Here is a 288358-nt window from a genome sequence, read left to right on the forward strand (position 1 = left end):
TTTTACATATGTTATAATAAAAAAGACAGCAGCTGATTAGATATAGGAGGTAAATGAAAATGAAAAAAAAAAAGGATAATCATTGCAATGTTGTAAATTTAGGTGAGTGGAAGAAAGGTGATAAGAAATAAATACATTAAGAAGAGTAGATTAAAGGAGAATGATAATATATTAGATTTTATGATACTTCAGTTTGAAATGCCTATGGGAAAGTGAGGGATAGATTCTAATGAAACAGTTTGATATGTGTGCCTCCAGCTAAGGAGAGACAAGGAGGCCATTCTTGTACATTCGGGAATCATCTACATAGAGATAACAGTTGAACCCAAGAGAGATGAGATTACCATCTAAGAGATTAACCTCCTAAATTGATTCAGAAGCCTACTTTTGGTGTTAATGAACTAGAAAACTGGAAAGGATCAAGGAATGTTAAGTGAAAAAGAAAACAAAGAGCAAGTCCATAATAGTGAGAAGGTATTAAACATAAAGAGCACAATTAACAAAACTTTAAAGGAATATAAAAAATCTTGTGTTGATTATTGTTGTGTTTGCCGAAGAGGACCATGATGTCTGGGAAATGATGACATGACTTGCTGTTGACTTTGATTTGAGTGAGGGAGGGCTGTGCAAGATCACCTGCCTCATTTTCTCCTCCAGAGCCCTCTGGATCCAGTGGTCTGATATTCATCAGGACTACTGGAGATGGTTCAGGATGCATTGGGAGACCCTGACCCTTTCAGGCAAGGGTCTTTTCAGGCTCTCAGTTTGAGTGAGGTAATTCCCATTCAGTGAATAGGCCTCCTTAAGAAGTTAATCAAGGGATGGCCCCTTTAATCAAAATTAAAAAAAAAAATCAAATTAGGAGGGGAAGACCCAGAGGATTCCTGGACAAAAGAGAAACAGTTACTATTTGGTATTTACATTCACTTTGTGCTAGGAGGGCAGGGACCTATTGCCCAATGGGTTTAAGGCTTGGTTTTTGACAAACAAATCTAGCCAGTAAACCAGAAGTTAGGGAGGCAGCCTAAACACTTTAATAACTAGAGGAATACCAATTGATCATTGATGATCTACTGATAAAAATTGATGAGCTTCTTAATAAAAATTACACAACAACCTAGAATTAATTTAAACATTTAGTCCTATATACTAAGAGGATAATTTATAGAGTCAAACAGAATAATAAGAAGTTTGTTTGGAGGAGATTAAAAAGGAATAGACTCTAGGGAAATAATGAAAATAAAAACTAGGACTGAAGGGTGAATAGCACTTCCAGACATCCATCGTGGCTACAAAGCAATAATCATCAAAACTTTTGCTTCAAAAATATAAAAATAGATCAACGAAATAGATGAGATAAGGAAGAATTGAGGGGGAACGAAATAATTCATTTACCCAATGTTCAATAAGCTAGAGAGCATAAATTACTTTTCTCTGTTCCACTATGTACCACAAAATGCTCAAATTATGAAAGCAAAAATTCTTGAAGGAGAATTTGATCTAGAATTCCTTTGTGAAATCATCATCAAATCTCTGCTCTTACACATCACTCTCCTGCCCCATTATGTCCATTCTATTGCTAAGTCTTGCCAATTTACTTCCAAATCATTCTGAAAATCATCTTCTTTATTCACTCACTTAACTACCACTTTAGTTCAGATAGTCATTACTTTTCCCCTTCACTACTAAAATGGCCTTCTAACTCTTGGAGACATGGATTGGGCACTCGACTTTGTGTCAGATAAACCTTAGTTTAAATACTGCCTTTGATGCTTACTCATGAGCTATATGAGCCTGGACTAGTATCTTAAGCTTTCTCAGATACAGTTTATCTGTAAAGTTAAGGAGTTGGAATCATTGGCCTCAGAAGTCCTTTTATGCTATAAATCTGTGAAATTATAATTCTCATGAGTCCAGTCCCTCTTTTCTCTATTCCATTTTCCACACAGTTATAGAAATAATCTTCTTGAGACATAGGTATGACCAAGGCATTCCCCTAATCAAAAACTTTCCCAGGCTCCCAATTGTCTATAGAATAAAATGCAATTGCCTGACCTTTAACACTGTTCATCATCTAGATTCTGCCTATCTTTCTAGACTTATTCCATATTAATCTCCCCACTCCTTAAAACCTGCCTTACAGGCAAAATGTACTAATAGCTAATCTCCTGTCTCAATGCTCCAATATCTTACCTCCATTTTATTGCACAAACCATTCTTCATGCCAAGGATTTACTTTCTCTTTATCCCCACCTCTCACAATTCTTGTCAGTGCTTCAAGGAATACTTTAGACGGTATCTACCATGGAGTTGTCATTGATATAACCCACCCCTCCCAGTAACTTTAATGTTCTTGCCTTATTTTTTTTCTTATACTTAACTGTGTATATGTCCTTTCCACCCATTAGAATGTGAATTCTGTCTTTATATCCCTGGTGCTTAGCATAGTGTCCAGCATATGAGGGAGAGGGTAAAGCTACCTGCATGGGAACATGATATTGAAGCATGAAAAGTCAGAAGCACAAACAGGAGAGGAATGAAGGTTGACCAACCTGTTCCACAACACAAAATGGAAGCCCCAGAACAACTTATTAATGAGAGAAAAAGACCAGAATGGTAGAGAGATGTTCCAGGGCAAGGAAGTCCTGGGGTCTTAAGGAGATTCCTGGGTGATACTACAACTAACATATGATGTTGAATTCTGCCAAGTCAGAAGCATTAGTTTCTTTCAAATTGTTTTGAATGAAGACTAAACTTTATCTTTATAATTATTTATAATGATAATAATAACTAACACAGAGCTTCAAGATTTTCTAAGTGTTTTACATATATTATCTCATTTAGTTTGGGAGCCAAAGTCTGGGTATTCAAATACATTTTTAAAATTAAATTGATTCCCTGTTTCTGAAAAGGGTTGAATTAAATGGGCTGTCAGCATACTACAATTTTATATTAATTTGTACCCTTTTCTCATTTCTTTCTCAAAACCAACTATGCTCAAAAGAATATATACATATGTATGTATGTATGTATGTTTGTATGTATTTTGTATGCTAATGTTGTTATCCTTTCCCCCAAGCAATAAGGATTTCCAAATTGCATCCAACTACAAAAAGAGATTTGGATATAGAGATTCTTTCTAAATTTCCATTTAGTTCAGAATGACTCAGAAGGTTTAGTATCATATGACTCAATGGTACTAACTCATGCAGCACTAGTGAAATCAATCAGCTTTAAAATCACATTTCACATTGTAAAAGGTATTTGATAGTTCCAATGTTGATGGAATATGTGTGTGGGCTTCAAAATTGGTTTAAAACAAAGATAAACCATTACATTTAACAGTACATTTATCTGTCAATAACCCATTTTCAGGGCACAAACTCAAATTCCATTAGTATTGCTTCTTAAACCGCTTACCCATATGGTATAGAACTATTCCAAATGGAAATAGGACATGCTTATAATTGCCAGAATAAGACTAAAGTAAATCATATTCTTCCTAATAATATCAGATTTAAAGTATTCTTATGTATAGACTTTATCTTTCAGGCTAATACCCCACAATTGTCAATTTTGATATAGAGATAATTTTGCTTGCATCATTTTTATATAATCAGGGTAAGTTATTATATTTTATTAAACTATTATTTTTTACATTTTCATTACATCTAACATGATGTCTAATAACCAGAGTATAGATGAACATCACCTTTAAGTCACAAAAGAAAATATGGACAAATTGAAGAAACCAGCATAAAATCTTAATTTCTGGCTTTCTTGAGAAAATCTTGCTTTTACAGAATGCAGGTAAGGCAAAGCAATGCTTGAGTTCAAGTATTATTCATTGTGCAGCACTCACAAATCCAACTATAAAGCATTTGCTGTCATCTGTATATAATTTCAGTTTGCCAAAGAGCAGTGAAGAATTTTTTTTATGAAGTAACCTTGTAATCATAACTGACACTTATATAGCATTTTAGAGTTTGAAGAATACTTTTTACAGGTTATATATCATTTGTTTCCCCCAAACAACCCTGAAAGATTCATATGACAGGTAGCAATAGCCCCATTTTTATAAATGAGGAAGCTGAGGCTCAGAGAGGTTAAGAGTCTTGATGGAGGTTCCAGAGTTGATAAGGGGCAGACACAGGATTTTTACCTCAGTTGTTTCTGTCTCCTGGTCCAGCATACTAGCCAACTCCACTAGGCTATTGTTTGTTAGTAATATTTTTAGGGGTAGCAAGGAATTTAAATAAGCCCTAACTGGTTCCATACCACCACCCTGTGTATTGATACAGCCTTAAATGCATTCACTAGTTTCAAACTTAGCAACTAAAAGATTCATTTTGTGAGCTGTTTTTGTCATTAATTTACTTTAGTACTATCATAGGATAATTTATTAACACTTAAGGGACACCAGGGATCATCTGGTACTACTTTCTTACTTTACAGAAGATGAAACTGAGGCCTGATGAGGTGTAGTTAACTTGCCCTGGTGTTATTCAAGACCCAGCTAAAGTCTCCCCTTCAAAAGGAAGCCTTTCCTGTTCTCTCAGAATGCTAGTGCCTTCCCTCTATTGATGACCTCTAATTTATCCTGTACGTAGCTTGTTTGTCTATATTTGTTTTCATATTGTGTCTATCCCTCATTATACTGTGAGCTCTTCGAGGTCAGGGATCATCTCTTTCATTTTCCCCTAGTACTTAGCACAGTGCCTGGCACATAATAGGTACTATTACTTTTAAACTGACTGACTATTCAAATTTGTAAAGACAGAAGGTGACTTTTATGGTTGGGTAGACTAGAAAGAATATAGGATTTCTGATCATGAAATTTGAGTTTGTGTCCCACTTCTGCCACATAACTATATAAATGTAAGTAAGGTACATAGTTTCCCTAGTCCTCAATTTCCTGATTAGCAAAATGAGAATGATCTACCTTAGAGAGAAATTGTGGGAAAAGAATTGTAGAAACCTTAAGTGCTTTACAAATGTCAATTTTTATTCATACAAAACCATAACACTTCAGTACTTCCAGGACTAATCAAATAATACTTTATATTTGTTTATGTCACTCAAGCATATATGTTAGCTCACATTGTTTCAATATTTTAAGTTATGTAATCTAGCGTATGTATTGTTGATATGCAGAAATGCATACTATGAATATTAAAATATTCTGTAGATAATTATCTTTAAAATGATATCATTTCATAATGTACAGATTTTAAATCTAATTAGATTATTTTTACATAGATAAACCTAAATGCTATCTAAGCAACTGACTGATTTCACATATAGTTGTACTCACTGTAGTGTAATGGGCAGAGTGTGGACTTGAATTCAAGTGTTTCTCTCATACTTATGAATATGTGTGGTTTTGGGCCAGTCACAACCTCACTGGGTGCCATTTTCTAATCTATCAAATAATTTCTAAGATCCTTTCCAGTTGTAAATCTATGATCCTAAGTAAGATTAAAAGAAAAATCTTATGTTCTTGCTAATATCCTAGCTATACATTCATGTCACACTTAAAGTAACATTATAGGAAATCTTAAAAAAAAATTCTGTTTGGCATAGATTTCTACTTTCAACTCTATACATAATAGTAGCTGACAATTACTGCATGATTGTTCTTCAAGTAATGTAAACTTACAAAAATGTGATTTAAAATTACTTCATAGGGGCATTAAAATAATAGCTTCAAATACAGCCTTTGAATTTTTAAAAAATATTTATTTTATTCTGAACTTAAGAAATAAACCAAGCATTTCTATAATATAGTAAAATGGGGGTGGGGAGATGATTGTCCATGAAATTGCAAATCTGTTATTTACAACTTGCTATTCCTTTTAAATATATACAAAAAATTATCATGTAACTTTCTCTTTTTTCCTCTTTCTCACCTCCCTGCCCTAGAGATGACTATCATTAGACACAAATGCATGTATATATATGCACACACAGAGACAGGTATATATGTATGCATATACATATATGTATACATGTATATGTACACACACATTATATATGGAAAACTGTTCTATACATATTGCTATTTATTAGTTCTTTCTCTGAATGAAAATAGCATCTTCCTTCGTATATCCTTTGTAGTAAATTTTGATATCAATAATAGTCAAAATGACTTAGTCACTCAATGTTTTTCTTTTTTTTCGCAATTTTTAAAAACATTTTTATTTGAAGTTTTGAGTTCCAAATTCTATTCTTCTCTCCTTCCCATCTCCCTCCTCTCTCACCTCCCTGAGATGGTAAGCCATCAGATACAAATTATACACATGCAATTATGTAAAACATTTCCATATTAGTCATTTTGTACTGGAAGACTCAAATAAAAGAAAAACAATGAAAGAAAGTGAGAAATAGCACACTTCAGTCTGTGTTCAATCAATAGCAATTCTTTCTCTGGAGGCTGCTAGTATGCTTCATCATTAGTCCTTTGGGATTGCCTTGGATCATTGTGTAGCTGAGAATAGTGAAGTCATTCACAATTCTATTTTTTTTTTGCTTGTTTATCTATCCCTCTCCCCCCCCCAACTCTTACCCTCCTCACAAGTGTTTTACTTTTGATCACAGCCTTTACAAATATACCTTCCCTTTTATCAGTCCCCCCATTACCCTTCTATTATCCCCATTTCTTTTTATTTCCTTATAGTGTAAGATAGATTTTTATGTCCAACTGAGTGCGAACTACTTCCTCATTGATCCAGTTTTAATGATGGTAAGGTTTAAGCTTTGCCTGCCAATATTCCCCATATTTCCATCCATTAAAATATCTCTTTCATGCCTCTTTTATGTGGGATAATTGATCCCATTCAATCTCCCCATTCCTTCTTCCAGTGCAATTTTCTTTCTCACCCCTTTATTTTGTTTTTGGGGTTATCATCACATGAAAACCATCGTATATCCACACCTTCTGTCTACATATACTCCTTCTAATTGCTCTTATAGTAACAATTAAGAGTTACAAATATTATCTGGTTATATAGAAATGTAAACAGATTAACTTTTATTGAATGTCTTACGTTTTCTTTTTCTTGGTTTTATTGGACCATTTTTTGTTTCTCTTGAGTCATATTTGGAGGTCATTTTTTATCCACCTGTGGTCTTTTAATTAGAAATGTTTGAAAGCCCTTTATTTTAGTAAATTTCCATTTTTTTCCCAGAAAAAAAATATAGTTAATTTTCCTGGGTTGGCAATTCTTAAATCCTAACTTCCAGTATATCATATCATTGGTTCTTTGATGTGGAAGCTGCCAAATGTTGTGTAATCTTGACTGTAGCTCCACGACATTTGAATTGCTTCATTTTGGCTGCTTGAAATGCTTTTCCCTTGACCTGTGAGGTCTGGAATTTAGCTATGATGTTCCTGGGAGTTTTCATTTTAGGATCTCTTTCAGGAAGAATTTGGTGGATTCTTTCAATTTCTATTTTGCCCTCTGGTTCTAATATATCAGGGCAATTTTCTCTGATAATTTCTTGAGATATGTTGTCTAGGTTGGTTTTTTGTTTGTTTGCTTGCTTGTTTTTGTTTTTGATTTTTTTTTATCGTAGCTTTCAGAGACTCCAGTATTTCTTATATTATCTCTCCTGGATCTATTTTCTAGGTCAGTTGTTTTTCCAATGAGAAATTTCACATTTTATTTTTCTTCTTTTTTTTTTTTACTTTTTTGATTTTGGTTTTATCATAATTTAATGTCTCATAGAGTCATTAGTTTCCACTTACTCAATTATAATTTTTAAGGAATTATTTTCTTCAGTGAGCTTTTGTACTTCCTTTTCCATTGGGTCAATTCTATTTTTTAGGGAATTATTTTCCTTGGTAAATTTACGTATGTTTTTTCCCATGTTATTGACTTTTTTTTTTCATGAATCTCTTTCATTACTGTCTTTTCCCAACTTTTCTTCTACTTCTCAAATTTGCTTTTTTAAAAATCCTTTTTAAGTTCTTCCAGGAATTCTTTTTCGGCCTAAGGCCAAATTACATTTTTTAAAATCTTATTTAATATTTTATTTTTTCCCAATTGCATGTAAAAACAATTTAACTTTTTTTTTTCAAACTTTGAGTTCCAAATTCTCTTCTTCCCTTACCTCCCATTTTCATTGAAAAGGCCAGCAATTGGACAAAGATTACACATGTGTTAACAGAATTTTCCTGAACCAGTCTCTAAACCTGAGAATAATGAAACAGCAGGCCAGATAGAAAGTTCCAATAATCAGGTAGAGGTTTGATTTGTTTGATTATGAGGAACAGATTTTCAAATCAGGAATTCTCCTGATCAGAATTCCACCTTGATGAAGTGAAGACAGAGATTATATACATAAATCACAAGGGGAAAGGAGGGGGGAAGGTAGATTACAAATAATCATTTCCAGGGCCAGAGCGCTTTCCCATGAACATCCACAAATCCCACAATACTAAGGTACAGGTGCCCTGAAGTTCTGTGGGAACAACATTGTTCAAATCTTTTGGAGCAGGGAGGGGTTGTTATTTGGTGGGTCACAAGACCAGAGTTCTGTGATGGGAACAGGTTCTACAGGTGCTGATTTAGTTTGCTTCAGATACTCAGGCACAAAGATGCCAGCGATTGTAAGTGTTGCCAAAGTCTGATTATTTTTAAGCTATGTTGCGAGCTCTCTTACGAGAGAGGCAATTCTGAAGAATCTAATCTATCAGTATATTCATTACACATATCATATTGATTATTACAAAAATCATAATTCTCTTCACACATTATACTGTTAATGTACTTTCGCTTAATATGAAGATTTTCTCATCCTTTAATAGGCCTATGGGACCTACTTAAATCCCATGGGAGCCTAAGTCACATTTGGTGGGAGGAGCAGTTAGGGCTGTGGGAGCAAGAGGATGCAGACAAGCAGCTAAGATGGTGAGTGTTTGTGGGAAGGCGGGAGCAGGAGGAAGGCTTTAGGATGGTGTTGTTCGCTACTGTGATAATGTGTATTAACTTCTTTGTTGCTGGATTCAGTTTACTGGTGTTGGGATTTGTCTTTCTGGTATCTAAATAAATGTTTTAGTTCTGTCTTCTATATAGAGAGTCTGTCATATTTTGTGATTCAGAACTACGCCCACATATTCATAGTCTCTGTTGGTTCTGTAAATATCGTGTTGCCGAAACATACATGTAATCATACAAAACACAATTTCTATGTAAGTCATTCTGTGAAATAAAACACAGGCATAAAAAAAACCCAAGAAGAAAAATGAAGAAAAACTATATTTGATCTACATTCAAGCTGTACTAGTTCTTTCTCTTGAGATGGATAGCAATTTTCATCATAAGTCTTACAGAATTGTTTTCAATCAGTATATTGCTCAGAATAGCTAGGTTATTCGTAGTAAATCATCATAAAATATTATTGTTATGGCATACAATGTATTCCTGGTTCTGCTCATTTCACTTTGCATCAGCCCATGTAGGCCTTCCCATTATTTTCTGAGAGCATCCTGCTCCTTGTTCCTTATAGCACAACAGTATTCCATCACAATCATATACAACTTATTCAACCATTCCCCAATTGATGGACACCTCCTTAATTTCCAATTCTTTGCCACCACTAAAAGAGTTGCTATGAATATTTTTGTACACAGAGATCCTTTTCCTTTCCTTTTCTTTTTTAAATTCTTTGGGATATAGTCCTAGTGGTGGTATTGCTTGGCCGAAGGGTGGATTGCCTAGAGAATGGTTAAATCAGTATGACAATTTCACCAATATTACATTAGTGTTTTAATTTCCCCACAACCCCTCCAAGATTGGTCATTTTCCTTTTCTGTCATATTAGCAAATTGGACAGATTTGAGGTAGTAGCTCAGAGTTCTTTTAATTTACATTTCTCTCATCAACTGTGATTTAGAATGCTTTTTTTTTCCTATGGCTATGATAACTTTGATTACTTTGTCTGAAAACTGCCTGTTCATATCCTTTGATCATTTTTTTTCAATTGAGGAGTGACTCATTTCTATAAATTTGACTCAGTTTCTATGTTTGATAAATGAAGTCTTTATCAGAGAAACTCAATGTAATTTTTTTTACAGCAAAGATTACCAACTATGTACTTCCCTCCATCTTATTTTTCCCCTGTTTATCCTACTCTCTCTCTTTCCTTTTACCTTGTCCATTCTCAAAAGCGATTTTTTTCTGACTTTCACCTCCCCCAAACTGCCCTCTTGTCTATCAGCTCCCCAGCCCCTTCTCTTATTTCTTTCCCTTTCTACTTTTATGTATGTTGAGATATATTTTTACACCCAACTAAGTGTGTATATTATTCCCTCTTTGAGCCAATTTTGTTGAGAGTGAGGTTCATGTGCTCCCCTCCCTGCTACCCCCATTTTTCTCTTGACTGTAAATTCTTTTTCAGGCCTCTTTTATGTCAGATGATTTATCCCATTCTACTTTCCCCTTTCCCCTTCTCTCAATGCATTCTTCTTTCTCATCTCTTAATTTTATTCTTTACATAATCACACCATCACATTCAACTCATACCTCTACTTTCTATGTACACTCCTTCTAACTGCCCTAATAACAAGAAAACTTTTTAGGAGTTATAAATATCATTTTCCCAGGTAGGAATATAAACAGTTTAACCTTATTAAGTCCCTTATGATTTCTTTTTCCTATTTACCTTTTTATACTTGTTTTGCATCTTCGAGGTCAAATTTTCATTTCAGCTCTCATCTTTTCATCAAGAATGCTTAAAAGTCCTCCATTTCATTGAATATACATTTTTCCTCTGAAAGATTATACTCAGTTTTGCCGGATAGGTGATTCTAGGTTTGAATCCTACTTCTTTTGTCCTGTGATATTTTTTTTTTAAATGCAATTTATTTATTTAACATATTTGGTTTTCAGCATTGATTTTCACAACATTTTGAATTACAAATTTTCTCCCCATTTCTACCCTCCCCCCCACTCCAAGATGGCTTATATTCTGGTTGCCCTGTTCCCCAGTCAGCCCTCCCCTCTTTCACCCCCCTCCCCTCTCATCCCCTTTTCCCTTCCTTTCTTGTAGGGCAAGATGAATTTCTACGCCCCATTGCCTGTGTATCTTATTTTTTAGTTGCACACAAAAACTTTTTTTGTTTTTGAACATCTGATTTTAAAACTTTGAGTTCCAAATTCTCTTCCCTCTTCCCTTCCCACCCACGCTCCCTAAGAAGTTGAGCAATTCAACCTAGGCCACACATGTATTATTATGTATAACCCTTCCACAATACTCATGTTGTGAAAGGCTAACTACATTTTGCTCCTTCCCAACCCATCCCGCTTTATTGAATTTTCTCGCTTGACCCTGTCCCCTTTCCAAAGTGTTTGTTTTGATTACCTCCACCCCCATCTGCCCTCCCCTCCATCATCCCCCTGCCTTTTATTTTTTTTTTTATCTTCCTCCCTCTTCTTTCCTGTAGGGTAAGATACCCAACTGAGTATGTATGGTATTCCCCCTCAGGCCAAATGTGATGAGAGCAAGGTTCACTCATTCCCCCCTCACCTGCCCTCTCCCCTCCTCCCATAGAACTGCTTCCTCTTGCCACCTTTATGCGAGATAATCCACCCCATTCTATCTCTCCCTATCTCCCTCTCTCAGTATGTTGCTCTCTCATCCCTTAATTTCATTTTATTTCTTTTAGATATCTTCCCTTCATCTTCACTCACCCTGTGTCTGCTCTCTCTCTTTTACATATATATATATATATAAACACACATATATATATATATATACACATACATACACATACATACATATACACATAGATATATACATACATACACATTCACTTATATATATATACATAAACATATATATATATATGCATATTCCCTTCAACTACCTTAATACTGAGGTCTCATGAATCATACTCATCATCTTTCCATGTAGGAATGTAAACAAAACAGTTCAACTTTAGTAAGTCCCTTGCAATTTCCATTTCTTGATTACCTTTTCATGCTTCTCTTGATTCTTGTGTTTGAAAGTCAAATTTTCTATTCAGTTCTGGTCTTTTCACTGAGAAAGCTTGAAAGTCCTCTATTTTATTGAAACTCCATATTTTGCCTTGGAACATTATACTCAGTTTTGCTGGGTAGGTGATTCTAGGTTTTAATCCTAGCTCCATTGACCTCCGGAATATCGCATTCCAAGCCCTTCGATCTCTTAATGTAGAAGCTGCCAGATCTTGGGTTATTCTGATTGGGTTTCCACAATACTCAAATTGTTTCTTTCTGGCTGCTTGCAGTATTTTCTCCTTGATCTGGGAGCTCTGGAATTTGGCAACAATATTCCTAGGAGATTTCTTTTTGGGATCTATTTGAGGAGGAGATCGATGGATTCTTTCAATTTCTATTTTGCCCTGTGGCTCTAGAATATCTGGGCAGTTCTCCTTGATAATTTCTTGAAAGATGGTATCTAGGCTCTTTTTTTGATCATGGCTTTCAGGTAGTCCAATAATTTTTAAATTATCTCTCCTGGATCTATTTTCCAGGTCAGTGGTTTTTCCAAGGAGATAGTTCACATTGTCTTGCATTTTTTCATTCCTCTGGTTCTGTTTGATAATATCCTGATTTCTCATAAAGTCACTAGCTTCCACTTGCTCCAATCTAATTTTTAAAGTAGTATTTTCTTCAGTGGTCTTTTGGACCTCCTTTTCCATTTGGCTAATTCTGCCTTTCAAGGCATTCTTCTCCTCATTGGCTTTTTGGAGCTCTTTTGCCATTTGAGTTAGTCTGTTTTTTAAGGTGTTGTTTTCTTCAGTGTATTTTTCAGTATTTTTTTGGGTCTCCTTTAGCAAGTCATTGACTTGTTTTTCATGGTTTTCTCGCATCTTTCTCATTTCTCTTCCCAATTTTTCCTCTACTTCTCTGACTTGCTTTTCCAAATCCTTTTTGAGTTCTTCTATGGCCTGGGGCCAGTTTATGTTTTTCTTGGAGGCTTTGGTTGTAGGCTCTATGACTTTGTTGTCTTCTTTAGGCTGTATGTTTTGGCCTTCTTTGTCACCAAAGAAAGAATCCAAAGTCTGAGACTGAATCTGGGAGCGTTTTCGCTGCCTGGCCATATTCCCAACCAACTAACTTGAGCCTTGAGTTTTTCAGTGGGGTATGACTGCTTGTAGACTAACGAGTTCTATGTTCTACGTTTGGGGGGGAGGTGCCAGCTCTGTCAGACCCGCACTCCTCCTTCCCCAAGGACCCCCAGTCCAGACTGGGCTTAGATCTTCAGCAGGCTGTTGCACTCCTGCTCTGATCCGCCACTTAATTCTTCCCACCAGGTGGGCCTGGAGCCGGAAGTAACAACAGCTGTAGCTGCCCCACCTCCGCTGCCCCCGGGGCTGGAAGCCGAACTGGGAACTCCTTCCACTCCCGCAGCTTTTCCCACTAACCTTCTCCGCAGTCTTTGGTGTTTGTGGGTCGAGGGGTCTGGTAACTGCCGCAGCTCACATATTCAGGGCGCTAGGGCCCCCTCTGCCCGGCTTCTGGTCTGGATGGTCCACGCCGCTCAGGCTGGGCTCTGCTCCACTCTGTTCCCAGATCCCAGCTCCCAGCTCCGTGTGGAATAGACCTTACCCAGAGACCATCCAGGCTGTCCTGGGCTGGAGCCCTGCTTCCCTCTGCTGTTCTGTGGGTTCTGCCGTTCTAGAATTGGTTCATAGCCATTTTTATAGGTTTTTGGAGGGACTCGGGTACGGAGCTCACTCTAGTCCGTGCTTACCAGCCGCCATCTGTCCTGTGATCTTTTATGGTAGAAGCGGCTAAATCTTATGTTATCCTGACTGTGGTTCCATGATAGTTGAATTGTTTCCTTTTGACTGCTTGCAGTTTTTTCTCTTTGATCTGGGAGATCTGGAATTTGACTATAATATTCCTGGGAGTTTTCATTTTGGGATCTCTTTTAGGAGGTGATGGATGGATTCTTTCAATTTCTATTTTACCCTATGATTCTAATTTTTCAGGACAATTTTCTTTGATAATTTCTTTAAAGATGATGTCTAGGCTCTTTTTTGATCATTACTTTCAGGTAGTCCAATACTTCTTAAGTTATCTCATTTGGATCTATTTTCCAAGTCAATTATTTTTCCAATGAGATATTTCATACTTTCTTCTATTTCTTTATTCTTTTGATTTTGTTTGTTTCTTCATGTCTCATAAAATCATTACCTTCCACTTGCCCAATTCTAACTTTTAAGGAATTATTTTCTACAGTGAGCTTTTGTACCTCCATTTCCATTTGGCCAATTCAACTTTTTAATGAATTCTTCACTTCAGTGAATTTTTGTATATCTTATTCCATCTGGCCAATTCTGCTTTTCAAGGCATTCTTCTCTTCATTAGATTTTTGTGCTTCTTTTACTATTTGGCCTATTCTAGTTTTTAAGGTGTTGCTTTCTTGAGTACTTTTTTGTGTCTCCTTTATCAAGCTGCTGACTTTTTTCATGATTTTCTTGCATCACTCTCATTTCTCTTCCCAGTTTTTCCTCTACCTCTCAAATCCTTTTTGAGCTTTTCCATGTCCTGAGACCAATTCACATTTTTCTTGGAGGCTTTGGATGCAAAAATTTTAATTTTGTTTTCTTCTGAGTATGTGTTTTGATCTTCCTTGTCTCCATAGTAACAAATTATGGTCAGATTTTTTTTCTGTTGTTTGCTCATTTTACTAGCCTATTTCTTGGCTTTTAATTCTATGCTAAAGTGGGGTTCTGGTTCCCAAGGAGAGGGGGCACTGTCTCAAGCTTCAGATTTTTTGTGCAGCTGTTTTCAGAGGTAATTCTGGTAATTCAGTTCTTCCAAAGTGGTATGATCTAGGAAGAAGTGTGTTTACTACTATCCTGTACTGTGTGATTGTTTGTGAGAAACCAGAAGCACTCTTTTCAGCCCTGGAATTGTAATCAGCATCCCTGCTCCCCTGTAGCTGCAAGCTCAGCCATGCTAGCACTTCTCCTCCCACTGGGACTAAGATTCAGGACTGTGACCCAGATCTAAGCAGAGGCAATACAACAGACTCCCACCCTTGGTACCCATAAAGAGACCTCAGTAAATCTCCTTCCGACTCATAGTCAGATAATGCCACCACTGCCACCGATTCAGCCTTTTTTTGTGGCATGGTGTTTTAATGTGAGAGCTGGGTTCTGGTCCTGCATTGTTCCAAGCTCTTTATGCTGGGACTCTGGGAACTTCTGGTTTTCACTGGGCTTCAGGGCTTAACTGCATGCTTTCTCTGGAAGGAAGGCTTCCCTTCTGGCTTGTATTAAGGGGTGGGACCTCCCTGTTGGCCTCCTTCCAATTGTGGGGTTTAGCCGCTGGCCTGCTCCAGAGGTGGGATCTTTCTACTGGGTTGCTATGGTAACAGTCTTTCTAGTAGCTGGCTCTAGAAAAGGATCTTGGTGCCAGTCTGATACAGGGTAGGGCTTTGCTGCTGGGTTGCTATGGAAACAGGGACTTTCTGCTAACAGGCCCTAGTAGAGCAATTTTGTTACTGAATTGCTTGAGGGGTGGGGACCTGCTGCTGGGTTGCTATGGAAAGAAAGTCTCTTGGCCCCACAAAGGAGTCTCCCTGTCTGCCTGGGGTCAAGCCTTTGCTAGTGGCTTGTGCTGGGGGTAGGGTAGCTGGGGTGGGGACTTGCTGTGCTCTACAGACTCTGGCTGCTGCTGATAATCTTGGATCTACCTCCTCTTTCACCAGGGAGACAGACCTTTCCTGCAGCGCTAATGAACTGCTTCCTTGCTCTTAGATCAATTCCGAGGCTTTTTATTTTTTAGTTGTTTGGAGGGTAATTTGAGATGACTTCAGCAGGTTCCTTCCTCACTCCACCATCTTGTCACTGGAAGTTCCAAAGTTGCTCTTAAAAAAGTATTCTTGTTACCATAGACAACACTTTCCTGGTTCTGCTCATTGCATTCTTCATTATTTCATGAAAATCCATCCAGGAGCAATTAGGCTTTTTCTTACTACCAATATGACCATGGGAAAGCCATTTAAGCTTTGTGTCTATCAGTCAAATTAGAATTTATCTGCAAAGGTCACACCGATATCTCTCCTTTTTTTTTCTCCTTTACTCCAGTCCCTCATAAGAAGTGGCTTTTATCCTTGCCAAGGCCAAACTCCCTATGTGTGTACTTGGTCTCATCTTTCCCCATTTCACCAACAATTGCATCCTCAGTCATCCCCACTTTAATTTTTGCCCTCTTCATATCCACTCTTTCCTTTCCGGCTGCCTTCAAACATAACTGTATACCCATCCTTAAAAAAAATATCACCTGACCCTACCATCTTCTCAATCATTTTCTCCAGGAAACTCATAGGGGAAAACAAAAGCTCTGTACAATTATCATCTTTCCTTGAACCTTTCAATCCTTCATACCTTCCTTAGTGTAGGGGGCAGCATCCTCCTTCCAATCCTTCCATCTCAAACCTAGGCGTCATTCTTGACTACTTGCTATCTTTCACCACCATATCCAATCTGTTGTCAAAGCTTATCATTTTCACCCTGCAACATCTCTCAAATATACCCCCTTTTCTCCTCTGATGCTGTCACCACTCTGGTGCAGGCCATCATCACCTTACATTTGGACTGTTGCAATAGCCTGCTGGTAGGTCTGCCTAATTTAAGTCTCTCTCCTCTACCGTCCATCCTCCAGCCAGCCACCAGTGTTTTGTCTTAAGCACAGGTCTGACCTCATCATTTCCCTACTCAGTAAACTCCATTGTCTCCCTACTACCTTCAGAATCAAATACAAAATTCTCCAGCATTCAAGCCCTTCATAACCCAGCCTCTTCCTACTTTTCCAGTATTTTTACACATTCCTCCCCCCCCAGGCACTCTCTGATTGAATGACACTGCCTCCTTGCTCTTTCAGGAACACCCTCTGATTCCAGGCATTTTCTCTGCTTGCCTGGAATGCTCTCCCTCCTCATCTCCATCTATTAGATGCCCTGTTTTCCTTTAACTCCCAGCTAAAATCCCATCTTCTATAGGATCTCTTTCCCAATCTCCTTTAATTCTAGTTCATTCTCTCTGCTAATTATTTCCTGTTTGTCCTGTACCTAGTTTTGTATATATTTGCTTATTGTTTCCTTCATTAGACTATAAAAAAAACCTGTTAGTAGAGGGACTGTCTTTTGCATCTTAAACATTCCCAGGATTCAGCACAGTGCCTAGCACATAACTGGTGCTTCATAAATGTTTATTAAATGACTGTATTCAACTCACTTCTTTTTCTTCTCTCATTCTCTTTATCCCTTTGTAATCCTGACTTCTCATCATTAACTGAAACACTTCTCTCCAAATTTAGCAACTGCCTCTCAATTGCTAAATCTAAGTCTCTTCTCAGTTCTTATCCTTCTAGAACTATCTAGAACAATTGAGACAGTTGACTCACCTATCCTACTTGACATTCTTTTTTTTTCCTGAATGTTCTCAGCTAGTTCGTGTCCTCATTTTCTGACTGTTATTTATCAGCCTCCTTTTGCTTACTCTTTATTTAAATCATGCCTCTGTGAGTATACCTCTTAATTTTCTCCTAGACTCTCTTTTCTTCTCTCCCTACACACTCTTTTTCTCTTTGCAAACATCGGCTTTCATTAATTTAACATCATATTTAAGCACATGCCTTACAGATCTATATATCTGATTTCAATCTTTCCCTTGAGTATTAGTCCTACAACATCAATTTATTATTGGACCTTTCAAACTGGATATCTTGGGCACATCTCAAATTCAAAATCTGAAATTCAACACATCTCAAATATCCAAAGCAGGACTAATATTTTCCCCAAATCTTTTCTTACAAATGCCACAAGTTCAAGGTAGGTGCCACAGTCCTTCCAATCTCCTCATCTTCCATCTCTCAATTTCTCTTACTCCACATAGCCAATCAGTTGCCGAATCTTGTCATTTCTAAATCCACATCACTTGTATCTTACTGCTTCTTTCTCTCTTCGCAAAGTAACCAACTTGTTAAGATTTCATGACCTTTGACCTTGACTGTTGAAACATCTTCCTAATTGGTCTCCCTGACTTGAATATCTCTCTCTGTTCCAGTCCATTTGTGGATTCTATTTTATACACTATTGCCAAAATGTTTTTCCTTAAGTGCAGATTTGACTTAGTCATTCTTCTGCTCATTCCCATGCTCTTTGGCTTTTAGGGTAACACACACACACACACACACACACACACACACACACACACACTCCTTTATGCATTTTTAAAGCCTTTTACAATCTGACTAATCCATCATTCCAGCCTCATTGTTCATTATTTGCCTTCCAGCACAATCTAGTTAGTCCATCAATTTAAACTTTTTACTTCATGTTCGAACTATCATCTCTGACTTTGCACTATCCCCTAAATCCTGTTCCCACTCCTATACCTGGAAGATTCTTTCCCTCTCTTCCTTCAAGGTACAGTTCAAGTGCATCTTTCAACACAAACCCTTTCCTGACCCCACTCCCCCAACTTTTGGTAGCTCCCATCCCAAAATGCCTTGTTTTTACTTATTGCTTTTTTTATTACCTTCGTTTGTATTTATTTTTATATTATATATATATATGTAGCTATATGAATACATCTGTACATATACATATATGTGATATATGTATACATATATATGTATATCGTCTTCCCCAACAGATGGTAAGATCCTTTTGATTACGACTCATTTAGCACAGTAATTGATACATAGCAGACTTCAATAAACACCTGTTGATTGAATTCTAAGATAGGATACAATCTATACTGGGGGAAGACATTCATTCCCATATCAGGAATTGCCTAGAATTATAAAACCATAGATCTTCAACTATTTTATGAAAAAAAATCTTATTCTAGATAGGCTACTAGAAACCTGCCTTTTAATTGTATCTGATTTCTTTTACCTGCGAAAGTATAACATTTTGGCCAAGACATTTCATTTTTTTATAATTGACAGTACTATTAACTTTCAATTCAGTTATAACCTTAAAGTATCTCTGTGCAAAGTTCTTAATTATCTGTAAGTGTCTGAATTATAAGTGGGCATCTTCAAATGTTATTTATTCACTTTCATTATTTCTCTTATTTCACTGGATTTTAGCATTTTTGGAAGAAGATGTGCTGAATATTAAAAAAAAATATTAATTCATAGGATATTATATAACTCAAATCCATAAGAACTATAGCATCACAGAGAAATATTGAAATTGAAGGGCTGTTTAGGCCCTGAAATAGGAATTTAGAGTTCACTGGGTGGACTGGGAGGGAATGGTTTGCATTATTTACCTTAGAGTAACACAAATGTTGTCCTTACCTGTAAGAAAATTATTTGGTTTCTAAAAATCAAAAGTAGGCCCTTTATAAGGGGGACACATTTTGCATGAATTTCCAGAGTTTCCTGCTATAGGAAATGACTATTAAATTTGTGTAATAACTTCCTGCCTGATTTCCAACTCTTACAACTTATCTCACTCTTAAGAAAAAAAAAAGAACATGGCAATTATCCTCACTTGTAGGTGTGAGTGAGGATTAAGAGCAATTCAGCCTCGAACAAATGAATAGTGGTGGTTTCCTCATTTTTAAAATGAAAGGACTGGCATTCTTGAGAGCAATTTGGAAACATGCCCAAAGGGCAATCAAAATTGTGCATACCCTTTGATCCAGCAATACCACTACTAGGTCTGTATCCCAAAGAGTTCATAGAAAATGGAAAAGTTCATACATGTACAAAATTAATTATAACAGCTCTTTTTGTGGTAACAATGAACTGGAAATTGAGGGAATGCCCATGAATTGGTGAATAGCTGAACAAGTTATAGTAAATGAATGTAATGGAATACTATTGTGCTATAAGAAATGAAAAGCAGGTGAATTTTGAAAAAAAAAACTGGACTTACATGAACTGAAGTGAGTAGAACTGGGAGAACATCGTACATAGTAACAGCAGCATTGTGTGATGATCGGCTATGAATGACTTTACTCTTCTCAGAAATACATGATCCAAGACAATTCCAAAGGAATAATGTTGGAAAATGCTGATGAAGTCTGAATGCAGATTCCTTTATCTTTTTTGCATTTTTTTTTCATTTTAGTCTGTTTTTTTCTTTCACAACATGTCTAAAATGGAAATGTTTACATGATTGCATATATAAACTATTTAAAATTCTTACCTTTTTAGGGAGGAGGAGAAAATTTGAAAAAAACAATTTGAATGTTAAAAATTGTCTACATGTAATTGGAAAAAAATAATATTAAAAAATAAAGAGCTAAAAGGGAGGGGGTAGATGAGAGGGGAACCTGCAGCCTCAAGCCACATGTGGGCTTCTAGGCCCTTGGATACAGCCTTTTCCCTGAGTCCAAGTTTTACAGAACAAATTCTTTTATTAAGGGGATTTGTTCTGTGAAGTTTAGATTCAGTTAAAGGGCTCAGTTGAGGACCTAGAGGGCCACATGTGTCCTCGAGGTTGCAGGTTCCCCACCCCTGGACCAGATGATTTTGAAAGCCCTTTTTTGCTTTGAAATTCTCTGATTGTATGATTAAGACAAAAAACAGACACCTGCTCTACTGACAAAAGAAATTTCAAGCAATGGGAGATTGTGTTCATTATTCATTTGTATATAGAAAACAATTTTTAAGGGAAAAATCATTTATTTCCATTTTTCCCTTTAAAGTGTAACAGTTCAGGCTTTGCTATAGGTAAAGAAATAAACAGTAAGAACATCATTTAACTACTTTAAATGATATCCTTCACAAACTTGGAGTTTAATACTGAGAGTGATTTTTTTTTAAAAGTAGTATACAACTACATCTTTCCTGTATATTTGCTTACATGTAAATTATCCTTTTCATAGTTAATAGCCTTCTATTCATGCCATCATTCCAACTCTGAATAATCTTCAATCACTGAAATTGTGGATGTCTTTTAATTTTTGGGAAAAAAATTAAAAAAAATATAATGGCAAGCATTTATTAACAGAGGGATTTATATTTCATAATAGGGAGGCATTGGATTTTATTGGATGGAAGAGTGATATGGTCACACCTCAGCTTTAGGAGGATCCCTTGTAACCAGAATAGCCTTTATTTTCTTTGAATGACTCAGCTTACCTCACTGAGCCTCTGGACACTGTGGCTTGCTCTTCCGGGGCAGGAAGCCCAGACAGCATGCCAGGAAGCAGAGAACTTCCTGTGTGATGAGTCTTGGGGCTGGCTGAGGGGAGGTGTTAACGTCTACCCTAGGGGGAGGGGCCAACTCGAGAACCAATCGGCCCTGGTGATTCAGGCGGCGCTTGATGATGTCAAAAACTCTATAAGAGGGGAGAGGACAGCTTGAAGATCCCTTTTCCTTTTCTGGTTGGAGCCAGAGATGCCTACAGTCAAAGCTGAGCTGCCATTAGCAGAGCTGACCCACGTGGAGCGAGGAGTGCTGAGCCAGGACTGGAGGCCAGTGGGTAATCTTCTTACTGAACAGGGGAAGCATGTATATGATTTTGCCTTGTACTATGTCACTTCTCTGCGGCCTCCTGGTTACCCTTGTGAGGTGGACTTATTGGGCCTGGAAGCTTTTGATGAAAATATCAAAATGGGGACGCTGGTTTGTGGGCTTGTTACTGTGGAGTGTAAATACATGCTTTAGTTCTCCTGCCTTCTGCCTAGAGAATTCCTTATATCCTGCAGTTCCGAACCTTTCAGGCACATGTGAGATTCTCTTTGAAATCATAAATTCTGCCTTCCTAATATATCCCTTTAGCATGAGTGAAAGATGGACAGGAGTGGGGAAACACCTGAGGGAGAGAGACCAATCAGAAAACTATTGGAATATGCCAGGCAGGAGCTGATAAGGACCTAAAGCAGAGTTACAGCTGTGTGAGAAGAGAGATGGATACCCATATGAAACATACTGGGAAGGTAGAAACAACAAGACTTCGAAATAGATTATCAGATATGTGAAGTGAGTGAAGAGTGGGGCACCTAGGATAATGCCAATAATAATTAATAATAATAATAAATATTCTAGGTAACTGGGAAGATATAACAGAAATAGGGAATCTTAGAAGAAGGGAGAGTTTGAGGAGAAAGATAATGACTTTAGTTTGAGATGTGTTGAATTTGTTTTCTTTTGGACATACAGTTCAAAGATGTCCTATAAACACTTAGATATATGAGTCTGGAGGTTAGCAGAGAAATAAAGGCTGAGATGTTGAATCAGAAAATTACATCTCCATTAATAAAGAAGAGGAAATGCTAATAGATCGCTTATTTTACTACTGAGAGATCTGTGATTTCACTGATGAGGTTACAACCTCCAGAAACTCTAATCATAACCTTTCTACTAAGTAATATATGGTCTTTCAAAGTTATTGTGAAATTCTTTGTTGTATGAGACAGTTCTCTTCAAGAAGAGAGAAAAGGGAATTTAAAATATGTAAAACAAGAGATCTCAATACTGTTAATTTTTTTTTTTACAGTTACTGAGGGAAAAAAAAAAAAAACCTATGGCCAATATGTTAATGAATCTCTCAACTTGGCCAGTCCTGAAAAAAAATAGCTATGTATTCAATCTGCTGTATATTTATTTGCTGCTACAGTTAAGTCCTTTTCTTATCCTTTATCCTGGTTTGAAGGTGACAAGGCAGTGATCCAAGGGGGTTTGTATCTCTAGCTTCCTTCAAAGCACAGACCTGGTGGTACCTCATACAGTAGGTCTTTCCTGATGCCTCCAATTTCTATCAATCTCTTTACTGAAATTACTTTATAGATGTAAAGAATATACCAAAGACACTTACAGAATTTATTTGACTACATCTACCTAAAAGAGGATTACAAAATACATTATCTTGTCTTTTTTTCCTTTTTTGGCAGCTAAGGGGCATGGTGGACAATACACTAGACTAGGAGACTGCCTTCCACACTTACCCTGGACAAATTACTTGGACAAACTCCTTGTTTCCTCATTTGTAAAAGAAAGGAGCTGAATTCCATGACCTCTAAGGTCTCTTCCATCTCTAAATCTATGATCTCACTTAGGTTTTGAAAAGTGGGAACCTCAAATTCCAAAACAGACATACTCAGCAGAACCTAGGAACCAAATCCCTATACCAGAAGTAGGGAACCCTCTAGATACTCAGGTTTCACCCTTTGACTGAATCCAAACTTCACAGAACAAATCCCCTTAATAAAAGGATTTGTTCTGTAAAACTTGGACTCAGTCAAAAGGCCACACCCAACAACCCAGAAGACTAAGTGTGGCCTGAAGGCCTCAGGGCCCCAGGTTCCCCACAGGGTTTAAGAAGAGGAAGTATCTATTCTCTTTAAGGCAATTAACTACCTGGGAAAATCCTTTTCTTTTGTTATAAGGACTGGCTAATACTAGGGAGTAGAGAGGTTTAAAAAGCCAAGATTTTGAGGAAAAAAATAGGGGAGATTGCCTTGCTGGTTTTAGAGCAAAGGCTTTGTGGCTTTTTGTAAAAGAGCTGGGGGTAGGGGGATGGGAAGGAGGCAATTTTTATATTATTATCTAGAAGAGAATGGCAATACCCACTCCTCCTTTAAGAAGATAGCTGAGGATTTCAACTGAGCCAGAATCTGGAGGTGGTAGAGATTATAGCTGAACAGGATCTGGCATAGACTGCACTGTGGCCACATTCACTAGAGCAGAATCTGGTGGAAGAGTATCTAGAAGAGACAGGATACCAGCACAGGCCTAGCAAGAGCAGCATGGTGACATCATGAGATATATGTAGCCCTGCAGCATTGACGGTGGGAGATACACTCTCATGGAAGTGCATTGGCCATCTGTTTTTGTAATCTCCCATTGATTCATCTCTCATGGATATCATTTCTCTGCTGATGATTCTCAAATCTACCTATCCTGCCCTAACTTCTCTACTGAATTTAATTTTCGTATCTCCAGTTGCCTTTTAGACATCTTAAACTAGATATCCAGCAGATATCTCACACTCAACAATCTAAAATGGAACTCATTATCTTTCCCCTAAAATATGCCTTTCTGCCCCCAACTTCCCTATTACCATTGAGGACACAACCATCCTCTCAGTCACCCTGGATCTAAGTGAAATGAATGAATATTTACAAAATATAAATTTCTCGGATTAAACAGAAGAGGAAACAAAATATTTCAATACCCACATTTTAGAAAAAAAAGGACATTCCTTCTGGAGAGATTTACATGTGAATTCTACCAAATACTTAAAGAATTCCAACACTATATAAACTATTTTGAAAAATGGGTGAAAAAGGAGTTCTACCAAATTCCTTTTATAATACAAATATGGTATTGATGACTAAACCAGGAAGACCCAAAACAGAGAAAAAATATTTTAAATAAAATTATTAGCAGACAGATTTTCTCTCACAAAGTACACTATGACCAGGTGGAATTTATACCAGCAATGCAAGGCTGGTTCAGTATTAGAAAAACTATTAGCATAACTACTGATATCAATAAGAAAATCAACATCTCAATAGGTGCAGAAAAAACTTTTGACAATATACAGCCCCTATTAAAAAATCTAGGGAGTATAGGAATAAATGGAGCTTTCCTTAAAATGATAAGTTGTATCTATTTAAAACCAACGGCAAGCATTTTCTGTAATGAGATAAGCTAGAAGCTTTCCTAATCAAGTCAAGGGTAAAACAAGGATACCCATTATCATCAATATTATTCAATATTGCAGTACAAATGTAGCTGTTAGCAATAAGAGAAGAAAAAAAATTGAAGGAATTAGAATAGGCAATGAAGAAACAAAACTATCACTCTTCACAGATGATACTTTATAGAATCCTGGAGAATCAACTAAAAAACTTGAAATAATTAACAATGTTATCAAAGTTGCAGGATATAAAATAAAGCCACATAAATCATCAGCATTTCTACTTATTAAAAATAAAGCTCAGCAAGAAAAGATAGAGAAATTCCTTTATAAATAAATGTATACAATATAAAATATTGGGGAGTCTACTTGTCAAGACAAACCCAGAAACTATATGAATACAATTATAAAACACTTTCACACAAATAAAGTCAGATCTAAACAATTAGAAAAATATCAATTGCTCATGGGTAGGCTGAGCTAATATAATAAAATGGTGATTCTACCTAAATTAATTTACTTCTTCAGTGCCATAGTAATCAAACTATCAAAAATTATTTTATAGGGGGTGGAGCCAAGATGGCAGCTGGAAAGCAGGGACTTGCTTAAGCTCTCCCCCAAATCCCTCCAAACACTTGTAAAAAATGGCTCCAAACAAATCCTAGGGCTGCTGAATCCTTAAAATAGCAGAGGGAAGCAGGTCTCCAGCCTCTGGTCACTGGCAAGGTTCTATCACACAATGCTGGGAGTGGAGCACACCCCAGAGTGGGCTATGCCAGGAAAGACCAAACAGTTAGGGTCATAAATCTTTGAGCTGTGGCAGTTACCAGACTTCTCAACCCACAAATGCCAAAGACCATGGAACAGGTTAGTGAAAGACTACTAAATTGGTTTAGCGAGCAGTCCCGCCACCAGCCCTGGGGGTAGAGGAAGTGTTGCGGCAGTGGAACTCCAGCGTAAGCTGCTTCTGGAGTCCTTGGTTAACACAGTGGGAGGAACCAAGTGGCAGACCAGAGCAGGAGTACAGGGCTTGCTTTAACCTGCTTGGATCTGGGTCACAATCTTGATTGGCAGTTCTTAGGGGAGGAGGAGCACTGCTGTGTCAGAGCCTGCTGTGACAGTGGAGTAGAAGTAGCTCTGAAAACAGGTGCACAGCCCCTAAAGCTTGGGACAAAGAACTTTCTAATCTACAAGCAGTCATACCCTGACAAAAAGCTCAAAGGTCAAGTAGCTGGCTGGGAACATGGCCAGGTAGTGAAAAAGGATGCAGACTCAGATTCTTGAATCTTTTTTTGGTGACAAAGAAGATCAAAACATACAGCCAAAAGAAGTCAACAAAGTCAAAGAGCCTACTTCAAAAGTCTCCAAGAAAAATGTGAATTGTTCTGAGTCCATGGGAGAGCTCAAAAAGGAGTGGGAAAAGCAAGTAAGAGAAGTAGAGGAAAAATTGGGAAAAGAAATGAGAGAGATGCAATAAAACCATGAACAAGAAGTCAATGACTTGCTAAAGAAGACCCAAAAAATACTGAAGAAAATAATACCTTAAAAATAGATTAACTCAAATATCAAAAGAGCCCCAAAAAGCCAATGAGGAGAAGAATGCCTTGAAAGGCAAAATTAGCCAAATGGAAAAGGAGGTCCAAAAGACCACTGAAGAAAATACCACCATGAAAATTAGATTGGAGCAAGTGGAAGCTAATGACTTTATGAGAAATGAAGATATTATAAAGCAGAACCAAAGGAATGAAAAAAAGGAAGACAATGTGAAATATCTCACTGGAAAAACCACTGACCTGGAGAATAGATCCAGGAGAGATAATTTTAAAATTATTGGAATACCTGAAAGCCATGATCAAAAAAAGAGCCTAGACATCATCTTTCAAGACATTATCAAGGAGAACTGCCCTGATATTCTCGAGCCAGAGTGTAAAATAGAAATTGAAAGAGTCCACAGATTGTCTCCTCAAAAAAATCCCAAAAGGAAAACTCCTTGGAATATTGTCACCAAATTCCAGAGTTCTCAGGCCAAGGGGAAAACATTGCAAGCAGCCAGAAAGAAACAATTTGAGTATTGGGGAAACACAATCAGAATAACCCTAGATCTGGCAGCTTCTACATTAAGAGATCGAAGGGCTTGGAATATGGTATTCCAATATGGTATGGAGTTAGGATTAAAACTTTGAATTACCTACCCAGCAAAACTGAGTGTCATGCTCCAAGGCAAAATATGGATTTTCAATAAAATAGAGGACTTTCAAGCTTTCTCAGTGTAAAGATCAGAGCTGAATAGAAAATTTGACTTTCAAACACAAGAGTCAAGAGAAGCATGAAAAAGTAATCAAGAAAGAGAAATCATAAGGGACTTACTAAATTTGAACTGTTTTGTTTACATTTCTACATGGAAAGATGTTGTGTATAATTCATGAGACCTCAGTATTAGGGTTAGCTGAAGGAAATATACATATACAGAGGCACAAGCTGAAAATCCATATTTTGCCTTGGAGCACGATACTCAGTTTTGCTGGGTAGGTGGTTCAAGGTTTTAATCCTAGCTCCATTGACCTCCAGAATATCGTATTCCAAGCTCTTCCATCTCTTAATGTAGAAGCTGCCAGATCCTGGGTTATTCTGATTGTGTTTCACCAATACTCAAATTGTTTCTTTCTGGCTGATTGCAGTATTTTCTCCTTGATCTGGGAGCTCTGGAATTTGGCGACAAGATTCCTAGGAGATTTCTTTTTGGGATCTATTTGAGGAGACGATTGGTGGATTCTTTCAATTTGTATTTTGCCCTGTGGCTCTAGAATATCAGGGCAGTTCTCCTAGATAATTTCTTGAAACATGATATCTAGGCTCTTTTCTTGACCATGGCTTTCAGGTAGTCCAATAATTTTTAAACTATCTCTCCTGGATCTATTTTCCAGGTCAGTGGTTTTTCCAGTGAGATATTTCACATTGTCTTCCATTTTTTCATTCCCTTGGTTCTATTTTATAGTATCTTGATTTCTCATAAAGTCACTAGCTTCCACTTGCTCCAATCTCATTTTTAAGGTAGTATTTTCTTCAGTGGTCCATCGGACCTCCTTTTCCATTTGGCTAATTCTGCCTTTCAAGGCATTCTTCTCCTCATTGGCTTTTTGGAGCTCTTTTGCCATTTGAGTTAGTCTGTTTTTTAAGGTGTTGTTTTCTTCAGTGTATTTTTCAGTATTTTTTTGGGTCTCCTTTAGCAAGTCATTGACTTGTTTTTCATGGTTTTCTCACATCCTTCTCATTTCTCTTCCCAATTTTTCCTCTACTTCTCTAACTTGATTTTGCAAATCCTTGTTGAGCTCTTCCATGGCCTGGGACCAGTTCATGTTTTTCTTGCAGGCTTTTGGTGTAGGCTCTTGCACTTTGTTGACTTCTTTAGGCTGTATGTTTTGGTCTTCTTTGTCACCAAATAAAGAATCCAAAGTCTGAGACTGAATCTGGGTGTGTTTTCACTGCCTGGCCATATTCCCAACCAACCAACTTGACCCTTGAGTTTTTCAGCAGGGTATGACTGCTTGTAGACCAAAGAGTTCTATGTTCCACATTTGTGGGGGATGCGCCAGCTCTGCCACACCAGCACTCCTCCTTCCCCAAGAGCCCCCAACCCGGACTGGGCTTAGATCTTCAGCAGGCTCTGCACTCCTGCTCTTATCTGCCACTTAATTCCTCCCACCAGATGGACCTGGGGCTGGAAGCAACTGCAGCTGTAGCTTCCCCACCTCCGCTACCCCAGGGGCGGTGGCCGAACTGCAAATTCCTTCCACTCCGGCAGCTTTTCCCAATAACCTTCTCTGCTGTCTTTGATGTTTGTGGGTTGAGAAGTCTGGTAACTGCTGCAGCTCACTGATTCAGGGCGATAGGGCCCGCTATGCCTGGCTCCTGGTCTGATTCGTCCATGCCGCTCATGCTGGGCTCTGCTCTGCTCCGCTCCCAGCTCCCAGCTCCCAGCTCCGTGTGGGATAGACCTCACCCAGAGTCCATCCAGGCTGTCCTGGGCTGGAGCCCTGCTTCCCTCTGCTGCTTTGTGGGTTCTGCAGTTCTAGAATTGGTTCAGAGCCATTTTTTATAGGTTTTTGGAGGGACTGTGCGGAGCGCTCAGGCTAGTCCCTGCGTTCCAGGTGCCATCTTGGCTCCGCCCCTGTACTGCACAAGTAAAACTTATATCAGATTGCTTACTGTATTGTGGAGGGGGGGATGGAAAACAGAAAGAAAAAATTTGAAACACAAAATCTTACCAAAATATTGAATGTTGACATCTATCTGTATACATAATTGGAAAAATAAAATGCTATTTACCAAAAATAACAAAAAGCAAAATGCTAAGAATATGAGCATTCATAATAAACTGAATAATGAATGTTCAAGTTAATAAAAAAAGGTTTTTTGCTATCATGGGAGCAAATGGAAGATCAAAGGAGTGATAGGGATAGGATCATTGTCTGAGATGAGTGGTTTTGATGATAATAGAGACAAGGCAAATCTACTCAACTTATTTTGCTTCTTTTTTTTGTTGTTCTTGTCATCTTTTTTTTCTTACTAAGAAGAATAATCTTTGCACTGGAAAGGATAGAGAATAAATAGTGAGAGTTAATTCTCTCTCTCTCTCTCCATATATATGTGCATATATGTATGTATGTATATATATATATATATATATATATATATATATATATATATATATATATATATATATAAACGTATGGGTGTATAGATATAGTGTAGATATATGATACCCTTGCCTTCAAGGTGCTTACAATTTAACATGGGAGACAACATGCAAACAAATATATACAAAACAACCTATTTAACCAGGCAGGATAAATAGGAAATAGTTAAGAATTTAGAGGGATTGGGGAAGGCTTGCAGTAAAGGGTAGGAAATTCCTTGAGGAAGTCATCTACAGTAGATGTCTCTCCTCCCTCCACTTTGCTTTCATTCTTTTCAAAATCACTGCAATGTGGTTTCTGACTTAAAATTGATTTAATTGATAAATATTTTTCTTGATCTTCATTTTTTTTCACCTCTCTATAGCATTTAATGACTGTTAATCACCCTCTTCTGAATATCACCACTTTCATAATCTTGACATTGGTTTCTCTTGGATCTCCTCTTACTTGTCTCCTTTGCTGGTTATTCATCCATCTAAGGCTCAGTCCTGAGTGTGTGTGTGTGTGTGTGTGTGTGTGTGTGTGTGTGTGTGTGTGGAGGCAGGGGCGGGGGGAGAGAGAGAGAGAGAGAGAGAGAGAGAGAGAGAGAGAGAGAGAGAGAGAGAGAGAGAAAGACCCAAATCTCTACCATCTGCCCTAATTCATTTAGTGAGTTACAGTCCCACATTTCAAACTGTTTTTTGAGTATGTGGAATGAAATGTGCCAGAGACACATTAGAGGCAGCTGGTGGGGCAGTGGATATGACATTTTTTTCCTAGAGTTAGAAAACTGGAGTTCAAGTCTAAGAACAGACACTAGTTGTGCAAGTCAGTTACTCTTTGCTTGCCTCAGTTCCTTCAACTATAAAATGAGGATAAAAATGGTACCTACATAAAAAAATAATTTTGAGGATCAAAATGAAATAATATTTGTAAAAAGTATTTGGCATGTAATAGGCACTATATAAGTACTTATTTTAACCTCATTTCTTTTCCCCACAGAAATTTCAAATTTAACATGTCTAAAACAGAACTCATTATCTTTTCCCTTAAATCTTTCCTCTTTGAAACTTCATCTTTCAAGGACATTACTGTCCTCACAGTCATCCAAACTCATGACCTTGGTACAATCCTTGGCTACTCATTCATGTCAACCTTACATATCTAGTTTCTCATTAAACACTGTTATTTCTTCTCTCATAATATTTCTTGTATATGTCCTCTCTTCTCCACTCATATAGGCAATGGCCTAGTTAAGAGTCTCATCATCTTTCTCCTGCAATATTGGGAGACATTCTGATTGGTCTCACTGTCTCAATGTATCCCTACTCCAATCCATCCCCAACTTAGCTGACAAAGTGATTTTCCTAAATCATGTCTGGCCATGTCACATATCACCCCCCCCCAGTAAACTTCAGTAGCTCCCTATTTACTTCACAGATCCAATATAAAATTTGTATATTAGAAAGCTTTTCATAACATGGTCCGTTATTAACCTTCAGTTTTCTTGACCACTACTTCCCTCTGCACACTTGACAATCAAGCTAAAATGGCCAGCTTGCTGTTCTTCACAAACAACACTTAATTTCCATTTTATGAATTTTCAGAGTACATATGTATGTATGCATACAGTATACACACACAATACATCTCTCTCTGTATATATATAGTATATATATATGTATAGTACCTAGTTATTTACATGTTATATCCTCCATTAGAATATGAGCTCTATGAAGACAAGAACTGTATTTTTATGTTTCTTTCTATCCCCAATGCTTAATGCAATGTCTAGCAAACAGTAATTGGTTAATAAATCTTTTTGATTGATTGATCTGCTCCTAACAAATCAGTGGTTAACCTTTTCCCATTTCAACTCATCCTGATCCCAGTCTCATTTCTAGTTTCCTTTTTCATATATATAATATTCACATATATATATGTATATATGTATATGTGTGTGTGTGTATATATATATATATACATATATATATATATATATATATATATATATATATATATATACATATATATATATATATATGTAGACCCTTCTCTTCAGTAGCCTACTACTTCTTCTAGACTAGCCTCTTGGCATTGTGCTACCTGCTTCCAGAACACAAAGGTTCCTACTTCTTATTTTATGTGGCCTGCTATCAGAGTAAACTAAGCTCTATTTTCTCTTCCTGACACCTACTGCTCATTTAAATGAAAAATTGCCCTTGTACCTCCACCACTTGTCTAAATTTCCCTCCTACTGCCCATTGCTAGGACCTTCCCAGTTTGACTCTTCTGCCTCATTATGTTTATATAGTCTTTTGGTCTTAGTCATCCTATTTATATTTCCTTCACCATGCATCTAGTCCCAATATAGGCAATAACCTATTGAAAAATCAAAGTAGAGGCTTTTAAAAAGCAATCTCTTCTACACTTAATGAAAAAAAAAACAGTGCTGTGTATTGTAGAGTGATTGGGAATTTAATTTAATATTAAGTTATAAAATGATTTGAACATCTGTGGTCATTTTGTAGGTTTCTTTATATTCTTTATAAAGAATTTGCATTTAAATGAATAAGCTCAATTTATTTCAGCTTTCAAATTATCAAGGCCTGAAGGGCAGGGTTATAAGGAAGAATAGAGTTTCATACCAATCACCCTTGAAGAATGCAGCCTGGGCTTTGTCTGAATTGCTGTGCCCTCACAGACTTGTTTTTCTGCAGAATAGATGTCCTACTGGGGCCATTGAGAGGGAAAGGGAAGCTTGCCAAACACAGTTACAGTGTTTTTCCTAAATGCTAAAGTATGGTGGAAACACAAATTCATTCAACACAGTTGCTTCTTTCTTTGGGATTCCTTACCAGATGCTTGGCCCTTCAGTAGAACTCAGAGAAATGCTTATATGAGAGAACACTCTCAACTACACTCATACAATGTAGTTGTGTCCCTTTCCATACTGGAAGGTTGACTTAAGTCACTTTTTCTCTACACTGAATGAGAACTCTTCCTATCATCCCCAGTCTGGGTATTGGGACCAATGCGGCAAGAAAAAGGATAAGTTTTCATATATCCAAAACTCACAGTGCTCAGCATTAAGGCATCTTTGTTGCTGTTTCCAATATGAATTTGTAACCTGTCTCTAGGAATTAGACTCACTTTGTCCATTGGGACTATCCTATACACCTTCCATCCCAGTCCAAGCACTGAGTTCTTTTCTTGGATCCCTTTCCAGCTCCATTTTTCTAGAGTTGATGGGAAAGCGGATATGATTTCCATGCTAGTGATATAAATGTAAAATTAGAGCTTCCCAGGGTCTCCTGAGATGAATGAGACAAAGAAATTATCCAATCACCTTTATGGAATATAGCCTAGACTGCATCTGAATTGTTCCATAATCACTGACTAGCTCTTCTGGCAAATAGGGTTCTCACAACAATGTTGTTAATAAGGTACACACACAACCATAGAATACAGAACCCTTGGTGAAGGTAAGGAAGAAGACAAACATCTACTCCAGTAGCCATCTTCACAGCTTTTCCATCAGAGCATTTTCATTGGACTGTGAGTTCCCTAGAGAACAAGGGCTGTTTTTACCTTTTTTGTATCATCCCTAACAATTAGCAGGATATCTGACACATACTAGGCATTTAACAAATGCTTGTGGACTTGAGCATATAATAATGCTTTTTAGAAAGAACATCTAAAGATGCTCTAAAGGAAAACATTCTGGCATACCCCACATTGAAAGACAGGTACTCAGTTCACTGAATCATCATGACTTAGGTGAAGTCTTCCATGACTGAAAAACTAAACTTTCCCAAAGGCTATGATGCTACAGTCAGTAGGACACCCACCAGCAATAATCACCACCCTATCTCCTGTTTAAATACTCCAGCTAAAGATCATATGGAAAAGCAGGATCATTATTCATTGTTCAGTTTTCCTGGTCTACGTGGCTTTCTTGGGTTTCCCTAAATAAAGTGCTAAAAATACTGAGGCACTGACTCAAATACATTTTATAATAATAATGGATAATATTTACTTTTGCATTGCCAACAAATAACTATCATATTGCCTTATATATACTGGGTTTTCAAATGATTGAAAAGAGCTCAATTAACCCCACATCCATACTTAAAGGATCTTTTTTTTTTTCTTTCTAATCCAGTTTTTAGTACAGTGCCTGGAATATAGTAGACACTTAGTAAATGTTGACTGACTGACCAAAATCCATGTGAATATTTCTCCACCAAAATGTATCCAACATTTACAGGTTGTTTTCATGAGTTATCATGGCTTAAAGCTGTGGTGTGCTGGAGTCAGCTCATACCGAGAGAGTCAGTTATAAAAATTTTAGTATGGACATTTAAACTTTGGAAGTTGGCAAGTACTATAAATCAGGGTTTAATTTTTTATTGATTTTTGACTAAAGCAAATGATGGGGAAAATATAGTAATATGGTAGTGATGCTTAGTGGGTACCTCCTAAGTCTGAGAGTTCCTATTTTTACAAGTATACTTTTGGGAAAATAAAACAAACTGATGGGTTTCCTCAGAACCTGTTTGCTAATATGTGATGTATATATGATTCTGTTATGCCAGGTGATTGTATTTATTCTGAAATGTAAGTTTTATAACTCTTTACCTTGGCACCCTTATTTGCACCTTGCTTTTAGCTTTAAGATAGTCTTACTGTTCTTTTTAAATTAATAAAATGTAAGGAAGGAAAAATAATTTTGCCAGCAATACGAGTTACAGAAAAGCAGATTCAAAAAATCTTGAAATTATTAGGCTTAAAATATTATAAAGACATCAGTTCTATTCAATTCTATTCTAATTCTAAGTGGAATAAATAAAACAAAGGTGATGGTCAATGTTTTATTTGGACTCAAGTTGTAATTCTCTAATGAAATAATGGTCATCTAATCTCAAACACAAGACATTGAGTTGTTGCATTTATTTTAATATTCTAGAATTTCTCTTAAGTGAGCATCTAGGTTTGAAACTGTAGATGTCAAAGCAGATTTGTATCGCAGGGAAAGTGTGGGACGTCATGCTCACATCAGAGATATGCAGACTAGACACAAGATAATTGCATGTCTGTCACATAACTGAATGATTTTCTGGTCTGACATCTGTGCCCTACCAACATAAAAACAAATGAATAGTTTCAGAAAAAATACTGCTATTCATCAGATTTGAAAGCACCATGATGAAGTTAAATTGTTATTAAAGATCAAAGTTATATCTAGAATGACCAAAAGTATTTTTATCTACTATCTCTGTCCTGCTATATTTTATTATTATTGTTAATCATTTTGGTTAGATATTAAAAAGTATAGTGTATGTATCCACAAAACATTACACTTAATAACATTCCAATTTAATACTTAGATGGATTTGTTCTTTCATCATCAAGGCTGTACCTTTTACCAATGCAGACCACAGACTTTCCATTCCTTTTCATTCTGGATCATTCTTGTCTATGCTTTCTGTTTAAGTTTTCCTCCATAGAATCCAGAATAATGTGACTATAAGTATAGCCTATGAAAACTTGGGACTAAATATCTAAGATTAAAAAATAAATCTTTACTTGCCTGGACTAACTGGCTTTTTTTGTGTGTCTTAAGCTACACATAATCAAGATTAAGCTATTCCAGAATACATATAAAATCAATAAGAAGAGAGGGATTTAAAAAGTCAAAGGCATAAAAAGGAGTGCCTTCAAAAAATAAGGGACAGCTTGTTTAAAAACACAGAGGAAAGGGGGAAGGACAAGATCAAGGTACTCTGTAGTGAGAAAGCCCCATGTGTAGAGAAAGATCCAAAGTGTAGAGAGGTCACTTTGGAGCAAAGGCTGCCATTGTGTGGCTCAAAAGAAGGCAGAATAGACATCTCCACCCTCCTCTAACCCTTCACCATTCTCCAAGGGAGACATTCATTCCTACCAGAAGGAGGTTGGGGCCAAAGGTTTCTTTACTCAGAGAATGGGGGTACCGGGTTAGAACTGTATTTATCTGCCCCTTTAGATACTATTAGTCCAGAGAATGTGATCTGATTATTGGGAGAAGGGGACTCCAACCAAGATTTCACCCCTTTCCACTAAATACCAGTTCTACAATAAAGACTCATAATGAATAGCAAAGAAACCAGTTTATCCAAACCATAGCAAAACAGATATCAGAGATGGTGTACATACAATAATATATACCTGACAATACAGTAAAGGAACTCTCTCATTGAAAATGAGGTAACAGTTCAACTAAGAGTTAGACCTTGAATCTCATCCAAGGGGAAACTCCCTGCAGTCTCTATTGTAGCAAGCTGGAGATAAGGACATAATAGAGATTTTCCCCATGTCTTCCCAAAATCTTTTCCTTCAGCAACCTGGGGTTGGCCTCTTCCATCTTCCTTCTCAAAACTGGAAGTCAAAGTGACTTGCGGCTTGAAGACTTCCAAAGGGAACTGGCAATGGCTGGAGCTCTCTAAACCTCTCACCAACTCCACCATGCCCCTCACACAATGCAGAATATTCATCTCCACCATTAAGGAGAAAGGCCCATACCAATGGACTTTGGGGTAAGTGTTACGTATCTGTAGGCCAATATCATCAGAGTAAAGTAAAAGAACTTTGGTTTATTATTTTCCTTAGTGCCCCAAAAGGACCAAAATGACATCACTATGTTGGGGTCAACGTACAGTGTGTCCAGCTAGATGATCAGAATAATCCAAGCTTGGAACACTCCACAGTAGGTCAGGCACAAATAGTCCATAAGAACATTTGGAGTGGAGATGCCTCTAAATTTGAGCATCTCACATTTCTTTTGGGCTACTACACTTTTGCTTTGCTCATAAAGCACAAACACCTTCTTCGACTCAGGCATGCCATGTGGGGTGGGTTCCGTTTCCCATTTCTCACAAATGATTCTAAAGTTCTTCAGTGAGTCCTTGAGATTATTCTTGTATCATTTTTTCTGATCTCCATGTGAGCAGTTGCTTTGTAGGAGTTCTCCATAAAATAGTATTTTAGACAAATGTATGTCTGGTACTTGAATAATGTGGCTAGCCCATCAGGGTTGGGCACTTAGTACTAGATTTTAAATACCTGCCAGTTTAGCTGGAGAAAGGACCTAAGTGTCTAGCATCTTATCTTGCCAGGTGATCTTCAGAATCTTCCTAAGACAATTCAAATGGAAATGACTCAGTTTCCTGGCATGGCATGGCACTAGTGTACTGCCCAGGCATCACAGTTAAACAACAATGAGGTCAGTAGTGCTGACCTTCTCTGTGACCCTTCAGTTTGGTAAGCAGCCTAATACCTCAATTCCTGACTCTGTCATTTATTAAGAGGGTGGTGACCTTTAGCAAGTCATATAACTTTTCAATGTTCCCAGAAAATTCAAAATTATCTGTTACAGAACAGTTACTGACCTGCACTGATAGAGGAAATTCCTGCACTGTGTATTCCATAAACTAAAAATAACCCCACAGGTTCAAGGGGGAAAAAATTAAAAATAAAAACAATCCGTACTCACATAAGATTTAACATCTTTGATATTTCCCTCAAATACATAGTATCAATATGATTTCATTTGATAGGATCAGTCTGAATGTTCAGATCAACTCACAATTCATAATACTATTTCATTTGGTGACTTTATCAGCTGCCATGGATTTAATCACCATCTCTATGCTGATGATGCTCAAATGTAACCTATGTTGCTCTTGTTAATAGTCTTCTTTCATACTAGAAGAGGTCAGCATATGGAGAAATTTTGAATGCTGTGGATAAGTTCTTTTACCTTGGTGGTATATTTTCAGAGATGTACTCACAGATGATGAGATTGATGCACACATTGCCAGAGCTAGCTCAGTGTTTGAGAGGCTTCAAAAGAAAGTGTGGGAGAGAAGAGGTATTAGGCTGCCTACCAAACTGAAGGTCTATGGAGCAGTTGTGCTGACCTCATTGTCTAGGTTTCATTGTCTATGAAACCTGGACAGGAAAACACCATGCCAGAACCTAATTTTCTCTAATCTTTCTGCTTACCTCAGGCTCCAGCTGGTTTTTAGACACCTTAAACTGATTTCCAATAGACATCTTAAACAAAACACGTCCAAAACTGAACTCACTATCTTTCTCCCTAAACCCTCTCCCCCCCAACAAAAAAAAATCGTATTATTGATGAGGACAACACCATCCTCCAAGTCTCCTAGGTATCAAAGTTGACTATTCATATTCACTCTCACTCCCAATGTCCAATTTGTTACCAAGGCCTGTTGATTTCACCCTTCCCACATCTTTCAAATATGCCCCCTTATCTGTTCTGAAACTACCCATACTGTGGCACAAGTCCTTGTCACCTCATTCCAAACTATTATGATAAAAGGCTGGCGAATCTGCCTTCTTCAAATCTCCACTCCAACCTACCCTCCATTAAGCCACCAAAGTAATTATTCTAAAGTGCAAGTATGACTGTGTCATCACCTGCTACTCAATAATATCCTATAGCCCTCAAGATCAAATATAAAATTCTCTGTTTGGTGTTCAAATCCCTTCATAACCTGTTCACTCCCATGCCCCATCCCACTCCCAAACACCTTTCCTTTATTTTAACCAGTATTTCCTTTTACATATTCAAAGATCTGCTGATACTGGTCTCCTTGCTGTTGCACGAACAAGGCACTCCATCTCTCAGCTCCAGGCATTTTCTTTTGCTCCTTCTGCCTGAAATTTTCTAGCTTCTCATCTCCACTTAATGACTTCTCTGGTTTCCTTTAAGTCACAATTAAAATCCCATCTTCTATAGGAATCCTTTCCCCATCCCCCCTTAATTCTAATGCCTTCCTTTGTATATGACTTGTTTGTCCATATTTGTTCATTCATCGTCTCCTCCATTAGACTGGCTCCTAAAGGCCAGGGAGTGTCTTTTATCTAAGCTTCCTCTAATCGGATACCATCTTTTACCTCTCTTTGTATCCCTAGCACTTAGCACAGTGCCTGGTACATAGTTGGTGCTTAATTAATGTTGACCGATAAATTTATTGTTGTCTCTCCAGTGCTAGGACAGTGCCTGGCATAGTGCCTGGTAGGTACTTAATGCATATTTATTGACTGACTAATTAAATGTTTCTTATTTAAATTACTTGGAATCTTAATGAGTAATATTAGGTACATATAGAAAAATCTGAATATAATTACTATGTGAAAAAACTATTATTTGAGAAAAATGTCATTGTTAATTGTTGAAAAGTATAGATTGTATATTATATATATATATATATATATATATATGTTATATATTACAAAGTATTGTTTATTGACTTAGGACTAGCCACAAAAAAGTCAAAATCAAAATAGTAGCTTTAACTAGACCATTTTATTACTCTTCTGTACTCAAAAATGTCTATGATCTCTTTCATCTCCGTTTAGCAATATAGATCACAATTCATTTATGCCTACCCATCTGGGATCATTCTTTATGTTTATTTTAGTCTATGCATTGGTTATTCCTTTTTCTTAATATATAGAAAGTCCATCACAGTCATCCCAGAACATTTAAGGATGTAATTAGAAGAAATTTTAAAAAAATTAAAAAGAGGCAAAGCCAAGATGGAGGATTAGAGGCCCTGACCCATTGGAACTTTCTCAATATTCCTATCCAAACAACTTTAGAATAAATCAGATTTTGGAGTGGAAGAGCCAACAAAAGATCAGAGGGAAACATTTGTCTAACCTACGGCAACTTAGGAGGTGAGGAGGTGAGGAGGAAAGGTCTGTGTCATGTAGGTAGGAATGGGCCCAGAGTGTAGCAGTACTAGCAGTGGGCCTTGAAGATGACTATGACAATAGCAGCAGTTTTGGGAGCTCTCATCCCAGAGACAGTAAGAGGACTGGACAACTGGCCAGAAAGAAATTACAGGGCACCCTTTGCTGGCTGGTACAGATTGGAAAATGTGTTGCCTGTAGACAGTTCCAGGGCAGAGATGCAGTACTTGTGTTCAATCACAAGGTTTCAGGGGCCCTTCCTGGTGCCATCTCCAGGGCAGACTCCTTTAAAGAGGAGCTCTAATGCTCATGGCTGTAGGAGAGAAGGGATCCTTCCTGAGTAAATACTAGAGACCAGACCAAAAGAGCAGTGACCAAAATTCTCCCTGGATCAATCCCCCTTGGAAGCACTGAAAATTTGCAGACCCTCAATCAGTTCTGAAAACAGAAGCACAAAAGGGCTTGAAGCTTTGCACAGTGCCTCCCCATTGCTAGGTGAACAGAGCCCAATTTTAACATAAAGTCAAGAAATTGACTGGGAAACTGAGCAAAAAACAAACAGGGAAATGAAAACTTGACCATAAAAAGCTACTATGGTGAGAGGGAAGACCAAAGCATATACTTAGAAGACAAAAAAATGTAAAAATAAGTACAAGCCTCCAAGAAAAAAAAAATGCTAATTGGATCCAAGCCCAACAAAATTCCTGAAAGAGTTAAAGAAAGAGATAAGTGTTGGAGGAAAAAAATGAGCATGATACAAGAAATTTATGAAAAAAGAAATAACAATTTGATAAAAGAGGCATAATTCTAAAGGACTCATCATGAAAAAAAATGCCATCTACCTCTAGAGAGAGAACTCATGAACTTTGAGTGTAAATTGTAGTATCATTTTCTCACTTTTTATTTTTGCTTTCCTTGTGAGATGGTCGATATGGAATTATACATATACATATATATTGCATTTCATATGTATAATTGATAGCATATTGTTTGCCTTCTAAGTGGCTAAGGGAGGTGTAGGAGGGAAGGAGAGAATATGGAATTCAAAATGCAAAAGGAAAAGATGTAAAAATAAATAAAAATTTTAAAGGGATGAAAAATAAATAAAAGCAAGGTACTTGATAATAAAAAAAGAACAAAACAAGTATTTACTCAACCTTTTTTATGTGTCCACTGAAGAACAAGTTCTAGGAGGAGGTAACATGTTGAGGAAGACAATATACAAACCCTATATGTTGCAACTCACTTCAGTTATTCTAGTTCTTCTGTGACACCAAAGAGAGATTTTCTTAATACTGACTTAAACATAGCATCAAGCATTGCTATAATTAGACTTCAAGAAAGTATGTCCTGGTTCACCTTTATATCACTGGGCTAGCAGAAATACAGCCTCTCTATTATCTAGGCATGAGTGATTAGAAAAGCTTCAGTATTTTTTTTTCTATAGTTTCTCTATTATCTGTATGATGATCTTTATTCTTGAATCTCTAACTGCCTAACAGACTTCTGGCACTGGATGTCCTGTAGATATCATAAAATCAGCATTTCTATTAAATTAAAAAAAGTTTTTGCACAAATAAAACAAATGTAGCCAAGAGCAGAAGGAAAGCAGAAAAATGGGGGGGGGGAGATTTGTAGACAGCTTCTCAGAGAGAAATTTCATTTCTCAAATATATAAAGAACTTTGTCAAATATATCAGATTATAAATTATTCCTAATTTATAAATGGTCAAAGGATATGAAGAGGCAGTTTTCCAATGAAGAAATAAAAATAATTTATAGTCATATGAAAAATGCTCTAAATCATTATTGTTAGAGAAGTGCAAATTAAAACAAACTTAAGATATTATTTCACACCTATCAGATGAGCTAAAATGACTGCAGGGGAAAGCAACGAATGTTGGAAGGAATGTGGAAAAATTGGGACACATTCATTTTCGATAGAATTGTGAACTGATCCAACCATTTTGGAGAGCAATCTGGAATTATACCCAAAATGTTATTAAATTGCTTATACCTTTTGACCCAGCAATGCCACTACTAGACCTAATACCAAGATGATTAGAAAAAAAGGAGAAGAACAGATGTGTTCTAAAATGTTCATAGAACAGCTTTCCTTGTTGCGGCAAAGAACTGGAAATTGCAGGGATGCCCATCAATTGAGGAATGGTTGAACAAATTGTAGTATATGATTGTGATGGAATACTACTGTACCTATTTGTGTCTAATGGTAGCTATCTCTAGGGTGGGAGGGGGAAGACGAAAAAGGAAAAAAAATGATAATTTCATTATATATTTAAAAGGAATAGCAAGTTATACATAAAAATTTGCAATTTCATGTGAAATCATTTTTTATTATAGTGTGTTACAAAAATGCTTGTTTTATACCATAAGTTTAAAACCAAATAAAATAAAGAATGTAAACTCCTTGATGGCAGGAATCATCATTCTGCTTGTTTCTATTTATCTTCCCAGTGCTTAGCACAGTGCTTGAGACATTGAAAATATTTAACAAATGTTCCATCTAATTAAAATAAATAAATAAAAACAGCATCTCTAAAACTTACCTCATTCTCTTTCTCCACAAACTCTGACTGCTTTCAAACCTCCCTATTACTGTAAAAGGCACCAGCATCTTTACAGTCCCCAGGGTTCACAACCAAGGTGTCATCCTCAACTTCTCACTACCTGCCTGTTGATTTCACCTTTGCAACATCTCTCAAATGTGTTCCTGTTTCTCCTATGACTCTACCATTAATCTGTTGTAGGCCCTCATCACCTCATATCTGGACTGTTACAATATCATAGTGGTAGATTTACCTTTTTCAAGTTTCTCCCTTCTCCATTCCATCCTCCATTCAGTCACCAAAATGTTTTTCTTAAGCATGGATCTGACCATATCATCCCCCTTTTCAGTTAATTCCACTGGTTTGTTATAACCTCCAGGATCAGATACAAAATGTTCTGCCATTCAAAACCCTTTATAACCAAGGCCCCTCTTACCTTTCAAGTATTCTTATGCCTTAGTCCATACCCAGTACTCTTTGGTACAGTGACACTGGCTTCTTGCTTTTCCTGGGACAAATAACTGTTTCCTGACATCAGGCATTTTCAATTGCCATCCACCATGCCTGGATTGTTCTCCCTCCTTATCTCATTCTCCTTAGCTTCCTTCAAGTTCCAACTAAAATCTCACCTTCAATAAGAAGCCCTCCCCAAAACCTTTCATTGCTGTGTTTTCCCTCTGTTGATTATAACTTATTCATCCAGCATATAGCTTATTTGTAAATAATTGTTTGCATGCTATCTCCCCCATTAAATTTTGAGCTTCCCTGAGAACAAGGAATTTCTTTTTTTCCCTTTCTTGGCACCCCCATTTCTTAGGATAGTGTCTGGCATATAGCGGGTGCTTAGTATTTTTTTTTCTTTGACTGACTATTATCCATGACTCTATGGTTATAAAAAAAACTCTGCTTTCCCTTTAGGATTCTACTTATCATCTAGGCTTATACTGCTCTCAGAGGAGTATGGAATAGGCCAGAAGCAAGTAAGAAATGTTATAATTTTATATTATTGCTAACTGTGACACTTTTCCTTAAGTTAAGAAATTCATGAAATAGTTATATGGACTATGAATCTATCATGCAGGGAAATCCCAGGACTATGCATAACTCTTTTTCAAGGGTAGAGTACTCATATGATGATTTAAACCTTTCTGTTACTATTAGCTCAGATAGATCCTGAGCTTCTGATACAATAATGGAAGGTGGTCTTCCAAAATGTTATAACCATGGCTTTTTGACTTTCGGTCTGGAGGATGAAGTTTCTTGCAATAGAGTTTTTCACTGAGTTAGACTCTGTAATAATGATCATCTTAATTGTAACTTCTTGAGAATTGTAGACATATGCTCACAATGGCATCACTGACCTGTTTTGTTTTAAAAAAACAAAATTAGATTTCTGAAGTTGCCGTTGTTGTATTGGAGAGCCCAGTTAGGATCTGTAATAGATTTCCTTAACTCAATATTTCCCTCACAGATTAGATTTTATTGGGTTGATTGTCTTTCATGCTTACTGGTAAAGATCTGTAGACACTGAAATCAAATTTTCATGCCAGGCCCAAAGGTGCATGAAGTATTATAACTTTGTTATGCCCTTTTCACTAGCACCTCAGGTCACAGATCCAGTGCAATGAGGTATTAAGGGATAATGAAATTAAATTCAGAGACACAAGAACTGTAACATTACCTTTCAAAGGGTGCGTGAATTTAGGACAAAAAAATTGCTTTGGAATTATAGGTTCCTTTCCTGAAATAAACTAAAATGGGAATTTACCACAAAGAAGCAAACCTATAATATCGTTGACTACAGAATGAGAAGGAATGGACCTTTAAATAAGGGAATTACTATTTAGTCATATTGTACAGTTTTAATGGTCTGTTTGTGTAGTTAAGTGTCAGATTAAATGCTGCTTAATTGAAGTATATTTGTTTAATTAAATTACCATTTAATTATATATGAATAATTTAGGCATAAATATCACAACACTTTCCCACCAACTGAATACTGAGGCATTAATATGTTAAATCTTCTTACTCTGCCAGTTCCATTTTAGGAGACAGTTTATGAAAGGAAACGTTTACTTCTTATCGGGGAAATGGGGTCGGAACACTCAGCCATTCTCACCTGGGCACTGAGAACACCAATAATTTTTACAATTATAGACAGACATACTACACATGATTTTTTTTTATTTTTTTTTATAAATTTCTTTATTTATTTTTAGTTTACCACACACGGTTCTACATAGTTTTGAGTTCCAGTTTTTCTCCCCTCCCTCCCCCCTCCCTCCCCAAGACGGCATGGAATCTCATATAACTGTCATGTATAACGTCGCATTGAATTAATTTATGCTCTAGTCAAGTCGTGGAGAAGAATTTTGACCAATGGAATGAATCATGAGAAAGAAGAAACAGAACCAAAAAAAAAAAACCCAAAAACAAAAACAAAAGACAAGCAGAAAAGGCGAGCATGTAGTGTGCCTCAGTCTGTATTCAAACTTCGCAGTTCTTTCTCTGAATGAAGATAGCATTCTCCATCGTGAGTCCCCTGGAGTTGTCCTTGCCCCTTTAGGTTGCTGAGAGAAGCGCAGTATGTCAGGATTGGTCCTCACGGAATCCACATATCTGTGGCTGTGCACCACGTTCTCCTGGCTCTGCTCCGCTCACTCAGCATTATGTCGTGTAGGTTTTTCCAGGTTGTTATGAAGTCTGCATCATCCCCATTTCTTATGGCACAATAGTATTCCATCACCTTCATATACCACAGCTTGTTCAGCCATTCCCCAATTGATGGGCATCCCTTTGATTTCCAATTCTTGGCTACCACAAAGAGAGCTGCTATAAATATTTTTGTACATATGGGTCCTTTTCCCGCTTGTGTGATTTCTTTGGGATACAACCCTAGAAGTGGTATTGCTGGGTCAAAGGGTATGAACATGTCTATAGCCCTTTGGGCATAGTTCCAAACTGCTCTCCAAAATGGCTGGATCAGCTCACAACTCCACCAGCAATGCAACAATGTTCCAATTTCCCCACATCCTTTCCAGCATTTATCATTTTCCTGTTTTGTTATTTTAGCCAATCTGACAGGAGAGATGTGGTATCTAAGAGTTGTTTTGATTTGCATTTCTCTAATCAGTAGTGATACAGAGCATTTTTCCATATGCCTGTAGATAGCTTTAATTTCTTCCTCTGAAAACTGCCTGTTCATATCCTTTGACCATTTCTCAATTGGGGAATGGCTTGTATTCCTATATATTTGTCTCAGCTCCCTGTATATTTTAGAGAGGAGGCCTTTATCAGAGATACTAGTTGCAAAGATTTTCTCCCAATTTTCTGCTTCCCTCCTAATTCTTGTTGCATTGGCTTTTTTTGTACAAAAACATTTCAATTTGACATAATCAAAATTATCCATTTTGCATTTTGTAATGCTCTCTATCTCTTGTTGGGTCATGAATTCTTTACTTTTCCACCAATCTGATAAGTAAACTATTCCTTGCTTTCCCAAATTACTTAGAGTATCAACTTTTACTCCTAAATCATGAACCCATTTTGACTTTATTTTGGTATATGGTGTAAGATATTGGTCTATGCCCAGTTTTTGCCCTACCATTTTCCAATTTTCCCAACAGTTTTTGTGAAATAGTGAATTCTTAGCCCAGAAGCTGGCCTCTTTGGGTTTATCAAAGAGTAGATTGCTAAACTTGTTGATTTCACCTACTTGTGTACCTATCCTATTCCACTGATCCACACCCCTGTTTCTTAACCAGTACCAGGCAGTTTTGATGACTGCTGCTGTGTAGTACAGTTTAATATCCGGTGTGGCTAAGCCCCCATCTCTAACATGTCTTTTCATTAATATCCTAGATACTCTAGACCTCTTGTTTTTCCAAATGAATTTTGTTATTATTTTGTCCAGCTCAGTAAAATATTTTTTGGTAGTTCGATTGGTATGGCACTGAATAGATAGATTAATTTAGGTAAAATTGTCATTTTTATTTTATTAGCTCGGCCTAACCATGAGCAACTGATATTTCTCCATTTATTTAGATCTGATTTTATTCGCGTGAAAAGTGTTTCATAGTTATGTTCATATAGGCCCTGGGTTTGTCTTGGCAAATAGACTCCCAAATATTTTATAGTGCCTTCAGTAACTTTGAATGGAATTTCTCTTTCTATCTCTTGCTGTTGGGCTTTGTCAGTAATGTATAGGAATGCTGAGGATTTATGTGGGTTTATTTTATATCCTGCAACTTTGTTAAAGTTGTTTATTATTTCAAGTAGTTTTTGACTTGATTCTCTAGGATTCTCTAGATAAAGCATCATATCATCTGCAAAAAGTGATAATTTAGTTTCTTCTTTTCCTATTCTAATTCCTTCAATTTCTTTTTCTTCTCTTATTGCTACAGCTAGTGTTTCTAGTACCAAATTGAATAATAGGGGTGATAACGGACATCCTTGTTTCACCTCTGATCTTATTGGGAATGCATCTAGTTTATCCCCATTACAGATAATGCTTGTTGATGGTTTTAGGTAGATACTATTTATAATTTTGAGGAAGGTTCCACTTATTCCTATGCTTTCTAGTGTTTTTAATAGGAATGGGTGTTGTACTTTGTCAAAGGCTTTTTCTGCGTCTATTGAGATGATCATATGGTTTCTGCTAGTTTTGTTGTTGATATGGTCAATTATGCTAATAGTTTTCCTAATATTGAACCAGCCTTGCATTCCTGGAATAAATCCTACCTGGTCATAGTGTATTGTTCTCGTAATGAGTTGCTGCAATCTTTTTGCTAATATTTTATTTAAAACTTTTGCATCAATATTCATTAGAGAAATTGGTCTATAATTTTCTTTCTCTGTTTTAACTCTACCTGGTTTGGGTATTAGTACTATATTTGTGTCATAAAAAGAATTTGGTAGGACTCCTTCTTCACCTATTTTCCCAAATAGTCTACAAAGTATTGGAATTAGTTGTTCTTTAAATGTTTGATATAATTCACATGTAAAACCATCTGGCCCTGGAGATTTTTTACTAGGGAGTTCGTTGATGGCCTGCTCAATTTCTTTTTCTGATATGGGGTCATTAAGAAATTTCACTTCCTTCTCTGTTAGTCTGGGCAGTTTATGTTTTTGTAGATATTCATCCATATCTCTAAGGTTGTCAAATTTATGGGCATACAGTTGGGCAAAATAATTCCTAATTATTGTTTTGATTTCCTCTTTATTAGAGGTGACCTCACCCTTTTCATTTTTTATACTGGTAATTTGATTTTCTTCTTTCTTTTTTTTAATCAAATTGGCCAAAGGTTTATCAATTTTATTGGTTTTTTCATAAAACCAGCTCTTTGTTTTATTTATTAATTCAGTAGTTTTCTTGGTTTCAATTTTATTAATCTCTCCTTTGATTTTCAGTATTTCTAATTTGGTATTTAATTGGGGGTTTTCAATTTGCTCTTTTTCTAGCTTTTTCAGCTGTATGCCCAGATCATTCATCTCCTCTTTCCCTATTTTATTCATGTAGGCATTTAGGGATATAAAACTTCCCCTAAGAACTGCTTTTGCTGCATCCCATATGTTTTGGTATGTTGTTTCATTATTGTCATTCTCTTGAATGAAACTATTAATTGTTTCTCTGATTTGTTCTTTGGCCCACTCACTCTTTAGAATTAAATTATTTAGTTTCCAATTAGTTTTTAGCTTATTTTTCCATGGTACTTTACTAAAAATGATTCTTATTGCATCATGATCTGAAAAGGATGCATTGACTACTTCTGCTTTTCTGCACTGGATTGTGAGGTTTTTATGCCCTAGTACATGGTCAATTTTTGAGTATGTGCCATGTACTTTTGAGAAGAAAGTATATTCCTTTTTATCCCCATTCAGTTTTCTCCAGAGGTCTATCATATGTGCATTTTCTAAAATTCTGTTTACCTCCTTAACTTTTTTCTTATTTATTTTGAGGTTAGATTTATCAAGTTCAGAAAGGGGGAGGTTGAGGTCTCCCAATATTATAGTTTTGCTGTCTATTTCTTCCTGTAACTCCCTTAACCTCTCCTCTAAGAATTTGTATGCCTTACCACTTGGTGCATATATGTTAAGCAATGATATTGCTTCATTGTTTATGGTGCCTTTTAGCAGGATATAATGTCCTTCCTTATCTCTTTTAATTAGATCTATCTTTACTTTTGCTTTGTCTGAGATTAGGATTGCTACACCTGCTTTTTTTACTTTAGCTGAGGCACCATATATTTTACTCCAGCCTTTTACCTTAACCCTATGTGTATCCCCCTGTTTCAGATGCGTTTCTTGTAAACAGCATATTGTAGGATTATGGTTTTTAATCCATTCTGCTATCTGCTTCTGTTTTGTGAGAATGTTCATCCCCTGCACGTTCAGGGTTATGATTTCTGTGTCTTTTTCTCCATCCTAATTCCCCCTGTTTATGCTTTTATTTCTCCCTTTCCCCTTCTCCTCCTCAACAAAGTTTTGCTTTTGACCGCCGCTTTCCTCAGTTAACCCTCCCTCTTTATTCCCCTCCCTTATCTTACCGTTACCCACTTGCTACTTCTCTTCTTCCTTCTGCCCACGACCCTCCCTTTTTCCCCCCTTACCCTCCCACTTCCCATAGGACAAGTTAGATTTCTAAACTTATCAGAGTATGTTATTCCCTTCTTGAACTAGATCAGATGACAGTAAAGCTCAAATACTGCTCTTCTCCCTCCCTTCTTTCCCTCTACTATAATATGTTTTTTTGCCACTTCCTTTGGTGTAATTTACCCTTTTCTACTACCTCCTTACCACTTCCCTCATCGCCCTCCCTTTATATCTCTTATTTATATTTTATATCATTACATCAGTTAATTTATACAGGCATTCACAACCTATGTATATCCCTTTCATTTGTCATAATAGTTGTACCATTCACAAGAATGACTTATATATGTGTATATATATATATATATATATATATACATACATACATACATAAAAAACATACATAAGATGATATAATCCCACATAAAGATGTAAACAACCTAAGCTTATTGGTTAATGAGGTTTGTGGGGTTTTTCCCCCTGGTTACCTTTTTATGTCTCTCTTGAGTTTTGTATTTGGAGATCAAATTTTCCATTGAGTTCTGGCCTTTTCATCAGGAAGGTCTGGAATTCCCTTATTTCATTGAATGTCCATCGCCTTGCCTGGAAAATTATGCTTAGTTTTGCTGGGTAGTTGATCCTTGGTTGTAGTCCCAGCTCCTTTGCCCTTCGGAATATCATATTCCAATTTGTCCTGTCTTTTAATGTGGAAGCTGAGAGATCCTGCGTGATCCTGACTGCAGTTCCATGATATTTGAATTGCTTCTTTTTGGCTGCTTGCAGTATTTTCTCCTCCAGTTTATAGCTCTGAAATTTGGCTATAATATTTCTTGGTGTTTTCAGTTTGGGATCTCTTTCAGGGGGTGATCGGTGAATTCTTTCAATGACTATTTTGCCCTCTGGTTCTAGGACCTCTGGGCAGTTGTCTTTGATAATTTCTTCGAAGATACTGTCAAGGCTCCTTTTTTCATCGTGGATTTCTGGTAGACCAATAACTCTCAAATTGTCTCTCCTGGATCTATTTTCCAGGCCAGTTGTTTTGCCAATCAGATATTTCACATTTTTTTCTATTTTTTCATTCTTTACGTTTTGTTTTATTACTTCTTGATGCCTCATAGATTCATTAGCTTCCACTTGCTCGAGTCTAATTTTGAATGAGTTCGTGTTTACATTTTGCTTTTGAGCCTCCATTTTCAATTGGTTGATTTCGCCTCTCAGGGTGTCCTTTTCTCTCTCTAGATTCTGAATCTCCATAGCCATTTCACCAATCTTATTCTTTAGGGACTTGATTTCATCAGTGGATTTTTTCTCCTTTTTTTCCATTTTTTCCATATTTTCTTTTAGCTCCCTAGTTTGGTTTTTAAAATCCTCCTTTAGCTCTTCCAGCAGTGCTTTTTGGGCTGGAGACCAGTTCATATTAGCTTTTGAGGTATCTGATGTATCTACCGTGTCATTGCTATCCTCTTCTATGTTGATATTTTGATCCTGCCTGTCTCCATAAAAAGAATCTATTGTCCTCGGGTTTTTTGTGTTCTTCTTCATGTTGGTTTGCCTTTTGCTGGCTTTACCTCGAATTTCTAGCTTTGGGCTCTGTGTCCCAGCTTTCTTATTCTGGGGGTTGTGAGTCCAGAATTATAACCTTCAGTTTCCTGAGGTGTGGGGGAGGGGTCTGGCTCCCTGGCATCTCACTCCCTATGGGTGCTCTCCAGCAGTTGCTTTTCAGCAATGGTCTCAGCTGTTTGTTCTTTGAGCTGATGTCTGGCACTTCCCCTGGGGGAGCAAGGTTACATCTGGGCTCCCGGTGTTGACCCCTGCCGACTCTGCCACTCTGGGACTAATGAGCTTCTAGTATTTGTCCTGTGAGGCCCCACTACTCTCTCCTCTGTTTCAGTTCTCTTTTTTTTTTATCCCGAGGAATTCTCTGGGTGAGGGGGGGAGGGATTAGAGCCTTTTACCTGGCCATTGAGTCTTCCGGAAATTCAAGAAGCCGAGTTCCTGGGTTTGCAAGCCTCAGGAGTGGGTGTTTTCACGGCCGGTGGCATTGCGCTGCCTCTCGTCGCTTCCACAGACTGCTGTTCTGTGTTGGGAGTCCTGGGGATCTCCGCCAGTTTCGGGCGCCCAGCTTTCTCTCAGCCCATCTCCCACGTGGATCTCCTGGCCAGCCGCTTCCACTTTGGTCTGGAGCAGCTCCACACCGAGCACTCTCCGAGCCTACAGGATCATTCCTCATACTACACATGATACAGTGTTGCTTCTAAATATACAAAGTTTTTGTTCAGTCATTTCAGTCGTGTCTGATTCTTTGTGACCCCCACTTGTGATTTTCTTGGCAAAGATACTAGAATATTCTGCTATTTTCTTCCCTAGTTAATTTACATATGAGGAAACTGTGCCTTGCCCAGGGTCACACAGCTAGTAAGTATCTGAGTCCAGATTTGAACTCATGAAGATGAATCTTCCTGACTGCAGTCCTGGCGTTCTATCCACTGTGCCACCTAGCTGACCCACAGTAGAGACATTCATTTTATAAATTGATTTTGAATAGAGTTAGGACACATTTAAGATTTAGAAAACTACTACTAATAATATTGAAGGAATCTATTTGTCTTTAGCCCTATTCTAAGGGGATGTGGAGAACAGTTTCACTGAACTTACATTCCACATGTCCAAATTTACCTTAGTGCATGAAATGATTCATATCTGAAATTAGACCTAAGTGACTCAATATGTGCACTTGGAATAGCCCCTGATGTGCTCCCAGTTCCTTTAGCAGTCTTTCTACTCCTCCTCTCTCTACCAGTTTAGCTTATTAAGCACTTATATTGGTTTCCTGCTGTTTACCATGATGCTTTGTTCCTGGATTTTCAATGCTACTTATGGACCTTTCCACCTACTAAGTGGTAAGGGAGTTTCTGATAAAGTGGTAAAGAAATTCAACTGGCACCTCAGTGGCTAGAGCACTAGGCCTGTAATGAGGAAGATCTGAGTTCAAATGCGGCCTCAAAAATTTACTGGCTATATGAGCCTGGAGATGTGACTTTAACCTCTGCTTGCCTCAGATTCCCCAAGTGTAAAATGGGGATAATAATAGTACCCAATTCCCAGGGTTGTTGTGCATTGATTAAATAAGAAATTTTATTATGGAATAAATTGAAATATTTTATTTATTGTAATCATTACTACTATAAACAACCAGACATGTATATTTGCTGATATCCTTGATATGGACACTTAGTCCCTAGGTGACTCTACTATAAAAGTACTTATTCCATGCCAGTCACAATATATGTATATGTGTGTGTATGTGTGTGTGTGTAATTCTCTCTAACAAAAAACCTGGTATGGAATTGGAATGTTTGGGCCACTTGCACTATTAATGAAGACTAAGTAACATTCACTATAAGCTCATTTCTTAGATTCTTCAAATTCTCAAAGTTAGTTAAGGCACTAAAATTATGAATAAATATGATCACATTTTTTCCAATTTTATAACTCTTTTGTAACTACAATTTGAATCCTTACATGTCACTAAACATTTTTTCTAATGACTAATAACCAACACAGATAGCTAAAGTATAAGTCCTAGAATTTTAGATTTGAAAAGAGTTTTAGGGATTATTTATACCACATATTTTTCAGAGGAGGAAACTGAGACATAGAGTGGTAAAAAGGTATTCATCTAGGTCACGCAACTGTTAGTGACAAGAACAGGAGGATTTGAGTGTCCCAGCTCCTAATATCTCCTGTCTATAGGAAAATCATGAAATAAGAATAATAAAATAGTGCTAACATAAAGAGAATAATAACATCTCACACTAATATAGCACTTTAAGATACCTTTTTCATTGTAAAGCTCTGTGTGGCAGTAAAGAGAATGTTGGGCTTGGAGTCCATGGACTTTGGTTTGAATCTTGGTTCTGCTACTTTTACCACCTTGTGACGTTGGGCAAATAACACGGGCAAGTAATATTCCATTTCCTCATCTATTAAAAGAGAGAGAAAGAGAGAGAGAGAGAGAGAGAGAGAGAGAGAGAGAGAGAGAGAGAGAGAGAGAGAGAAGGGGGAGGGGAGGAAGCTGTGGACCCTGGTCTCTAATGTCCTTTTTTCTGTAAATCTATAATCATACTTTGAGAGTATGTTCTTATTCCCATTTAACTGGTAAGAAAACTTTGGCTCAGAGAAGTTATATCACATAGTGAATTAGCTATAGTAAATGTTAGTACTGAGAATGAAACCCAGGACTATTCACTTGAAATGTGCAACATTTTCCACTAGGCCATTTTGACTTATACATTTAAAATTTTAATTTTCCAAATTTCAAAAATGTTCAAAAAATGTTCAAAAGTGCTAGTCATGTAAATGGCTTTTATTTATGTTATTTGGTTTGTTGGTGATGTTAAATTTATTATGTTCATATTTGGAAATCTGTTCAGGATATAATAATAATTTTCATTATTTGTAGTTGAAATGAAAGTATATAGATAAAGTCATAAAACTATGTACTAGGTGTATAGTGAAGTACTATGTCTCTTTCTCAGCCCTTCCTTCTCCAACTGCCACCCTATTTGGGACTTTGCTTTTTCTACAAAGGCTTTATTTCTTGAAATATCAGGAACATATTGATTAATCAAAAATTCTCAGAGCTAAATGTTAATTCAAGTTTTACACCATGGTCTCTCTTTTGTCCCCCTCTCCCTCTCTGCCCCATTTTCCTTTCTAAGATGCAAAATTGAATGGAAAGGTACTGACTTACATTTTTCTGAAAGAATAAAGACATTGTTAGAATTCTTCCTTTTTCTCTCTCCCTCCTTCTCTCTCTCTCTCTCTCTCTCTCTCTCTCTTTCTCTCTCTGGAATCATACTTACAAACATATTATAGAATGATTAATAATTTCAGGATAGCACAACTCTTCCATTTTAGTGAACATCCATACAGATATTGGTTACTGTGAAAGTATATCAGATGCATTTCATTTTATCTGCCTTCTTGTGGCTAATGAGCTAGGATACAGAACTTTTAGTAGAAAAAAAGATCTCATTCTTTTCTTTGTAAAAATTTTGCTATTGTTTCAAAATTTATCAAATTGAAAGACTCCACTTAGATATGGTAATCAGAAAGGAACCTTATTTATTACACTGTCAAATCTTAGGTATAAAACTTTAGATACTTATAAAAGTGCATTAATCATGGCACCAGTAGGTGGTGGTATCTGGCAAGGTTTGGGGGTTTAAGCGGGGAATAAAAAGAAAAGAAAAAGATACTATCCTTTTCCTTCTTACCATTAGAATTTTGTGAATAAGTCAAATTCTTTCCCCATTCCTCATTTAGCTGGGTCTGGAGCATGACTCTCTCTTAGTTTAATACTTATACACTGCTCCACATTTTTAAGTGGCATAGAAACTTTTTACTTGCCTAGGAAAGAACAATAGGAAAGGAGGAAAGGGAGGGGTAGAATTCTACTTGCAGTTTATTTGCATCTCAGAAAAAAAAGAACATTTTATATTTTATCGTTTGTTGGACCACCTAATAGGGGACTCAGTGAACTATGTCAATGAACTAAGTCAAATGGTCCTGAGTCATGTGTTTCAACTCTTCTGTTATTTAGGGCTTTCTAAAAGTTATCAATAAATCCAAACCATAAATTGCTATCATGATTACTGCTCTGATATCTAGGTCATGATGAAATGCTAGCTATTTTAGTCTGAAACTCCAAGTTTCATTCTTACAGTTCTTAGTACTATACACCATTCACTGGTTCCCCCACCCCCGCTTCTTTTTGCTCTGTGCACAATGAATAAAAGATTTCAACCTGACCTCAAAGAGTAACAAGAAATATAATTATAACTTCTAAACCAAAACTCTTGTTTACGTGTACTTGCTCAGCATCTTCTCTTAGAGTCCTACTATCATTTCCCTTCCACATGAGGAAAAACTCACACTATCTATAATTCTCAGAAAAATCCAAGCTACCAGGTGGCATAACCTTTCCTGAAGCCTGTTCTAAATACATGGTTATACCAGTTGTTTGTTTGTCTTGAATGGGGTAAGGGAAAGCAGCAGAGTGGATCATAGCTCTACTCAACCATCACCTTCTATATCAATCCTTTTCTCATACCCCGAGATATCAGTGCCCTCTTCCCCAAATCACCTTGTATTTCTTTTTTTAAAATAGCACTCAACTATGTGCTAAGTTCTCAGTGCTGGATGTATAAACCTATATACCTATATTTGTGCATGCCATTTCCTTCAATTAGAGTATAAATTCCTCAAGGGTGCTTTGTTATTTCCACTTTTTATCTTCAGCATCTATGAGAGTGCCTGGCACATAGTAAAATCTTAGCAAATGCTGTTAATTGATTTACTAACTGGTTGGTTATTGGTAACTTTGAATAACACTTTTAAATTATGATTAGAATCCTTGACTTAAATATATGATAACACCAAAAAAAAAAACGAATAACCACTGGTATGTGTTAAATTCTGCCTGGCAACTAGAAGTGTTGCCCCAGTTTGGAAGCTGACTTGCATGAGTAACAGACATCTTTACTTTTATGCATGCTGTTTATCCTTCTCATCTGTGTGCTCTGATATCTGTAGGAGACATGTTGAATGTGAATTCTACTTATGTTTATTCAAAAGCAGTGTGTGAGAAGAGCAAAAGTTGCCATCCCCATCAAAACCTAAAAAAACATTGATTGAGTGCCTGTTTGCACAAGGGAATGGGCCAGGTCCTTGTGATACAAGATACAAAGGCTGCCTTTGATCTCAAGGAATTTAAAATCCAGTTAGAGTGAGAAGACAAGATTACTCAGTGATTTGTTCTTTGACCAGAGCATACTATAAAATAAAGAGGAATATAAAATGACTCTCAGACCTATTACAATGTTTAAGGGGAAGGAAAGGAGTTACTATTTCTGTAGGAATAGTGGCAGATTGGCAGAAAAGGGGTGCCAGCTCCAATGAATCACTTCATTTTGAGACCAACTAACAGAGAACATAGACAAGTTAAAAATAATAGTACACTTTAGCACCAACTTAATGACAGATATACATACACACAAGCACACATGCACACACATATCTGTGTATGCATTTATATGTGTGTACGTATATGTATCTATGTATGTATATTAAATACATATATAAACATTGTTTTGTTTAAACTAAGTAAAATGCATTAAATATTGTAGTTCTATTTTAAGACAATGATTTTTATTCTACTGTTTGATAAATCCAAAGATGCCACCTTCTGGGATAAGAACTCGCTATTTGACAAAAACTGCTGGGAAAACTGGAAAACAGTATGGAAGAAGCTGGGCATAGACCAACATCTGACCCTGTATACCAAAATAAAGTCAAAATGGGTACACAGTTTAGATAAAATTTTGATATTATAAGCAAATTAGGGGAGCAAGGAATAATTTATCTGTAAGATTTATGGAAAATGGAGGAATTTATGACCAAACAAGAGATAGAAGACATTATGAAATACAAAGTGGATAGTTTTGATTACATTACATGTAATGATATCTTTGGGGATACAGTTTTTGCACAAACAAATCCAATGCAACCAAGACTAGGAGGGAAGCAGAAAAGTGGGAAAGAATTTTTACAACCAATGTTTCTGTTAAAGGCCTCATTTCTAAAATATGTAGAGAACTGAGTCAAATTTACAGGAATACAAATCCTTCCCCAATTGAGAAATGGTCAAAGGATATGAACAGGTAGTTTTGAGAGGAAGAAATTAAAGCTATCTATAGTATGAAAAATTGCTCTAAATCACTATTGATTAGAGAAATGAAAATCAAAACAACTCTGAGGTACCACATCACACCTATCAGATTGGCTAGCATGACAAAACAGGAAAATGATAAATGTTGGAGAACATCTGGGAAAAGTTCAATACTAATTCATTGTTGGTGGAGTTGTAAACTGATCCAATCATTCTGGAGAACAATTTGGAACTATGCCCAAATGGCTATAAAAATGTGCATACCCTTTGACCCATCAATACCTCTTCTACAGCTGTATCCCAAAGGGATCTTTAAAATTGGGAAAAGGAACCACCTGTACAAGCATATTTACAGCAGCTCTTTTTGTGGTGGCCAAGGACTGGAAATTGAGGGGATACCCATCAATTGGGGAAAGGCTGAACAAGTTGTGGCATATGAATGTAATAGAAAACTATTCTGCTATAAGAAATGATGAACAGGCAGACTTCAGAAAGACTTATATGAATTGATACTGAGTGGAGTGAGCAGAACCGGGAGAACATTATACACAGTAATAGCCACAGTCTGTGATGACTGACTTTGATAGACTTAGCCCTTCTCAGAAATGCAAGGACCTAAAACAATTCCAAAAGACTCATGAGGGAAAATGGCATCTGTATCCAGAGAAAGAACTATGGAGTCTGAATGGAGATTGAAGAAGGCTATTTTCTTTTTTTTGTTTGTATGTTTTGTTTTGTTTTTTTCTTTCTTGTGGTTCCTTCCATTCATTCTAATTCCTTTATACTACATGATAAATGTGAAAATATGCTTAATAGGAATGTATATGTAAAGGCTATATCAGACTGCATGCTGTCTTGGGGAGGGAATAGGGAAGGAAGAGGGAGAAAATTTAAAACTTATGGAATTGAATGCTGAAAGCTAAAAGTAAATAACATAAAAAATAAAAATTAAAAGCAATGAATTTTACTGATTAATTTGTATTTGGGACTTTTAAAAAAGTTCCCAAGTAAACTGTTTGCCTTCTGTTTAAAAATAGCTTTTTAATCTCTGAACTTGAATACTAACTTGCATCTTGAATTTTCTTTTCATATTATAATATAGCCTGTAGTAATAACATGGTTATCTATTGCATATTTGTAAATGTCATATTGCCTTAGCTACACCAAATAGGGCAGGGGTCAAGTCTTAATTATCTTGCATTTCCCCTAGCACTTAGCTCATTGCTTTGCAAAGAACAAATTCTTAATAAATAGTTGAAATAATGAATAAATGAGTGAAGTGTCAAATGAGTAGTACAGCTGAAGTTCAGTGAAAAGAGAATACTGTGGTTTGCAGTGATGAAGGAACATTTTGTAGAGGAGGTGATATTTAAACTGAGTGTTAAGAGAATAATAGGACTTTGATGAGGGCTAAGGAAGTGAGGTTCTTCTGAGGAAGGGATATCAAAATGTAAGGAATGAATATATATGACATGTTTTATGTTTATACATGTGTGTGTGTATGTGTGTTTTGAACACACCTGTTTCCTCATGGTTATAGGAAGCTCCAAGAGAAGGACTTCCTCTTTCCTAATATGTTTTTTAGGGATTTCACAATGAATTCATGAAAAAAAGTGAGTGATTCTTTAGTCTACATCCAACCAAATACCTAAAGTGTCTCACTCAGTTAAGCAATTACCTTTAGAGCTGATGCTAATTTTTAGTGGCATTCAACCTTGTATACCTTTGTTTTTAAAATGCTGATCATCTCAGCAACTCCTTACTCTTCTTAAGGAGTCAATACCATGTATTAATTACGATTTGGGAAGACAGGAGCCAAGATGGCAGAGTAAAAGCAAGGGCTCACTTGAGCTCTCCCACAAACCTCTCAAAATACCTTTAAATAATGACTCTAAACAAATTCTGGAATAGTGAGACCCACAGAAAAAGAAGTGATGCAATTTTCCAGCCCAAGACAACTTAGAAGGTTGGCAGGAAAGGTCTTTTGCACCCAGGTGAGAGAAAAGCATAGTGCAGAACAGGTCATGCCAGTGTAGACCAGGCCCCACGAAACCAGGTGCAGGCCTTGGGAATAACTGAATCAGCAGCTATCAGCCCACAAATGGTAAGGTGGTTGAATACCTAGTCATAAGGAGATTACAGGGATCTCTTTGCTAACACTGAGGCAGGACTTTATTGCTTTGCCCATATGCAGATCTGGGTCACAGTCCTGGGTGGCAGTCCCAGGGTGAGGAGGAACACTAGCACATGAGAGCTTGCAGCCACAGTGAAGCAAGGACTCTTGTCATGGTTCCAGGGCAAAAAAGAGTGCCTGTGGTTCCTCACAGACTTGCACACAGGCCAGGAGAGTAGTAAATACACCTCTCCTTAGATCATACAAATTTGGAAGAACTAAAAACTCATAAGTCCTTAGAAGTATCTCTGAAAATAGTTGCACAGAATGCCTAAAGCTTGGAACAGTGTGCTCTCCACTCTGGAAGCAGAGCCCCACTTGGACAAACAGTTAAAAGTCAAGGAACAGGCTAGGAATATGAGCAAACAATGGGAAAAACTTCTGACCATAGAAAGCTATTATGATGACAAGCAATATCAAAACACATGCTCAGAAGAACATAGCAAAGTCAAAGTTCCTACATCGAAAACCACCAAGTAAAATAAGAATTGGCTTCAGGCCATGGAAGAGCTCAAAAATGATTCTGAAAATCAAGTAAGTGGGGTAGAGGAAAAATTCAGATAAAAATGAGTCTGATTGAAGAAAATAATGAAAAATAAATCAAGAGCTTGGTAAAAGACACTCAAAAAATATTGATGAAAATAACACCTTAAAAAACATACTGGGCCAAATGGTAAAAAGAGATACAAAAGCAATGAAGAAAAGAATGCCTTAAAAAGCAGGATTGGCCAAATGGAAAAAAAGGCACAAAAATTCAATGAAGAAAAAAAAATTCCTTAAAAAATAGAATTGTCCAAGTGGAAAAGGTGGTACAAAAGCACTGAAGAAAATAACTCCTTAAAAACTAGAATGGACCAAATAGAAGCTAACGACTTTATGAGAAATCAAGAAATAATAAAACAAAACCAAAAGAATGGAAAAAATAGAAGAAAATGTGAAATATCTCATTGGAAATACAACTGGCCTGGAAAATAGATCCAAGAGAGATAATTCAATTGGACTAGTTGAAATCCATGTTCAAAAAAATAGCTTAGATATCATCTTTCAAGAAATTATCAAGAAAAACTGCCCTATATTCTAGAGCAGGGTTGTCCAACCTTAGGTTATCTTAGGGCTGCATTAAAATAAAATAATTATTTAAGAGCTGCACCCAGAATAAAAAAATACAGTACACTAATAGAGAGTAGGGGAATGTGCATCATCAATATGACAGGCAAAGGCATGAAGCATGAAAGCAAACACAAAACAACAAAGTTACAACCCAACAGTGTAAAGGTAGGTGCATACAGACTAGTCTGCATTGCACAGATGAATGCATCCCACAGATTGAAAATTCTGTGCCATATGTTCCATCCCTAATACTGCTTAAAAACACCAAAGAAAATTAAAAACAATGAGGTTATTTACTAGTGATGGAATTAAAAAATCTAATACACATTCCATGGAAATTATTTTATTTTTTCACTTGTGACAATTAAAACCCACGGGCAGGCCACAAAAATAGCACTATGGGCTGCATGCGGACCGCTGGCCATATTTTGGACAGCCCTGTTCTAGAAGCAGAAGGTAAAATCAAAATTGAAGGAATCTATCAATCACCTCCTGAAAAAGATCCCAAAATTCAAACTCCCAAGAATATTATAGCCAAATTCCAGACCTCCCAGATCAAGGAGAAAATCTTGCAAGCAGCCAGAAAGCACAAAAGAGTTAAGATTACAACCAAGAATCACCTACCCAGCAAAACTGAGTATAATCCTTTAGGAGAAAAAAAATGGAAATTCAAAGGAATAAAGGACTTTCAAGCACTCTTGATGAAAAGACCAGAGCTGAATAGAAAATTAGATTTCCAAATACAAGACTCAAGAGAAGCATAGAAAGGTAAACAGGAAAGGGAAATCATAAGGGACCTAATAAGATTAAACTGTTTACCTTCCTACATGGGAAGATGATACCTGTAACTCATAAGAAGTTTCTCATTATAAGGGCAGATAGAAGGAGTATATATAGACAGGTCACAGGTGTGAGTTGATTATAAAGGGATGCTATCTAAAAAATAAAATTAAGGGGTGAGAGGAGTGTACTGGGAGAAAGGGAAAAGTAGAATGGAGGGAGCAGCTCTTTTGTGGGTGTAGGGAATTAGAAATTGAGGGGATGACCATCAATTGGGGAATCGCTGACCAAGTTGTATATGATTATGATGGAATACTCTTGTAGTATTTGCAATGATGAGCAGGATACTCTCAGAAAAACCTGGAAAGACTTACATGACATGATGCAAAGTGAACTGCACAGTGTACAAAGTAAAAGCACTATTCTGAGATGATTTGTTCTGAGTGACGTAGCTGTTCTCAATAATACAATGATCTAAGACAACTCTGAAGGACTTATGATGTAAAAAGCTATCAATCCCTAGAAAAAGAACTGATGGTGTCTGAATAAAGATTGAAGCATGCTTTTTTTAAACTTTCTTAATTTTTCTTGAGGGTTTTTTTTTGGTTTGTGTTTTCTTTCACAACATGAATTATGGAAATGTTTTGCATGACTACCCATATCTGCAACCTATATAAAATTACTTACTTCCTCAGTGATGGGGGTGAGGTGGGGAGGGAGGAAGGGAGAAAATCTGGAACTCATAGTTTTAAAAACAAATCTTAAAAAATTATTTACATGTAACTGAGGAAAAATAAAATACTATTTTTTTGTTGTGAGTATTCTTTTTTGTTTGATTTATTTAATATATTTAGTTTTCAGCTTTGATTTTCGCAAGAGTTTGAATTATGAATTTTCTCCCCATTTCTACCCTCCCCCCACTCCAAGATGGAATATATTCTGGTTGCCCCATTCCCTAGTCAGCCCTCCCTTCTGTCACCCCACTACCCTCCCATCCCCTTTTCCCTTACTTTCTTGTAGGGCAAGATAAATTTCCATGCCCAATTGCCTGTGTATCTTATTTCCTAGTTGCGTGCAAAAACTTCTTTTTTGTTTTTGAACATCTGTTTTTAAAACTTTGAGTTCCAAGTTCTCTCCCCTCTTCCCTCCCCACCCACCCTCCCTAAGAAGGCAAGCAGTTCAACGTAGGCCACATGTGTATCATTATGTAAAACCCTTCCACAATACTCATGCTATGAAAGACTGACTATATTTTGCTCCTTCCTACACTATCCCCCTTTACTGAATTTTCTGCCTTGACTCTGTCCCTTTTCAAAGGTGTGTGTTTTTGATTACCTCCTCCCCCTATCTGCCTTCCTTCTATCATCCTCCCTTTTTTATCTTCCTCCTTCTTTCCTGTGGGGAAAGATACCCAATTGAGTGTGTATGGTATTCACTCCTCAGGTCAAAACTGAAGAGAGCAGGATTCACTCATTCCCCTTCACCTGCCCCCTCTTCCTTTCCTATAGAACTGCTTTTTCTTGCCACTTTTATGTAAGATAATTTACCCCATTCTATCTCTCTGTTTCTCTCTCTCTCAATATATTCCTCTCTTGTTTCTTAATTTGATTTCATTTCTTTTGGATATCATCCCTTCATATTCAACTCACTCTGTGCCCTCTGTCTATATATGTATATATACATACATACACACACACATACATATATACATACACACAAACATGTATATATTCCCTTCGGCTACCCTAATACTGAGGTCTTATGAATCATACACATCATCTTTCCATGTAGCAATGTAAACAAAACAGTTCAACTTTAGTAAGTCCCTTGTGACTTCTCTTTCTTTTTTACCTTTTCATGCTTCTCTTGATTCTTGTGTTTGAAAGTCAGATTTTCTATTCAGCTCTTGTCTTTCCACTGAGAAAGCTTGAAAGTCCTCTATTTTATTGAAAATCCATATTTTGCCTTGGAGCATGATACTCAGTTTTTCTGGGTAGGTGATTCTTGGTTTTCATCCTAGCTCCTTTGACCTCCATATTCCAAGCCCTTTGATCCCTTAAGGTAGCAGCTGCTAGATCTTGTACTATTCTGATTGTGTTACCAAAATACTCATTTTTTTTTCTTTCTGGCTGCTTGCAGTATTTTCTCCTTGATCTGGGAGCTCTGGAATTTGGCAACAATATTTCTAGGAGTTTTCTTTTTGGGATCTTGTTCAGCAGGCAATCTGTGGATTCTTTCAATTTCTATTTTATCCTCTGCTTCTAGAATATCAGGGCAGTTCTCCTTGATAGTTTCTTGAAAGATGATATCTAGGCTCTTTTTTTGATCATGGTTTTCAGGTAGTCCAGTAATTTTTAAATTATCTCTCCTGGATCTATTTTCCAGGTCAGTAGCTTTTCCAATGAGATGTTTCACATTGTCTTCCACTTTTTCATTCCTTTGGTTCTGTTTTATAATGTTTTGATTTCTCATAAAGTCACTATTTTAAAGGTAGTATTTTCTTCAGCTGTCTTTTGTACCTTCTTTTCCATTTGGCTAATTCTGCCTTTCAAGGCATTCTTCTCCTCATTGGCTTTTTGGAGCTCTTTTGCCATTTGAGTTAATCTATTTTTTAAGGTGGTGTTTTCTTCAGTGTATTTTTCAGTATTTTTCTGGGTCTCCTTTATCAAGTCATTGACTTGTTTTTCATGGTTTTCTCGCATCATTCTCATTTCTCTTCCCAATTTTTCCTCTACTTCTCTAACTTGCTTTTCCAAGTCCTTTTTGAGCTCTTCCATGGCCTGGGACCAGTTCGTATTTTTCTTGAATGTTGTAGGCTCTTTGACTTTGTTAACTTCTTCTATCTGTATGATTTGATCTTCTTTGTCACCAAAGAAAGAATCCAAAGTCTGAGACTGAATCTGGGTGCGTTTTTGCTGTCTAGCCATGTTCCCAGCCAACTAACTTGACCCTTGGGTTTTTCAGTGGGGTATGACTGCTTGTAGACTAAAGAGTTCTATGTTCCACGCTTGGGGGGGGGGGGGGGTTGTTCCAGCTCTGCCACACCAGCACTCTTCCTTCCCCAAGAACTCCCAACCCGGACTGGACTTAGATCTTCAGCAGGCTGTGCACTCCTGCTCTGATCTGCCACTTAATTCCTCCCACTAGGTGGCCCTGGGGACAGAAGCAACTGCAGCTTTAGTCCCACCTCTGCTGTCCCCGGGACGGTAGCCAAACTGTGAACTCCTTCCCCTCCCGCAGCTTTTCCCACTAACCTTCTCTGTTGTCTTTGGTGTTTGTGGGTTGAGAAGTCTGGTAACTGCTGCAGTTCACTGATTCATGGTGCTAGGGCATGCTCCGCCTGGCTCCTGGTCTGGTTGGTCTGCGCCGCTCATGCTGGGCTCTGCTCTGCTCCGCTGTGCTCTGCTCTTAGCTCTATGCAGGATAGACCTCACCCAGATACCATTCAGGCTGTCCTGGGCTGGAGCCCTGCTTCCCTCTGCTGTTTTGTGTGTTCTGCAGTTCTAGAATTGGTTCAGAGCCATTTTTTATAGGTTTTTGGAGGGACTTGGCAGGGAGCTTATGCTAGCCCCTGCTTTCCCGCTGTCATCTTGGCTCCGCCGAGCCGAGTTAGTCTATTTCTTAAGGTTTTGTTTACTTCAGTATTTTTTTGAGTATTTTTTTGGGTCTCCTTTAGCAAGTCATTGACTTGTTTTTCATGGTTTTCTCGCATCATTCTCATTTCTCTTCCCAATTTTTCCTCTACTTCTCTAAATTTCTTTTCCAAATCCTTTTTGAACTTTTCCATGGCCTGAGACTAGTTCATGTTTTTCTTGGAGGCTTTTGATGTAGGCTTTTTGATTTTGTTGATTTATTCTGACTATATGTTTTGGTCTTCTTTGTCACTAAAGAAAGATTCCAAAGTCTGAGATTGAATCTGAGTCCATTTTCGCTGCCTGGCCATATTCCCAGCCAACTTACTTGACCCTTGAGTTTTTTGTCAGGGTATGACTGCTTGTAGAGTAAAGAGTATTTTGTTCCAAGCTTGAGGGGATGCACTGTTGTTTTCAGGGCTATTTCTATACTGTCAGCTCTGCCACACCAGCACTTCTTCTCCCCCAAGAACCACCAACCTGGACCTGACTTAGATCTTAAGCAGGCTCTGCACTTCTGCTCTGATCCATCACTTAATTCCTCCCACCAGGTGGGCCTGGGGCCAGAAGCAACTGTAGCTGTAGTTCTGTAGCTGCACCACCTCTGCTGCCCCTGGGGTGGTGGCCGAGCCACGAACTCCTTTCACTCTGTCCTTGAAGCTTTTCCCACTAACCTTCTCTGTTGTCTTTGGTTTTTGTGGGTTGAGAAGTCTGGTAACTGCCACAGCTCAGTGATTCAGGGTGCTAGGGTTTGTTCTGCCTGGCTCCTGGTCTGGTTGGTCCTGCTGCCACCCATGCTGGGCTCTGCTCCCCTCTGCTCCCAGCTCCATGCTCAGTAGACCTCACCCAGAGACCATCCAGGCTTTCCTGGGCTGGAGCCCTGCTTCCCTCTGCTATTTTGTGGGTTCTGCAGTTCTAGAATTTGTTCACAGCCATTTTTTATAGGTTTTTGGAGGTACCTGGTGGGGAGCTCACGCAAGTCCCTGCTTTCCAGCTGCCATCTTGGCTCCGCCCCCAGAATACTAATTTTTTTTAATTGCCATTTGGACCATAGTGACAGGCTGCTGAGCTTTCAAGGCTTTAAACTACCTTAGTGGAGCAGTTCAGAGTTCTTGTTAAACATGAAATCCAGTGTAAAGACATGATTTTTAAAAACTTATTCTGTATGATAATTATTTACCATTCAACAGAATAGTGTGAAATTGAAGGCCTTTCACATTGAACAGGGAAAATACTGGTTCCCCTTGGCCCCAGAAAACAGAACTAAAGGAAAAGGTTTGAAAGGGGCAAATTTTATGTCTAATGTAAAAACTTTCCCTGAATTAAGGCACTTCAGAACTGGATGGTACTACCTCCAAGTGAGAGTTCTTCCCTCAGTGAACGTCTTGAATCAGAGACTGAATGACAACTTCTCTTGTAGGAGGTAGGGGTGATTTCTCCTCAGTTGTGGGTTGAACTAGATATTTCCTGATGTCTCTTCATCTTCTGATATTTTTGTGATTTCTTTCACCTCAATCATAAGGAATTATCAGCCACTGTAATGTATCGTAAGGGAGCTTCATGAGGGTAGGTACCGACTTCTTTAAATGTTTTATCTTCTTCAGTATCTAGTATTGTATTGTGCATATAATAGGCTCTTAATTTATGTTTTTAAAGTAGATTTCATTGATAAATTTATTAAACATTTATTATGCACCTACTGAAGGAAGGAAAGCAGATTAATTCCCATTCTTCCTTTTGAGCCTGAATATAAACCTTCTGATTCAAACTTTCCTTTGCCTTTCACAGGAATACGATTAATAAATTAAATAAAGTATATATTTTTATGTCTTAATTTCTTTGTCCAAATATAACCCCTAGCTTGGAGAAAGAATCTTGTCTTACATGTGTTTGAAGAATATTTCTATTTTTAAAATCTTCTGATAAAATGCATTCCATTAACTTGGTCTTCTCAATATTCTCTCAACTTCTGATCTTATGACTGCATGATTAACCCAGTAAAATCATCATCAGCTATATTTTTATAGCACAGAATAGCATGAATTGTACTGTACATTGCTCTTAGAGTTTATTTTATGTGCTAATTTTCAAATAACAGTATTTTATTACCATCACTAAATATTATGTTATCTTTAATTAAGGTTAATATGTTGAATCCATTGACTTTTAGAAAATGCCATCCTATTCCTGTGAGAACAAATGAAATATATGTCCTTTTCAACAGTATATTTAATTCTATTTTTGCTCCTTGGAGCTCTTTACGGTAGCTTCTCAGAGAAAGAAGGCCTAAATGAATAAAACATTTGTTTATCACAATAGGGATTGGAAAGTGACATAATTCAGATCTTAAGCTTTAGTCAGTAGCCTTCAGATTGGAAGGAAGAGAGAGGAGTTGGAATGATCAGAAAGCAGCATTACAAACTACAAAGAAATAAATTTGAGAGCGTTATTTTAATTTTGATTTTCCATAGAAATAGCACTAAATCAAAATTAAAGAATGAAGACATAAGTTTTTCAGTTTACAAAATTAAATCATTTAACCTATAGATTTCTTTTTACCTTCAATCATTAATTTCATTTTATCATATACGAAGCCTCCAAATTATGTTTCTTTTAGGCTTAGATATTTGGTCAATCTACCTAGGTAAATAACAGTATCTATGTAACATTGATTCCAAATTCATTCAGGTTTATTTGTTTTGTTTTGTTTTTATTAACTAAAATAAATAAATAAATAATTGAAAGGCAAAGGCAGAATCCCTTCCCTCAGAAATTCCCCTTATCCCATTCTGGTAAGGGGATAAGAAAAGAAGACAGATAATAGTAATATATCCTATTACATAAGAAATGCACTAGAAAGCTGAAAAATAAAATGGTATATGAGGTGTAAATGGGAAGATAATTATAGGGGAGCTTTCATAGGTGAAGGAGAATTTCACATGGATTTTGAAAATGGTCAGCAATTCATCAAGTTAATAGAAATTCAGTAGGGATAAATGTAAAATCTTACGATTGGTTTCAAAATATCAGCTGCACAGGTATAGGAGGATGGCAGTTTATCAGAGAAAAAAAAAGATCTAGGGGTTTTTAATAGACTACAGGAAAATTAGTAGTCAGCATTGTAATGTGTCAGTTCACTAAGTTTACACAAACTTGGTCTGATTAAGAGAAGCATAATTTTTTGTTTTTGTTTTTTGTTTTTAAGAATAAGGAGGTTATAGCCCTTCTCTTCCCTGGTCAGAACCTGTCTGGAAGACAGTTAAATTCACAGTTTAAGGAGGGTATTAAGGTAGAGATAAGCTAATTCAGAGAAGGACACCTGGGATAATCACATCTTAGATTCAGTAGAAACAACTAGGAATCTTAAGCCTGTAAAGAAAAAAAAGAGGGGGAGAACATGATTACTCAGTTTAAAGTGTTAGGAGGCTATATTATGGAGAATAGGAAATAGACTGGTTCTGCTTAGCCCCAGAAGGCAGAACCAGGAGTAAAATGTAGTAGCTGGAAAGAGGCAGATTTAGATGTTTTTTTTTGGGGGGGGGTGGACAAAAAAACAAACAAAAAAAACAACTTTTTCCACCATCAGAGCTGTCCAAAAGTGAACCCAGTTTTCTTAGGTGGTAGGGGCCTTTCTTTCCTTAGAGATCTCCAAGCAGAAACTAGATAACCGCTTATCAAGATAGTTTAAGGTGAGGATTTCTTTCTCTTATGGGTTGAAATAAATGAAATAAAAGTCCTTTCTCACTCTCAAAATCTGCGATTCTAATAAAAAAAGACATTATCGGCCTAAGGAATTTGATGAACAAGGCACAGAGGTGTTAGCACAGAAAGCATGATTAAGGGACAGTCCAGTTTGACTGGAATATAGAATTTGTAGAGGAAAGTAATATAAGATAAGTTTGGGAAGGCAGTGTAACTCCATATTGTCACACATCCTTAATGCCAACAAAAGCTTTTGTACTAGGGAGGCAGTGAAGAGTTTCAGAAGAGGAGTGACATAATCTAATTGATGTATAAGTAAGATCATTGTGCCAGCATCTGCTGACTCCCATGATTGGGGTATATCCTTTCTCATCTCCAACACTTTAAATCCCTGATTTTTCCAAGGATCAGTTAATGTGCTACATACTTGGATACAGTTTTCCTAAATCTCTGAGTATTTAATGCTCCCTCCCTATTCAAATTGTATTGAATAAAGGGAATAGGGAATGAGCTGATGATTTTATTTGTATAAGGAACTCCCAGGTGAGGTGAGGAAATTTCCTCTACTAATGCAAGCTGTCATTTCTTGGGCTCTTAAAAATAATATATTGAATTTTGTTTTTTCAAGTAGCAAAAATTTGCCCTCTCTCCATCCCACCTCATCCTACCCTCAAATGAGTAGAAAATAAAATTAAAATAAAAACTCTATCACAAACATCCATAGTCGAACAAAACAAATTTCCTCATTGGCCATGTCAAAAAGAAATATATGCACACATACATACATACACATACATATATATCTTATATATGCATACACATCTATCTGCCTCTTTATACATCTCATTCTGCTTGCTGACTCACATCAGGAGGTGAGTAGCATATTTCATCATTAGTCCAGAATCACACGTGATCATTGAGCTTATCAGAGTTCCTAAGTCTTTTGAAGCTGTTTGTTGTTTGCCTTTACAATGTTGTTATTGTATAAGTTGTTCCCTCAGTTCTGGTCACTTCACTCTATATAGGTTCATATAAATATCCTCAGGTCTCTCTGAAATTATCCCTTTTATCAATTCTTACATCAAAATAGTATTCCATCATATTTATATGCCATAACTTGTTCAGCCATTTCCCAATATATGGACACACTTTGAATTCCAATTGTCATCTCAAAAAGAGTTATAAATATTTTGTATACCTTAGAATTTTTTGTAAACCATAAAGCCAAATATGAAGGTCAGGTGTAATTTGCATTGCCTACATTTTGGAGTAGTATCTTACCGTGCAGTAGATGTACAGCAAATGACTATTGAAGAAAAGAATGAATATCCATTATTCTTTCTTCCTATTGTTTAATATAAAAGTGATAAATAATATCACAAAGTCAGGAAGGTGATTTTATTTGCCTTCTTCCTATTTTCTTCCATACAGTTTCACACTAAGATGCAGTTTTTAAATAAAATTCCTTTGCATTCAATCACTTTACTTTTACCACATTCTGGGATTCATAATTTGAAAGAGATATGAACAATAAGTAGAAAATTAAATCCACAATGAAGATAATTTATAATTTGGAATATCAAGGAATGATCAGAATTAACAGAGACAAATTTAGACAGAAATGATCAAAATTTGAAATCTCTTACTACTCCTACTCAAATATATGGAAAATTCCAATATGTAAAATGTAGATTTAAATTGTTTTCAGTTCACTATCAAATGAAGAAGAAACAAAGTTAAACAGCAGGATGGATAGGTATGGAAAAAGACTTCACACAAAAAAATGCACTTTTATTATTTTTGAAGTTTTAAAAAGTAGAATAAATATATAACTATTAATATAGGCAAGCTAAATCTTGAAGCATGGTATTAATAACAACAACAACAAACTACATGGTACTTTAAAGTTTGCAAAGCATCAAGGCATGTGCAATTATTATCCCCATTTTACAGACAATGAAATTGGTGTATGTAGTGACTAAGTGACTTGTCCATTGCCATACAACTAGTAAGTAACAAACTAGAATGTCTAGGATTATCTCTTTTAGTTTCATGATTCTATAATTCAAACCCATTTTTTTCAATAAGAAAAAAAAACATTATCAGATAAACTTCATTTATTTCCTTAAAAATATAATTTTATTTTGCACACAAGATGCAAATTTAATATGTGGAAGTGTTGACACAAATCTTCCCAAATGTTATGATAGCAATGGAGCATCAGGGACAAATTATGAAAATATATAAAAAAGAAGCAAAGTCATAATGTTGAAACCTTCACTCTTATGGAACACTTTAAAGTTACTTTTTTTAATGGTTCAAGCACAAAGGGACAATAAAGAAAGAGGAGATCTTATAGTTTTATGAGTGTCCTGGAATAAGGATTGGTATGCCTACCTATAACTGCATTGCAGTAGGTTATATATTTCTCATGGCTATCATGAAAAGCGTTGATTCTGTGAATGTATTTTTTTTATATTTGTACTTGGAGATTTTACATGCGATGTAAGATAGGAAATTGGGAGATGGAACGTTCATACCAACTTATTGAAAAAAGGAAGAGATGTGCCTCTGGAATTATATAGGATGCTATCAGAGAATTAATAACCAAAGAAGTTTCAAATGAACAGATGAGCAAAATTCCTATGAGGGAGCAGGGAAAAAAAAGAATGGATATGGAAAGCAAAGGACACGTTGCATGCTACAATACAGTGTAGTAGGATGAGAAAAACAGGTGATTATGAAATCCTGACTTGTTTAATAAAAAGTTAAATGGCATCAGATTGTTTATAAATTGACCAGAACTGTGATTCATTAACAGGCATCACTATTGAACTTTCTTTTTAAAAGTTTATTCTCTCTCATTATTTACCAACAGCTGTCTTTATTTCATAATATTCAGATTTAAGGTATGCAGGAGTGGCAGAGCCAAGAAGGTGCCTGGAAAGCAGGGACTCACTTAAACTCTCCTCCAGGTCCCTCCAACACCTATAAAAATGGCTCTGTAGAAATTGTCAAACTGTGGAACCCACAAAATAGCAGAGGGAAGATAGGACAGCCTTCATGGTCACTGGGAAGAGTCTAACACATTGTGCTGGGAGCAGAGTGCAGCCCTGTATGGGCCTTGCCAGGACCAAGCAGACCAGGAGTAGGGTGGAGCAGGAATTGGGGCCATGAATCGCTGAGCTGTGGAAGTCACCAGGCTTCTCAACCCACAAATGCCAAAGACCATGGAGCAGGTTACTGGGAAAACTGCTAGACTGGAGTGAGTGCAGTCTGGCCCCAGGCATGGAGGTGACTGAGGTGGCACGGTGGCAGCAGTAGCAGCAGCAGAAAGCTCCTGCAGCTGCTTCCAGAGCTGCTTCAGGGGTCCCTGGCACAGAGTGGGAGGAATCAAGAGGCAGATGAGAGCAGGAGTGCAGAGAGTACTTTGCTGGTGCGAGGCAGAGTACACTTGCTTTGCCATGCTTGGATCTGGGTCTCAACCCTGGTTGGCAGTTCTTGGGGGAGGAGGAGCATTCCTGTGGCAGAGCTTGTGGTGAAGGTGGAGTAGAAGTACCTCTGAAAACAGTAGTGTTGCATTTAAAGCTTGGGACAAAGTACTCTCTACTCTACAAGCAGTCACACCCTGACAAAAAGCTCAAAGGTCAATTAGTTGTCTGGGAATATGACCAGGCAGCACAAAATGACTCAGACTCAGACTCAGACTACATAATCTTTTTTTGGTGACAAAGAATATCAAAACACATAGTCAGAAGAAGTCAACAAAGTCATAGAGCCTACATCAAAAGGCTCCAAGAAAAATACGAATTGCTCTCAGGTCATGGAAGAGCTCAAAAAGGATTTGGAAAAGCAAGTAAGAGAAGTAGAGGAGAAACTGGGAAGAGAAATGAGAGTTATGCAAGAAAATCATGAAAAACTAGTCGATGACTTGCTAAAGGAGACCCAAAAATACTGAAGAAAATTACACCTTAAAAAATAGACTAAACCAAATAGCAAAAGAGCTCCAAAAAGCCAATGAGGAGAAGAATGACTTGACAGGCAGAATTACCCAAATGAAAAAGGACATCCAAAAGACCACTGAAGAAAATATCACCTTAAAAATTATATTGGAGCAAGTGTAGGCTAGTGATTTTATAAGAAATCAAGAAATTATAAAACAGAACCAAAAGAATGAAAAAATGGAAGACAATGTGAAATATCTCATTGGAAAAACCACTGACCTGGAGAATAGATCCAGGAGACATAATTTAAAAATTATTGGACTACCTGAAAACCATGATTCAAAAAAGAGCCTAAACATCATTTTTAAAGAAATTATCAAGGAAAACTGCCCTTATAATTCTGGAACCAGAGGGTAAAATAGAAATTGAAAGAATCCACTGATTGCCTCTTGAAAAAGATCCCAAAAAGCAAGCTCCTAGGAATATTGTCACCAAATTCCAGACCTCTCAGATCAAGGGGAAAATACTACAAGCAGCCAGAAAGAAACAATTTGAGTATTGTGGAAACACAATCAGGATAACACAAGATCTAGCAGCTTCTACATTAAGGAATCAAAGGGCTTGGAATATGATATTCCAGAGGTCAATGGAGCTAGGCTTAAAACCAGGAATCACCTACCCAGCAAAATTGAGTATCATGTTCCGAGGCAAAATACGGATTTTCAAAAAAATAGAGGACTTTCAAGCTTTCTTGATGAAAAGACCAGAGCTTAATAGAAAATTTGACTTTCAAATACAGGAATCAAGAGAATCATGAAAAGGTAAACAAGAAAGAAAATTCATAAGAGACTTACTAAAGTTGAACTGTAATGTTTACATTCCTACAAGGAAAGATGATGTGTGTAATTCATGAGACCTTTCTCATGAATTACGGTAGTTGAATGGGATATACATATATATAGACAGAGGGCACAGGGTCAGTTGAATATGAAGAGATGATATCTGAAAAATAAAATCAAATTAAGGGGTGAGAAAGGAATATATTGAGAGAGGAAGAAATGGACAGATAGAATGGGGTAAATTATCTCACGTAGAAGTGGCAAGAAAAAGCACTTCTGTTGGAAGGGAAGAGGGGGCAGGTCAGAGGAATGAGTGAATCTTGCTCTCATCAGATTTGACTTGAGGAGGGAGTAACCATACAAACTCAATTGGGTATCCTACCCCACAGGAAAGCAGGGGGAAGGAGACAAGAGAGAGGGAATGATAGAAGGGAGGGTAAATCAGGGGAGGAGGTAATCAAAAGCAAACTTTTGAAAAGGGACAGGGTCAAGGGAGAAAATTGAATAATGGGGGACAGGATAGGATGGAGGGAAATATAGTTAGTCTTTCACAACATGATTATTGTGGAAGTATTTCTCATGTTGATACATGTGTGGCCTATGTTGAATTGCTTGCCTTCTTAGGGAGGGTGTGTGGGGAGGGAAGAAGGGAGAAAATTTGGAACTCAAAGTTCTAAAAGCAGTTGCTCAAAAAAAGAGTTGTTTTTGCATGCAACTGGGAAATAAGATATACAGGCAATGGGGTATAGAAATCTATCTTGCCCTACAAGTGAGTAAGGGGAAAGGGGATTGGCAGGCAGTGTGGTGACAGAAGGGAGAGCTGACTGGGGAACGGAGCAATCAGAATATATGCCATCTTGGAGTGGGGGGCGGGGAGGGTAGAAATGTAGAGAAAATTTGTATCTCAAAATCTTGTGAACATCAATGTTGAAAACTAAAAATATTAAATAATAAAACATGAAGAAAAAAATTAAGACTTGCAAGTTATCCATGCTAATCATAAGATAAATTTAAAATTAAGAGCATACTGCAGCTTCTTATTCTCTTTTACCTTCTACATTCAATTACCAAGTCCCATAGACTTCATTGTATTTCTTGTATACACCCTCTTTTCTCCTCTATCACCACCCTGCTTTAGGCCCTCATCAGCTCACATCTGGACTATTGCAATACACTTCTTGCCATAGTTCACTCCTTACTCTAATCCATTTTCCACTCTGTCAAATTCATCTTCTTAAAGTCCTGCTCTGGCCATGACAAAACTTGATTCAATAAAATTCAGTTGCTCCCTATCATCTCTAGGATCAAATATAAACTCCAGGATTCTTATACGTTACTCCCCTCCACTACTACACTGGTCTTTTTTTTTTCTTAGAACCATATCTTCTGACTTCAGGAATATTCACTGGATGCCCCTCATTCCTGGAATTTTCTCCTTCATTATCTCTGCCCTCTGGTTTCCCTCACTTCTTCAGGTCCCAGCTAAAATCTCACCTTCTCCAAGATACTTTTCCTAATTCCCCTTAATGCTGGTTTCCTCCCCTCTTGGATTATCTCCAATTTATCTTGCATATGTCTTGATTAGATATAGTTTTTTTTTCCTCCCCTTCTCTTGACTGTGAATTCCTTGAGGATTGGACAATTTTTTTCTCCCTTTTTTATATCTCTTGGACTTAGCACAATGCCTGGCAACAGAGTAGGAAGCTAATAAATGATTATTGAAATGACTAATGCATTAGTGGTGAATGAGAATGACAGAATAAAAAATGCATAGCAGAAAATATAGCAGAAGACAATTCACAGTTATAAAGTTTTAGTGTAAGAAGTGACTTTAGATATCGTCTAATTCAACTATGCACATTTAGTTATGAAGAAACCGATGACCACAGAAATTAAGTAACTTGCTCAAGGTCATATAGATAGTTCTTTTCTATTTGAAGGCAAAATATTTAGTTGCTGGACTTCCTAAAGTTCATTTATAGATTCAGTCACATTAAAGGCTACCTTAAATACTTGGTCTATTCTCTTAAGAATTATGACTATTGAATAGCTAAGAAGGCTTCTGGATATAATGTTAAAAATGACTTTGGTTATTTATCAAAACCTTACCAACTATTTACATTCAAACTGATTAGTAAACTTGACTCACTCATTACAAAGGAATATATTTATATAATTATATGACAATAAGCATAAATATTCCCTGTGTTTTATGTTTTGCTAGAATATCAATATGTGAGTATGATTTAACTGCATCATAAAGTGAGAACATTTTTATAAATCTTGGGATTAAATATGCACAAATTAATGAAATATTTCTTATTTTTATCTCCAATCTCTCTCATTCTTCTCTCCTATTTCCAATTACCTATTCCCTATCACCACCAGGATGTCCTAGCATCATCTCAAATTTGACATGTTCCCAAGCTGAACTAATTTGTTCTTTAAAGGCAATTTCTCCTGACCACTGAAACAACTCTTTTGTCAACTACACACAATTGTAACCTCTTTGTTTTCTTTTTCACTTCTTCTTTAAGTAATTGCTTAGTGCTGTATGTTGTTCTCCTAAGATGTGTCTCCAATCCATTCCTTCCATTCTGTTTTGCATTGCCAGAATCCCAGTCTTGGTTCCCCTTATTTTAACCCCTACAGTCAGAGTAATACTTCATCACCCTAATTGGTCTCACTCCATTTCTTCTTTTATTCTTCACATTGTTCTCAAGTTAATTTTTCTTGTGCACACATTTGAGCCAGTTACTCATCTGTTCAAAATGGTACCCTATTGCCTAATAAATAAAACTTCTTAGTCCTATACAATACAAATACAAATATTTATTTTTTTACAAATCTCTCTCCTGCCTTTATTTGGAAACTACCTGTATTATTATTCTTGACAAATATTGTTCAGTATAAATTAACCTCTCATTGAGGTCTACATATTTGGACTATGAGGCATAATAACTTTTTTCTCAATCACTCAGCCACTGCCAAATCAATAGGTTTTAAGAAACTGTATAGCAGCTATCCATATGATATGATTGAGGGGGAAAATATTTTGTTAACTGGATTGGCTCTCCTTTATTCAAAATTGACTTCTTTTTTAAAAGATAAATTTCCTCCAATTGGTCTTCAGATTTAGTGCAGACTTGATATTAATTCCAATACTGAGAGGGTTGAAGATCAGATTATAGTGATTCAAATAAGAAACAAGACAATTGTAGAAAACTCTCCAGAATGGGAGAAGCAGGAAATCTGCATTAGATTGAAGGAAATTTCATTCTTTATAGTTTATTACCTCTACCACTGAGCATAAACTTCGACCATAAATATCCATTGAATTGAATTGAAAGAGATATCTAGCCTACTCTAGGATAAACATAGAGTTATATGTTACCCATGTAGACTGAAGTGCACTGAACTTGGATTTAGGAGACCCAGAAGCCCAGATTACAGAGATTAGATCTTCTAATTGTCCCCATTTCTCAGAGCATTCCAATATGGTTCACCCACTATCTAAACATTTTCTTAACCTCACACTACTATGGAAAAAAAAAATTATCTTTTGTCCTTAAACTTTTATAGCAAAATTCCTTTTATCTTTTTGAATTAACAAAATGTTTTGTTAATTGAGGACAACAGATTCCTTTCAATCCTTTCCATTGGTATCCATTCCCCCCCCACCCATGCACCCCACTCCCTACTCCACCAACCTAGACTCACATGGCCATGAGGACAGGGAGACATGTTCTTTATTTGCTATAGTCACTTCTAAATCATTCCTCTAATATCATTCCTACATATCATTTTTTCTTCTTTAAAAGACCCATTAAATTAATCTGAAAGAAGTTCAGTCTATCCTTGTTATTATCTACTGACCTGTAGATCACTTACTCAGATTAGATATTTAGTGAGTTTAGTTCCTGGCTCACAAAGTTTCTCTCCATTCCATCCTCTGCCATTCTCTCTTGAGTTTATGATAGTCATATTAATGACCCTTATAGAAATCAAACATCTCAATTTCTCACACTTAACTTCAACAATCTCCTTGTATATTTCTTTTCACCCGTATTTCAATAGTCCAAACTTCGGTCTTTACCATGTTTCAGATTGGGAACACTCTCAATATCCTGAACTTCGAGATGGAAAGATTTAGATTTAGTCAGAAGACCTGAGTTCAAAACTCAGGTAACTTCATTTTTCTGAAGTTATGGTACCTCATCTCATGAAGTGATTGAATTAGATGAATATTCAAGGTCCTTTTGATCTCTAAAGTTGGCAAACCTAAAAGAGGGATGTATTGGGAAAATATTTAAAAACTGCCTCTTGGAGGAGAAAATATATACATGACATGCTTTTAACTATATTTTGCAGTATTTTCTCCATCATTTTTTTAAGATTAGAAAATTAACAAAACAATGAAGAATGTCCTCATTTATAGAATTTGCTGATTTCTAGGTATAAATGCGCATGCTGAAAATTTAACATTTGGCTCTCTGATTACAACCCCCTATCCTACCACTCACTTAATCATGCCCACATACCCTTAAAAAAGACAAACATATTAAAGTTCCTTTCATTCTTACCTCAACCTTTGTTACAAACTTCCTGGAATTATTCACTCCAGAATACCTGTCCAGGTTTCTACAGCAATCCCTTTATAAATTATTAAAAATAGTGTCACTTAAACTGTCTTCTTCCTCCAATCCATTCCTTTTAGCTCTGCTAAGAAAAAGAATGTATATTTTTTATACATGGACCTCATAATGGCACTCTTCTGCTTAAAAGAAATAAATTGTTCCCCTCTGCTTCTTTAGCAAAATTCTAATTCTTGTGCCTGATTTAAAAGGCCTTTGATTTTACTTCATATTATGTTTCTACCTGTAATACACTTTGTTATCCAATCAAACACTATAATTCAAAGTGTTTTGAATACAGAAGTCTGAAAACACCATGCCTTTCTTTATTCAACTTGTTCCCTTTTCGTTGAATGCTTTCCTTTCAATTTTTCTTGAACTCTTAATGGCCCTTTAAATTCCAACTCAAGTGAAATGTCTATAAAAAAATCCAATGATTGTTGATGTTTGCCAAGTTTGACATCATAAAAGTTAAAATTAGAACCAAAGTTCAATGGGAATAAATTCAAAAAAAAAAACAGAAAAAAAAATCCTTGAGTGTAAAATGGAGAAGTCATTTACTTGAAGTTGCTAATTTCAATAACTTGGGTAAAAGGTATATTTTTCCTTTTTTTTTGCAAAAATATAGATTAATAAAATCAATACAAGAGATATATAATTAAACAGATCCATCTCAGAGGAAAAAACAAAAAAAGTCATCGAGGAATTACTTCCAGCAAAAAAAAACCAGATGATTCAGATGGAATCACAGGTTAATTTTCCTCCAAAATTTAAATTAAAAAATATACTCAGATTCCCCTAAATAAAGACAAGGGGTGTTTTCTATGAAATAGGTAGCATTCTTGCTTTAAATGCTTACAATGACCACTCATACCAAATAAAAATAAAATTTACAACCAAATTGCACAAATATATGAATATATAATTAACAGAAAAAGACTTAAATGATGATATAGAATTATAGTTGAATCACAAGGAACCTTAGAGATCTTCTAGATATAATGTAAGTTCTTTGAAATTAGGAACTAGTTCATTTTGATATTTGTATCTGCAGCACAGTGCATTATACATAGAAGGAACTTAGCAAGTGCTTATGGAAATGAATAATTGAATTGAATCTAGACTAGCTCCCATATCTTACAGAAGAAATGATATATGATGACTAAGTAGAATCCATATCAGATATGTAAGCCTGCTTCAACATTTTAAGGTATCAATGCAATGCATTACATCAACGATTTTACATTTTCTTTTTTTGTTTTGAAATTAGCAAATGAACATTTTAATAGTATAGTATGAATGAAAGGATTTTTCTGCATGATATTGTTTTCTAAAAATAGCATGGTTTATTGTTAATAATTTTAAAGAAAATAACATGCTATAGAAGAAATTGAAAAGACATTACTTTATGACTGAAAATATTAAGATTGGAATAGAAAATTTCTCTACAAAATGGTCACTTGTTACTTGAAATAGCATCATCATCAAGGAAAAATATTGAAAGCTTTCCTACTAAAATATACATATGAATTTTTCATTACTTTTCTTCACCATAGTATTAGAAATGCTATCAGTCATGTGAAGACAAGGAACATAATAAGATCATGAGTTTTAGAGCTGGAAAGGACCTTAGAGATTATCTAGTCCAGTGCCCTTATTGTAAAGATGAAGAAATTAAAAGGATTAATAAAAAGGATTAACATTGTCAATGAAAAGGTTGAAGTATTATTTTCAGGTGAAATAGCAGACTTACATAATATTTGGTTCACATAGAAAGTCAAATTGTCTTTAAAAAACACCTAATTGAGATGCCAGTTTGACAAAAGTTGCAGAATATATAATAAACTCACAAAAATCATAAAAAAATTTTGTGTTTGATTCAACTCAACAGGTAAGTTTATCATATTTGTTTGGCATAGTGATATTCACTGGAAGAGCTTTGATGTTTAGATTATCCATCAATAATCTTTTATCAAGGGACTACTGTGTTCCAGACACTGAGCTAAACACTACGGATACAAAGAAGGGCAAGTTGTCTTTGGGATAAAATAATAATGCCTCAACTTGGAATTTAAAGACTCTCATAATCTGTTTCTGGCTAAAATTTCATTTACTTTGCCTTACTCATTCTTAATGAATTCAGTTACAAACAGACTTGCCATCTGTGATCATTTTCAATTTTGAAATTCTGATTTAGCTAAATTTTTTTAATAGTGTAAACTTAATCGAAGAAAAGCAACCTTTAATTTATCAACTCTGCATTGTAGATTAGTTTGTATTTGATAGACAAATGGCAGAAGCCATAGGGAATAGGGTAGGAGGAATTTATTTTGCAAATCCCCCCCAAAAAATTTATAATAACCTAAACCCCCCAGATAACAAAATAAGAATAAAATTTAGATATTTGGGGGAAGGTTTTAGGAGCTGTGAAGAAGGAATAACAAAAATTCTACATTGAAAAAAAATAAAACTACTCTAAGTATTCCAGTGAAAAATTATTTCCTGGGTGAAAAATCAAAGCAAATGTAATTATAGAAAGATGGAGTTGGATGAAATCTTAGTGATCATCTAGCCTAACCACCCTCTTCTCTATTTGACATGTAAGAAAAGAGAACAAGAGAGGGGAAGTGATTTTTCTAAGGTTACTAACCCAATTAATGCCAGAACAAAAACTGTAAGCCTGGTGTCCTTAGTCTTCCTCCAGGATTCTTTCTTACTGTAGTACTTTCTAAAATTTAACTTGAATCTTTAATAGCAGGTACCAAAGAATTCATGCGAGATTCTAAAATTTCTAAATGTTGAGTCATTTCTGAGAATAGAGATGAGGGCAGACTATGGAGAATGGTACAGTGGAAAGAGTTATGGTATTAACTGCATGATCTTGAGGCAGTGGATAGAGTGCTAGGCCTGGAGTCAGGAAGACTCATCTTGTGAGTTTGAATCTGGTCCACAGACACTTAGTAGTTATGTGACCCTTGGCAAGTTACTTAACCCTGTTTGCCCATTTCCTCATCTGTAAAATGAGTTGTAGAAGGAAATGGCAAACTACTCCATTATATTTGCTGAGGTCATGAAGAATTGGACATGACTGAAATGGCCAACAGCAAGAAATCACTTATGTGTCTCAACATCAATTATAATCCTTTTTAATCCTGGCTATAATTTTGTGAGGTCGGTGCGTTGGTCAGTTGAAGAACCTATGGCAGACAGAGGGTAAAGGAGCCCAGGATCACCTGAGATCACATTTGAACTCAGGTCTCTTCCTGACACTATGTCTAGGACTGTACCTTGCCACCTAGCTGATGCTAAGAAGCACTCTAGATATTTTTATTGCCTTTTAAGATTTGTTCTAAGAAGAATCCATTGTACAGTTATTTAATGTCTAATTTGATTCCAATTTTATAATTATAATTCTTTCTTGCTTAAAAAAATCCAAATTAGTGACAGATTTCATTGATTTTGTATTACTGTATTAGAAGGTTTTATGTATATTTTTATTTTTATGTAAGAGCATTCATACAAGCTCTAAACCATGAATTTGAAACTTTGGAATTAGATATTTTATAATATGTTTCAAGATGATACATGAATAAATGAAACTAAGTACTAGATATTTTTAAAAAACAACATAAAATCATATACATGGACTATTTGCAGTAGTATTCAGCCTACCTAAAAATCAAAGTCATGCACAAGAAAACAAGTTTGAGATGCCCCTTAATTTATGTGAAAACACAAAACTAAAAAATTCAATTTTACTGACATCACGTTAAAAATAATACACATATATTGATTGCATAATGGTACAATAGTGATTTTTTAATCTACTTTAAAAGGTAGAAAGTTTTTCAGGATGAACCTAGTTTGAGACGATCATATGTGGACGAGTTTAGCCAATTTCAGAATCTCATTACTAGATGATTGTTCATAAGGGAATGAATTATTTCTCTCCACAGCAGCTCATGAAACTGTCTAGTAAGCTCAATAAATGGGAAGTGATCTGTAACAGTTGAGCATATACCCCCATCTAATATAATCATGCCTTTTTGAAATAATAAAGTACCTCATATATTATAAAAACCATATCCTTCAATCTAATAATCTTGTTACTGAGCATATATTATAAAAATACTACAAAATAGGAAAAAAACTATTGCAATATGCTTATAGTATAGTTATTTGTATTTCCAGAAAACTGGAACCAACCTAAATGTCTGAGTTGGGGAAGGAGAGGGAAAAAAATACTATAGCAATCTAATTGAATTCTAGAATGTATGTGTGTATGTGTATGTAGATATGTACATATGTGCATGTGTGTATATATGTATATGCATATATGCATACAAAACATATACATATATACACATATATACTCGTGTGTATGTATATATGTGTACACATACATGTATGTGAAATAAAGTGAGGTAAGCTAGACATGGTTTATAATATTGACAACAACAATTAAAGGAAAATTAATAGAATAACACATAGATCATTAATATTGCAGAGATAATGAAGAGACATAAAGGGATATAGTAACTTCAAAATCATAGATGTATGTCTGTTAAAATATCCTTTTTAAAATTAATTGTAAATATATTTCAATTGGTTGATTATTTTTAAATGTTCATATATTATTTCTATGATTCTATTGTTTTCCTATTTATGTGTAACTACACATGTGCATACATGTGCATAGCTGGTTGGCACAGTGGCAAAAGCATCTGTTCTGGTATCAGGAAGAGTCAAGTTTAAGCCTGGCATTAAATACTTATTGTCTGTGTGATTAGGGGCAAATCCTTAAGCTCTGTTGGCCTTACTTTCCCTATTTTTAAAATGAAGATAATAATAGCACCTATATTGCAGGATTCTTGGGAGGATCAAATGAGATAACATTTCTAAAGTGCTTAGCACAGTGCCTGGAATTTAGCAGAAGCTATATAAAATGGCAGCTATTATATATGTATGTGTATGTATATATAGACATATGCTTACATGTGTATGTGAATTGTTGATTTGAGGATCAGGAACAAGAGATTGACTAAGAGACATAATTTGCACCAACATAGGTTTATTGGGTTCATCAGCAGGAGAGTCTCACTTGAAAAAGCAGATTCCTTGAATAAACAGTACCCAAGGTTTATATAGGAGGGAGGAACAGGTTGGGGATAAAGTAAAAGTGGACCAAAGAAGGTTCCTGCTGCTCAATGGTACAATAACCTTTTTTATCCAACTTCAAGTTTAGGGCTTTCTGCATAAGATAAACTTTTAATAACTAATGATTTGGGATGATCCAGGTTCTTCCCCTTTTTCTAAAGTCCTCATTTCAAGGCTCAGCCTGTAATGGACAGGACTGATGATAGCAGATAGGATTAACATTCTCTTCACTCTAGGTTTTGCTACTCCACCCAGCCTTAAAAGGAATTTAATCTAAGGTGAAACTCCTGGCACATTATGTTCTATTTGGGCTTTGGTGTGGGATTTATACTCTGGGGGTGATTTGGAAGTAAATGACATGGTTGAAGTCACATCCCCTAACCACTCATTAGAATAGGTCTACCTCTCATTATTATATATTCTTTTTCCATTCATTGTTAACCAGTCAGAGTTCCTCAGGAATACCCATTCTTCCAAGGGAATACAAACTGTGCGCCCACTACCATGATCTTTCTTTGGCATTCAAAAATGTCACCGATTCATTTTATTGGCAATATGCTAGCATTATTAATAAAATGATTAATAATAAAATATCATGCGCATAACAGGATGTGAAGGTGGTGGGGTTGGGATAGCCATAGCTATTCTCAGAACAGGTTGCACAACAGGCTATCTTGGCACATTCTATTTTGGGCTGCTTGCATTACATACTCTAATAGGAAAGTATAGAAATATATGTGAACAAAATGGAATGATTCTCAAAATGGAGTAGCTCTGGTTCTCTATAAAGATAGCAATATATAGCTACTTCACTATAGAGATATAAATATATAGCTACCTATATATGTGTTTTTATCCATAGACATCACTATGTAAATCTCTATCTGCATATAGATAATAGATCCTATATATGTATATATTTATCTATGTAATCTTTCATCTGTGTTCTTTTTAGACCTAGAAACATTCAGCCTCTTATTTTATAAATTTACCACAAAGCTTCCCTCATGAATTGCTAAACTTTTTCAACATGAATCATTTCATACTAGACAAGGGCACCCTTTCACGCATCAGTAAATAGTGGCTAGTAACCTTTGCTATCTATGTAATACATTTCATAACTTCTATAGTGCATTCCTATGTATACCTTTCCCCTCCTCCCAACATGAACATACAATTCAAGCAATCAAATATAGTGTTGCTACTGGCCATTGAAGCATGGATCATATCGCAGAGGGAAATGACTATCTCAGCTTGGTAACACATGTGAAATTCTTTTTGCTTTCCCCACTCTTGGTTTTGTTGAAAAGTAGTAACTGTTTATCAAAAAAATGTTGCTGAACAAAATTCTTATTCTTATGGTTCCTACTGAATTAAATCAATCATTTCAGTTTGCTTCATATATAGGTAAAATTGTCTGAGAGTGGAATTTGTTGGTATGACAATAAAATAGTAAAATTTCCTACCCCTGCCCCCCAAAGATGCTATAATCAAAGATGTAGGGATATGCACAATTCTGCCCACTTCAGCTCTAGAGAGATAACATAGAGCTAGAGGAAGTCTAAGAAAGAAAGAATGGCGCTGATGTACAAGGAAAGTCTTAGTGTATTAAGATTCAGACATACAAAGACATAGCAGTAATAGATAGCTTGTTCATCAAATCATAGAAAATTAATCAGGGAAGTCCCCGCTTAAATTTGAAGTAGGTAAATTTGCGACAAATAAAGGAACTACTGTTACATAACAAAGGGCATAAAGTGGTTGTAAAACCCTGATATTTTCAATTGTTTTAAAAAATATTCCTTCCTAATTGAACAAATGGTTGAAGCAGCAGATGATAACAAGAATAGTAATAATAATAATAATGGTAATAATAGAATTTATATAGCACTTGGAGGTTTGCAAAGTCCTTACACATGTTATTTCATTTATCTTCAAATCATCCTTTGATGTAGATGCTATAATTAGACCAATTTTTACATATGAGGAAACTGAGGTGCAGAGGATTTAAGTGATGTGTCCAAGGTCACAATCTAGCAAGTGTCTGAGGCAGGATTTAAATTCAGGTTTTAACAGAGGCCATCTAATCCAATCCCTTCATGATGTGTTAATGAGAAAACCTAGGTTGTCTTTGGACTCATGGCAGCTTCCTAATGTTGTGGAGAGATCAGAGGATCAGAAAGACTGAGGACAAGCATTTGCATCCTGGTTCTTTCACATATTCACTATGCCAGTGACAGTGTTTTCAGGCCTCAATTTTTTCATCTCTAAAGTGAATGGCTTTGTCTACATGATTTCTAAGTTTGTTTCTGCCTCTACAACCCATAAGGCTTATACTTCCAAAACTAAAATAAACATAGCCTTCGCTATATCTGTCAGAAAATTGCTCCTGAGCTGGAATGGATTGCAATACAGACATAATATGGCATATATTCCAACAATCAATTGGTTTGTGAACAGGAATTTATTAAGCCTCACTCTATGACAAATCCTTTGCTAAGAACTGGAAATACAAAAAATGGTACAACATGCTCAAGTAGTTTACATTCTGATGGGGAGGCAACATGCAAATACCTGTACACATGCAGCATATATGTATGGTAAATAAAAGATCACTTCAATGCAGGTGGAGCCAAGACGGCAGCTGGAAAGCAGGGACTAACGTGAGCTCCCCACTGAGTCCCTCCAAAAACCTATAAAAAATGGCTCTGAACCAATTCTAGAACTGCAGAACCCACGAAACAGCAGAGGGAAGCAGGGCTCCAGCCCAGGACAGCCTGGATGGTCTCTGGGTGAGGTCTATCCCACACGGAGCTGGGAGCTGGGAGCTGGGGGCTGGGAGCGGAGCGGAGCAGAGCCCAGAGTGAGCAGCGTGGACCAACCAGACCAGGAGCCAGGCGGAATGTGCCCTACAACCCTGAATCAGTGAGCTGCGACAGTTACCAGACTTCTCAACCCACAAACACCAAAGACAGCAGAGAAGGTTGGTGGGAAAAGCTGCGGGAGGGGAAGGAGTTCACAGTTTGGCCACCACCCCGGGGCAGCAGAGGTGGGGCAGCTACAGCTGTTGTTGCTTCTGGCCCCAGGCCCACCTGATGTGAGGAATTCAGTGGCGGATCAGAGCAGGAGTGCAGAGCCTGCTGAAGATCTAAGCCCAGTCCGGGTTGGGGGTTCTTGGGTAAGGAGGAGCGCTGGTGCGGCAGAGCTCTGCATCCCCCCCCCCCCAAACGTGGAACACAGAACTCTTTAGTCTACAAGCAGTCATACCCCACTGAAAAACTCAAGGGTCAAGTTAGTTGGTTGGGAATATGGCCAGGCAGCAAAAACACACCCAGATTCAGTCTCAGACTTTGGAATCTTTCTTTGGTGACAAAGAAGACCAAAACATACAGCCTAAAGAAGTCAACAAAGTGCAAGAGCCTACACCAAAAGCCTCCAAGAAAAATATGAACTGGTCTCAGGCCATGGAAGAGCTCAAAAAGGGTTTGGAAAAGCAAGTTAGAGAAGTAGAGGAAAAATTGGGAAGAGAAATGAGAAGGATGTGAGAAAACCATGAAAAACAAGTCAATGACTTGCTAAAGGAGACCCAAAAAAATAATGAAAAATACACTGAAGAAAACACCTTAAAAAATAGACTAACTCAAATGGCAAAAGAGCTCCAAAAAGCCAATGAGGAGAAGAATGCCTTGAAAGGCAGAATTAGCCAAATGGAAAAGGAGGTCCAACAGACCACTGAAGAAAATACTGCCTTAAAATTAGATTGGAGCAAGTGGAAGCTAGTGACTTTATGAGAAATCAAGATATTATAAGACAGAATCAAAGGAATGAAAAAATGGAAGACAATGTGAAATATCTCCTTGGAAAAACCACTGACCTGGAAAGTAGATCCAGGAGAGATAATTTAGAAATTATTGGACTACTTGAAAGCCATGATCAAAAAAAGAGCCTAGATATCATCTTTTTAGAAATTATGAAGGAGAACTGCCCTGATATTTTAGAGCCACAGGGCAAAATAGAAATTGAAAGAATCCACCGATCGCCTCCTCAAATAGATCCCCAAAAGAAATCTCCCAGGAATATTGTCACCAAATTCCCGAGCTCCCAGATCAAGGAGAAAATATTGCAAGCAGCCAGAAAGAAACAATTTGAGTATTGTGGAAACACAATCAGAATAATCCAAGATCTGGCAACTTCTGCATTAAGAGATGGAAGGGCTTGGAATACGATATTCCGGATGTCAATGGAGCTAGGATTAAAACCAAGAATCACCTACCCAGCAAAACTGAGTATCATTCTCTAAGGCAAAATATGGATTTTCAATAAAACAGAGGACTTTCAAGCTTTCTCAGTGAAAAGATCAGAGCTGAATAGAAAATTTGACTTTCAAACACAAGAATCAAGAGAAGCATGAAAAGGTAAAAAAGGAAGAGAAATCATAAGGGACTTACTAAAGTTGAACTGTTTTGTTTACATTCCTACATAGAAAGATGATGTGTATGATTCATGAGATCTCAATATCATAGTAGCTGAAAGGAATATGCATATATATATATATATATATATATATATATATTTATATATATTTAAGTGAATGTGCATGTATGTATATATGTATGTGTGTATATATATATATATATATATATATATATATATATATATATATAGAGAGAGAGAGAGAGAGAGAGAGAGAGAGAGAGAGAGAGGACACAGGGTGAGTTGAAGATGAAGGGAAGATATCTAAAAGAAATAAAATCAAATTAAGTTATGAGAGAGGAATATATTGAGAGAGGGAGATAGGGAGAAATTGAATGGGGTTGATTATCTTGAATAAAGGTGGCAAGAGGAAGCAGTTCTGTGGGAGGAGGGGAGAAGGCTGGTGAGGGGGGAATGGGTGAGTCTTGCTCTCATCAAATTTGGCCTGAGGAGGGAATACCATACATACTCAATTGGGTATCTTACCCCACAGGAAAGAAGAGGGAAGAAGATAAAAAAAATGGGTGGATCATGGAGGGGAGGGCAGATGGGAGTGGAGGTAATCAAAAACAAACACTTTGGAAAGGGGACAGGATCAAGGGAGAAAATTCAATAAAGGGGGATGGGTTGGAAAGGAGCAAAATATAGTTAGTCTTTCACAACATGAGTAATGTGGAAGGGTTATACATAATGATACATGTGTGGCCTATGTTGAATTGCTTGACTTCTTAGGGAGGGTGGGTGGGAAGGGAAGAGGGAAGAGAATTTGGAACTCAAAGTTTTAAAAACAGATGTTCAGAACAAAAAAAAAAGTTTTTGCATGCAACTAGCAAATAAGATACACAGGAAATTGGGCATAGAAATTTATCTTTCCCTACAAGAAAGGAAGGGAAAAGGGGATGGGAGGGGAGTGGGGTGACAGAAGGGAGGGCTGAATGGGGAACAGAACAAACAGAATATATATCATCTTTGAGTGGGTGGGAGGGTAGAAATGGGGAGAAAATTTGTAATTCAAACTCTTGTGAAAATCAATGCTGAAAACTAAATATGTTAAATAAATAAATTTAAAAAAAGATCTCTTCAAGAGGAAAAGCACTGGAAGTACAAGTTGGAGTGAGGGGAGGGGAGAGAGAAAGGATCTGAAATGTCCCCTTGAAGAAGAGATTCTAGGTGAGTATTAAGAAATACCATCGGGACAGGAGGTGGAGATGAGACAAGAGAACATTCCAAGCACGAGCCAATGAAAGGACATAGCACTGGGAGAGTATCATGAGAAATAAAAGTGTGTAGAGAGGAGTAAAATGTAAAACTGGAAAGGGAGGAAGAGGTTAAGATAGGAAGGAATTTAGCAGGCAGACAGGGTTTCCGTTTGATCCTGGAGGCAATAAAGACGTACTGGCTATTGTGTGTCCTGGGGATGGGGGACAAAGAAAGTGGCAAGTCAGAACTGGGCTTTTAAAAGATCACTGTGGCAGCTAAGTAACAGAAGGATTTGTTTTAGAAAGAGACTTGAGGCAAGGAGTACAATTAGAAGGCTACTAATATAATCTAAGCATGGATAATGAGAGTTTGTAACAGGGAGGTGGTTTTGTTAGTAGAGAGAAGAACTTTTGGAGAGTTGTGGTAAATGTAGAAATAATAAGATTTGACAAAGGATTGTATATGTGGATTTCATGTGAGAGAGGAGTCAAAGATGTTCCAAAATCTCTTCTATTACATGCTATAAGGAGGTTGGTTCCTATTTTCTTTTTTAATGGGGCCAACTTATTTATTTTTTTTAAGATTTAAATGGTTCATGGACAATATATTCACTAGTCATACTTTCAGGAAACTTTAGAATGAAATAAAGAAAGCAATATTTAATTACTTTATTCCCCCCAACAAAAAAAATTGGTATAAAGGATTAAGTTTTGGGTTTGCCTCCAATTCTTCAGTCCTGAACTGACTTCTTAGAATTTTTACTTATTTAAAGTAGAATTCATCACTATTTCAAAAGTAAAAAAAAAAAAAAATCTTTGCCCTTTGTCTGACATCTTTTAAGCCATATTGTTGATTATGAATATAAAGCAGGTTTTCATTCTGTCTCTGCCATCAAAATTCTATGTGACTCTAGGCAAAGCTATTAACCTTTCATATCTGAGTTTCCTCATCTCTCAAATGGAACTGATAAGGATGGTCATTACCCCAACAGAATTTTGCATGGATTAACTAGTTCATTTTAACACTTCAAACATATTTGAATTTATTTTTTTTTGATTTGTTCCCAGTGCAGTACGAGGCTGATCTCATCAATCCCATCACATGTTTGATAATAGATATTTTATTATTAAATTTTAAATATTGTACCTTGTTTCATTTTACATCATATTTTAAGTATAAGACATTAAACATTAGGAGACTGAAAACTGCTATACTAAGGAAGGGTAATGGGATAAAGAACTGTCAATATATTCAAACTATTGGCAAAATATAGCAAGTGTTACTGGTTTTCAGCACAGAACAAACTGAGTTTTTCCCCCCTCTTGAATCTTCCTGTTGCCAAGACATTACAGAGGGAGAAATGGCTAAAATCCCTACATTCATGTTTTGGACAAAAATTCATGCTGTGCCATCTTGTCCATAGTTCTGGGCTTTATTACAGAAAGGCCTAGATTTGAATACCTCCTCGAACATCACTACATGACTCTGGGCAAGTCATATAACCTTCTTCAGACTCAATTTCCTCCTCAATAAAACAACAATTAACCTCACAAGGTTATTGACAGGATTCAATTAGATAATGGATGCAAAATACTTTACAAATTTAAAGCATGCTAGAAATGTGAGTTTTTATTTAATTTTTCCTAGGAAAAGAAAACAATGAATCTGACATATATAGCAAATCTGTGATATCTGTGACATAAGGTAACAGCAAGAACTCATATTTATAGAGCAGTCAAAGGTTTATATAGCATGCTATATACATTATCTCATCTGATCAATACAACAACCCTGGGAAATATGTTGTATTATTGTCATCATTTTATAGAAGAGGAAACAGATGGAGGGAAGACAAGTTTCAGGTCATATAGCCAATAATTTTTTGAAATGAGATGCAAACCCAGGTCTTTCTGACTTTAAATTCAGCTGCAAATCTAACATGGTAGTTTAGGAGTTAGGAAGTCCTTTTAGATCTTTCTCAAAACATGATGCTAGGGATTATCAGAATATAGGATGCCCAAATAACTCTTCTCCTATCATAGAAAGAAGGTCCATATATAGAGAAAAGAAGACACTTAGGAAACCCCATTTTAGAAACAACATATTCAATAACATCATTAATATGATTTTATTTTGTGATGAGAAGGTATTCAGGGCAGTTTTATGGTTGTTTTATTGTTTCAGACTCTTCATGATCCCATTTGGGGTTTTCTTGGCAAAGATACTAGAATGGTTTGACATTTCCTTCTCCAGCTCATTTTACAGATGTGAAACTGAGGTAAGCAGTTAAGTGACTTGCCCAGGGTCACACAGCTAGTAAGTGTCTGAGGCCATATTTGAACTCATGAAGATGAGTCTTCCTGACTCAAGGCTAAGCCCTCTATCCACTGCACCACCTAGCTGTCCAGTTTTATACAGTGTCTGAATTATGATTCTCATCAGTTCAAGACAGGAAGCTAATTTTATAAAGCCACATAGAAAAACTATAAACACTCTAATGAATCTTTATGTATATGACAAGCCAAGTCAAGTCAACAAGTATTTATTAAGTGCTTTCTAGGTGACAGGCATTATGGAGCTACAAAGAAAGGAAAAAAAACAGTTTCTAAGCTAATGGATATTACAGTCTAATGGAGGGTCACAACATACCAACCACTATGTACAAATAATATATAAACAGGATCACTAAGAGATAGTTCAGAAGGAAAGCATAAATATTAAAGAAGACTAGGAAAGACTTAGAGAATGTGGAATTGTAGATAAGACTTATAGAAAGCCTAGGGAGCTAGGAGGTGAAGGTGAAGAGGGAGGGAATTCCAGCCACACAAGCCAGCCAATTAAATTGCATAGAACCAAAGAGGTGGAGTGTCTCCTGTGAGAAACAGAAAGGAAGTCAATGTCACTGAATCATAGAATGTGATGAGGGAAGTATAAGAAGACTAAAAAGATTATTGTTACATCTGTCCTTCATGCTCAAAGATGACCATGACATCAGGGAAATGTTGAAATGACTTGCAGTTGACTTTAAGAAGATTAAAAAAATAAGAAGAGGCCAGATTATGAAGATCTTTAAAAGGTAGAAGATTTGTATTTGATCTCTAGGCAATAGGGAGTCACTGGAGATTATTGAATAGGGCAATGACATGGTCAGACCTGGGCTTCAGGAAGATCATTTTGATAGGTGAATGGGAGACAGAATGGCATAGGCGTATAGTAGGTCTGTTTCCGAATGATTAGGGAAAGAGGGAAAGAAATCAGCTATATATTCTAAAATGTTTATAGCAGCTCTCTTTGTAGTGGCAAAGAACTGGAATTTGCAGGGATATCCATCAAGTGAGGAATGGCTGAATGCATTGTTTTATATGATTGTGGTGGAAAAGTAATGTGCTCTAAGAAATGATGAGCGCAATGATCTTAGAAAAACATGGAAGGACTTGCAAGGGGACATTGTATACAGTAACAGCAATATTGTTTTAAGAATGACTTTGATCAAGTAAGTCATTCTGACTATTGTAAATACCTAAATTAACTATAAAGGACATATGAAGAAAGATACTATCTACATCCAGAGGAAAAAATTGATAAACAGATGTATGTGTAATTAATTTTACATATATGTAACTATTTGTATCTAATCATACCCATCTCTGGAGTGGGGGAGAAGAAAAAAGCTGTGGTGTGGAATGTACATGACAACTTTGTTGTGCATTTAAAAGGAATAGCAAATAGCACAGTAGATTTGTGGTTTCATGTGTAATAATCTTATTTGTTGTACTATGTTATGGAAATTCTTGTTTTATTCCATGATTTAAAATAAATAAATATTTTTAAAAGAAATGGTTATGAAGGTAAGAGCAATAAGTCTTTGCAACAGATTTGACAAAGAGGGTAAAAGTCAGGATTTGAGGACATCTAGGTTGTGAACCTTGGTGACTAGGAAGAAGATGGTACTCTTGACAGGAAAAGTTAGAAAGAAAGGAGAGTATTTTGGAGAAAATAACAAGTTTCATTTTGGATGTTTTGGGTTTGATATATCAATTGAACATTTAGCTTAAGTTATCTGATTGGCAATTGGATATATGACTGAACATCAGCAGAGAGGTTAGGGTTGGATGACTGGTTCTGATAATTATCCATGTAAAGATTATAATTGAATGGATTATAGCTGATAAAATTATCAACTGAAAAAGTATAGAGGGAAGAAAAAAGAGGGACCAAGACAGAACCTTGGAGAACACCCTTGCTTAGTAAGGATGTTCTGGATAAAGATTTAGCAAAGAGGACTTAAAGACAGGTGGTGGTGGTGGTGGTGGTGGTGGTGGTGGTGGCGGTAGTACCACTACCACTACCAGTACCAGTACTAGTGGTAAAGTAGCATTTATATAGTGCTTTAAGGTTTGCATAGCATTTTACATATATTATCTCATTTGATCATTATATGAGGTAGAAGAACCAGGAAAGAACAAAATCCAAAAAGCTTAAAAGGAAGAGAATATTAAAGAGACAAGCATCATCAATAGGGTCAAAGGCTGCAACTGAAACTACTCTCTCCAGTTACCAGTGAATGATGAGAATGGAAGCCAAAATGCAGAATTAAGAAGAGAGTGAAAGAAAAGGAAGTAGAATCACCAATTGCAGACAAAGGGAGGGGAGATATTGAATGATAGCTAGTGGAAATTGGTGGATAAAATAGGGTTTTTTGAGAATGGGGAGAATATGCACATGTTTGTAGGTAGCAGGGAAATAACAAGTAGAAAAGGAGGTATTGAAGAGTAATGAGAGAGTGGGATGGGTAAAATAGAGGGACAGCACTGAAAAAAATGGAGTGGAGTAGCATCACTGGGGTAGGTAGAACAGTTAGCCTTGGAAAGGAAAAAGGCCATTTCTTCATTAGAGAAAAAAAGTAAAGAAGAAAACAGTGGTAGAATGTCTCTGAATGATATGAAATGAGGAAGGCATAAGAGGCAGCTCTCAGTGAATGGCCTCATTTTTTCTCAGGGAAATATGAGGAAATCTCAGCTGGGAGGTTGAGAAGAGAGGGAGTCATTGGAAGTTTGAAGAGGGATAAAACGGTTTGTTAAAAGTCAATGTCATTAGGGCAAATGCAATAGAGAATGGATTAAGATGAATACAGGACTGAATTTTCAACATGACAGTTCAACTGAGAATATGTAAAATAAATTTGTAATGGATTCAATCATCACGGTTTTCAGATTTTTCTCTAGCTTCATTCAGCAAAATGTGAGTAGGAACAAAAGCAACAGATGGTATGAATAATCTTAGGCTGCGGGTTGGTGAGACAGGATTGATGAAAAGAGGACAAAGGGCTACAAAAAAGAGATTAGTGTAAAGTTCAACTGGTTCACCAAAGGGTCAAGATGAGGAAGGATTGAGAGTATAGACTTTTTAGGGGTAATGGCCTGGGAAAGACTAGAGGAATAGAGAGACTCTAGGGTAGGGTACTGATGAGGTTAAATGGGGTTAGGAGTTTTAAGGCTGAGGGAAAAGTAGAATGGCAAATAGCTTATTATCAGATAAATGAATTTAAGAGTTCATAACCATGGGGGTAGAAAACTTGTAAGTGACAGCAAGACAACATACAGTAGATCATGTGAAATGGTCAGTTGAAGAACTGGAAAGTTAGGATGTTTCAGAGTATATCAGTTTATATGTTGAAGTTCCCAACTATGAATGTAGCAGTGAGGAAGAAAGACTGTGAGTCAGGCACTGAACTCATTAAGGAAGGCAGGAGAATGTTCTACAGGTCTTTAGATAACAGCTAATAGAATCTTGATTGGGTAATAAATACGGATTGAACAAACATCAAAGCAGAAGAGACAACCACTGAGAGATGGCAGTATAGGTAGAGCCTAGAAATAGACATACAGAGCCAAGAATATTCCAACCCCACAACCATGATCTCTGAGAGTTGTCAGTGGTGGAAAGGGTGGCCAGGGAAACTGTATCTTCAGGCAGGACATAATTTTTCAGCATACAAGGAGATGCAAGATGCAGTGAGAAGGGAAAAAAAAAGCTTTCAGATGAAATCAAATTTATTACCTATGGAGCAGGTCCCCAGAGAGCATAGTGGAAGTCGGGTTAGATCTTGAGTAGGACAGTAATATTGAGGAGGATGAAAACAAGTGATTGGGGAATGAAAGACAGGGAATGGCATTTGTACAGTGACAGCCAGGGCTTCAGGACCGCTAGTTTAAGGATGGTATGAAAAAGTCTTTCTCTGTTTCTTTTTAGGAGTATGCTAATCATTGAGGAATGATTGTAAACAGATTATCATCAACCCCAGGGATATGGGTAGAAGATTTCAAGGTGGGGCAAGCTAGAAGGGAATATGATAGTGAAGAATGAGAAGTGAGACTGGGCTTTCTGATGGTAGAAGTTTCATAAAGGGATTTACTGATCAATGAGGCTCAGGCAATGGTATACAGGTAGAAATCTGGAAAAGTAGAGTTGAAGGAGCTGGTATGGAGTTGTGGCACTGTGTTCTAAAGGCAAGGTCTTTGACAAGGTTTGTGCCCATGTTCACATAAATGGTTTTAAATTACTAATCATATTCTTTGTAAAGTACCTGAGTGCATATTTGTCAGAGGTATTAGTCTTTATTCTAAGAATGGCTTTATTCTAAGAATTAATCTAAGGAGAGGATGCTGAAGAAAATTAATATGTAGAAAACATGAGTACCATAAGTAAAATGGCAGAAGTATGCAACTTGGATTAATATTTACATAATTATTATAACAATAGTTTACTAGTTCATCTCCCCAGTGAAGAAAGAACAATTAGTCAATTCATGAATTATGTCCCTGTTTATTCTTCTAGTACCAAGTCTGACTTTAGATCATATTTATTGAAAAATAGTTCTTCTAGGAACCATGCCTACTCAAGGTTGGGGCAGAAGGTGGGAGACTTCTTAATTATACCCCAAGCCTATGTCATATATATGTAAGGACAGCCCTACATATGCAATTACATAGCAGTTATTTAAGGAAAAACAAACTGAGAGAAGGATTTCTTTTCATATTCCACTTTTAAAAGATTGATATATAGTCACTGTCTATGACACAACTTTTTATTTCCTTATATTTTGCAAATCTGAGGAAAAATATTTATGAAACCATTTGATTGAAATCAGGGGTAAAGCAAGGATGTCCATTATCATAATTATTATTTAATATTACACTAGAAATGCTAGCTATAGCAATAATACAAGAAAAATAAATTGAAGGAATAAGCATAGGCAACAAGGAAACAAAACTATCACTCTTTGCAGATGATATGATGGTAAACTTAAAGAATTGTAGAGAATGGACTAAAAAAATAGTTGAAACAATTAACAACTTTAGTAGAGTTGCAAAATATAAACTAAACTCACACAAATCATCTTTTACCAATGAAGTCCAGCAGGGAGAGATAGGAGAAATTTCATTTAAAATAATTATGGATAGTATAAAATATTTGGGAGTCTCCTTGCCAAGGTAAATGTAGGTACTATATGAATACAATTACAAAATGTTTTTCAAATAGATAAACACATATCTAAACAAGTGGAGAAATATTAACTGCTCATGGGTAGGCTGAGCCAGTATACTAAAAATGCCAATTTTTCCTAAATCAATTTACTTATTCAGTGTATCAATCAATCTATCAAAGAATTATTTTAAAAAGCTAAAAAAAATAACAAGATTCAAGCAGAAGAAAAAAAAGCAAAATAAATGTATCAAGGAAATCAGTGAAAAAAATGTAAAAGAAAGTGGTCTAGCAGAATTAGATTTCAAACAATATTACAAAGGATTAATCATCAAAACAATCTGGTATTAGCTAATAAATAGGATGGCTTAACAGTGGAGTAGAGTTTCCTCACATCTGCACCTGGTCACCTGACTAGAAAGAGCACCATGGAAAAGGAAAGAGCCTATAGAAGGAGGGTACACCATGGGTAGGACAGCCTAATTCACCATTTTGTCAAGAACTGCCTGCACAGTTCCAAATATGGGGCAGTACATTGCACAGGCCACCTAGCCCATACTTTGAAACTAGAAATCCTAGGATAGATACACAGCAGATAGAAGTAAATAATCATAGTAATACACTGTTCAATAAAACTGAAGATCCAAGCTTTGGTGGCAGGGACCCACTACTTGATTAAAATTGCTGGGAAAACTGGGAAGTAATCTGAAAGAAGCAAGGCATAGACCAATCTTACCCTATATACCAAGATAAGGTAAAAAAAAATTGTATATATGATTTAGATGTAAAGGGAGCTATCATGAGCAAATTAGGGGAGGGTTAAAAAATTACCCATCATATCCATAAAGGAAGATTTTATGAACAAACAAGAGAATCAAAGAACATAAAATGGATAATTTTGTAGAAACAAAACCAAGGCAGCCAAAATTATAAGAAAAGCAGGAATCTTGGGGTGGTGGTGATTACAACAAGTTTCTTTGATAACGACCTAATTTCTCAAATATATAAGAAACAGCCAAATTTATATATATATATATATATATATATATATATATATATATATATATATATATATATAAATATATATATATATATGTATATATATATATATATAAATATAGATAGATAGATAGATAGATAGATATAAATTTGGCTCTGTTCCCCAATTGTCAAATGGTCAAAGGTTATAAACAGGGAGTTTTTAGAGAAAGAAATCAAAACTATCAATAGCCAAATGAAAAAATGCTATAAATCACTAATAATTGGAGAAATCCCCATTAAAACAACTCTGAGGTACTATTTCACATCTATCAGATTGGTGAAAATGATATAAAAGGAAAGTGACAAATGGTGGAAGTTATGTGGAAAAATAGACACTCTAACATTGCACTGTACAAATCATTCTGGAGAATAATTTAGAACTATGCCCAAAGTGCTACAAAACTGTGCTTACTTTTTGACCCAGCAATATAACTACACAGTCTGTATTCCAAAGAGCAAAGAAAAAGAGAAGTAACCTATTGATACGCCACAAAAAATAGTTACAATAGCTATGTGGGGGCAACAAATCAGAAATTAGTGGGATGCTCCTCATTTGGGGAATGGTTAAATAGACAAGGGAGAAAATTTTATTCAAAATAATAATAAAAAAGAATGTTAAAAAAGAAGCATTTGATAAACATCTTATCAAGAATGTCAAGTAGTTAGTAGCACACCTTATGGTCATATTACATGTGAGTATAAATGATGTTCTCAAACCATAGATATTTATCTGAGCTTTACCAGTGTGTAAAAATGGAGGTAGTACCTTTCTCAATTTCCTTTAACTTTTTAAAAGTATACTCTAAAGGTAAATTAATTTATAATAAAGGTTAACATCCCAAATTAAAGGGCAAATTTTTCATTACCATTTTAAGTAGTCCATTGATGTTTTTATAGATGTGAAAAAGAAAGTTCAAGGAGGATTCACTTTCTTGCCCCAGAGGCCTACTTACCACACTTGCTCCCAAAAGTTTGGTGACAATAGATGAAGTTCTAGACCCTGGAGATTCTTCAAGCAGAGAACAATCCTCCCTAAATGTAGATAACAAAGGTTTGCTTCCACAGAGAAGAAATAAATCTAACAGTAAGAGTATTTATACTTAACCTCAGAGTGTTGTGATTGGTGAGACTTATATAGAGTCAGATAGTAAGTATATATAAAATTAGGTAGAATGTTATGACTCTAAGGGCCCTTAGAGATCCTCAAGGCCAGCAGTTCTCCAACTTTTTGTTATCAGGACCCCTTTGTGCTTTGTATTTTTCAAGATTTACCAAATTAGAAATAAAAATTATAATTTTAAAATATTTATATATTCTGAATAATAAACATACATTAACATAAATAGCATAGCTTAATGAAAGCAGCTATATTTTCAAAAAAATTGTGAGAATGGTATATTTTTGAAAACCTCTCTAATGTCTACATTAATACAAGAAAGCTAAATTCTCCTCTGTTAGACATTCAGTTGTGTTAGGTTCTTTTGGTTTAAATGTAAGGAGAAAATCTGGCCTCACAGAGATATGTAGTTGGAAAATGGAGGAATATTTTAATAGGCAAAAATATCTTATTATTATCTGAAAATAGTTTTGACTTCAAGGACTTCCTTGAAAAGGTCCCTCATGGGTCTGTGGACCATCCTTTGAGAAACACTAATCTAGTGAAATGCATTTATTTTGTAGATAAGGTTCACAGCAGTGAGGTCGTTTGAGAGGAGGCAGTACTGGGCTAATTCAGGTAAAGGATACAGCATTTCTCCTTCACCTTTGCTAATCTAAATAAACTTCTAGTAGATTCCATATCCTTCTTGAAGTCAGTCCAGGAATCCTTTGATTCTGATGTCTACAATGGATCCTTATACATGATGACAAAAATATATGGGCATGCATGCATATGTGCATACGTATGTATGTGTATATGTGTGTACTATGTACATACACGTGTTTATGTGCACAAATCCATACATGTACATATATGTGCTTATGCATGTGAGCATACATATATGTGCTTGTGTGTACATGCATTTAAATTTACATATTTCTGCAGGACTTTCATGGTTGAAGTAAATTGAAGCAATAAGTAAGCAGGGAGGCAGCATATTGGAGCGTAATGCGTGTTGACTTTGAGTTAGGAAATTGAGGGTTTGAATTGACTTTGCAACTTTGTACCAACTCCCTCATATGTAAAATGCACTGCAGTAGGAAATGGCAAACCACTGCAATATCTTTGCAAAGAAAACCTTAAATGGGGTGATGAAAAGTCAGACACAATTGAAAAACAGCTGGAATGACAACAACCTGTATTGTTTGATTTGCCATATTTGGTAAGGCAAATCACTTAACCTTTTCCTCATCTGTTAAAAAAAATAATAAATGAGTAGCTTGAACTAGAGGGCTTCCAAGGCTTATTCCAGTTCTAAATCTATGGTCCTATGACCTGAGGAGTTAAATCCCTATGAATCTCAAACAAAATAGATGACAACCTTTTACCTGCCTTAGTGACAGTTTTCAAAGTTTCTGTGGCTGATAGCTATTGAGCATCTGTTCTTAATAGTTCCACTAGTGTAGGATCTGTCAGGCCTTGTGTCCTTCTGATGTAGCCTATGAGGAAGCATAGTTGTAATAACTTAAGTAAACCAGAAGAGAATGGACTAAAATGATTTGAAAGATATTTCTGGCACCCTCTTCTCAAATCGCACAGTATTACAACACAAGTGGTTGTTACTCCTCTAGCATTTATAACACCTACCTCATAAATGCTAGGAGAATATTTCAGGGGCTGGGAAATCCTTAGACTCTAAATAGATTCTAAATCCCATTTCTAAGAAAACAAGGGACATAGCTCTTTAAAGATAAGGTACTCAAATAAATATATCCCATATTTTTTGTCTTCATTAAAAAAATAGGATGGTGAGAGGACTTGAAACTGCTATTCAGTGTTTGAATGATAATGTTGGGGGAGACTAACTCAATGTAAGTAAAACTTTTTTAACAACAAAAGCTTTCCCCAAACTACAAAGTGCTTTTTAGAGATCCCAAATGGAGGTTAGGTGACGAGTTGTCAGGGATTATAGAGGGGATACCTGCATGGGGATGTTTTGAACTGTTCCAACTCTAAAGTTCATGTAGTTTTGATTTTTTTAACTGAATAACTCTTGTATAACCTTACAACTCTGAATTTATCTTATTTTATCGGGGAACAACTGAGGGTATTTACCAAAATTTGGTTTGACAAGAAACAAAGTTGACTTTGAGGGACCATATCTTAACTTTTTCCTGTAGCTCCTAGACCTTAGCAAAATGTGTGGCAAGTAGTGTGTATTCAATAAATAACTCATTAAAGAATGTTATGTAGAAGAAGGTTTAAACTTGGTATTTTAGATTTCATAAGGCACACTTAGGATCAGTGGGTAGAAGTCACATAGAAGAATATTTCTGTTTGATAAAACGAAATGCATTTCCTAAGGAATAATCCAAAATTAGAATCAGTACAGGGAGGTCCATATTAACAGACACCCTCTAGCTAAGGTTGGATGATAACTTATCAAAGTTATTTTAGAGGATCAGTCAATCAATAAACATTTAACAAGAGTATGCTATGTGCCAGATACTGTGCTAAATATTGGGAGTACAAAGAAAAGTAAAAGATAGTCCCTGGCTTCAAGGAATTTACACCCTAATGGGGAGACAATATGAAAACAACTATGATCACACAGGCGATGTACAATATAAATTATAGATAACCAATTGAAGGAATGTATTAGAATTAATAGAGATTGGGGAAGATTTCCTATAGAAGGTGAGGTTTTCTCTGAGACTTGAAGGAAGCCAGGGGAGGCGGGAGGCAAAGATGAAGAGGGAGAACTAGTTTAGGTAAGGATTTAGGTAAGGATAGGTAAGGTTTATCCAACTCTTCAATAAGATAACTAATTAATTAGAAAGGCATTTTGCTGGACAACATAATGTGACCTGATATGCTTAGCTGATTAGAGCATGATATTAAATGATTGCAGAGTTACAAGTGTCCATTTGGTCTGCCACAGTGCGACAGACTACTTTTGAGCAGCTGTATGAGAAGTCTAACCATACAAAGTTTAGAGCTTCTACCCAATGCACACTGAAAGTGTAATGCTTATACCATATGTTGTAGGGCAAATGAAGAATAAGTTATCAATAAATATGTATTGATTGAAGATGGAATGCTGTATCTTTTACATTTGGATGGTGATCACATTGACCAGCTATGTTGGATAAGAGCCCATTCAATTTTGATTGTTGCCCACTGAACTTCTGTTTGCTTCTCCAGATGGCATTAGCCAGTTTCATGCTCCCTGTGCCCTGCTGCTGAATCCAATAACATTTCTACATTTGGTTCCTCAGATTCAGAACTTGTGTACAATTCCCTCCTTCACTTACTCCTCACATACATCATGAATATCTGGGGTCCCTGTCTGCTTTTACTGACAAATATGCATCACAGAGGAATCATAATATCTTGGAAAGAGCACTGAACTTAGAATCAGAAGACTGGGGTTCAAGTATTGGCTTTGCCATTTAATAGCTGAGCTGGTAAGTGATTGAACCTTTTTGGTGCCTCATTTTCCCCTTCTGTAAATAAAGATACTAGGAACATACGGTCAAAGATCTAGAACAAGAAGGGACTTCAGAGGTCATCTAGTCTAAACCCTTAATTTTTACAATCATCTGTGAACCTCCAAGGGTGATGAAATGCCTTGCCCAAAGTCAGAGGAAATAGACATCAAAGGTATGATTTGAAACCAGATTTTCTTACTTGGGAGTCAGTGCTCATTCTACTAAAACATGCTGACATATAGAATGGGATGCTGGAAATTATAAGGTAGGTCAGGTGTGTCAAACATTTCCTAGCAATGCTCCCCAGTACAACAGGAACACAAAATGTGATTATTGCAAAAATAATAAATAAAAGCAAAATAGAACATAGATAATGTTCTGTGTTAATGTGTGGTTTTTTATTTCAATAAGTGACCCTCAAGCATGCTTATGCAAGCTTTAGTTTCCCTGTTCCCATTTGAGTTTGATATCATTGATGTATTCTGTAGAGTTGCCCAAAAGATAAATTCTTTTTTAAAAATTTTATCATTTTAATTTAATATTTTAGTATTCAACATCAATTTCCACAAGATTTTGAATTACAAATTTTCTCCTCATTTCTACCCTCACCCCCATTTCAAGATAGCATATATTCTGATTGCATGCAAAAACATTTTTTGAGCATCTGCTTTTAAAACTTTGTGTTCCAGATTCTCTCTGCTCTTCCCTTCCCAGCCACCCTCCCTAGGAAGGCAAGCAATTCAATATAGGTCACACATGTATCATTATGTAAAACACTTCTACAATATTCATGTTGTGAAAGGCTAACTATATTTCCTTCCATCCTATCTGGTCTCTCTTTATTCATTTTTATCCCTTGACCCTGTCCCTTTTCAAAAGTATTGATTACATCCTCCCCCATCTGCCCTCCCTTCTATCATCCCCCCTTGTTTTTATCCCCTTCCCCTTACTTTCCTGTGGAGTAAGATACCCAAATGAGTGTGTATGTTATTCCCTCCTCAAGTAGAATCCGATGAGAGCAAGAGTCTCTCATTCCCCCTCACCTACCACCTCTTCCCTTGCCACAGTTTTTCTTGCCACTTTTATGTGAGATAATTTACCCCATTTTATCTCTCCCTTTTCCCCTCTCTCAGTATATTCCTTTCTAACCCCTTAAATTTATTTTATTTTTTTTAGATATCATCCCTCCATATTCAGCCTGTGCCCTCTGTCTATATATATGTATATTCCCATCAACCACCCTAATGCTGAGAAAGGTCTCCTGAATTACACACATCATCTTTCCATGTAGGAATGTAAAAAAAATAGTTCAACTTTAGTAAGTTCCTTACGAATTCTCTTTCTTGTTAACCTTTTCATGCTTCCCTTGATTCTTATATTTGAAAGCCAAATTTTCTATTTGGCTCTGGTCTTTTCATTGAGAAAGCTCAAAAGTCCTCTATTTTATTGAAAATCAATATTTTGCCTTGGAGCATGATACTTGGTTTTGCTGTGTAGGTGATTCTTGGTTTTGATCCTACCTCTTTTGACCTCCAGAATATCATATTCCAAGCCCTCTGATCCCTCAATGCAGAAGCTGCTAGATCTTGTATTATTCTGATTGTGTTTCCACAATACTCAACTTGTTTCTTGCTGGCTGCTTGCAATATTTTCTCCTTCACCTGGAAACTCTGGAATTTGGTGACAATATTCCTAGGAGTTTTCTTTTTGAGATTTTTTTTCAATAGGTGATCAGTGGATTTTTTCAATTTCTATTTTACCCTATGACTCTAGAATATCAGGGCAGTCCTCCTTGATAATGCCTTGAAAGATGATGTCTAGGCTCTTTTTTTATCATGGCTTTGAGGTAGTCTAATAATTTTTAAGTTATCTCTCCTGGATCCAGGCCAGTGGTTTTTCTAATGAGATATTTTACATTGTCTTCCATTTTTTCATCCCTTTGCTTCCGTTTTATAATATTTTGATTTCTCGTAAAGTCATTAGCTTCCACTTGCTCCAATCTGATTTTAAATGTGGTATTTTCTTCAGTGATCTTTTGGACCTCCTTTTCCATTTGGCTAATTCTGCCTTTCAAGGCATTCTTCTCCTCATTACCTTTTTGGAGCTCTTTTAACATTTAGGTAAGTCTATTCTTTAAGGTGTTATTTTCTTCAGTATTTTTTTAGGTCTCTTTTAGCAAGTCATTGACTTGTTTTTCATGGATTTTTTTGCATCTCTCTCATTTCTCTTCCCAATTTTTCTTCTAATTCTTACTTGTTAAAATCCTTTTTGAGCTCTTCCATGGCCTGAGACCAATTCATATTTTTCTTGGAGGCTTTTGATGTAGGCTTTTTGACTTTGTTGACTTCTTCTGGCTGTATGTTTTGATTTCCTTTGTCATCAAAAAAGGAATCTAGAGTTTGAGTTTGAGTCTGAGTTTGTTTTCGTTGCCTGTTCATGTTCCCAGCCAAATACTTGACCCTTGAGTTTTTTGTCAGGATATTACTGCTTGTAGAGTAGAGAGTACCTTGTGTCAAGCTTTAGGGTCCAAGCACTGCTGTTTTCAGAGCTACTTCTACTCCACCATCACCCCAGGCTCTGTCACAGCAGTGTTCCTCCTCCCCCAAGAACTGCCAACCAGGACTGCAGTCCAGATCTAAGCAGGGCATAGAAAGAGAACCTTCCTTTGTGCCCACAAAGGGCTCATTGCACTCCCACTCTGATCAGCTGCTAGATTCCTCCCACCGTGCGAGCCAAGGACTTGGGAAGCATCTGATGCTGGATCTCTGGAAGCAGCCTCAGGAGCTTCCTGCAGCTGCGACCACCACCACTGCACCTCCTCTGCCACCCCCAGGGCTGGTGGCCAGACCAATGTCAACTTGGTCCCATAGTTTCCCACTAACCTGTTCTTTGGGGTTTGTGGGTTGAGAAGTCTGGTAACTGCCAGAGCTCAATGATTCATGGCCGTAGGTCCTGTTCTGCTGGCTGACTCCAGGTCTGGTCTGTCCTGGTGTGGCCCATGCTGGGCTGTACTCTGCTCCCAGTACCATGCGACAGACCCTTCCTGGCAACCATCCAGGCTCTCCTGGGTTGGAGACCTGTTTCCCTCTGCTATTTTGTGGGTTCTGCAGCTCTAGAATTTGTTCAGAGCCATTTTTACAGGTGTTTGGAGGGATTGGGGGTAGAGGTTAAGCAAGTCCCCCCTTTCCAGCTGCCATCTTGGCTCAACCCCTAACCCCTAACCCCTTATAGATTAAGAAAATTAAACTCTGAAAAGAAAAGTGAGTTACCCCAAATTGCTCAGATATTAGCAAAGCTGGAGTTGAATTCAAGTCTCATCATTCCTCTTCTTGAACTTTTGTTGTGGAAATAATGATGATCATTGTAACAGCTTGTACTTATATGATGCCTACAATGTACCAAGTGCTTCACAAATATTTTCTTATTTGATCCTCACAACAATCCTGGGAAATAGGTGTTATTATTTTCATCTTACAGTTGAGGAAACTGAGGGAGACAGAGGCTGTGATTTCCCCAGAGTCTCACAGTTAATATATTTCAGAGGCAGGATTTGAACTCAAGTCTTCCTGATTCCATACCCAGTGTCCTATCCACTGTGCAACCAACTGCCTCACTCTGAAACTGCAATCTGAAAGGCAACATCAAGAGATAGATAGAATATGAGCCTTATAGTAAGAAAGACTTGTTTTCAAATTCTCTCAGCGAAATATAAGGGCTATGTGACCAGGAAGTCACAACCTTTCAGTGTTCAAGGCAATTCTCTAATAGTCTAAGTTGCAGAGAAAGTATTGATATGAATTATTAGAGGGAATTCACTAAAAAATAATTCCTCTAGAGGAATGCCTTTCCTTATTTCTTTTATTTGCAAGGAAAATAATTTCCCAAGTATGTATATATGTATATATGCATGTATGTACGTATATGTGTAAATGAAATATACATATATGCATAAGTAAACATATATATGTATTTATGTTTTTACATATATACATATATTTGTATATAGAGATATAAAATTATCCTTTTTATACTTATATGTACTTGTTCTTCTTTTGATAGAATGTATGAATTACTTTATCTTCAGAATGTGTTCATGCCCCCAGTGCCTAGCACAGTGCCTGGAACATAGGTGCTTAGTAAATATGTGTTCACTGATTCAGAGTTCTTTATGTGAACAAAATCACAAATCATGTTTTTGTTTATTTGCTTTTTAAAAAAAAACTTCTTCTAATGGTTTGTAATGCAATTAATGTCCAACTTCACAAGCATGGCTGAAAATTCCCTTAAATCAGTAATAATGATCTGAAAGGTGGATGATGTGCCATTTTTGTCTTGAGCACATAGGAATAAACATTTAAAATAGTTTCCCCATTTACAAATGGTTCAAATGATTCCAGATATTTAAATGTCTTTTTTCCCCTCCTTTATGTGGGGATAGAAACAACTATGATTTAGTTGAATAATATTCCTTGAAAGAAATATAATCATGTTCAAATCATGTTCAAGAGTTTTTTAAACATTCTGTTTCTATTGTGGAGGTATATTAAAGATTTTTTTTAAATACTGTGATCCAGTTTAAACATATGAAAGTAAATACATATGTTGGTATTTGAAATGTAATTTTGCACGTTTCCCAGCTCAGACCCAAAGTTATAATTCTCCATGACTTTTTGATTATGCTAATATGAGGACTGTTTTTGTAAGTGGAGAATTAAGAAAATTAAATGTTAAGGCAACAAATTACATATTCAGTGTTATGATTACAACTGGCATTCCTGTATAACTATGATTAATAGACTTTTACTTTGAATGACGTCGAGTTGCATTTCATAGTTTGTTTTGGAAAGTCTTATTTTTACTACACTGTTAAAATCACTGCAGGTAACTTACATTAGTCTGCCAAGTAGTGAGGCTCAGTGGTTTCTTTCCAGAAAAAAAACAAACAACAATTTATGTAATTACTCTTCTGACTAATGATGTTAAAATATAGACAGATTTCCTTTTTCCATATCTTTGTGATAACAATCATAGAATCCTCATTTGAAAATTCCCACCTTTCATTAAAATGATTAATAATATAAATCTAACATTATATGGTGATTCTATATCATTTCTTTATTGCTTCTGTTTCATGGGGCGAAGAATGACAAGATCAGCAAGTCAAGTCAGTAAGTATTTAATAAGTGCCCACTCTGTGCCAGGTACTGTGTTAAGCCCTTGAGATACAAAGAAAGACAAAAACAATCCTCACCCTCCAGGAAGTCACAATTTAAAGGGGTAGATGACAGGCACATATCTATATACAAACAAGCTACATACCAAATAAATTAGAGGTAATCAAAAGAGAAGGTGCCAACAATGGGGGCAGGGGTGGAGAAAAGACTACTTTTACAAGGTGGAATTATAGCTGAGACTTGAAGGAACCCAGGTAATCCAGTAGGTGTTGATGAAGATGAGAATTCAAAACATGGAGGACGGTATGTAGAAAGAATAGGAAATGACTTAATACAAATATTACTATAAGATGTATATAGAAGCAGATAGGTCATGTGATAGAAAAAGAGGTGAACTTAAAGTCAAGAAATCCTTTGCTTAAATTCTGCCTCACCCATTTTCTAGTTATATAACCCTAGGCAAGTCACATAATGTATTTCAACTTCAATTTCTTTATCTGTAAAATCAGGATAAAAATAGCACTTACCTCATAAGAATGCTATAAACATATATGAAATAACATGCAATAACATATATAAAGCAATTTGTAAACTGTAAATCCACATATAAATATATTATCATTGTCATCATCTTCATCATATTATGTATTCCAAATGCAGAATACAGGCAATATTAGGATTTGAATACTTGTCATTATTTCCTTTTTCCCCTAGAAATAAGAAAGCACAGAGATATGCTTGATCAAAAACCACATTTTTATATCCAGCTGTCTTAAAGAAAGGTAAGGATCTAAAGGGAGCTCCATAATTACTGTATGTAGAATTTGCTATGCTTAACATAAGATGTTTGGCACAGTTTTTATTGTTTCATTTTAATATCTCAAAAAAAATCACATTTTCTTAGCACAAGGTCTTCTCTCCCCTACTCAATCTATTCTCTCAGAAAGAAGAACAGAAAAGCATTTTAGAGGTGTTGCTAAGCCATTGAGAGAGAGTACAGTGACATATTCAGTGTATTTTCAAATTGGTGAGTTCTCATCTTCCTCCGTTGTGGATTCCATAATGTTTGTTTATTGATATGAAGAATGTCTTTGCCCAAGCCACAATAACTACCATGGGACTCCTTAATGCTGTCCAAAGAAGTTTTGACAATTGAAAACCAAACCACATAATATCACTAATTAAGCTTTACAAAGCATTACTCACCCGGCAGTATACTTTAGTGCCATAGTATAGGTCACATTACACTGTAGAAATATGGAAAAAAAAAAGTTTACCTTTCTGAGGAAGCCTGAGAATAAAGGAAAGGCAGCCAGGAGACTAATTAACATCAGCAATTAAAAGAACAAGGGGCTTCACCTATGTCCTATATTGCCCATACCATCATGAGGAATGAGCACTATACGTAAACTGCATTATGCAAGAGGGGGAAATGTTAAAATTCGAGTAGGAATATAACTAAATCTATTATATAGCAAACTCCTAATAATCAATGCAAGTTCTAGTTCATAAATATTCATACTGAATCCTTTTCTTCTATAGTGTCTACAAAGCCAAATCAGAACTTTAGGGAAATTGGATTTTATTGCCACAGCTGACTATTTTATTTGAGCCCATTGCCCTATCTGTAAGGTGGCCCCATTCATTTCCAATCCATTTTCATAAGCATAGTTCCACATTTCTTCTTGAGGCAGATTCTCATTTATAGTAAACTCTAGAGATTTCCATGGGGGATTATGATATTAAAGAAGATTTTCAAAAGGTTATTATGGTTAGAGAATGCCTGAAGTTTTAAACTGGTAGTTGTAATCAGCTCTTGACTCTTCATTTATCAGATTTTCTCTTACGTGGAAAGTACATACCACACAAATCTCAATGTTATTTCCATCATTTGCTTGTTTTATTCATACTTCCAGTGTTTACCCATAGTTTACTTTTTTTTCCTGCAAAATACTGTCCTTCTTGGTCCCACCATAGATTCTACATCAAAATAAAGGAAAAAAAGGTGAAATGAAGGGTTAGCAAATCTTTAATTTTCCTGCTTTCTTTTCCTTCCAGAATACTCTGAGTATATAGATATAAAGCATATGTATTTGGTAGAATTTTTATTAGTACAAACTTGAGTATTTATAATACCATATCCACCTTAAACCTGAAGAGAAGAGGATGGTATTGAAGGGAAGGGATCTACCAAGAAATCAGTGACTAGTTAATGAAGAAAAGGAAAACTGTTCCTCTTTCCTGACATGCTTGGAGGGCATAAGGAGAAAGTTCAATGAAAAATCAAAACCAAAACCCTACAGTTTTCCCTACTTGGTTCCTTTACTCAAAGTCTAGCTTATATGGCATACTCTGTCAAAGAAGATTGCATTCTGAATTAATCTACTGAGTGCAGACACAACTGTGACCAAATAATGTTTCTAAATTAGAAGTATCCACTGATGACAGTTACATTGCTGCATTTTTTTCCAATCTAAGTCTCAGAAGTCATTTGGCAAAGATGTAGCTTGAATTTTAATTTTTATTACTTTCAGGTTTATTATTCACTTATGACAAAATTAATATGAATAAATGGTATGTAATATAGTTTAAGTTTTCCTTCTTGTTAAAATAAAGAATTGTTGTGTTTCAGATACATAGGGCCCTTTCTGCAGAGCTCAAATAGGAATCAAAATTAGATATACTCTGTTCACCCATTGAGTAACTTTTGGCAAGTGGCCATTAGGGAAGGGTTAATGTTCTAAGAGTTTTCCATTCCACCAGATCCTAAATTAGTGCTTAGGCAATACAAAGTCTCTGGAAGGCTGTAATCATATGAAGTTACTAAGAAGTTGGATTTTTTATTGCCAAGAATATAAACAAGCATGATAATTACTGTCCATACTCAGGGGTTTTCAGGTGTTATGCTAGTCTCCTTGTTCACATGTTTCTGCATGTGAAAGCTAAATAGAAAAAGTAATTTTTATCCCTTTATAACACCTGATAGAAATTACTTTGGGGAAATTCTAAAAATATTTTTTGTGAGGGTGTCTTGAAGGCTGTATGTTACTCTACTGAATCAGGTACTTTTTGTATTAACAGATAATAAGCACAATAATAAACATATTAAAGTATGTGTTTGTGTGTGGGGGGTGTGAGAGAATCTTGTATTTTCTATACTTCAGTTAATTGAATGACTATGAGGATGTGGTGTATAGTACATATTTTTTTCCAAAAGCCTGATTGCTCCTTTCTTGTATTTTTATCATGATGCATGCAAAGACCATTTTCAGAGAGATTTTATAGAGATGAGAAATTGTGCATATGATTTAATTGTTACTAATAACTTCCTGGCCACTTTTTGCACTTTTTGAGGGTAATAATATTAATCTGGACACTTTAGTATCATCATGTCTTAGAGATCTCTTGAAAATTGACAATATCTTTTAAAATTCTCCTTTAGCAAGTTGTTGACTTGTTTTTCATGGTTTTCTTGCATCACTCTCATTTCTCTTTCCAATTTTTCTTCTACTTGTCTAACTTGCTTTTCCAAATCCTTTTGGAGCTCTTCTATGGCCTGAGACCAGTCCATGTTTTTCTTGGAGGCTTTTGATGTAGGCTCTTTGACTTTGTTGACTTCTTCTGGCTGTATGTTTTGGTCTTCTTTTTCGCCAGAGAAAGATTCCAAAGTCTGAGTCTGAATCTGAGTTCATTTTTGCTGCCTGGCCATGTTCCCAGCCAACTACTGGCCCTTGAGTTTTTCATGGGGGGTATGACTGCTTGTAGAGTAGACAGTACTTTGCCCTAGCTTGAGGGGTTTATGCTGTTGTTTTCAGAGCTATTTCTACACAGTAAGCTCTGCCACACCAGCACTCCTCCTCCCCCAAGAACAGCCAACCTGGACTGCAACTCAGATCTTAAGCAGGCTCTGCACTCCAGCTCTGATCTGCCACTTACTTCCTCCCACCATGTAGGCCTGGGGCTGGAAGCAACTACAGCTGTAGTTCTGTCCTCAGAGCTGCACCACCTCTGCTGCCCCTGGGGTGGTGGCCAAATAGTGAACTTCTTTCACTCTGTCCCCTCAGGTTTTCCCACTAACCTTCTCTGTTGTCTTTGGTGTTTGTGAGTTGAGAAGTCTGGTAGCTGCCACAGATCACTGATTCAGGGTGCTAGGGCCTGTTCTGCCCAGCTCCCGGTCTGGTTGGTCTAGGCTGGGCTCTGTTCCGCTCCGCTCCCAGCTCCGTGTGATAGACCTTACCCAGTGACCATCCAGGCTTTCCTGGGCTGGAACCCTGCTTCCCTCTGCTATTCCGTGGGTTCTGCAGCTCTAGAATTTGTTCACAGCCATTTTTATAGGTTTTTGGAGGGACCGGAGGAGGGGGGGAGCTCACACAAGTCCCTGCTTTCCAGCCGCCATCTTGACTCTGCCCCCAGAATAAAATTTTTAACATGTAGGAGAACAATGCCAAAATTAGGATAGTAAATTCTCTACTATACATACTTAACAGGGAGGGTGGTAGTTAACTGCCCTTCAGGTTTTCTTTATATCACAATAAATTCTAAACCTTAGGGATGAAGGCATCAAATACTCCAAAGGGTTTACCAGCTAGAAAGGGAGATTTAGGTACTCTGTTGGGAGCAAAGGTTATGTATTCAGATACTTTCTTCTCTATCATTCAACGGCTGTCCTCTAAATAACCCTTTTTCAATTTGATCTTTCACCTAGCGGATAACAAAGACACTATTGAGAAAACAAGTGCAGTTGTGTTAATTAACAACCAAATTTCATGCTTGCTAATTTGAAAGGAAGCCAGGTTGCTTTGATCCTCTCCAAAAATAGATAAAGGATTTGTAAGACAGTTGGGGGAACCCTGCCTTTCTTTTCATTCTCCTCTGAATCTTTGCTCATCTAAAGCTGTTGAGATCTGGAACAATGAATTAAAAAAAAAAATGAAGCTGTGGGGAATACTGGGAAAAAATAACTATTGGAGACTTTTAAGTTCCTTTCCAAACCTAGCAGCTCATGAATCCATAAATATTAATGGCAAAAGTTTCCTGGGGATCTGCTGGGAAGTGTAATAAAAGATCCACTTATAGATCCTTTCTTTAATCCAAAAATATAGATAATCACTGCTAGCAGTTACATAGTAATATAAGGTTTGCAAAGTGCTAGACATGCCATTTCATTTGATCCTTACAACAACTTAGTGAGGTAGGTATTATTATAGTCTCCATATTATAGATGAAGAAAATGAGTCAGGCAGAAACTAAATTTCATGTTCAGCATAAGTATCTGGGTGGGATTTGAACTCAAGTCTTGAACTATCCACTACAACTAGCTTCTTCTCATGAAAAGAGATGTCATATGATATCAAAGATAATAGAAAACTAATCTTGGTGTCAGGAACATTTGGAGTTCTGAATCTAACAGGTGCTGGCTGTGAGACCTTGAGCTGTCAAGTGCTCTCTTCAACTTTCTAAGTATATAAGGTAAAACAAAGGTTTCTATCCAAATTGGTAGTTCTCTTATGTAGGAGTTCCTCATTCTGATGAACTCACACATTCCTCAAAGGATCATAGATTCAGTACTAGGAGGGATCTTAAAGGTCATGGACTCTAACTCTGTCATTTTACAGATGAAAAAAGAGAGGCATGAAGAATTTAAGTGACTTTCCCATAGTTACACAGACAGATAGATGGTGTCTGAGGCAGGATTAAAAGATGGGTCTTTTTGAATCCAAGTCTATTTTTCCATCTAATATACCACCTTGATGCCTCAAAATCTCATGAATGGGCCAGAAATGGAATCCCTTCCTACCACCGAGCCACCAGAAAGGTGATTTGTTAAACCAAAAAAGATTAAAATAGTGGGTATAGCTCTGGATCTAGAATCAGGAAGACTTGATTTCAAATATGACATTAGATATTTGCTAGCTGTGTGTCCCTGGGAAATACACTGAACCTCTACTTGCTTCAGATTTCTTATCTATAAAATGGGGATAATGATAGTATCTACCTCCCAGGGTTGTTATGAGGAACAAATGGGACAAAGTACAGGTTATTTTTTTATTATTGCTATTATTATGAGAATCTAAATAAAACAGGTTATAGAGTGATACTGCAAAAAATATTAATCATGGGATCAAGGAATGTTTTCTTGGTCCATTTATTTATTATTGCAATAGCGCTGTAAGATGTTAGAAAACACTTATCCCCAACAACTGTATGAGGTAGGTAAAGTATGCATTGCTATTTCCATTTTGAAGTTGAGGGACCTGAGATTTTGAGAGATAATGTGACTTACCCACAGTCACAGATATAATGAATGTATCTAGCAAGATTCAAAACCAGATCTCCTGATGCCAAGTCTAGCACTTTTCTGATTAATCCACGTGGCCATTAATATCAGTTTATAAAATATGTAATTCATTAGATCATAGATTTCAAACTCTGAGTGACCAGAGTATCTTTGGACAGATGAGTGATTGCACACCAGAGAAATAATGTAACATATAAGGTCCTATAGGTAAAACATAGTATAGCCAGGATGGAAACCCTGGTCAGCTGTATACAAATCCAGGGCTTGTTTCACTGGAACTAATACTTCACTAGGAAAAGAAATATCACTAATGAATCATGTTATATTGTACAGTCTTTAAAGATATGTTATACTTACTGTTGAAAGAAATAATTTTGGGTTTTCTTTTTAAAGCTCCTGCATCATAGAGTCCTTTATTGATACATTCTTTTATTGCTGTAGCAGCATGACATCTTGTAATTGTGGAAGAATCCATCATTTTGTCATTAGCATCTTTAGGTTTGTTTTTGATATCCAATCTATCCAGATTTCTGTTTGTCTCCCAATAAGGCTATATTTCTCTTATAAGAACTGAATCACAGTAAGTCATAATAAAGCCCAATAAAATAAAAATCATGGTTTAAAAGTCAATATAGGGTATAGGTTGACTTGAATTTGACAGTTTAAAAACATTCAGCTTTTGACCTGTGGCCTGTATAATATTTACTCAGAAGATTAGTCTTTGTATTGCAGTTTCCCTCTGAGGTTGTAAATGATAGACTAAGGAGATTCTGTTAGCCTGTGCTTAGGTAGAGGATGATAGGGGGATGTCAGACCAGCTCTGCTTCCCATGTTTTTCATTAGCCTTTTAGTAACTGCTCTAACTGAAGTCGAGGGGAAGTGGTTGATAGAGTGGAGAGGGCTCAGCTGCTTGTATACATAGCTAATAAACTGACCCCAATTTGGAAGAAGTTTAAAAAAATTAAAGGTTGACATATGCCACAATAAATAGTAGATGGTCTCTGGCATAATAAGATCCAAATAAACACAAAGGCAGGCTTTCTGTGCCATATGAAGTCACTGAAATGAACTCACTAAGTGAAAGGCATGATCCCAAAGATGAGTTGGGAGTTTTCCATTTCTTATTTCTATGATGCTGTAATTATCATACTGCAGAATAAAATTATTCTGATGGACCCAAGTGAGTAGATGGCACTCCTTGCTCATTATCATTGACTGGCAACTCAACCAGTTGTTATGCCATTAGAATAGTCCTAAGTGGCTGACAGCAATCATCACAGTGGCTATCTGAAGGAAGAGCCAGAAAGCTGATGCCCCAACATGTTTCCCAAACCAATGTGCCAAAGCAATAAAAAGACAATTGAACAGTGACATTTATTCCAGTTCAGAGAACAGATAAGAAGGTTAATGAAAATTCTAGGAGGCTTTTTATTAAAGCATCTGACTCTTCATTACTTCATTTTTTAATGAAAATTTTTTCAAAATTAAAAGGATCATGAACACCATTGACCTTTTCTTAGTCATCATCCTCCTCCTTCTCCCTGTTAAGCTTGATACTACTGGCTACTTTCTTAAACTTCGTATTTCTTTGACCATTTCTATACTACACTATCCTAGTTTTCCATTTAATCCTCTATTTCTACACTGTCTCTTGTTGATTCTTCTTCACCCTTCCAAACCCTAAATGTAGCAATTCCTTGAGGTGCTATCATTAGCCCTGGTATCTTTTCTTTGTACAGACTCATTTCAATTCATCAGGTATTTTTTGTATACTCACTATGTAAGAGAAACAGGCAACCTACTAAAGAATCCACATTGGAAATTGCTTCCCAATGGAGATTGTGGTCCTTCAGATACTCCTAACTGCTGTGACATCGTGCTAGTTGCTTCAAAGTCTACAACATTGCAGACCTTCCTAGATGCCCATAACACTCAAAAGAGGTTTGTCTTACTATCCATGTGGGAATATCTAAGTAGATTAAGAATGTATTTTCCATAGATTATTTCATGAAACTGAATAAGGAGGTTACAATTTATGTGATTAAAGAAAATTCAATGAAGTCATAGATCCTTTCAGTATCTGAACATGTGATAGGGACTATGTCAGATACTAGGGATAGGGACAAAAGTTCAACAGTACCTGTACTCAAGGAGCTTGGCATCTATTTTCCTCCTTTCCTTTTTAGTAAAATTGACATGGATTCAATTATCACTGCTTTAGATATGGCATCCAAATATCTATCTCCAGTCCTGATCTTTTTTTTAAATTCTAGTATTGCATTTTCTACTGCTAAGTGAACAGTTCCATCTTGATGTCTTGTCAATATTTAAACTCAAGATGATTAAAATCAAATGCATCACATTTTTTCTCCTTACCTAAAGAGTGAAAATGTAATCCCTTGTGACCTGATAACATCATTATCATTTTAGTCACAAAAATTAAAAACTTTACTACAAATGCTTTCTTGAAGTCTTTTATTTCCATATCTGTACCTTCCTTTCCATTTCCACTATAGAAACTGTGATTCAGATACTTAATATCATTTACCTGCATTATTCCAAAAACCCTTTGGTCTCACTCTTCTCACCTTTATTTCTTTTCCTATAAGAATATCCAGGACATTTTAGCAAGGTTATATTTCCCAAAATCTGAATTCATCATTTTCTTCCTTTAAGTTTTTTAATAATTCTCCATTGACTACTAACTATAAAATCCAACCACAACAGTCTATGATCTGTCCCTAAAGTACTTTTCTACTCTATGATAGGCCTACACATGCATTATGCCCTAATCAAGCTTTATTGCTTACCATTCCCAGTAAAAATATACATTTTTCTACCTCCTCTCCCTTGATTTAGCCTCTTTCTTTGTTTTTAATGCCCCTCCTCTGACTCCATTCCTTGACTTGTCAAAATTATGATCCTTTTTCAAGGCTCAAATGCCATCTCTGCAAGCAAGCTGTCCCTGGTAATATCACAGACATAGAAGTGAACTCTTATTCCTCTCTGCAGTGCTATGGTACATTTCTTGAATGATTTTTAATGGCACATATGATTTACTTGGTTAGATTATAATTATTTATATTCACACTTTAATTTAATTGCCCGGTAGGTCATAAAATACTTGATGGCAGGGTCATTGACTTTTAAATATAGAGTACTTAAAATTTTGTGAAATTGAATTAATTTATCCATCTTTGTTTCTCCTTCATAGATCCTAGTACAGTGTCTTTCACATAGCAGGCCATCAATAAATATTTGTCAAATGAACCCATTCTGTTTTCAAATAAATAATTGACAGATTGCGTATCCTTTAGGCCACCATCTCTCTCAGATATTGGTAGAGATAACCCAGATTTCTGCACTTAAGCGCTCCCAAAACAGCAGTATTTCCCAGATTATTTGCTTTGTTTCCTACCCCTTGCAACCATCACACTCCACAAGTGGCAACCTTTGTGGAGAAGAGGCTAGCACTCCCTGACACCATTAATGCTAACCACTGAGCAGTTACCATCAATGATCAGGTAAACCCAAGAGCTCCCTGGGAATAGCATTACTACCTTCACTCCCCAAACCACCAGCTTTGCTTCTAGCCTAGCCTCTACACCAAAATCCAGGGGAGCAATTTTACACAGCTACAGACTGTCCCAAAATCTTTAATAATTATCCAATGCCTATTGAATAAAACATACTCAAGTCACTCCATGATTTGGTCCGAAAGTACTTTTTACTCTATTCATACTACTGACTTCCACATACGTTATGCCTCACCCCAGTTTTATTATTTACCATTCCTAGAGAAAATCTTCAGGTGCTGCATCCCCTGCCTTCTCAGTAGTCACAGCTAAGGAAGGGTCTCCCCCAGCACATTCTCATCTTTAAGGTTCTTGGTGTTGTTAAATAGTTCAACATTATAAATAGATATGATTTTATCATTGAAAATGGCAGAAAATATGTTGCACTTCCATTTGCTTTGCTCCTTTACCCTAAGAACCACTGAGCCTTTCTATTTGACTTAATGTTCAAACCTACCATATGTATTATCTCCTATTTGACTATCATCTCCTTGATAAAAGGACTCTTTCCCTTTTCTATTTGTATCTGTAATGGTACACTCCATGTTTGCATATTTGTTGTTCATTTTTGAGTCGTGCCCAACTCCTTGTAACCCCATTTGGAATTTTCTTGGCAAAGATACTGGAATGGTTTGCCAATTCCTTCTCTAGTTCATTTTACAGATGATAAAGCTGAGGAAAACAAGGTTAAGTGACTTGCCCAGGGTCACACAGTTAGTGTCTGAGGCCAGTTTTGAATTCATGAAGATGAGTCTTCCTGACTCCAGGCCCAGCACCTAGCTGCAGCACCACTGCACCACCTAGCTGTCTCATGCACTATGTGCTTCGCAAACAGTAATTATTTTTTCATTTATTCATCTATCCCTCATAATCTAAATATAAGATCATTCAAGCTTATATTCCATGTGATCAACACTCTTTCCCTATATTGTTTTCTATTAATTATCTCCTTTTGAATTCTCATTTTTTCATCCAAACAGTGTTATAGATTTAGAGCTCAAAGGAACCTTAGTGGCCATAAAAGTGCAGTCTCCTCAATTTACAGATGAGGAAACTGAGGCCAAGGGAGGTCATAAAGCTAGCAAATATTTGATGAAGTGTTTCAAACAGGTTTTCCTATGTCTAAGTCCAGAGCTCTATCTATTGTACTATATATTAAGGGTAAAGTCATCTTAAAATAAATTCCATTAAAATTCGCAACCATTTTTTCTGTATTTTTTAAAAACTGTCAAATCATGAGTGCTACTTTATTTATCTGTCTCTCCTACAATTCTCTCCACTGCGTACATGAAAACAAACAAACAAAAAAACCCCACAAAACAAAACAAAAGGTAGGGAGCCAAGATGGTGTATTACAGGCAGCCACCCAGATGAACACTACCAACATTTCCTTCTAAAATCTTAAAATAACTCCTCAAATCAAATTTTTGAGCAGCAGAGCCAACAAAATGTCAGAGTGATATATTTTTTTCCAGCCTAAGACACTTTAGGCTGTCTGTAACACCAGGGTAGGAATCGGCTCGGAGCACAGCCACAGCACTAACTCCAGGACATTGAGGTGGCTGTGAGTAGTGGCAGCAGCTTCCAGAGCTCTCAGCAAAGAGTTGGTAAGGGGATCAGACAACAGGTCAGAAACAGATCAGAGGGGACCCTTTGCTGTTATGGGTTACAACTGGCATTGATTGGTAACTCTCTTGTCCATAGGCATACAACGATGAGGTCAGCACGATGGTTTTGTAGACCTTCAGTTTGTGAGGCAGTCTAATACCTCTGCTCTCCCACACCTTCCTTTAGAGTCTCCCAAACACCGAGCTAGCTCTGGCAATGCAAGCATCAACCTCATCACGTATGTGTCCGTGACAGGAAAGTGTACTTCTAAGGTAAGAGAACTTATCCGCAGCATTCAAAATTTCTCCATTTGCTCTAACTGATGGTTCCACAAATAGGTGGTGCACTGCCGGCTTGTAGAGAACCTCCATTTTCTTGGTGTTAATTTTTAGGCCAAAATTAGCAAAAGCAAGAGAGCATCAATCTATACTTTGTTACACCTTAGCCTCAGAGGCAGCTTGGGATGCACAATCTCTGCAAACTCAGCGCATGCTTCATACACGCTTGTTGGTTGACTGATTGGCGCAGATTTGTCTCTTACCCCTGCTCTTTACTCCCTACGTGACCTGGGCAAGTCACTTACCCTCCTTTGGTGTATGTTTCCTCATCTGCCAAATGAGGAGATTCGGCTTAATTGATTCTAATATACCATCTGAAAATCATGGAACAATTTGATATACTGGCAAGAATGCTAGTAACGAAGTTGGAGAGGCCTGGATTCGAATTCTAAGTCTAACCGTTAATTGGCTTTATCTTTCATAGTCTTAATTTCCTCATCCATAAAATGGGCATAATACTACTTGTACTGTCTACATGATAGAGTTATTGTAAAGAAATGATTTGAAACCTTTTTTAGCATTGTACGCCTTTAATAACTTGAACCCCACCTACTTTTTTTTAACTTTATTACTCATTAATAGCCTCCAACTGTGGTACAGGCAAATGCAAATTGGACTTCTATGACTTGTACTCTACAGTACATCTCCTTGACCTGCATCTTTGCATTAGCTGCTCCTCATGCTTGAGATTCTCTACCTCCTCCTGTGTGTCTCTTAAAATTCTTAATTTCAAGAACATAACTTAAGTAGGACATTCTACACGAAGCCCTTCCTGATCCCATAGTCTCTATACTGCCCCATCGGCCTCCCCAGATGGTAGTGCTACCACCTTATATCTATTTTGAATATATGTGTACATCTATCTATGTGTATGCTATCTCATGATAGGGTGCTGGCCTAGGACAGAGGAAGACGCAAGTTCAAGGGAGACTCTGGCCTAGGTCTATGACCTTGGGCAAGTCACTTAACCTCTACTTGCCATAGTTTCCTCAACTCTAAAATGAGGATAATAATAGTATTTATCTCTCAGGGATGTTGCAAGTATTAAATGAGATGATGCTTTTAAAGTACTTAGCACAGTGCTTGGCAAATAGTAGGGATTATATAAATGCTAGCTATCGTCGTTATCGTTAATCATTATTTTTGAGGCTACATAGTCATTTAGTCAACAAGCATTTATGAAGTGTTAATTATGTTTTAGGCACTATGCTAAGTTATGGGGATACAAATTTTTTTTTAAAGCCTACAAATAAAATCAGTCCCTTTGCTCATGGAATTTATATTTTAATGGGTAAGGAGGGTAACGACTGTAAGCTACTTGAGGACAGAGATCCTTTCACATTTGTCTTTGAATCCCCAGTGTCTACTACACTACCCGGCACATAATATGAACTGAATAAATGCTAGTTGGAGGACTGATTAACTGATAAATAATTGTGAGTTGTTACCTCTAGAAATTTTAATCTTTATCAAGGCACATTGCTTCTATATAGTTTAAAACAATGATTGCATAGCATTTCTTTGTCCAGAAATTAGATAATACATGTTTTCTTTTTGTTTTATTAAAACCCATAGAATAAAGACATAATGAAAGTAGATATGAAATATTATTGAGACAAAAAAAATTCAAACTCATAAAAGTGACCAAAATAGGGAGTAGCTGGGTGCACAGTGAGTAGAGCAACAGCCCTAGAGTCAGGAGGACCTGAGTTCAAATCCCTCCTCAGACACTTGACACATGTACTAGCTGTGTGACCTTGGGCAAGTCACTTAACATTTTTTACTCCTTCAAGTTTCCTCATTTATTACATGTTATAGCCTACTTACATATCATATGAACCTCATCGTGATTGTCTATGTGACAATTTTAAAGAAATTATTTGTAGATTATCATTTATTACTATAAGGCCATAAGTAATTCGATTGGCTGCTTTGGCAGAGAAATCCTGAAGTGACCTGCCTTCCCCTTTACAAAAAAAAAAATTCTAAAGTGACCAAAATAGACTAACTTGAACAGAGGGGCAGAAGTTTATTACTTACAGAATTGCCCCTTCAATTTTCCACTGAAAAAAATGATTTGATTGCGAGTATGAAATTCTGAGCCTTATAACTATTCTAAAGTCTTTTTACTAAATGAATTAGAAATATCATTAATACCATAACTATATTTATCTTCTATAGCAACTGTAGTAGGAGAAAAATCCTCTGCTCTTGCATTTTCTTCATCAGAAAAAATGCATCATTTTCTACTTTTTCATAAATCCTGATTTAGAGGAGGTAAGAAAAGATCATTAGGATGACTTCATATTTGGAGTATTATTTAGAGGAAATATAATAGTAGTTGACATTAATGGGGCTTCTTTTTTCTAAAGCCTGTTCTTTGCCTCACTTTGTATCCCCAGCACTTAGCACAGTGCCCAGCACACAGCAGGTGATAAAAATGTTTATTGATTGATGGAATGTCTTAAGATTTACATTGTACCTTATACATATCAAACTCATTCAAGCCTTTCATAAAGCCAGTAATATAATTATGAAAAGTATTTTTATATCCATTTTATGGTGTGGAAACTGTGGAAGTTAAGAGGTTCAATGACTAACCTAAATTCACCCTTCTAATAAGTGTCCATATGCTTTGACTCAGAAGGAGGTCAATGACAAACCAAAAAATCTTTTATACAACAGAATGCTCATAACAGTGCTTTTTTAGTTATTAGCAAAGGAGGAGAAACAAAGAAGATACTCATTGATTGCTGAGTGGCTAGAGAAGCTGAAATACACCATTGTAATTGTCTCTTATTTTCCCATAACAGTTGAGGAATATGATGACTACAGAGAAGCATAAGGAGATGTATACAAACTAATGCAAAGTAAAGTATAGTAGAATGAGGAAAGCAATATACATGACTATATCATTGGAAATAGAAACGGCAATAGCAACAAAACAATTGAAATGGAACACTCTAATAACCAAGCATGACCCCAAAGAAGATCAAGAATAAAGAAGACATACTCCCTACTTTGCAGAGATGGAGGACTATACGTATTGAACACTGCAGCTAATGTCATAGTTTTCAAATTATAGGAGAATTTTCCCTTATTGTTTTGTCTTCTTTGTCATCAGAGATGGTTATTTGTGATGGAAGAAGGAAAGACACAGGAAATTGTAGGTAATATGCAAGCAAAGTGTGAAAAAGGAAAGCTTTTAAAAATAATTATTTTTAAAAAGCAATAAATTGCCTATAGTCACATCACTGCTAAACAGCAATGCTGTAAATCAAAGTTGGTTTTTCTGGCTCCAAATACTGTGCTCCTTCAACTCTACTATAATAAATACCTTCCTGCCCATTAATTAGATTGATTAGATTAGAGCTTATAAATTAAATTTGAGTTCACCAACATTCAAAACTTAAACATAGCAATGCAAATTTAAGTTCTCAAGGATAACACCTTACCTATCATTTCTATTCAGATGATTCCTATGTCTATTTCTTAGGCCTTGGCCTCTCACCCTGACCATATCAGTTATCATTTATTATTCTAATTGATGATTTAGATTGCTTCCTGGTACGTCAAACAAAGTATATAACAAACTACTCTGATTGTCTTTCCCTTCAAACCTGCTGCTCTTTCTGACCTCTCTATTTCTTTAAGTGGTACTTTAGTCATATGTTCAGAAATTTTGTGTTATTTTGTACTTTGCATATCTTGTTCATCTCACAGTCCAATGCTCCTCTATGTCTATTGATTTTTTTCTTCCATAATATTTCTCATATCTGAACATCTTTCTTTTTAATCATTTTAGAACTATTGCTCAGGAAAAGGTCCTTGTTATTCCTGCATAGAATTTTGTAATAGTATCCTAACTGGTCTTCTAATCTTCACTTTCCACTGTTCTAGAAGACTTTCTTGCCTTTTTTCCAGGCATCAGGAAAGGTAAAATGGAAACATTCTAGTTATCTGTCATCCTTCAACATCTTCATATGACCAGTTCATCTTATCACACATTTCCTCAATTGCATTTCTTACTTCTTCAAATTTCCTCATTTATTACATGTTATAGCCTGTTTACATATCATATGAACCTCATCATGATTGTCTATGTGACAATTTTAAAGAAATTATTTATAGAGTATCATTTTATTACTATAAGGCCAAAAGTAATCCAATGGTCTGCTTTGGCAGAGAAATCCTGAAGATCTCCAGATAAGTAAAGTCCCCCAATACTTGTATGCAATACTGCTATTCAGCATTTAGCACAGTACCTGGTACATAGTAGGTGATTAATAAATGCTTATTCACTGCCTACTAAGGGTTTGATGTCTGTTGCTCATATTCTTTATCAATTTATCTTCTATTCAAGTGATCTGCCTTGAACTACAATAATGATACAATCCTTCCTTTCCCTTCCTTGACTTCTATCTATATATTCTCTCTACTACATTGTCCACATTCATGTTCCTGGATTTCATCATGTGCTTATATGTGTTCTTTTTCAATCATTCAGGTATGTCTGATCCTTTGTGACTCAACTGACTATTCTGTCCATGCAGTTTTCTTGGCAAGGTACTGGAGTGGTTTGCTATTTCCTTCCCCAGTGGATTGAAGCAAATAGAGGTTAAATAACTTGCCCAGGGTCACATAGCTAGTAAATGTCAGAGGCTGAATTTGAACTCAGATCTTCCTGAATCAGACCCAGTGTTCTATCTCCTGAGCCACCTTACCTGTATCTTCTCAAATATACAATTCTGTTCTATTATTTGTCCTTTTGCCCTGCAGTTTTTGAATAAGGTATACCCCGCCCACACACACACACACACACACACACACACACACACACCTTTTCCAAGGCTATATTCTAATTACGTGTGTCACACCATCAGCTTATAGTGGAATGTAAAGTAAAGGTAACTTCCACGTACTAGGCTCTTTAAGTGACCTTATGGTTAGCAAATTTGCCTTAGTGTCTAACATAATGGCTCATTTCTTGAATTTTTGCCTACTATTATTGGTTTCTGGTAGGAATTGACAGGATTTTTTTTTAAACTAGGTCAAAGCGGAAGTTACCTAGCATCATATAAAAAAAGCAACTTATTCAAACTAGAAACTGCTAGTTTCAGAGTTTTTTTTTTATTCAATTCAATTAACATGAATTGTGCCTACTAGATTTGAACATCTATACTAGATTTGGGGGATATAAAGATTAAAAAAACTTACCATACCATATCTAAAGGAGTTTATCATCTGAGAAGATAAATTTCCTGTCCCTTGATGTAAAGATAGTGTTATATTGTATAGCTCTTATGTGATAAAAGAAAGCATATGATCACCTAAATTAGCACAAGCAAACTTTGTTGACTTGGAATTCAAGGAGGAACTTACTTTCTGAGTCCTCCTAGACAGGATTCTGAGTAACATAAAATAAAATTTCATCAACTATGATTTAGTAGAAGACACAGAAACATTCAAATGGATATTTCTTCTATTGACCCATTCTGAAATCTGAGTGCATAACATTATACTAACTCTATGAAGGCATTCCTGTTGAGTGTTCAGTTAATGCAGTCCAGGAATGCTGTTTTCTGATGACCTCATTTAATACAGAATAGTGTACAGAAGTACTTTTGTTGTTTCTCTAGAATATCAATGGTCTTACATAAGAATTTGATGAATGTAAAGTTCTTGTCATTTCATAGTCAATATTCTGAAGAGAGGTTGGTACACCAATAGTCTTTGTTCCTATGTAAAGAAGAGTTCATATGCTTGAGACATCAGAGGTGTGGGAGAGAGAGTCTTTAATCTATTGTGAAAATTTAAGAGCCCAAATTTGCTTGTTTGTCTTTAAATTTTACAATGTTTTTCTTCTATGCCAGATTCTGCATGGAAATAAACTGCAGAGATGTCAGGTCAGCCAATAGTGCAAATATTGCTATCTTTTTTGAGTTTTGAATCAGACTGAGCAATTAAAGTATTTCACTAAGGATCTAGGGGGCGGAGCCAAGATGGCGGCTGGTAAGCAGGGACTAGAGTGAGCTCCGTACCCAAGTCCCTCCAAAAACCTATAAAAATGGCTCTGAACCAATTCTAGAACGGCAGAACCCACAGAACAGCAGAGGGAAGCAGGGCTCCAGCCCAGGACAGCCCGGATGGTCTCTGGGTGAGCTCTATTCCACACGGAGCTGGGAGCTGGGAGCTGGGAGCTGGGAACGGAGTGGAGCAGAGCCCAGCCTGAGCGGCGTGGACGATCCAGACCGGAAGCCGGGCGGAGGGGGCTCTAGCGCCCTGAATATGTGAGCTGCGGCAGTTACCAGACCCCTCGACCCACAAACACCAAAGACTGCGGAGAAGGTTAGTGGGAAAAGCTGCAGGAGTGGAAGGAGTTCGCGGTTCGGCTTCCAGCCCCGGGGGCAGCGGAGGTGGGGCAGCTACAGCTGTTGTTACTTCTGGCTCCAGGCCCACCTGGTGGGAGGAATTAAGTGGCGGATCGCAGCAGGGGTGCACAGCCTGCCGAAGATCTGAGCCCAGTCTGGACTGGGGGTCCTTGGGGAAGGAGGAGTGCGGCTCTGACAAAGCTGGCACCTCCCCGCCAAACGTAGAACATAGAACTCTGTAATCTACAAGCAGTCATACCCCACTGAAAAACTCAAGGGTCAAGTTAGTTAGTTGGGAATATGGCCAGGACGCGAAAACGTGCCCAGATTCAGTCTCAGACTTTGGATTCTTTCTTTGGTGACAAAGAAGACCAAAACATACAGCCTAAAGAAGACAACAAAGTCATAGAGCCTACAACCAAAGCCTCCAAGAAAAACATGAACTGGCCCCAGACCATAGAAGAACTCAAAAAGTATTTGGAAAAGCAAGTTAGAGAAGTAGAGGAAAAATTGGGAAGAGAAATAAGAAGGATGCGAGAAAACCATGAAAAACAAGTCAATGACTTGCTAAAGGAGACCCAAAAAAATACTGAAAAATACACTGAAGAAAACAACACCTTACAAAATAGACTAACTCAAATGGCAAAAGAGCTCCAAAAAGCCAATGAGGAGAAGAATTCCTTGAAAGGCAGAATTAGCCAAATGGAAAAGGAGGTCCAAAAGACCACTGAAGAAAATACTACTTTAAAAATTAGATTGGAGCAAGTGGAAGCTAGTGACTTTATGAGAAATCAGGATATTATAAAACAGAACCAGAGGAATGAAAAAATGGAAGACAATGTGAAATATCTCCTTGGAAAAACCACTGACCTGGAAAATAGATCCAGGAGAGATAATTTAAAAATTATTGGACTACCTGAAAGCCATGATCAAAAAAAGAGCCTAGATACCATCTTACAGGAAATTATCAAGGAGAACTGCCCTGATATTCTAGAGCCACAGGGCAAAATAGAAATTGAAAGAATCCATCGATCGCCTCCGCAAATAGATCCCAAAAAGAAATCTCCTAGGAATATTGTTGCCAAATTCCAGAGCTCCCAGATCAAGGAGAAAATACTGCAAGCAGCCAGAAAGAAACAATTTGAATATTGTGGAAACCCAATCAGAATAACCCAAGATCTGGCAGCTTCTACATTAAGAGATCGAAGGGATGGAATGTGATATTCCGGAGGTCAATGGAGCTAGGATTAAAACCTAGAATCACCTACCCAGCAAAACTGAGTATCATGTTCCAAGGCAAAATATGGAGTTTCAATAAAATAGAGGACTTTCAAGCTTTCTCAGTGAAAAGACCAGAACTGAATAGAAAATTTGACTTTCAAACACAAGAATCAAGAGAAGCATGAAAAGGTAATCAAGAAACGGAAATTGCAAGGGACTTACTAAAGTTGAACTGTTTTGTTTACATTCCTACATGGAAAGATGATGAGTATGATTCATGAGACCTCAGTATTAGGGTAGTTGAAGGGAATATGCATATATATATATATGCATATATATATATATATATGTTTAAGTATATATATAAGTGAATGTGTATGTATGTATGTATGTATCTATGTGTATATGTATGTATGTGTATGTATTTGTATATATATATATATATGTAAAAGAGAGAGAGCAGACACAGGGTGAGTTGAGGATGAAGGGAAGATATCTAAAAGAAATAAAATGAAATTAAGGGATGAGAGAGTAACATACTGAGAGAGGGAGATAGGGAGAGATAGAATGGGGTGGATTATCTCGCATAAAGGTGGCAAGAGGAAGCAGTTCTATGGGAGGAGGGGAGAGGGCAGGTGAGGGGGGAATGAGTGGACCTTGCTCTCATCAGATTTGGCCTGAGGGGGAATACCATACATACTCAGTTGGGTATCTTACCCCACAGGAAAGAAGAGGGAGGAAGATAAAAAAAAAATAAAAGGTGGGGGGATGATGGAGTGGAGGACAGATGGGGGTGGAGGTAATCAAAACAAACACTTTGGAAAGGGGACAGGGTCAAGGGAGAAAATTCAATAAAGCGGGATGGGTTGGGAAGGAGCAAAATGTAGTTAGCCTTTCACAACATGAGTATTGTGGAAGGGTTATACATAATAATACATGTGTGGCCTAGGTTGAATTGCTCAACTTCTTAGGGAGGGTGGGTGGGAAGGGAAGAGGGAAGGGAATTTGGAACTCAAAGTTTTAAAATCAGATGTTCAAAAACAAAAAAACTTTTTGTATGCAACTAAAAAATAAGATACACAGGCAATGGGGCGTAGAAATTTATCTTGCCCTACAAGAAAGGAAGGGAAAAGGGGATGAGAGGGGAGGGGGGTGATAGAGGGGAGGGCTGACTGGGGAACAGGGCAACCAGAATATACGCCATCTTGGAGTGGGGGGGGAGGGCAGAAATGGGGAGAAAATTTGTAATTCAAACTGTTGTGAAAATCAATGCTGAAAACCAAATATGTTAAAGAAATAAATTGCATTTAAAAAAAAAAAGTATTTCACTAAGACACTGAAATTCTATATTATGGGAAAGGACATAGTTAAGGTCCCTAAGAATAGAGTTAGGTGTTATTAATACATTGATTAGGAGGACAGAAAAAATCCACCTTCTATGTCCCCATAAAATATCTGATTTTGACTATTATATTCTTAATGGATCCATCCTAGGAGGCTAGCTGCAAAATACATGTCCTAGAACTAAATAGATCGATCCATTGTAAATGAGTTATTTAGAATCATCCACTTACGTATAGGAGAATATCTGCCAGACAAAATGTCTTTCATTTTAGAATAGCCGATAAGTGGCTCTTTCTGACTATACTTTGCCCATAGGTTCACCTTCTCATTAAAATATCTTCTGCCAAGACAATAGAATCATCAGCAAAGAAGAGGATATGTTTCTTCATATCTGGTGTAGGCAAAGGACATTTACTTAATCTATTACATGTGTCAAGTTTTTTGTAATATAAATTGAAAAGAACAGGGAGAAGCAGTACACAGCGTTACTTTATTATTTAGGAATGAAATTTCAACTCTAATAAAACCATCCCTCCTCTTATTTTTAGAGATCTTATTATGCTACAGACTTGGAAGAAACACTAATAGCTTGGGATCTATACAAATTGATTATATGGTTTGGTCTATAGACAGTTGCTTTCAATGGAATCAAAAGATGCAGAGACTGACATGTACTGCAAAAACTCTTACACTGATTTTTAACTATTTCCTTGATGTGATAGAACTGAGCATAGCAGGGATTTGTATTGGATACAATGTGCCTAAAATCTTGCTTCACAGGAAAGTTATTAATTTTAAGTAAGTGGAGTTTTAGTTTCAAAAAACAGCTCATGAAAGTTTGGAGCTATTTAGTGAATTATTTGAACTTTATCATTTAGAGGATGGGGAAAGATAAAAGGTTTCTTTTTTTAATTTGGGGAAGACCACATCCTGTGACCTTCCCAAGGGAACTAAAACTCAAAGAGTTCACTGGTTTAAGTGATTTATAAAAAAAAAACCAGTGCCTATGCATCTGGATCAGATGAAAATATTTATGACAGGGGGACAAAAAAACAAACTCTTCCTTTTTTCTCCTTCAGTTTTAGGTGATTATTCAGATGTTTTAAAATGAATGAAAAAACTAAATTCCCAACAAAAAAGACTTCTGGGGTCTACAAAATATGGGATGATACCTGCAGAATGATGTTTGAGGAAACACTTGGCTTCATCATTAATGGAGACTAGTGATCTATGATTCTTCTGTAAAATCTATACAATAGTCAATATCTCAAGAGCTGTGTTCATTAATACCCCTGGCCAGTGAGCCCTACCACTTCCATTACCATCTCTATTTGGGAATGATAATTTATATGAAGCAAAATTTACTTGAGAGGTAGCATGCCCTAGAGGATAGAGAACTGTAATCTGAGTCAGGAAAGTTTGGGTTTAAGTTTTGCCCCTAATATATTCCAGTTGTATGACTGGGGAAGCCACTTAATCTCTCAGTGACCCAAGCAATACTCTGAGACTACCAATTTCAGAACAGCTGCAGACATCTAGTGATAGAGAGAATTTCCTAATCAGGACACTAGCAACACCAATGAAAGGTGTAGACCCTCCTTCCCCAAACTCCAAACTCTTGGACAAATTAGGTCTTTCAGACCCTTAATGCATATTAAACTATTCCCAAATTTTTCTTCTCTCACAAACTCTTAAATGGAATAGGTTTTTCTCTAGATTCTAATAATTTCTTAACCTATCAGCAAGTTTTCATTGTTAGTGAGAATCAGATCTAAAATAGAATTTCCTCTTGTTCACTCTTCCACCTTTTGAAGCATAAATTATCAGTCAAGTAAGTATAAGTTGTTCTGCATTTGGAGGAAAGACAGAGCTCTAGTAGATGTATAGATAAGTTCCCCATCACAACTAAATCATGACACCAAGGCGCTCTTGCTATCCTTTACTTCCATTCATTCCCTACACCAGCCAGGCATCTAGAATATGTCTCGGATGTTCAGAATGTTCCGCCTCTAAATATTTGCCCATGCAACTCATCATCTATACCTAGAATGCCTTTCATCCACTCCCCCTCCCACTTATAATAATCCTACCTGAAAGGATCATATCCATTTTTCAAGTTCTTAAGAATCACCACATTCTCCATGCAACCTTATCTAATCCCTCATCCACATGTGATTTCTCACAATTTTCATAGCATTTTGTTCATACCTCATGTGCACTTACCATAGAATTCTGGTGTTTTATAAGCTTCTTGAAGACAAAAACCATTTTTTCCAGTTTTGTATCCCCAGTGCCTAGCAAGCCTAAAAGATTGCTGAATGATTATCAAATACTTTGTATTATAAATATTTATGTACATATTTTATCTCCTCTACAAAACTTGCCAAGGGTAGGGTCCATATTATATTCATTTTTTTACATCTCCTCTGTTTCCTAGCACATGCTCTTGACTTTCAGTCTAGTGCTCTTTTCATTACCTCCCTATAGATCAAGTACACCTGCTTTAGAGAGTGTGTCAGTTTATCACCATAAGCAATAATAATCCCCTTTTTTACATAATAGGCTCAGCGCCATCACTCCAACTCCTCTATTCCCCTCTGACTATGAGCCACTATTGAACTTTCTTCTTTTTCCCCCCACTGGGAAAACTTGATTGTTTTGGCTGGAAAACAGTAGGCACAGATGGAATCACCAGCTGCAAGTTGTTTAGTTTCCCTTGGCTAGATAACAGCTCTTATTCTTTGTTTTTTATTTATCTCATTTTGTTAGTGAAGGAGGAAGAGGAAGAAAGAATGAATTCACAGTGATAGTTTGAGACATAGATTTCTTTTTGGTGTGAGGGGGTATTGATTATAGAAGTAGGTAAATTCTGTATGGTATTTCTCCAGATCATAAGAGTACCTGTCATAATAAGATACTTGAGGGGGATACTAGAGTTGCTTCCTCCTGGAAGACAGTCTTCTGTCTCACCTCTAATAAGGATATACCAAAAACTGAGAAGCTTTAGTTTTCCTTTAATGCAAAGTGTTAAAGTTGTGAGTCCTTGACTCTTCACATACAGCAGGGAGCACAAGACCAAGGCAGATAAGGAAAGGTATGATACCCTCTGTTTACACATAAAGCCCTTTATAACCTTGCCTCTCCCTACCTTTCCATTATTCTTAAATTTTGCTTCTTCACACATATGCTACAGTCTATTACATTGTTCTTCTTGCTGCTTGCTCCACCCATAAAGCACTTCCAACTCTAGACCTTTTTCACTGGTTGTCCATCTTTCCAAGAATATTATCCTTTCTTTTCTCTACCTCCTGTCTTATGTCTCTTTCTTCAACACTCAGTTCAAATACTACCTTCTGTAAGAGGCCTTCTCTGGTTAATATTAATGTCTTCCATTTGCCATTACTTCTAATTTATCCTGTACATATGGCATATGCACATAGTTGTTTGCAAGTTCTTTCCCTCTTCATCAGATGAGCTCCTCAGACAGGAGTTCTTTTTGCCTTTCTTTTTGTCCCTAGCACTTACGACAGTGCCCAGTGTATAGTAAGCACTTAAAATGTTTTTTTTTTTTGGCATAACTTAATTTTATAGATAGCCAGAAGGCATTGTCTTACAGTTAAAAGTTATAATCTAGTCCTTTTTATCAGCACCACTGATGTTTGCTTTTTAAAATTCCAATGACATTTATGAGAATCACCCAATTAGAACCCACAGTGTATACCTGCCTGAACTTCCCAAACTCTATATTCTGCTAAACGAATGCATCTTCCATAGTTGTTTTCTCTTCATTATATTGGCCAATAGCTTATCCTTGATCCACTGCCATCCTAAGCCTGAAGTATGTTCTACTTCTCTCCTATTTAATGAGAATCCTGGTCCTGGTCTTTCCTTATGGGACTTTTACCATTTGTCCAGAACATATTATGTTAGTTACCCTAATTGACAAATCTCAATAAGGTCTTAAGGGATGAATTTTATCTGTTTAGGGACTAATACAGCGCCTCAGAAATAATAGGCATTTAATAAATACTTGTAGGACATGGGGACGGATTTGATATAAGGATGGAGGAAACAGAAACTTTTAAGATGACTAAGATTTATAGGTTCAGAAGGAACTGTTGGAAAGTGAAGCTGATTTTTGGTTGGAATCAGAAGCATAGGAAGGGTGCATTTTTGTATTTGAGGGGAAGCTAGAGAAGTAAAAATGTCATTGGAATGGGGGGATGGTAAGTGATATGTCAAAACTAGCTATTTCAGATTATGAAATATTAGCATAGAGTTTAAAGTTGAACCAGGAAAGTACATGAGATTTCTCAGGAAGAGTTTAGGAAAAGACAAAAAAAGAAATAGGCCAAACTTAGGAATTATGGGGCAAGAGGAAAAATAAAGGTAAATAGAAGTGGAAGATAGGAGAATCAGTAAGACATACATTATTATGAGAACCAAAGGAGAAATTGTTGATGGAGTGGGTAAGCAACAGTGGTAATGCATCCAGACATCTCACAGAGGTTTCATGTTTAGGAAGGATCATATGGTATAGCAAAATTTTCCATTTAGCCTCTTTCAAGACCAAAAGAAGTATATTCTTAGTTCTCTGACACACATTCTTCAGCTGAAAGGAATGTAAAGTATTATAAATGCTAAACCATTTTTTGGGGGGGGAGGCAAGGAGGATTTTGAATTTGTGATTTTATCTGTGTAAGGAGTTACCTTCACTGATGTAGGTCAAAGTTGGCTGAGACACTAGGGAATTTGGTGAAGTGCCTACGGTCCCTCACCTGTTAGGTGTCAGAGTATGACTTTTAACCCATCTTCCTAAGTTAAAAGCCAGACCTCTGTATCATATGCCACATTGACTTTTCTGAAAATAAAAGGCATTTTCTTGTACTACAGAGGAAAACATTGTCTCCTTTGACACATAATTCCTTTTTCCCTTTTGAGCTATATTATTTCTTGATGGTGCAACCTCAAAACTCCTCATGCCCATTCCATTGTACTTCTAGCTGCCTCTGTCTGTAATCTCCTTAACTACTGTCTACTTACTCCAAATATTAAAAAGAAGAAATTTTAATTTTACTAATACTTGTTGAAGTACAAAATAACAATAAAATATACAGGCATATCTCAGAGATATTGTGGTTTTGGTTCCATACCACTGCAATAAAGGCAGTATCACAACACAGCTTGGTTCACCAATGTGTTAGGTTTACATTACACCATAGTCTATTAAGTGTGTAATAGTATTGTCTTAAAATATACACACATTAATTAAAATACTTTATTACTAAAAAAGCTAACCATCAACTGAGCCTATGGTAAGTCATTTTTTTTGCTTGTGTAGGGTCTTGCCTTGATGTTGATGGATGCTGACTGATCAGGGTTGCTGAAGGTTGTGGTGGCTATAGAAATTTTTTAAAAAATAAGACAACAATGAAGTTTGCTTCATTGATTGACTCTTTCTTTGAACAGTTAGCGGCCATTGTAGAGTTATTAATTTAGCTAATTTTAATATTGTGTCTCAGGGAATATGGAAGTCCAGGGAGAAGGAGGGAGACAAGGAACCACCTGGTCATAGGAGCAGACTGAACACACACACAACGTTTTTTGATTAAGTTTCCCATCTTATATAGGTATGGTTCATGGTGCCCCCAAACAATAAAATAGTAACATTAAAGATCACAGATCACAGATCATCAGAAAACATATATTAACAATAGTGAAAATTTTGAAATATTGCAAGAATTACCAAAATGTGACACAAAGACATGACATGAGCATATGCTGTTAGAAAATGTCCTTGAAGAATGAGCTACACTAAGAACAATAATAATATTAGCCAGAATCCAAATAAATATTTTCCAATTTGAAGAGCCACAGAGAAAAGTTCTGACAATCTCTCTTCCTGATGCAATTTTACATATTTCCAAAAGGACATTTAGTTTATTCCCTGATGTAGATGTCCTTGAGTAAGTTCTGTATATGTGCTTAAAATAACTACCCATGCAGATTAATGAACTCTTCAGTTTCCATGGCCTGGAAAATCCAAATAACATCTCAAACATTCTGCTCATTAGTCTGGGTCCTTCCATGACCACATAAGAACCAAGATTACATTTTATGCCTAATCATGTATAACCCAGGACTTGGTTATTAGGACTAGCAAATAGAAATACCTATAGAGAATAGTAGACAGGGGAGACTCCAAAGAAGGGAGGTGGGAAATCATAACCACCCCTGGACAGATAAAACTAAACCCTTGGTTAAGAATATATTAATCCTCAAATTTTTGAGGGGTTCTATTGACCACCTCCTGATTTTTATACCTGGGCTAAAAAGAAGGATTAATCCAACAACATATCTCCCCATTCCAAGCTCTATGGTATGGTCAAGGTCCACTTGTCCATGGTACCAGTGTCAAGTCCTCCTTGGTTTAAAAGAAATAATGTGCCCAAAATAGTCCAGAAAGAAAGGCAAACACAAGATTTAGAGAAATACCTTGAATTGTGCAAAAATAGAGTACATTGAACAACAGATCTATGAATATTAAGTGCAGATGACAAAGATAATGCCTTGAGGAAAGATTCCATCTATGGTATTAATTCCTGGATCACCTGAATCAACATCAACAAAATTTTACCTCTGATTACGCTTCTACCAGGGAGACCCTTTCATGATCCAGCCCTTGAGCCTCCAGGTTCTTAACCACTGAATGAATCCCATAGCAACAACCTACTGACAGAGCTGTCCAATTTCCCCATCATTCAGGGACTCAGAGACAGAACTGAGTGCAGGAGAGGGAGAAGAAGCAGGGGCCATCAAGATCATTATCAGCATAGCTGTCTTCAAGCCAATCAAACGCCTATGCAGCACAAGTTGGGATAATGGAGTTCTTCCTGCCTTCAACCAAGCTGAGCCATTGCAAAGTTGGTCAATTAGCCCATGATTTCTGTATTAACTAATATTAACTGATATTGGGTCACCCTGGCAACTAGAGTGATTTATCATTCTTTCCTTCTTCACTGTCATCTCTTCTCCTAGAAAGTCATCCTCAGTTTCATCAGATCTTTCCAACTGCTAAAATATATTAGGCAAGGTGCAGACTAGACTTATATGCAAATTCATGATTTGGTGTGATCAAATTATTGTGGAAAATTAAAAAAACAACTTTGATTAATATAAATGAATAGGAAGGCCATATTAGGCAGATGGAACTCTCCATATCCTGGCTAAAACTTGATCAATGAGCACAGCCTATGTGGGAACTTCACCAAATCCATAGAACTAAATTCCCTTCTTGATATTAGTTTATATTATATTTCCCCAAAAGGCATTTAGTTGGTCTCTATTCTAGGTCTAATGACTGAGTATATGCTTAAAAACCCCAAGAAAAAAAGTAGTTTAATCAATCCCTTAGGTTCCAAGGCCTGGGCAAAACAAATAACATCAAAGACAACACATATGTTGTCTTGTTATAAACTTGCACTCATAAGAGTCAATATAATCATGATGCATTTTCTAAAACATATTTAGAAGTTGGCACTAAATCACATATTCACTTTATTTTTTTTTATACTCCATACTTGAGAAAGGCATTATTCAGAACAATTTGCCATTTTGGGTGTGTTCATTTGTTTTTCTTTTGCTAGTAGAATTTTATATGTTTTTAGTGCCTTAATTGTAGGATTTTCAATCCAGTGACATGGCTTCCTTGCTATTTCATTAGTAATAAATTTTATCTCTTGGCTTTGGACTTTTTGTTTGGCTGACCCCCATGCCTAGAATGTGTTCCTTCCTCACCTCAACCCACTGGGTTTCCTGGTTTTCCTTAAGACCCAAGTAAAATCTCACCTTCTACCAATAGCCTTCTCCAATGTCTCTCAATTCTTATGCCTTCCCTCTGTTAATGATTCCCTATCTATCTTGTATATAAGTTGTTTGTATGTATTTGTTTGAATGTTGTCTTTCTCGTTAAAGTGTAAGGTCCTTGGTGACAAGGACAATCTTCTGCCTCTTTCTGTGTCTCCAGGGCTTAACAAAGTACCTGGCACATAGTAGGCACTTATAAAATGCTTATTAATTGATAGGCATTAATAGCTCCTTAAGTATTTTTTCTTGTATGGTATAGTATCTCTTTATTCCCTTTAGGCTTTCTCCATTATCAAAGCTTATTTTATGTCTCAATCCTAATGAAGGACAATGCCAAAAAATATTCAAATTACCAAACAACTATACTCATTTCTCATGCCAGCAAAGTTATACTTCAGATTCTGCAACTTTGGCTTCAGAAATATGGGAACCAAGAATATCAGAAGGGAAGGATGATTTCTGAAGAGGCAGAGAAACTAGAGACCAAATTACCAACATCTACTGAATTATAGAGAAAGCAAGCGAGTGCCAGAAGAATATTGAGTTCTGCTTCAATGACTACACTAAAGAATTTGATTGTATGGATCACAACATAAAGTAGTGTATCCTCAAAGAGATGGAATTACCAGATAATTTTCATTATCTCCTGAGGAACCTCTATGCAGGTCCATGGGCAACTGCTAGAACCAAACCTGGAACATCTAATTGGTTTGATATTGGAAAAGGAGTACAACAAGGCTGTATGTTGTCACCTTATTTATGTAACTTATGTTCAGAGCACATTATATGAAATGCCAGGCTGGATAGATCAAAAGCCCAAATTAAAGTTTCTAGGAGAAATATCAACAATCTAGATATGCAGATGACACCACTCTGATGCTAGAAAGTGAAGAAGAATTTTAAAGTCTCGACAAAGGTGAAAGAGGAGAATGTAAAAGCTGGCTTGAAGCTTAAAATTAAAAGAAAAACAAAACCAAAAAGAAAACCTAAGATCTTGGCAACTTGTCGCATCACTTCCTGGCAAATGGAGGGAGAAGTGGAAGCAGCATAAGATTTTATATTCTTGGGCTCAAAGATCACTGCAGATGGTTCTGGACAATGTACCAAAAAGCAGAGAAATCACTTTACCAAAAATGGTCTATATTGTCAAAGTTATGGTTTTCCCAGTAGCAATATGCGGCTGTGAGAATTGGATGATAAGGAAAGCTGAGCAGTACAGAACAGAATCTTTCAACTTATCGTGCTGCAGAAGGTTTTTGAGAGTCCCTCAGATAGCAAGCATATCAAACCAGTCAATACTTACAGAAATTAATTCAGACTCTTCATCGAAAGGTCAAACATTGAAACTGAAGCTTAAATACTTTGTCCACATAATGAAAAGGCAATACTCATTGGGAAAGACCCCAATGTGGTAAAAGATTGAAGGCAAAAGAAGAAGCAGCTGGCAGAAGATGAAATGGATAGGTAGTGTCATGGAAGCAACAAATATGAGCAGGGACAGACTTTAGGAGGTAATGGAGGCTAGAAGAGCCCTGAGTGCTGTGGTTCATGAGGTCATGAAGAGACATACATGACCGAATAACTCAATAACAACCACATGTATCTATTTTCCAAAATAACATTATTTTTACCTCTACTTAGGAAATTACATGATCAATTTTTGTTCTCTCAAAATGTGTGGGGTTTTTGACTAAATGTTATAGCTAATCATCATATTTTATATTTACATTTTGTGATGATAAAATATAATTTGGCCTGGAACAATGGGGAAATGTGCAGGCTTGTTAATATATGTGACTAAGGAGGAATTTGGCTTGCTTTTGACTTTATACATTTTTGGAGGGCCTACTATAAACTCAAAATTAAGAACTCAGGATTTCCTTCCTTTGTCTGTACAGACATCATGTTCATTGATCTCAGTAAGATTTGCCTTTATAGAAAACACAAAATCTTGCCCTTAAGAATTCTGGATATTCTTTGAAGGATCCCCACATTAGTGTAAATGATGAACTCTCACTCCTGAATGTATGTTTTCACTTATGGGGAAAGTAACATCCTAATGGTGATATTTTTATTTAATCATTCAAGCTTAGCCCCATTCCTTCACCTGTCTTTGTCAGGGCATGTATCAACTGGGAAACAGCTTTTTAGTTCTTAATTCTATACCTGAAAAGAAGGTGACTACATAGAAAATACAACGTTCAAGCCAGAAGCCTGCAGCAGCAGAAAGGTATTTCTCACTTTTAAAATGAGACAGAAAAGGTTAATGCTTCCTTTGTGATACTGCCACTGCAAACACAGTTGTGATGTACTTTTACCTTCACTGGATGAGTTTGCAATTATCTTCAATGATTTTCAATACACACTGGGGTTGAACTTACATATTATATCAATACTGTTGTTGAATTACCATTCAAATGAACAAGCAGTCAAAAGTCTGGGAGGAAAGATGAATTTTCTATCCCATGTTTTAATCAAAGTGGAGAAAACAAACCGATGTTTTTAGTCAGTTCAATCAAATATGTCCTCGGCAACTCAGAGAGGAAAATCAAACATTTCTTAGTATAAATACAACAGTGTGGTTTGACTGAAATTTTCACTTTTTAAAAGTCTATTGGCATCATAATCTTATTGTAAACTCAGGCTTACCCTCAGAGGGACCTGAAGACATTCTGCACTTTTATTGATACTAAATTCTAAGTCTATAATTGCATGCCTGTGCCCGGTATTAAAGCTATTATACAGTAAGAAGATTAAGCTTGCTGCTGATGAAGTATGTTACCCCTCAAACTGCAGAAACAATGACTTATGGTATCTCTGATGAAAGGTAATTATTTTCTAGTCAAAGGCCCATTAGTTATTATACTTTAAACCATTTTCCCAGATCCAATAACTTCTGATGAGTTAGTGGAGGAATAACAATGAATCACATGCTTATAGTTTATCCATGCTAACTCTTCTACCATATCCAAGTACTGATAATTGGTAGGGAACATCTTTATCCCTCAAAGGCTTATAAGATGGGTGTTGGCTCAGTGAATTTCACAGTGAAAATAACTGTCCTGTTGAGAGAGCTGGGAGATTTAATTGAATTCTAGAAAAAGTGTTCCTTGAGCCTTTCTTGAAGTTTTCCCTCTCTACTTCATCAATGGACTTGTCAAGCGAACCTACTATTCTAAGCCTGAAAAATATGCAAGATAAAACATTGCACTGGTTATGCAACCATCCTGTCTGACAGTGGACTTTTTTAAAATGTACACTTGATGAAAGAAAAAAGATATTGAAAAATGAATGTTGTCCTAAGAAATGCAGTAATGCCAAACTACAATGACAAATAGGCTTGTTTAATGAATAACTGTGCCATGTACAGTTTGTTAATATAGTAACTGGAGAGACTAACATTATGAAAGATAACAATTTTCAAAAAAAGAGCGATGGATAAGCTTAACCACAGTGAGATAAAATAAATTAAATCAAGAACTTCTTGTGATAACACAAAAATGATATATGTAATATTTGTAAGGGCATGACTATTTTCTTTACTAGATCTTTCCTTTTAAAAGAAAAATTATATACAAAGATACACACACACACACACACACGTGTGTGTGTGTGTGTGTGTGTGTATGTATAACAGAATTCCTGTACCAATGACCTGTGTTATCCTCTGAAGAGCAGAAGGGAGTCAGTAAAGCTGGCAAATCTCAGTAGCTTGAGAACACCTTTTGTTGGACTTAAACTTTGGGCAACTTTTTTCTGGCTTCCTGTACCTTGGCTTCATCATTTCTGTGAGCCAAGTGTCATTATTCCTACCATCTATAATAGTGGAAGTGATGGTGATGGTGATGGTGATGATAATGATGATGATGATGATAATAATAATAATAATAATTCCTGTTCCAAGAAATATAGGGCACAAACCAGCCTGAGCAGCAGCAGAGAGAAGCAGAGTAATGACTCCTAGGTGCAGAAGACTTGAGCACTGGGCTGGAATGGAGAGTGGCATGTGGCAGGGCCACTATAGCCCATCGCTTACTGGAATGTAGAACTGCTTGAGCTATTGACATTGCTGCCAGTATAATCCAATGACTGTTGTTTAATGCCTCTCCTGAGAGGGCTTGAAGGACCATGGGGTGGCACTGTAAGGAGGTGACTTGCTTAATGACAACAAGGAGGTTAAAGTTTCTACCCAGATCCAACAGAAAAAGTACAGTACCTTGGAGGCCTATCATAGCATACAGATTTTGTATTTCATGTTCTACTCTGTCCTATAGGGTTCCCAGAAAGGGCAAGATGTTGATCGATAGGCCAAGGATCACTAATCAGGTCCTTGTACCTTAAAATTCTCCCTGATCCATGATAAGCATCATGCCTATTCATTCTGTAGCCCTGATGTTCCTACTACTCCTCTTATTTTACCTCTTTACATTTGGAGGTCCACTATGAATTGAAAAAAAAAGTATCACCTACTGTGTGGATCTTAATTCTTTAAAACTGGGTTGCTGGGGAGGTAGATGGAATTTGTGGTCTTTCTTCACCCATATTCAGTCTGTCAATGATCTACTACATTTTTTTCTTTGATTGTTCTATATTCCTGTTTTATATTGTCTTTTCTTCCTTTATTGTTGCTTATTTCAGACTTCTTGATTTCTAGATCTCAGAATTGATTAGTAATAATCCAAAATTCTTTTAAATGGTTGAAGGTCCTCTGAACAAAAGGTGAAACATGCAGCTGTCAAGATATTAGGAGGCACCCTGTTTTCCAGACCTAAAGCCCAGCAAGGGGGCTATCCCAGGCTTGGCATAACAACAATTCTTTGTGCTCACCCTCTGGTTGATCTCAGCCACAGCAAAACACTAGAATTAGTACTTATGATTTTCATATTTCCCAGGGGATGCTGACTTGAGAGCTGGGGACTGCAGCCAATATGCTGCAGCAGAAAGTCATCAATTACATCTCCTGACACTCTGAACAATCCCTGCATATGTAACTGCTAAGTGAACCGAACCAGGGGCTGCACTCCTGTTCCTGCCATGCTAACTCTGGTTCTATACCCTACTGTGTGATCACAAGGCTCAATGACCCTTTAAGACTTGAGACAATTCCAAGGCTCAATGATTCTAATAACTTGAGGACTATCCCCACAGGACCCAAGAATATCTCTATTGTCCCCAAAATGCTTGTATGCATGGGCCTGCCATGGCAACTGTTTACTTATGACCTAAGAATGACTGTGTTGGGTCCCACCTTTTTCTGTTTTTCATGCTAAAAAAAGCCTATGCCTGCCACAAGCCTTCTCAGGAGGACTTCCACTTGCAAGTGTTTTCCTCACTTTGAAATTATACTTTTGTTTGATTCCTGACTCTTCCATCTCTAACTTGCTTTGTTCGGCTCTGGCCACCCGCAGGTTAGGAACCAGTTCTGGTCTGGTTGACACAGCCTACTTAAGAATGTGATCTGTACCAGATTAAAATGTAATTAGGTAATATTCAATAAAGTAAATAAGAAGAGAATGAAACAGATGACACTACATCTTAAAACTAAGGCAATATGCGGCTTTGAGGGATCCTTATGCACCTTAAGGGCCCTAACACCAAGGGGTGGATTGTGGTAAGACCAATAACCTAATCCCCATCCGTATACAAATTTGGATTCTTTTTTTTCCTTAAAAGGCTATATTAGGGGACTATATTAGGGGACTAAAATTTCAGATTGTTGACATCACTTCCTGCTTACCTGAGTATATAAAGTAGCCACAAGGAACTCTAGGCATTCTTGGTGCTTTATTGATCATAATAGGGAACTCAGACTAGGAGGTTTTGAAAAAACTCAGGGTTTCAGTAGTATATATCCTAATTTCCCTAGTGCATATCCTAATTAAATATGCTTTTCATGCTAAAGCTACATAATTCTTTTGTTGACTGTTGAATTATCTAGTAATGTCTCATTTGGTTCCAATATGGATCCTAAATTACCAGAGGACTAGAATGAATCAGGGTCAGATTAGAACAGATTTGAAACTAGAGAAGACACATTGTCCAAACCTTAATTTTATAGATGAGGAAACTGGGACACAGAAAAATTAAATGACTTACTCAGGGTCACACAGCTAGTTATTAAGAGTAGAACTTAAGTCACCTAAAGCCTAGTATATGCTATACATCATTTGCACTTATATTTGCTGTACTCAACAACTATTTTTTTTTCCATGTAGGAGTAGGAGCAGAAAGCACAGAATGAAAGGTCACATTTTGGGTTCAAATTTCCCTGGAATTTGGCCTGAGTGTCAAAGAAGCTTCAATTCAATTTTATCTCAATTCAAATAGCATTTATTAAGCACCTACTATGTACTATCCCTGTGCTAGTGTTTAGGGACACAAATATAAAACAAAAACAGGCTTGCCACCCTCAAAGAATTTTATGTTCATTCTATTTCGTCTTATCAAACAATTCCTCAGAATGCCAACCTATACAGTTGTTGCTACTTTGCAGGAAAGTCATAGTTCATGTCAAGAGAGTTTTCAATAGGTTGGTCCTCCTGAATTAACTCCTAGAATTCTAATATTTCTATATTTTTAAAGGAAAAGAATGTTCATGGTATTCTAGTTTTGGAAATAACAGCTAATTGGTTACTGAGACATAAGACAGGAATGATGCGATAACTGATTTACAAAAATGGTTACTAGTAATTAGACACCAGAGTGAGCCTCAAATATTTTCCCTTTGCAGTAGGCAAATTCTTAGAAGTAAATTAGTAGTTGCTTTGTCAATTAACAATGACATTTATGGCAGACAGATCTGTTTCTTAACTGCTTCAGGCTCTTGGACAAATCACTGTCTATTGGCTTTTTATTACATTCTTAAGGAACTAATCATGCTTGAAAAACTAAGATTATACAATTAGATATTTTGCAGTTAATGTTTATTTTTACATTTTATGGTGTAGCTACTACTAGATTCCTCTGAGAATCCTAAATAAAGCATGTTAAATAGAAAATTAAATACAGATTAATTTCACTCCCATCTGGACAAAAATTAACTCCCTTCTCCCTGTGGCAAGGTTGTCAATCTACAACATAAGGAATATAACATTTATTTAATAATAATAAGGTTTACCACTACCTTAAATTCATGGAGAATACAAGAAATTAAAAGTTCCTGGGGTATTTGTGCATAAACTTGAAACCTCCTTCTGGAAGTTGAATAATATTGTAATACTTTCATTTTTATATGCTTCCTAAATTGTAGAAATCAGGGCCAAAGAATACAGTAATGATCTTATTTAAACATTTGGCTTAATCCTCCATTTGTCCTTAGTTTTGGAAACTAAAGTTCCCTCATATCAATAGTGACATGATTTTTTCTAAAATTTTAATTAGAAGTATATGTTTATATGTGCAGAATATATACATATATGCATGCACATATACACATATTTGTCTGTATACACATTATGTATACATGTATTCACACATGTGAACATGCAAAATTATTTAAAATTCTTAAAATTCATTAACAGAGATATTATAAGTACAAGTTCAACTGAAATCTACCAACAGTCATTAAGATCTTAGTATATACAACTTTAGACTGGTGATACAAAGATAAAGAATGAACTACTCTGTACTAAAAAAGACAATATAGAAAGCTTCTTCACCTGAGCACATGCTTTAGGATACTTTGCAAGAATCCCTTGAGGCAGGTGACCTAGAAATAATAATTTAACACATACTCTCAATTGCATAAGAAAAGGTGAAACTTGAAATATAACTGGAATTGACTTCTTAAATTCTAAGAAAATATGAAGAATATTTACAAACACTGGGAGGTATGTGGTATTATTATCCTTGTTTTATCTATGAAGCTGAGAGATAGATGAGAGATAAGTGACAACTTAGGGTCACATCTAGTAAGTATCTAAGGGAGAATTCAAACTCCAAATCCAATCCTATCAACAGCACCTGCCACCTATATTCTTACAAATTAATATACTTTACAGATTCATCAGTTTGATATTTAACATTGGGACTGCTTCATCACATCTTTCTTGATTCCCACATCTCCTCTGCCTCTGAAACTTACTTTATAATTTCAGATGAGTCCCACTCTCTGAGCCTCAGTTGATTGATCTCAAAAATGAGAGGGCTTTGCTGGATGTACTCTAACATCGCTTAGAGGTCTAAATCTATGATTCTATGACCCTTCCTCCCCCTACCTCTCTCTCTCTCTCTCTTTCTCTCTCTCTCTCTCTCACGCACACACACACACACACACACACACACACACACACACACACATACATATGTGTGTGTATGTATATGTATATTTTCAAGCTGAGGTCCTGGTGCTCTTATGTTTCCTCATGGAATAGGAGGAGAACCTTAATCAGAGTACCAATGGATCCCAAAATGTTGGCAAGTTGTGTCAGACTGAAAGACTTTTGACTACAGTCTCAGTGATTGGATGTTTTCTGCTGGCTTGGGACAAAACTATAGAGAGGCTTCTTACCAATAGGTTAACTCTTTGTCTGTGTCAACCCATGAAAACATCCTTCCCCCAAATATTGCCGTGTGTGTGTGTGTGTGTGTGTATGTGTGTGTGTGTGACTTTAAGATTTAGAAGGGACTTTATATACATCTCACTAGATTTTTCACTTCTTCAGTGGTTGTGACAGTAGCCAAAAATATGACAATTGTCACTTAAGCTGTGGTTAAATTATATTGTGAGATATAAATAATAACTATAATTTATGTAACTTTTAAGGATTTCAAAGCACTTTAACATATTCTTACCAATGATTAATAGGTGGATATATTTTTTTTCTAGAGGAAGTGAACCATGTAAATATTCACATTCTAAATATAATTGAAAAAGTGAAGACAAAATGGATGAGAGAAGTCAGGGACTCACCTGAGCTCTCCCTCAAAACTGTCTGAAGACTTTTAAATAATGCCCCAAAACAAATCCTGGAATGGCAGAACCCACAAAAGGATGGAGTAAAATAATTTTCCAGCTGAAGACAACTTAAAAATTTGACAGGAGAAGTCTATCCCACAGGGTGAGAGTGGAGCACAGTCCAGGGCAGCATAGACCAGGCCCCAGCAAACCAGGAGAAAGCCTTGGGAGTTAAGAAATCAGCAGTTTGAGAGGCTACTTCGAGAACTCTCAGCACACAGACAGTAAGGGGGTCAAACAACTATCCAGAAGGAGATTACAAGGGTCTCTTTGCTGGCACTGGGGGCAGGACTCTGTCGCTTTGCCCATACTCAGATCCAGCTTGCAGTCCTATGTAGCAGTTCCAGGGCAAGGAGGAGTACTTGCACATCAGAGCTTGTGGTCACAGTGAAGGGGGGGCCCTCATCACAGTCCCAGGGAAGAAAAGAGTGCTTATGATCAATTACATACCAGGGCACAGGGCAGGAGAGTAGTGAACACACCTTTCCTTAGATCATACCACCTTGGAATAATTGAAAACTTACAGGTCCCTAGAAATATCTCTGAAAACACTTGCACAAATCTCCTAAAGCTTGGGACAATGTGCCCTCCACCCTGGAAGCAGAGGCCCACTTTGGCAAAGAGTTAAAAGTCAAGAAATAGGATGGAAAAATGAACAAACAATAGAAAAAAATTGGCCATAGAAAGTTACTAGGTGACAAGGAAGATCAAAACACACACTCAGAAGATAATGGGTTAAAATTCCTATATCCAAAGCCTCCCAAAAAATATGAATTAGTCTCAGGCCATGGAACTGCTAAAATGAATTTTTAAAAAACAAGTAAAAGAAGTAGAGGAAAAATTGGGAAGATAAATAAGTATGATACAAGAAAATCTGAGGAAAAAAATCAACAGGTTGGTAAAGGAGGCACCAAAAAACATTGAAGAAAATAACACCTTAAAAAAACCAGACTAGGCCAAATGGCAAAAGGTACACAAAGCCAATGAGGAGAAGAATGCCTTGAAAAGCAGAATTGGGTAAATGGAAACAGGAGGCAAAAAATTCATGGAAGAAAAGAATTCCTTAAAGAGTAGAATTGGCCAAATGGAAAAGGAGGTACAAAACCTCAGTGAAGAAATTAATACCTTAAAAATTAGAATTGAGCAAATAGAAACTAATAACTCTACAAGACATCAGGAAACAATAAAGCAAAAGCAAAAGAATGAAAAAATAGAAGACAACGTGAAATATCTTACTAGAAAAGTGACTTACTTAGAAAATAGACCCAGGAGAGAAAATTTAAAAAATTATTGGACTTCCTGAAAGCCATGATCAAAAAATGAGCCTAAATATCATCTTTCAAGAAATTATCAAGGAAAATTATCCTGATATTCTAGAACCAGAGGGTGAAGTAGAAATAGAAGGGATCCACTGATGACCTCCGGAAAAGCATCCCAAAATGAAAACTATTACAGCCAGATTCTAGAGCTCCCGAGTTAAGGAGAAAATATTGTAAGCAGCCAGAAAGACACAATTCAATTACTGTGGATCCATAGTCAGAGTATCATAAGAGTTAGCAACTTCTACATTAACATTTCAGAGGGCTTGGAATATGATATTATGGAGGGCATAGGAACTAGGATTACAACCAAGAGTCACCTATCTAGCAAAAGTGAGTGTAATTCTTCAGGAGAAAAAGATGGATATTCAATGAAAAAGAGAACTTCTCAGCATTTCTTATGAAAAGACCAGAATAGAAAATTTGTCTTCCAAATATAAGAGTCAAGAGAAGCATATAAAGGTAAAAAGGAAAGAGAAATCATAAGGGACTTAATAAGGTTTAACCATTTACATTCTTACATGGGAAAATGATACTTGTAACTCATAAGAACTTTCTTATTATTAGGGTAGTTAGAAGGAGTATATATAGACACAGGTCACAGGTATGCATTGAGTATGGTAAAATGATTCCTTTAAAAATAAAATTAGGGGGTGAGAAAGAGGAATGCACTGGGAGAAAGGGAAAGAGAGATGCAGAATTGGGTAAGTCACTTCATTTAAAAGATGTAAGAAAGAGTTATTACAGTGTAAGGGAAGAAGGGGGTGGTGACAGGGAATGCTTGAACCTTGTTCTCATTGGAATTGGCTCAAAGAGAGAATAACATACACACTCAATTTGGTATAGAAATCTATCTTACCCTACAGGAAAGTAGAAGGGGAAAGAGATATGTGAGAAGGCGGTGGAAAGCTGCTCATAGAAGGGAGGGAAGTTGGGGTAGCAATAGTCTGAAGCAAAACACTTTTGAGGAAGGACAGGGTGAAAGGAAAGAGAGAATGGAATAAATGGGGAAAACAGGATGGAGGGAAATACAGTTAGCAATCATAACTTCCAAAAAAAATTTTGAAGGAAGTTTCTCTATTAAATTCCTCATCTCTCAAATATATATATATATATATGTGTGTGTGTGTGTGTGTGTGTGTGTGTGTGTGTGTGTGTGTGTATGCATGTATGTGTATATATGTATGTATATATATGTGTATATATATATAAATATATATATACTCATACATATACATATATATGGGTCAAATTAATAAGAATAAGAGTCATTCCCCAGTTGAGAAATGATCAAACTATATGAGCAATCAGTTTTCAGATAAACTAAAGCTATCTATAGCCATATTTAAAAAAGCTCTAAAACACTATTTACTGGGGAAATGAAAATTAAAATAATATTGAAGAACAACCTCACACCTATTAGATTGGCCAATAGGACAGAAAAGAGAATGATAAATGTTGGAAGGGATGTGGAAAAATTGAGACACTAATACACAGTTGGTGTCCATGTATAAAAGCTCCTTTCTGGTGGCAAAGAATTGGAAATTTAGGTACTGCCTATGAATTAGGGAATGATTGAGCAATTTCTGGTATATCATAGTGATGGAATACTATTGTGATATAAGAAATGATGAGCTCTCAGAAAATCCTGGAGAGACTTACATGAACTGGTGCAAAGTGAAATGGGTAGAACCAGCAGAGCATTACACACAGTAACAGCCATATTGTGACATACTCAACTGTGAATAACTTGGGTATTTTAAGCAACACAATGATCCAAGACAACTCTGACTTACGAAAAAATGCTATATATCCCCAGAGAAAGAACTGATGGAATGTGAATACAGATAAAAACATACTTCCTTTACTACTTTATTTATGTTTCTTGGTTTTTTTTTTCATTTTGGTATATGTTTTCTTTAGCAACATGACTAATATGGGATTATGTTTTGAATGATTACACATATGTAATCCATATCAAATTGCTTGCCTTCTCAATAATGGGCATGGGGAAGGAGGGGAAATATGTGGAACTCAATTTTTAAATGAATGTTGAAAACTGTTTTTACGTGTAATTGCAGAAAATAAAATATCAAATTAAAAAATAAATATAATTGGAAATATCAAACAAAAGAATGTTAAAAAGTAATGGAAAGAATAGTCATAGATTTGCTTTTGAGAGATCAATGAAGGAGTTGGTTAAGTTCATTTCATTGCAAGGCAAAAAGAAAGAAAAATTCCTTTGGGACATTTGACCATCTTGTCTTCTAGCTATCAAGAAAAATGTAAGCCAAAAGACAACTGTGAAGACTAAAGAATCACCTAATTTTATGCCTCAAAATAACCTCAATCACCATCTGGATCAATATACTTTAAGCATGTATTTGGTGCTGGGAATGAAGAGGGAAAGACAACCTTTAAACTACTTCATTTGAACTGTTAAACCAAGTCAACATATACACATGTGCATAACTATGAATTCATGTACCTGTACATTTGTATAAGCATATGGTTATATATGTATGCAGACATAAAACTAAGCTTTTTAATCTGCCCTTACCATTGAATAACATTTTTAATCACCACCCTAAGATGTTTTTATTATAAAAAATTTTTTAAAATAAAAAATGCAAAGAAGAATTGTTGGTTTTCATTTCCTTGTCAATTCATGGAAAATTATCATGAATAGAAATATAAGGTTTGAAAAACTCTGAATAATTAACAAAAAATTGTTTTTCTGTACATGGCCAACCATTGAAAGAAACTTTAAAAAATAAACTTTAGACAAGCAAACAGTTCTCTTCCTGTTCTATTTAGTATATGCTTAAATCGAATTTGCCCCTGTGTTTAGGTAAGAGTTATAGTCTCCAATTTGTTTATTCTCTAGAGATTTTCAACTCTTCTCTGAAAAAAAGAGGTTAGATAACTTTATATTTCTCTCCACCTCCCCCAATCCTTTTGAAAACTTCTAAGTGCAAATGAAATTGTGTTTCAGATACAGCTCTTCCATGTTTTAAGCAACCCCAATGTGCAAATATACAGATATTTTGGGGCAATTCATTTACTTTATGCATAAATTCTTCATTCTAAATGATCATTAAGCCAAAGTTTCTTTTATGTAGCTAAAAAGTAAAATTTCTATTTTATTTTCAATATAATTCAATTTAAAATGCATATAATGAAGCATCAAGCCCCAGACAGTATTCTATAAAACCTCCTCAATGCAAACCACAATTAAACATAGTTTGGCCTCAGTCTTGAAAGAAGAAAATAAGCAAAGGTGAAGTGGAAAAAGTAATGAACTTAGAGTTAGAGGACTGAAGTTCAAATTCTGGCACTGCTCCTTTACTCGCTTTGTGACCTCATGTAAGTTATCAGACTTATGTGGACCTTAGTTATTTTGGCTATAAAAAATTGATCTAGTCAAACTTTATGTTTTTTTTCAGTTCTAGAAGCAGAATCCTTTCCCAAGACAAATAGGGTACCCAGATGAGAGAGAGAGAGAAAGAGAGAAACAGGGAAAGAAAATTCTGGAACAATATCACTCATCACTCATGCATATTGATGTAAAAATACAAGATAAAGTACTAGCAAATAGGTTTTAGCATGTATTTACATAGTTCTATTATACCCAATATTATACCCACTTGGATTAGTGTCAGAAATGTAAGAACTCTTCAGAATTAGAAAAAAAAACTATAAACATAGCAAATCATATTTATTAATAAAAGAAATGAATGTAAATAGACATAAAAATTCTTCAATAAAACATCACTTATTTATGTCTACAGCATTAAAAAGTACAGGAGTAAATAACCCTTTCCATTCCAAATTCTAACATTATTTGTAATGAAAAAGACTAGAATCTTTAACAAGAAGAGCAGCTGTAAAGTGATAAAAAAAACAACGATACCTCCTATCTCCAGAATTATTTGACATTGGTGTAGAAATTTTAACTATAGTACAAAGATGAGGAAGAAGTAGAAATGATTAATACAGGCAAAACATTGGCAAAAGTATATCTATGTAAACATGATTTTTTAGTTTAGAGAATATAAAGCATGAATGAAAAATAATTTTTGTAAGTTAAAATATCACAAATATCACTTTTCTACATGACTAAAAAAAAGAAGAGATAATATAAGACATTCCATTTAAGATAAAATACAAATAAACATACTAAGCATCTGGGAGTAACTGATTAAATTATATGCAAGACATATAAATACAAATATAAAATAATTTGGATATACATACCTGCCCACCATACTCTCTCTCTCTCTCTCTCTCTCTCTCTGTCTCTCTCTCACACACACACACACACACACACACACACACACACACACACACCAGGTATGTGGCACAATGGTTAGAGTGCCAGACCTAAAGTCAGGAAGACTTGTCATCATGATTTTGAATCTGGCCTCGGACAGTTACTAGACTTTTTACCCCATTTGCCTCAGTTTCCTCATCTGTAAAATGAGCTGGAAAAGGAAAGGGCAAAACACTCCAGTATTTTTGCCAAGAAAACTTCAAGTGGGGTCACATAGTGTTGGATTTATTGAAAATGATTGAACAACACACACCTACATACATATATATATATATATATATATATATATATATATACACATACATATATATACATATCTATAAGTGTATATATATATCTACTATATATATATATACATATATACACATGTGTACGAATACACATGGCTATGCAATGCTAATAAAGTTAAAATAATAATACTACCAAAATGGCTTTATATATTTAGAGTTATGCCAATGAAATTTACCAAAAATATGTCTCCCATATATGCTCTGACTATTCTTATCCCAACTCTCACTCAAAGTGGAAAGCTGAATTTCCATAGCTAGTCTGGTTACATCTACTCTCTCAGAGTTACTGTATACCTGTGGCTTAATGAAATATTAGCTTAAATCCCTAAAGGTATGTTTCCCCTCAAGATGATTAGTTGAGGATCAAGTTAGTCATGCAGCTTTAAGTAGCTTTGAGAAAAGGGCATTTACTAAGGTGGTTATTATTTTTCTTATAAGGAGGTGGTATATTAAGTACAGTTGGTTCAAAATATTCCATGAAACTATGATAATACTCTCCCTCAAACTGTGCAAAGGAAAATGGGCTGAGATTTAAAGCATGTGGCAAATGGTTATTCATTGCTCCTGATTTCTGAAATCCTATTCTGTCTTTTGTAGAGAACTCAAGAAGTTCTCCTTAAGCATGAGGAAGCATTTTTGCTGATCTCCTTAAAGAGTTGGAAATTCAATCTTCCATTTGTTTTTTAAAAATATCCATTTATTTATTTTTAGTTTTCAACATTCATTTCCACAAGATTTTGAATTACAAATTATCTCCCCATCTCTCCCCTCCCTTCCATCACAATTTGGAATGTATTCTGATTGCCCCTGTACCCAGTCTGCCCTCCCTCCTATCACCTTACTCCCCAACTCCTTGTCCCCTTTCCTCTTACTTTCTTACAGAGCAAGATAGATTTGTATGCCCTATTGCCTGTATATCTTATTTCCCAGTTGCATGTAAAAAGTTTTTTTTAACATTTCAGAACTTTAAATTCCAAATTGTCTCCCTTCTTCCCTCCCTACCTCCACACCCTTGAGAAGACAAGAAATTCAATGTATTTCATTTGCTTTCAATGATGTAGACAGTACCACTAACCCAGAGATTCCATTTAGGTGACCAAGTGGAAGATGGAAAGTCAATCTTCTGCACCCTTAGAAGCTAGAAAATGATCAGAGGGACAGGAAAGGAAAGACCTGGCTGAAGGTGAAGGCTCCCCTTACCCCAAGTCCATTCATCACCAGTGATGTGCTAGAAAGCCATATGCTCTAATTGCTGGAAAAGCTCCTCATAAAAGTCATTGCTTTTACAAAGAACCCAGAGGGCAGAAAACAATCCAACAGCTAATCAGAACTACCTTTTCTATGGAATCATTTTACTTCATAATTTTTTTCAAAGAGTTTTCACACTTAGTCTACAGTCTTTTGATTGCTAACTTGATTGAAACACATTCTTATCTTTTAGGGTGTCAGATTTACCTGGGATTGGTTGGAGTCTATGGCTCCCTTGAGAGGGAAATTTTATATACCTAAACAAACCAAGAGCAAAGATCAGTTGGAAGGGGAAAAAGTCAGGCATAGCAATAAAAATAAGCAAAAGGAGGAAAGTATATCAGATCTCAAACTGTACTACAAAACAATACTTCCCAAATTATCTAGAACTGGGTAAAAAATGCATTTAAGGAAACTACATTTAAGAAGCAACCTATAGAGGGCCCTACATGTCAGTCTAGTCTTGGATAAGCTGAAGACCACAGACTTGGTAAAAGAACTGCTTATTCACCAAGAATTTCTGGGTAAACTGGAAAGAAGGTAGTGAAAATTATGCTTAGATCAGTATTACGCACTGCAAATTATAACAGTTTCCAAATGAATATATTGTTCATGTATAAGCATTCACAGAATTGGAAAATTGGAGTATAATAAAGGGTCTAGATCTTCCAGTATAGATAGGAAAATAAAAATTGTGTCCATAAAAGGCATAAAAGTAATGTTACAAGATAAACTAGGCGATCATAGTAATGTATTTTTAAAAAGGTTTCCCATAAATAAAATCAATGTGACAAATTAGAAGAAAATAAAGTATTTTTGAGGTAAAAATATTTATATCAAATATCTCTCATAAAAGTCAGATATCTAAAATCTATAGGGAATTAATATATATTTATAAAAGTCAGAACTATTTACCAATAAATAAATTGTTAAAAGAAATGAATGAATATGTTTGATTGATCACTTGAAAAATCACTCAATCAGAGAAATTCAAATGAACACAACAAAGACCTCTCTTTACACATGCATCAAACTAGCAAAGTTGCTAATAAATGAGAAAACACATTAAAGAAGCTTTGGGAAGGTGAGTGTACTAATTCACTGCTACTGGGGTTGTGAATAGGTTTTAAAAGGGTAGAAAATGAGGAAATTTTCTAGATAAATTAATAATTTTTTCACACACTTTGAATTCCAAATTCCGGTGCTGGGACAATATCCCAAGGATTCTATAAAAAGCAAGAAAATGCCAGTATGTACAAAAATGTCTACAGAAACATTTTTATACCAAAAAAGCTGAAGACAAAACCAACCCTTTGATTGTGGTACAGCTGGATGAATAAATATGGCATTGCATGTAATAAAACAGTACTTGTGTATAAGGAATAACAAAATATAACAAAAATAAATAATACATAGAAATTTGGAGACACTTGTATGAAATAGATCAGTGTGAAAAACACAAAGGTCATCATTACAATATACACAATCATTTTAATCCCGATAGCAAAAAAGGGAAAATAAAGTCAACATGGAGAAACAACAAAGTTTTTGCCAAATATAACTGCCTATATTATAATACTTCCATGCTATGAAATTTTAAGGAAACATTTCTATTTTTGTTAATATTTGATAATCCAATTTTTTGCCATCCAATGTACTTTATGAAGTGATTTTCTTGGGAATTTGTGAGAATGTCAAAATAAAATTTTTCAATATAATTCCAAAAAAATGCAATTTTTTTGTTTGGAGTATGTAACTTTGTTTTATATGCCACTGAATTTAAGAATTTTTTTCCTTTATGTAAAAGAAAATATGTACTTTATGGATAGTAAACTGGGGCCAGAAATGATTAGGAAGAAAAGGTAAATTTGGACTGTTTGGGGAATTTCATAGAATTATCTACTGTCTTAATCTGCTATGTTTACCTAAACCTAACTCTTTGGCAGCAACATTCTCCCAGTTCTATGAGCATAAATTATGGGACAGCAAAAATCTCACTCAAAAGAATAAAATAGCAGTTGAACCAAAAGGAAACAGAGATTTGATTTGTCTGAGTAAGTGGACTATAACATGTTACCAAAGATGTTTCACTTTTGAAATAATATTCTTTTTTAAATATCAATGACAATGACAAGGACATAGATGAAAAGAAAAGGGAGAGGATCAGTCATGTAGGGGCAATGAGAATGTAAAGGCAGACCAAATGCTATATTGATACCTTTGAGATGTCATCATATAAAATTGGTACTCTATAAAAGATATATGGTAAAACTCGAAAATGATAAAAAGACAGGGAGGATGTGATTTGTCTAGGTAGTGGGAAAACTCAAAATGATGATATTACAGTTAATCTGAACATATAAATATTATGAAATGGAAGGCACTGCCCATTTTCTGTGGACTACTGATTTTTTTTAAATTAAGAATTAATTATTGAGCTACTGCTAGACCCAAGGGGCTGGAGCACTGTGCACTTTTCCTCTCTATGAAGAGGCCTCTACATGGGTACAGAGTATAGGGCTCAGTCTTTGGGGAGCTATCTAAAAGAAGAGTTGGATTACTTTCCTTACACTCTTTTGCTTACTCTACCCTTCCCCAACTAAATTACTTGGAGCTTAAGTTTGACTCAAGCCTAGATTTTTCCCACAAAATTAGAAAGGTACTCAATTTGCAATATAAATAAGGTGTGGAACAGGCATTCTCCACAAAACAATGGCAAATATAAAAGGTTCACACAAATTTGAATTGACAAAAAAGTTAGACAAGCAGCAATAATAGCCAAAAACATACTTTCCAAGAAAATGAGACCGATATTGTAACATGAAGCAGTTTGCTGAATAGGCATGATTTCATTTTACCTCATTTCTGCACTATCCAAACCACTCCTTCCAAATCTATGTCTTTCAAAAAGACAGGCTAGAGTTTTGAGTCATCTTTTATAAAATAGGGATGATTTTTTTTGAGACTTGCATGAGATCATGCTCAGAAAGCACTTTGTAAATCCTAAAACAATACATAAGTATCAGCTATTATTATTATGAGGTTTTTCCACATGTGCTCTGGAATCAGTTTCCTTATCTGCAAAATAGGGAAAATAATAACATCTACTTCACAAGGTTGTTATGAGGATAAAATAAGATTGTAAAGCACTTAGTACAGTGCCTAGCAATTGCCAAATAAATGCTTCTTTTGGGAAAAAAGGAATCCTAACAGATTAAGCTTTCAATTAGATTAAATCAGGCATCAATACATTTAATAACATTTTGTGAAAAGCTAAAAGACTATAGGAATTCATTTTTGAGTTCATGGAACTCTCCTAACTATACAAATAGCATTAGTATTTAGGTACAGCTACTTGCAATTAGAGAAATGGAAAAATCCCAATTGACTCATATCAAACAATCACCAGATCCCTCACACACTAAAAATAGCACGAAACTGCTGGCACTTTCTTTTCATTTTCTGTAAGGTATCTGGTCACTGAAAGCCAGACCTGTCTGTTTGATATATTATATTGTTCTTTGTTAACCATAAAACCAAGGGGCTTGCTGACCATTTTGAATTAACACTTAATGATGTGTGAGAGTGAAGCTCAATTTCATATAGAGAGGAAATCTATATGAATATATGGTTGATACCAGGTTGTTAACCTTTGAGGAAAAAAATACAGCAGTCTAGCAAACAGCTTTTTTTTTTAACTCTAGAATTCTAATTCCTTTAGACTGTACATTATTGTCACTCTTTTCACAAGTATGAAACAATCAGCCTTATATTGACAGAATGGTAAATAGAAATGTTTTTACCTGGGTAAGTAGCACAGGTTTTGCCCTCAATTCAGTTGGGAGGGGAGGTCATGGAGACCTTGGGACACTGTGAGGTCATGTCTGGTGAGATTTTTGAAGGAAATCAGGAGTCAGGTATTAAGAGATAAAGTGTTCCATGGAAGACAGGCAGTAAAAGGCAGGGAATAACAAGAGAGTGTCAAGTACAAAAAGGGAAAGGAGGAAGTGTTTGTAAGGAAGTGTTTATTGAGAGGCTACTATATGCCAGGCTTTGTGTTAAGTGCTTTACAAATATTATTTCATTTGATCCTCATAACAATCCTGGGAGATACTTTCTGTTATCCTCATTTTACTGTCGATGACACTGAAACAAATAAAGGTTAAATCACTTGCCCATGGTCACACAAGTAGTCACTGAGGTTGAATTTGAAATCAAATCTTCTTTATTCCGGGGCCAACATACCACCTATTTGCCTTCAAGTGGGCTTGTAGAGTGTGTGCAGTGGAGTGTATTTAGTCTTAAAAGGTAGGAAAGTGATAAGTTGTGAAGGTCATGGAATTCCGAACAGAACTACTGTTATTTATTACATTTGAAGGTCACATGGTCAGACATGAACTTTAGGGAAATCACTTTAGCAAATGGATTGACAAGTGGAGAGATTTTAATAGTCCAAGGGAGAGGTGGTATGAGACTGAACTAAAGTGGTGGCTGTGTAAGTAGAGAAAAGGGGACATATTCAAGAGATGTGAAGGTTGAAATGACAGAGACAACACATTGGGTATATGGGATAATTGCAGGTAAAGAGTCAAGGATAACACTGAGGTTCAAGCCTAGGTAATAGAGGATGATAGTATCCTAGAAAGTAGTGGGAAGATCACAAGAGTAGAGGATTTGTGGAAAAGTTATTGAATTTTATTTCAGACATGTTGATTTGGATGCCTATGGGATATCCTATTCAGGATGGTCAATACAAAGTTAGTGATATAAAAATAGAGCTTGGGGTGAGATAAGAGCTGGACCTATATATGTGCGAATCATGTACATAGACCTGATAATTGAAACTATGAGAGCTAATTAATCATCTAGTATGATATTATGGAGGGAGAAGAGCCTAGTGGGAGATCTAACATTAGTGGGAATAACTGATGAAGGACTAGCAAAGAATGAATAAAAGAAGGGATGATACAGATAGGAGAACCAACAAAGCAATGTCACAAAAACTAGAAAGAAAAAGAGTATGCGAGAAAAAGAGTTTCAAAGACTATGGAGACACCAAGAAGGACAAGATTTCAAAAAGGCATTAGATTTGATAATTAAGACATCTTTGAGGTTATTGGAGAAAGAAGTTTCAGTTGGATGATGAGGCAGGAAACCAATTTATATGGGGTTTACAAGCTAGTGAGAGAAGAGGAAGTGAAAATACCTAATGTAGATGGATTTTTCAAGGAATTTAGTTGAGAAACTCAGGAAAGTTGTAGGACAATAGCTAGTGGACATGGCAGGTTAAGTGATCTTCTTTTGTATTTTCATTTCTTTCATTTTTGGTTGTTTTTGTGCACTGCTCTATCATTTCTGTCCTGATCTGCAATCAGAAGCCCCCTTTCCAGTTTCTTCTGAGTTAGGCTAAATGAGTGGTTCAGTGATCGGGAGTTGGATTAGAGAGAGGTGAAAGAGTGAACTGCAACTCTCAACCCAGTGTCCCAGGGGCTTGCTGAATGAAAATAATTGTTAGTACTTTGCTGTATTTTTTATTTTCTAGGATGGTCTGAACCTGTGAGTTCCTTGGTATAAGAATTCTAGTTCCAGTATAGGAAATTCCCTTTTCCAGTTTGGAACTGCAACTCTGGCCTCCAAGTTCGTCCTGTGAAATATTGATAGTAAAAAAGTGAAAATGACTTCCGGGGGTGGAGCCAAGATGGCAGCTGGAAAGCAGGGACTTGCGTGAGGTCCCCACCACGTCCCTCCGAAAACCTATAAAAACTGGCTCTGAACAAATTCTAGAACTGCAGAACACACAAAATGGCAGAGAGAAGCAGGCATCCAGCCCAGGACAGGCTGGATGGTCGCTGGATGAGGTCTATCATGCACGGAGTGGAGGGGAGCAGAGCTCAGCATGGGAGGCAGCAGGACCAACGAGACCAGGAGCCGGGCAGGACAGGCCCTAGCACCCTGAATCAGTGAGCTGTGGCAGTTACCAGACTTCTCAACCCCAAAACACCAAAGACAGCAGAGAATGTTAGTGGGAAAAGCTGTGGGGGACAGAGTTCGAGGTTCGGCCACCACCCCAGGGGCCGCAGGGGAGGTGCAGCTACAACACTACAGCTGCAGTTACTTCTGGCCCCAGGCCCACATGGTGGGAGGAATTAAGTGGCATATCATAGCAGGAGTGCAGAGCCTGCTGAAGATTTGCATCAGGTTCGGGTTGGTGGTTCTTGAGGAAGGAGGAGTGCTGGTGTGGCAGAGCTGGCTGTATAGAAATAGCTCTGAAATCAACGGCACATCCCCTCAAGCTTGGAACAAAGTACTCTTTGCTCTACAAGCAGTCATACCCTGATGAAAAACTCAAGGCTCAAGTAAGTTCTCTGGGAACATGGTGAGGCAGTGAAAACACACCCAGATTCAGTCTCAGACTTTGGAATCTTTCTTTGGTGACAAAGAATACCAAAACATATAGCCAGAAGAAGTCAACAAAGTGCAAGAGCCTACACCAAAAGCCTCCAAGAAAAATATGAACTAGTCTCAGGCCATGGAAGAGCTCAAAAAGGGTTTGGAAAAGCAAGTTAGAGAAGTAGAGGAAAAATTGGGAAGAGAAATGAGAAGGATGTGAGAAAACCATGAAAAACAAGTCAATGACTTGCTAAAGGAGACCCAAAGCAATACTGATAAAAATATTGAAGAAAACAACACTTTAAAAAATAGACTAACTCAAACAGCAAAAGAGCTCCAAAAAGCCAATGAGGAGAAGAATGCCTTGAAAGGCAGAATTAGCCAAATGGAAAAGGAGGTCCAAAAGACCACTGAAGAAAATACTACCTTAAAAATGAGATTGGAGCAAGTGGAAGCTAGTGACTTTATGAGAAATCAAGATATTATAAAACAGAACCAAAGGAATGAAAAAATGGAAGACAGTGTCAAATATTTCATTGGAAAAACCACTGACCTAGAAAATAGATCCAGGAGAGATAATTTAAAAATTATTTGACTACCTGAAAGCCATGATCAAAAAAAGAGCCTAGATATCATCTTTCAAGAAATTATCAAGGAGAATTGTCCTGATATTCTAGAGCCACAGGGCAAAATAGAAATTGAAGAATCCACAGATTGCCTCCTCAAATAGATCCCAAAAAGAAAATTCCTAAGAACATTATCCCCAAATTCCAGATCTCCCAGGTCAAGGAGAAAATACATCAAGCAGCCAGAAAGAAACTATTTGAATATCGTGGAAAAACAATCAGGTTAACACAAGATCTAGCAGCTTCCACATTAGCGGACCGAAGGCCTTGGAATATAATATTCTGTAGGGCAATAGAGCTAGGATTAAAACTAAGAATCACCTACCCAGCAAAACTGAGTATCATGCTCCAAGGCAAAATATGAATTGTCAATAAAATAGAGGACTTTCAAGCTTTCTCAGTGAAAAGACCAGAACTGAATAGAAAATTTGACTTTCAAACACAAGAATCAAGAGAATCATGAAAAGGTAAACAAGAAAGAGAAATCAAAAGGGACTTACTAAAGTTGAACTGTTTTGTTTACATTCCTACATAGAAAGATGATGGGTATGATTCATGAGACCTCAATATCATAGTAGCTGAAAGGAATATGCATATACGTATATTTATATATATATATATATGTATATATATATATATATATATATACACACACACACACACACACACACACACACACAAAGGGCACAAGGTGAGTTGAATATGAAGGGATGATATCTAAAAAAATAAAATCAATTAAAGGGATAAGAGAGGAATATATTGAGAGAGGGAGAAAGGGAGAGATAGAATGGGGCAAATTATCTCGCATAAAAGTGGCAAGAAAAAAGTGGTTCTGTAGGAAGGGAAGAGGGGGCAGGTGAGGGGGAATGAGTAAATCTTGCTCTCATCAGATTTGACCTGAGGAGGGAATACCACACACACTCAATTGGGTATCTTACCCCACAGGAAAGAAGGAGGAAGAAGATAAAAAAGGGGGGATGATAGAAGAGAGGGCAGATGGGGGGAGGAGGTAATAAAAAACAAATGTTTTCAAAAAGGGACAGGGTCAAGGGAGAAAATTCAATGAAAGGGGATTGGTTAGGAAGGAGCAAAACATAGTTAATCTTTCACAACATGAGTATTGTGGAAGGGTTTTACATAATGATGTGCATGTGGCCTATGTTGAATTGCTTGCCTTCTTAGGGAGGGTGGGAGGTGAGAGAAGAGGGGAGAGAATTTGGAACTCAGAGTTTTAAAAACAGATGTTCAAAAACAACAACACAAAAAAAAGTTTTTTCATGCAACTAGGAAATAAGATACATAGGCAATGGGGCATAGAAATTTATCTTGCCCTACAAGAGAAGAAGGGAAAGGGGGATGGGAGGGGAGTGGGGTGACAGATGGGATGGTTAACTGGGGAATGGGGCAACCAGAATATATGCCATCTTGGAGTGGGAGAAGGGTAGAAATGGGGAAAAAATTTGTAATTCAAACTTTTGTGAAAATCAACAATGAAAGTAAAAAAGTGAAAATTCTTTGGCTCCAGGGAATGGGAGAAATCTGGCCTAATGATTTTAATTTTTTTTTTCTGTCAACCTAGTAGTTAACTAGATGTTTGCCTATTGAACTTGTTGGATAGTAGGCCATGGAAAGAAACAATAATTGCTAATGAAATTAATAGAATAGAAAGATGGCTTTAATCCTTATCAATTAGCATTTAAGAATGATTCTTATATAGCAATGATTCTAAACTTTCAGATACTTTTTGAAAGTGTTTGGTAGCTGAAATTCAATCTGGTCCATGAACTAGTATGATAGGGTTAATCAAATTCCTTTCAGTTCTTCGGCCTGATTTTTTTTACTGGCCCAAACTGATTTTTCTTAGACTAAAGCCACCTGGGCCAAGGTTATTTTTTTTATAACTAGTTTTTATTGTCTGTTGTGTTTATTATTTATTGTTCTGCTTTCGAATCACTTGGACATCTCAGCTTTAGGAGGAAAAGCTTACAATATTCACTCCTTATCTTAATTGGTAACCATGTCTTCTACTTAAAAAATAAATCTACTATATCTTTAGTCTCCTCAAAACTGTTGATATACAGTGACATTTGGTGATACTACATGTTTGCCCAGGGCTTTACCTGTCAAGTCTAAGTGACAGAGATCAATGTACCTTGTTTTGGATGGGACTAGATCAGATAAATCTTGTTTTCTCTTTCTCTTCTTCTAAAAGCTAGCTTCCCCTTCAACAACCCTTTCTGTAAGTGAATATATAAAATCTGGAAGGTTGATACAATAGCAGGTCAGCATGCTAAGACTAAGCTCTATAAATTACTGTACTGTGCTGGTGGATAAGCATGTTGGGAACATTGGAGTGTTTAGTTTTTCCTTTCTTTTATTGGATTTAGGTCACTGGAGAGAAGAATGAAGGTAAACTGCAGATTTCCTGGAGAAAACAAAATAACTGAAGGTATTTCCAGTTCACTGGAACTGTATTGACATTAACATTCTGAATCAAAGGGATGGAATTTGTTCTCCAAATCCCAATCATGTTAAACCAAGCACAGAATATGAAATTAACATAATATGTACATTTCTTAAGTTATTTTTTGTTTCAGTTTTATTGATATGTTTTGATCTTACATTGCAGTCACTTCTGAATATATTCCTGCTTCAACCCAGTAAAACTTGCCTTGTGATAATGAAGGGGGAAAAAATAACAAAGCAAAGTCAATAAACATACTGAGTACATCTGGTAATGTATGCAACATTCCAGCACTATGGACTTTCAACTTGCCAGCAAAAGGAGAGAGAACTATTTATTATTTTCTTAAAGCAAAAACTTATCATTATAATTATTCTGTTCAACCCCCCTTTTTTTTAAATGCAATTTATTTATTTAACATATTTGGTTTTCAGCATTGATTTTCACAACAGATTGAATTACAAATTTTCTCCCCATTTCTGCCCTCCCCCCCCACTCCAAGATGGCGTATATTCTGGTTGCCCTGTTCCCCAGTCAGCCCTCCCCTCTATCACCCCCCTCCCCTCTCATCCCCTTTTCCCTTCCTTTCTTGTAGGGCAAGATAAATTTCTACGCCCCATTGCCTGTGTATCTTATTTTTTAGTTGCATACAAAAAGTTTTTTTGTTTTTGAACATCTGATTTTAAAACTTTGAGTTCCAAATTCCCTTCCCTCTTCCCTTCCCACCCACCCTCCCTAAGAAGTTGAGCAATTCAACCTAGGCCACACATGTATTATTATGTATAACCCTTCCACAATATTCATGTTGTGAAAGGCTAACTACATTTTGCTCCTTCCCAACCCATCCCGCTTTATTGAATTTTCTTCCTTGACCCTGTCCCCTTTCCAAAGTGTTTGTTTTGATTACCTCCACCCCCATCTGCCCTCCACTCCATCATCCCCCTGCCTTTTATTTTTTTTTTATCTTCCTCCCTCTTCTTTCCTGTGGGGTAAGATACCCAACTGAGTATGTATGGTATTCCCCCTCAGGCCAAATCTGATGAGAGCAAGGTTCGCTCATTCCCCCCTCACCTGCCCACTCCCCTCCTCTCCTAGAACTGCTTCCTCTTGCCACCTTTATGGGAGATAATCCACCCCATTCTATCTCTCCCTATCTCCCTCTCTCAGTAAGTTACTCTCTCATCCCTTAATTTCATTTTATTTCTTTTAGCTATCTTCCCTTCATCCTCAACTCACCCTGTGTCTGCTCTCTTTCTTTTACATATATATATATATATATATATATATATATATATATATATATATATATATACACATACATACACATACATACATATACACATAGATACATGCATACCTACACATTCACTTATATATATACATAAACATATATATATGCATATATATATATATATATGCATATTCCCTTCAACTACCCTAATACTGAGGTCTCATGAATCATACTCATCATCTTTCCATGTAGGAATGTAAACAAAACAGTTCAACTTTAGTAAGTCCCTTGCAATTTCCGTTTCTTGATTACCTTTTCATGCTTCTCTTGATTCTTGTGTTTGAAAGTCAAATTTTCTATTCAGTTCTGGTCTTTTCACTGAGAAAGCTTGAAAGTCCTCCATTTTATTGAAAATCCATATTTTGCCTTGGAACATGATACTCAGTTTTGCTGGGTAGGTGATTCTAGGTTTTAATCCTAGCTCCATTGACCTCCGGAATATCGCATTCCAAGCCCTTCGATCTCTTAATGTAGAAGCTGCCAGGTCTTGGGTTATTCTGATTGGGTTTCCACAATATTCAAATTGTTTCTTTCTGGCTGCTTGCAGTATTTTCTCCTTGATCTGGGAGCTCTGGAATTTGGCAACAATATTCCTAGGAGATTTCTTTTTGGGATCTATTTGCGGAGGCGATCGATGGATTCTTTCAATTTCTATTTTGCCCTGTGGCTCTAGAATATCAGGGCAGTTCTCCTTGATAATTTCCTGTAAGATGGTATCTAGGCTCTTTTTTTGATCATGGCTTTCAGGTAGTCCAATAATTTTTAAATTATCTCTCCTGGATCTATTTTCCAGGTCAGTGGTTTTTCCAAGGAGATATTTCACATTGTCTTCCATTTTTTCATTCCTCTGGTTCTGTTTTATAATATCCTGATTTCTCATAAAGTCACTAGCTTCCACTTGCTCCAATCTAATTTTTAAAGTAGTATTTTCTTCAGTGGTCTTTTGGACCTCCTTTTCCATTTGGCTAATTCTGCCTTTCAAGGAATTCTTCTCCTCATTGGCTTTTTGGAGCTCTTTTGCCATTCAACCCCCTTTTTAAAATTTATTTTTAGTTCTCAACATTCATTTCCACAAGATTTTGAGTAACAAATTTTCTCCCCTAATGTCTACCCTCCCCCACCCCAAGATATCATGTATTCTGATTGCCCCTTTACCCAGTCTGCCCTCCTTTCTATCACTCCACTCCACCCTCCCCCACCCCTTTTCCCTTTACTTTCTTGTAGGGCAAAATAGATTTTTATACTCCATTGCCTGTATATCTTATTTACCAGTTGCATGTAAAAACAAATTTTTTAACATTTGTTTTTAGAACTTTGAGTTCCAAATTCTCTGCCATCTTCCCTCTCTGCCACCCTCCTTGAGAAGGCAAGCAATTCAATATAGGTTATACATGTATTGTTATGCAAAACACTTTCCAAAACACTTCATCTTGTGAAAGACTAAAAGTATTTCCCTCCATCCTATCCTGTCCCCCTTTATTCACTTTTCTCCTTTGACCCTGTCCCTTTTCAAAAGTATTTTCTTTTGACTGTCTCCTCCCCCAATCTGCCCTCCCTTCTGTCATCCCCCCCACCTCATTCCCTTCTTCCTACTTTTCCTGTAGGGTAAGATACCCAATTGACTGTGTATATTATTCCTTCCTTAAGCAAAATCTGATGAGAGCAAGATTCACTCATTCCCATTCACCCACCCCTTCTTCCCTTCCATAAAACAGCTTTTTTTCTTGCCACTTTGTTGTGAGATAATTTATCTCATTATATCTCTCCCTTTCTCCTTCTCCCAATACATTCCTCTCACCCATCAATTTTATTTTTTTACATATCATCCCTTCATATTCAACTCACCCTGTGCCCTCTGTCTATATATATGTATATTCCCTTCAACTATCCCAATACTGAGAAAACTGTCATGAATTACAAATATCATCTTTCTATATAGGAATGTAAACAAAACAGTTCAACTTTAGTAAGACCCTTACTTCCAATTTCTCTTTCTTGTTTACGTTTTCATGCTTCTCTTCGTTATTGTATTTGAAAGTAAAGTATTCTATTCAACTCTGGTTTTTTGTCAAGAATGCTTGAAAGTCTTCTATTTCATTGAAAATCAATTATTTTGCCCTGAAGTATTATACTTAGTTTTGCTGGGTAGGTGGTTCTTGGTTTCAAGCTCCTTTGACCTCCAGAATATCATGTTACAACTCCTAGGAATATTGTAGCCAAATTCCAGAGTTCACAGGTCAATGAAATAATATTGCAAGCAGCCAGAAAGAAACAATTTGAATACTGTGGAAATACAATCAGAATAACACAAGATTTATTTTCTCCTTGACCTGGGAACTCTGGAATTTGTCAACAATATTCCTAGGAGTTTTCTTTTCGGAATATTTTTCAAGAGGCAATTGGTGAATTCTTTCAATCTTTATTTTACCCTCTGGTTCTAGAATATCAGGGGAGTTTTCCTTGATAATTTCTTGAAAGATGATGTCTAGGTTCCTTTTTTGATCATAGCTTTCAAGTAGTCCAATAATTTTTAAATTATCTCTCCTTGATCTATTCTCCAAGTCAGTGGTTTTTCCAATGAGAAATTACACATTGTTTTCCATTTTTTCATTCCTTTGGTTCTGTTTTATTATTTCTTGATTTCTCATAAAGTTACTAGCTTCCTCTTGCTCCATTCTAATTTTTAAGGTGGTATTTTCTTCAGTGGTGTTTTGGACCTCCTTTTCCGTTTGGCTAATTCTGCCTTTTAAAGCATTCTTATCATTGGCTTTTTGGACCCCTTTTGACATTTGGGTTAGTCTAATTTTAAGGTGTTATTTTCTTCAGTATTTTTGGGGTCACCTTTAGCAAGCTGTTGACTCATTTTGATCTCTTTGTCAGGTTAGGACTCCTTCCAGAGGGGAGGGTGCTTTGTCCCAAGCTTCAGAGGGCTGTCTTACATCATTCCCATTTATTTTCCCAATTTTTCTTCTATTTCTCTAACTTGCTTTTCCAAATACTTTTTGAGCTCTTCCATGGCTTGAGCCCAATTAATATTTTTCTTGGAGGCTTTTGATGTAGGCTCTTTGATTTTGTTGGCTTCTTCTGGCTGTATGTTTTGACCTCCTTTGTCACCAAAGAAAGATTCTATAGTCAGAGTTCTTTTATGCTGCCTGTTCATTTTCAAGTATCTATAGCAACTTTCTCTCTTTACCTATCTTGGGCTATAAACATAACAGTATGATAGCTAGGTCAGAAAAAATAGATATATTAGCAATTTTTTCTATAATATCAAATTGTTTCTAATGTGATCAGATCAGTTAACATATTTATCAATAGTATATTAGTATAACTGTGTTCCTGGAGCCCCTCCCACATTAGTTATTTCTATCTTTAAATATATTTACTAATATTTTGAGTGTAATGTGAAACCAGACTTGTTTTGATTTGTATCTCTTTGATCATTAGTTATTTAGAACAATGTTTTATATAAATATCAGTAGCTTGTTGTTCTTCATTTAATACATTTGTTCACATCCTTTGACCCCTTGCCTAAGGAGGAATTGTTGATCTTCTATATTGCCTATATATCTTAGACATAATAATTTTATCAGAGATATTTTTGTAAGGATTTTCTACCCAGTTGACAATTTCTCCTCATCATATCTTCATTTATATTCTTCATGCAAACTTATTCAATTACATGTAATTGAAATCATAGGTTTTATCTTTTAAGATAGATGAACCTCTTATTTTGCAGGAAATTTCCATCTTAGCCTTACATATGAGAAGAAGCTCCTTCCATTTCCTTCCTATTTTATACAAATATTACCTTTAATATGTATGCCATATACCAGTTTTGAGCCTGTTTCTAAGCAGGCTTAGACAACTTGCTTCTAGAAATATATGATGGAGGACACCTTGTCCTCCCCATGGCAGAGTATTCACAGGTATCCTCTCTTTCTAACTGACTTAAGGTATGGTATTAAAAAGTTTTTACTTACACACTGAATGAGAGCTGAGTGTGTGTGTACAAACGGCTGGAATAGATGAAAGCTGTTTTTCTTCCCTGGCAACTCATAAGAGATTAAAGAAAAAAATGCTATGTGCCCCCAGGTGAAGGAAGAGATGACAGATGCCATTAAGCTGCCATATATCCATTACTGGACACTATGTGGACATGAACACATAGAACATATACTTCTTCTGTCCTTCTTTTGTTTATTCTTTCCTCATCATAGGTGCATGAGTATTGGAGACCAAAGGTGACAACTTCACAGGCTTCAAAAAATCAGAAGAACTACCAGAGGTCCAACAATTAGAATCCAATAGAGTGTCTTCTGGTAGTCAAAGTAGCCATGCCTGGTGATAAAGCAATCCTGAGAAATGATCTATTTCATTTTGTAAGGTAATGGATTGACCTGTCAGCTACATCTTATAAGCAAAGAAGCAAACCATCCACAAGGTATGCTAGAAGTATACTTGGTTGGGGAAATGTTTGGTAGTTATCACTGAATTTGAGACCATTCCTAGGGAAAAAGAGGTAGTGAAAAGGAAAAATTATTCCCTGGTTTTAGGGCATGTTTTAGTACTAATGTCATTGCTACACTTTTCAATAAATATCCCTTTGTGGAAAAGGACAGTTGGTGAGATGCTAACTGGCTATTGATGTTAGAAATAACACACTAGAAGGAAGCTAGTGAGTCATGCTAAGTCTCTCAGGGCTATGCCCAGGACCCTGAGAGGAGGAGCAGTAGCAGTGATACCCCTACTACGCTAAAAGGATAGGCTCTAGGGACTGAACTTATTAGTCCATATTGGAATTAATGGTATTCTTTCTCAGACCAATTGCTTTCTTTCATTAACTCTGTTTCCATTGGTAATCTTCCTTGGATTACTATAATGCCATTTTGGGCTTCATTATTTGGTTCAATTTGGCTTGGAACTCTCTAGTTGCTGATTTGGTGTCTCCTGGAAGCAGTAATATGCAAGGATTATACAAAGTGTTCCCTTCATAACAGGTCTGGAAGGCAATGTCCCTCATTTCAGGTAAGAAAACAGATTTAGACATGTTACAACTTTCCCTCCCTCCCTTCCTTCCTTCCTTCCATTCTTCTTTCCTTCCTTCCTCCCTTCCTCCCTCCCTCCATCCTACCCTCCCTCCTTTCTTTCTTTCTTTCTTTCTTTCTTTCTTTCTTTCTTTCTTTCTTTCTTTCTTTCTTTCTTCCTTTCTTTGTTTCCTTCCTTCCTTCTTTTTTCTTTCTTTCCTTCTTCCTTCCTGCCTTCCTTCCTTCCTTCCTTCTTTTCTTTCTTTCTTTCTTTCTTTCTTTCTTTCTTTCTTTCTTTCTTTCTTTCTTTCTTTCTTTCTTTCTTCATGCTTTCACTGGGGTTCTTAGAGCTTATAAACTCTTTGCAAAGAAATTATCCAAGTATCTCTCAGTAAAAGATCTCTCTTTCACACACACACACATGAGGAACATGGAATAAATGGGAACTTTTGAAGATACTAATTCAACACACTTGCATTTTAGACTGTGTCTCTTTACATAAAATACACTTTTAAAATATTAATATGTGGCTCGACAAATTTGTTTTGGATTTAGAATGCATCCTCTAATTTTGGAAGCAGTGTGACTTATTAGAAGAGAGGCAGGAAGAAATGAATTCAAGTCCCTCCTCTGACAGACACTAGCTATGTTACCTTAGGCAACTCACTTAAGCTCCCAGTGTCCTAAGTGACTCATTAAAATTCTAAGTTGAAAAGTGTTCCACATTGGTAGAGGGAATTACCTCACCTTTGAGTTTTCTACACCAATTAAATCATAGATTCAGTACTCATCTCCTTAATCTAGAATCCAAATACTTTGCATGTTCTTTCAGTTTAGAAGAAATTTGTAAAGAAATGAAAAATAAAAATTAGTATATCTTCCCAATCACTGAATCAGACTTAATTAGGATCATTCAGTATCTACACAGAAAGGCCTTAAAAGATTGTTGGAAAAAACTTGAGAAATCTGAGTAAATTGCTATTCACATTGCTACAGCCCATTGAATTGAAGAACACATTCTCTTCATAACAGCTGGAAGACAATCCTCAAACAAACCTATTCATTTACTCTATCCCCACCTTTTTAATATAAGTAAAAGAAAAATGAGATACCAACAATTTTTAGTTGATGGTTGAAAACTTAAATAAAATGGATTTAGTTCTAATCACCTTATCATATTCTAACCTGGCTGATTGCATTTTGTCTTTATTTATTTTTTTCCTTCCAGTAACACTACATCTGGTCACATCTACTTTCATTTCCTTTGCTAAATTGCTAACATTTGATATACATAATATGAAGTCTTTTTTTTAATATGAGGATGATAGGCTACAGCAGACCTCAAATATTATATATTTTAACTCTCTTAATTTATATAAAGTGAAACAGAAGGCTAGAAAATTAATCATTTGCCCAAGTTCACATAGGTAGGAAGTGACAGAACTAGCAATAGACTATTTTACTTTAAGGAGAAAGAAAGATAAATTAATAGTAATAAATCACATTTCCAAGAGACTTTAAGGTTGTTAAGTACTTTCCTCACAACAACTTTTTTAGTAAAGTATTATCCCCATTTTATGTACGAGAAAAATGAAAGAAACAAATTCAATTAATAAATTTTAGTTAAACTAAATTAAAATTAAATTAAATTGATTTAATTAATTAAATTAAAATTTAATTTAGTTAATAAAAAAGTAAAGTTATTTAAGGTCATTCAGGCCAATAAATACTAAAGCCACAATTTGCATCTTGTATAGTGGCAGCAACTCTACAGCTCTTTCTACTCTATTATGTAGCTTCTACAAAATAAAACCCTTTACATTAGGGTAACATTTCAAAATTTACAAAGCACTTAAAATATGAGCTCATTTCATCTTCGAAAAGATGCTTTAAGATTAAATATATTGTAGGTACTATTATTCTTAATTTGATGATGATGAAACTGAGACTCCAAAAGTCACAAACTTAGGGCTGAGATGATGTCTTTATTTAACCTTCTTTCATATACATGTAGATATAATATAATTAAAGTTGAAATATTTTTGAATAAATATTATAGAATTCTAATCTACTTTCTTTTATCTTTTAAAGCTTATTGCTATTAGTATTAAGAACACCTAAAATGAAAAGATGAAATTAAAAAAAACCAATCTATTCCCTATATAATAATATTAATAGTGAACCTTTATATAGTGCTTTCTACATGTCAGGCACTGTGCTAAATGCTTTACAATTACTATCTCATTTTTTTCCTCACAACAGACTTGGGAGGGATATACTATTAGTATTTCCATTTTGTGGATGAGGAAACTGAGGCAAACAGTGGTTAAGTGATTTGCCCAGGGTCATGCAGTGAGTAAATGAGGCTGGAAGGAGGGAAGGAAGAAAGGGAGGGAGGAGGGAAGGAAGGAAAGAAAGAAGGAAGGAAGGAAGGAAGGAAGGAAGGAAGGAAGGAAGGAAGGAAGGAAGGAAAGAAAGAAAGAAAGAAGGAAAGAAGGAAGAAAAAGAGAACAATGTAAGAGAAAGAAAAAAAAAACAAAAGAATTAAAAGATAAAGGGCTATTATGATGCCAAAGATACAAACTCAGAAGAAGAGAATAATGCCAAAATCACTACATGCCTCAAAAAAATTATGGGTTATCTTCAAGATCAATAGGAATTATTAGAAGAAATTAGGTGTTCATTATTTTTAATATTTTAAAGGAGATGAAAAAGATAGAGATAAATTGGAAAACAATTGGAATAAATACATGTGCATCTATCTATCTCTATCTGTTCATCCATCTTTCTATTTAACTGTAATAACAATGTTGCTAGCAGCTACTGTGGCTGTGTAATACCAACAACAAGAGCACACAGAGGACTGCAAGCACAGGTTCTTTGATCTGCTTTTCTAAAGAAGCAACTTTAAGGGGTTAACAATCTCAGTTTAATTAAACATACATGTATCATTCACTTAGTTCAGGGGGAAAAGCCAGCACCCTGAACTTCAGGGCAAATATAAACAGAAATTATAAACATCAACAGACAGACCTTGTCTGATTCAAATCACAAGTCATAGTTACCAGAGAAGCACCAACATCTATCAGTCTCGGTTACAAAGCTGGGGGAGGGGGATCCAAGGGCTTGCCCAGAGTATTGTTACCCACATCCTTTCAATGAGTATTCCCCCAAAAGTTAAATGCCAACCTCAGATCTTATATACATGTCTCAGGGCCCTGGGACACTTGATTACCACAGTGCTGAGAAGCAGTCAAAGAACAGTGAAAAATCCCATTTAGGTTGTGGGAAAGTTTGTTAATCCCTAGTACCACGTACATGTTGTTTCCAATCAATGACTCCCAATTGTCTTAGTGCTAAGAGACACTCCTAGGCAAAATATCCCACTTTTCCTTCCCCGTTCAAGCAAAGAACTGTGAAAAGTCCCATATTCTTCCCATTACAGTAACAGACTTCTTGAAAATTAGGGTGGATTAAACAGAAATTACTGACTCCATGAGATAAAGCAGAGATATTTTTTAAAAACTAAAATATTGAAAAAAATAGAAGCAATAAAAAGTATAACATAATCAACATGACTGACCCAGAAATCAGATTTTTTAAAAAAGCTAATTTAACAATCAATGAATTATTTGAAAGTCATGATCAAAAAAGGATATGGGCATCACATTTTAGAAATCATGGAAGAAGAGTGTCAATACATTAATTAGAACAAAAGACAAAGTAAGCATAAAAAGAATCAAGAGGTCATCTCCTGAAGGAAATCTTAAAATAAAAATTTCCAGTAATGCCAAAGCAAAAGGCATAATTTTCAGATCAAATTTAAAAAAATGCTATAAGTATCCAGAACAACAGCAACAAAAAGCTCAAGGTCTTGGGAAACACAGTTGTGATACCATAAGATTTAGAACATATCACTTTAAAACAACAGAGATCATGGACTATGACATTCCAAATGGTGAAAGATATAGGGTTATAAACAAGAATAATTTACCCAGAAGTAAATATAATATTAGAGGAGACAACTGAAGCTAAAATAAAATAGAAAAATTCCAAGCATTCATGACAATAAAACAAAACAGAATGGAGCTGAGTAGAAATTTTGAAATACAAACACAGGAGATAAGAGAAACACAAAATGGTAAAGACAAATGTGCAATCAGAAAGGACCTTGTAAGGATGAAAAACATATATTTATATTCTAATGGCAGATAATAGTACATTCTCTAAAAATCTTAATACCACCAGAGGTCATAAAGATAGTCAAATAAGAAGGCCTGGGTGGGGAAGGTAATTTTAGTTTATTTTGATGATCCTAAACTAAGAAAGGAAAGGGAAAGGAAACAGGATATAGCACAGAGACAAATGGGGAGAACAGGAGAAGAACTAAAAATGACTGATGTGTGCAAATAGAAATTCATTACAACAAAGAAAGTGCTTTACTGAAATCTCAGTTTGATATGAATTTAGCAAAGGATGAATACATATATATACACACATAGAATACATACATATACACACATATGTATAAATGTCTTCAACTCAATAAAGAAATAGAATATTACAGGTAGAAGGAAAGGGGAGGTAGAATCCAAGAGAAGTTTGATTTAGGGAAGGGTTAGTAATATGGAAGACAAACCTGAAACTTGGAGAATGTATTGTAAAAAATAAAGTCAGAAGAAAGAATAGGTAAGAATATGAGATTGGACTCTGAGAGGAAAAAAAGAGAGGAAGCTGATTGCTTCAAGCACAGGACCTTTGGCTGATGAACACTCCCTATTTGCAATAAGAGAAGTAAAGAGGGGGAAAGGAAAAGAGAATAAGATAGAATATAATATTCAAAAAAGACTCATGACAATGGATGTAAATGGGTAAATTTACCATAAAATGGAAGAGAAAGCAGAATGAATTACAAAGGAAAATCCAACAGTAATTTGTTCATATAGAAATCTATATGAAACACACAAAAAAACCCCACAAAGTTAAGGACACAGAGGAGAAAGATGCTATGTTTTAGCTGAACTCAAAAAAGCAATAGTAACAGATGTTGTTTGTCCTTCATTTTCAAAGATGACCAATGACATCATGAGTAATGTCTTAAGTAAAAATTAAATTTAAGTGAGGCAGAGTTGCACGAAGTCATCAGTCTCACTCCCTCTTCCAGAGTTATCAAAGTCCAGTGGCAAAACAAAAGTTCAGCTGACTGGTGATAGCCAAGGATGCAGTAGATGACTTTTGTGTCTTTGATATTTTACCAAGTTGTAAGCACTCTACAGTACCTGTTTCAGCTACTTTTATGGACATTGGGACAATTGCTTCATCCATCCAGTCTGCTGGGAAATTTGTCATATGCTTGGGGCAAACCTATCTCACTGACAGGTTTGAAATATCTTGGTTACCCTCAACCTGGTTTAGCTCATTTGCTGAGGTGGTTTACCAGGATGCCACCACTGTGCATGCTTCTTGGAGTCACAGGTGGTAAGTGGGTTACCAGTATGACACCAAAAGTAGGTGAGCAGCTCTAAAAGGGCTTGACAAGACCTCAGGCCAGAGGTTCTAATCCTCCTTTAATACTCCATAAATGCCAGAGCAGTTAGCTGTTACAGTGGATAGATCACCAAGTCTGGAGTAAGGAAGATCTGAGTTCAAATCTGGACTCAGAGACTTATTAGCTATGTGACCCTAAACAAGTCACTTAACCCTGTTGCCTCAGTTTCTTGAGGCTGGATATGAGGTGGAGAAGGAAGCTGTAGACCATTCCAGTATTTTTACCAAGAAAACCCCAAATGGGATCACAAAGAGTCAGACACAACTGAAATGAATGAAAAACATCCAGATATCTCAGATAAGGCAACAACAAATATAGTCTTGATTAAAAGAATAAACAGGAAAACCACATTATGCTAAAAGGTACCACAGATTAATTAATTAATGGCAATATTTAACATATATGCATGCATAGTATAGCATAGAAATGCCTAAAGGAAAAGTTAAATGAGTTGTATGAAGAAATATATAGTAAAATAATAATGAGTAGCCTCAATATACTCCTTTTTGAACTAGACAAATTTAAATAATGCAGATATATAAAAGAAGTTAAGGAATTGAATATAATTTTAGAAAAGCTAGATATCATAGACCTCTGTTGATTATTGAAAAGGAGTAAAAGAAGTGAACTTTTTCCTCAGTTGTTATTTGGCCCTTAACAAAAACTAACCATATTTTTGATATAAAAACTCAAAAGCAAATGCAAAAACAAAAACAAAATATGAAATGCTTTAAGACTTGTATTCAATGATGGAACATTGAGAAAAAGCAAAAAAAAATCAGATACTTAATAAATTAGTTCTAAATAAGTGCGATGTCAAAGAAGAAAACTTAGAAATGATAGATAATTTTGCGAAAGAAAATAACAAAATTAGAAAATATATCCAATATATTTAGATGATGCCAACTCAGTTTCTAAGGGAAAATTTTATTGTAAGACACTTTCATCAGAGAGAGAGAGACAGAGAGAGAAAGACAGACAGACAGACAGACAGAGACGAACACAGAGAACTAAACAACTAATTCAGCTTGCCACTAAAAGAAAAATCACAAAATTCCAATTAAACACTAAAAGAGAAATCCTGAAAATCAAAGAAGACATTAATAAAAGTAGAAGTGAAAATATTGAATATATAAAATTAAAATCTCATTTAAATTAAAATAAATAAAATATTAGTTATTTTGATTTTTAAAGAAAAACCTCAGAAAGAAAAAGGAAAAAATCACAATATGAAAAATAAAAAGGAAGCTCACATTGGAAATGGTTTTGCTGAGTTAAATTACCATAAAATTGACAAATTAAATGAAATGAATGAACAGTTATAAAACATAAAATACTTAGATTAATGAATAGATAGTTTTAACAGCCCAATCTCAGGAAAATAAATTCAACAAGCCATAAAAGAAGTCTCAAAGGGGGGAAAAATACCTCCAACCAGCTCAATTAGTAAGTGAATTTATCAAACACTCAAAGAATAATCAAATCCCCTTATAAAACCTTTTTAAAAGACAGGGAATTTAGGAATTCTAGTACGTCCGTTACATGATACAATTATTTTTTTGATATTTAAACCAAGTAAGGACATAGCAGTGAAAGTAACCTATAGATGACTAATATCCCTAAGAAATATTGATTACAATATTAAAAATATTATCCAAAGACTACAATAAGATAGGATATATATATATATATATATATATATATATATAATATCTTCAGCTTGTATTTATACCCAGCAATACATTACTTATTATTAGAATAACTATAAACATAATTGACCACTTGAATAACAAGGATAACACAAATCATATGATTATATCAATGGATGCAGAAAAAATCTTTTGGCAATATACAATGTCTATTACTTTCAAACACTGGAAAGCATTGACATGAATAGGCATTTCTTTAATTTGGAGTGTAATATTTTGACAAGTATATATTTAAAATTAAAAGTCATTTTACATGTAAGGAGATAAACTAGCAATCTTTCCAATAAGAACAAGGGTAAAACAAGGATATCTTTTGTCAACACTGCTACTTAATATAGTCCAAGAAATACTAGCTGTAGTGCTAAGGCAAGAAATAGAAATTAAGTGAAAAAGCATAGGCAAAGAAATAGCAAGTATTATCAGCTTTTGTCAGATTATATGCATACTTAGAGAAACCAAGAGAGTCAATGAACAACTAATAGAAAAAATTCAGCAAATTTGCATATTATGAAATTAAAAAGCCTCAGCATTTCTGTAGATTTCTAAAGAAATTCAGAAGAGACAGAAAGAACAATTGAATTGAAAATAACTACAAATGATATGACATATTTGGAGGTCTGTCCACCTGCCAAGACATAGACAACAGCTATATGAAACAACTACAAAACTTTTTTAAAGGAAATAATTTCATTTAGTTAATGATCAAAGAAATATTAATTGTTACTGGGTAGACCAAGCAAATGTAATAAAAATACTGCAGAAATTAAATTGTTCTTTTTGATTAGCATTGAACAGGAAACTGAAAAATTGTCTAGCAGTTGGAAATGCCTGAAAAAATTATGCTATATAACTCTAATGGCTGAAAAAATATAAGAAATGATGAAAATAATTCTATCAGTAAAACCTGGAAAGACTTTTATGAACTGATCCAGATCTGGTGAAAGGAGCAACACAATTTGTATAAATTATAACAAGACATGCACATACACACACATATACACACAACTTTGAAAACCTTATGAACTTTGATCTTAAAAAACAATCATGATTCCAGAGGACCACTGATAAAACGTGCTACCTACCTCCTGAGAGAGAGGTGGTGGACTTAAGGTGGAAAATGAGACATATTTATTTTATTTCATTTAATTTTATTTTTGGAGGTAGCCTACATGTTTTTTTTTTGCTTGACTTTGCACAATTTTTATGAGGGTTTTATTCTCTCCTGCCACCAGCCTTTTCAATGGTGGATGTGCAGTGGGAAAGAAGACCAAATTATTTTTAATTGAAAAAGTACAGTTTAACTTTAAAAAGAATCAAATGGAGAAAAATCAACAATAACAAAAGAATAATTCTCTCCACATACTCTATGGTTCAGCCACACTCACTGCTCCTTATATTCAATTTTCTTTCTCATCTTTGTGCTTTTGCACAGATTGTGTCCAATGCCTGTGATACTTTCACTCCTAACCTCAGCATTTCATAATCCTTGATTTCCTTGATGACTCAAATTAAGCTCACCCATAGGAGGCCTTTCTTGTACCCCTCTGCAACCACTACCTTAAGATCACTTACTCTGTGTATATCTTGTATATACCTCATTACATACACATTGTTTCCACAGATAGAATATGAATTTCTTGAGATTAGGAAACATTTGTGGGCCGGGGGGTTGTTTAGTTTTTGCTTCCCCAGTCCTCAAACATTATAAGAACTTAATAATCATATGTTGAATAACTGAGTAAAAAGCAATTATAGACACTGAGAATGAATACAAGGAAGAAAATAATTTTTTTTCTAGATTTCAGAAAAAAAAAAACATTTGATGGCTTTCATAGCATAGTAGACAAGATGAAGAGATGTAGACTAGAAAATACTGCAGTTAAATGAATATGGAATTCTCAAGTGACTAGACTCAGAAGAGTACATATTAATAGTCTGATGCCATTTTTAAGAGAACTATCTGTTGAATGCCCCAGAAATTTGTCCTTAGACCTCCTCTGTTTAGCAATTTTAATCAACAATATGGATGAAATCATAGATGGAAGAATCTTCAGATCTGTTGATGGTGCAAAGCTGTGATGGAGAGCTACTACATTTTATAACAGAGTCATGATTCAGAAAGTTATCAACAGGCTAGAAAAAAAATAGGAATGGAAAGACCTTGAGACAGACCTTGAAAAACTCAGTAGATTATATAGAGGAAGATTAAAGCTTGCTGCAATGGAAAAATAATACCAGCAAGAATAACAATAACAACTCAAAATTGGATCTGTCCATGAAAAGAATGGGCTGCTTCATGAGGTAGTGGTCCAATGCCCTCCACTCCTACCCCCTACGTTGAGGTCTTTAAGCAAAAGATGAATGATTACTAGTCAGGGAAATTATACGGTAAATTTAAATCAGATACATATGGAACCAGTAGTACCTGAGGTCTTTTCCACACAGGGAAGAATTTTATTAGTGTAATTTCCTTGATAGTGTTATATGCCCTACCTTTTGGAGACATACTATGAAGAGTTGAAGAAAAAAGAGATTTTTCATAAGCAATATGAATCACCTTGTATACCATAAAAAAGTTATGTGGACAAAATGCTCATGTTCACAGTGGAAAAAAAGCTAATTTCTCCAAAGAACTTAAGGATAAGAAAATGTTTGACATTGTAACAATATTAATAGTTAGAAAAACTCCAGGAAGTTCAAAAATATTTGTCCTATCATCCATGAGCACCTTTAACTTCTTTTTTATGCTGCTTGATAAAAATTATCAAGAGATTCAGAACATAATCTTCTGATTGCATGTGTCCCCCAGGAAACAGGTAGCTTGGCAGCTAGGTAAGGACTATAGAACACAATTTATTAGAATCAACAATATAAGAGAAAAATGACCTTTATAAACAAATTTATCTATTTGAGGTTACCTCCCCTAATGGGCCACCTCTAACATTTTCTTTTTATTCAGGGAGAAATACATTTTAAGTGTTATCTAATATTGATTTTCTCCAAATATCTTCATGTAGGCTTAAAAATAATAATAAAACCAACAAATGCCCTGACTTTACTTTCTTTTGTGGCAGGTGTAGCACTTTTTTTTCTTTTTACTAATTAGTGACCTCAATCGGTATTTGTTAGAGACATAGAGCCAAGATAGTGCAGTAAAGGAAGGATTCTAGTGATCCCCTCAAAACATTCCTTCTAAACAACTTTTAAATAGAATATCAAATTAAATGATAATCAATAAAAGGTTGGAGTGTGACATTTTTCCAGAACAGAAAAACTTAGGAGACTGAAGAGGTCAGTGGCACTGAGGTGGGAGTGCAATGTGACAGTGACAACAGCTGTGGGCCTTAGAGGTGACACCCTCACCCCAAGGAAGGCTACAATTAAGTGTGGATGTGTGTATCTATGTATACATAGCTATCTATAAACATACACATATGTATACTCATATACATGTACGTAAGACCATACTATGTTTCTTTCTACTTGTCATCTGTTTCTATGAAGGCAGATAGAATTGTCCTTCATAAGTCCAAATCTTCTCACATTTTTTTCCTAAATCAACCAGCTTTTCATTTCCTACACCACAGCGATATTCCAACCCAATCAAATCCTATCTGAGAGACTGTCTATGAAAGTCCCCCACCAATTTTCTACATTCCTTCTGCACAAGAACATTTTAATTTAAAATAATCAAAATTATCTATTTTACATTTCAACAATGCTCTCACCTCATAATATAATTTAATGTCTGATACTGCTGAATTTGCTTCCTTTATATCTTTTCCTCCTAGTTTCCTTGAAGTTCCTGACCTTTTGTTCTTCCATATGAACTCTGTTATTATTTTTTATAACTCAGTAAGATAATTTTTAGTGATTTAATTGGGATGCCATTGAATAAATAAATAGATTAGTTAGGTAAAATTGTCATTTTTTTATTATGTTGGCTTTACCTATTCATGAACAATAAATATTACTCAATTATCTAGATCTGAATTTTTTGTATAAAAAGTACTGTCATTTCATTTTTTAAAAAATTGTCCTTGGAGTCAAGTAAACCAGGTTTAAGTGCAACCTCAATTATTTACTAGCTGTGCAGTCATGAGAAATTATTTAGGTCTCAGGTCTTAGATTTTCCTTCATGGAGAATGTAAATAATGCCCACTTTACATAAATTTTGCCCTGGGGGAGGCTTGGACTGATGGATCTCTTAATTTTGAGAGTTTCAAGATTCACTGAGCTATGCCAGTCAGTTGGGTCCACTACTTGGCATCAATTTGGTGAGCCTGGGAGTTGGAATATGGGGCACCAGGTGACCTATGACAGGGTAAATGGATCCATACTGAAAATAGAACTGGACAAACCTGTTCAGCCAATCAGTAATGTGATTCCAGAAGTAGCTGAAATTCTAAACTGTTCAATATGGATAAATTCATTATTAAAATAAAAAATAGATAAATAAATTGATTGTTATGCAAATATGAGGCATTCAACACTCATTGTGTAAGTATTAATGACTTAAAGCAATAAATAAAGTTGTTCCTTCTTTCAAGTACAAATGAGGTAAAAGAGAACACTATCAATAAGGGAAATCAAGGGATGACTCATGAAGGAGTCAGATAAAGTTATGTTGAAGTTGACCCTCAGATATTTAGTGGCTCTGTGACCCTGGACAAATCATTTAATCTGCCAGTGGTCTAAGCAATTTTTGAAAACTATAAAATGCAGAGAAGATACTGGCCTGCATTAGTAGAAGTAGTTTCTACACCCAAGGATTCCCTCCATCAATAAAATTATAGGTGTACATCATATGCCCCTAAAAAGGAAGAGGAACAATAACTTTGCATATTTACCTAATGAAATCTAGAGAGAGAAGGATAGTCAGAGGCTGGCCTTGAAATCAGGTCTAGTGGTCCAGCATTCTTTCCACTGTGCCACCTATTTTATCTCAAAGCAACTAGAAACAATTTGATTTGAAGATTTCATTCTCTAAAACTTGGAATACCAACTAACAGAAATTCCATTGTTGGTCTGATTCTCACTAACATGATAGAGATTATTTTGATAGTGGTAATGATGGGATTTTATGGCAAAGGGACCACTCACTCTTAGAGTTTTTTGTATTAGATGAGAGGAAAACTCAATATAATCTGAAACACAACCAGATTTTAGCAGAGCAAATTTCTATGCATTCAAGGGAAAATCATGTAGAATTCTGTAATTTAAAATTACACATGGAAAATCATCTGAAAAGAAATATGATGTGCTCCATAATGGAATTTCCTAAGACACAAAATGAAAAAATTCCAATATGGAGAAAATCAGGAATTTTTTGAAGACAAGAATATGGATGTCCAAGAGACTCCTCAATGTACTTTTTGTTGTTGTTCAGTCATTTCCTTTGTCTCTGACTCCTCATGAACCCATTTGGGGTTTTCTTGGTACAGATACTGGAGTGGTTTTCCATTTCCTATTTCAGCTCATTTTATGGATAAGTAAAATGAGGCAAAGAGGGCTAAGTGACTTACTCTGAGTCACATAGCTAGTTAGTGTCTGTGGTCAAATTTGAACTTACATCTTCCTGACTCAAGGCCTGGCACTCTGGCTATTGCATACCTAGCTGTCCCATTAATGTGCTTAGAATTGTATACATACATACTAATGTATTTGTCTGTGCATACATATATACACACATATGTGTATATACACATTATATATACATATGTACACATACACACATATACACATACACTCATCACATATACACATACATACATGTGTAGGATATACACATATACATATATATACACATATGAAGCAAAGACTGATTATAAGATAACTAAATAATAATAGCAAATAAAAAATAATAGCAAATGAATCTCAGAATGAACTCATGAGGCAAGCTAAGTATGACAAAAAATAAAAACAAAAGCAAAATAATGTTTGGGAGAACTAATAGGATAAAGAAAATATAGAAAAGTTGTTTGTGGTGGGTGGGATAATGATAATTGAAACAAAAGAAAAAGTAGAACTTATTAATTCTTATATTTCTTTCATTTTGTCTGAGGAGAATGGTCTTTGTATCTGATATAACACAACCACCCCCCAAAATGGCTTACAAGGTGATAATATTCAAAATAAGTAAGATTCACCTTTCTCTTGATAAATTTAGGTCAAAGACCCAGATGATCAACATTTTGTGTCAACTGATTCCATCTCAAGTCAGTTCAGTAATATTTTGAAATATTATCAGAGCAAGAGAAGCAATATAAAACTTGAGATAAGCAAATGCTCTGGTTTCAAATCAAAACAATATGTAAGAGTCTGCAGACAATATATCAGGAGCTGATTCTGATTTTTTAAAAAAAAAGTCTAGTATGGCTCATTAAAGTGATCAGCAGAGATGACATAGGGTCAAGATTGATTTGTTAAGGAGACGTCACTCATTCCAAATGGAATTACATTTTAAACATTGCTATTGTATTGATATATGAAGAGAATTCTGCAGATATATGTAGCTATATCTACAGAAATCTAGATTTTGTTAAAAACTTTTAACAGAGTGTTTCATATTAGTCTCGGCCAGTGGGATGGAGAGAGACAAGAGTGGTGGCACACACCTCTCTAGTCTCTGCTGCTGTGGAGACTGAAATTCCTAAATTGCTTGAGTTAAGGAGTACATGTAGTCAAACTACAGCTCATTAGATGTTTATACTTTCTGACCTCAAAACCAGTTGTCTGAGGAAGGGAAAAAATAACTCAGATATTTTGAAAAACAAATGCAAGAGATAAGAGAAACCCAAAGAATTAAAAATGAAATGGAAGCCCATCAATTAGGTAATATTTGAACAAAATGTGGTATATGAATGTAATGGAATATATTTGTGACATAAGAAATGGCAGATATATTAGAAAAATCAGATAAGACATATCAACTGATGCACCCTAAAAAGAGCAGAATCAGGGGAACAATTCATACAATAACTAAAATAATATGAATGAAAGCATTTGAAAAACACAATTATGTTCAACAATGACTAAGCAGTTTAATGTATAATCTTCTTTTCTAGTCTTCTTTTATATTGAAATGTTCATGTTCGTTGAGGTTTCACATCATAATAAATCATATGTATATTAATGAGAGAATGTCAAGGGATTCTAGAGATGCTTTTTGATACAGAATACTGTTTTACAACAAAGCAAAATAGAATGTCTTTAATGTGAAAACTTGAAAAAAATTATGAAAATTCAGAAGAATCCTGAGTGTCAAGAGGTGAGATATTGGAGGAAAGACACAGCAAAGAAGGGAAGAAAGGATTACTGAACACAGAGCTAAGAAACAAATTTGAGCGTGTTTCTGAAGAGAGGAGAACTGAATTTTCTTACAAAGAAGTATTGATCCTGGAGTTACATAATTATTGAGAAGTAATAAATATTTCTTCAATTATTAAGGTTTGTATTTCCATAAAGAGTGATCAATAGTTCTACTCAAACTGTGCATACCCTTTGAACCAGCAATACCACCACTAGGTCAATAACCCCAAAACATAAAAAATGGAAAAGGACTTATTTGTACAAAAATATTTATGACAGTTCTTTTTGTGGTGGCTAAGAATTGGAAATTGAGAGGTTTCCCATCAATTTGGGAATGACTAAGCAAGCTGTGGTATGGAAATTTATTATTTATTTGTTTATTATTAATGAAAAATAATTGGGCTGTAAGAAATGACAGGCAGGATGATTTCAGAAAAACCTGGAATAACTTACATAAACTGATGAAAAGTGAAGTGAGTAGAACCAGGAGAACATTGTACACAGTAGTAGCAATATTATACAATAAAAAATTGTAAATGATTTATCTATTCTCAGCAATGTAGTAATCCAAGAGAATCCCAGAGGACTAATGATGAAACATACTACTAACCTACAGAGAAAGAACTGATACTGTCTAAATACAGACTGAAGCATGCTATTTTTCTCTTTATTTTTCTTTGCTCATTTGTTTGTTCATTTCTTTCTTTCCTTCTTTGTGTCTGTCTGTCTTTCAATTCGAGTCTTCTTGCACAAAATTACCAATATGCAAATGTTTTACATGGTTGCACATGTACAAACTATATCAGATTGCTTACCATTTCAGAGTGGGGGGAGTGGATGGAGGGATAGAATTTGGAACTCAAAATTTTAAAAAATGTTTTAAAAATTGTTTCAACATGTAATCAGGGAAAAATAAATACAATATAAAAAGTTCTATTTGTATAATTCCTTTATGTGTCTTGATAGATAGGAATTCAGATGTGTGTTCTATTCTTCCTGATTTGAATAAAATATTTTTCTATCTTTTCCTATTGGGTTTTGTTGCTAATATACAGAAAGGTCTAGATCTTAGTGACTTTATTTAATGTTCTGCTATTATTCCGAATGTCTCATTCCATGATTTTTAGTTGAATGTCTAAGATTCTCTAATAAATTATTACATCATCTGAAATAAATCATGTCTCTTTCTACTCTATCCTATCCCTACTAGAACTTTGATTTCAAGAATATTTCTTTTGTGTTTATATTTTCTATCCTATATCAACATCAGAAAAAAATTAAGTGCCAGAAAACTAATACAAATTGAATTTGAAGATTTTCATTTTTAAAAATTTTGATAACTTATTTTGACTGATAACATGGCTTCAAATGTTCATGGACCCCTAGACTACATTATTCCATATCAGGACTTTTGAAGAGTGGCACCAAAATAATCTGAAACTAAAAGGGGATTTGCTATTTCAGCTCCTCAAAAGTTTAAGTGGTATGTTTCCTTACCACTGAATGACTTCAGCGTGACAAATGATATGTTACATGGGTTTTTATGACTCCCACAATTGTTTTTGGAGTACTTTTAAAAAGTGGACTTGAATCATATCTTTCCAAGAACAGAGGGAGAAAAAGGTTGCTAAAATAACTGTACATAATAACTAAATTTCATATTTCAGGTACAAATTAATTGAATAAACCAGGAAATAACATACACAAAAATAAAAATACTTTATTCACAGTGATGTGGGTACTAGTCAATTTGAGAAGAAACAAATTAAGCACTGAGGAGTTCTACATGCAAGAGAGGTGACAGGGAGTGATGAGAGATGAGAACAGACCTGGAGTCATAGAAATATGTACAGTATTCTTAGATCAATGCTACTTGCACACAAGATTTGAAGTACATTCCAGAGAAAAGTTGAAAGCCAAGTGAATCAAAAATATGTCAAAAGAGTAAAACTTGCAAAGCCATAAATTGGATATATCACTTTAATATAAGAGACACATGTGTTATCTGGAACTCATTAGGAAGAGAAGGAAGTTCTTTCTCCTTATAATTCATACTTCTTAGTATGAGTACACCTGCCTCTTTGCTCTGCCTAGATTGAATATTGTCTTACTGTTATTACTAGGATTTGTAGAGTGAATTTTAACAGATTCAATGGTTTCAAATATTCAAAGATTTCCTATCTATGGACTTAGATACAGATTCATTTCCATGAAATTAATTTATACATGGGAAATTTGCCTTTAAAACTTTGAGACAGCATTATTTACAATTAAATTATTTTAATTTTATGTAGAAGAGGGAATAGACATCATCTATTACTCTAGACAGCAGAAATGTGAGCACAAAGTGGAATTTTCTTGAAAGCAGATGCTGTCCCAATTCATCTTTCTAACAATTTATGAGAGAGATTAGAACTATGAATTTCCAGGTAAAGAAACACTTAGCTGATTCAAACAAGAATATTAGGAAGCATGTAGTCTTTGAGAATTATCTAGAGCACTGAGAAACTAAGTGACTTGTCCAGGATCACATAGACCCTATGAGTCAGAGGCCATACTTGAACCCAAATCTTCTAGGCTAGCATAATACTTTATTCACAAAACCACCCTGCCTCTTTTCTAACCATTTTAGCAATCTGATAGTGGAAATGGTTGATGTGTGAGATAGTGAGCTCATGTATCACTACTCAAACATATAACCTGATTGCCTACTATGTTCGGACATTAAGTGGAAGTTTGGACAAGGCAAACACCTGCAGGTGTGTTCTAAATTTATAATTTATGATTCTAGAATAATATTCAATAATAAGAATTTTTAAAATACAATTATTTAATCTAAAGCTTAATGTTTGTGGCAGCTTGGGTGAAATATAACAATAACTAGTATTTTTATAGCATGCTGTTATAAAAAGTGCTTCCTAAGTGTTATCTCATTTGATCCACAAAAACAACAACAACAACAACCTTTAAATGGGGTGTTGTTATTTTTCCATCAAGAAAATGAGGAAATTGAGGCTAGGAAAGTTTAAGTGATTTGCCCAGGGTCACAGAGGTAGTAAGTGTTTGAGGCTAGATTTGAACTCAAGTTCAGTTTTCTATTTGTTCTTGTCCACAATCTAAGGGAACCAAAATGACATCATGATGTTAGGGCCAATGTACAGTGTATTGGATTGTAATTGATCAAACCAGTACAGATTTTGAAGGCTCTACCATAGCTCGAGAACAAATAGTCTATCCTATACTTTAACAAGTAGCTACCTACAAAATTATATTGATACAATTGTCAACTTAGTTTTATTTTATCAATAGGATTTTAAAAATAAGTTTTCACAATACCTATTATTCTTCTATGTCTTTTCTCATAATTGCATACTTCCCTCCTCTATCCCTCCCCTTAGAATTGAAATATACTCTTCAATCCATTACCACTGGTAACTTCTCTGTTTATCGAACAAGTTGCTCCTTTTCTGATTAAGAATTTCACTGGTGGGGGGCGGAGCCAAAATGGTGCTTGGAAAGCAGGGACTTGCTTAAGATGTCCCCCAAATCCCTCCAAACACCTGCAAAAATGACTCTGAACAAATTCTAGAGCTGTGGAACCCATGAAATAGCAGAGGGAAACAGGTCTCCAGCCCAGGAGAGCCTGGACGGTCACTGGGAAGGGTCTATCCCATGGTGGTGAGAGCACAGGGCAGCCCAGGGTGGGCTGCTCTGGGATAGACCAGAACTAGAATTAGTCAGCTGGAAAAAGCCTTGGGTCCATGAAACAGTGAGCTGTGGCAGTTACCAGACTTCTTAACCCACAAACACCAAACAACAGGTTAGGGGGAAGCTGCAGGATCCAGTTCAGAGTGGTCTGGCAGCCAGCTCTGGGGGAGGAGGAGGTGGTGCAGCAGTGGCTGTAACAGCAGCAGAAGGCTCCTGAGGCTGCTTCTAGAACTCCAGGGTTAGATGCTTCCTGAGTCCCTGGCTCACACAGTGGAAGAAATCTAGCAGCGGATCAGAGTGGCAGTGCAAGGAGTCTTTGTGGGCACAAAGGCAGATTTTCTTGCTGTGCCCTGCTTGGATTTGTATTGCAGTCCTGGTTAGTGGTTCTTCAGGGAGGAGGAGCACTGCTGGGACAGAGCCTAGGGTGACTGTGGAGTAGAAGTAGCTCTGAAAACAGCAGTGCTTAGATCCTAAAGCCTGGGACAAAGTACTCCCTTATCTACAAGCAGACATATCCTGACAAAAAACTCAAGGGTCAAGTAGTTGGCTGGGAATGTTAACAGGCAGCAAAAATGAACTCAGATTCAAACTGAAACTCTAGATTCATTTTTTGGTGACAAAGAAGATCAAAACATACAGCCAGCTTTTTGGCTCCCAGCTCGTGGTGGTGAAGGTGCAACTTCTTTCGGTCGTCCCGAATCCGGGTTCATCCGACACCGGCAGCCACCCTGTAGCGTCCAGGCCAAGCCACCACCTTCGTCGCCGCCATACCGCCCAAGTTTGACCCTAATGAAATTAAAGTCGTGTTTTTAAGGTGCACAGGTGGTGAAGTTGGTGCCACATCAGCTCTGGCCCCCAAAATTGGTCCCTTGGGTTTGTCTCCCAAAAAGGTTGGTGATGACATTGCCAAAGCAACTGGTGACTGGAAAGGGCTAAGAATCACAGTGAATCTTACCATTCAGAACAGACAGGCCCAGATTGAGGTTGTGCCTTCTGCCTCAGCCTTGATCATCAAAGCCCTAAAGGAACCTCCTCGGGACAGAAAGAAGCAGAAAAATATTAAACACAATGGAAACATCACTTTCAATGAGATTGTCAACATTGCCCGACAGATGAGGCACCGATCTTTGGCAAGAGATCTCTCTGGAACCATTAAAGAGATACTTGGAACAGCCCAGTCTGTGGGCTGCAACATTGATGGCAAACACCCTCATGATGTCATTGATGACATCAATAGTGGTGCTGTTGAATGCCCAGCAAGTTAAAAGCTACAAAGGAGACTATTTGCAATAAATTTAACATTTGACAACAACAACAAAAAAAAAACATACAGCCAGAAGTCAACAAAGTCAAAGAACCTGCATCAAAAGCCTCCAAGAAAAATATGAATTGGTCTCAGGCCATGGAAGAGCTCCAAAAGGATTTGGAAAAGGAATCAGAAATGAGAGTGATGCAAGAAAACCATAAAAAACAAGTCAATGACTTGCTAAAGGAGACCCAAAATATACTGAAGAAAATAACACCTTAAAGAACAGACTAACCCAAATGGCAAAAGAGGTACAAAAAGCCAATGAGGAGAAGAATGCCTTGAAAGGCAGAATTAGCCAAATGGAAAAGGAGGTCCAAAACAACACTGAAGAAAATATCACCTTAAAAATTATATTGGAGCAAGTGGAAGCTGGTGACTTTATGTGAAACCAAGGTATTATGAATCAGAACCAAAGGAATGAAAAAAAGGAAGACAATGTGAAATACCTCATTGGAAAAACCACTGACCTGGAGAATAAATCCAGGAGAGATAATTTAAAATTTATTGGACTATCTGAAAGCCATGATCAACAAAAGAGATTAGATATCATCTGTTAAGAAATTATCAAGGAAAACTGTCCTGATATTCTAGAGACAGAGGGTAAAATAGAAATTAAAAGAATCCATCAATTACCTCCTGAAAAAGATCTCAAAAAGAAAACTCCTAGGAATATTGTCACCAAATTCCAGAGGAGAATATACTGCAAGCAGCCGGAAAGAAACAATTTGAATATTGTGGAAACACAATCAAGATAACACAAGATCTAGCAGCCTCTACATTAAGGGATCAAAGGGCTTGGAATACTATATTCCGGAGGTCAATGGACCTAGGATTAAAACCAAGAATCATCTATCCAGTAAAACTGAGTATAATGCTCCAAGGCAAAATATGAATTTTCAATAAAATAGAGGACTTTTAAGCTTTCTCAATGAAAAGACCAGAGCTGAATACAAAATTTGACTTTCAAGTACAAGAATCAAGAGAAGCATGAAATGTTAAACAAGAAAGAGAATTCATAAGGGACTTACTAAATTTGAACTATTATGTTTACATTCCTGCATGGAAAGATGATGTGTGTAATTCATGGGAACTTTCTCAGTATTAGGGGAGTTAAGGGAATATAGACAGAGAACACAGTATGAGTTGAATATGAAAAGATGATATCTAAAAATGAAATAAATTTAAGGGGTGAGAGAGGAATATATTGAAAGAGGGAGAAAGGGAGAGATAGAATGGGGTTAATTATCTCACATAAAAGTGGTAAAAAAAAAAGCAGTTCTGTTGGAATGGAAGGGCAGGTGAGGGGGAATGAGTGAATCATACTCTCATAGGATCCAACTTGAGGAGAGAATAACATACACACTCAGTTGGGTATCTTACTCTACAGGAAAGTAAGGGGAAGTGAATAAAAAGGGAGGGGGTGACAGAAGGCAAGGCAGATAGGGGGATAAAGTAATCAAAAGTAAACACTTTTGAAGAGGGACCGGGTCAAGGGAGAAAATTGAATAAAAGGGGACAGGATAAGATGGAAGGAAATATAGTTAGCCTTTCACAACATGAGCATTGTGGAAGTGTTTTATATAATGATACATGGGTGATCTATGTTGAATTACCTTCCTTCCTAGGGAGGGTTGCTGGGAAGGGAAGAGAGGAAAGAATTTGGAATTCAAAGTTTTAAAGGCAGATGCTTAAAAAAATAAATAAGCTGGTTTTTTTGCGTGCAGCTGGGAAACAAGGTATATAGGGAATGGGACATAGAAATCTATCCTACCCTACAAGAAAGTAAAGGGAAAGGGGATGGGGTGGGGGGAGAGGGGTGAAAGAGGGGAGGGCTGACTGGGGAATGAGGCAATCAGAATATATGCCATCTTGGAATGGGGGGCGGGGAGGGTAGAAATGGGGAGAAAATTTGTAACTCAAAATCTTGTAGAAATCAATGTTGAAAAATAAATATTAAATAAAAAATAAAAAGAAAAAAAAGACCAGAGCTGAATAGAAAATTTGAGTATCAAATACAATCCTCAAGAGAAGCATAAAAAGGTAAACAGGAAAGGGAAATCATAAGAGACTTAATAAGTTTAGACTAGTTACATTCCTATATGGGAAGATGATGTTTGCAACTCATAAGACCTTTCTCATTATTAGGGTACTTAGAAGGATTATATATCAACAGAGGGCACAGGTGTGAGTTGAATATGAAGGGATGATATCTAAAAAATAAAATTAAGGGGTTAGAGAGGAATGGGAGAAAGAGAAAAGGAGAAGTAGAATGGGATAACTTATGTTATATAAAAGAGAATCAAAAAAAGCTTTTATAGTGGATGGAAAGAGAAAAGGACAGGTAGAGAGGGGTAAATTATCTCACATAAAAGAGGCTTTTATAGTGGAGGGGAAGAGGAGGGAAGTGAGTGAACCTTACTCTCATCAGAAGTGGCTCAAAGAGGGAATAACATAGACACACAATTGGGTATAGAAATCTGTCTTGCCCTGCAGAAAAGTAGGAAGGAAAGGGGTTAAGGAAGGGGAAAAATGATAGAAGGGAGGGCAGATTGGGGGAGGGGATGGTCAGAAGCAAAACTCTTTTGAGGAGGCACAGAGTGAAAGGAGATAGAGAATAGAATAAATGGGAGTGGGGGAATAGGATGGAGGGAAATACAGTTAGCAATAATGACTGTGAAAAAAATATTCTGAAGCAAGTTTCTCTGATAAAGGCCTCTTTTCTCAAACATGTAGAAAACTGAGCCAAATTTATAAAAATAAGAGCCATTCCCCAATCGATAATGATCAAAAGATGTAATCAGTTTTCAGATGAAGTAATCAAAGCCATCTATAGCCATATGAAAAAATGTTCTAATTCACTATAGATTGGAGGAATGCAAATTAAAACAATTCTGAGGCAATACCTCATACCTATTAGATTGGTTAATAGGACAGAAAAGGTGAATGACAAATGTTGGAGGGTATGTGGAAAAATGAGACATTAATGCACTGTCAGCAGAGTTGTAAATTGATTCAACCATTCTATAGAACAACTTGGAACTATGCCCAAAAGGCTACAAAACCATGCACACATTTCGAACTAGCAATACCACTATTAGGTCTGTATCCCAAAAGAGATTAAAAATGAAAAAAAGAAAGGACCTATATGTACAAAAATAGTTATAGCAGCTCTTTTCTTGGAGTAAAGAATTGGAAATTGAAAGGATGCCCATTAGTTGGGGAATGGCTGAACAAGTTGTGGTATGTGGTTATGATGGAATAATATTGTACTCTTGGAAATGATGAGCAGGATGCTCTCAGGAAAACATTTAAAGACTTTCGTGGGCTGATGCAAAGTGAAATGTACTGTGTACAAAGTAACAGCAATACTGTGAGATGATCAGCTGCTAAGAACTTAGCTATCCTTGCAATACAACGATCCAAGACAACTCTGAAGGACTTGTGATGAATGCTACCCATCCCCAGAGAAAGAACTGATGTCTGAATACAGACTGAAACAGACTTTTTTTTTCTGTATTTTCTTTCACAACATGACTATTATGGATATGGTTTGCATGACTACACATGTATAACCTATATTGAATGGCTTGTCTTCTCAATGAGGGAGGGAGAAAAGGAGAGAATTTGGAATTCAAGGTTTTAAAAATAAATGTTAGTTTTTTAACATGTAACTGGGGGAAAATAAAACACTAAATAAAATAATAAACTGCAAAAAAAAAATTCACTGGCTGTTCCCCATGTATGGAATGCATTCTCTTTTTATTGACTGAGTTGACATATTTTCCATTTCTCTTATAATTGTTAATTTGAAGCATGTATTCATGTGGCTGCATATAGATTGGAATTTTTCCTTTGAAATCATTTATATCTGTTAACCATTTACATGTATTAGAGTAAAGATTTTAGCATTACTTAATTGTATCATTTGCATTTATACATTATAAATCAGTTTTATAATGAGGATTAACAAAAATATTTCCCACTGAACACTTTCTCTTCTTGTTCTATATGCATTAATTTTGCATGTATTTTAAATTTCATTAAATTTAAATTTTTATTTTCTCTTTAATCATAATATATATCCTTGTTTGGCTAAGAACTCTCTTCCTATCCATGTTAATAAACATGATGTTTTCTTGCTATTGTTTTAAAATAAAAAAAGTTGAGTCATCCTAAAAACTCTCAAAGGAGTGTTTAAAATGAATGTTTTATTGGATGATATTCTAGAAATTTATATTGGTAAATACTGAGGCAAACTTTTAATGTATTTAACATTATATTACAATAATTCAAAATATTTCTAATGTTTTTATAATTTCTCGATTCACTTTTTTTCTATTAGGTACTTTCCATGATTTGCTAATTAAAACATCTAGCTTACCTTTTGGGAAACAAAGCTTCTGTATATACATAATACATACTTTTACTATGTATTTAAATGATGATGGATGATTTTTAAGACTGCTATATTATTTTTAATTCAACAGACTTTTGTTAAATACCAGTTATGTTTCAAACAATATGCTAAGTGCTTGTAGAAATATGAAAATTAAATAAAACATGGTATCTTCCCTCAAGGAGTTTTTTAATTTGGTGCTGGGAAGGATACACTTTTCATGCATGAAATATTCAATTGAAATTTCAACTAGAGATTATATCTTATCACTTCTATTCATAATTTGAACTGCAAATATTTAATATTATGTAGTTCAAAAATTCATTCAAATGTTGACCTCACAGTGTAGATGTGAACTTTGACTTCCTTTATTTGCTCTGATCTTTTGAAAGAAGAACTTTCTAAATATTTGTGTAGTTGAATGAATTGTCAAATTAATCATTGACTGTGAACTTTTTGATGTTTTTCATATTATGTTTTGCATGGAGTATGATATGATTGAATAATTTAACTTATCTGTAAGTCAGACATATTGCACTGAACAGAAAAAAAATTAGAATGTATTATAGAAACACATATTTTACAAATAAACTAAAAGGGGGCTGAAATGAATTCATTGATCATACCAAATCACAGGGAAGAAGTATGATTTTTATTTGTGTGTATGATTTTCAAACACTAAATCAAATTGTTGCCAAATTCAATAATTGTATAATGAATGCAATAATGGTAGCCCAAAACTTGACTCTGAAATGCAACTTGAAAAAGAGTGAAATGAACAGAACAAAACTTGTCATCACCTGGGGTGAGTACTTGGAGAACTACACAAAACACCCTCAAATCCATTCATGTGAAACACTTACAAAATTTAATTAAAGCATCTAGTAGAGTAGAAAAGATAATGAGTTATTATAGTGGCTTCAACAAGTTAAAAATGTACAAATCTTAACATTTAGAACTCTCTATAGTTCACTCCCCTGGGAAAAGTTTTGGCTCTGTCTGTATAACTATGACAGGAATTAGCACAGAAAGAAAAACTTGCAAAAATTCAACTTGGGGAAAAAATAGTTTAGCTCGCAATCTAGTTAGAAAGCAGAAGAGTATGTTACTGGCCTCTTTGTTGTTTCTTGAACAAGTGACTCCATTTTTTATTGAGTATTTTCACTGGCTGTGATCCTTATGGAAAAATCCCTTCATTTCTCAGTGCCCCAGTAAATACTCTAGAGTCAGAAGTTGCAGCGGGTTTCCCAATTTTTAACAGCGAAGTTTCTATCTCAGGAGTTTTTTATACCAAAGAAATCCTGAGTAAAAATGACCTCAGGTCAGTTTTTCTGAAAGTGACATTTTTTTCCTTAATTGGTGATGGTTGTGGGACCTAAATGCAAATTGGTATCTATCTGGCAAAATAAGCATCTTATGTTTTAATTCATTAATATGATTTTAATTTGATTTTTGTAAGGTAATATCTTATTTAAAATATAATGAGATTATGATAACATACTGAGGCTTCAGATATAGCTTTGCCCCGCCCCAGTAACTTCAAATAAGGTTTTATATGTTATACATCATTTGTAGAGCTTATCTCAAGCTATTTAAAATGTTACATAAAATTAAGAATGTCACTTATCTGTGATATAGAGAAGTTTATTTGATTTTGCCTATAATAGTAGAGACAATATATTTTTGGTTTATTAAACTATTAAAAATTTGAGATTGCATGAATCTGTCCAAAAAGATTCAAGATAGCAAGGTTTTGTGGGTGTCAAATAAAAGTTAATATCCTCTCCGAAACAATAAATGTTAACTGACATTTTATGTTGCTTTAAAATTTGTAAAGTGTCTTGCACAATTTACACAATTTGACATTCACAAAAAGCCTGTGACACAAGTAGTACAAGAATTGTTATTCCCACTTGAGATATTAGAAAATGTAGAGACTTTAAGTCATCTGCCTAGGAAGCTTATCTAAGTGATAGAGTGGGATTTGAACCAAGGTCTTCCATACTCCACGTACAACATTCTAACTGATACATCATACTTCCTCAGTAGGATGTTGCTATTAATAAGTAGTTCTTTTAAAAAGAATTAGATGGGAACAGAATGATCATCTGAAGAGAATAGAGTAGGCAGGAAATGGCTGATAATTGGATTCTGCTTGAGATTTCTTCACAGGCAGCAGCTGTGATCAGCTTCTGTTTGCATTTGGGACATTTGCAGGGAGTTGCTAATTGCCAACCAAAGAGAGTTATCAATTATTATCATTAGTTTTCTCATTTATATATAGCTGTAAGGTCTGCAAAGTGTTTTGTGCACATTAACTTATTTGAATCTAATAACAAACCCATGAGGTAGCAGCAAGAGCTTTTATTATTTCCAATTCAAACAAAACTGAAATTTTTCAAGAACAAAATGCTGAACTTCCATCCCTTGACCCCAAGCTCAGACTCACTAAGTACTGTAGGTTGGGTTTGAGAAGGCATCAAATATTGCCCCAGTGGTAGATGAATTTCACTATCCAAGGACTAGATTAGCTAAATCTGGAAAGATTCCTCCCTGGAATTTTTGGCCATAGTGACTCATGAAATATGTAAAAAAATCACCCTTCATCTTCTCTACCCCTTTCTATATCCACAGTATCAGTAGAATGGTTAGAGAAAAGGGAAAGATAACACCACTAATCAAATGAAAAACTCAAAAAATAAAGTTCTCAAGAGAAAAAAATAAACTTAGGAAAGTTAGTCCATATAACATAAAAGAACAAGCAATTAAATCAATTTTTGTATGCTGAAAGGAGAAAAGTCTGTTGATTTTTAGGAGTCTCACCTTGTGTTAAAGTCTTTGAGAAAACAAAGAAAGAAAACTTATGAGTATTGTCCATGAAAGGAGTTCAAGTAAAAGCAACTAAGAGAAAGGAAGAAGTGGGTAGTATGAAGCATAGATTAATATTTCTTGAAATGTTATTGAAACAAAAAATAGAGAGAGAAGAAGAGAGGAAATGGAATATTGAATTCCACTCACTTCTGGACTCACTAAAAGAATAGTCAGTGGTACTATATTTTAGAAGTCTACCATGTTCAGAGATCATTAAGAGAAAAGTTATTGTAGAGGTAAAAAAAAAAAGAACAAGAAACGTGCAGAAAGCTGTGAGGAGTGGGAGGAAAGGTAATTGGACTGGAGATTCAGAGAGGCTTAGAATCTTGAAAATCAAGATTCAACCAGCACATTTGAGGAGAGGTAGCTAAAGCTGAAAATGGTGGAATTATTTTCTTTGTGCTGGGCTGGTCATAAGATGCAGGGTATTGATTTGACTTAGGTTTCAGGTGCCAATGTCAATGCTCCATTCAGTGCACCAAAGTGTCTCCATTATGAACAAATCTTCCATGCTATGGGCATCATGTGAAAGTATTTCAAATGTTAGAGCTATCTTATAAAAAGGAAAGAGTACACTATAACCATAAGCCATTCAAACAAATAGGGTAATAGAGCAAGCATGAGAGAAATATTATATTTTCATCCTTGCTGTTAAAGAGAAGTCTATTAAAATGAGAATAATTAAATTAGATTTGGAGTCTGCATGTGGGCTTCATGTCAGTGGTGGATTTAGGGAAATTTCTGTGGGAAGAGTATTAGATTTTTTAAGAAAAACAAGTTGTAGAATCACAGAGTTGATTTTTAAAAAGTAATATAAAATAATTTACTGAAGGCAAATACAAAATGAATGCTTATAAACCCTGAATATTAATGGACTAAACTGAATTTCCCATGAACTGAAAGAATGAATCAGGATTCAGAATGATAGAGGAAGGAAGGGGATTTATAAAAGAGAATTTATGATGGTAGAAACAACAGGATTTAGCAACAGATTACATTGTGAATTAAGTGCAAGTAAGGTGTCCAATATGACACCTAATTTTTGATCCTAGTAACAGAAATAGGGGATGGTTTGGGGGTAAAAATAATGAGTTCTGTTTTGGACATGTTAAGTATAAGATGTTTTAAGAACATTCATATTCCAAATCAAAATATTGATTTTTAATAGAGGACTTCAAGCTTTCTCAGTGAAAAGACCAGAGCTCAATGGAAAATTTGACTTTCAAACACAAGAATCAAGAGAAGCATGAAAAGGTAATCAAGAAAAAGAAATTGCAAGGGACTTACTAAAGTTGAACTGTTTTGTTTACATTCCTACATGGAAAGAGGGTGTGTATGATTCATGAGACCTCAGTATTAGGGTAGCTGAAGGGAATATGCATATATATATATATACATATATATATATATATATATATGTGTTTATGTATATATAAAAATAAGTGAATATATATATATATATAAAGAGAGAGAGAGAGAGAGAGCGAGCAGGCACAGGGTGAGTTGAAGATGAAGGGAAGATATCTAAAAGAGATGAAATCAAATTAAGGGATGAGAGAGGAATATATTGAGAGAGGGAGATAGGGAGAGATAGAATGGGGTGGATTATCTTGCATAAAGGTGTCAAGAGGAAGCAGTTCTGTGGGAGGAGGGGAGAGGGCAGGTGAGGGGGGAGTGAGTGAATCTTGCTCTTATCATGTTTGGCCTGAGGAGGGAATACCATACTTACTCAATTGGGTATTTTATCCCACAGGAAAGAAGAGGGAAGAAGATAAAAAAGGGGGGGGGATGAAGGGGGGGACAGAGGGGGGTGGAGGTAATCAAAAACAAACACTTTTGAAAGGGAACAGGGTCAAGGGAGAAAATTCAATAACGGGGGATGGGTTGGAAAGGAGCAAAATATAGTTAGTCTTTCACAACATAAGTATTGTGGAAGGGTTATACATAATGATACACATGTGGCCTATGTTGAATTGCTTGACCTCTTAGGGAGGGTGGGTGGGAAGGGAAGAGGGGAGAGAATTTGGAACTCAAAGTTTTAAAAACAGATGTTCAAAAACAAAAAAAAGTTTTTGCATGCAACTAGAAAATAAGATACACAGGCAATGGGGCATAGAAATTTATCTTGCCCTACAAGAAAGGAAGAGAAAAGGGGATGGGAGGGGAGTGGGGTGATGGAAGGGAGGGCTGACTGGGGAACAGGGCAACCAGAATATATGCCATCTTGGAGTGGGGGTGGAAGGTAGAAATGGGGAGAAAATTTGTAATTCAAACTCTTGTGAAAATCAATGCTGAAAACTAAATATATTAAATAAATAAATTTAAAAAATAAAATAAAATAAAAATAAATTAAAAAAGAACATTCAGAGTAAGATATCCAATAGGCAGTTGGTGATACAAGATTAGAGGTGTAAAGAGAGATTAAGGCTAGATTTCAGAATCATCATCAGAGATGATAACCGAATTTAGGGGAAACTTGTCAGATAGAAAACAAAGATAGAAAAGAGGGAGAAGTGAACCAAATGAATACCTAAACTGAGATCTAATTGATATCAATGTTGGCTCCTTATTCATTATACCATACAGATTCTTGATTGTTAGATTAAAAAAAATTATTACCTGGTGACCATATTTCTGATGATAAGCCTGTCCAATATAAGCTATCCTGTTCCTCAGATATTTGGCAATTCAATACCAGGCCTCAAACCAAGTAGTTATAACTACTTTTTTCTTGAAAACAGTGATGGGGAACAATTTCTTTCTTGCTGTTATTCAAATCAGTCACTATGCTATAGAATTTGCTTTTAGTTTATTTATAGATTTTGAATTTTTTTAGTGTAATGTAGGGTATGTTCAGGGAAGACTAGTACCTATGGAATGAGGGCTATCAAGCCCTTTTCAGGGCTGCTTTCCACCTTTGCTGTCCACCTGACCCACCCAACTCTCACCTGTGGCTCCAAGAAGCTGTAGCATCCATAGCAGCAACACCCTGGTAAAGCATTTCAACAGATGGGCTAAACTAGGTTCTCTCAAACCCATCAGTGAGTTAGGGGAGTATTTACCCCAAGCATGCCAAGACTTCTTCTTGGAATGGACAAATGAGGACAATTTGTTCTAACAGGCATGAAGGAAGCTGAAGCGGGCACTATGGAGCACTTAGAGTTTGGTTAGACATCAAAGATGCCAAGGTCATCCACTGTGTCTCAAGCCATCAGTAGTCATATTGACTCTGTCCTACCTGTGATGACTCTGGAAGAAAGGGTGAGGCTGATGACTTCATACAACTCTGCCTCACTTAAATCCAATTTGCACACAAATCAAAAGATAGCACTCATACCATTTTACCATTTCTTGCCTATCTCAAAGTCATGTAGTAACAGCCTAGTGATGAAGCAGCAGGTACAGATACACTGGGAGCAGCAGTCGCAACCCTGCACAGAGGAGGCCCAGGCCATAGGGTCATTTTCTCACTGGAAGCAGCAATAGAATTCAATAGCCCCCTTAGTGTCTGGGTAGCCTTTTAAGGATTGTACTGTTCACTTCCTGGTGTGAGAAAGGGGATAAAAACATGCTCTAAATATTGTCTGCTTACCCAACATTGTGCTGATTACCATAGCCAGCAGGGATCCCCACCCTGCAGTTGAAAAAAAGATTGTACAAAACTTCTGCAAAAATGATTCCACTCACCACCAGTCCATGAAATGTGCCCACACTTATAGACGACATAAAATCCAGTAGGCCTGAAAGATGAACAGCTCTCGTTGTGAGAGAACCCAGCAAGTATTGCATCCAAATAGCAGCAATGAAAGAAACAAAGCTGGAAGGCTGGCTTACTGAAGTTGGAGCTGGATACATTTTTCTGGAGTGGCTCTAGTGTAGGAGAACACCATGAAGCTGGTATAGGTTTTGCAATCAAAACTAATCTACTCAACAAGCTTGTTTGCTTACCAAAATGAGTCAATGACAGGTTCATTAAAATGAGATTGCCATTTGCATGGAAACACAATACCACCATCATCAGCGCCTATGCTCCCAACATCATGAACTCTAATGAGATCAAAGAAAAATGTTATGAAGACCCAAAAAATGTTATGAAGACCCTTATCATCAATGTGCCAAAAAAGAACAAGTTTATAGTTCTGGATGACTTTAATGCTAGAGTAGGCTCAGACTACCAGATTTGGCAGGGAGTCCTTGGGAGGAATGGGGTTGGAAACAGAAACAATTGTCACTTTGCTATTGAAGACTTGTGCATTTCATGACTTTCTCATCACCAACACTGTCTTTCATTTACTTAATGCTACAAAACATCATGGATGCACCCTTCCAGGAAACATTGGCATTTAATAGATTATGTGATTATAAGGAGAAGAGACAGACAGAATATGAGAGTAATGAAGCCAATGTGTGGTACAGAATGTTGGACTGACCATACATATATCCTCTCCAAGCTAAATATCTGCATTCAGCAAAAGTGGTAGGCTTAAAACAAAATGACTACCAAAAGAATTAATGTCAACATATTGAAGCACTTCTCTGAGTGGGAGGAGTTTGTTCCTAACTTGGGGGGACAGTTGAGCCAACACACAGTTGGCAACAGTGGAGCAGAAAAGGAGTGGGCAGTTTTCAGAAATTTGGTGTACAGCACACTGCACTTGCTCATCTGGGTCAGAACACTCACAAACATCAAGACTGGTTTGACAGATATGATGGGGAAATTCAGAAGGTGCTAATTGAAAATCAAGAACTCTGCAGGGTTTATCAGCAGGATAGTTCATCCCTCTCTAAGAAGGCAGCATTTAATTCCACAAAAATAAGGTACAAGCAAAGCTTAGAGACATGTGGGATTCATGGCTCAGTAAGAAGGCAGATGAAATTCAGGTTTATGTTGATAGTAACAATCCAAAGCACTTTTATGATGCCCTGAAGGTAATTTATGGGCCAAAGACCTATGGTATATCTCAATTACTCAGTGCTGATGGAGCCACATTGATTAGTAATAAGGACATGTGCCCAGAAAGATGGGCTAAACACTTTCATAGTGTTCTCAACAGACCATTATCAACCAATGCTGAAGCCATCAGCTATTTACTTCAGCTTGAAGTTAATTCCTCCCTAGCTGAAGTTCTGAATGAAGAAGAAGTTTTGAATGTCATTAGCCTCCTTTCAAGTGGCAAAGGACCTGGTGACGATTCTATTCCAGCTGAAATTGACAAAGTGAGGTGTCCATTGCTCATACAAAAACTGATTGAAATGTTCTGGGTTATATGGCCAGAGAAGGTTACCCCTCAGGATGCCTCCATTGTCCATCTCTATAAAGGTAGAGAAAATAGATTGCCCTGTGATAATCACAGGGTGGGACTCTCAGTCATTGGTGGCAAGATTCTTGCCAGAGTTCTCCTTAATAGGATGATCCTTCACCTGGAAGATGTTCAGCTACCTCAGAGCCAGTGTGGCTTCAGAAAGAGCCAAAGAATGGTTGATATAGTGTTTGTTGCCTGGCAACTCCAGGAGAAATTACAAGAGCAGAACAGAGGTCTGTACACAATGTTTGTAGATATGACAAAGACCTTTGATATTGCTAGTCATGAGGGCTTATGGAAAATGCTTTTACACTTTCTCAGTCACCAATGGAGTGAAAACAAGGCTGTGCTTGCACCCTTACTTTTTAGCATGATGCTTTCAGCCATATTGTTGAACACCTTTAACGAGGATGAACATGGCATCAAGGCCAGCTACCACACTGATAGAAAATTCTTTGAGTTGAAAAGGTGTGGTGCTAATGTGATCAACGATCTTCCCCTGCTGATTCAATAGGCATCAGGTGGACCTAGTTAAGAGAAGCTTGATTAGGAGAGGCTGGCTTATAGTCAGGCTCACACCCTTTGTGGAATTGAGCAGGCTGTGAAGAAGACAGAACTGCAAGAGAGAGAACTGAAAGGGCTCTGAAAACTGCAAGGACTTTCAGAACTTTGGGAGGAGAGAATGCAGGCAAGAAGACAGTTAAGATTTGTGAGTGAGTGTTTATGGCAAGGCCTTAGCAGAAGGGAAGATTACAGCATGGTTTGGCCCTTTGCTGTAATACTGTGTTTTAATCTCTTTGCTGTTACATTAAGGTGGACTTACTAGTTTTGGGATACAATTACTGCTAAGTCAAATTGGGATTATTGGTTTTGAGAATTGATCATCTGGTATCTGAATAAATATTTTCTTTCTTTGGCCTTCTATACAGAGAGTCTCTTATATTTTGTGATTCTGAACTATACAGGAATATTCATGGTCACCATCAATATCATGAATCTTGCCTTACTGATACATTTGGTGATGAGGATGGGGCCACATGGTATAAAAATCTCTATTCAGAGGCATAAGGACTTTAGAAGAAGAGATGAATATCCCAGGATGGGAGGATTTATTTTTTCCTCCCTATCAAGGGAATGGGATAAAGGCACTGGACTCTGTGAAAGATGGGAACAGAAACTACAGAGGGGAGATCATAGAGATTTGGAAAGATGTTTGTGAGAGATTAAAATTAAGCCAAGGAGAGCATTGCCAACAGCACTCTCTAGGCGATGCTGGATGTTGTTATCAGCTTACCGTCTGATGTATGAAAGAATGAACAGACTGTTAAGAGAGAGAAATCGGGATATTTCTATGCCACAGCAAGATGAGAAATCTCAGGTGGCAGAAGAACAGGTTACTGCTCAGGAATCTTCTGACTTGATTGAGGATTTTGCTGTTAATATGGCTAGGAGAATGAGGAAGGCAAGGAAGTAAAAAATGCATTTCAGCTCAGCCTAGGTCAAGTCCATGGGTGTTGTTGACATGGTAGTGGGGGAAGAGAGTCAGGAGAGACTGAAACAATGTTAGAAGCTGTGGCACGAAATGTTACTATGTTGCATGATGCTCCTCACACAGAGAATGACATATTGTTAGATTCTCAGACAGAAGTGTGCCCCATACTGAGAAGGAGGAAGGAAATCCAAAATGATAATTCAGTTGTTAGGGAAACTCTGGAAGACTTTTCACAGCAAGAAATCACAGATATCTTGAGTAGGTTCAGCCAAAGAATGGGAGAATCATTGATATCTTGGATGGTGAGAATCAGTGCTGCAGGAGTATCTGTTGATAATTTGGATTGTATGAGATCCATAAGCATTAGTCAGAATCTTTCTGTGCAGCAAGGTTTTAGGGATTATCTGCTGCAAGGTAGTGGCAACAATAGGGTTAGTCTGTTAGCTTTAGCAGCCAAAGGATACCATAGAAAATATTCTGTTGATTTTATGTGGCCCAGTGGGGATAAACCCCGGTATTCACTTAGAGACTGTATGAGCAAGTTAAAGGATGTGATGAAGACTGCTATTATGATAGGAAATAGAGATACGTAGCATGATACTCCCTTGGAAGTCTCTCATAGAAATTTAATAGTTAAGACAGCTTTTCCTGCTTATAAACACCTGATTTGACTGCCAACTGGGGAAGTAGGACACCCTCTTTCAGAGGTGCTAGATAAGATTTCACAGTTAAGTGACTTAGGAGAATGGGGAAGAGATAGATTTCCTCAAGAGAGGAGAGTGAATAGCCAGCATATTCGATGTCAGAATAGAGTGATGAGAAAAGAAGTGTTTACTGCTCTACTGAGAGCAGGAGTAGATTTTGAAACGAATAATGGTATTCCAACTAATGAAACATACAGAATGTACCAAGATAAAGTGCTTAATAGTAGATGGAATATAGAAGTAAGAACTGCCCCTACAGATCCTACAGATCCTGAACCCTTGTATCCAAGTGAGTCACACCTTCAGGGAGAGTAGGAAATTGACCAAGCCCCAGCTCAGATTAAAGAAACAAACATGCAGGATTAGAGACCCCATATTAATCTGACCAGATATTAGAAAAATGGGTCAAAAACTGTAACTAGGGCATTAATATACACTGGGGCAGAGGCCTCCCTTATTTATGGAAATCCTGACAAGTTCAGTCATGGAACTCCTATTACCATCACAGGAATAGGAGAGGCTGAACTATCAGCCAGACAAGTTAAATTGACGATGAAAATTGGACAATTGCCTAAGAGAGAATATACTGTGGTCATTGTGCCTATTCCTGAATATTGAAGGGTATGACTCTGAATTTACCTGAAGGGAAATACCAATTTGCAGTGAAGAAAAAAGGAATTAATACAGTTTTAGTAGGGAAAATAAAGATGTATCTAATCACTTGGTCTGAACTTTCTGAAGTAGTTACTTTTAAGCAGTATCATGTGCCAGTTAGGCAAGATGAAATTTCTAGTACTACAAGCCAAGACTCAAAGTGCAGGGAGTGTTGATGCATGATTTTTTGTTTGCAGATGATTGTGCACTCAATGTAACCTCTTGAAGCTGAGATGCAACAAAGTATGGATTGATTCTTTGATGCTTGTGCTAGTTTTGGCCTAAAAATTAACACCAAGAAAACACAGGTGCTCCATCAGCCAGCACCACACAATCCATACGTGGAACCATCAGTTACAACAAATGGAGAAGTTTTGAATGCTGTGGATAAGTTCACTTACTTTGGCAGTATACTTTCTAGGGAGGTACACACTGATAGTGAGGTTGACACACACATTGCCAGAGCTAGCTCAGTGTTTGGGAGGGTCTTGAAGGAAAGTATAGGAGAGAAGAGGCATTAGATTGTCTACCAAATTGAAGGTCTACAGAGCCATTGTGCTGATCTCACTATTGTATGCCTGTGAAACCTGGACAGCATACCCACACCATGCCAGGAAGCTGAATCACATCCATTGCTTTAGGAATTGTCTTAGAATGATGCTGGGGATTTCCTAGCAAGATAAGATACCAGAATGTTTTAACAACCCAGCTAGCAGCTTCAGTGGGGGCGTAAGATCTCTCCCCCACAGCCGGCACCCAGGGGGCTGCCGGGACCCAGGAGGCTGCTGGTAAAGCACAGGTTCTTTTTATCTGCTTAAACAAGGAAAGCACGGTGAAGGGGTTGACCAGCTTACTTTAATCCAGCATTCAGTTAGCATACAGACAACAATCATTTAGTTCAGGGGAAAACGCCAGCATTCAGTTATCATTCAGTTAGTTCAGGGGAGCATACAGACAAGCATCAAGAGAAAGACCAAATACAGATTTATTCACTTACTTCTGGGGAAAAAATCAGCACCCTGAGGTTCAAAACATTCATTTAGTTCGGGGGAAAAAACAAACCAGCAACCCGAACCTCAAAACCAAAATACAAACAAATTACAAATATCAACAGACAGACCCAACACAATTCATAGTTACCAACATCTGGGCTCAGCCCGAGAGCAAGGGCTGGCCCAGAGTCACGCTTGCTTGCCGCTGCTTCCCACACCAACCGGAAGAGGAAAGAGAGAGCTTCAAGCTGTCCTCTCCCCTCTTATAGGGTTTTTGACATCATCAAGCGCCGCCTGAATGACCAGGGCCGATTGGTTCTTGACTTGGCCCTCTCCCTAGTGTAGACCAGGTTCTGGAGCTAACACCCCCCCTCAGCCAGCCCCATGACTCATCACACAGGAAGTTGTCTGCTTCCTGGCATGCTCTTTGGGCTCCTGCCCCGGAAGAGCAAGCCACAGTGTCCAGAGGCTCAATGAGGTAAGCTGAGTCATTCAAAGAAAACAAAGGCCATTCTGGTTACACAGGAGCTGAGGTCCTTTCTCAAACTAAACTGCCAAGCATTCAAACTCTTCTGCAGAGAGTGAAACTCTAATGGGTTGGCCATATTATTCAAATGCCAAATGTATGCTTGACAAAAAGACTGTTTATGGAGAAATCAAACAGGGCAAGAGCTCACATGGTGGTCAGAAAAAAAAATGGATACAATTACACTCTCAAAGTCTCTCTTAAGAACTTTGGAATCAATTTGTGATGTGGGAGACACTGGCACAGGACCACCCAATATGGTGTGCCCTCACCAGAGAAGGTGCAGTGATCTATGAGCAAAGTAGAATTGAGGTCTCTCAAAAGAAATGCAAGATGTGTGGACTTAGAGAATCCACCCCAAATGTTCACATGGACTATGTGTGCTGAATTGATCATTCTGAGCTCATACTGGTATGATCATACATAGTTGGACTCATTGTAACTTGACTCTAACATAGTGATGTCATTTTGATCCTCTTCAAGAATGAAGAACAATAACCAACCAATTTTTAGTACATTTTTGTGATGAAGCTTAGAAACTCTCATTAATCTGAAACAAAATCAAACTTCTTGGAGAATTTAATGATAACAAATCATCTGCTTTTGCTTAGTCATTTCAGTTATTTCTGACTCTTCTTGACCAAATTTCGGTTTTCTTGGCTAAGATACTGGATTGGATTGCCATATCCTTCTCCAACTCATTTTTTTCAGATGAGAAAATTGAGGCAAATAGAGTTAATGACTTACCAAATTATGCATAGTAATTATCTGAGGGTAGATTTCAACTCAGGTCTTTCTGACTCCAGACATGTTGCATTATCCACTGCTCTTCCTAGCTTATTTTTACTCATATATAAAGCATGTAAATTTTCCAGTTTTCAATGACATTGGAAGTTCATTTGAGTGCATATATTCAACTCTCTGTGTTCAGTCTGCACAGCCAATGGAAAGGGGCCATTCCCACCCATGTGGTAGAGGAATACAAAATGTTTTCTCCCAAAAACAAATCACTGATATTTTCAATTTAAGTGCCTTTATGTTAGGCAATCTGGGGTTGTGCAAAGCAAAGCCTTTTGATACTGACACAAAGGAACATTCACATTCTGAAGAAGTAGGAAGACTACAGTACGACAAACACATTGCTGACCATTTGCCTTTTCATTGACTCTACCTTAACCAGGCTGCATTTCTCTGCACTTTTCTATCATGCCCTCAAAATCTCTCTAATCCTATAAGATCACATCATCACAGGAACTCACACTTTGGAAGTATCCCCTACTCCTTGGCCTCTGCCCTCTGATATAAGGGTAGAAACTTACTCCCAGAATCTATATTTAAAGATGGCATCCAAGACAGACATCCTCTAATTTTACATGAGACTGCACTCTTAAGGACTTCATCATGCCCTCATTCCAGGTATCTCCCTTCTGCTCCCATAACAGATTTCCAGCTTCTTTTTATATAATGTCTTCCTCTTATGAATACAAGCTCTTAGAGAGTAGGACCTGTATTTTTTTCTGTTTGCATGTGTATTTCCAGTACTTAGCACAAAGAAAACACATAGTAAATGCTTGTTGATTGACTGACTGGTTCACATGTGAATAATTCACATGGGAAAAAATATCTTTGCTGCCTTATACTTTTACACCAGTCAGATATATATATATATATATATATATATATATATATATATATATATATATATATATATATGCATATACATATTTCCATACATATATGTGTGTGTGAAATCATTTATAATTTATCATTAAATGCTATTTAATAACATCGATTAATTAACATTATTTGATTTTGCTATTAAAAATTAATAGTGGATATTTATACAATATTTTATATGCATCATATGAAAGCAGTGCCATATGGTGGATAAGGAATTGACTTCAAAGTAAGGAAAACCTGGCTCTATTTCCCATCTCTGATGTATACTCTTTTTGTGACCCTTGGTAAGTCCTTTGATCTCTAAATTCTCCAAACAACTTCTCGCATCTGAAAGTTGTAGAGAAGTTACAGATCTGTATTGGGGGAAGGAGCTCTCTATACTAAAGAAATCATAGATTAGGCCTTTTCCCCATCTCTGCTTTTACATATGTTAATGCATGTGAGCTTCATACCGACCCTATGAGGTAGATACTATAAATACAATTCCCATTTTGCAAATTAATTGAGCCTTAGAGGGTTTAGAAGACTTGTTAATGGTTTCACAACTCATAAATATCCAGGCAACGATTTCAACCCAACCTTCCTAACTTCAAGTCTAATGATCAAAACATTACGCTGTCATGCCCTTACAGCTCCATCAAATCTTACCTTGTTAAAAAATAAACATTGAGGCAGAAACATTGAAATACTATACATAATATTACATTCTTCTAAATCCATCCCTCCCCAACTCTCTTTGAGAAGAGGTAGATGTGCTTCTCCTTCCATTCTTTGGGTTCCAAACTGATCATTACAGTGACTGGCCTTTAGAAAAGTAATGCAGCAATTTAAAATAATTTATTCTCAATCAAAACATTTCTATAAATTGTCAAAATACTTAGTAAAAGGGGGAGAATTATAGAATGTTCATATGTTTAAGAATCATATTAATTTATTGGACAAGATAGATTCATTTTAAAATGAAACACAGAGACTATTACTCTGTACTTTAATGGACTTTTTCTTAGGTTTTCTGCAATGTAGTAAAGTACATTGAAACAATTGTACTACTGATTAAATATCATCAAAGTATAGTTCTACATAAAGGACATAGATGAGGTATTTTTAAATGTTGAATTAAAATGATAAAAGAGAGTTTTAAAATAAACTAAAATTGATGCAGAATTTCATACTCCTGTTGGCCTTTAGGTTATGGTAACCTTATAATTTATTTTCTTTGAAGTACACATGCAATAAAAGGAGAAATAACTATACATTTGAAGAAGACAGTGACTTGATTTGGTGTAGTATAGTATATAGGAGAACCAAAAAAAGACACACATAATAAGTTTGATGGTATCTCAATGTTTTTCATCTTCTTTTGCTTTAGTTATATAGGATGTGAATTTTAATTCTGGACAGAACCTTAAAGTCACTTGCTTCAACACTTTCATTTTATAGAGAACACTGATTCCCAAAAATCTTAGGTATCTCGTCCAAGGTCAGAAAGCTAGGAAATAGAATAGCTTTTCATTGCATATAAAATCATTGGCAATTTTTAGATTCATTTGTCTTACATTTTTTTCTCTCAATTATTTGAATAATTTAAATACCTCAGGGATTGGTGAATTCCTCAGTGTGGTTATCTTTCCACCTACACAAGTTGCAATTCTTCTGCTCATATTTTTACTAATTTGACTGAAGGTCAAGGTCACTGAAAAAAGTCACCCAGTGGCCAGTCTGACACTGATAATGAGACTTCAAACTCAACTGAGCAGTCGTGAATTGAGGTCATCTTAAAGTCCTAAGTTTGTTGTTGGGCATACCTGAATGTAAAAGGTAGGAATAAAAAAAAATTGAATTGGAGAATTTTAAAGATAATTTTGATACTCCTACTCAATTTAATCAGTACTTACTCATTTTATTGTGGTTTAATAATAATCAGTGATTGTGTTTGTTAATTAAGCAGAATTAAGTTTGTGCTAATTAAAATAATGGTGTTAGAATAAGTATTACACTTAATTCATCATGTATTGATGATTGTATTAATTGTGTTGGATTTATCAGATAGATTTATACTGCATTAGGTCTGTTCTAAGTATTTATTAGTTCCATGCCACCACCAATCCCCCCACTCCTAAGGATACTGTTCTTGAAATAAGGTTAATGAGCCTCAGCAATAGTCCCTCACCCCTATGAATGGCTCCACTGCCAAGTGACCTTTATTTTCAAACCCCAATTTCCCTGGTCTCCTAGGATACTGTTGGCTGAACACTAGTTAAGTTGATGACTTGTAGCTGATGACCTGTGAAAGGCTTCCTGAAAAAGTGGTTGTGATTGATGGAAATTGTCCTTGGCTGATCATGGGAGCTCCCCTGCTTCTGAAGATTAGCCAATCATAGGAGTCTCCACACTTTTGAAGAAACCTCCCAAGGAATAAGAGACCACCTAGGGATTCTCCAAGATCTATAAAATCCCTCAGCCCCTGAGTATTGGGATCCTTCGATAAGAGGAAGGTCTTTTACCCAGTTGCTTAAGGACCATTGGTGTCCCTAATGAAACGATCACTGCTCAGAACCCTGCCTCATGTTAAAATTGGTACCCCTTGTGAATGCTAAAATGGAAAAAAAAAAAAAGTAGGTTCAAAAAGGGGGACTGGGAATGAGCCAGAATCTGATCACAGATTACAAAGATTACAACTGCATTTATTGTCTAAGAACCTTGAAAGCTGGAGCAGAGAGGCAAGTTCTCAACTGCTCAAAGGGGAATGGAAAAGCGGTGAGGTATTTTTGAGGTATTTATGACTGTTTGAGATATTTGTAGCTAAGTGAGGGTGAAAGGTCAGGTACTAAAGATCAGGGAGTTAGGCAAGGGGGGTCCAGGGATAAAACACCTGCAAACACAAGAAATTAGAAAGCAGGATGTTTGCTGCTCTTTAGGTAAGTCAGAAACTATAAGATGTCTGCCATTCTTTAGATAAATTAGGAACCACGATATCTGCTGCTCTCTCTGAGCAGGTCAAGTCTGGTTTCAGTAGTTGCAGGCATCTCTGAATTTAGCTGATATTTACTTGCAAAGGATCATTGCTATGTAAAACAGCCCTGTGATCCAAAAGTCTCTTGATTAGCCAGTTGTGCTATTCCATTGTCTGGTTCCTCTCCGAAAAAGGGAAGATCTAGCATATTCAATCAGGAAGTACATGCATTACAGAGCTCACATACACACACACTCAGTTGTATTTTTGTTGTGGATTGGAATTTTGTGGCCCATAGAGGATGACCTCCCCATGGCTTCTCATAGCCTCTTATTCACTCACGAAATAAAACCTAAAATGTACGGGGAAGGCAGAGAAAAGGTGGTATGCAGTCATGCTGCCTCAGACCTACAAAGCTCTTTGCTATTTATTTAAATCAATGCTCTCCACCCTCCCAAATGTTTCTGAGGAATACAGGTTGGAAGTTGAGAACTGACATATTAAAAAGGACTGTACATGGGTTTTTTCATGTGTAATCCCTACATGTTTTCATTGTTTCTACTGATAATCATGTGTATTTTTCAGAAGAAGCTCTGGATTTATTGGGTATTTTCTATCACTAATTTTTCTTACTATGTTATTTCATCAAATGCCTTGATACTTGGTATGCATCTTCTCTCTGACTGGTAAAAGCAAATATGTTAGTAGGAGTGTGTGAGCTCTAATTTTGAGCGGCCCACATCTAGATTTGAACCTGGGTTTATTTTGGGGAGTAGAACATGTGAAAGAGGGTACCTCAGGTGTTAAATAATATTGACACATTTTTTTGACTAGATTAAAAAAACCCTTTGAAAATATATTGGTATATGTTAAACATTAAATTGGAAGCACCTATATAGGTTATAATAAGATCATGATAAATGTACAGTTGCCTGCAAAATGTGCTGAAAGTTATTTTTGGTCTGAAGGGATTTCTCTCCCATATTTATAGGGAATGTCTCTATGCAGAAATTATCTCTTGATATGATGTACGACTAATTCATGCTAAGTTGGAGAAGGCACGGAGTTTTCACAGAGGTTTCAGCTGTCTTGGTTATGTTCTAATTAAGTACTTTTGCTAGGATTTTTTTATCACTACAGCAGAATACATCTATTGCAAAACAGAGGATTTGATCAAATATTCCAGGGGATTCAGCTCTGTTGTCAAAACATGCCTATATGTGCTCGTTTATTTCTTCCCTAAATATATTCTCATCTTATTTACCCATGACTATAGTGAACTTTTATTATTCTAGGTTTTTTTTTTTTTTACATTTCACAGTAAGATTTCTTTCAGCCCAAAATTTTTCCTCAGAGTTAGAACTTATTGCATGAATTAGGTGCTAGGTCACAAATGGTTCTGAATTCAAATTTACTGCAGAGAAACAATTGGCATATCCCTAATGGCAGCCCAATTTAGAATAAGAATATACATTCTGCCAACCTCTCAGGTGAGTTTCTTGATTTAACTCTTCTCAAGGCCCTCTTCCATCACATGTGACCCAGTTCTTCTAAAATTATATCCTACAATGGAAGAAATAAATGTAGAAAACAATCGAGTCAGTCCAGTAGCACAGTTTAAGTGCTTACCTTGTGCCAAGCACTGTGCTAAATACTGGGAATACAAAAGCAAATAAAAAGAATGACAGTTCGTTCCTACTCTCAGGGGGCTTACAGATTCTCCTGGAGAAGATAACTCAGAAAGGAAGGTGAACCTCCAGGGCAAAGTACAAGGGTACAGGCCACCAGAACAAAACTTTGGCTAGGCTACTAAAAGAAGTTTTTGGAGTCTTTGGAGTAGACTAACCAAAGAGACATATCTCCCACAAAATTTAGTATTCTAGTAGGGCTGTTCATGTTTCAACTCTAATGATATAAATATATCATCCATTTGTTCAATTTTATGTTTGCTCATGACTTTTAAGACTAGGCAATCATCTCCTCCTCATCAACAAACATTTATAAAACATTTAATATGTACAAGACTCTCTGGTAAGCTCCCAGAATGCAAAGAAAGGTAAAAAAAATCCTCCAACAAGGAGTTCTCATTATAATTGGTGAGACAACATGGAAACAACTATGTACCTGTAAAATATCAGATTATATCTGGAGTTTTGTGTTCAGTTTGGGATACCATGGATTGTTGTTGTTCATTAATTTTAAGGCAAAGAACTCAAGGGCCTTCACCATCCTGTTGATTGTATCATTTGATGAATTGACTAATAATAACAACCCTCTCAGTTGTATCTGACTTTTTGTTACTCCATTTGGGGTTTTCCCACCAAGATATTTGAGTGGTTTGCCATTTCCTTCTCCAGCTTATTTTACGGTAATGATTGTGAAACCAGAAAGCTGCATGTCTCTGTCTCTGTCTCTGTCTCTCTCTCTCTGTCTCTCTCTCTCTGTCTCTCTCTCTCTCTCTCTCTCTCTCTCTCTCTCTCTCTCTCTCTCACTTTCTCTCTCTCATTTTTCTGTGTGTTTTTGTGTGTCTGATATTTGTAAAATAACATATCTGTTTCAAGTTGTTTTATACCAGGAAGAGAGTGGCCCCAGGGCTGGTCTGCATGACACAGCAGAGATGATAAACACCCCCTCCACCATAGTTGGTTCTGTCCCTAACTTTACATTCCACCCATGGCCTATTTGAAGTTTACATGCCATGAGTACCTACTATATAGTATAATACTGGTATCTCAGGGTTGGCCAAACTCTGGAATAATTAATTGGTTTAACTTTAATACAGTGAATATGCATTTTGTCTGTACCGATCATGGAATAAACATCTTTTTTTTAAAAAAAAATGGAAACTGAGGAAAACAAGTTTCAGTGACTTGCTTAAGGTCACACACCTAGTAAGTGTTTGAGGCTGGATTTGAACTTCAGTCTTCCTGACTCCAGGCCCAGGTGATCTATCCACTGTGCACTTAGCTCCCCTTTTATTAGGAAAGCCATTAATCCTTCCTAATTTATAGAAAAAAAAAACATAATAAAGCCCTTGCTACCAGGTCCTTGACATTGTTAAATGGCTTAACATTAGAAACCAATGTGATTTTATTGGTGAGAATGACACTAAAGAAGAGGCAATACCATCTGCTTTTCCAATGTACCCTTAGAACCATGGGGCTTTTCCATCTGACTTGCAGCAGAAACCTTTCACATGTACTATCTCTGCCATCAGAATGTGAACTCCTGGGCAGAACCCACAGAACAGCAGAGGGAAGCAGGGCTCCAGCCCAGGACAGCCCGGATGGTCTCTGGGTGAGCTCTATTCCACACGGAGCTGGGAGCTGGGAACGGAGTGGAGCAGAGCCCAGCCTGAGCGGCGTGGACGATCCAGACCAGAAGCCGGGCGGAGGGGGCCCTAGCGCCCTGAATACGTGAGCAGTTACCAGACCCCTCGACCCACAAACACCAAAGACTGCGGAGAAGGTTAGTGGGAAAAGCTGCAGGAGTGGAAGGAGTTCGCGGTTCGGCTTCCAGCCCCGGGGGCAGCGCAGGTGGGGCAGCTACAGCTGTTGTTACTTCCGGCTCCAGGCCCACCTGGTGGGGGGAATTAAGTGGCAGATCACAGCAGGGGTGCACAGCCTGCCGAAGATCTGAGCCCAGTCTGGACTGGGGGTCCTTGGGGAAGGAGGAGTGCGGCTCTGACAGAGCTGGCACCTCCCCCCCAAACGTAGAACATAGAACTCTGTAATCTACAAGCAGCCATACCCCACTGAAAAGCTCAAGGGTCAAGTTAGTTGGTTGGGAATATGGCCAGGACGTGAAAACGCGCCCAGATTCAGTCTCAGACTTTGGATTCTTTCTTTGGTGACAAAGAAGACCAAAAATACAGCCTAAAGAAGACAGCAAAGTCATAGAGCCTACAACCAAAGCCTCCAAGAAAAACATGAACTGGCCCCAGACCATAGAAGAACTCAAAAAGGATTTGGAAAAGCAAGTTAGAGAAGTAGAGGAAAAATTGGGAAGAGAAATAAGAAGGATGCGAGAAAACCATGAAAAACAAGTCAATGACTTGCTAAAGGAGACCCAAAAAAATACTGAAAAATACACTGAAGAAAACAACACCTTACAAAATAGACTAACTCAAATGGCAAAAGAGCTCCAAAAAGCCAATGAGGAGAAGAATTCCTTGAAAGGCAGAATTAGCCAAATGGAAAAGGAGGTCCAAAAGACCACTGAAGAAAATACTACTTTAAAAATTAGATTGGAGCAAGTGGAAGCTAGTGACTTTATGAGAAATCAGGATATTATAAAACAGAACCAGAGGAATGAAAAAATGGAAGACAATGTGAAATATCTCCTTGGAAAAACCACTGACCTGGAAAATAGATCCAGGAGAGATAATTTAAAAATTATTGGACTACCTGAAAGCCATGATCAAAAAAAGAGCCTAGATACCATCTTTCAGGAAATTATCAAGGAGAACTGCCCTGATATTCTAGAGCCACAGGGCAAAATAGAAATTGAAAGAATCCATCGATCGCCTCCGCAAATAGATCCCAAAAAGAAATCTCCTAGGAATATTGTTGCCAAATTCCAGAGCTCCCAGATCAAGGAGAAAATACTGCAAGCAGCCAGAAAGAAACAATTTGAATATTGTGGAAACCCAATCAGAATAACCCAAGACCTGGCAGCTTCTACATTAAGAGATCGAAGGGCGTGGAATGTGATATTCCGGAGGTCAATGGAGCTAGGATTAAAACCTAGAATCACCTACCCAGCAAAACTGAGTATCATGTTCCAAGGCAAAATATGGACTTTCAATAAAATGGAGGACTTTCAAGCTTTCTCAGTGAAAAGACCAGAACTGAATAGAAAATTTGACTTTCAAGCACAAGAATCAAGAGAAGCATGAAAAGGTAATCAAGAAACGGAAATTGCAAGGGACTTACTAAAGTTGAACTGTTTTGTTTACATTCCTACATGGAAAGATGATGAGTATGATTCATGAGACCTCAGTATTAGGGTAGTTGAAGGGAATATGCATATATATATATGCATATATATATGTTTATGTATATATATAAGTGAATGTGTAGGTATGCATGTATCTATGTGTATATGTATGTATGTGTATGTATGTGTATATATATATATATGTAAAAGAAAGAGAGCAGACACAGGGTGAGTTGAGGATGAAGGGAAGATAGCTAAAAGAAATAAAATGAAATTAAGGGATGAGAGAGTAACTTACTGAGAGAGGGAGATAGGGAGAGATAGAATGGGGTGGATTATCTCCCATAAAGGTGGCAAGAGGAAGCAGTTCTAGGAGAGGAGGGGAGTGGGCAGGTGAGGGGGGAATGAGTGAACCTTGCTCTCATCAGATTTGGCCTGAGGGGGAATACCATACATACTCAGTTGGGTATCTTACCCCACAGGAAAGAAGAGGGAGGAAGATAAAAAAAAAATAAAAGGCAGGGGGATGATGGAGTGGAGGGCAGATGGGGGTGGAGGTAATCAAAACAAACACTTTGGAAAGGGGACAGGGTCAAGGAAGAAAATTCAATAAAGCGGGATGGGTTGGGAAGGAGCAAAATGTAGTTAGCCTTTCACAACATGAATATTGTGGAAGGGTTATACATAATAATACATGTGTGGCCTAGGTTGAATTGCTCAACTTCTTAGGGAGGGTGGGTGGGAAGGGAAGAGGGAAGGGAATTTGGAACTCAAAGTTTTAAAATCAGATGTTCAAAAACAAAAAAACTTTTTGTATGCAACTAAAAAATAAGATACACAGGCAATGGGGCGTAGAAATTTATCTTGCCCTACAAGAAAGGAAGGGAAAAGGGGATGAGAGGGGAGGGTGGTGATAGAGGGGAGGGCTGACTGGGGAACAGGGCAACCAGAATATATGCCATCTTGGAGTGGGGGGGGAGGGCAGAAATGGGGAGAAAATTTGTAATTCAAACTGTTGTGAAAATCAATGCTGAAAACCAAATATGTTAAATAAATAAATTGCATTAAAAAAAAAAAAAAGAATGTGAACTCCTTGAGCAGACTATATTATTTTTTTCTATTTGTATTCCCAGCAGTTACCACAAACTTTTACTTTTTGAGTAAAAATACTAAATTAGTCAAATGATTCATTCATTCAACAGCTTGGTGAAGGTCCTTCAATTATTTGCCATAAGATTACTAATATAGTGGAAAGAATAGCAGATTTTCAGTTAGAAAGCCTACTTTTGAATCTTATTTCTGTTACCTATTCCCCGTGTGATCTTTGTCACATCACTTAAACTCTCTGGGTCTCAGTTCCTTATTTGAAAGTTCTGGAGTTGAATAAGATGGCTATGAGATTGACCTATTCGGCTTCTGAGATCCTTTCTAACTTAGGTTCTTTCTTTTCAAAAAATTGTAAATAGTATTAAAAAGCAGACTAGCAGGCTGTGCAGTCACAGAAGTGGCGGACAGATAGGTTTTGCTGAAATGAACATTTTCCAATGAGCTTTGTCTAAAGGAAGCATATCTTCTATGATATTATTGGTTCTCCCATAAACCAGTCATGTGATACTATACAAGTCCCTAACTCTCACCGGATTTTCCTTTTCTCATTTGAAATAGACCAGATAGTCTCTAATGTTCTTTCTTATTCTGAAAATCTATGATTCCATTCAAAGTATATTAGGGCCATTATTACTTGTATGTTATTCTAATCTGCTCCTTGCAGAAATTGGAAATCCTGTAGAAATTTTCTCCCTGTCATTTGATTTCTGCACCAAGCAATGCAAGTCTACCACACACAATCCAGTAGACTGAAACTAGATTATATCCCATTGTAAAATCCTGTTCTATTTGACAATATAAATAGATCTTTAAGTTGATAATATTAATCTTATTTCTTTTTCTACTTATACATGCCCTTTCAATATTAGACTTAAAGAGTTTTGTAGAAGTGCAGCTAATTTTCATGAGAGACAGAATTGACATAATAAAACTTTGATTCCCTGAAATGCTCAGGAGTGGATGTTCTAGTTAGTTGAATTTTGTAGATATCTGAGAGTAAATCATATCATTATTATATACTTCTTCAATGTTAATGGGGCAATGTAGTATAGTGGTAAGAGTGCTATTGTTTGTGTCAGGCATAAATGAGTATGACTCTTGCTTCACAGATCCTTACTAGGTATATGACCGTGTGCCAGATATTTAAATTCTTTGCTCCCCAACTTCCTATACAGTGTCTGTATCTATACAATGATACTCCACGATCTCTAAGATTCCTTCTAGATCTAGATCTATAATCTTATATTGTCAACTTATTACAGTACAGTTATTTCCCAATATGCATTTACCCTTCTTCAAGCTGAGACCTACTTATTAAAAAAAAGTAGTTAAGAAAAACTAAAACAATGATAACAATGGACAGAATTTGCAAAATTCCCTACCAACAAGAAGAAGATGTTCTGTGAACCCAATGATGATGATTACATTGAATTTGAAATAAGGTGCCTATACAACATTATTTCCATGAACATCATTTTACTCATTGTTTACATTGTTCTATTCCTACTTATCTCACTTCATCAGTTAATATACTATGTCTTCCAATGTTTCTCTTAATCCTTCATATTAATTTTTTACCTATGGTACAACAATGCATTCCATTACATTAATATGTACAATTTAATACAATTAATTCAGCTAATATTAAATTAATATGTTCAATTACATTAATGTATTCAATATAAACTATTGGTTTACTCATTACCCAATCAATGGGCAGCTACTCTGTTTCCTGGTATTGTTTATGAAAAAAGTAGTTTTTAAGATTTTGATATATAGATTTATCAGGTCAGGGGATTTAAAATAAAAAAGAATCTGACAAATAAATAATGAAACCTATTGTCTTACTTTAAAATATGGTATATTATTATTACCTATAGTACTTATTGTTAGAGACATGTGTTTCTGCATTTAGTTTTATTTGCTTTATAACTTCAGCATGAAGTCATTTGTAGCATTCTGCTCCTTTGTTAATTTCTTAGCCTTTTGTTTCCATCATGGCCACTCTTGCTAGAAAACACTTCACATATTGAATTCAGTACTAAATAGACTCCCTTGCATCCCTTCTAATAGCCCCTAAAGGGCTAAAATGTCTTGCTAGGAAGGTAATCTCTTAGTTGGGACTCTGAAGATTGCCTTACAGGAGGTTTCTCTCTGGCTATATTTAACTGGACTGTATTAGATTTAGATAAATTTTGTATAGATCATTTATTTTTAATGAAAGACTTCCTACTAAACATGTTTGGCTTTTAAAAACCCTTCATAACCTGGTATCTTACTACCTTTCTCATCTTCTTATACCTTACCAACCTCCATGTACTCTGCAATACAGTGACACTGTCCTCCTTGTTTTTACTTAGTGATGTCACTGTATCTCCCAATTTTGGGCATTGTTACTAGCTGTCCCTTCATCCTTCTCCCTTCCCATCACTAGTTCAAATCTCAACTAAATTACCATATTCTATGCAAAGCATCTCCTGCTCCTTCATAATATTAGAGCCTTCCCTCAGAGACATCAATTTATCCTGTAGTTTTTTTCAAAGTTGTTTGCATTTTGTCTACCCAATACACTGAGAAGTTTTTGAGTATAGGGATAGGTTTCCATTTTTTTCTGTGTGTCCTTAGTTCTTAGCATAATGCCTGGAACATACTCGATGGTTATTGATGCAAAACCAAAGAAAAAACTCAATTCAATCTGACACATTAATAATATTAAGCACTATTCAAAGTGGGGTTTAGACTCATAACACACCACAGTCCCTCTCCTCAAAGACCATGAAATCTTGCTGGAGATATAGGGCATATAGTCATAAAAATGAGAGAATTTATAAGCTAATATATAATTGATATCAAAATGTGTATTGCAGACAGAAAATGTTATATAGGTTGTCAAAGAAGAGGGAGAGCAGTGTGAATGTGAGTAGGTAGGAAATGGTTTATGAATCAGGTGGGATGTGAACAAAGCTTTGATGGATAGGCAAAAGGAGGAGAGTAGTAAAAATAGGAAGTAGCATCATATATTGTGATATCAAGGCAGGAATGAACATGTTATCTCTGTAGGGAAATGAAGAGAAAGATCTGATTAAAATCAATGTATCATGTTATGTAGTGAGTGAAGTGAATTTGGATAGTCAATTTGAAACCAAAAATAGGAAGTCTAGAATGTGAATATCAGATTGAAGAGAAACACTTCCTCCCACTTGTCGCAAGGTCAACTGTGCTCAGCTAATAGATGACTTGTAAATTTCTTCCTGGCTTGACACTTGACTTGTTATCATACTTGTTTTTACCTTCCTGAGCTTTAAAGTGATCCAGGTATATATTTGTATAGTTTATTTTGTCATCAATGAAATTATAATCCCTTTCTCATTAACTAAATAATTAAATCAACCTCACTTCCCAGTTCACTGAACACTATTTATTTAATGAACTGGAGAAATGTTGTTTCCCAATATTAATTAATTTTATTCAGCTGTAAATAAATGCTAAATCAATGAGTATATTCAATCAATTAACACATTAAAACCATAATAAAGCAAAGACATATGCCCAATAATATTATTTTAGCTATACAAAAATTCATAGCCAGATTTACCTCAAAATTCTTAATAAATCAATAAAGGACTTTACTTGTCTGGAAACACAGAGTCAATATAATTCATTTCATACTAGGTAATGATTTAAAGTCTCTTGAGAATTTTTGTATTTCTTTTCAACAGTTAAGTTTGGTGTCTCAGAAAAAAAATAGATTTTTGTTCCTTTTACCCACTCATCGGTAATCACAGGAAACATACTTACCAAAATAACTTTTATTTACCACTTCTTCACCTACTCTTCATAGTATTCTCTTCATTAGATTTCCTCATAAAATAACACTTGGGACATTTCTCACAAGAAAGAAGTCTATCCTCATCTTTTTTTTTTTTTTCTGTTTTCTCTATAAGTGATTTTCCTAGCAAGAAATTTTTCAACAATCTTCAAACTTTCACATATCCTATCAAAGAGACAAAAACCATCTCCATGGACTGTATCAGTGCATTTTTTGGAACGAAGTTTACGTGAAGAAAAGCACTATACCAAGCTTATTTGGGCAAATCATAAAAAAAGCAATGCAGAATAATTTTAAGTATTTCATGAAAGAATAATATTATGCAAATTGTGTTTTAAGTTTAAAGGGTTGTTATGTATAGAATGAATTGAAAGGAGAGAAACTGAATTCAGAGATTCAAACGCACTAACTTTAATTTATTTATTTTTAATATTTAATTTACATTTTTATATTTTTTATTTTTTTATTTTTTTTTAAATTTATTTAACATATTTAGTTTTCAGCATTGATTTTCACAAGAGTTTGAATTACAAATTTTCTACCAATTTCTACCCTCCCCCCCACTCCAAGATGGTATATATTCTTGTTGCCCTGTTCCCCAGTCAGCGCTCCCCTCTGTCACCCCAATCCCTTCCCATCCCCTTTTCCCTTCCTTTCTTGTAGGGCAAGATAAATTTTTACTCCCCATTGCCTGTGTATCTTATTTTCTAGTTGCATGCTAAAACATTTTTGTTCATTTTTGAACATCTGTTTTTAAAACTTTGAGTTCCAAATTCTCTCTCCTCTTCCCTTCCCACCCACCCTCCCTAAGAAGTCAAGCAATTCAACATAGGCCACATGTGTATCATTATGTACAACCCTTCCACAATACTCAAGTTGTGAAAGACTAACTATATTTTGCTCCTTCCCAACCCATCCCCCTTTATTGAATTTTCTCCCTTGACCCTGTCCCCTTTTGAAAGTGTTTGTTTTTGACTACCTCCACCCCCATCTGCCCTTCCCTCCATCACCCCCCCCCATTTTTTTTTTATCTTCTTCCCTCTTCTTTCTTGTGGGGTAAGATTCCCAATTGGGTATGTATGGTATTCACTCCTTAGGCCAAATCTGGTGAGAGGAACGTTCACTCATTCCTCCCTCATCTGCCCTGGTGAATTCCTGACTGGTTGAATGGCCATGCCATTCTATTAGTGGTCGTTAGTGGATCAAATTCAACCTGAATAAGAGGCTCAGCTGTAATGGAAAGAATGTTGGATTTGAAGTTAAAATCATCGAGGCTTTATAACTTTTGTTTAACTCCTAATGTGGGTTGTGTGGAAGGATTATATTCTTAAATGCTTTTTTTGTGACCAGGGTGTCTGCCCAATAAACCCCATTTGAATTGTGTGGATTAAAGACAATTCAATTCAGGCTAATGGTTGAAATGAAATAAGACTCATGGATGCCCTCTAATAGTTAACAAAAGGAAATTCAGTTGAATGATAGTTTGGGAAGGATATTCATTAAGGATATAAAACTGTTTCATGTGTACACCACTCTCCCTACTTCTTTGTATGGAAATGCATCTATTCAGCACAAGATGTTAGATATGATAACTCATAGTACTAAGGACTCTATCGGGGCTGAAAAGCATTGCCTCTTCATAAACTAGACTTGTATGCCCTAGACAACTAGGAAGTTTTTTCAAGGGCTAAATCTTAGCCCCATGGACCAATCAAGTCCCAGAGATAGTTTTTCTTCCCTACATTTTTTAGAGGAACCAGTCTAGCAGATATTGCTCCTCTCTCTCTCTCTCTCTCTCTCTCTCTGTGTCTCTCTCTCTCTCTCTCTCTCTCTTTTTCTCTCTCTCTCTTTCTCTCTCTCTCTCTCTCTCTCTCTCTCTCTCTCTCTCTCTCTGTAAATAGACTGAATTAGAATGGAATGAACATGCATTTTGTTCGATTGTAGTTTACTTTGATTTTATTTAATTAAATGTTAATATTTTGTTCCTTATTTCTTTTATCATTTGTCATTGTTGAAGGTTTTTTAAGTTTATAAAATATTTAAGAAAGGAATGGGGTGATTTATATTATAATATCACTAAACTGTATATACAAGGAAATAAAATAAAATAAAATCTTGGAGGAAAAAAGAACAACAAAAAAATTTCTCCTTCCATATGCATGTCTATATACACATATGCCATTGAGTGAATTTATAGATACATGTGTAGACATTTATACGTATATGTGTTTACGTATGAACACGTAGACATAAAAAGCTAGCAAGCTATGCTAATGTAGTGAAATTACATAAAATACAAAAGCTAGAAACTCCATTTTTATTTTCTACTCATGTCTGTACAAAACAAAAGCACAGAACCTTTGACTATTTCTCACCTTAAAATATACTTATTCAGAAGAGCATGTTTATAAGTAAGAGTGACACAAAACCATTGCTCATTGAATGTTCAATGGGTGAGGATAACTGATGACTAACTTCATTTTCTGCTTCTAAGTCTTCAAGGACTGAAATATTCATGCTTATCATAATTAGATAATCTACTGTAGCATACTGGCAGGGGTTATTCTGGTTCATTGTTTTAATTCAATTTCATTTTCAGTTGTTTAATTATTTTTAAAATACTTCACTTCTGAGATGCCCAGTGAATAATCTATCATAAAATCCTGTATTTCAGAGTAGAGATTATTGCTGGGACAAGAGTAATACAGGGAAGGAGATGTTGAATTTGGAGTCAGAAGAAACGGATTCGAATTTTGTCTCTACCTCTGACTATGAGGGTGTCTGGGGGCAAGGTAATTAACTTCTCAAGGTGTTATTTCCCTCAGCTATAAAATGAATTGCAATGATGACCAGTTCTAATCTGTGAACTTATGATACATATGACACTCCCATGTGACCTTCAAACCCATTATATTCCCTATCACCAGCCCTACCTCTTCCTTACACACACACACACACACACACACACACACACACGGAAGATTAAATACCTATAAATGATGTCCAGATAGGCAACACAAAAATAGAAACTGATGTAGTCCAAAAAACACTTTTCAATATAAATAAGTCAATGTTATAACGCATTTTTAATCTTTTCTTTTTTTAAGAGTTCAATGAAAAGTTGGGCAAGACAGTTAATGGGAAATGATTATGGGGTGAAAAAGTATAATAATTAAACTAAAGCAATAATGACAAAAAAAGGCAGCAGACTTCCATTTCACATGAGACATGAAAATCTTTGAATGATAATCCAAAGGCAATAAAATTGGAATTATATTCTATTGAGGAATAGCAAATCCATTACAATTCACCAGACTGCTAAAGGGTTTCATGGCAAAAAAAATGGTAAGAATTCTTGTTCTAACCAAACAATCCTATTCTCTATGTTCTTTCTCCTCATCGCCACCTCTTATACTCATTAGTATCTTTCAAAGCTCAACACCATTCAAAGCTTTGAATAATAACAATAACAGTAATAGAAAGCATTTATATAACTCTTTCAGGTTTCTGAAGCACTTTACAAATATCTGGTTCTACCTTCACAACAACCCTGTGAGGTAGTGATATTATTATTCCATTTTATATATGAGGAAACAGAGGGTACGTGACTTGCTCAGGATCCCACAGCTAGTGGATGAGGCAGGACACAAACTCATGTGCTTCTGCCTCAATGTTTCCAAGTTTTACCCACTGTGTAATTAGAAGGTTAATGAGGAATAAGATCTTCCCTGCCCATCAATAGGCCTCATGTGGAGCCCATTAAGGGAGCTTGCTTGCTTGTAGGAAGGCTTACACAGCTTTTGCTAATTTCTAATTAGGCACTGAGTCAGGAGAATTGTGATGCCTTCTGGATCTGAGCCTATTAGCTGAAAGAGTTTATATTCTGGTCAGAGGTAAAGGCTCTCTCGATTCCATGGTGGATGTAAAATATATAGCAGTACTGTTTGGATTTAGGCTGTAGAGCCCTGTCTGCTGGTCTTTATTTCTCTTCTCTGCATTTTCTCTCTTTTTGTATTTTATGTAATCAAAGAAGATTGTTGAAACCTGAAACAGCTGTCTTTCCTAGTAAAGCAGATAAAAGAATCTGCACAAGCAGCCATCCTGGGTATGCCACCATGGCTGCCATTGCAGCAATCTAATTGCTTCTGTATATAAATACTACTTCGCACACATTTGTATTAACTTGTTTTTGTATATATTACTTCTTCCCAGTATAATAAATGATACTTAGGGACAGGGATCATATTTGTCTTTCCGTCCTCACTGAATCACACATAATCTGGTGCAAAACAGACATTTTTTAAGTGCCTCTTGAATTGAATTGGATTTTCTGTGGATATGCTCAACATTAAACCACAATCAGAATAATTCAGTCTTTTTTCTCAATAATAACAATTTAAACAATAATAACAATTTAAAAAATGTTTTGACTAAATACAAATCTAAAATTCCTACTTATTTTTCTTTGCATATATATGCATATATACATATATACGTACATACATATGTAGAGAGAGTAAAATTTTAGAATATTCTTTTGAGACAAAAAGATCCATCCCCAAAGGAAATATTTAGTTTTGTTAATATGTTGCACCAAAGGAAAAAGGGGACAGAGCCAAGATGGCAGCTGGAAAGCAGGGACTAGAGTGAGTTCCCCACCAAGTCCCTCCAAAAACCTATAAAAATGGCTCTGAACAAATTCTAGAACTGCAGAACCCACAAAAAAACAGAGGGAAGCAGGGCTCCAGCCCAGGACAGCCTGGATGGTTGCTGGGTGAGGTCTTTCGCACATGGAGCTGGGAGCAGAGCAGAGCCCAGCATGGGCCACATGGACCAACCAGACCAGGAGCCAGGCAGAGCATGACCTAGCGCCCTGAATCACTGAGCTGTGGCAGTTACCAGACTTCTCAACCCACAAACACCAAAGACAACAGAGAAGGTGGGAAAACCTGCTGGGGACAGGGTGATAGAGTTCAAGGTTCAGTCACCACCCCAGGGGCAGTGGAGGTGGGGCAGCTACAGAACCACAGCTGCAGTTGCTTCTGGCCCCAGGCCCACTTGGTGGGGGGAATTAAGTGGCAGATCAGAGCAGGAAGGCAGAGCCTGCTGAAGATCTGAGTCCAGTCCGGGTTGGGGGTTCTTGGGGAAGGAGGAGTGGCAGAGCTGGCTGTAATAGCTCTGAAATCAACAGCACATCCCCCCCCAAGCATGGAACATAGTACTCTTTACTCTACAAGCAGTCATACCCTGACGAAAAACTCAAGGGTCATGTAAGTTGGCTGTGAACATGACCAGGCAGTGAAAACGCACCCAGATTCAGCCTCAGACTTTGGAATGTTTCTTTGGTGGCAAAGAAGACCAAAACATACAGTCAGAAGAAGTCAACAAAGTCAAAGAGCCTACATCAAAAGCCTCCAAGGAAAACATGAACTGGTCCCAGGCCATGAATGAGCTCAAAAAGGATTTGGAAAAGCAAGTTAGAGAAGTAGAGGAAAAATTGGGAAGAGAAATGAGAAGGATGGAAGAAAACCATGAAAAACAAGTCAATGACTTGGTAAAGGAGACCCAAAAAAATACTGAAAAATACACTGAAGTAAACACCACCTTAAAAAAGAGACTAACTCAAATGGCAAAAGAGCTCCAAAAAGCCAACGAGGAGAAGAATGCCTTGAAAGGCAGAATTAGCCAAATGGAAAAGGAGGTCCAAAAGACCACTGAAGAAAATACTACCTTAAAATTTAGATTGGAGCAAGTAGAAGCCAGTGACTTTATGAGAAATCAAAATATTATAAAACAGAACCAAAGGAATGAAAAAGTGGAAAATAATGTGAAATATCTCATTGGAAAAACTACTTACCTGGAAAATAGATTCAGGAGAGATAATTTAAAACTTATTGGACTACATGAAAGCCATGATCAAAAAAAGACCCTAGATATCATCTTTTGAGAAATTATCAAGGAGAACTGCCCAGATATTCTAGAGCCACAGGGCAAAATAGAAACTGAAAGAATCCACCGATCACCTCCTCAGAAGGATTGCAATAAGAAAACTCCTAGGAATACTGTCGCCAAACTCCAGAGCTCCCAGATCAAGGAGAAAATACTGCAAGCAGCCAGAAAGAAACAATTTGAGTATTGTGGAAACACAATTAGAATAATCCAAGATCTAGCATCTTCTACATTAAGAGATCAAAGGGCTTGGAATACGATATTCCGGATGTCAATGGAGCTAGGATTAAAACCAAGAATCACCTACCCAGCAAAACTGAGTATCATGTTCCAAGGCAAAATATGGACTTTCAATAAAATGGAGGACTTTCAAGCTTTCTCAGTGAAAAGACCAGAGCTGAATAGAAAATTTGACTTTCAAACACAAGAATCAAGAGAAGCATGAAAAGGAAATGAAGAAAAAGAACAAGAAAAAGAAATTGCAAGGGACTTACTAAAGTTGAACTGTTTTGTTTACATTCCTACATGGAAAGATGATGTGTATGATTCATGAGACCTCAGTATTAGGGTAGCTGAAGGGAATATGCATATATATATATATATATATATATATATATGTGTGTGTGTGTGTGTGTGTGTGTTTATGTATGTATATGTGAGTGTGTATGTATGTATATATATATAAATAAATATATGTGTGTATATATATATGTGTGTGTATATATATATATATATATATATAGAGAGAGAGAGAGAGAGAGAGAGAGAGAGAGAGATCGGGCACAGGGTGAGTTGAAGATGAAGGGAAGATAACTAAAAGAAATAAAATCAAAATAAGGGATGATAGAGGAATATATTGAGAGAGGGAGATAGGGAAAGATGGAATGGGGTAAATTATCTTGCATAAAAGTGGCAAGAAAAAGTGGTTCTGTAGGAAGAGAAGAGAAGGCAGGTAAGGGGGAGTCAGTGAATCTTGCTCTCATCAGGTTTGACCTGAGGAGGGAATACCATACATGCTCAATTGGGTATCTTACCCCACAGGAAAGGAGGAGGAAGAAGAAAAAAAGGAGGGGATGAGAGAAGGGACGGCACATAGGGGTGGAGGTAATCAAAAACAAACACTTTCGAAAGGGGACAGGGTTAAGGGAGAAAATTCAATAAAGGGGGATAGGTTAGGAAGGAGCAAAACATAGTTAGTCTTTCACAATATGAGTATATGAGTATTGTGGAAGGGTTATACATAATGATATACAGGTGGCCTATGTTGAATTGCTTGACTTCTTAGGGAGGGTGAGTGGGGAGGGAAGAGGGGAGAGAATTTGGAACTCAAAGTTTTAAAAACAGATGTTCAAAAACAAACAAACAAACAAAAACATTTTTGCATGCAATTAGAAAATAAGATACACAGGCAATGGAACATAGAAATTTATCTTGCCCTACAAGAAAGGAAGGGAAAAGGGGATGAGAGGGGAGTGGGATGACAGAAGGGAGGGCTGACTGGGGACCAGGGCAACCAGAATATATGCCATCTTGGAGTGGGGGGGAGGGTAGAAATGGGGAGAAAATTTGTAATTCAAACTCTTGTGAAAATCAATGCTGAAAACTAAATATAGTAACTGAAAAAAAGATGTTCAAAAACAGAAAAAGAAGTTTTTTCATGCAACTAGAAAATAAGATACACAGGCAATGGGGCATAGAAATTTATCTTGTCCTTCAAGAAAGGAAGTTAAAAGTGGATGGGAGAAGAGTGGGGTGACAGAAGGGAGGGCTGACTGGGGAACAGGGCAACCAGCACATACGCCATCTTGGAGTGGGGGGAGTGTAGAAATGGGCAGAAAATTTGTAATTCAAACTCTTGTGAAAATCAATGCTGGAAACTAAATATATTAAATAAATTAAATTTTAAAAAATAAAAATAGACATAAAAAAGAAAAAAATGTTGCACCAAGAATGTTAAATTAATTATATTCAGTTTGTTATGGATGCAAAGGGGTAATTTAAATATCTGCTTCCACTTTTGATTTTAAGTACCTATTATTCCCAAAGAGTATTCATATTCATTGAAAAGAACCACACTAGTTTGTTAATTCTATTCACTTGTGAGACATTAATTGGTTTTCAATTCTATGTTACATCATTAACCCATAAAGCAAATCTAATGATATTTAAAATTGAAAATAACTCTTCTGTTTTCTTTGATCTATATAACTGATTAAAACAGGGAGCAAGACATTAAAATCTAATTAATTTACATTAATGCCCCAGTTCTCATTGCCACAGGGATCTATCTTTGCAATTACCTTTGTTTCAACAACATTGGCTGATCTATATTGGTTTGGCTAATCTGTATACAAAAAGCATGTTCCTTATCTATAGTTATGATTCAATTCATATTTTCCCTTTCTTTTTGATCCTAACTTGAGGTTTTATAAACAAAATTTGTTTTTATTTACAGTCAAAATTTGATACTTCAGAAAGCAGGTACAAGTGGCTTCACTATGTGCTAGCACCTTGGACAAGGCTATAGCACAAGTTCAAATAAAGATTTCAGAGTTACCACTTGAAAATTGTAACCCTTCAAAATGCAGAGGTGGAAGCAACTTCAGGAGGAAAAAAAAGTCAAACTATCTTTATTAGAAAGGAATTCTGTTTCATAGAATAACCTAATTTCCCTCTGCTGTGTTCTTGTAGGAGAAACTTATATAGCCCAGTTAATAAAAACCAAATGCATGCTGGTGCCTCTTGAAAGTTAAGTACACTTATAGCTACCCATAATTCATCTTTTTTTTCTTTTGCATAACAATTTAGACTTCATTAAGCAATGCATTTTAAAATGCTTAACCATGCAATTATAACTAAGAAGCCTGGGGAACATTTGCTGTAAAGAAAGTAGAGGGAAACCTTCTTTCCTCCAAAATGATTACATTAATGATCCTGTACAGAGGTTAATAGCTGAAGGGTTAAAGCAAAGCAAAACAGAAACCCCTGAAGTCACTCATATGGTTCACGACAGGGTGTCTCAGTTCAATCTAATTTCTGTCGAGACCAAGCTTTGTGGGCTGTTCATTTTAGCATATGCAAGGCAAGAATGAGGCTTTTATTAAGATGGGGGAAAAACACTAATAGAAGAAAAAATAATTTAACTTATATATTCTATCTTTCTCTAGGGCTTTTTGAGATGGTCATGATGATTATGAAAATGGTCTAATTTTAAACTTTGAATTTTACAAAGTAGATTTCCAATTGTAATTTTCTCATGGTTTCTTGCTTGTAGTATATTCAATTTGAAAACTTATGAAATACTGATTATGCATGAAGAAAATATGAACATATACAGCTCCTGCTTTGCATTTGCAGATTATGCATTTTAATTTGTATTTTGAACTAATATAGACTAACATTTACCAGGAGCCTTGCTCCCCTCCCCAATAAGCTTGAAAATTAATATACTGTGTATCACTTTGTTAAATGCTAAGTAAGATTCTTTACCCCTCCTTTTTTTTTAATAAAAGTCATTGTGATATTATCAGGCACTAGGCCTGAGTTTTCATGTTATTTTGCTTCTCTAGCCAGTCATTACATTGTCACATATGAAAATCTATGTTTTACTCTTACAAAGCCTTTAATCCCAACTTGGAAGATTATTATTATTAAAATTAAGCATAAAGTAAAAGGCAAAACCAAGTATGAAGAGGACAACGGGGGATGTTTGGGGAGAGAGTTAAGGAAAGACAACTAAGGAAGCACATACTGGAAGTGAATAGTTTCTATGACACTCTCAGCCCAGTTCATCCCTAATTGGTTTCATCTCATGATTCCCTCAGTCCTTACAATACTGTTTCATGGCAGCATTTAAATTTCTATGAAAGTATACATTCTAAACATTTTTAATCACTGCCCTGAATTTCTATGTATACTTTAGCCCAGCCATCTCTTTCTTATTAAAGTCAGAGTAATTAAGCTTTCTATAGTTAGTGATGTTTTAGTGATATATATCTAACATATTATTAGTAAATCATATGTGAATAAACCCCATCATTGTTGAACCAATCATGACCACATAAGATATGCTTGTAGATGGTATTGTTACTACTTTTAAAGTTTTATTTGGTTTTTAGAGTGCTGTTAGTCTTGGATAAACTATTCTTTGCATTTAGCTGACATCGCTCTCTTTTCATGTCTTTTTGAGTCTTCTTGGAATCTTCTATTTCCTCATTTCTTATTGAACAACAGTACTCCATCACATTTATGATCAGTACAATGACCATTTATGATTTCAGAAGACTGATGATAAAACTTGCTGTCTAATACAGAGAGGTAATGGATTAAGAGTACAAAATGAAGCTGTGTTTTTGTATATGACCATTGAGAGAATTATTTAGCTTGACTATGCATATTTGTTATAAGAAATTTGTTTTTCCTCCTTCCTTCCTTCATAGGATGAACTGTGGAAGGGAGAGAAAAATATATCTACTTTTTTTTTAAAGAGACTTGGGAATGAATGTGAAATGTTATATGAACTTTCAGATGAGGTCACTGTATTATTAGCTGTAGTTAACTATCTTACTATGCTATAATATAATTCTTATAAAGTGGTCATAAGCCATACATGTTTAAAAAGTAATGTGTGTATATATATATATATATATATATATATATATATATATAATGTTTTAAAAATTCAAAATTTTTTTCTCATATACACAGAGAGAATGAATGAAAGAATAATTCTGATGTAGATATAAGATGGAATAACTGAGAAGTTGTTTTTACTATTTTATTTATCTAAAGTAGTTTCAATGCAAATCATTATTATGCAAGTTTAATTAGTTACATTGACATTTAGTAAAGTTTTTCAATAAATCAAAGACAAACATTACATTATTTTGATTCAAGTATGTGACAAGGATTCTAAAATAACAAGGCAGCATGATATAATGTATAAAACTTTGGACTTGGAGTCAGATAGACTTGTATACAAAATGCTTCTTTGGCAAATCTTAATGACATCTTGGCACCTCAGGTAGTTATCTAAGCATATGATTTACATTTTACATCTATGAAGGAAATTTCCATATTATAAATCCTAGCTAAAATCAGTTACCAAATCTAATGGCCTTTTCTCAATCATTATTTTTTCTTAACCTCTCTGCAGCCTTTGACATTCTTGATCGACATCATCTTGATCCTCTCTTCAATTTTTTTTACCACAGTTGTTTCCTGGTTCTCCTACCTATCTGATTATCCTTCTCAGTCTCCTTTGGTGTGTCTTCATTCAAGTCATTACTAAATACCAAGAGCATCCTTGGTACTATTCTCTTTTTCTTCTGTTTCACTATACTGTTTCATTTATTCTCCTCTCTTCATGACCTTTTCAACTTCCATGAATTCATTCATCAACTCCATGCTGATGGTTGTCAAATTTAGTTATCTAACCCTAAAATCTCTGCCAACTTTCAGTCCTGTATCTCTAAATACATATATGACATATTAAACTGGATATCCTGTGCACATATTTAACTCAACGTGTCCAAAATTGAACTAGTTGTCTTTCTTTCCAAACCTTCCCCTTTTCCTTCCTTCCTTATTACTGTTGAAGACACTACCATTCTCCTAGGCACCCAGGATCTCAACCTAATCTGTTTGTGCAATTGTTCAATTTTCACTTATTCATGTATACATGCCTTTATTTTCCTTTTGTCCATATTAGTAATATTAGCCTTATATTTTAAAGTCCTGCAATATAGAGATGAGAGCAGCTTTTCTTTCAGCTTGCCATAGCTCCATAAAAAGCTTAATATAAATTCACAAGTTTGAATGTGAAGATCATTTTTACATGTTCATGCTCATATATGTATATATGCTTGATAAAAAGGCAGAGTTAGTGATAATGTTTCTTTCCATTAGATGTTCAAACCTATGTTTTATAGGATACTATGATATAAAAATTATTACAACTTGGCAGTGTTGACAGAACCCCTCAAGGTTTGGCTCATTCATTTCATCTGATGGACACAGAAACAATTTTGCATCATGGACACTTACAGACTTTGGATAGGATTTTTTTTGTCAAGAAATATAGTAAGACTCTGAATTGAATATTCTGGAAAGGCTAAAAAGAGCCATATTCTGCATGACATGATTTGTCTTTTTTTTCTTCTTCCAATGAGATCTGAAGGATCTCAAGACTTGATTCGCTACTAAACTCTGTGGTCATTATTAGCATGAATAAGCATCCCATTAAGAAGCTGGTGATGTAATAGAGGTCTGGATCTGGAGTTAATAAGGACTGAGTTCAAAAAGGACTTCAGATATTTCCTGTTTGTGTGACAATGGGCAAGTCACTTAACTTCTGTTTGCCTTAGTTTTTCATATGTAAAATGGAAAAAAAATGTTTTTGTTGTTCTTATTTGTCCTTTACAAAGAAGACCAATGATATCACTGAGTGATGATTTGCAAGTAAATTGGATTTAACTGAGGTAGAGTCACACAAAGTTATCAACTTCATTTTCTTTTCCAGAGTCATCAAATTCCAGTGGCAAGATAGCCTAAAATGTTGTGGATCACCTTGGTGTCTTTGATGTCTGACCAAGCACCAGCTACCTTCATGACTTGGAACAAATTGTTCTCATCTGCCCATTCCACCAAGGGAAGTCTTCACACGATTGAAGTAGCCATACCCCTAATTCACTGATTCACCCTGAACGATCTGCCAAGTTGGTTTTAGAGAAGTGTGGCTGCTGGGCATGCTACAGCTCCTTGGAGCCACAGATGAAAGTTAGGCAACAAGCAGACACCAAATGTGGCCAACCAGCCCTGAAAAGGTCTCAGCAAGCCCTCATACCAGAGGTGCTAGTGCTCCCTGAATACACTATACCCTCAAGAAAAAAAATAATGATAGCACCTATTTCACAAGTTGTTGTAAGAATCAAATGAGATATTTGTAAAAAGTACCTAGAACAGTGACTGGGATGTAGTAGGTTCAATATAAATTCTCATTCTTTCCCCCTTCCCTTATTTGAGTTTTCACTGAATATTTTCATTGGGTTAAAAACAATGAACATATTTTAAATAACTATAACTCTGAAAAGTGCACATTTGAATTGATATGACTACTTAAGGAGATTCATTGTTCAAACTAATCAAGACCTAGTTGTAAGGTAATATCATTGTGCAAAAGGTAATCCCAAGCTTTTGGTTTTTATACATAGAAATGTGAACCCAAAGCTTTGGGGAAGTATCTGACTTTATAGATTTCATATGGTTATGACAATGCAGTACCTAATACTAGCACAGAACAATTACCAGATATCACATAGAGAGCTCTTGCATTCATGAAACTCAGCCCATTTTAAAGTAAATCTTGTTCATTTGTCTGACCTACCCAACCCTGAAACTGGATAAATGTAGTTAGTGGCAGTTAACCCCTAGAGTACAAGGAGGATAAGGTTGTACCTAAAGTTAAAGTTAATATGTTCTACTTGGTGGTTTCTAGATTAGAAACTGAAAACATTAAAAGCTTTCACGTCCCTATTTGAAAGCACTGCCCCACTCTCTTCCTTCTCATGTAAACATATACTTATTTACATGGCTATCATAGTTGGTGGTCCCCTCAAGTTTGGGAATCACTCTTCAAAACATCACCCTCAGTTCATGAATGGGGAAGATTTTTAAACAAGTGTTACAGAAGATTTTTTTTAATGGAGGGCCAGTAATTCCCATTACTGAAACTTTTTGCCAGGGATGAAGTTCTTCCAATAAATCTCAAAGGTAATGTTTTCTTGATTTATACTAATAATTATCAAAACTACTTATTGACAACAACACAATAAAGATCATGAGTGAAAAAACTGTCAAATAGTTCTACAGAAAACATTGGATAAAACATTGGATAAAAAATGTATGTAAAAATTGGTTAAATTGTATTAAAGAACTTTTTTTTCCTTCCCTATGCACCAAAGTAATTACAGTTGTAGTAAGATAACTAGAGTTTCTTTAGATCCTCACACAATCTCTGTGTAATAAGGGACCACCACGGGTCATCTAATCCTACTCACCCCTAAAGAAAGAAAATCTCTTACTATAACACAGTAAATGGCCCTCCAGCCCTGGAATGACGGAAAACAAAAAATAAATAAATATATAAAACATGAGTTCTCAAGGAAGTCCATTATCCTTTTGAACAGTTGTAATTTGTGTTTACAACCTCAAACTTCTGCTCTGCAACTTTTCTCCATTGTTATCAATTCTGTAATTTTTCTTCCCTATGACATTCTTTCATATGCTTGAAGGCAATTATGTTATTGTCATGTTCTCCTCAAGTCTTCTTTTTTCGTAGCTAAATGTAGCTGATATCTTCATCTTATGCTTCTTTGATATCAACTTTGGAATCTCTTCATCATGCTAGTTACCTTCCTGTATATGACTGGCTTATTAACATAAGGTTTAGTGGTAGTCGTGGTGATGGTGAACCGAAGGGCTTCTGCATTCTCAGAAGCAGGCTCAACAACTCTTCCACATTAGCTGAAAGCAAGTAAAGCATAGTTAAGAGTCCTTAAAGGACTAGATCATTTCTGACTAATCCTCCATTATAGCAATATATTTCTGAAATAGTTTTTTGTCAAGCTAAGGACAATATTCCAGGTATATTCAGATAGAAGAGTTCCAGAGGATTTATAGTTGTAAAGGACTTTAAAGAACACTTTGTCCAACATCTTTATCTCATAGCTGAAACACAGAGAAGTTAAGAGACTTGCTCAATTTCATGCATGTATTCATGTAATAATTTGCTGGGCCTGAATTTGAAAAAAAAAGTTCTTGTGAATTAACATCCAATGTTCTATCAACCACATGGAAGGAATTTCCAGCTATTTGATAGACTGTATCCCAAGTTCTCCTTAAAAAGGAGAAAAAATGGAGGTGATAGTGTGGGTCTTACCTTGCCTCTAGAGGCAACAAGAAAGATTATTTCATCTATTTAGTCATTTATTATTTCATTATATATGCTAAGTATCTCCAAAAATGTTACCATAAAATTATGACAGCTTATCTATCAAAATATTTTGCAAAGGATGAAGGAGAACAATTCATTTAAGAAATCAATAAGACCCTTTAAATTAAATCAACATATAATACTCAGGTTTCGATGCAAAGGTGGAAATAAGTGTGACTGAAAAAAGGTTGGAAAATATAAATGAGAAATTAGGAAGTAATTTTCCTGAAGAAGAGCTCTAACAATGTTGCTACTCTACTCAATAAACTCCAGTGCCTCCTACAATTGGCAGGAGCAAATAGAAACTCCTCTTTTTGACGTTCAAAGCTATTCACAATTTGGCCCCAATCTACCTTTATGGTATTATAACACATCATTCGCTTTATTCTATGACCTAATCATCTGGCCTTCTTACTGTTACACATACCAGACACTGAATTTCTTAACTGCATACCTTCCTGCTGGTCACTCAGTACATTTAAAATAGTCCATCCCTTGTTCTTTTACTTCTTGCAATTCCTAGGTTCTTTCTAGTCTTAATTCAAGTGCCTGAAAACTTTCCCATTTTCAACAACTGCTGTTACCCTCTTGTCCTGGTCACCTTGTTAGTGTTTATATATACATATATATATATATATATGTATGCATACATGTGTGTATGCATGTATTATTCCTCAACAGATTATGAGTTCCTTGAAGGCAGAAACTAGTTCACTTTTTGTTTTGTGCATTCCTCACATCAAGCATAGTGCCAGGCACCTATATGTCTGTCTAATTCATTTCAATTGATTGATTCATTAAATGAAAAACAGTCAAAGACATGTACTTGTTAAGGAAACTTGTTGAGAAGCTTTGAGCCTATATATCACAGAGTTCCTTTTATGAGAAGAGAATCAGTGGTTGCTAAACACGGAAAACACCAAATAACAACACTGATAAAACCAAAGTGTAATTAGAATGTTTGAACTAATAAGGGATGAATTACAACTAATCTAGGAGTCATTTCTGAACCTGTTGTGTGTATAAAAATAATCAGAATACTTCCTTGTGGGAGCAAATATCAAAATGAGTACAAGACTACCAGAAAAATAAAAATGGCAAAAATAGGCTATAAAATTTTTTAAAACCTCCAATCTAATCTATCTAAATGAGTTCTTAACCCAAAAAATATGGTGTGGATAGATCGGCAAAATCATTAGATACTGATCACAAGAATTTCATTCTCTAACTCAACCAGTATAAACCAATTACTATAAGGAAGAAACCAAACGACCTTAAAAATACCATAGTCAGCAAATATTAGGTGTGCTTGGCAAGGAGAGAGATTTTTCATCCAAAGACAATATGACTTAGAAAAAAATGTCTGTTATAAAATCTCATGGAAAAAGAGTGGAAGAATGAGCAGTTTTGCCTCATAAAACAAAAAGTACTATCAGTCATTCATTTATGCAGTCAAAAGCATTTATTAATCACTATTTACCAGACACTATGCTAATCACTAGGGATGGAAAGAAAGGCAAAATGGACCCTTATGAAGCTCATATTTTACTGGGGGAGAAAACAAGTAAACAACCATACACACACACACACACACACACACACACACACAAATATATGCATATGCATGTGTATATACACATACATATATACATATATATATACATACATATGTATATGTACTCATGATACATATGGGGTAAAATTTAGGTAATATGATGAGTAATTGACTTCTCCTAAAGGGAACTGGAAAAGGCTTCTTAATAAAAGTAGGATTTTAAGCTGAGGCTTTAAGAAATCCAGGGAAGCAAGGGAGTGGAAACCAAGAAAGAAGACATTGGAATTATGGGGACAGCAAGTAACAATTCATGGTCTTGATAGTCATTGCCTTATAATATAGTTGGAGAAGTAGAAGTGCTATTTTCCTTTCATTACTATGTCTTTTGAAAATCATCCTTGATATTACAAAACTTATTTTCCCAAATATTTCATTGTCATTTTATTCAGTTCTCTAAGTATTCCTTTGATAACTTGGTTAGTATAGAACTAAAATTATAAATTAATTTTGGTAGTGTTTTCATTTTTTTATTATTTTGTCCTGTACTATTCATGAGCATTGAATATTCCTCCAACTATTTAAGCTCTTAACTTCTTTGATGAACATAATATAATTGAATCTACACATTTTTATGTATTTAGGTAGATTAGTGTCCAAATATTTTGTAATTATTTTGAAGGAAGGTGAATCTTACTATTGCTGCCTCTTAGATTTTGTTATTATTATAAAGAAATTGAAAATTTTTTGAGATTTTACTTTATTTGGAGTCTGAAAGTTTGTGGAAGTTAATAATCAACTCAATTAATATATTTGCTGATTCCCTGATTTCTTTTTATTTGTTTATATTTACCTTTAAATATTGCTTTATTTTTTTCAAATTACATATACAGATAATTTATCATTCAATTTTTAAATAAAATTTTGAGTTCCAAATTTTCTCCATCTCTCCCTCACCTCACTCCTTCCTAAGATGGCAAATAATTTGATATACGTGTGTAATCATGCAAATCATATTTCCATATTAGCCATGTTGTGAAAGAAGTAACAGAACAAAAGGGAAAAATAAAGTGAAAATAGTATGCCTCGATCTGCATTCAGACACTATCGCTTCTTTTTCATGATGTGAATAGCATTTTCCATCATGATTCTCTTAGAATTGTTTTAAATAATTGTATTGCTGAGAAAAGATGTCAATCATACAAAAACACAAATTACTCAGATTAACAGATGAGGAAATGAAATACTTAAATAATCCCTTCTTAGAAAAAAGAAATTAAGCAATTAATGAACTCCCTAAGACAAAATCCCCAGGGCCATATGGGTTCATAAGTGAACAATACTGAATATTTAAAGTATGATTAATTCCATAAATATATAAAATAGTTGGAGAAATAGATGAGGAAGGAGCCCTATTAAATTATTTTTATGACACAGATATGGTACTGATATCTAAATCAGGAAAAGCTAAAATAGAGAAAGAAAACTATAGACCAATTTCCCTAATGAATATTGAAGCAAAATTTTTAAATGAAATACTAGCAAGGAGATTATAGCAATATATCACAAGAATCATACATTATGACCAGGCGGGATTTATACCAGGAATGGAGGGATGATTCAATATTAGGGAAAAGAAATAGCACCATAATTGGCCATATCAATAACAAAACCAACAGAAATCATGATTATCTCAACATATGGTGAAAAAGCTTTTAGCAAAATATAGCACCTATTCCCAATAAAAACACTAGATACCATAGAAATAAAGAGAGTGTACCTTAAAATGATAGGCAGTATCTAACACCAAGCATTATCTGTAATGAGCACAAACTTGAAACCTTCCCAACACAATCAGGGATAAACCAAGGATGCCCATTATCGCCACTATTATTCAATATCATACTAGAAATGTTAGCTTTAGCAAAAAGAGAAGAAAAAGGAAATTAAAGGAATTGGAATAGACAATGAAAAAATAAAACTATCACTCTTTGCAGATGATATGATGGTATGCTGAGAGAATTCTAGAGAATCAACTAAAAAACTACTTGAAACAATTAACAATTTTAGCAGAGTTGCAGGATATAAAATAAACACACAAAAATCATCAGCAATTTTATAAATGATCAACAAAGCCTAGCAGCAAGAGATAGAAAGAGAAATTCCAGTTAAAATAACTATTAGACAATAAAAATACTCTGGAATCTACAAAACAAACAAACCCAGGAACTATGTGAACACAATTACAAAACACTTTTTACATAAACAAAGTTAGGTCTAAACAACTAGGAAAACTAAATTATTCATGCATAGGCTATGGCAATATAATGACAATTCTGCTAACCTAATTTACTTATTTAGTGCCATATCGATCAAAGTACCAAAAAATTATATGACAGAGCTAGAAAACGATGACAACAACATAACTGATCTGGAAACACAAAATATCAAAAGCATCAAGAGAATTAAAGAAAAATGCAAATGAAGGTGGCCTAGCAATATCAGATTTCAAACTATATTATATAGCAGTAATCATCAAAATTATCTGGTACTGATTGAGCTATACAGTGGTGCAATTACAGTAACATTATGTGATGACCAATTTTGATAGACTTAGTTCTTCTCAGCAGTACAATCAGGGGTAGGGAACTTGGGGACTGGAGGCTACGCGTGGTTTTTCAGAACAAGTTTTACAGAACAAATTGTGTATTAAGGGGATTTGTTCTATGAAGTTTGGACTCAGTCAAAAGTCCACACCTGAGGACCAGGAGGGCCACCTATAGCCCAAAGGCTGCAAGCTTCCCATTCCTGAAAGACAATTCCAAGACACATGATGGAAAATGCCATCCGCATCCAGAGAAAGAACTAGGCAGTCTGCATGCAAACCGAAGCACACTATTTTTTTCTCTTTTTTTTTCTTTCTCATGGTTTTTCCCTTCTGTTCTGATTCTTCTTTCATAACATGACTAATGCAGGAATGTTTTTTAATATGATTGTATATGTACAGCCTATATCGGATTGCTTGCCATCTTAGGGAGGGGGTTTGAGGAGGAGAAAAAAAATTGGAACTCAAAAACTTATAAAAGTGAATGTTGAAAACTATCTTTACATGTAACTAGAAAAATGTAAAATACTATTTAAGTGGGGAAAAAGAAATACAGTGCTGGATCAAGGGAGTAGATTATGTACACAAGACACAGGGGTAAACAACCGTAGTAATCTAATGTTTTTATAGACCCAAAGACCCCAGCCTCTGGGATAAGAACTCATTATTTGACAAAAACTACTGGGAAAACTGGAAAACAGTAGTACACCTCACATTGTATACAAAAGCAAGGCCAAAATGGGTGGATGATTTAGATATAAAGGGTGATAAGCAAGTTAGGAGAGCAAGGAATAGTCTACCTCTTAAATATATGGCAAAGGGAAGAATTTGCGATAAAACAAGAGATATAGAGTATTACAAAATATAAAATAAATAGTTTTGAATATGTTAAATTCAAAACCTTTTGCACAAACAAAATTAATGCAACCAAGCAAGATTAGAAGGAAAGCAGAAACGTGGGAAATGATCTTTATAGCAACTGTCTCTGATAAAGGCTTCATTTCTCAAATATATGGAGAACTGAGTCAAATTGCTAGGAACACAAGCCATTCCCCAATTGATAAAAGGTGAAAGGATAGGGACAGGAAGTTTTCATATGGAGAAATCAAAGCTATCTATAGTCATATGAAGAAGTGCCCTAAATCACTTTTGATTAAAGAAATGCAAATTAAAACAATTGTGAGGTTCCACCTCACACCTATAAGATTGGCAAAGATGATAAAAAAGGAAAATGAAAAATGATGGGGGAGGGGAAAATTGAGACACTAATGAATTGTTGGTAGAGTTGTGAACTGATCCAAACATTATGGAGGGCAAATTTGGAGCTACACAGTTTGGTTACCCTTCGGGCACAGTTCCAAATTTCTGTCAGAATAGTTGGATCAGTTCACAACTCCACCAAACAGTGAATTAGTGTCCCAATTTTCCCACATTCTCTACAACATTTGTCATTTTTCTTTTTTGTCCTATTAGCCAGTCTGATAGATGGGAGGTGGTATCTCAGAGTTGTTTTAATTTGCATTTCTCTAAGTAAAAATGATTTAGAGTACTTTTTTATATGGCTACAGAGGGTTTTGATTTCTTCATATGAAAACTACATGTTCATATCCTTTGACCACTTATCAATTGGAAATATTCTTATAAATTCAGTTCCCTATATATTTGAGAAATAATGCCTTTATCAGAGATACTTGCTTTAAAGATTGTTTCCCAGATTTCTGCTTTACTTCTAACCTTGGTTGCATTAGTTTTTCATGCAAAATATTTTTAATTTAATATAATTAAAATGATCTATTTTGCATTTCACAATGCTTTTTATCTCTTGTTTGGCCATGAACCTGTAACTCAGTAAACTTCTTTAAGTATTTGGATGCTATACCACTCAGCACATTTATGTTTAATATTGAGATTGCTTCATTGTCTATAGTATCTTTTAGCAAAATGTAGTTTCTTTCCTTTTCCTTTTAATTTGGTCTACTTTTGCTTTTGCTTTGTCTGAGATCAGTATTTCTACCACTGGTTTTTTTTTTCTTTTACTTCAGCTGAAGCATAATAGATTTTGCTCCATCCCTTTACCTTAACTCTGTATGTGTGTCTCTATTTCCAGTGTGTTTTTTGTAAACAACATATTGTAGAATTCTGGTTTTTGACCCATTCGTCTCTCTGCTTGTTTTGTGGGAGAGTTCATTCCATTTACATTCACAGTTAAAATTACTAATTGTGTATTTCTTTCCATCCCAGTTTTCCTCCTGTTTGTCCTCTCTTTCCTTTCACCCTTTCCCTTCTCACCAGTGTTTTTTATATGTCTAATGCTTCCCCCAATATGCCTTCCTTTTTGTCAGTCCCCCACAACCCTTTACTAATCTCCTCCCCTCCTACTTTTCTGTGTTCTAATATAGATTTCCATAGCCAACTGATTGTGAATATTATTCCCTCTTTGAGCTAATTCTGATGAGAGTAAGTTTCAGGTGATGCCTACCATCCATCCTCCCATCTTTCCCTCCACTATAATAAGCTTTTTGCACCTCTTCATGTAAATTAATTTAGCCCATCCTATCTCTTCCTTTCTTCTCCACCCAGTGTACTCCTCTTTCTCTTCTCTTAATTATTTTTTTACATAATTCTCTCAAATTCACCTTATGCCCATACCCTCTGATTTTTTGTATAGTGTTTCTAGCAGTACTGTTAGTGTGTAACAAGAATGCTGCTTGCAGCTACTGTGGCTGTGTAAGGCTAATACCACCAGCACACAGGAGAGCTGCCAGCGCAAGTTCTTTGATCTGCTTTTCTAAGGAAAGCAACTTTAAGGGGTTAACAATCTCACTTTAATGAAACATACATATACCATTCACTTAGTTCAGGGGGAAAAGCCAGCACCCTGAACTTCAGAGAGAATGCAAACAGAAATTACAAACATACATGATATAAATATAGCAAATAACACAAACCAGTCTATCCATAGCAAAATAGTTACCAGAGAAGTACCAACATCTGGGTTTTTTCAAACCTGGGAGAGGGGTGCTCCTTAATGTCTACCAAGAGTCTCATCTGGTCATATCACACAACACTCTTCCAGTAAGTGAGAGCCCCAAACAAAATGTTAACCTTTGAGTTTATATGCCCTTCTTAGGGCCTGAAGTTTCCACACCTAATCAGCAAAAGGGTGTGGGTCTGGGATTTTGTACCTAGCAAGACATAATAAAAGGCACTTGATTACTTTAGCATTCTAAAAGAAAAAACAGTAAAAAAAAGTGCCACCTTAATTACCATTACACAGTGGTACAATTTGTAAGAATTACAAGTATCATCCTCCCATGTAGGGATGTAAACAGTTCAGCTCCATTGCATCTCTGATGTTTTCTTTCACTTTTTCACTTTTTAGGCTTCCCTTGGGTCTTGATACTAGAGATCAATTTTTAGTTTAATTCTGATCTTCTCTTTATAAAAGCTAGAAATCTTTCTATTTAATTGAATGACCATTTTTCCCATAAAATATTTTGCTTAATTTCACCAGACAGATGATTCTTGGTTGTAGTGCTAGCTCCTTTGACTTCCAGAATATCATGTTCCATGACCTCTGATCCTTTAATTTTGCAGCTTCTAAGTCCTGGGTAATCCTGATTATGGCTCTCTGATATTTGAATTGTTTCTTTCTGGATACTTTCAGTATTTTTTCCAAGATTCAATAGTTCTGAAATTTAGTATAATGTTCCTGGGAGTTTTTATTTTGAGATCTCTTTCTTATGGTGATCAGTTGATTCTTTCAATGCCTATTTTGCCCTCTGGTTCCAGGATATTGGGGTAGTTTTTCTTGCTGAATTCTTAAAATATGCTTTCCAGGTCCTCCTTTTGATTATGGCTGTCAGGTAGTCCAATGATTGACAATGTCTCTCCTGGATCTATTTTCCAGGTTAGTTGTTTTTCCAATGAGGTATTTTACATTTTCTTCTTTTTTATTGTTTTGAATTTGTTTGATTGATTCTTGATGTCTCATGAAGTCATTGGCTTATATTTGCCCAATTTTAACTTTTAAGAAGTTGTTTTCCTTAGTTAGCTTTGTATTTCCTTCTCTATTTGGCCAATTTTACCTTTTAAGTAGTTGTTTTCTTCAGTGGATTTTTGTATCTACTTTTCCATTTGGCCAATTTTACTTTTGAAGCAGTTTTTTTTTTCTTTTTCCAAGCTGTTGACTCTTTTTTTTTTCATAATTCTCTTGCATCACTCATTTCTTTTCCCAATTTTTCTTCTACCTCTCTTATGTGCTTTTAAAGCTCCTCTTTGAGCTCTTCCACAAGTTCTGTCTGGGCTTGAGACTACTTCATGTTTTTCTTCGGGGTTTTGCCGACAGGAGTTTTGATATTGTTGTCCTCTTCTTAGTTTCTCTTGATCTTCTCTGTGACCACAATAACTTTCCATGGTCAGATTCTTTTTGTAGGTGGTGGTGGTGGTGGTGGTGGTTTTTGCTCATCTTTTTGGCCTTTTTCCTTTCTTTTAAATTTGAGCTCAGCACCCAGGTTGAAAGGGGCACTGTTTCAGACTTCTTTTGCCCGGGGTTACAGGCCCTGGCTTTTTACCTGGTGCTATACTGATGTTGCCCTGAGGCCCATAAGGGACCCTCAGGTCTAGTGCTGTGCTGAGGGGTGGGGTGGGGACTGGCTGGTGTTGCTGATTCTCAAGAACCTTACATACTAGTCAATTCAATAAAATTTGATGCTTATTAAATATCTATGTTTGTGTCATTATGCTAGACATTAGGGATTAAATAATAATAATAATGAAACCTTTCCTTAAAACAGCAAATGTGAAAAACTGAAGAGCAATTATGAGAGATATCACCAGATGTTTCAAAGACCATAGATTTAAATTTGGAAGGGTCCCAAGAAGCAATATTGTACAAAATCCAGTCTCAGATTTTGGAAACTGAATCCATGTAGGTTAAGTGATTTGCCCAATATCACACCAGTAGAAAGGGGAAGACAGAGAATTCAAAGTCAGATCCTCTGATTCCAAATAAGTGCTATATCAGATAAAAATTTTGGCATGCTACAAATAAAATACAACCTTGTCCTTTGGAAAAGGCATTAGACACAGTATTAAAAGACCCAGGTTTGAATTTTGAATTGGTTATACTATTTCAATATATTTGGACTACCTTTTCCCCTAGGTTAGACAAAAATCTGGGAGCATTTTAAAATACCACTTCAGCAAGCATTGCTGCAAATTACCTAAGTTGTGTTTCAAGTAAAGTTTGCTTAATAATACTTTAGAATTCTCAGTAAAATGGTGTGTTGGTTTGCAGCTTTCCAACAGTCAGTAAACATATGCTAGTTTGCTGCTTTTTCTGATTTTGGTCATCCTGTTATTCACAAGAAAATGACTTATTTCTTCATATCTAAGTTGATTAATTCTCAGGAAAAATGTACTGAATGGCTATTGGAGTTTCTCTAAAGGAGAGACTCTTCCTCCAGCTGCCATTTATTATTCTATAATTGCTATTCACCTGTAGACTGTGAAGTGCAGAGTTCTCTAGATGATAGTCTCATAGTTCCCCAGGGAACACTGAATCTAGGAATTAGGAATTTAGAGGAACAGTGCTGTTAACTTGAAAAAGGAAAGGAGAAATATAGACAATTAGCATGGACTCATGCTACAAATGCATTATATGTGATAATAATATAAAATTATATTTGCTATGCATTGTTAGAATTAAATGTCCTTTAATGAGTAGCTTTCTTTTCCTCTGGGGTTTTTCTGCTGATTGCTCTAAAAAAGATTCTATAAAGTGTACCTGAAGTATTTTAAAATAAAAAAAAAGTCTTCCAAAACCTCATATGATTTAAAGTACTGTTTTATAATAATGCCAACACCCGGTACTTTTATGCAAATGAGAAATATTCCCATTAATAATATAGACAAAAAAATCCATCCTTTTCCCCCTTCTCCAGGGGAAAAAATCTAAGGAAATATCAGAAGAAATATCAATTAATTAAAAGTCCTTATTGTGTAGCAAACAATTTTATTATAATATTTGGTTTCAAAAGTACATCATCTTGAGCACTCATTTGCTTAGTGGGGCTCTGTGCAATAAACATATACTGACATATGTATTTTACCTGTGCTTCAGGTAAAAAAGTATTCTTCAGTTTCCAAATTTGTAATTGGCATAACCCAAGAAAAAATATTTCATAGATTATTTTATTTCATAAAGAAAGAATGAAAAATCATTTTCTGTTTAGTGCCAAGTGTTGTGCTAAGTACTGAGGGTACAAATAGAAGAATGAGATAGTCTTTCTTCTCAATGAATTCACATTTTAATTGAGTAGCCAATTCATTTAATAAGGTACAGATGCAGAGTAGATGGAAAGGCCCAATACATAGCCCTTAGGGTTAGATAATATCGCACAGAGATGTAGAGGGCATAGCAATAGCTCATGTGGTAAGGCCAGAAAAATTGGGGAATGTAGTGGCAGGCAAATCCCAGTGGTCCTCCATATAGCTAAAGTACTGCTGTTGGTGATTCTTTGATCATTCAAGTGGTTCTGTCTATGCTATAGCCCAAGAGATGAGTTACACAGCCTAAGATGAATTAACCTGAGCACTAAAGTATATGGTTTCTGGATTATCTCTTTTAAGGTGGGTGAATCATAATGTAGCTAGGAGAGAAGAAGAATTGGGGGGAATCAAGAAAGGGGAGTTCTCAGAAAAGTTAAGTTCAAGGCCTCCCAGAAAATCTACTCCACTGAGATATATTGTACAAGGTTGAATCTGGGTGGGTGAGTTGGAAAGCATCGTTAGATTAGCATTAGAAGAATTATAAATAATAATGTCAAACTCAAATAGAAATGGATACTTGGGGCCACATATTGACTTAGAATACCACAAATTAATATTATACACACAGACATATACATATATATTTTTCTTTTTATTTTGTTAAACATTTTCTAATTTGAATGACACTTCAGAATTTGTGTCTGCATGCCTGATTTTGACACATTAAGGGAAATTATGGATCATTAAGCTCATATTGTCTACTTTTACAAGTAAGGAATTGTGACACAGAATCAGTTGCAAATCCAGTATTAGATGAATGGTCAATGTGCCTTGACTCACAGTGATGCCAGGATTCCAAACTAGATATTTCTAAAAAGGTTAACCTATGAGTACAGAGACTGTGCCATATAATTCTTTGCCTCCTCCAGTGTCTATCACAAGCCTTACACATAGGAGGATAATGCATTTAGAGCTAGAAGAAATTTGAATGTAGTGATATGAATATGGCTTGATTGATGGAAGAAAAGAAGTACTGAATGGGTCACTGAAGATTATGAGATACATTTCAAGGAAGATTTAAAGTTTCTTTTCCCCCATAATCTCCTCCTTGCTGCCATCTTCTCTAACCCAACCAGTCTCTAGGCTTCATGCATTCTGATTACCCTGGGTCCCAAGATTTGTACTGCTATCTTTGTAGTACATATTCAAATAAATTTGAATTGTAAAATGGCTGGGAGTAATTTATGTGATTCATATTCTTCAACAATATGGTTTTGTCAGTTCTTGTTTTCTGTGTCTGTATAGTAAGAAATTAGACTTAAGGCTATGAAGTTGTATCTGTTTCATGTTCCTAGAAATTAACATGCATTTTTTTCTGCTTCAGGCTCGTGGTCAAGAGTGTTAGAGGAGAAAATTAAGAGCCAGAAATATACATTGCAATATTTTCTTATTATCTCTAGCCTTCTTCTCCCCAAAATTCCATGAATGTCAAGTTGTTATGTCTCTAATCATAACTTCATATCCTTGACCATCAGGCTATATCAGTGTAATATAATCAATTGAAAATGTCTCAGTCGATTACTTGCTTTCATCTGTATTATCAGTTCATTTCACTAATAATTGAGAGAGAGAGAGACAGAGAGAGAGAGAGACAGAGACAGAGACAGACAGAGAGAGAGAGAGAGAGAGAGAACTCAGGAAGATCACCATAGCTCATATACTCTTACAGTTTTCATTATGCAAATAGAAGTACATCTAGTTCCAGGGGCAATACATTGTAAGTGAAATTTATTGATAAATTAGTGTCCTTATAAGGTGACCCGAAAGGGCAGTTTATTTAACAATGACACTGAAATTAATGCTTCCTGTCATTGTATTGAAATGACGAATAAATTCTCAATGGATACTGAATCTACCATGATTGTTTAATCAATAAATACCATCATTGTGGTAAAAATATTGATATGGACTAATTTATGTAAGTTCTCACACAAGTACCAGTAACATTTTCAGTATTCTGAGATAATCTATAGAATTCAAAGATATAGGTGTTCTTAGATAGTCTATGTGAATAATTTAACTGGAGTTAATTGTGACTTCTATTTTTAGATTGATCATTTAAGAACCTGATGAAATGAGTCAGTTTCTTTGTACTATTGTGAAAACAGTTTTTTTTTTTTGAAAGATACAAAGTCATGCAAATTTAGAACAAGAAGCACCTGTGACATAGAGGGTAGATGTCCATTTTTAGAGAAAAGTTTTGCCTAAATTTTAAGAGTTTAGTTCAAGTTTTGCCTTTGACACACAAAAAAGTATGTGACCATGAGCAAGTCATTTACCCTTGCAATGCTCCAGGCAACTTCCTAAGACCATAAATTCCCAACTTGAATTGATGATGGAAGTTTCCTACAGAATGTATTTGCAAGAAAGGGAAAGGGAAAGGGAAGGGGAAAAGGAAAGGGAAGAGGAAGAGGAAGGGGAAGGGGAAGAGGAAGGGGAAGTCTAGCAAGTTTAATCAACTGACTAAAATCCTGAAGCTTCACTAAATCCTAAGCCTTACCAGGTAAGAAATTTGATTTAAATGAATTTTCACAAGTCAAATTATCCAATAGTCAAAGAAACTTTCAGACAGAGTGAAGGCTAGCCTTTTCACCACCTAACTAAATTTAAGCACTATGTCTCTCACTCTTATTGGTTTCAGGAAATAGCTACTGAAGACAACTGCATTCTCTCACCTTACTGCAGGGTGGTAGCAGAAATAATTTTATTTTGGGGGTGTGGGCCTTGCTAAAAGGGCTCATGTGCTAGCTAAAACTTTTTGGAATTGTTGAGTCTTGAGGAGAATGTGAACTCAAAGAAAGATGTGACCTTAAGGAAATGAACACAAAGGAATACCTTCCCAACATAATTTCCCATGTAATTGATCACACAAATGTGAAGCATCATGGGGATGGAAAGAGCTCAGGTTTTGGAATCAGATAACCTGGTATTGATTTCTAGGTCTGTCAATTACTGTGCAAATGGGGACCAATAATTTGATCTCTAACTCTGATTTTTCCTATTAAAAAAGAAAGCATAAGATCAGATAATAATAATAATTAGCATTTATGTAATGCTTAAAAATTTGCAAAATGCTTGACAATACAATAAAATACTTATTTTATTAATAGTAGTAACAACCAGTATTTATATATTTCTTACTACGTTGCAAGCACTGTGCTAAGCAATTTACAAATATTATCTTGTTTGATGCTCACAGCAACCATAATTTTAATCCCATTTTACCAATTAGACTGAAATAGGCAGAGGTTAAGAGACTTGACCAAGGTCATGGTACTATTAAGTATCTAAACTCAGTTCTTCCTAACTCCAGGCCCAGAATCCTATCCACTGGACTACTTACAGGCCAATGGTCTCTAAAAGATCTTGAATGTGATCCGTATGGTCATGAATATAGGTATTTCCTATAGTAATACAAATCATGGCCCATCTACATTCTCAGTCTTTGCCTTAATTCATGGTATTCAAAATCAGAAAACAAAGTAAAAAACTTTTTTTTAAGAGGGGATAGGAGTCAAGAGGCAAGGGAATGTGCTTAGGCAATGTGAGATAACTAGGTTGACTGATTTAATTATTTATTTGTTATTTTTTTTTAATTCAACCAGCTGCTCTAAGCATCATAAATTTGGAGAGTATAACACAAAATTCCCAAGAGCTCTGTTTTCTATCCCTTTCTCATAAGGTATCTTTCATGTCCATGTTAGGATTATATGTCAATAATCAGGAAAGTCATAGGGTATCATTTCTCTGAGGCTCTCAGCAATATGTTTAAATCACAAGATGTTAATGAAGAAAAATGTTAGAAAGATGCAATATTGAATTTGACACCAAGAATGAACCTTTAGTATCCGAAAGCTTGGCAAAAACTAGTTCCCCAGGGCTGCGTAGACATTTTCCAGCTTTGTCCATATGTTGCCTTTGATGCCATGTTCACTTTTACTTTTTTAATTTTTATTTATTTTACTTTTTTATTAATTTGCTTTAAACTTAAATACTGAAACTTAAATACAAAATAAAAAAGTAAAAAAAAAGCATTGCCCTATTCTTAGCAGAAGATAAGAGAGAATTCAAAATATAAAGCAAAAACTTTCCATTTCAAGAAAGCCTATATAATAAATATTACACATTGTTTTCACAGCTGTCCATCTTTGCTTTCTTTTAAGTTTTCCTTTGTGCACTTTTTGTTCTTTACCGCCCCCTTCCCACCTTGCTAGAAATCTACAATTAAGTACCACATATATATTGAGCTCACTTTCCAAAGATTCTTCCCTTATCCTCTCCCCTCCACTCTTTCCTCTTATCCTCTTTCTTCTACCTGAATTTAAAAGACTTTTATAGCCACACACACACACACACACACACACACACACACACACACACACATTATTCCCTCTTTATCTCATTACCATCAATCTAGATACCCTTCTATAGCCCCTTGTTCTATTCCTTCACCCTCTTATTTCTTTATAAATTTAGAAGACTTTTATTCCTTTCCAAATGTATATATTGTTCTCTCTTTAACCCACAAAAGTGAGTAGGGTTCCCTCTAAAAATCTCTTCCTTCTTTTCTACCCATTCCACATCTCTTCAGCCTTTTATTTCTTTCTGAATTTAAAAGATTTTTATACCCTTCTAGTTATATATGTAATGTTCTATCTTTAACCCATTCCCAATGAGGGTGGGGTTCCAGCACTGTCATGCCTCCTCCCTCATCGAATTCCTCTGTGTCAATTCTTCCTCTCACATTTAATTTTTATGACAATTGTTCTTTTTTTCTTTTTATAAATGATTTTATTTTTTATAATTATATCATATTCAGATCTGCCCTAATCTTTCTTTCAAATTACCTAATTATTAATAATAATCTTAGACATATGTTTTACATTTCCTCATATAAGAAGTAAACAGTCTGTCCTTGCTGATTTTTGTGTAATTAGTCTTTAATGTGTACCTCTTGGATCTTGTATATCAAATTTTCTCTTAAGTACAGGTTAAAAAAAAAAACAAAATCCTGAAAGTCTGGCAATTCATTGAATATCCATTTTTTTCATTCAGGATTATGTTCATCTTTGCTGGGTATGATATCTTGGGCCCCACCTCCAGTTCTTTTGCTCTTCCATATATACATATATGTGTGTATGTATATATGTACATGTATATGGGTATGTACACATACATACATATATACATATATAGAAGTATGTATATGTGTATGTAAATGTATATGTATGTGTATGTAGATATATATGTATACACACACACACATACATAATCTTTTAGTGTCACCACTGCTAGGTCTTGTGTGATTCTAATTGTGGCTCCACCATACTTGAATTTTCTTGTTCTTGTAATATTTTTTATTCCTTCAGCTAGAGGTTTCAGAATTTAACTATGATATTGCTGTAGATTTTCCTGATAATATTTCTTTCAGGTGGTGATCAGTGGATTTTTTTCTATTTCTACTTTCCCCTCTTATTCTAACATTTCTTGTATTATTGGATCAAGATGCTTTTTGATAATATTTTTCAGGTAGTCTGATTATCTTATGTTTTCTCTTCTTGATCTGTTCTCCAGATCTGCCATTTTTCTTGTGAGATGATTCACATTCTCTTCCTTTTTTCATTCTTTGTTTTTTGTTTTATCATTTCATGGTCTCTTACCTGGCTTCCCCTTGCTCACTTATAATTTTCAAGGAGTCGTTTTCTTCCTTAAAACTCTGGATCTCCTTTTCCAGTTGGTTGACTTTCTTTTTGTAATCTTGTTTTTCTTAGATTGTTCTTATTTTTTGATTTTTCTCTCAATGTCTCTTTAAGTCTTTAAGTTCTTCTATGAATTCTTTTTGGGCAGGTGACCATTTGATGTTACTTTTTGGGATAGAAGAGGTTTTTTTGCTTCAGTATCCTCCTCTGAAGATGAACCCTGGTATTTTCTATTCCCATAATAACTTTGAATAGTTGGGTTCTTTCTCCTTTGCCTGGTCATTTTAAAAAAAAAATTCACAGCAACTTATTGTAATCACCTCTAGTCTGGTGGTATGGGGGATGGTGCCTCTGGTATCAGATCTTTCTTCAGTTCTCCCCGCTGACATGGAACTGAAACTAAGAACTCCACCCTCCTTGAAGTGTCCACAGCCAGTGGCATCCTTGCTCCACTGCTTCTGCATGGGCATGTGCTGATTCCATTTCACCCAGGGCCACTTCTCAGCAGCACAGCTACAACTGACATCGCTTATCAGCGGAGGTGCCCTCAATCTTCTCCTCTTCAGAAGCCTGACTCATAATGCTATCCAAGAGGTGAAAATCCCTGTGGCTGGGCTGCAGCTACCTTCCAACCTAGCTAGCCCCAGGGCTTGCCACTTGTTGTTTCAGCAAGCATAAAGGTGTTTACTTTGATCCTGGGGTTTTTCTTCAGATTTTCTCCTGTTGCCCCAGGAGGGCAAATGTTCTGCTCCAACTCTTGTTTATTTTTACTGCTCTACGTTCATCCTGAGTTGCTACTTTTTCTTGTTTGTGGGGGGAGTGCAGAGAGCATTGAATTTTCTGAACCACTGTGCCATCTTCCCAGAACGCCCTCCCAAAACCACAATTTTCACTTTCTTCTCTCTTCTTCCATGACCTGGGGCTGACCTTGAAGACAGGAAGATGATAGAAGTACCTGCCTCAAAATATTTCCTGACTGATCCTAAAAATCTCACCACTAGAATAACTCCTTTGATGGAAAACTGTGTCTCTAGAACTCCTTTTAAAAATATTTTTTTAAAAAAATATTAATAGGGAAGGTTAAGTAAATATCAAGCATTCTCACATTAGCAATGGCTTATTCTATCACACTGGCTATCTATAATAAGGTGACAGGACATGAAACAGTCTTTGAAGAATAAGGAGAAAGAAGAGAAGAATATGGAGTATTTCTGACTTGGAGTCAAGAGTTCAAGTTTGAATTCCACCTTGGAAATGTAATCATAGGCTCTGGACCTCAGTTGTATAATCCATAAAAAAGAAGATAAGAAGAATTCCAATAAATACTTCAAAGTTTTGCTGTGAAGAAAGTCATGTACACCTGAAAGCTCTATATAAATGTGAACTGTTACTATACTGATGAAGAAGCACTTTCTTATAATAGAGTAATGGATGTGGAGCCAGGGAGCCCTGGATTCAAATCCTAATTCCTACATATGACCTTGGGAAAATCACTGAACATTTATGAGTCTCATTTGTCAAATAAGTTAGTATAGGTGAATGATTGAAAAAGAACGTATGAATCATTTACTGTGTGCAAGCACTGTGCTAAGGGCATGACCTACAAATTTAAACTTTCAAGGGGCTAGCATTCTAATTGGGTGAGATGACACATATAGAAAAATTGAGTTGCAAGTCATATCACATTGTCCAGCATTCTTTAAGGTCAGTAACTGTGCTTCATGTATTGTGCTAATTGATGGGCATACAAGGAAAGTAAACATGTGAATGATAAATCATTATAAAAGATCCTCCATATTACAGTATAGGCCAGGTTCTCCCTTCCCCCCTCCCTGCAAGACTCTCTTGTTTGGAATATCAGATGTTCCTTTCCCCCTTTCTTTCTTGCAAAGACCTTTTAGACTTTCTGGCTTGGAATAAAGAATCAGACATTCCTCTCCAACCGACAAAACTTCAATAAGAATGAACCTCTCAGACATTCCTCTTTGGCTGATAGGCCCAAACAAAAGAGTGGAATACACTTCCACTAGGCGACAGATAGGTCTTGAACAAAGGACAGGAAATTCTGAAACTGCTTCTTGAGGACCTAGCCAGTTCTCAAAAACAAAATGATTGACAAGATCTTCCCATCCCAAGGGGACAGTTAGCAGTAAGCCTTTCTTGTTCAGGACACTATAAAAGTCTCCACGTGGAACAAGCGCATGAGATCTCACCCATGGGGAGGATGCTTCGCCTGGGACCACCTTCCTTTCCGGGGCCTTGATCGAGCTGAGCTGTGTAAGCTGGGATCTTCTCAGCTTTGAGAGGATTAAGTGCTGGAGTTCCTCTGGGAGGTGATGAATTGTTTGTGTCTTTGTCTTTGTTGTGTTAACTGTGTTTGTTAGAGTATTTCCCCTGTCTTTCAATAAAAACTATGTTCTGTTGGGAGTATTCTTTATTGCCAGCTCGAATCTGAATCTGAACCTAACTTAGCTTATGTTATCCTTGACCTCGGGAGCTCACATTCTAACACAGGAGACAACAAAAATAACTACCTACACACTAGATATATACAAATTAGAAGGAAGGTAATATCAGAGGGAGGTCATGAACAGCTGGAAGGTCAGAGGTGGGATTGCAACTAATGCTAGAAGGAATTGGAGATATGACAGCCAGGGCAAAAGCACCGAGTTAAGAGGGCAGCTAGGTGGTACAGAGGCTAAAGTGCAGGGCCTAGAGTTAGGAAGACTCATCTTTGTGAGTTCATATCTTGTCTCAGATACTAGCTGTGTGATCTTGGGCAAGTCATTTAACTTCTCATCTGTCAAATGAGTTGGATAAGGAAATGGCAAACCACTCCAGCATCTTTGCCAAGGAAACCCTAAATGGAGTCATGAAGAGTAAGATATGACTGAACATTAACTGAACAATATAGGAGACAGCATATCATGTTTTAAGAACAGCAAATAATCTGGCGCAGCTAAAATATAGGGTTTTGGTAGAGGAATAAAGCCCATGAAGATTGGAAAGATAAGGAAGACCAGGGTGAAAAGGTTTTGATTTTCAAATAGAGGACTTTATATTTGATCCTAAAGGAAGTAGGAAGCCTCCACAACTTACTGAGTTTGGACAGGGCAAGGGACTGACTTTTATTTTAAGAAAATCACTATGACAGCTGAGTAGAAGATAGATGGGTTGAAATGTGGTAAAACATAAAGCAGGAAGATCAAATAGAAAGCATTTGCATTATTCCAGGGAAGAAGTAAGGACCTATACTAGACTGGTGGTAGCTGTGTGATTATAGGAAGGGGGACTTACAGGAGAGATGTTTTGAAGATAGTGATAAAAATATTTGAAAATTGATCAGATATTTGGGTTGAGTCTGAGAGAGAAGTAGAAGACAACATCCAAAGTTTCTAGCCTGGGCATCTGAGAGGATGGAGGTACCTCAATAGTAATAAGGAAATTTGAAAGAAGAAAGAATTCAGAGGACAAGATAAAGATTTCTTTTTTAGGCAGGTTGGGTTTGAGATGCCTATGGGACTTCTAGTTGAAGATATTACAAAGGCTATGATGATACATAACTGTATGTCAGGAAAGAGATTATAGCTGGATACCTAATATGGGAATCATCTGCATAAAGATGATAATTGAACTCATGAGAATTCATGAGATCATCATGATTAGATGACATAGATGAAAAATCACACAAAGGAAATCAGATAGGTGGGCAGAAGAACAGGAGAACATATTGTTAAGCAAAATTAGATAGGAATGAATATCTAGGAAGAAATAGTGATCAATAACATCAAAGACTGCAGGGATGGCAAGATGGATGAAGTTTAAGAAAAGACAAAAGGAAATTAATCTTCTCTAGTATCATTTCCATTGATAAAAATCATATCAATTTCTGATTTTGAATCATTGGACAAGAGAGTCAAGAATTTAGTGGTGAGAACTCTTTTCTTTGTCTTTAGCAGCTATGACTGCAACACTAGAGGAGATTCTTGCCAGATTCCTGCTCCATGAAGGTTTCTTATCTGGACCATCGCTAGAAGGGCTAAACAGGAAGCAGGGCTGCTTTTCTGAGATATGTTGCTATTTCTGAGATTTTTAGCATGCATCTTGGTGTGCTTCTACTGGGATTTGAGGGGATGTAGTAGTCAAAGTTCAGGCAATGGTTTGTCCTCCCTGGGACACACTGACTCCTGTCTCTCCCTCAGGGTTTAGTGATCTTTTGGCTAGACTGATTTAGATGCCTGGTGGTAACACCTGGTGTTAGTGGTGGCAGAGATAGTGGTATCTTATTTGGGCAAAGATTATTTTTTCTGGATTATGGCTATAAGTCTCCTAGCAGTTATAAATCTGTCATCTGATGGTGATGGTAATTGATGATGATGCTGATGATAGAGATGGAGATGATGGTAGTGGTCGTGGTGGTGATGACTATGATGATGATGAAGTACTATCCGAGCAGGGAAGAGGGGAGGAGTGAATAAAGAGCAAGTGTAGTGAGGTTGCTTGGGACTTCAAAGAAAAGTGGATGTTTGCAATAAATGTCAATTGGAGTAGGAATGAGTAAGGCAAACTTCTGACACTTTAAAATCTGGCCTCAGGCCAGTCAGCGCTGCTTTGCCCTTTGCTGGATTCATTTAGTTCTCAGCCATTTCTTTGCTTCTCATTTCTTCACTCAGTAAAATCTGCAGAAAGTTGGAGACAAAATTCAAATCACGGATACTACTTTTTTAGCTCTTGCAGCAGATCTGGGAATGCTAATAAGCCAAGGCAGGGTTTTGTTGCAATAAGGATGCAGTATTTCTAGAAAGACTTTTCTCTTTCATCAGCTGTCGGAGCAGCAAAGTGAAGAATACTGCAGTGTATCTTGGGGATAGTCGGTAATACCATCGAAGCTCATTGATTCTGCTCAGATGACATGCAAATGTGACACCCAAGTAGCTCCAAGTCTTTGATTTAACTTCCCAATAAAATTAACAAACTAGTTTAAAATCACTTAAAGGGTTGTGACTGACACTGTAAGCATATCAAACTAGTTCTGAATTTGAATGGGAACCAAGTTTTGGGAATTCTGAGTTCTATCAGTGTGATTTAGGATTTGCTTTAGAATATGCCCAAGGTGACATCCTCACTTATATCTATTCTGTAGAATAATATCGATTATACGCACACACATGTACATATGTAGATACACACAAACACTCATGCAATATGTTTATATATACTTACACATGTACATATATATGATATAAATGCACACATATGTGCACATATATAATACACCAATGTATTATGTATAATGATAATCTAATATGCATTATTTTGTGTATATATACATATAATATATATATATGTGTGTGTGTGTCTGTGTGTGTGTGTCTGTGTGTGTGTAGCTATACTGAGGGAGCATTAACATTCCATTGAATATATTAGTAATAACTAGTATGATATTATCAGAGACAAAGATCTTAACAATTGTTCTCTTTGTCTCTTTACTCTCTGCTTATCTGATTAAGACATGAATGAGACAACCAAATAATAAAGATGAAACAATGAATTCGATTCCTGATGTAGCATTCTTAAGCAAAATTGAAAATTGGTTAATTTTTCTCTCACACATACGTAACTTATTTTCTCACACACATGCACATATCTGTGTGTGTTGTTCAGTCATTCAGTATTATCCTACTCTTTGTGACCCCACTATCCTCCACTATCTCTCAAAGTCTGTCCAAGTTCACTTGTTTTGGTGAAACTATGTATCCATCTCACCTTCTGTTGTCCCCCTTTCCCTTTGCCGTCAACTTTTTCCAACATCAGGGACTTTCCCAACGAGTCTTTTGTTTTTCCTTATGTGGTCAAAATATTTAAGCTTCAACTTGAGTGTATGACCTTCCCAGAATATGGTATATGTGTGTATATATCAGATAAATAGATAAATATATACACATACATATATACACAATGTACATACATATACACATACACATATACACACGATACACAGACCATACACGCATACATGTATGCCTATGCACATGTATGTATGTTATCTGTGTGTATGTGTGTGATACATATATACACATGTATTTATATTGCGTTCATGCATGTACACATACACACATACATACATATACACACACCAATCAATACTTAAAGAAAGTAATTCAGACTATTCTGGGAAGGACAAATAATCAAACTGAAGCTTAAATACTTTGGCCATATGTGTGTATTTATATGTGTGTATATATATACACATACACACACACATATATATATATGTATATATGCACACACATACATATACATACACATATACATTGTAAAATGCATATGTAAACTAAGTGATTAATTTTCCATTTATGTGTAAATATATATGTATATATGGAAATGTTTATTAATTTGGGTATTAAAGTGCCTGGAAGCAGCAAGGTCGTACAATGGATAGCGCACCTGGTTGTGGGCTAGGAAGACTGAGTTCAAGTTGCTAGCTGTGTAACTCTGAGCAAGAGTTTTGTTTTGGAAAAGACAGGGGAGGCGGGGCCAAGATGGCCCCATGAAAACAGCGTCTTACCGGAGCTCTCGCACAAGGTCTGTCAGATTCCTATAAAAAAGTGAATTTGAGCAGATTTGAGAGAGTTAGAAACTGCAAGCAGTCTGCGTGGGGCAAATCTCCGAGCCAGGAGAGTCTGAAAGGCTGAAGGCACGAATCTGTAGGCTTGGAGAGTGCTCGGTGTGTGGAGCTGCTCCAGACCAAAGCAGAAGCGCCTGGGAAACCTACGTGGGAGACAGGCTGGGAGAAAGCTGGGGGCCTGAAAAAGGCGGAGATTCCCAGGCCTCCCAACACGGGACGGCAGTCTGTGAAAGCGGTGAGAGGCAGGGCAACGCCACCAGCCATGAAACACCAACTCCTGAGGCTTGCAGCCCAGAAACTTGGTTTCTTGAACTTCTGGGAAACATAATGGCCAGGTAAAAGGCTCTAATCCCTGCCCCCCTCACCCAGAGAATTCCTCGGGGAAAACAAAAAAAAAAAAAGAACGCTGGAACAGAAGAGAAAGAAGTAGGGCTTCAGTGGCCAAATAGTAGAAGTTCATTAGTCCCAGAGGGGCAGAGCCAGCAGGGGTCAACACCAAGAGCCCAGATGTAATCTTGCTCCCCCAGGGGAAGTGCCAGACATCAGCTCAAACAACAAACAGCTGAGACCATTGCTGAAGAGCAACAGTGCTGGAGAGCACACATAGGGAGGGAGACGTCAGGGAGCCAGACCCCTCCCCCACACCTCAGGAAACTGAAGATTATAATTCTAGACTCACAATCTCCAGAATAAGAAAGCTGGGACAGAGAGCCCTGAGCAACTATTTGTTGTAAAGCCAGGAAAAGGCAAACCAACATGAAGAACAACACAAAAAAATTGAGGGCAATAGATTCTTTTTATGGAGACAGGCATGATCAAAATACCGATTTGGAAGAGGGAAGCAATGACACTATAGATCCATCAGATACTTCAAAAGATAATGTGAACTGGTCTCCAGCCCAAAAAGCATTGCTGGAAGAGCTAAAGGAGGATTTTAAAAACCAAATTAGGGAGGTAAAAGAAAACATGGAAAAAATGGAAAAGTCCCTAAAGAATAAGATTGGCGAAATGGCCACGGAGATTCAGAATCTAAATAGAGAAAATGACACCCTGAGAGGTAAAATCAACCAATTGGAAAAGGAGACTCAAAAGTAAAATGAAAACACTAACTCATTAAAAATTAGAGTTGAACAAGTGGAAGCTAATGAATCTATGAGGCACCAAGAAGTAGTAAAACAAAATGTAAAGAATGAAAAAATAGAAGAAAATGTGAAATATCTGATTGGGAAAACAACTGACCTGGAAAATAGATCCAGGAAAGACAATTTAAGAGTTATTGGTCTACCAGAAATCCACGATGAAAAAAGGAGCCTTGACAGTATCTTCGAAGAAATTATCAAAGACAACTGCCCAGAGGTCCTAGAACCAGAGGGCAAAATAGTCATTGAAAGAATTCACCGATCACCCCCTGAAAGAGATCCCAAACTGAAAACACCAAGAAATATTATAGCCAAATTTCAGAACTACAAACTCAAGGAGAAAATACTGCAAGCAGCCAAAAAGAAGCAATTCAGATATCGTGGAACTACAGTCAGGATCACGCAAGATCGCTCAGCTTCCACCTTAAAAGACAGGAGAAATTGGAATATGATATTCCACAGGCCAAAGGAGCTGGGACTACGATCCAGGATCAACTACCCAGCAAAACTAAGCATAATTTTTCAGGCAATGAGATGGACATTCAATGAAATAAGGGAATTCCAGACCTTCCTGATGAAAAGGCCAGAAGTCTATGGAAAATTTGATCTCCAAATACAAAACTCAAGAGAGACATAAAAAGGTAACCAGGGGGAAAAACCCCCACAAACCTTATTAACCAATAAGGGCAGGTTGTTTGCATCTTTATGTGGGATTATATCACCTTATGTATGTTATATATATATATATATATATATATATATATATATATATATATATATATATATGTCAGTCTTTAGAATGGTACAGCTATTATGACAGTTGAAAGGTATACACATAGATTGTGAATGCCTGTATAAATTAACTGATGTAAGGATAAAATCATAAGTAAAAGATGTTAAGGGAGGGCTATGAGAGAAGAGGTAAGGAGGTAGTAGAAAACGGTAAATTATACCAAATGAAGAGGCACAAAATCATATTATACTAGAGGGAAAGAATGGAGGGAGAAGAGCAGTATTTGAGCTTTACTGTCATCTGATCTAGTTCGGGAAGGGAATAACATACCCTGATAAGTTTAGAAATCTAACTTGTCCTACAGGAAGTAGGAGGGGAAGGGGGGAAAAAGGGAGGGGGGTGGTCAGAAGGGAGGGGAGAAGTAGCAAGTGGGAAAGAGTGAGATAAGGGAGGGGAATAAAGAGGGAGTGTAAACTGAGGAAGGCGGCGGTCAAAAGCAAAACTTTGTTGAGGAGGAGGAGGTGAAAGGGAGAAATAAAAGCATAAACAGGGGGAAATAGGATGGAGAAAAAGACACAGATAGATATCATAACTGTGAACGTGAATGGGATGAACTCTCCCATAAAACAGAAGCGGATAGCAAAATGGATTAAAAACCATAATCCTACAATATGCTGTTTACAAGGAACACATTTGAAACAGGGGGATACACACAGGGTAAAGGTAAAAGGCTGGAGTAAAATGTATTGCACCTCAGCTAAAGTAAAAAAAAGGAGGTGTAGCAATCCTAATCTCAGACAAAGCAAAAGTAAAGATAGATTTAATTAAAGGAGATAAGGAAGGACATTACATCCTGCTAAAAAGCACCATAAACAATGAAGCAATATAATTTTTTAACATATATGCACCAAGTGGTAAGGCATACACATTCTTAGAGAGGTTAAGGGAGTTACAGGAAGAAATAGACAGCAAAACTATAATATTGATAGACCTCAACCTCCCCCTTTCTGAACTTGATAAATCTAACCTCAGAGTAAATAAGAAAGAAGTAAAGGAGGTAAACAGAATTTTAGAAAAGGCAGATATGATAGACCTCTGGAGAAAACTGAATGGGGATAAAAAGGAGTATACTTTCTGCTCAGCGGTATATGGCACATACTCAAAAATTGACCATGTACTGGTGCATAAAAACTTCACAATCCAGTGCAGAAAGGCAGAAGTAGTCAAAGCACACTTTTCAGATCATGATGCAATAAGAGTTGTTTGTAACAAAGAACCATGGAAAAATAACCTAAAAATTAATTGGAAACTAAATAATCTAATGCTAAAGAATGAGTGGGCCAAAGAACAAATCAGAGAAACAATTAATAACTTCATTCAAGAGAATGACAATAATGAAACAACAAGCCAAAACTTATGGGATGTAGCAAAAGCAGTTCTTAGGGGAAGTTTTATATCCCTAAATGCTTACATGAATAAAATAGGGAAACAGGAGATCAATGATCTGGGCATACAGCTGAAAAAGGTAGAAAAAGAGCAAATTGAAAATCCCCAATTAAATACCAAATTAGAAATGCTGAAAATCAAAGGAGAGATTAATAAAATTGAAACCAAGAAACTATTGAATTAATAAATAAAACAAAGAGCTGGTTTTATGAAAAAACACATAAAATTGATAAACTTTGGTCAATTTGATTAAAAAAAAAGAAAGAAGAAAATGAAATTACAAGTATCAAAAATGAAAAGGGTGAGTTCACCTCTAATGAAGAGGAAATCAAAACAATAATTAGGAATTATTTTGCCCAATTGTATGCCCACAAATTTGACAACCTTAGAGATATGGATGAATATCTACAAAAACATAAACTGCCCAGGTTAACAGAAAAGGAAGTAAAATTTCTAAATAACCCCATCTCAGAAAAAGAAATTGAGCATGCCATCAATGAACTCCCTAGGAAAAAATCTCCAGGGCCAGATGGTTTTACATGTGAATTCTATCAAACATTTAAAGAACAACTAATTCCAATACTTAGTAGACTATTTGGGAAAATAGGTGAAGAAGGAGTCCTACCAAATTCTTTTTATGACACAAATATGGTACTAATACCCAAACCAGGTAGAGTCAAAACAGAGAAAGAAAATTATAGACCAATTTCTCTAATGAATATTGATGCAAAAATTTTAAATAAAATATTAGCAAAAAGATTGCAGCAACTTATCACAAGAATAATACACTATGACCAGGTAGGATTTATTCCAGGAATGCAAGGCTGGTTCAATATTAGGAAAACTATTAGCATAATTGACCATATCATCAACAAAACTAGCAGAAACCATATGATCATCTCAATAGACACAGAAAAAGCCTTAGACAAAATACAACACCCATTCCTATTATCCCTATTGGTATAAGCTAGATGCATTCCCAATAAGATCAGGGGTGAAACAAGAATGTCCATTATCACCCTTATTATTCAGTTTTGTACTAGAAACATTAGCTGTAGCAATAAGAGAAGAAAAAGAAATTGAAAGAATTAGAATAGGAAAAGAAGAAACTAAATTATCACTTTTTGCAGATGATATGATGATTTATTTAGAGAATCCTAGAGAATCAAGTAAAAAACTACTTGAAATAATAAACAACTTTAGCAAAGTTGCAGGATATAAAATAAACCCACATAAATCCTCAGCATTCCTATACATTACTGACAAAGCCCAACAGCAAGAGATAGAAAGAGAAATTCCATTCAAAGTTACTGATGGCACTATAAAATATTTGGGAGTCTATTTGCCAAGACAAACCCAGGGCCTACATGAACATAACTATGAAACACTTTTCATGCGAATAAGGTCAGATCTGAATAAATGGAAAAATATCAGTTGTTTATGGTTAGGCTGAGCTAATATAATAAAAATGACAATTTTACCTAAATTAATCTATCCAGTGCCATACCAATCGAACTACCAAAAAATTATTTTACTGAGATGGACAAAATAATAATAAAATTCATCTGGAAAAACAAGAGGTCTAGAATATCTAGGGTATTAATGAAAAGAAATGCTAGAGAAGGTGGCCTAGCCATACCAGGTATTAAACTGTACCACAGAGCAGCAGTCATCAAAACTACCTGGTACTGGTTAAGAAACAGAGGTGTGGATCAGTGGAATAGGATAGGAATACAAGATGGAGAAGTCAACAACTATAGCAATCTACTCTTTGATAAACCCAAAGAGGCCAGCTTCTGGCCTAACAATTCACTATTTCACAACAACTGTTGGGAAAATTGTAAAATGGTAGGGCAGAAACTGGGCATAGACCAATATCTTACACCATATACCAAAATAAAATCAAAATGGGTTCATGATTTAGGAGTAAATGCTGATACTATAAGTAATTTGGGAGAGCAAGGAATAGTTTACTTATCAGATTTATGGAAAAAAAAGACTTCATGACCCAACAAGAGATAGAGAGAATTAGAAAATGCAAAATGGTTAATTTTGAGCATGTTAAATTGAAAGGTTTTTGTACAAAAAAAGCCAATGCAACAAAAATTAGGAGGGAAGCAGAAAATTGGGAGAAAATCTTTACAACTAGTATCTCTGATAAAGGCCTCATTTCTAAAATATACAGGGAACTGAGCCAAATACATAGGAATACAAGACATTCCCCAATTGAGAAATGGTCAAAGGATATGAACAAGCAGTTTTCAGAGGAAGAAATTAAAGCTATCTACAGGCATATGAAAAAATGCTCTAAATCACTACTTAGAGAAATGAAATCAAAACAACTCTTAGATACCACATCTCTCCTGTCAAATTGGCTAAAATAACAAAACAGGAAAATGATAAATGCTGGAGGGGATATGTGAAAATTGGAACATTGTTACATTGCTGGTGGAGTTGTGAGATGATCCAGCCATTTTGGAGAGTAATTTGGAACTACGCCCAAAGGGCCATAAAAACGTTCATACCCTTTGACCCAGCAATACCACTTCTAGGGTTGTATCCCAAAGAAATCACACAAGCGGGAAAAAGGACCCATGTGTACAAAAATATTGATAGTGGCTCTTTTTGTGGTAGCCAAGAATTGGAAATCAAAGGGATGCCCATCAATTGGGGAATGTCTGAAGAAGCTGTGGTATATGAAGGTAACAGAATACTATTGTGCCATAAGAAATGGGGATAATACAGACTTCATAACAGCCTGGAAAAACCTACACAACATAATGCTGAGTGAGTGGAGCAGAGCCAGGAGAACATTATACACAACCACAGATATATGGATTCCATGAGGACCAACCCTGACAGACTTCGCTCTTCTCAGCAACACTAGGTACAAAGACAACTCCAAAGGACTCATGATGGAGAATGCTATCTACATCCAGAGAAAACTATGAAGTTTGAATGCAGATCAAGGCACACTTCATGCTCGCCTTTTTTCCCCTTTTTTCTTCTGTTTTTGTTTTTGGGTTTTGTTTTGTTTTTTGTTTTTTTGGTTCTGTTTCTTCTTTTTCATGATTCGTTCCATTGGTCATAATTCTTCTCCACAACTTGACTACTGTATAAATTAATTCTATGCGAAGTTATTTGTGGTAGTTATATGAGATTCCATGCTGTCTTGGGGAGGGAGTGGGAAGGGAGGGGAGAAAATCTGGAACTCAAAATTATGTAGAACGTGTGTTGTAAATTAAAAATAAAAATAAAAAAATGTGTTTTGTTTTGTTTTGTTTTGTTTTGGGTTGTGTGTGTTGGTGAGTGTGTGTGTGTGTGTGCATGTGTGTGTGCATGTACGTGTATCTTTTAAAATAGTAAAAAGAAATACAATCTGCTTTCTCTTTTGCCGATCCCATTCCCCGTTCCTCCTTCAAATGAGAATGAAGGAAAAACAAAAGCTCTCTTGAAAACATATATAGTCAAACAGAACACATTTTCCACGTTGGTAATAGATAGATAGATAGATAGATAGATAGATAGATAGATGATAGATAGATAGATAGATAGATAAGTAGACAGAATGAGATATATACATACATTATATATACATAGCTATATCTATAGCTATCTACAACTACCTGTTTCCTAAGTAAGTATATGTCTTATTCTACTCAGTCTGAATCCTCCATTTTTCTATCAAGATACATAGAGCATGTTTCATCATTAATTCTCTGGAATCATGGCTTATTATGTTGATCAGAGTTTGTGATTCTTTCAGAGCTATTTGTCTTTTCCATATTACTTCCATGGTTTAAATTGTTCTTCAGACTCTGTTCATTCTGCATCAATTTATATAATTCTTTCAAAGTTTCTCTAAAACTATTCCCTTTATCATTTCTCACAGCAAAATAGTATTCAACAACAATTATTTAACATGACTTGTTCAGCCATTCCCCAGTTGATAGGTTACCCTCTTCAGATGATCGTTGTTTGACACCTTAGAAAGAGCTATAAATGTTTGAGGTTTTTTTGTACATTCTTGGACTTTGATTTGCTTATAACTTATCCCATCATTAGTCTGCCCTCCCTCTAATTCTCTCTTCTTTCCTTTCCTTACTATTTTCCTGTTGAATGTATGTATTTTCCCCTGCATGTAGTTTTCCCTTATTTGTCCAGTGCAGATGAGAGCGAGGTTCAAGGTCCAGACTCTTGCCCCACACACTTCTCCTTGTTTGTGAAGATTTCTACTTGTATACCTTGCTTAAGGGAGACAATTTTTTCTAACTTTTCTTCCCCATCTCCCCATGCCCCTAATGTATTTTTCTTTCCTCTTCCTTTCCATTCTTCTCTTAAGATCATAACAGAACCACTTAAAGGCTTTATCTAATTATTATACCTCTATGAACCCTGAGGATGGCAGTGTTCAGAGAGGAAAAATGTATCATCTCCTTATAGTAAAATATAAGTAATTTATTCATGTTTTCCCCCTTTATCATTGTTCATTAATGTTTACCTTTTAAAGTTTCTTTTAATTATTGTGTTTGAACTTCAAATTTTCTATTCTTCAAAGTTTCATTCCACCAGGAATGTTGGAAAGTATTCTATTTCACTAAAAATTCATTTTTCCCCCTGAAAGATTACACTGTTTGGCAGGGTAAGTGATTCTTGGTATATGCCTATATCCTTTGATTTCTGGAATATCATATTCTGATTTCTCTGCTTCTTTAGGGTAAAGGCTGCTAAATTATGTGAGATGCTGACTGTGGCTCCTCAGTCCTTGATTCCTTTCTTTTTGGCTGCTTGGAATATTTTTTTTTCTTTGACTTAGATGCACTGGATTTTGTCTATGATATCCCTTGATGTCTTCATTCAGGGTTTCTTTCATGAGGTGAATTCTTTCTATTTACACTTTGTCCTTTGGTAATGGTATAATTGATCTTTTGGAATCTGAGAGAACTGAGTAGTTTTAAGATTTCTTGAAATGTGACATCTGTCTTCCTTTCTTCCTTCCTTCCTTCCTTCCTTACTTCTTTATTTCTTTCCTCGCTCTCCATATTTCTCTTGTCTCTCTCTGTCTCTCTGCTGTCTATTTCTTCCTGTAACTCCCTTAACCTCTCCTCTAAGAATTTGTATGCCTTACCACTTGGTGCATATATGTTAAGCAATGATATTGCTTCATTGTTTATGGTGCCTTTTAGGAGGATGTAGTGTCCTTCCTTATCTCTTTTAATTAAATCTATCTTTACTTTTGCTTTGTCTGAGATTAGGATTGCTACACCTGCTTTTTTTACTTTAGCTGAGGCACAATATATTTTACTCCAGCCTTTTACCTTTACCCTATGTGTATCCCCCCGTTTCAAATGCGTTTCTTGTAAACAGCATATTGTAGGATTATGGCTTTTAATCCATTCTGCTATCTGCTTCTGTTTTATGAGAATGTTCATCCCCTGCACGTTCAGAGTTATGATTTCTATCTGTGTCTTTTTCTCCATCCTATTTCCCCCTGTTTATGCTTTTATTTCTCCCTTTCCCCTTCTCCTCCTCAACAAAGTTTTGCCTTTGACCGCCGCCTTCCTCAGTTTACTCTCCCTCTTTATTCCCCTCCCTTATCTTACCATTTCCCACTTGCCACTTCTCCTCTCCCTTCTGACCACCCCCCTCCTTTTTTTCCCCCTTCCCCTCCCACTTCCCGTAGGACAAGTTAGATTTCTAAACTTATCAGGGTATGTTATTCCCTTCTTGAACTAGATCAGATGACCGTAAAACACAAATACTGCTCTTCTCCCTCCCTTCTGTCCCTCTACTATAATATGTTTTTGTGCCACTTCTTTTGGTGTAATTCACCCTTTTCTACTACCTCCTTACTGCTCCTCTCATAGCCCTCCCTTTATATCTCTTACTTATATTTTATATCTTTACATCAGTTAATTTATACAGGCATTCACAACCTATGTATATCCCTTTCAATTGTCAAAGTAGCTATACCATTCTCAAGACTGACATATATGTATATACATATATACATATGCATACATGCGCGTATATATATATATACACATACACATATATATACATATATATATACACATACATATAAAACATACATAAGATGATATAATCCCACATAAAGATGTAAACAACCTAAGCTTATTGGTTAATAAGGTTTGTGGGGTTTTTCCCCCAGGTTACCTTTTTATGTCTCTCTTGAGTTTTGTATTTGGAGATCAAATTTTCCATTGAGTTCTGGCCTTTTCATCAGGAAGATCTGGAATTCCCTTATTTCATTGAATGTCCAACGCCTTGCCTGAAAAATTATGCTTAGTTTTGCTGGGTAGTTGATCCTTGGTTGTAGTCCCAGCTCCTTTGCCCTTCGGAATATCATATTCCAATTTCTCCTGTCTTTTAATGTGGAAGCTGAGAGATCCTGCGTGATCCTGACTGTAGTTCCACGATATTTGAATTGCTTCTTTTTGGCTGCTTGCAGTATTTTCTCCTTCAGTTTATAGCTCTGAAATTTGGCTATAATATTTCTTGGTGTTTTCAGTTTGGGATCTCTTTCAGGGGGTGATCGGTGAATTCTTTCAATGACTATATTGCCCTCTGGTTCTAGGACCTCTGGGCAGTTGTCTTTGATAATTTCTTCGAAGATGCTGTCAAGGCTCCTTTTTTCATCATGGATTTCCGGTAGACCAATAACTCTCAAATTGTCTCTCCTGGATCTATTTTCCAGGTCAGTTGTCTTGCCAATCAGATATTTCACATTTTTTTCTATTTTTTCATTCTTTACGTTTTGTTTTATTACTTCTTGATGCCTCATAGATTCATTAGCTTCCACTTGCTCAAGTCTAATTTTAAATGAGTTAGTGTTTACATTTTGCTTTTGAGCCTCCATTTTCAATTGGTTGATTTCACCTCTCAGGGTGTCATTTTCTCTCTTTAGATTCTGTATCTCTGTAGCCATTTCACCAATCTTATTCTTTAGGGACTTTTCCATTTTTCCATGTTTTCTTTTACCTCCCTAATTTGGTTTTTAAAATCCTCCTTTAGCTCTTCCAGCAGTGCTTTTTGGGCTGGAGACCAGTTCATATTAGCTTTTGAGGTATCTGATGTATCTACCGTGTCAATGCCGTCCTCCTCCATGTCGATATTTTGATCCTGCCTGTCTCCATAAAAAGAATCTATTGTCCTCGGTTTTTTTGTATTCTTCTTCATATTTGTTGTTTTCCCTTTTCCTGGCGTTACAACGAATTTCTATCTTTGGGCTCTCTGTCCCAGCTTTCTTATTCTTGGGGTTGTGAGTCTAGAATTAAAACCTTCAGTTTCCTGAGGTGTGGGGGAGGGTTCTGGCTCCCTGGCGTCTCACTCCCTGTGGGTGCTCTCCAGCACTTGCTTTTCAGCAATGGTCTCAGCTGTTTGTTGTTTGAGCTGATGTCTGGCACTTCCCCTGGGGGAGCAAGGTTACGTCTGGGCTCCTGGCGTTGACTCCTTTCTAGTATTTGTCCTGTGAGGCCCCACTACTCTCTCCTCTGTTTCAGTTCTCTTTTTTTTTCCCCGAGGAATTCTCTGGGTGAGGGGGGGAGGGATTAGAGCCGTTTACCTGGCCATTGAGTCTTCCGGAAGTTCAAGAAGCCGAGTTCCTGGGTTTTGCAGGCGTCAGGGGTGGGTGTTTTCACGGCTGGTGGCGTTGCGCTGCCTCTCGTCGCTCCCACAGACTGCCGTACTGTGTTGGGAGACCTGGGGATCTCCGCTGGTTTCGGGCGCCCAGCTTTCTCCCCGTCTGTCTCTCATGTGGATTTCCCGGCCAGCCGCTTCCTCTTTGGTCTGGAGCAGCTCCGCAGCCGAGCACCCTCCGAGCCTACAGGATCGAGTCTTCAGCCTTTCAGACTCTCCTGGCTCGGAAATTGGCCCCACGCAGACTGCTTGCGGTTTCTGACTCTCTCAAATCTGTTCCAATTCACTTTTTTACAGGAATCTGACAGACCTTGTGAGAGAGCTCCGGTAAGACGCTGCCTTCTTGGCTCCGCCCCCCTCTCTCTGTCTCTCTCTCTGTCTCTCTCTCTCTCTGTCTTTCTCTCTCTCTCTCTCTGTCTCTCTCTCTCTCTGTCTGTCTCATAGTATCCGTGTGATCCAATGATTCTTAATTTTTTTTATCTTCTGTCTTTGTTTTCCAAGTCAGTTTTGTTGTTGTTGTAATGAGATGTTATATGTGTTCTATTTTTTCAGTATTTTGTCGTTGTTTTAATATTTATTGTTGTTTTATGGATTCCCTATTTTCTATTTGGACTACTGAAATCTTCAGGGATTTTCTTCCCTGGGCATCATTTAGTACTTCTGGTGCAAAGCTGCTGATTTTCTTTCCAAACTTTTATTCCATTTCTATCATTTTATTTCCAATTTTCCCTTCTAGTCCTCTCATTTCTTTTAGAAAAAAAATAAACTCTTAAAAATAAAATTGTCCCTTCATATCTTCTAGGAATTCTAGCTGAATTTGTGTCTAAGCTATCTTTTCTTTGTGGTTTTGTTTGTAGAGATTTTGGAACCATTCTCTTATTCTGAGGTTGTGTCCGACCATACCTGTCACCATATTTTTTCCTGTTCAGATTCCTTTGGTTTTTTCTTTGTTTACTCATTCTTCCAAGTTATTTCCTCAATTCAAACTTGATTTTAAGGTTGTATGTCTGAAGAACAGGTCTAGGCTGATCCTGTTTCTCCTTTCTTAGAGGCTCTAAATGTTGTGTTATTCTAGAATCACAGGAATATGTAGGGAACCTGAAATATTTTAGTGATCTCAAAATGATCTGATCCAGGCTGAAGTTGGTTTATTGCCCTATTGTCTGAGCTATGAAAGTTTCTGATCTGGGTTTGTCTCTGAGCAACAGTAGATACCGCAAGACTCAACTAATATCAGCCAGCTGGGTAACTCTCCTGGTTTTCTGAGTGACAGATCTGCAGGCTTCCCTTTAATCTGGGATTCCTGTCCTGTATTTTTATGTCTTCAGAATTTATATTGGGCTAGAAGTTCAAATTGGACCCCTGCTGAACCACTGGGGTCAGAGTTACAAGTCTGCTGTTTGCTTTTGAATTTTCTCTTCTCAGCTTAGAGCATATGGCAGCTCCCTAGCTGAGAACACCACCCCTTGAGGTAGGCCCCTTTCCAGTATGTCCTGGATCTAGCATCCAGAAATGGGTAACATCAAAGCTTCCAGTTGGCACCTGATCCACACTGGTGCTCTGGTGTGGATCTGGAATCTTCTCTCCCTCTGTTGTATAGCCTCTCTCTGGCAGCCAGAGAAGTCACAGGGCACTTGTCCAGACTTCATCCCCAGTGTCCATGAAGACATCTGAGGTCTGCTGTATGCTTACCTGGCCTGGAAAAATGACTCACTGTGTCTTTTCCTTGAATTTCCCCATCAGGATTAGTGGAGGGGTTTTTCTTTTCGTTTTTGTTTGTTTGTTTGATTTTGGTAGGGGCTCTGCTTCCCCATATAAGTCATTTGCCTTTGTTTGTCTGTGTTTCCTGAGATTCAGTTTTCTCAGGTAATAATACCTACTTCCCAGGGCTGCTAGGGATTAAATGAGATATTATTTGTAAAATGCTTAGCACAGTATCCGGAACATAGTAGGTGATTAATAAATGCTCATTTCCTTCCTTCCATTAAACATTCAGTTTCTGTTATGAAGCTAATAATTGGTATTATATCAAACATCTAAATCTGTCTGAGGAATAGACTTTTTTATCCAATCCAGATGAGATAATTCACATTTTTCTGGTATAAGAAAACTTCACAACATTTAGAAATTTCGAAAAGCAAAAAATAAGATTTTCTAAGCAAAAAAAGTTTCAGAGTCTACAGAGAATCAGGTAAATATATATACACTATATATATATACATATACATACATATATATATATATGTATATTACTTCACTCACTACTATATCTTCCATTTCACATTTGTGGTTCATAAAGAATAAATACTTCCTATGTGATAAAAAGATACACATAAATACAGATGTGTACATACACATACATATCCATATATATGTGCATATACAGGACATGCACATAGATGTGTATGTTAACATATACACATCTACAGGTATATGTATGTGTATATATGTACATGTATATGTATGTGTGTATGTGTGTATGTGTGCACACACTTTTTTTTAGTTGTTCTGTGAGAATTCTCCATTCCTACCCAAACTGCCTAATTGATTCTTTTTACTTTATTATGGGTACAATTAATATAATACCATGAATATTTGCTAAAAGGCTCCTGCATATAGAGACTAACTCTAATGGGTAAGATACAAAGATGAGCTAAGATACATCATTATGTTTTGGAATGGGAATTAGCTTTAGAGTCAGAAGCCTTGGTTTTAAATCTTGAATCTGACACTTAGCAGCTATGTGATTGTGAGGAATACACTTAATATCCTGAGTATCAATTTCCTCTTTCTAAAGAAGGGGAAAATTATTATACTCTATTTACTCTACTCTAGAACCATAAGCTTTAGTTCTAGGGGAACTGGCACACCAATACACCTGGTTGTAGTGCATAATCCTTAGCTAAGTGCTTTAAAGATATACACAGAAAAGTTTTGTGTAAGGTTTGAAGAGAAAAGTAATTTTCCGTCAGGGAGCTGAGTAAGGCCAATGATGTACTTGCAAAGCAATTTCAAGAAAATTCATTTTTGACAAAAACAGCTTTCTTGCCAATCAATCCAAGTGAAATGCATTTTATATTTTATAGATTTTGTTCAATACATTAGCAATCAAAATAATAGAAAAGTTATTCTTCCTCAAATGCTCAGACAGACCTATAGTCTCATCTACATATATACACTTTCCAATGAAACGGCATATAACTGTTTGGCTCTCGTCCATCCCTTGATAAGTCTATCACAGACATTGACCCAGTATGTTGGAGACATTCCTTAATTATTGGACTTTTTTGGAGGGGGAGGGGAGAAATGAACCTATGATTTCATTGGGACAGGTAATTCCCTGAGAAGAAATTTCCTTACCAATAGAGAATAAAACCTGCTCTGTAATTTATAGACTTAGAGAACTGCCTGGGAAGGGAGGTTATGTCTGAGACATTAAGTGGTTTGCTCAGGGTTATATAACTGGTATATTTTAGGCAGAACTTCAACCAAGATCTTTCTCACTCTTAGTGAGACTATCCACTACTAAACCATACTGCTTCTTAATTTGTATTTGTGTGTGTGTGTGTGTGTGTGTGTGTGTGTGTGTGTGTGTGTGTATGTAGTGGATATAAGTGGGGAATTAATCCAGTTACATTCCAATTATTTTCAGATTAAGTTTAGTTAGCTGCATTCCAACATCTAATTATCATTTCATTCTGGGTAATGTCTTTATCCTGAACAATTAATAAAATCTTTTGCTTTTTCTTTCCCAATTACATAAAGAACCTCTTTCATTGTCAATCATTGCCAAATAACAGTTATTGATTACACATCATTACCTTCTAGCTTTGAGGAATGAAGTATATGTGTGTATATGGGAGAGGGTGCATAGTGCATATTTGCCATTTCAACTTCATCTAGAAAATAGGCAGGGCTTGGACAAAGGGAGCAGCAATAATTTACATAGATAGACCTTTAAGGTTTCTAAATACTTTTCTAAAATACAATAATAACAAAACTCCAACAAGTAAATAGGTAGCATAAGTATTATTACTATCAATTTACAGATAAAGAAATTGAGAAAGTAAGTTGAAATGAATTCCTTAAGGCCATATAGCTAGATAATTGTCAGAACTAATATCTGAACCTTAGTATTCTGGAGGCTAAGCACATGCTTTATCAATTGAACTGTATTGCCTCTCACTGGTGACAGGGGGTGAGGGGATGGAATGCTTTGGGATTAAGGTAGCAGTCACAAGGTTGGACCACATTTGGTTCATTGAACTCATTCCTGGCTTCCTCCATGGACTAGCTATGTGGGCCTGGATAAGTCACTTAACCACTGCCTGCCTCTGTTTCCTAATTTGGAAATTGGGAATAATCATGACACTTATGTCCTGGGGTTTTTATGAGAAAAAAAATGAAATACTATTTCAAAACATTTGTAAATATTACATCATTATGTAAATGCTAATTTACATGTAAATTAACTTCCTACATACTATATACTTCCTATATACTCTGGGTTTCTTAGAAGCTTTAGAAACAAAATCACACTACTTTCTGGTATCTATCATAATTAGCATTTATATAAGTTTAGTTGCATCACTCTCATTTCTTTTCCCATTTTTTCTTCGACCTCTTTTATGTGATTTTTAAGCTCCTTTTTGAGCTCTTCTATGAGCTCTTTCTGGGATTGACACTATTTCTTGTTTTTCTTTGTGGTTTTGCCCGTAGGAGTTTTGACATTGTTGTCTTCTTCTTAGGTTGTTTTTATTTTTTGGGGTTTTTGGCAGGGCAATTGGGGTTAAGTGACTTGCCCAAGGTCACACAACTAGTACACGTGTCAAGTGTCTGAGACTGGATTTGAACTCAGGTCCTTCTGACTCCAGGGCCGGTGCTCTACTCAGTGTGTCACCTAGCTGCCCCTTCTTCTTAGTTTTTGTCTTGATCTTCCCTGTCACCATAATAACTTCCTATGGTCAGATTCTACTTTTATTTTTGCTTTATTCATCTTTTTTGGCCTTTTACTTTCTTTTAATTTTGAGCTCTGCTCCCTGGGTGGAAGGGACACTGTCTCAGGCTTTTTGTGGCTATGGGCCCTGGCTATTACCTGATGCTGCACTGATGTTTTCCTGAGGCTGTTGGGAGACTCTCATGTCTGGTGCTGTGCTGAGGGGGTGGGATGGGGAGTAGCTGGTGCTGTTGGAAGCCATAGGAGTCTAGTAGGTTACTTGGTGCTGATCCATTGTCCTAATAGTGGTTTCTGGCATGTGCTGAGGTCAGTGGGGTGTTTCTGTGTTTCCCTTGGGCTACACTGAAGGATATGATGGTCTTGCCACTGGAGGCGGCCTGTTTCCCTGGGGCTATGGTGAAGCATGTGGAGTCTGCCCATTCTGCTGGCTATGCTGAGGTGCACTGGGGGTCCTGATGTTGGCTTTTGCCTGCTTCACATCACTAAGGCTCAGGATCTCCTTCTGGTTTGCTTGCTGCTGGCTTGTTTGGATTCTTCCTGTCCTAGACAGAGCTCCCCTTTTACCTAAGTGAAACAGAACTTTCTTGCTGATCTTCCAAGTTTTTCTTGGGCTAAATAACTGTTTCACCCTATCTTTTTGCTGGTTCTGTGTTCCAGGATTTGTTTGGGGGCACTATTTTATGGTTGCTTGGAGTTGAATACGAGAGAGTTATGGCAATTTACTGCTCACTCTGCCATCCTGGCTCCTACAAGTCTCTCATCTAATTCTCACTCTTTAAATGCAGTTTGGATCAGGGAGAACTGCACAGAAATTTTTCCATATTGTCCAGCTAGACTCATGAGAGGTAATCCTAATTCTTCTGTAGTTGGAAATTTATGACTAGCATGCTAATTGTTCAAAATTACAATATCTCTTTATTTAGGATTCATTGTTGAATGATTTGCATCTTAACATTGAGCCAAAATTTATCTTTTGCATCTACATCCTTCCAAGTCCTCATTCAAAATCTCTCTATTTCTTTTCTATAAAATTACCTCTATTTTATTCACTGAAATTCAACTAGCCCAGTGCTCTACTATTCACTTTCTTTGAAAGGTCCCTATAATTCTGTATCTGAAGAATTGGCAGAGCTCTGAAATCAGATCCTGAAGTACAAATCTTAACAAATTTGGCAGACAATATGAGCATGGAATTTAGGTCTAAAGTATGTAGGTTAGACATTAGCTGGGTTTTTTTTTTTTGACAAGAGAGAAAGCATATGAGATCCCTGAAAGTTATAATTGGAAGAAAGATTGAAATTAAAATGTCAGGATTAGTCCAAACCATAATCCTTTCTGTAACACCTCCCTTCCTGCCCCCTGCCCCAGGCTCCTGCAATACCCAAACAGTCATCCAACCTCTGTTTAACACCTCCAGTGACAGGGAATTCATTACCAAATGAACTATTTCAATTTTAGACATCTGATCATTAGGAAGATCTTATACTCACTGAAAATCTGCTTCCTTTAATGTTTCAGATCTGCCTTTTCAAAGTCACACATAAGAAATCTAACACTTCTTCCATATAGATATCTACTTGAAGAAAATAGATTTTAAAAAAAAAATTGTGAACTCAGTTTTATGAGAAATGTCACTATTTTCCCTGGGGAGGTATATTTGGGAAATGAAATTTATATTTACCATGAATAAATTGATGTATTTGATTTTGCTTTTAGTTTAGGATTTTTATTTTTCTTTTTTTGAATATAAACATGTATACACCATAGAGCCACATGAACACATTCATTCCTGCACCTACCCATATACACACACTCCTACCCATCTAACCCCACACACATCCCACAGGAACAGTATATAGGGATAAGTTCTTTCAGGTCTTAATTATCCTGGCCCCTTCAATGCCCTTCACCCAAGGGGATGATTCAGATTTCAGAGGTCTGCCCCAAGGACATGGGAATAAGTTCCTGTCCTTAGAAATAAAAAGCATTATATTTATTGTCATATCTATCTATCTATACATAGATAGATAGATAGATAGATAGATAGATATACCTATATCTGTCTTTCTATCTACATATTTATATATTGTCTTATGATTCAGATGGCTTAGGGTGAAGAAACTAAAAACTCTTGTACTAACAGTGTGTGAAATGCAAAAGAGAAGTTCTTTTAAAATGAAGGCGTACTGTTCTTGCCAATGTGCGTCAACAGACTCACCAAAATGCCTCATTAAATAGCTGGAGATAATAAATATGGAGACCATGGGCTGGCTTCTATATCCTTCTTGGGGCTCAATTCAACCATTCAGATCAGAATTTAGCTTCTATCATTAGCTTTCAATTCTGACTGACAACTACCTCACCAAACATTAACTCAAATCATTTCATGATCAATTGTTGCTAATGCTTGTATCTCTCCCCAGCATTGACCTATACCTAACCCTGTCTCTGCCCAGGATGTTATGACCAAATTAGCTCATTTTGTGTCAGTAGGCTTTCTGTGAGTAAAAATTTGGCATAAAGTACAGAAGACTCGTATGAGAGTCAGAAAGATCTGAGAGACTCTCAAAGGTTATAAATGGAAAACAATTGCCAAACTGCATTGATGAAAGGAGTTTTAACATTAAGAGTTCCCTCAAACCAATAAAATCACAGTTTGGATCCTCCTTCCCCTAGAAACAACAAAACAAAAAATAATTTCTTGAGGAAATGATTAGCACAGTCATTGAAATTACTTAATTTTGAAGACTATTATTGTTGTTCGAGTCCTGCCTTTAACATATACTAACTATGTAACATCACATAAGTAAGTGGCTTAATCTCTCATCTCCCTAGGCAACTCTCTAACACTGTAAGCTACAGATGAACTGTTAGTCTGCATTAGTGGAAAGAATTTCTTCACATCCCCACTTATTCCCTTCAGTCAGTATTCTAATTTATCTACTAAAGTCAGTCAATAAAAATATATTCAGCACTTACTGTTGGCTAAACAATGATGTATTTAACAATATCTATATTTATATTATTTACCTATACCTATATTTACATTTATATCTAAATCTATATCATCTATAGCTATATCTTTTCATATGTATATATATGTATATATATATGTGTATATATATATATATATATATATATATATATATATATATATATATATATATATATATATACATATTTCATGGTAGATTGGCCAATGACCCCAGTCATCATGAGCAGGCAATAGAGTGCTTGGCTGATTCCCCATGGGAAGGAGTGCAGAGAGACTGCTTCTCCAAAAGTTGTAATGATGTATAATAAAAATGCCTAGGAGAGAGTGGAAGCACAGATTAAAGTTCTATAACTTTTTTCTGGTCTGATAAACACATGGTAAAGATAAGCTTATATGATTAGTTGATGAAATTCAGAGCACTTAGAGTTTGGGGTATCAGCTTTTTCATGTAATTAGAGTAAGCAGACATTTTTGTGGGGTCCCTGCACCTTTAGCCACTAACTACTACCACTCCTACTCCAATTAACTACTAGACATCATTGCGCTTTTGCAAAGGAAAATTTACTTCAAAGACACTGAAATAGCAGAAGTAAAAACATTTCCTTCCAAAGAGCACAATCTCACCTTAGTCTCTAGGGAGAGTGGGCTCAAACAGTAAAATTTCTATGCAGTATTAATCTTACCAAAATCAGGTACAAATTTGGCATTATTAATATATTATATAATACTATTTTTCTCTATGAAGTTTCACATATTAGTCTGTATTTTAAATCTGTTTGTATAACACAGGTATATAGGGATGAATTGCTTGCTCATTATTTTTAAACGAATGAAGTGCCTTTGTGGAGACTCTGGTCTGAAATTATTAGACAAAGAAATTTTATTAGAAAAGATAAGTTAAAAATAATTCCATCATGTTTAGCACAGACAGAATTTCAGAAAATGTAATTCATGATGGAATTATTTAATTTACTTTTATACTGACACATGATATAAAGTATGCTTTATAGAATAATTTTAAAGTAGTAAGAGTTTATCCTGCATTGATGTCTCCATTGGAGTCACACAGGTCTCTGTCTTTGGCTCTGTGCTACTTAAGTTTGTTATTATTAACTTGGATGAAGGCATAGATGACATGCTTATCAAGCTTGCTGATTTCATGAAGCTAATATGGATTATGTATATACTGGATTACAGAATCGGGTCCTTCGAAGGCTAATGTGGTAGAAAGAAGCAAATAATACAAAAGTAAATAACTGGGAATTTAAAATCCTTCACTTAGTTTTTTTTTGGTTTATATTTTTATTCAATAATTATAGTGCAATGTTCTATTGCATTCATATACGATAATTTGACCAGCCACTCATCTCTGATAACAAACTTTAGTCAAAGGAACTTTTATCCCCAAGAACATCCATTACTGGGGTTAAGGACTCCCTATGAGACAAGAATTTGTGAGGACAACTGGAAAATTGTTTGCAAAAATTTAGGTTTAGATAAAAATATTTATATCATTTACCACCATAAACTCTTAATAGATACTCAACCTAGATATAAAAAATAAAAATGATATAACCATCATTTTAAAGAAATAGAGGATAATGGAAGGAATTGCCCTCATACAGCCATGGCTAGGGGGCAGGAGGAAATTCTTAACCAAAATAAGGGACAGAAATAATCATAAAAAATAAAATTGGCAATTTCAATTTCATAAAAATGAAAAGTAAAAACAAAATTAATGAAATTATAGCAAGAAGAGATGATTGGGAAAAAACTCTTCACAGCAAATCTATTTGATAGTGGTCAGACAAGAAAGATGTAGGGAGAATTAATACAGATATATGAGAATAAGAACCTTTCTTGCCCTCATGGATAAGTGACCAAAGGATAGAAATAGGGAGTTAAAAAAGGCAGGCTATAAATAAATTTGAAAGGACAATCAAATAACTAGTAATAAGATAAAAGCAAATTGAAACAGCTCTGAAATTTCACGACATTCACATGCCCCAGGTAGACAAAGAAGACAAAAGACAGAAGTGTTAAATATTGAAGAGGCTGTGGGAAGACATGTACAGTTTGAAAGTTGAGCAGCTAGACCTTTCAAAGACTTAGACTCCTTCAAACTGTGAACAGACTAACATGACAGTACAGATGAAAATGGAGATATGTTTACACACTTGGCTGAATAACAACGCTGAAATTTGCCCAAGTAATGTATTACCTCAGAGGTGCAGGAAGCAGCAAAACTCCATCTCTGAAACTAGATTAAAATGAAATTAAGGAAATATTTAACAAAATAAAAATAAACATGGATGTTAATTTGTGGTTTTCTTTTTTTAAAATTATAGTTGTCTTTAATGATGTCAAAAGTACCCACAAAACGATTATCTTTTTTATGAGTATTGAATTAGATGTACTAAAAAGTTTATAAAATATAAAACACATTAAAACATTAGGTTTTTAAATTATCCATAACAAAGACATTCTGACTGAAAATGAGGTTTTAAAATAGAGGTAGAAAAAGGCTTCTTCCCAGTATGTATACTTTTTTTTTTCCAATCCCATCAAAATTTATTTATTTATTTATTTAATATTTTTAGTTTTCAGCATTTATTTTCACAAGAGTTTGAATTACAAATTTTCTCCCAATTTCTACCCTCCCCCCAACTCCAAGATGGCATATATTCTGATTGCGCCGTTCCCCAGTCAGCCCTCCCTTCGGTCAGCCCACTTCCCCCCCCATCCCCTTTTCCTTTACTTTCTTGTAGGGCAAGATAGATTTCTATGCCCCATTGTCTGTATATCTTATTTCCCAGTTGCATGGAAAAACAACTCTTTTTTCTTTGAACATCTGCTTTCAAAACTTTGAGTTCCAAATTCTCTCCCCTCTTCCCTCCCCACCCACCCTCCCTAAGAAGGCAAGCAATTCAACATAGGCCACGTGTGTATCATTATGCAAAACCCTTCCACAATACTCATGTTGTGAAAGACTAACTATAATTTGCTCCTTCCTATCCTATCCCCCTTTATTGAATTTTCTCCCTTGACCCTGTCCCTTTTTGAAAGTGTTTGCTTTTGATTACCTCCTCCCCCTATCTGCCTTCCCTTCTATCATCCCCCCTTTTTATCTCCTTCCTGCTTCTTTCCTGTGGGTTAAGATACCCGATTGACTGTGTATGTTATTCCCTCCTCAGGTCAAATCTGATGAGAGTAAGATTCAATCATTCCCCACAACCTCCCCAATCTTCCCTTTCTACAGAACTGCTTTTACTTGCCACTTTTATGTGAGATAATTTACCCTATTCTCTCTCTCCCTTTCTCCCATTCTCACTATATTCCTCTCTCATCCCTCAATTAGATTTTATTTTTTAGATATCATCCCTTCATATTCAACTCATCCTGTGCCCTTTGCCTATGCATATACACATATATACATGTATGTATATTCCCTTCAGCTACCATAATAGTGAAGTTTCATGAATTATATACATCATCTTTACATGTAGGAATGTAAACAAAACAGTTCAACTTTAGTAAGTCCCTCATGATTTTTCTTTCTTGTTTACCTTTTCATGCTTCTCTTGATTGTTGTGTTTGAAAGTCAAATTGTCTATTCAGCTCTGGTATTTTCACTGAGAAGCCTTGAAAGTCCTCTATTTTATTGAAAATCCATATTTTGCCTTGGAGTGTGATACTCAATTTTGTTGGGTAGGTGATTCTTGGTTTTAATCCTAGCTCCAATAACCTCCGAAATATCGTATTCCAAGTTCTTTGATCCCTTAGGTAGAAGCTGCTAGATCTTGTATTATTCTGATTGTGTTTCCACAATACTCAAATTGTTTCTTTCTGGCTGCTTGCAATATTTTCTCCTTGATCTGGGAGCTCTGGAATTTGGCAACAATATTCCTAGGAGTTTTCTTTTTGGGATCTTTTTCAGGAGGTCATTGGTGGATGCTTTCAATTTCTATTTTACCCTCTGGCTCTAGAATATCAGGGCAGTCCTCCTGGATAATTCCTTGAAAGATGATATCTAGGCTCTTTTTTTGATCATGGCTTTCAGGTAGTCCAATAATTTTTTAAATTATCTCTCCTGGATCTATTTTCCAATCAGTGGTTTTTCCAATGAGATATTTCACATTATCTTCCACTTTTTCATTCCTTTGGTTATGTTTTATAATATCTTGATTTCTCATAAAGTTACTAACTACTACTTACTCCAATCTAATTTTTAAGGTAGCATTTTCTTCAGTGGTCTTTTGGACCTCCTTTTCCCTTTGGCTAATCCTGCCTTTCAAGGCGTTCTTCTCCTCATTGACTTTTTGGAGCTCTTTTGCCATTTGAGTTAGTCTATTTTTAAGGTGTTATTTTCTTCAGTATTTTTGGGGTCTCCTTTAGCAAGTCATTGACTTGTTTTCATGGTTTTCTTGTATCACTCTCATTTCTCTTCCCAATTTTTCCTCTACTTCTCTAACTTGCTTTTCCAAATCCTTTTTGAGCTCTTCTATGGCCTGAGATCAGTTCATGTTTTTCTTGGAGGCTTTTGATGTAGGCTCTTTGACTTTGTTGACTTCTTCTGGCAGTATGTTTTGGTCTTCTTTGTCACTAAAAAAAGATTTCAAAGTCTGAGTCTGAATCTGAGTCCATTTTCGCTGCCTGGCCATGTTCCCAGCCAACTACTTGACCCTTGAGTTTTTCATGGGGTTATGACTGCTTGTAGAGTAGAAAGCACTTTGTCCCAAGCTTGAGAGGCTGTACTGTTGTTTTCAGAGCTATTTCTGCAAAGCAAGCTCTGCCACACCAGCACTCCTTCTCCCCCAAGAACCGCCAACCCAGACCGGACTCAGATCTAAGCAGGCTCTGCACTCCTGCTCTGATCTGCCACTTAATTCCTCCCACCATTTGGGCTTGGGGCCAGAAGGAACTGCAGCTGTAGCTATGTAGCTGCACCTCCTCTGCTCCCTTCTGGGGTGGTGGCTGAACTGGGAACTCCTTTCACTCTGTCCCCCACAGTTTTTCACACTCACCTTCTCTGTTTTCTTTGGTGTTTCTGGGTTGAGAAGTCTGGTAGCTGGCACAGCTCACTGATTCAGGGTGCTAGGGCCTGTTCTCCCTGTCTCCTGGTCTGGTTGGCCTAGGTACACCCCACACTGGGCTCTGCTCCTCTCAGCTCCCAACTCTGTCTGATAGACCTTACCCAGCGACCATCCAGGCTGTCCTGGGCTGAAGCCCTGCTTCCCTCTACTGTTCCGTGGGTTCTGCAGTTCTAGAATTTGTTCAGAGCCATATTTTAAAGGTGTCTGGAGGGTCCTGGGGGAGAGCCCTAGGCAAGTCCATGCTTTCCAGCTGCCTTCTTGGCTCTTCCCCCTGCACTTAGTTTTAAAAAATCAATTGTAGAACTAAAGAATAGGGAATACATGGTTAGAAAACCCTTCATGTTTAGAAGACCTTAGGATCAATTTGAGGTAACAGCACAATACAGCTAGCTTTAATGCTAAGGAAATATTAGGATTATTGAAGTATAGTTACCAGAGTGAAAGAAATGGTGATCTCACTCAACTATTCCCTAATTAGAACATATCTTTCTCATTTTTTCTGCTTTCCTTCCAGTGCTTAATATCCCAGTGTGTGGCACGTAGTAAATGCTTATTTTTCTCATTCATTCTTATATCATAAAGTTCTGGATTTTGGAAAACTGACCATGTGGAAAAATTAGTATTCAGCATTCAGAGTAGGTGAACAAGAGTGATGGGTAGAGAAACCAAAATGTTAAGTACAAAAAAAAATTCTTAATTTTATTAGAATTAGTTTGATCCTGTAGTAGCAATTTAGATTTGAAGGTATTTCCCACCCATTAATAAGCCATGTGGCCTGCTTACATCACAGGAAACTTAAGTCACATGTGGTAGGAGGAGCTTCCTGACAGGAAAAGGAAGTTATGTCACAGGAAATGGAGAGAGACAGAAAGAGAGAGAGCACACAGTTATGGCTGCTAATGGCTGCTAGTGGCTGCCATTGTGATAGAGCTGAACAGGCTGCCTTAGCTGGACTGTGAGTTTGTGTTTGGGGAAGACCCCAACAGGGGGTTGGAGAGGTTTTAGGATAGCAAGGATCCATGTTGTGATATCATGTTTTAAGTTTCTTGCTGTTATGAAAAAGTGAGCTAACTAGCTGTGGGAGCTAAACATTTGGTTATGGGATATGGTTCTCTGGTGTCTGAATAAATGTTATACTTCTACCTTCTATATAGAGAGTCTTTCATACTTTACAATATAGAACTACATAGGCATATTCACAATTATTGTTGATATTGTGTTTATTGCCTGATACAGACTCTCTCCTTCAGACTACACTAATCTATTTTAAAGAAAATCCTCAGTGCTTGACTGTCATCTAAATGCTACAAGCTATAATTTCTTAGAGGCAACTAAGTGGTGCAATGGTCATGTGTTGGGCCTGGTGTGAGGAAAACTCATCTTCCTGAGTTCAAATCCATCCTTGGACACTTACTAGATGTGTGACTCTCTAAGTCACTTAACTGTGTTTGCCTCAGTTTCCTCATCTGTAAGAGGAGCTTGAGAAGGAAATGGCAAACTACTCCAATATCTTTGCCAAGAAAACCCCAAATGGGGTCAAAATTGAACATGACTGAACAACAACAACTTAAATTTACCCAGACTTTTTCTTCTTGTTTCTGAGGATATAGACTCCTCTCAGCCTGTTCTTTTTGGAGCAAATCTCCCCTTCAATAGACAATCTTCTCCTCTCTGAATCTCTTCTGTTACTTAAAATAAAAAAGATGTGAAAATGCTATTATGTCTATTTCAAGTAGTTCCTGTTAACACGATGAGTGTGTGAAGGAAACTGCCTGACATTTTGAAGGGGTATGTCGATCTCAATGGGTAACAAACCTCGATTTAAGAACAGCTAAACCACTTCACAATGAGATGTAGAAATTAAATATAAACAGATTTTTCCCAAGGTCAATTAAATAAGAAAACTCCTTGGGATCAATGGAATTTTTTTTGAGAGGATCAGGAACTTGAATAACACTAAGAAATTGTAAGTATTACAAATTACTGTCTAATTTATTTGCCCACAAAAGCTTTGTTTAACCCAGTGGGAGGATCATAGTTTTAGTGGAGATCTTTATTTATAAATATATAAAATATATGTGAATATATGTACATACATATATATATAACATACACATATACATATATGTATATATATATATAAACAAACACAAACACACACACATACACACACACACATATATATATATATATATATATACATTTTCCTTCAAATGCAAAGACACAGAGGCATAAGGAAGAGTTGGACTTTTTTTTAATGGAGTGATGATGTAGTATATGACTGGATGAACAGTTTGGGAATAAAATAATAAAATACCCCCTGGAGGAAGACAGTATTTTAGAGAATTAATTAGTTTTTGGTTTCTTCATGTACTCACTAAGGACCATTTCCCCATTGCTTGTACATTTCAAGAGAATGATTTATTTACACTGTAATCACCTTGGATATCAACCCAGATTTTAATTGCAAGGAATCATTATTATTTTGTTTTATCGGGAGTTTTAAAAATAATCTTGGAAGGACTAAAACAGTAATTAGATTAGAAAGATGGTGTAGCAGGAATCAAGAGCCCTAAGTTTGATGATAGACAGTACCAACTCTTAGAAGGTTTGTGAGCCTTGTAAGTGACTGAACCTTCCTAAGCCTCAATTCATTCATTAAATTCCTCCAGTTGTTGTGAGGAGAGCAATTCATAAATCTTAACAGTTCATGTAAATTTGAATTCTAATTCAGATCAAGATAGACTTCATTCTTTGTAATAAAGATATTAATCTTGAGAGAAATGGATTGAGAAACATTTGCTACAATTATGTTAGAGTTTAAACTTCAGTGCAGTGATCCCTAAATCATATATAGTGGAGAAAATGAAACAAATTGAATGGCATATAAGTACAGTATGTCTCAAATGAACATGACTACCTGCCAATTAATCTGTAATGCCAAACCCATATCTCAGGATTTCCATCACTTTTATCATAATGTTTTGACAAGAACTTAAATTTTTCAGTGGAAATACCTTTCACAAGGGTAAAATGTGACTATTAAATCTGAAAATTTAAAATTAAAATATACATGCAACCAGTGAATATGTCTGATAAATATCCCTTGTATTTGCTATCATAAAAATACAGTTATCCTATGACATACGGATTTAAAGATATTTTCTCCTAAAATAGCCTCAATTAGTAAAATCGTATCCAAGAATCCAGCATACTTTACCAATGATGAATTTGAAAGAAATTCAAAAATGCATAATAAAATATAAATTGTCATGATAAATCACAAAACAAAAAATAAAATAAAAACAACATGGTGTCGTTGGAGTAGTATTGATCTGGGAATTAGGAGAACCTAACAGTAAGAGGAAAGAAGGCAGAGGAAAAATGGGATATAATGGTCTCGGTAGGAGTAAGAAAGTATTAGAAGTAAAATTAATTTAATACATGAAGGTTACTTAAAGAATTGTCTTCTGTGCTCCCTATTAGAATCACCACTTTTATTGGCCATCCCCTTTTTCTGTAAGCTGGATAAGATATTTTACTAAATTACTTGTACAAACCTACTTTTCCTGATGACTTTAATTCAGCCTTCTTGTCTTAAAGCCTTTTACCTTTCAGACAATGCTTGCTTCAGCCACCTTCATGGCCATTGGAACAAATTGTTCGCATTTGCCCATTCTACTAGGAGAATACTTCACATGCTTGGGGTGGACAACACCTACCCCAACTCACCAAATGGATTTGTGGCTTGTTGATTACACTCAACTTGGTTAAACCCATCTGCTAGACAGTTTACTAGGGTGTGGCCACTATTCATGGTGCAAAGTTTTGGAGCTACAGGTGAGTTGAATGCCAAGCAGACACCAAAGGTAGATGAGCAGCTCTGAAAAGGGCTTGGCAAGCCCTCACACCACAAGGGCTAGCCCTCTTCGAACACCTATATACCACCTGAAATATAATGTTATATGTAAAGTGCTTTGCAATATCAGTTGCTATAATGGTCAACATAAGAATGGAGAGGGAGACAGAGGTCATTTTATGTGTCTATTTTACCTTTTTTTTTCCTTCTTGTTCTATTCTTTTCCCCCCTTTCATAAACTTCAATTCACATGTGTAACTGAAAAGAAAATTAGCTTAATAATCACCAAACATACACAGAAGGAAATATTTTTCATATACTTTGCATTTTTGTGTCAAACATTATTTTCTATCTTGTATTAGTTAATAAAGAGACAGGGAGAGAGTTGGTGATGATATTATAAGCCTGAATATCTGTGACCTCCTTAGCCCTTCAAGAGAAACCACTGTCTGAAAACTTTCTGTTCATTTTGCAAAATGTTATCCTTTTGCTACAAGGTTAGAGAGAACATTTTGACATGCTGATCTGTGGGGAGACCTTGTTCTCTCACATCTTTAAATATAGCCTTGCTTATATGCACATTAATTCCTCTTTTTTGTTTGTTGTCATATTTGTAAGCCTTCTGAGCTCCCCCAGGAACACCTAAACTCTGAAGAAATCCCACAGTAAGGGAATAGACTAGAAAAGAAATAGTGCTGGGTTTCCTGAGTGACTTTCATTGGGGCCTCCCTGATTAATCGGTGCCTATTTTCTTTTTCTTTATTTTCTTTTAATTTATGGAATAAAACATACATTTGCATAACATAGGGTAATAAAAATGATTGCACATGAAACTGCAAATCTACTATGAATAACTTGCTATTTCTTTTAAATATATAACAAATTTATTATGTAAATTTCTTTTTTTCTTTTCTCTTTCTTTTTTTTTTCCTTCCTCCCACCTCCGCCCTGGAGATGGCTGCCATTAACACAAATATATGTGTTTGTCCATGCACACACGTGTGTGTGCATTTAAAATCATTCTATACATACTTCTATTTATCAGCTCTTTCTCTGGATGCAGATATTTTCCTTCATTTGTCCTTTGTAGTTAATTGGGTTATTTATAACAGTAAAAATGAATTATTCACTCAAAGTTGTTCTTAAAACAATATTGCTGCTGTTATATATAATGTTCTCTTGGTTTTCCTTATTTCTGTCTCTTCGTTATTTTGTGCAGGTCTAACCACGTATTTCTCAGATCATTGAGTGCATCGTTTCTTGTAGCAGAGTAGTATTCTATCACAATCATACACCACAACTTGTTCAGCCATCCCCAATTGATGGGCATCCCAACAATTTCCTAATTGCTGCCCTATTTTCATGGCCTATTTTTAAAATCGACATCTCTATTACCAATCGGCATTAACTTCATCCATTTTTTTTAAAAATTGTTATTTATACTTAGTAGAGTCACGTAGAAGAAGAGTACTAATCAGGCTAGATTGAGAAGGCACAGTCACAAACTGCCTTGGTTTTAGACTAGGCAAAGATGTTTCATTTGGCTTATGTTCTCCCCCTGCCTTCCCCACCCCCACCCGCCACACACATTACTGACATTGATATTTCTACTGTAGAGTAAACAATATCCTTGGGTAGGCTGGAAGAGATCTTGACATATCCACTAATGAACCATACTTTATTCTGTAGTTATAAAATTATTTCGTTACACTTCTGGTAGAGCTAGAGAAAACCTTGGAGATGAATAGTTCAAACATCTTCATTTTACAGATGAAGAAACTGAGGCTCAGAACATAGAAGTAATTTGCCTGAGGTCACATGGCCAATAATGTGCAGACCTGGGATTTGAACACATGTACCTGAGTCCAAATCCTTTCCGCACCATAATGCTTCTCATAAATGTATGTTGAACAAAATAATGACTTAAGGACCATCCAATTCTGTTCCTTTAAATTTTAAGATCTTTTTCCATCTGCAGTGTTCTAGTATTCTGTTGACAAAACTCTGTTCATACTGTCTCTGGAGGAATCCGTTCTGACTCTTTATGGAAACAGAGATTTACTTTTTAAGCACTTTCATTTGCCAGATGAAAACGATACGATCCTCAACTTACTGATCTAGATACAGAAATTACCTTACAGACCATTGTGCCCAAGGCCTCTTATTTTGTAGGTGAAGAAACTGAGATCCCATGAGGCTAAATGACTTGACCAGGGTCACACAAAGACACTTAGAGACAAATTTTTAACCTCTATCCTCTGAATTGAGTCAAAACACTTTCTACTCTACCACAAATATTTTCAGAGAAATGAAATAACTTTGGCAATGTCAGGTAGCAATAATAGCGAAGCATAAATTCAAAATAAGTCTTGATTCCAAATCTATTTCATTACACTCTCTTCAACAATGCCACTGGTCAGTACTACAATTCAATAGTTCTTCTGTGAATCAATAATAATGATTGGCACTTATAGAAAATTAAAAGTTTTGCATTATATCTTTTGCTTTACATAAGACCCTATGATGTAGGTAACTAAAGATACTATTATTCCTTCTTTATCAATGGGAAAACTAAGGCGTGGAGATGAATGAATTGCCATGGTCACTCATACATCCAGTGAACTTCAAAGGTGGGATTTGATTTGATCCCAGGATTCTCAGATCTCAGGATTCTCGTCTCTAAGAGTAGTGTACATTCAACTATACATCATGTTTGTCTCTATCAAACCCTAGATCACAGTCTCACAGGTTTAGCTTTGAAAGGGACCTCAGAGGCCATTTACTCTAACCCCTTGGTGTTAAGTAATTATTTAAAAAGTTTTAACTTCTGACTCTTACTTTCTTTTTATATGATGTCTCCTAACATTGCCAGGAAGAAAGTTGTTTTTTCCCCCCCTCATGACATATATCCTACTCATTATCTATGGTACATTTAACTGTGATTTTTCTAAATCCTTCTGCTCCCTTATCTCTGGGGCACAATGGAGACAAATTCTGAGGGGGAAAATAATCTTATTCTGATGATGTTTAATGGAATGTTGCTCAGAATATGTCTTTCTGTGTAACTTGTATTTATTAACATTAAAAAGCTTTTAAATTAATCCTATGTGGTTGGTACTCTGTGGGTTATTATTGAAATTAACAGGTCACTTAATACTCACTTCTTGTGGTTCATGTTATAATACTATCCTCATTGTATCAAGAGGAATTTTAGATGTAAGAGGAGCACGTTTAGAATTTAGTATGCAGGCTATTTCTAATTAATATTAAGATCTAGTTTGAACTCTGCCAGGCCTCGTATAACTAGATTAAAAGATGGAGACAGTACTACATCGAATCAATTTATTTTTAATCCCTTGGTTATGAATATAAGGAAACATTTTAGATTAGGTTCCTTTAAAAAAGATTTATTTCATTTTTTCCTTCACATAATTTTTCATGCATATTTAGACAGGATTTGCTGTGTAGCTTAATGTATTTGAGACATGGAATTGCTTAACATCATCACATCCTGTGAGGTGGGCCCAATCCCCAATTGATCCCAACAATTCAATTCTAAATGACATTTGGTAGCTAGTTGGCACAGTGGATATATAGCGCTGAAACTGGAGGCAGAAAGACCTTAATTTCAGATGCAGCCCTTGACACTAGCTGTGTGAACTTGGCCAAGTCATTCAATTTCTGTTTGTCTGTCTCTTTGATTTTAAAATGGAGATAACAGTACCTACCTTGCACAGCTGTTGTGAGGATCAAATGAGTATTTGTAAACACCTAGCACAGTGCCTGACACTTAATAGATGCTATAGAATTGCTTATTTCCTTTCCCTCTGCCCCCATTTATTTCTTGATTATTATGTGCTAGGTATTCCACTTGATACTAGGGATTCAAAGAAGAAAATGAAATATCTCTGCCCTCAAAAACTTTATATTCTCTTGGGAGAGAGAAAGGACCAAAGGAACAACAATTACAAATACAAAATACACACAAAACAAATACAAAGTAATTTGGGAGGAGGGAAGGCCTTGCACAGGAAGTGGCCCTTGAACTGAGCTTTGAAGGGAGTTAGGGAATACAAAAGGTGGAGTTACCAGGCAGAGCATTCTAGATAAAATGGACAGTCTATGTGCAAAGGCATGAAGGCTAGAGAATGGAATTTCCCACATGGGGAACAGGAAGCTAGTTTTAGAGGAATATAGAGTATATGAGGGGGAATGATATGTCAGTTTAAAAAGATATCCTGGAACCAGACCTTGAGATACTTCAAATGTCAAACAAATGGGTATGTATTTATTCCAGAGGCAATAGAAAACCAATGAAGATTCCTGAGAGGATGAATGACAGTTGTGTGATTTGTGAATGGCAGTAGAACTGCTATATGGATGAAGAAAAGGTGACAAGGTGAAAGATGATATTGTGACCCTGAACTATGGTTTAGGTATAGTAGCCGTTTGAGTGACACCAGTTCCCATCATCGTGGCCAATATCAATCTCAGATTTTCCTAGTATCAGTCTGGAACCTCCAATTGGCCTTGTACAAATTTGCTCCTGGTGCTAGAGTATTAACAGTGACTCCTGGTCAGACTCCATGTTCAGTTTCCACAGACCTCCCTGTCTCTCTCCCCATGCCCACCTGGCCTGGAAAAAATGACTCATTGTGACTTTTTCTTAGATTTCTCCATGATGATTTGCTCTGATGTATTTTCTAGATATGTTAGGGGGAATTTCTGTTATGTTTTGTTTTTTTATGGGAAGCTTAACTGTATCGTTTCATTCTAGGCTTCCATCTTGTCTCTATCTTCTTTATATGATTGAATATTTTAATTGTTTTTCAGATGTCAAACCATCCTTATTTTCCCGGTGTGTATGGATAGATAGAGATATGTGTGTATAGTAATTCATAAATTTATACTAATATAATTATATATAATTTATTTTTAAAATATAAATTTATACAAGGAAAATAAGAGTGGTTTGACATCAGGAAAACTATACGTATATTTAAATAAACATATACATATAGATAGATAGATAGATAGATAGATAGATAGATATAGCCAACATTATGAAAACTATGTAACTGTATTAACTATGTATATACATAATTATATATAACTATGATTATTATAACTATGTAACTATAAATACAACTATAATTTTAACATATGATTTCTATGACCCCCATTGAAATCCAGCCTCAGACACTTACTACCTGTGTGATCCTTAGTAAGCCACTTAACCTTTCATTACC

The 288358-nt window shown here is 36.2% G+C and overlaps 1 protein-coding gene across 1 annotated transcript; it reads left to right on the forward strand.

Annotated features, from left to right (window-relative positions):
- Positions 1-59622: 59622 nt before the first annotated feature.
- LOC118846792 (60S ribosomal protein L12-like) lies at positions 59623-186025 on the forward strand. The gene is made up of 3 exons (XM_036755517.1): positions 59623-59680; positions 117543-117628; positions 185451-186025. The coding sequence occupies exons 1-3, from the start codon at positions 59623-59625 to the stop codon at positions 185979-185981; spliced, it is 675 nt and encodes a 224-aa protein (XP_036611412.1). The 3' UTR covers positions 185982-186025.
- The last annotated feature ends 102333 nt before the right edge of the window (positions 186026-288358 follow it).

Source organism: Trichosurus vulpecula, chromosome 4 (genome assembly GCF_011100635.1).
Source record: "Trichosurus vulpecula isolate mTriVul1 chromosome 4, mTriVul1.pri, whole genome shotgun sequence".
Lineage (NCBI taxonomy): Eukaryota > Metazoa > Chordata > Mammalia > Diprotodontia > Phalangeridae > Trichosurus > Trichosurus vulpecula.

Coding starts and splice junctions, on each gene's coding strand:
- LOC118846792 (XM_036755517.1), top strand. CDS start 59,623: ATGGGCTGCATGCGGACCGCTGGCCATATTTTGGACAGCCCTGTTCTA. Junction 59,681..117,542: donor CCCTGTTCTAGAAGCAGAAG/GTAAAATCAAAA, acceptor ACCTTCCTTTAG/AGTCTCCCAAACACCGAGCT. Junction 117,629..185,450: donor CAGGAAAGTGTACTTCTAAG/GTAAGAGAACTT, acceptor GCCACCCTGTAG/CGTCCAGGCCAAGCCACCAC.